Source organism: Erinaceus europaeus, chromosome 11, assembly GCF_950295315.1.
Source record: "Erinaceus europaeus chromosome 11, mEriEur2.1, whole genome shotgun sequence".
NCBI classification, from domain to species: domain Eukaryota; kingdom Metazoa; phylum Chordata; class Mammalia; order Eulipotyphla; family Erinaceidae; genus Erinaceus; species Erinaceus europaeus.
The window spans coordinates 74,498,208-74,786,565 of record NC_080172.1 but is presented as its reverse complement, the minus strand read 5'-3'; the positions used below and the strand labels follow the sequence as shown (position 1 = coordinate 74,786,565).

The 288,358-nt window shown below is 39.8% G+C and overlaps 4 protein-coding genes, 1 long non-coding RNA gene and 2 pseudogenes across 8 annotated transcripts; 3 read left to right on the top strand and 4 right to left on the bottom strand.

Moving 5' to 3' along the window:
* The first annotated feature begins 19,423 nt into the window (after positions 1–19,423).
* On the top strand, positions 19,424–33,522 carry GFI1 (growth factor independent 1 transcriptional repressor). Its single transcript, XM_060200996.1, has 6 exons — positions 19,424–19,930; positions 20,212–20,394; positions 22,284–22,753; positions 22,841–22,978; positions 24,149–24,314; positions 31,234–33,522. The coding sequence occupies exons 1-6, from the start codon at positions 19,816–19,818 to the stop codon at positions 31,410–31,412; spliced, it is 1,251 nt and encodes a 416-aa protein (XP_060056979.1). The 5' UTR covers positions 19,424–19,815; the 3' UTR covers positions 31,413–33,522.
* A 17,977-nt stretch (positions 33,523–51,499) lies between these two features.
* Positions 51,500–51,764, top strand: LOC107523064 (small ribosomal subunit protein eS27-like; annotated as a pseudogene).
* Positions 51,765–122,266: 70,502 nt separating this feature from the next.
* Positions 122,267–211,651, bottom strand: RPAP2 (RNA polymerase II associated protein 2). Of its 2 annotated transcripts, XM_007533280.3 has the most exons (12): positions 211,507–211,651; positions 210,865–210,910; positions 204,011–204,125; positions 201,284–201,382; positions 201,027–201,092; positions 196,047–196,135; positions 181,430–181,465; positions 178,829–179,744; positions 177,293–177,375; positions 175,710–175,790; positions 164,160–164,228; positions 122,267–122,932 (listed from the first exon to the last, which is right to left on the bottom strand). In XM_007533280.3, the coding sequence occupies exons 1-12, from the start codon at positions 211,577–211,579 to the stop codon at positions 122,791–122,793; spliced, it is 1,815 nt and encodes a 604-aa protein (XP_007533342.1). In that variant the 5' UTR covers positions 211,580–211,651; the 3' UTR covers positions 122,267–122,790. The 2 variants fall into 2 exon arrangements, 1 of the variants encoding a protein (XP_007533342.1); XR_009552612.1 differs by lacking the exon at positions 122,267–122,932 and having other exon boundaries at positions 164,171–164,228; positions 177,293–177,350.
* A 72-nt stretch (positions 211,652–211,723) lies between these two features.
* On the top strand, positions 211,724–247,110 carry GLMN (glomulin, FKBP associated protein). 3 transcript variants are annotated; one of them, XM_060202069.1, is made up of 19 exons: positions 211,724–211,789; positions 212,752–212,817; positions 213,207–213,332; positions 217,054–217,170; positions 218,050–218,158; positions 219,404–219,644; positions 221,528–221,630; positions 229,342–229,529; positions 231,147–231,200; positions 232,554–232,584; positions 232,686–232,775; positions 235,254–235,295; positions 235,387–235,460; positions 236,428–236,512; positions 237,168–237,277; positions 238,007–238,070; positions 246,153–246,276; positions 246,678–246,760; positions 246,958–247,110. In XM_060202069.1, exons 2-19 carry the CDS (start codon positions 212,779–212,781, stop codon positions 247,072–247,074), a joined length of 1,797 nt encoding a protein of 598 aa, XP_060058052.1. In that variant the 5' UTR covers positions 211,724–211,789; positions 212,752–212,778; the 3' UTR covers positions 247,075–247,110. The 3 variants fall into 3 exon arrangements, with proteins under 3 accessions (XP_060058052.1, XP_060058053.1, XP_007533343.1); XM_060202070.1 differs by lacking the exon at positions 211,724–211,789 and having other exon boundaries at positions 211,805–212,817; positions 213,211–213,332; XM_007533281.3 differs by lacking the exon at positions 211,724–211,789 and having other exon boundaries at positions 211,805–212,817.
* Positions 237,270–237,380, bottom strand: LOC132541530 (small nucleolar RNA U3; annotated as a pseudogene).
* Positions 247,111–248,404: 1,294 nt separating the features above from the next.
* On the bottom strand, positions 248,405–267,579 carry C11H1orf146 (chromosome 11 C1orf146 homolog). Its single transcript, XM_007533282.2, is given in 7 exon segments — positions 248,405–248,437; positions 248,439–248,540; positions 249,623–249,701; positions 250,082–250,250; positions 252,610–252,703; positions 258,868–258,955; positions 267,522–267,579. Coding segments are annotated over 6 exon segments (546 nt in total). The 5' UTR covers positions 258,937–258,955; positions 267,522–267,579.
* A 12,763-nt stretch (positions 267,580–280,342) lies between these two features.
* LOC132541240 (uncharacterized) lies at positions 280,343–281,728 on the bottom strand. Its single transcript, XR_009552408.1, has 2 exons — positions 280,911–281,728; positions 280,343–280,614 (listed from the first exon to the last, which is right to left on the bottom strand). It is a non-coding gene; the product is annotated as an uncharacterized LOC132541240 (long non-coding RNA).
* Between the last annotated feature and the right edge of the window lie 6,630 nt (positions 281,729–288,358).

Genomic DNA, 288,358 nt, shown 5'->3' with positions numbered 1-288,358 from the left:
CAGCCCAAGTGGCCAAACTATTGCCAGAACAGCAAAAGCAAGTTTTCAGGCAAGGTGGTAAAAGACCAAACAGTGAAGGAGGTCTTAATGTTAACCATACATTTATAAATATAAAGAAAAAAAATTCATGCACTTCCTTTGGAGTTTAAAGGCTAAGGTTGGAGGTCCAGCTCTGTCCTATTCTAACAAACTTCCTTCCAGTGGTGCTCTTTGGAGAGACCTGTCAAGCAGCTCACAGGATAGTGCTGGGATTTGAGTAATCACAGGCCCAAACCCGGTGTGTAGGAAGGTATGTTGTTTGGTCTGGCTCACAGCCCTTGACACTCTGTAGCTATTTAAAAAAAAAAAAAAAAAAAATCCCACAGCCTTTCATTTGCTTCACTAATTTCTCTAAAATAGAATTGTTTATTTTGAGGTCAGAATTGGAGAAGCCTTTTTTTTTTTTTTAAATCACTTTATTGGGGGGAAATGATGATTTACAGGGCTATTGTGGTTACACATGTATAATTTCTTATCCCTCCATAGTAGGTGTTAGCCCACCACACCCTCCACAAATTTGTCATCTCCTTTCAACATAGGACACTAGGTTCTCAGCCCCCTGGCCTCCCCCTTGCCACCTCCCTAGCCACCTCCCTACTTTGGAGTCCTTGGAGCTGCTGCAACAGAACTTTGATAGCAAGTTCCACTCTGTAGCTTCCTTTTCATTGTTTAAGCCCAGCCTGTGAACTTCTCTGGAGAAACTTTTATCCTCCATAGATCAGAAAGATAGATGATAGGTAGGTAGGTAGGTAGGTAGGTAGATAGATAGATAGATAGATAGATAGATAGATAGATAGATAGATATAGAAACAAATAATCAGGGAGAGAAACCGGAGAGAAACCACATCACCCATGGAGCTTCCCCCAGTGCAGTAGTGTTCCCATATGGTGTCAGGGCTTCATGAGGTGCACACTCTATTGGTGAGTGCTCTCTCAGCCCTGGAGTAACTTCTTGTTCATCACCAGTCTGATGAAACTGGAGGCACTGCATATATCAGAACCTAAAAAGTCCTGGCACATAAGTACTTTGTTGATATTAACTAAAAAGAGATGTTGCTTTTCATCTCTGAACCCCCAGAATCTGTACAGACAGACTTCTCAGTAATTATTGATTTGAATGTTCTCTCCTGTCTTGATTTCACATCCACACTCCAGTTCTTTATTTCCACTGCCTACATGGTATTTCCAAACACTTGCATTGTTTAAGGTGATGACCGATAACCTCTTTTCTAATTTCTGTCAGTGCTGGTAACTGTCTTAGTAGTAATGCTGCGGCTGATGTTAACACATGACTTATTTAGAACCTCCTTTGTCAGTAATGCTTCACATCAACCAGATATTCTCTACTGCTCTGTTCTACACTGTTTTCACTGTTGTCTCCAGGCTGAGGAAGCCACTGCTACTGTGAATATTACTGATCATAACAGCAAAAGGAAAAGTTCTCCTGTGGAGGGAAAACTGACGAGGACCATGCTGGCTCTTAGAGCTTCTGCCAGGAAATGCATCTATCATTTGTAGTTACATTTAATTGACTAAGGCAAGACTATGACTAAGGTTCCCTCAGGGAGGCAGTATTTATAAATAGTACTTACTTTGGGCCAACAACTAAGTACATTTTAAAAATAACTTTTTTTGTGATACAAATCACACAAAATTTAGCCTTTTAAAGTGTACAGTTATAGGAACTGAGAGATGACTGACACAGTAGAACACACACCTTGTGTTTGGGGTCTTGTGTTTAAGCTCTGACACCACATGGAAGCACAATGATGTGGTAAGAGCTCCATGAGTGATGGAGCAATTCTGTGGCCTCTCCTCTGACTCTCCTCTTTTATTTTCCTCCTCCTTTCTCCTAATAAAAGAAATGAAAACATTGTCCCTGTGATGCCCACTATAGCATTGGTACCACACATGTACAAGGTCCTGGGTTCATTCCCATGACACTGCATTCAATTAACGAAAGTATACAATTTCATAATTTATAGTGTTTGTAAAGTTGTGAAACCATCACTGAATATGAACAATAGTTCATATCAATTGAACTAGCAGTGCCAGGAGATGGCTTACCTAGTAGAGAACACTTTATCATGCATGATGTCTGGAATTAAGCCCCTGGCCACCTCATAGGAGGACTGTGCTGTGCAACAGTGAAGTTTCAGAGTGGTAAAGTAGTGCTGTGGTCTCTCTCTTTATTTCTCTCTCTCTTTTTCACCTTCTGTCTGGAAAAAAAATCCACTGGGGGCAGTGGACAGGCACAAAGCCCAAACAAAGTGGGTGACAGGGTGGGAAGATTATAGTGAATGAGGTAGCTCTGGAGGTAGAATGCAAGGCTTGCTTTTGTGGGGCCATAGGCTTGACCTCTAAGGTACTCCAGCCTCTTTCTATGTCTCTGTCTCTCATAAAAATGAAAAAAAATTTTCTGAGCCTGATATCTGATATGCAGGTGGATCCAAGTTACTGTATGGGAAGATGATGTCATGGCTGGAAAAAGGACCAGAAAGCTGGATCAGGGGAGAGAGTAGCTCCCAAATATGGGAAAGGGGTATAAATATTGTTGACTGTAGACCCCATTGACTTGATCTGATCTGGGGCCCATATTCAGCTTAGGAGCCTATGTGTCCTCTGCATCCCTATAGCTCTGAGCTCACATTCTGTGGTCATGAGTAGGAACTAGTATAATCATGGGCCCTTTGGAGTATACCTAAAATAGGCCTACTAACTACAAAACAGAGACCCCCAACTCTTCACCTGAACTATTCCAGCCTTTAGGTTCATGATTAGTCAACAATTTGTTTGGCTTTGTATGTTAACTCTTTCTTCAGCCACCAGGTTCCAAATGCTACCATGATGCCAACCGGACTTCCCTGGGCAGATGACCCCACCGATGTGTCCTGGAGCCCCGCTCCCCCAGAGCCCTGCCCCACTAGGGAAAGAGAGAGAGAGGTTGGGAGAATGGATCGACCTGTCAACACCTATGTTCAGCAGGGAAGCAATTACAGAAGCCAGACCTCCTTCCACCTTCTTCATCCTACAATGACCTTCGGTCTATACTCCCAGAGGGATAAAGAATAGGAAAGCTATCAGGGAAGGTGATGGGACAGAGAAATGGAGAGAGGAGGGGAAGACAGAGAGGGGGAGAGAAAGACACCTGCAGACCTGCATCACTGCTTGTGAAGCGACCCCCCTGCAGGTGGGGAGCCGGGGACTTGAACTGGGATCCTTATGCTGGTATCTGAGCTCACACCATGTGTGCTTAACCTGATGTGCTACTGCCCGACCCCCATGAACCACCTTTTAGAGAGAGGAGAGACACCACAATACTGCTTCAGCATTCACTGAACTTCCCCGGTATAATACATTCTATATGGCACTGGGGGCTCAAAACCAGGTCTTCACACATGGTCTAGTATATTCTCTACCATGTGAGCTATCTTCCAGTTGCAAATTATACTTTTTGTCATTCCTAGAACTTTACCTGGATGACTTTTTCTTTCTAGATAGAGACAGAAACAAAGAAGCACAGAGGGTGTAGGCCTCTGAGATGTCCAGTTACAGGAATTTTTCTTTTGACTAGTGTGATGACTAATTTTATGTGTTGGTTGGTCTAAGGGATGCCCACATAGCTAGTGAAAGATTATTTCTGGGGGAGTCGGGCTGTAGCGCAGCGGGTTAAGCGCAGGTGGCGCAAAGCACAAGGACCGGCATAAGGATCCCGGTTCGAACCCCGGCTCCCCACCTGCAGGAGAGTCGCTTCACAGGCGGTGAAGCAGGTCTTCAGGTGTCTATCTTTCTCTCCCCCTCTCTGTCTTCCCCTCCTCTCTCCATTTCTCTCTGTCCTATCCAACAACGACAACAACAATAATAACTACAACAGTAAAACAACAAGGGCAACAAAAGGGAATAAATAAATATTTTTAAAAAAGATTATTTCTGGGGGTCGGGCGGTGGCGCAGTGTGTTAAGCGCACGTGGCGCAAAGCACAAGGACTGGCATAAGGATCCTGGTTTGAGCCCCTGGCTCCCCACCTGCAGGGGAGTCGCTTCACAGGCAGTGAAGCAGGTCTGCATGTGTCTGTCTTTCTCTGCCCTCTCTGTCTTCCCCTCCTCTCTCCATTTCTCTCTGTCCTATCCAACAATGAACAACATCAACAATGGTAATAATGATAACCACAACAAGGCTACAACAAGGGCAACAACAAAAAAAGGGGGGGGGGAATGGCCTCCAGGAGTGGTGGATTCATGGTGCAGGCACTGAGCCCAGCAATAACCCTGGAGGAAAAAAAAAAAGAAGAAGAAGAAAGATTATTACTGGGTATGTCTGTAGGAATGTTTCCTGAGGAGACTAACATTTGAATCAATAGACTAAGTGAGGACCTGCCCCTACTAATGGGGACTGCTCTCATTCCTTTTTTTTTTTTATTTAAGAAAGGAGACATTAACAAAACCATAGAATAAGAGGGGTACAATTCTGCACAATTCCCATAATCCAATCTCCATTTCCCATGCCCTCCCTTGATAGCCTTCCCATTCTCTATCTCTCTGGAAGTATGGATCCAGGGTCATTGTGGGTTGCAGAGGGTGGAAGGTCTGGCTTCTGTAATTGCTTCCCCGTTGAACATGGGGGTTGACTGGTCGATTCATACTCCCAGTCTGCCTCTCTCTTTCCCTAGTAGAGTGGGGCTCTGAGGAAGCAGAGCTCCAGTACACATTGATGGGGTCGACTGTCTAGGGAAGTCTGGTCAGCATCTTGCTGGCATCCGGAACATGGTGGCTGAAAAGAGAGTTAACACAAAGCCAAACAAATTGTTGAACAATCATGGACCTAAAGACTGGCATAGTGCAGATGAAGTGTTGGGGGGTATTCCCTGCATGCTCTTGTGTACTTCTGCTTTCAGGTATATATTTTTCCCCTAGTTATGGGCACATGTGAACTTATGCTCTATCTCAGGGGACCTGGACTATATCTAGGTTTGGGGACTTTATTGGGGAGTGGACCACCTGGAATGGAATTAGAGAATACTATGAAAGGAAAGGTCTCACCCAAGTGAGGAAGCTGAAGGGTTGCCATTCCACACCTGAAGTCTCTGGTCACAGTCTGAAGTGAAGCATGCTGGGGTGGCACTCATTGCGTTGATTAGGTTGCGATCCCCGGATGCAATATTATTTGATTTGAATTGAGAGCAGCATGTAGAAAAGTGGGCCCCATCCTAAGGTTACAGGACTGGGAGAAATCTAAGCTCTATAGTGGAAATGTGAGGTTCCTGTTGTCTTAGGGTTCAAGAAGACAATGGATAGTTACTGTTATCGTCACATTATTTGGTGATAGGGTTAACTTTGGAAAGTCCCTTTGTTAGGGTTTGGGGTAAAATACCCAGCATCTTGTATATAGCTGTGCTACCGGTTGCTTCTGTTCTCCCTGGTCTAGGCTTTTGAGAGAGTCATCATATCAAAGACAGCCTATGTATTAAAAAGACTCAGTCTGTGTTTTAAGAAGTTCTAGACATATGATCAGTTTTTCCCCTCTCATATTAATTAGTGGTTTATATGTTTACACTTTAATAGGAATGTACATAAACACCACTCCCACCACCTAAAGACTGTGTCCCATCCCCACTGCCCCCCAACCCCCCATCAGCCCCCTCCCCGCCGCACCGGGAAACCCAATGGCCACCCTCCCCTTCACCACAGTATTTTTACATTGGTGCCCTGCTCTCGATTTAATCAGATCCTGCTTTTAGTTTCCCTTTCTGTTCTTCTTTCTCAACTTCTGTTGATGAGTGGGGACATCCCATACTCATCTTTATCTTTCTGACTTAGCTGACATAACATAATTCCTTCTAGCTCTGTCCAAGGTGGGTCAGATAAGGTGGGCTCATTGTTCTTAATAGCTGCATAGTATTCCGTTGTGTATATGTACCACAGCTTTCTCAGCCACTCGTCTGCTGTTGGGCACCTGGGTTCCTTCCAGTTTTTAGTTATTATGAATTGTGCTGCTATGAACATAGATGTACACATATCTTTTTGGTTGGGCATCATTCCTTTTTTTTTTAAGATTTTATTTATTAATGAGAAATATAGGGGAGAGAGAGAGAAAAAGAGAGAGAGAGAGAACAAGACATCACTTTGGTAGCACATATACCTGAGATAAGAGGGAAATATTCATCCCCAGCACTACCATAAGCCAGAACTGAGCAGTGTTCTGGTCCCTTTCTCTCAGTATCTTTCCCTCTGTATCTACTCTCTCTAATTAAAATAAAATAAATGAAAATATTTTTTAAAAAAGAGGGAAATATTCTTCATTTATTCTCTTCTTTGTCTTCCCTATTATTTTCTCTTTTTAGTGGGTTGAAGAAGAAGAAAGGCCCCTCATTATCTCTGTACTCTACATCTGGCATCCTGGCATCAAACTGTGTTCAGTAAATATTTGTTGATTTAAGTTGTCCAGTGGAGTCCACAAGCCTGCTTCTTTTGGGGACCGCTGTGCCTGCTTTGGTCTTTTTAGTCCATTCAACCTCAATGGCTACTTTAAATCTCAGTCTCCATCTTGGTTCCCAGGTTAGCTCCATAGCCAGAGCTAATACTAGTGTTGCCTTATCTTCCCTTGTTCTGTTCTCTTCCACTAATTAACAGACTGGGAGTTGCACAAGTAAATACCTGTTTTACACAGAAGTCCTGTCCATGCTCTCATCTGAAGGGGGTTGGGGGCTATAGGTAAATATGTATATGAATGTTTTTTGTTTTACCTTTATCTTTAATTAAAAACATTTTATTGCCATCAGGGTTATTGCTGGAGCTTGGTGGCTACATGACAAATCCACTGTGGCCATTTTTCTTTCTTTTTTTATTATGGGGCAGAGAGAAATTGAGAGAGAAAGAGGAAATAGAAAAGAGAGCAAAAAATAGACACCTGCAGACCTGCTTCACCACTTGTGAAGGTTCTCCCCTTATAAGTGGGGAGCCAGGGTTCGAACCTGAGTCCTTGTGCATAGTAAAGTGTACGTTCAACTGGGTGCACCACTGCCCAACCCCCTGTATGAATGTATTTTAACTAAAGTTCAAGCAAAAGTTCATGAAAAGCCAGAAAGATATTTCCAACTCTGACACCATCTCCCCAAACAATAACTTTAGCCCACCTGCATGTTAGCTGCTAGGCTCAGGCAGAAACTGGTAAAGTCATGGGCTCCTTGGAATATTCCTAAAATAGACCTACTAACCTTTTCCAAAATGGAGACCCCAAATTTCTGCTATATTCTTACATTTAGGTTCCTGATTATTAAACAATTTCTTATGTTTTATATCTTGATGTTTTTCAGCCACCAAATTGCAGATGCTACCATGATGCCAACCTGATTTCTCTGGGCAGACGACCTCACCAATATGTCCTGGAATGCCACCTCTTCAGAGCCCTGCCCCACTAGGGAGAGATAGAAAGGCTGAGAGTAGGCCACCTCATCACCTGGAGCCCTAGTCAGGGAGTTCTGGGATTCCCACACAGACATGATGAGCCTAGACCTCTAGCAGATCCTTCTAGCCACTGTCACTGGTCATCTCCATCAGAAGCAACATAATGGACCCCTTTTTGGGCCCTCAATGTGGATAAACAATGGTAGGGAATGTTTTCTTCTCCAAAGGGAGGTTGGACAACATACTCTACTAACTACCTGAGGATGATGTGTCCTGAAATTAGTGCACTCTGGAATATTCCTAGCCGTGGCCACAGAATGCGAGCTTCAGACCTACAACGATGCAGAGGTTACATAGGCTCCTGTGCTGAATATGGGCCCCAGATCAAATCCATGGGGTTTACAGTTAATAATATTGATATACTTTCCCCATATTTGGGAGCTACTCTCTTCCCTGATCCAGCTTTCTAGTCCTTTTTCCAACTACGACACCATATTCCCAGACACTAACCTGGGTTCACCTGCATATTAGCTGTCAGGCTCAGGCAAAAACTAGTAAAGTCATGGGCCCCTTGGAAGATACCTAAAATAGACCTACTAGATTTTCCAAAACAGAGACCGCAAATATATATATAATTTTTTTTTTTTTTTTTTTTTTTTTACCAGAGCACTGTTCAGCTCTGGCTTATGGTGGTGCGGGGGATTGAACCTGGACTTACTTGATGGAGCCTCAGGCATGAGAGTCTGTTTGCATAGCCATTATGCTATCTATCCCCGCCTGAGACCCCAAATCTTCATTTGCACTATTCCAGCCTTTAGGCTCATGGTTAGTCAGCAATTTGTTTTGCTTTATATCTTGACTCTTTCAGCCACCAGGTTCCAGATGCTACCATGATGCCAACCTGACTTCCCTGGGCAGATGACCCCCCCCCCACGTGTGTTGGAGCCCCGCCTCCCCTGATCCCTGCCCCAGTAGGGAAAGAGAGACAGGCTGGGAGTATGAATCGACCTGACAACACCCATGTTCAGTAGGGAAGCAATTACAGAAGTTAGTTGTTCCACCTTCTGCACCCCATAATGATCCTGGGTCCATATGCCTAGAGGGATAAAGAATAGGAAGCTATCAGGGGAGGGGATTGGATATGAAGCTCTGGGGGTGGGCACTGTGTGGAAATGTACCCCTCTGATCTTATAGTCTTGTCAATATTTTCATTTTATAAATAAAAATTTTTTTAAAGAATACATGTTGAAACAACAAATACGAAATTTAAGGGCATTTTCTAATATGAATAAATGTACTGAATAATAAAAAAAAAAAAGAAGAAAGAAAGAAAGAAAGGCTGGGAGTATGGATCAACCTGTGAACACCCATGTCCAATGGAGAAGCAATTACAGAAGCCAGACCTTCCACCTTCTGCACTCCATAATGATCCTAAGCCCATACTCCCAGAGGGATAAAGAATAGGAAAGCTTCCAATGGAGGGGATGGGATACAGAACTCTGGTGATAGGAATTGTATGGAATTGCACCCCTCTTATGCTGTGGATTGTCCATCTTTAAAAAAAAAAAGATGAGGTGAAAGTGACTTCATTTTTTTTTTTCCCCTCCAGTGTTATCACTGGGGCTCGGTGCCTGCACTATGAATCCACCGCTTCTGGAGGCCATTTTTCCCTTTTGTTGCCCTTATTGGTTTATTATTGTTGTTATTATTATTGTTGTTGTTACTGCTGTCATTATTGTTCAATAGGACAGAGAGAACTCGAGAGAGGAAGGGAAGACAGAGAGGGGGTAGAAAAAGATAAACACCTGCAGACCAGCTTCAGTGCTTGTGAAGTGGCTCTCCTGCAGAAGGGGAGTGGGGGGCTTGAACTGGGATCCTCTAGCAGGTCACTGGGTTTCATACCATCTGAGCTTAACCCACTGCGCTATCACCCGACCCCTGACTTCATCATTTTTAATAGTTGAGAGGTATTCTATGACCTATCACTTCCTCTCCTGGGGCTATATCCTCAGGAAACAAACACACCCACCCAAAAGATCTGTGTTACACCTATGTTAATAGCAACACAAATTGTATTATCACTACCCCAAACTTGGAAACAACCTAGATGTCCAACAACAGATGAGTGACTAAGTTGTGGTATATATACATTTGGAGATTCTTACATAGATGCAGTAATGAATATTCTTCTCTTAGCAATTAAACTGAAGTAACTATGCATACATAAATACACAAATGCAATTTTTAAAATAATTTTTACTAAGACTAGGAACTTTACTAAGAATATACAATAAAATGTGAATTTTAAAAATCATAGCACATTATCTAAACCAGCGGCGAGGAACTTTGTTCCACCAAAGACCACTTGGATAGTTATAACACGATCTGCAGCCTATACAAATTTATCAACTTAAAAATTAGCACTGAATGTTGCTATGGAAAAAATAAGCTCCTGTGATCTGGGAGGTGGATAAAACCTTGGACTCTTGGGAGTGGGGAGGTAGCACAGCGGGTTAAGCACATGTGGCACAAAGCGCAAGGACCAGTCTAAGGGTCCTGGTTCGAGCCCCCGTCTCCCTACTTGCAGGGGAGTTGCTTGACAGGCGGTGAAAAAGGTCTGCAGGTGTCTTTCTTTCTCTCCCCCTCTCTGTCTTCCCCTTCTCTCTCCTACCCAACAATGACATTAATAACTACAATAATAAAGCAACAAGGGCAACAAAAGGGAATAAATAAATATTTTTAAAATCTTAAGGAAAAAAAAAGCCAGAGTCAGGCGGTAGCACAGTGGGTTAAGTACAGGTGGAGCAAAGCGCAAGGACTGATGTAATGATCCCGGTTCAAGCCGCTGGCTCTCCACCTGCAGGGGAATCGCTTTACAGGCGGTGAAGCAGGTCTGCATGTGTCTTTCTCTCCTCCTCTCTTTCTTCCCCTCCTCTCTCCATTTCTCTCTGTCCTATCCAACAACGATGACATCAATAACTACAACAATAAAACAGCAAGGGCAACAAAAGTGAATAAATAAGTAAATATTAAAAAAAAAAAAAAAGAAGAAGAAGAAGCCTTGGACTCTCAAGTATGAGGTCTTGAGTTCAATCCCTGGCAGCACATGTACCAGAGTGATGTCTGGTTCTCTCTCTCCTCCTATCTTTCTCATTAAGTAAATAAAATATATTTTTAAAATATTTATTTATTCCCTTTTGTTGCCCTTGTTGTTTTATTGTTGTAGTTATTATTGTTGTTGTCGTTGTTGGATAGGACAGAGAGAAATGGAGAGAGGAAGGGAAACAGAGAAGGGGAGAGAAAGATAAATACCTGCAGACCTGTTTAACCGCTTGTGAAGCGACTCCCCTGCAGGTGGGGAGCTGGAGGCTGGAACCGGGATCCTTAAGCCAGTCCTTGCGCTTTGCCACCAGCGCTTGCAAATAAACTTTTTTTTTTGCCTCGAGGGTTATTGCTGGGGCTCAGTGCCTGCACTACAAATCCACTGCTCCTGGAGGCTATTTTCCCCATTTTGTTGCCCTTGTTGTGCTTGTTGTAGTTGTTATTGTTGTCATAGCTGTTGTTGTTCTTGAATAGGACAAAGAGAAATGAAGAGAGGAGAGGAAGACAGAGAGAGGGAAAGACCCCTGCAGACCTGTTTTACCGCCTGCGAAGCGGCCTCCTGCAGGTGGGGATCGGGGGCTCGAACCAGAATCCTTACACCGGCCCTTGTGCTTTGCGCCATATGCGCTTAACCCGCTGCGCTACCGCCCGACTCCCATAAATAAAATCTTTTTAAAAAAATCTTAAAAAAAAAAAAAAGAAAAATCTCCAGTTGCCTTGGCAGAGCCAAATCAAATGGATAATTATATAATACAAGCATTGCATACAAATACATACATCTGGACATGCTAAGGGGATGAGTTATTAAAGTGTATTTTAATTTTTCTTATTTATTTATTTTGGTGCCTGCATGAGTTCACCACTCCTGATATACTTCTCCCCTCCCCTCCTTTTTTATATTTAGACTTTTTATTAGTGATTTAATATTGATTTATAAAATTATAAGATCATAGGGGTATACTTCTATACCATTCCCACCACCAGAATTTTGTGTCCCTAGCCCCCTCCAGCAGAAACTGCAGTCCCTTCCCTCCTTTTAATTTCAGGTAGAGACAGAGAGTAAAAGAGAGATACAGAAGGGTCGAAAACAGAGAAGAGGCAAAAGCACTGTTCCACTGCTAGTGAAGCTTCCTTGTGGTGCTGGAGGCTTGAACCTGGTCTTCACATGTGGTAAACTGTGCACTCTACCAGGGGAGCTATCTCCCTTTTAATTTTTTTTCTACCATTTACTTTACAAATAGTTCTATCACAAAGCTTTGCTATTTTCAGCAGCTTGTGTATTTAATGCAGTTTGGAGATTTGTGATCAATAGCATGCCTGGTAGCAGTGCAGGGTGACTGGTAAAAAGCTTACAGCAGGAAAAGAGGGGATTCCTCTATGAATAAAACTTAGTTATTAGCTTGATCACTTTCACCCACATCACTTCCTAAGATTATGACAGACCTAGAGCTTTTTTGAGTTCATGGCTTTATGCAGGATGTGGAACAAATAGTGTGGTTTGGTAGAGACAAAATTTGGAATCAACAGATTTGGTTGGGTTTTTTCAACTTTTCTAGTTATCAGAACTTAGGCTTCTTAAACCACTGGTGCCCTTATGCAAAAGAAGAAGAAAAAAAAAAACCGTACAATATCTGTTTTGGAGAACTAGTCTTTCTTTCTCCAAGAGACCAGGACAGTGGCAGAGCAAGGATATCCAGTGAGCTGTATCTGCCTGCCATGGGTGGGGGTGGTGTAGAGGGAGGGAGAGGTGTGTGTTTCTGTGGGAAATTCAACTCCCACCTTACCTCTAAGTATGAGAGCATACATTTCTTTTAGGGGAATTGTGTTTTGTGAGTAATGTTTTAAAGTTTAAATATGTAGGTTTTACTGTTTTAAAGTAAAGGGTTTCATCTGGGCTAGGGTGAAACAATCACCAAACATCCTGGAGGAAATGATGAAAAATTCAAAAGAAAGATAATTTTACATTTTCTCTCTCATTGCTTTTTTCCATTCACCAAGTAAAATCTACTCCTATTTTTTCCATAAAAGTTCACGCAAGGTATGTTTCTACGAAGAAACCTCATACAGCCCACACATAAGATGACACTTTATTCAGTCAATCTGTTCTTAGGAACAATGTAAAAATATGTTTGTGGTGAGGTTAGCAATTTTCTTATTTGAACTTTGAACACCAAAACTGACAGTTCTTTCTTTTCAGATGATAGAAATCCTTTAGGTAACAGTTTAAAATGCATATATAGTAGTAGGGTATATTTTATAAAATGAAAGTATCTTAAAATATTGATCCAATAGTGTTTATTAAGAGAAAATAATATTATCTTTGTGTTTGAAAAAGTTCTGAATTGTAATTCAGGGTTGGGTCTTACTCATAGAGTTTTATGTTAATTTTTTCTCCAACTTTGTCCCATACCTCATTTCCCAATTTCTGTGTATGTTAGTAAAAAATATATTACCGGTTTTCCATAAATGATGATACCATCAAATATTATTCTGACTTACCATTTAAATTTTATTTTTCATATATGACACTTGCAAAAGTAGAAGAGAGGCAGTTATGTTACCTAGGGTTTCAGTTAAGGCATCATACAATTACCACTCTGCATTTGTTTTACTTGAAAAATACCATTTAGAAAAAAAAATATCTAACATGATTGAATACATTATAATAATTTGGTCAATAGAATCCTTATAGCATTGAGAGTGAAGAAAGATAATGTTAAAGCAAGGAAGACGACTCTTATGATTTTTATTTGAGAGCTTTTACTATAAAAAGTTTTTTTTTCAATTAAAGGAAAAGCTGAAAAAATATAAAAATAAAGAAATATGACTGTGATATTCAGTGAAGAAAACAGAATATAAACAAGTAACTAAAATATTGTTACAATCATGCTTTTAAAATAGCAAACCATGAAAATTGTTTTACTTAGTTTTCATTTCTTTATTAAATCATATATAGTTTTAATAAAATACCACCTAAGTTTATTATTTTAAATTTTTTTAAAATTATAATAAAGACAGAAAGAAAGGATGAGAAGGGAGAAAGAAAAAGAGAGAGAGAACTTGCAGTCTGCTCCACCATTTGTAAAGCTTCCCCTCTGCAGACAGGGACAGGGACTTGAACCTGGGTCTTTATACATGGTAACTCGTGGGTAGGATACACTACCACCCAGCCTCATTAACAACTTCTTATGGACAAGCTATCTTAACTATCTAGAAGTTAAAATAAATTTTTAATTCATTTTGATTTAAACAAAAATCAAGTTCCTGCAAGTTAGTATAATGAAGTTTATTTATACAAAGTTTAATAAATTGGAACAGGACACAAAACAAGAAAGTCAAACCACGGATACCCTTACATCCTCATACACAGAGGAATCTGTGAAAAGTGGTGATCAAAGAGCTTCTCCATGACCTTGCAAAGTAAATAAGTATCCTGACTTTTATACAAGAGAAACTTAGACTAGGAGAGTTGAATGAATTGTCCAAGGTCTCAAGGCTAGTGACTGGAAGAACAGAGATTTATCTCTACAACTTGATTATCTACAAGTAGCATGGACAAGAAGCTGGGTGGTGGTGTTACTGTGTGCAAGGACCGGGGTTCAAGCCCTTAGCCCCCATCTACAGGGGAAAAACTTCTGTATTGGTGTAGGTGTCTCTCTCCCTGCCTCCCCTTTCATGTCAATTTCTCTCTATCCAGTAAGTAAAAAAAAAAAAAAAAAAAAAAAAAAAATTTAGAAGAAGAGGATGAGGCGGTAGGAGAAAGAGGGGGAGAAGGAGAAGGAGAAGGAGCAGGCCCATAAACTTATTCCCCTCCTGGTAGCTTGCTGTGAAGATCAAGTGAGTCAAACATTATGAAAAATAAATAAATAAATAAATAAACAAATAAATAAATACACTGCAAATGAGGGGATGGGGGCATGTCCCTCTCCCCTGGGGATTCAGGATGACCCAGACTTCTTATACCTTCCCTAAGTAGAGTAAAGATAACAGCAGCAACAACAACAGAAGTAATGTTTTCAGAAAGAAACCAGTGACACCCTGTTACTTTTTTTAATTTAAAATGTCTCAAATTATTTGTCATCAGAAAATTCTGATCTATAAAAGGCTGTGAGAAATGAGCCACAGGCAAGAGACTGAAAATATTTGTACTATGAAGAAAGTTATTTGGCATCTATAGATTCATTATTAAACAACAGTTATTAAATTACTGTCAAAATTAATAAATCTAATAGTTATTTGAAAAACAACATTTATTGAAAACTATGCCCCAAGTGTACATTCTACTTACTAGTACATCTATTTCAGTTTCAAAGGGACATTTGAGGGGAAGAATTTTTTTTCTCTAGGTTTAAAGATGTACACTTGGAGGGGTGGGGGGGGGCAGTGTGTTATTCTATTCACTCTCGGTTTAGAGAGGAAGTTTGGAGCTGTGGGAAGTCAGGTTCATTGAGCCGTCATTTCCAGTTATGGATTTTTGCTAATCCCTGACAAGTTTCTGACCCTCCTTAGGTACCTCATATTTATATTTTTAACCTTACTCTTCTGCTCTTCCTAAGTGTTGGAGTCACATTTCAACACCACTTACCTGGGGGAATGACCTGCTTTTGCCAGTTAAATAGTTTTAATGTGTATTTATTTACTTGAATCGGCAACACATCCAACCTGCTTCATAATTAAAAGATATAAGTGGGGGTTCAGTGCCATCTCCCACCCACCTGCTTCTTTCTTGGTGCTTTTTGACCCAATCTCCAGTTTTATTGATATTTTGCAAACTCAGAGGCTATAAAGGGCAAGTAAAAAAAAAAAAAAAAAAAAAAAAGCAAGAGAGCAGAAATAATAGGATAGTGATTTATTTTAAGATGTTCCTATGGAAGCTGATTATTTGTCCTCTTCATAGTCCTCCCCAGGTTTTTTTTTTCTTGATATGTCAAATAGAAACACTCAACTAAACTACCAAATAATCACAGTTTTCTCAAGAAATTCTAAACTTGCTAATGTGCAGAGGCTATAGTTCAGCCATCTCTCTAGAATTTGGAGGATAATAAGTTTTCTACATCCTATTTATCACTTATTTTTTAAAATTTTTGTCCTTTTCTACTGTTGCACTGGATAAAGTAAATAATGATTTATTTTGAGACTTTTATAAATTAGTCCAAGGCAAAGCACACAAGAAATTTAAATGTAACAAAAATGCCCTTAATTTTCTGAAAACACACCTCACATTATCTTAATCCTTTGGTGAAGATTGCTTTCCTCTGTATTTATTTGTTGAGCAAATGAACAGTAATGTTAAAAGGGCAACTAAGCAAATACTTACGACATGTGTTAGCCCCCTGCCTGGCTACTACTTAACAGCAGGTGCAGGGCACATGGCTGTATAAAACGTCTAATTTATTAAAGCATGCTTGAGACACTGCCAAGGTATCCAAACATTACCCATACATCTTTAGATTTTTCAATACAAAATTAAAACTACTTCAAATTATTGTCTAGAGAAAAGACTAGGACGTTTGTGACAATTTTACATTAATCTAAAATATGGTAAGCTATTTTTGCTAGAATTGTGGCGCACCACTCCTTTCTCCAAGTATTTGACAGTGGAGACAATGTGCATAAAGTAGTCGTCAAAACCTAGCTCAATTCACATAGAAAAGGAAGGTAATTACATACAATGATATCAGGAAAGCTTAGGCTCTAGATATATACAACAGGCCACACACACAGTGGCTAACTGTATACATTCTAGCAGCGTTGGAAGTTGCCTCGTTTTGTCTGCCTTTGGATGAGGTTTTCATTTTTGTTTACCTGTCGCAGTAACAGAATCAGTTAGTTCATTAGAATGGTCCATTCTTAAGAGAATAATCCCTCCGTGCAGACATTTGTAAGGGCCTACCGGGGACACAAAGATGAAGATCCAGCGCCTCCCCCTCATGGAACACACAATCCGCAAGAAGATTTGATTGCCAACAGCCCTTCGGGCGGTGGTGTTACGACGCTCTGCTGTTCCCTTCGGGCAGGTGCTTGCGTGACCTCGGGGGTGGCGGGGCCAGAGCGGGAGCCTCTCAACTGGGCTCCCGGGGCCGGGGCGGGGTCAGCCAGTTAGCCGCCGCGCAGCCCCCGCGCGCTCGCTCCCGCCCCGCGCGGTCTGTAATTTCGCAGCTCAGACCACCGGAAACTAGCCGCAGCCCGGGCAACGCGCGGGGGAGCGCGGGGCGGGGGGCGAGCCCTGCAGCCCAGCCAGGCGCCCGCGGGACGCGCCGCCAGCGCCCTCTCCGCTGGGGGCTCGGCGCTCGCCCACCTCTTCCAAATTTAACCATTACCTAAATCCGAAGGGAAATGAGCAAACCTCTCGGATTGGGTGTCAAGGTATTTTCAGCCTCGTTGGGCGTATTTATCCCCAAGTGTTTCCACAACAAGTTATTTCGGGGCCGCGGGGCAGGTTTCGCTCTGCGGACACCGCGGCCACTCTCCGGGCTCCAGGCCGGCTGCACCGCGGGCGGGTGATTCACGGCCCCGACCCGGGGGCGCCACGGCCCCAGGCGGCGGCGTAGTGGCGGTGGGGTGTCCGGGGTGCGAGGCTCGGGCGAGCCGGTTGGCGTTCTTGGAGGTGGGCGCTCCCACCCCGTGACGCTCCCGTCGTCAATCTCTGTCCTGAATCTGTGACTTCTTCTCGCTGCGGAAGTCTCCTAGGAGCCAAGAATAGTTCATTTTCTTTCGAGTCATTTCTAGTGCTTGTGCGTCTGGGTCTTCGAGACCCCCCTGCTTCCCCCCCCACAAGGAAACCCGGAAAGTGTCGCCCACCCAGGAGTGTCTGGAAAGGCCAGGGTCCACGTCCCTCTCCTTGCCACCCTTGCGCAAAGCGGCAGCGCACCCGGTCGCCCAACGGGAGGGTGGGGGAGGCAGGCTGAGGGCTCAGCGAGCTACTCCTTAACGCTCAGGAAGTGAAGCTGTGGTTTTGGGGGCTGAGCTGGGCGAGATTAAAAAAAAAAAAAAAGTCAGAGACAGTACGAGCTCTCCAGAAAGCAACTCAGTTTGAGAACTCTCCGAGCGCGGTGCCCGCGCCTTGACCCCGCAGGTAGGTTGGCCGCGCGGGTCCTGCAGCTCCTCCGCCCCCCACCCTGTGCAGGAGAGCAGGGAGCACTCGGGCCCAGAGCCAGAACCCTGAAAGCCGGGGCTGGAGTTTGGAGCGGGGCGCGCGTGTCAGGCCCGTTGGCGGTTCTGCGTGTGATCGGGATCCACGCGGGAATGCCACGTCTGGTGGGGAGACGGCAGCAGCTGGTCGCGGGCCGCCCCCTCGGCGCCTCTAGCTCCCGCCTTCCTGGGCTCGGAAGGTGAAGGAGGCCGGGCGGCCGGCGTGCGCCCAAGGGGCCACTGGGCTCCCCGCCCCCGGCCGCCAGCTGCCGTGCTGGGCTGCCTTCCCACGCGCTCAGCCTCAGCTCCGCCACCGCTGCCCGCGTTCCGCCCTCCCTGAGCCGAGCCGGGCCGGCGGGGAGAGGCGCGCGGGACCCAGTCTCAGAGCCTGAGGGGGCAGATGGGGTGCGCGCGCGGGGGGGGGGGGGGGCGACAGTCCCTCCTCAGCCCCGCCACCCCCGCCCGCGCTCCAGCTGGTCGCCAACGCGGGCCCTCTGAGCCGATTCACTATGTTTTGCTGTGTTTTCTTTTTTAACCGAGTTTCTTGACTATTTGAAGTGCTGGTTTTTGTCTTTGTGCTCTTTAATCATGTACTGCCCAAAGGGCGGGTTTTGCCTAGGCGCAGACTGGAGCCGCTGAAGCGAGCTCTTAGGGCATCCCCGCATCCCCAAACCTTCCACAGCCCCGACCCCAGGGGTCGACTTGGGCGGGGCCCCACCCCGGGAGGCCTCTGGCGGGAAACGAAGCTTGGGACTCCGCTAAATATCCCAGCCGCCACTCCTTCCAAGTCTGACCCCAAACTTTGCCTCAGCGGAGGGGGCACAGTGGGCACAGGATGCCTTCCAGGGACAAATGCCGGGGTGGCTGTTCTGAGCAGGGAGCACCGCGGGATGGCCTGGACTTGCAGGGCATCTCTGCCTTGTCTACACCGCAGGACGTTCTAGGCGAGGGGGTTCCTTCCCAGCCGAGGGGTCCCCGGGCCCCAGATTGTGGGGAGGGGGTGTGCCCCCAGGGCCTGCAGCTAGCGAATGAACCCAGCCCCAAACTCCTTCGCTTAGGCAGGACCGTAGATTCGTTTTCTTCAGACAGATGAGGCGGCCTGGTGCCTCCCCTGGAGCGAGCCCCGCGCAAAGCAGGACTCCCCCCCTACCCCACCCCACCCCCGCGCAAAGCAGGACTCCCCCCTACCCCCCCCCCCCTGCGGCCCAGTGGCCGGGCTCAGGTTTCGACCCCGGGATTAGGTGAACTGATTGGGGGTTAATGAGCTGGCGCAGAGGGCGGCGGGCTCCCTCCCAGGGCCACGCGCGCCCCGGGCTCCCCCGCTCCCCGAGCCGCCCGGCCTCCCCGCGAGTGTTTCTGGTGAGCAGAAGTTTTGTTGTGGTGCTTTTTTTGTTTGTTTGCTTTTGTTTTTTATTTTCTTCTCGGGGACGCAGTTTCCGAGGTTAGTTCTGCATCATCAGGGGTCTCCCTCCCTGTCTCTCTTTCCTCTCCTCTCTTCTCTCTCTTGCCCTGTGGAAGCCGGTCGCACCCCTGATTGGAAGCCAACCAGTTCCCCGCGCCGAGCCCGCGTGGGCCTCGAGCAGGGTGACCGGGTGCAGGTTTCCCCCAGGTCCCGCTCTACCCCCTGCCGCCCGCTTCCTTTCCCTCGGCCCCCTGGTCACCTCCCTGAGCCGCGCCTGTCGCTCTCCCTCCGCTGTGGCTCCCGCCCTCGCGTCGCCCAGTCCCCCGCGTGTCCCCTGGACCCCAAAGCAGAGCCGGGCGGTGGCTGGTCGCTCGGGGACTGCGGTTGTCGGTGGAGTTTGACCGCTTGGAGAGCTTCGCTGGGGAAGGGGGCGGCGCAGGGTCAACGGTGGGCCGGGGACCAGGCCGAGGACGGAGTCCGGGCCGGGGACGGACTGCCCGCGCCACCTGTCCGAGTGCCACCTGGTGAGCGCGGCGGCGAGGCCAAGCCCCTCCCCGCCGCCCGCTCCCCGCCCCTCCCCGCCCGCGCGGCCCCGCTGCCCACCCCTGGTCCTGCTGCCGACCCGCGCTCCTCCGCGTCTCCTCCTCTCCTAGGTCTGTCTCCTCCTAGAAGCCAGGCTGACTGTGAGCGGCCGGCGGCTCCAGGGGCCCTCGCGGCAGACCGGGGAGCGCCGGCACCATGCCGCGCTCGTTCCTAGTCAAGAGCAAGAAGGCGCACAGTTACCACCAGCCGCGCTCGCCGGGACCCGACTACTCGCCTCGCCTGGAGAATGTGCCGGCGCCGGGCCGAGCAGGTGCGGGGCGTGCGGGGCGCTCGGGGCCGGCGACTCTGCGCCCCGGCAGCCGGGAAGGCTTTTCAGTTTATTTTCTACCGTCCGAGTTCCTTCCGGACTCGGTGGCCCAGGTGCCCTGGCCGCTGCTCCCACCCTCTGATCCGGGAGAGATGCCGGCCAGGTCTGGTGTGGCGGTGGGGGAAGAGAGAGGTGCCGGGTGCTACCAACTATGGGACGGCACTTCCGAACCTTCGGGCCCAAAAGGCCCAGCCTGAGTCCCCTGACCTGCCTCCTCTCCGCAGACTGCTCCTCCAGTGCAGGCTGGGCGAAGGCGGAGCCCCGGGATCGTGTGTCCCCCGAGTCTCAGCTGATGGAGGCCCCCGACAGAGCCTCGGCATCTCCAGGCAGCTGTGCGGGAAGCGTCGGCGACCAGAGCTCGGAGTTTGAGGACTTTTGGAGACCCCCTTCGCCCTCCGTGTCTCCAGGTAGGGGCGCTTTGGGGGAAATTCTGGGGTTGGGGCGAGCTGCCTGGCTTTGGGTACAGAAATGATACATGGGTGGGGAGACTGCTAGCTAGTCAGGTACTGAGATTGTGAGAATACAGTCATCTTCCCTGGGACAGAGACTCCGCTGCTACCAATTCCTAAAATTTGTTTGTGTGGAACCAATAAGTGAATGAAAGTAAATGAGTCATCTCCTCCCGCAGCAACGTGGGCATTTCGTTTTCTGACCAGAATGAACTGTTTAGAAAAAAACGGGGGCAAGCAGTGAAATAGCTCCTTGGATAGTGTATTGCTTTGCAGTGTGCACCACTTAAGTTCAAACCTAGCCCTCATAACACTGAACGAAGCTTCATTGTTGTGGTCTCTCTCTCTCTCTCTCTCTCTCTCTCCCCTTCCCCCTCTCCCTTCCCCCACCCCGTCTCCCTCTATCTTTAAACACACAACACGGATCTAGAGCCCCCACGCCCCACACACACACACACCAACACACCCATCTCAAATGGCGACCTGTGCAGCCTGAGCCTGAGCAAAAAGTGTTTCCCTTTAGAAATTATACTCTGTCGTCAAACATTGGGCGGGCCAGATATGGGCAACAAAGGAGAGGAAGAGGTCCAAGGCAAAATCGCTGTCTTTGCAGGCATGGATTGGAAGCCCATTTCACTTTTCATTCCACTGGGGTGGCCTAGCCTGGGGCACCAGGAGGCTGTTAGTGTCATTTCCAATCAGTATTTGAGTTTCTTGCAAACTGAGTGACAGACTACACTGTGATAAGGGTGAGCCTCAGATTTGGGATGGGGGGAGGAGGGTGCAGAACAGCAAGATTCTGTCTAAGGTTGGTCATTTTCAGAAGACATTTACTCCTTAAAAAGACACACCTAGCCCCGTCCTGCACTCTGTGGGTTGACTGGGTTGGAAGCATAATTCCAACTAGAGAGCATCTGGGAGCCAGAGACTCAGGGTTCTCCTTGGTTGTGCAGAATGTAGCTTTGTGAGGACTGGGCACTGGTGCAGTCTTTCCAGCAGAACTTCATATTTGACTTCTTACTGAAGTGGCTAGGCTAGGGTGGAGACTGCAGTATGTGAACAGATTTGTAAATCTATATGCACTTAGAGAGTGTGTTTCACATCTGGTTTAGCAAACTTCACGTGGGTGAAGGTGTAGAGGGTCATGAATTTGGAAGGCTACCAATTTCCCCTTGCACTCTATGGTTAGATCTTATTTGTAAATTATTCGCTAGGTAATTTGGGGGTTTTCCCATCAAATTATGATAGAAATGGAGAATGGGGTTATTTGAAAGGTAATTTCTAACTTTGAGCACCATGACCCTTTGGCTACCTGCACTGTATCCATCTTAAACACTTTTAGGAATGTTAGTGCCTCCCCGGGCTTGTTTAGTTGTTTTGCTTGCTTGTTTTTTTCTAGACAGGTTTGTCTTGGGTAGGACGAGGGGTTCCTTTTTGTACGGTCCTTTCCCTTCTTGTCGGTCCTGGGAAAGGACAAAGACTAGGGCGGGGGGGGGGCATGTAGGCTTCTGGCACAGCTCAGCTAAGCAGAGCACTGACATGTGTTAGCCTCAGACGGTGTGGCTGAGCCTTCTCTAGGGGATCTGCAGGTGCGCAGGTCCAGGCAGAAAACAACCAAGCTCTTAATGTCCTGCGCTTCCGCTGCCCTGGCACGGGATTTGCCCGTCTCCTCGTTCGGTGTCATTTTAACCCGCCTCAGTGGTCCTCGGAGCCTCATGGATTGGACCCGCGTTTTATCCTGTGGGCGGCCCTGATACCCAAGGCAACGCTAGACAAACTGGGTGGGTGGCACCGGCCCAACTGATGCCCCTGGCAGCCTGACCGTGAGCCCTCTTGTACCTCCACAGCCTCGGAGAAATCTGTGTGCCCGTCGCTGGACGAAGCGCAGCCCTTCCCGCTGCCCTTCAAGCCGTATTCGTGGAGCGGCCTGGCGGGCTCCGACCTGCGGCACCTGGTGCAGGGCTACCGGCCGTGCGGGGCCCTGGAGCGTGGTGCGGGCCTGGGCTTGTTCTGCGAGCGCGCGCCGGAGCCCGGCCACCCCGCGGCGCTGTACGGCCCCGAGCGGGCGGGGGGCGGTGCGGGGGCCGGGGCGCCGGGGGCCGGTGGCGCTGCGGGCGGCGCGGGCCTGGGGCTCTACAGCGACTTCGGACCCGCGGCTGCCGGGTTGTACGAGAGGCCGGCGGCGGGCGGCCTGTACCCGGAGCGCGGCCACGCGCTGCACACAGAAAAGGGCGCGGGCGTCAAGGTGGAGTCGGAGTTGCTGTGCACCCGCCTTCTGCTGGGCGGCGGCTCCTACAAGTGCATCAAGTGCAGCAAGGTAAGCTCGGCGCGCCCCGCGCCCACCCAGAGCCCTCCCCGCCACGGCCCTTCTGAGCCGCCCTTTCCCCCGCCCCACCTGCCGCAGGTGTTCTCCACGCCGCACGGGCTCGAGGTGCACGTGCGCAGGTCCCACAGCGGCACCAGACCCTTTGCGTGCGAGATGTGCGGCAAAACCTTCGGGCACGCGGTGAGCCTGGAGCAGCACAAAGCCGTGCACTCGCAGGTAAGAGGCGGGCTCTGCTCTGGTTCCCGCAGATCCCTGGATCTTCTGCTTCTCTGTGCAGCCCCGGCCGCTCTCCGCCTTGGAGTTTCTCTCAGCACAACCTCCATCCCACTCCACCTCTCCAACCCCTTCCCTCCACCCCCGTTGTCCTCGTCTCCCTGGGGACCTGCAGGTGTGTTGAGAAAGACAGTTGTTTGTTCGAGCATTCAGGCAGTCTTAGAGTTTGCTATCACATCCTTGGAAAGCACCGGGATATAACCTCAGTTGTTACTTTGGTTTGTATGCAGTTTTGTTGCTGGTACAGTAGTTATTTATTTATTTGTCTTACCAGAGCACTGCTAGGCTCTAGTTAATGGTGCTTGGGGGAATTGAACTTGGGACCTGAGAACATCAGGCATAAAACATCAATCTTTTGCAGAACGATTATGCTGTTTCCTCTGTCCTCTAGCAGTTCTTTGCCTCCCTTCTTTTCACCAGATGGTTGTCACTTAATCTATAGATTCCACCCGAAAGAAAAGGAGGGATTTCCAAATCATTTAGAGGATCTGTAGCATATTGGTCTTGCTCTTCTTTCAGTCGTTTGTAAATAGTTGTTGCCCAACTTCAGGTGCTATGCACTTGAGAATCCTAAAACACACCAGGTCCATGATAGGATGCTCCCACGGAGGTAACAGCATAGCTGAGAGACAGGGTAGATAAGCAAATAAGTACAAAGTAACCATGACAGGAGAATACTTTCAAAGGCTTGTTTACTAAAAAGAGTATCCTCTCCTGTCTCTCTACACCCACACTGGCTGGGGTGATGTGTGTGTGTGTGGGGGGGGGTTTGGCATCTTGAGTGACTGAAGTCTAAACCTGTTGTTGAGGAGGGTGGAGAAGTGTTTGTCAATGCTTGTCAAAAAAAAAGTAGGGTGTGGATACGTTTAGCCTTGGGGTTTGGAGGGTTATGGGTGAACTGTATTTTGGTAGAAAAAGTTTTAAAGGAGAAGAGGGTGCAAATAGTGAAGTGGAAATAAATGGGGAGGGGGAGAGGACAATCATGTAGTCTATGAGGAAAGGGAACCTGGAAAAAAGGAGAACCCTGGCTTTGGAGATTTAGGGTTAGTTTAGTTGTGTGGAGAATGATAACCCAGATGATTCAGTAGGAATGCCACATCTTTCTCTTTGTAGGAACGGAGCTTTGACTGTAAGATCTGTGGTAAGAGCTTTAAGAGGTCATCTACACTGTCCACTCACCTGCTTATCCACTCAGACACTCGGCCCTATCCCTGTCAGTACTGTGGCAAGAGGTTCCACCAGAAGTCAGACATGAAGAAACACACCTTCATCCATACAGGTGAGCTGAAGGTGTTTGGCATGAGGCAGTGCCTGATGGTTGGGGGAGAGGGACATTGTTTCTCCCCTGAGGTCAATATAACTAACCTTCTCTGATATTCTGACCCCAGAGTGAGTAGTGGATGAGGTTTTCAGATGAACTAATCACTGCAGCATGTTAAAGAAAATGAAGGAGGTAGATTTTCCTGGGCTCCTTTCTATATATAGCTTTTAAAAAATATTTATTTATTCCCTTTTGTGGCCCTTGTTTTTTTTATTGTTGTAGTTATTACTGTTGTTATTGATGTCGTCGTTGTTGGATAGGACAGAGAGAAATGGAGAGAGGAGGGGAAGACAGAGAGGGGAGAGAAAGATAGACACCTACAGACCAACTTCACCACTTGTGAAGCAACTCCCCTGCAGGTGGGGAGCCGGGGACTTGAACTGGGATCCTTATGCCGGTCTTTGGGCTTTGGTCCTTGCAGCCTTGGTTTGAAGTTATGTCTGAAGAACCACTAGGCAGTTTAGCTGTAGGTTCTCTGTCTTTGCAAAGTTTTCCCCTAGAGGCTAAAGAGATAATTTACCTAAAGAACCCATGCCTTTCCTCAGCACTACATGGTTTCTCATGGAAGCACTATGGACAGCCCTGAGTTGAGGGAGCTACCTGGATGGTGTGTCTCACTCTCCCTCCTTCCTTCATCTCTCAAAAGTAATATAGAAAATTTGACCAAGGAATCCACTCAGCAATATCAAGCACTTGCAAGGCCCCGGGTTCATTTCCTGGCACTGAGTTAAACAAATAAATAAATAAATAGAAATGGCAAAATAGCTCACTTTGACAGTGTGTTGCTTTGTTATGTGTGAGACCCAGGTTTGAGGCTGACTCCTATTGGACTGAAAAAAGCTCTCTGTAAATAAACCAATAAATAAACAAATAACTATTTTTTCTCTAGCTTAGTAGCTGCTTCAACTGTTGCCTATTTCGAGTTAAATATGAAGTCAAAGATCCTCTCAGAGCACTACTGTTTATGTAGAGATGGAGAACTTTCTCTAGGATTATCCCTACTCTTTTTTTTGGGGGGGGGCTTTTGTAGTCTTTTTGAAGTCTTATAGCTTATTCTGACTGAGGAGGAAAATAATGGTTAATATCACTAAGCTTTCAGTTAAACACCCCCTTCATTACTTCTTTCTTCTTTTTAAAAAAATATTTAATTTATTTATTCATGAGAAATGATAGGCGAGAGAGAACCAGACATCACTCTGGTCCATGTGCTGCTGGGGATTGAACTCGGGACTTCATGCTTGAGAATCCAATACCTTATCCACTACGCCACCTCCTGGACCACCCTCTCAGTATTTCTTTTTATTTATACATTTTTTTTTTATTTATAAAAAGGAGACATTGACAAAACCATAGAATAAGAGGGGTACAGCTTCGCACAGTTTCCACCACCAGACCTCCATATACCATCCCCTTCACTGATAGCTTTCCTAGTCTTTAACCTTCTGGGAGTATGGACCCAAGGTCATTGTGGGATGCAGAAGGTGGAAGGTCTGGCTTCAGTAATTGCTTCCCCGCTGAACATGGACGTTGACTGGTTGATCCATACTCCCAGCCTGTCTCTCTCTTTCCCTGGTGGGGAAGGGCTCTGGGGAAGCAGAGCTCCAAGGCACATTGATGGCGTTGTCTGTCCAGGGAAGTCTGGTCGGCATCCTGCTAGCATCTGGAACCTGTTGGCTGAAAAGAGAGTTCACAAACAAAGCCAAACAAATTGTTGACCAATCATGGACCTAAAGTCTAGGGCAGATACTGAAGTGTTGGGGGGGGGGGTCCTCCATTTTGTAGATAGCTAGTAGGCATATTTTAGTTATATTTCAAAGGGCCTGTAGCTATACTGGTTTTTTTTTGTTTGTTTGTTTCCTTGTGTTTTTTTTTGTTTGTTTTTGTTTGTTTTTTTGCCTGATCCTGAAATCTGATATGCAGGTAGATCCAAGTTATTGTCTGGGGAGATGCGGTCATGGCTGGGAAAAGGACCAGAAAGCTGAATCAGGGAAGAGAGTAGCTCCCTAATATGGGAAAGGGGTATAAATATTGTTGACTGTAAACCCCATCGATTTGATGTGATCTGGGGCCCATAATTAGCTTAGGAGTCTGTGTGACCTCTGCATCCCTCTAGATCTGAGCTCACATTCTGTGGTCATGAGTAGGAACATTCCATGCTGTCCCAGTATTGACCCATCTTCCTCAGTTGTAGCATAGAGTATGTTGTGCATCCTCCCTTCGGAGGATGGAACATTCTCTACCATTGTTGATCCAAGTTGAGGGCAAGGTCCTATGGGGGCCCACAGAGGGGTCTATTTTGTTGTTCCTGATAGAAATGACCGGTAACAATGGAGAGAGGGATTTATTTGAGTTCTAGGCCCATCAGATTCTCATGCTTGAGAATCCAATACCTTATCCACTACACCACCTCCCAGACCACCCCCTCAGTATTTCTATGTTGCATTTTTAAAAATTCTTAATTTTTTTTTTTTTTTTTTACTAAGCACTTTTAAAAATGCTTCATCTTGTTTTATGCTTGTGGAGTCTAGGAGGTAGAGACTGTTCCAAATTTCCATTATAGAGATGAATGAAGTGAACTACAGAAGAGTTAAGTAGCTTCTAAAAGTCATAGTACTATATTGTGGTAGGGTCAAGTCTGATCTCAAATGTGCTGCTCTTAAAAAAAAATTGTTCATTGATGAGAGAAAGGGGGAAGAGAGAGAGAACATCATCCTGGCATATAAAATGTCAGGGATCAAACTTGAGACATTACATGTTTTGTTTTGTTTTTAAAGACAGAGAAACAAAGGGGCAGGGCCGGGCTCAAACCTGGGTCATACATGTGGCAAAGCAGTGCACTATTCAATCTAGCTATTTCATAGGATCTTGCATTTTTACTCCAATACTCTAGCCACTAAGCTACCTCGCAGGCTGAAAATGTGTATGCTCTGACTACTCTTTATTATAATGTTTCCAGAGTCATAGAGCAAACTCATATACCATAATAATGATTTTTTTAAATTTTTTATTTTATTTTATTTATTCCCTTTTGTTGCCTTTGTTGTCTTATTGTTGTAGTTATTATTGTTGTTGTCATCGTCATTGTTGGATAGGACAGAGAGAAATGGAGAGAGGAGGGGAAGACAGAGAGGAGGAGAGAGAGACAGACACCTGCAGACCTGCTTCACCGCCTGTGAAGTGACTCCCCTGCAGGTGGGGAGCCGGGGGCTCGAACCGGGATCCTTATGCCGGTCCTTGTGCTTTGCGCCACCTGCGCTTAACCCGCTGAGCTACAGCCCGACTCCCCATAATAATGATTTTTTTCCACTTTTTTCTCTTTCTAAGAGTACTGCTCAGCACTGACATCAGTGTTGCTAGGGTTTAAATCTGGAACTTGGAGCCTCAGGCATAAGTCTCTGTGCATAGCCATTATGCATCCCATTATTGATAATTCTCTACCTATTTTAATGCTTTATAACTTACAAGATGCTTTCAAATCTGTCACTTCATTTGATGCTGACACTCAGAGAGATTGAATGATTTACTGAGAGTAAATTGTGGGGCCATGGAATGTTCTAGCCTTCAAACTTGGACTCTCTTTAAAATTTTAATTATATATAGGTGCAGTTTTAATGCCAGGAACACTCTCTTTAATAGCCAACAAGATTGGGTGGTTGGATGTTGGCTCACCTGGCTGAGTTCACATGTTACCATGTTCAAGCCTATAACCTTCACCTGCAGGGGGGAAGCTTCATAAGTGGTGAAGCAAGGCTACAGATGTCTCTCTCCTCTCACTTCCCTCTCAGTTTTTCTCTGTCCTACCAAATAATCATATAAAATGTATACCGACTTAAAATAAACTGCATTGGTGTTTATAAATATGTGCAGGTATCTAAATAAATACATATGCTCAAGCAGTGTAGATGTCCCCATCAGAAAGCCCTTTACTTAAATGGATTTTTTTCTTTTTTTTTAAATTATTTATTTATTTCCTTTTTGTTGCCTTTGTTTTTATTGTTGTTGTAGCTATTGTTGATGTTGTCATTGTTGGATAGGACAGAGAGAAATGGAGAGAGGAGGGGAAGACAGAGAGGAGGAGAGAAAGATAGACACCTGTAGATCTGCTTCACCACCTGTGAAGCGACCCCCCCCTGCAGGTGGGGAGCCGGGGGCTTGAACCGGGATCCTTACACCCGGTTCTTGCGCTTTGCGCCATGTGCACTTAACCCGCTGCGGTACCGCCTGACTCCCAGATTTTTTTTTTCTTAAATGGATAATTTCTTTTCATGCCTCTTTGCCTGAAATTTCTGTATAACTCAGTCTTTCGTAGAAAAAGTATTCAAAGCACTAATCAAAATGCAGCCAGGATCTTGACTGAACGAAACGTCAAGCCCTTGTCAAACATTTATGTTATAGCCAGAATTTGGTTTCTCAGATTTGTTTGACCCTAAAGAGATAGGATTAATTTTTAAAAATTCTTTATTGGGGGATTAATGGTTTACAGTCAACAGCAAAATATAATAGTTTGTACATGCATAACATTTCCCAGTTTTCCACTTAACAATTCAACTCCCAGGAGCTCCAGTGGTGCAATCGGCTAGCATGTGGTACTTATACAAGAATTCAACTCCCATAAGGTCCTCCTCTGCCATCATGTTCCAGGACCTAAGCCCCACCCCCCACCCCAGAATCTTTTACTTTGGTGCAATACACCAACTCCAGTCCAAGTTCTGTTTTGTGTTTTCCTTTGAATCTTGTTTTTCAATTTCTGACATGAGTGAGATCATCCCATATTCATCCTTTTGTTTCTGACTTATCTCGCTTAACATCATTTCTTCAAGTTCTACCCCAAGATGGGGTGAAGAAGGTGAAGTCATCATTTTTATTTTTAATTTTTTATTTTTTTTATTATTTATTTATTTTATTTATTTAAGAAAGGATAAATTAACAAAACCATAGGGTAGGAGGGGTACAACTCCACACAATTCCCACCACCCAATCTCCATATCCCACCCCCTCCCCTGATAGCTTTCCCACTCTCTATCCCTCTGGGAGCATGGACCCAGGGTCATTGTGGGTTATAGAAGGTGGAAGGTCTGGCTTCTGTAATTGCTTCCCCGCTGAACATGGGCGTTGACTGGTCGGTCCATACTCCCAGTCTGCCTCTCTCATTCCCTAGTAGGGTGGGTCTCTGGGGAAGCGGAGCTGCAGGACACATTGGTGGGGTCTTCAGTCCAGGGAAGCCTGGCCGGCATCCTGATGACATCTGGAACCTGGTGACTGAAAAGAGAGTTAACATACAAAGCCAAACAAATTGTTGAGCAATCATGGACCCAAAGCTGGGAATAGTGGAGAGGAAGTGTTGGGGGATACTCACTGCAAACTCTAGTGTACTTCTGCTATCAGGTATATATATTTTTTATTCATTTTTAATAGCTGAATAGTATTCCATTGTGTATATAGACCACAACTTGCTCAGCCACTCATCTGTTGTTGGACATGGATTGCTCCCAAGTTTTGGCTATTACAAATTGTGCTGCTATGGACATAAGTCTACATAAATCTTTTTGCATGAGATAGGATTAATTTTGATGTGCGGTTCCTTATCAAGGAAATCTGAAACATGAAGATAGGAAGGAATGTATCAAAGGGAAAGAAGATTACTCAAAAAACAAATTCATCTGTCTGGCATTTTTTTCCAAGGCCAAGACTTGATTATAATACTATGTTAAAGGCATTTTGGAGGTTTATTCATGCTGTCTGCCCAAATGGTAAACAGCACATAAATGGGAGTGGAGAGATTTTGCCAGTATATAAGAAATCCTGTAATTGGGGGCCAGGCAGGATCACACTGGGTTAAGCGCACATTTTACAAAATGCAAGGACTCCTGCAAGGATCCCGGTTTGAACCTCTGCTCCCCACCACTACTTGCAAGGGGGTCATTTAACAAGCGGTGAAGCAGGTCTGTAAGTGTCAGTCTTTCTCTCCCAGTCTATCTTCTCCTCCCATCTCAATCCAGACTCCCAGAGCAATAAAGAATAGGAAAGCTTGCAAGGAAGGGGCTGGGATACTAAGCCTTGGTGGTGATGAGAATTGTGTGGAATTGTACCTTTCTTATCGTATGGTCTCATCAATATTTCCATTTATAAGTAAAAATTAAAAAAAGATTTGTTCCTAAAAAAAAAAATGGAAAAAATGGTATCCAGGAGCAGTGGATTTGTAGCAGGCACTGAGCCCCAGCGATAACCCTGGAGGCAAAATAAATAAATAAATAAAAGGAAAAGAAGGGGAAAAAAAACCTTGTAATTAACCTCATAAATGAAAGTAAAATTAGGATAAACAAGGATTAGCTTCCATAAAAACTTTGCATAACCTTAAGAAAAATGTGGTTCAAATGTAGATCTTAGAGAATGTCTGTGGCTTCTGAAAGAAGACAGATTCAGTGGTCCATACAGAATTAACACCCACTTGGAAACTCAGATTTGAAAACTTCCTCTGAATTAGAACAATCACATGATTTAAAGGACAGCCCCTCCTCCCCCTCATGTTGAACATCTGCTGTGGAAGCTCTCTGTTTCTAAAGTCAGGGGAGTCCTCCCAGGGTGGATTCAGCTGTGAGTCTGGCAAGGGCACGTGGCCTTTGCTCTGTTTCCGTTTAGCCGGAAATGGTTTGACTTCTCTGGCTGGGAACCCCCCACTTAGTAAATCTCCCTCCCTTTCACCTGGTGCACCCATGACTTCCCGGGACTCACATTGCAATCTGTCACCCTCCCACTTGTTTGAAGACCTTACACAGTAGTGTAGTCAGCAGCTGCCAAGAGCATGTGGGTCACAGTGAGCCCCCTTTAGTTTTGTTAGACTCACTCTTTCTTCCCCTCCCCCTTCTCATCCCTGCAGGTGAGAAGCCCCACAAGTGCCAGGTGTGTGGCAAGGCCTTCAGCCAGAGCTCCAACCTCATCACCCACAGCCGAAAACACACAGGCTTCAAGCCCTTTGGCTGTGATCTGTGTGGGAAGGGTTTCCAGAGGAAGGTGGACCTCAGACGGCACCGGGAAACACAACATGGGCTCAAATGAATGTCCTGACCACCACAATACAAAACACTACAGAGGGCAAACTTCCACTTGCACCACCTGCTTCTAAGTTCTCAGGTCTCCCAGCCCTGGTTGCAAACTCCACCAGGGTGACCCTCTTTATTTCCTGAAGCTGCCAGAGGGGTAAATTAACTTTTCGAAGTTGGGCTTAAAGTAACGAATCAAAGGACTCACAGGACTTTGGACATGCTCAGTAGGTTCCTGTGCATCTGAAGACTCAACATCAAGAGGGGATTGGATAAAAATCTTCAGTCCTTCCTATCCTTAGCCCTGCTGTGTCCACAGGAAGTCCTTCAAGCTTCTTCTCTCTTTTTCCTGACCTACTGCAGATACTTGTGTGGAAGAGAAGGAATCACCAATTACAAAGTAGACATATGCTAATTTTAAAAATCTGGAATGAAGAACAAGTGTTATTTTAACTTCTTTTCTTTCTTTCTGGGGAGTCTGCTGACCCCTTTCTTTTGGGTGCTGCCTATAAATCTTGGAGAAGGTGTTTCTCCCACTTGAAGACTACTCAGAGAATGATTTGGGGAAGACATTTTATACTTTTGAAGTGACAAGATACATTGTTGAGTCTGCTCTAAGAAGAAGCTGAAGAAAAATGGATTGTGGGGAGGGGTTGGAAAGCAGTGCAAGGTTAAGAGCAAGGACCAGGTTAAGCACTAGGACCCACCCAAGGATCCCAGTTCAAGCCCCTGCTCCCCACCTGCAGTAGGAAAGCTTTATGAGCAGTGAAGCAGGTCTGCAAGTGTCACTCTGTCTCTCTCCCTCTCTGTCTCCCCTCCTCTCTCAGTTTCTCTCTGTCCTGTCCAGTTAAATGAAAAAAAAAAAAATGACTGCCAGGAGCAGTGGATTCATAGAGCGGGGACTGAACCTCAGCGATAACCCTGGAGGCAAAAGAAAGAAAGGAATAAAGAAGGAAAGAAAGAAAGGAAGGAAGGGAGAAAAAATAAAGAAAAAATGGATTTGGGAGATTGATGGGAGTTAGTAATCCTCAGTCCTCCTTTGTGGGAGGTCCATGAAGGCTTCATCAGAGGAGGAAGAAGTGCAGAACAGAACAATGCCTTTGGACAAGATGTCACCCACTCAAACTGTTTAATGACCACTGATTACCATAGTACCAGGCCCTGTGCTAGGTACTAGGGAGTCCATGCCTTGCCCTGTCCTTCAAAAACTATCAGTTGTACCACCTTCAGGTGGTTGGGCCTAGTATTTCCTTTTGAAGGAATTCGAAGACGAAGCAAAATCTGAACTTTCTGACCCATTTGGAATTTGTCAAGCATAAGTAAAAGACTAGCTGAACAAACTCTTCAAAGATTCATGTGTATATTTTGGGTTTTTTTTTTTTTATTGTTAAACTGATATTAAAAGGTCTAAGCTAGCAGGCATGTGAGAGTGAAGACTGTCTTCAACAATTTGTTTCTCCATGGTACCACAGAGGAAAAAGTGGTATTTTTACTGTGCTGAGGTTTGTAAATGTTTTTCAATTTTCTGCAGTGCTTTATGTTTGTTATATTTATTAGACTGATGTTTTAAATTAATAAAGTATCAAGACTCTTAAATATTGCATTTATTTAGATAGAGGATTTAGGAAAGACCTTTGTTTTAGTCTGTGAGGGGAGTTGGCACCAAAGAAACTACAGTGGGGTATAAAAGTAAAAACCAATATCCAGAAAAAAATTCAGTTGCTCTAGTTTTCATATAATTTATTTTTCTTTCACACTGCAGACATTCTTCTTTCTTAACAGAAAAATCTAGGTGTGCAATATTAAAACACTACCATGTAGAGTTTCTGATAAACCCATATGTATATAGATTCTCTTTCTTGGAATTTTGAGGTTTTTTTTTTTTTTTTTTTCTTCCCCAAATAGGTCAAAAGGTTCTTGATTAGTTAAGAAATCACAAACTTCAAGGTAAAAGACTGAATCTTAGTCAGGGCTCTGTCACTTACATATTATGTGACATAAGCAAATCCAAGTCCTCTGAAATTCTTCCTTCCTTCTTCCCTTCCTCCCTCCCTTCTTTCCTTCCTTCTTTCCTTCCTCCCTCCCTCCCATCCTTCCTTCCTTCCTTCCTTCCTTCCTTCCTTCCTTCCTTCCACCAGAGCACTGCTCAACTGGTTTATGGTGGTGCGAGCCTCAGGCATGAGAGTCTCTTCGCATAACCATTATGCTATCTACCCCTGCCCCCCACTTTTTGATACCAATTTCTTTGAGCAAAAAACCATAGATACAGTTCTATTATCTCAATCTAACCATGATTCATTTGATTCTGTGGAGGGTACCTGTTTTCTTTCTAACATCTCTGAATCAGAGTATTGATGACCTATGGTGATGACCTGCAGATTGTCTACTTCTACTCAAATCAATTTTACACATGATACTTGTGCACCTAGTTTGTAGCCAGCCCAGTTCTTGATGCATGGAATACAGCAGTTAAGCACAGTGTTCTGTGGAGCTTTATTTATTTGGTCACTGTTGTATCTTTAGTGTCTAGAACAGTGCCAGACACGCCATAAGAAGTCAGTAAATATTTGCTGACGTGGTAAGTGAATAAGCAGAGAAAATACCTGCTTCATCCTTGCTGGCTCTGCTCTCTATAACACAGAGGGGAAGGAAGTTGCTTATAAACCTAGAAAATTAATAGAACTCTCTGTGCTGGTGAAGAAAGTGGTCTTAGTCTCTGCTTTTCTCTGTTCTTTCCAAATCTTTGTCCTTGGGGACCAAGGACCAAGATCCTTCAGGACTTTCACTTGTTTTTCAGTACAGTGTCTTTCCATGTTGGTTTACTTGCACTCAAAATTTAAATTATTTATTCTGGAGTGCAGTTTAGCATTAGTTTCCAGAACTGATGGGCAACAGTTGCAGCACTTAGGAACCTCTTTTGAATGTCTTGAGAAGCCCCCTGTAGTGTATTGTGGAAAATGAGTATAGGTCCACAAAGGATCCTTTTTACAGATTTCATTGTGTCACCTAGTTGATTATTTTCCAACTTGTTTTGAAAAGTAAAGAAATTACATTGAGGGGTAAGTAGATTTGATTAAAGTTATATCCTGTAACTGTTATATCCTGTTTCCCCTTTAAGACACTTAGAAGTTTTGGTTCAGTTTTATAACCCCCATTTTATACTAAGAATGAGTATGATTTTGATATTAAGTCTCCTCCTCCTTCTAATATCTAATATCTTGATATTCCCAGTTCAGAATCAAAACAAATTACTGAGCCTGTTACTGTGTGAAATTTGAAGATTGCAAATATCTCCCTTAATGTTATTACTTGACTCCATTAAAAATAGATTGTGAATATTCCATGTCACATTATTCATGAGGCAGGCTCTATGCCTTTTGTCTGCTGTAGTAACAGTAGAAAGAGTAACTAGAGACACCAGAGCACACCTTTGTTTCTTTCACTAAATTTTTAATAACACCTCCAGCTAGCCAGTTGGTGAAGCTCAGCTCTTGCATAAAAGTGGAAAAGCACAGCTATCTCAGAGAAGACCAACCCTTTCAGCAGCTAATTTGAGGTTGCGTTCATCTACACCAGAGATGATTAAATTACCTATCGAATGTGCTGAGCTATCAGGATTCAGGGCACGTAAAAGGTGAATTTCATCTGATTGATTTGAGACAGGAATGGAACAATTGAGTTTTTAAAGCTCCATCTTAGTTAAAGGGATAGCAAAGTATCACTCTTGGTCTAGGTAGCTGCCTCTGTCAGTGCCCTTGAAAATAGGTGGTAATAGTGATTTGGCCTGTCATTTATGTTATGTTTCTTTTTTTTTATATTGATTTATTTTCCCTTTTGTTGCCCTTGTTTTTTTATTGTTGTTGTAGTTATTATTGTTGTTGTTATCGATGTCGTCGTTGTTAGATAGGACAGAGAGAAATGGAGAAAGGAGTGGAAGACAGAGTGGGGGAGAAAGATAGACACCTGCAGACCTGCTTCACCGCCTGTGAAGCGACTCCCCTGCAGGTGGGGAGCCGGGGGCTTGAACCAGAATCCATACGTAGGTCCTTGCGCTTCATGCCACGTTCGCTTAACCCGCTGAGCTACCGCCGACTCCCTATGTTATGTTTCTATGTATTTAACAGGAAGAAATGAATTCAAGGCCTAAAATGACTTGACTACTGTTTACTGTTCATTTCTAGAGCACTGTGTATTCAAATCTCTGCTACTGTAATTTCAACAGTAAAAACTTTTCAGGAAATAGATAATAGATTTATTTTCACATTTTAAATTAACTAAGTTAAAAAAAAAACTACTGGGACTGGGGAGATATGGCAGAAATGGAGTATTAGACTTACATCTTGAGCCTCAGATGCTTCAGGTTCAATCCCCAAACTACCATCTGTCAGAGCTGAGAAGTGTTCTGTTCTCTCTTATTTCTCTGATGAAAATAATCAGCATAACAGCTCACTCGGAAAGTGCATTACTCTGCCTTGTGAAGGTTGCCTTGTAGGTTCAAGCCTGATCCCCACTGTTTTGTGGCAAGGTGTTTGCCTGCCTGCCTGCCTGCTTGTCTGTCTGTCTATGTAGCTATCTGACCTGTCATTTATGTATCTCAAAAAGTCATCCAGGAGCAGTGAAAAGCTGGTTATCAATAAAAAAAGAAAGAAAAATATTTTTAAAACAATTAAAATTGTTTCTAAATAAATCTCTGTTTATAGTAGGGACATATACACTTCTGTCTCACAGTGAGAATTTGATAATTTTTATGGTTAAACTTTATTGAAGTCTTAACATTTATTAGGAACTTTCAGTCATTAAGAAAAGTCTTTTTAAAATATCTATCCCCTTTCGTTGCCCTTGTAGTTATTACTGTTATTGATGTTGTCGTTGTTAGATATGACAGAAAGAAATGGAAGACAGAGATGGGGAGAGAAAGACACCTATAGAACAGCTTCACTGCTTATGAAATGACTCCCTTGCAAGTGGGGAGCTGGGAGCTCAAACCGGGATCCTAATGCAGGGCCTTGTGCTTTGTGCCACCTGCGTTTAACCCGCTGCACTACCGCCCGACCCTAGAAAAGTCTCCTTAATTTTTACTATAAAGTTAGTTACTTAGTTTCAAAGATACTGGACATTAGAGTAGTAAAATAATCATCAGTGTGTCCATCATTCTATAATATTTTTCTTTACATTTTAATTTTATTTATTTTTTTAAATTTATTTTAAAAAGGAGACATTAATAAAACCATAGAATAAGAGGGGTACAACTCCACACAGTTCCCACCACCAGATCCCCATATCCCATCCCTTCCCCTGATAGCTTTCCTATTCTTTATCCCTCTGGGAATATGGACCCAAGGTCATTGTGGGATGCAGAAGGTGGAAGGTCTGGCTTCTGCAATTGCTTCCCTGCTGAACATGGGCATTGACTGGTTGATCCATACTCCCAGCCTGCCTCTCTCTTTCCCTGGTTGGGTGGGTCTCTGGGGAAGTGGAGCTCCAGGACACATTGGTGAGGTCGTCTGTCCAGGGAAGTCTGGTCGGCATCCTGCTAGCATCTGGAACCTGGTGGCTGAAAAGAGAGTTAACATACAAAGCCAAACAAATTGTTGACCAATCATGGGCCTAAAGGCTGGAATAGTGCAGATGAAGTGTTGGGGGGTACTCACTGCAGACTATTGTGTAATTCTGCTTTCAGGTATATATTTTGCCCTAGTTTATGGATACATGTGAACATATGCTCTATCTCATGGGACCTAGGCTTTATCTAGGTTTTGGGACTTTGTTTGGAAGTGAACCGCCTGGAATGGAATTAGAGAATACTATGAAAGGAAATGTCTCACCCGAGGAATGAAGCTAAAAGGTTGTCATTCCACACCTGAAGTCTCTCGACACAGTCTGAAGTGAAGCATGCTGAGGTGGTACTCGTTGCATTGATTAGGTTGGGATCGGCGGATGCAATATTATTTGGTATGAATTGAGAGAAGCATGCAGGAAAGTGCGCCCCACCCTAAGGTTCTAGGACTGGGGGAAATATAGGCTCTATAGTGGAAATGTGAGGTTCCTGCTATCTTAGGGTTCAAGGGGACGGTAGATAGTTATTATTATAATCACATTATTTGGCAATTGGGTTAACTTTGAAAAATCCCTTTGTTAGGATTTGCTGTATAATACCCAACATCACCATAATTTATGTCCTTTGACATTATTTGTATATAGCTGTGCCACCGGCTGCTTCTATTCTCCCTGGTCTAGGCTTTTGAGAGAGCCAACATATCAAAGACTCAGCCTATGTATTAACAACTCAGTCTGTGGGGAGTCAGGTGGTAGCCCAGTGGGTTAAGCACACATGGTGCAAAGTGCAAGGACCGGTGTAAGGATCATGGTTTGAGCCCCCCGACTCCCCACCCGCAGGGGAGTTACTTCACAGGTGGTGAAGCAGGTCTGCAGGTGTCTGTCTTTCTCTTCCCCTCTCTGTCTTCCCCTCCTCTCTCCATTTCTCTCTGTCCTATCCAACGATGACAACAATAACAATAACTACAACAACAATAAAAAAAAAACAAGGGCAACAAAAGGGAAAATAAATAATTAAACATTTAAAAAAAACCCTCAGTCTGTGCTTTAAAAAGTTTGAGATCCCCTCCTACTCTATGGTTTTGTTAATTAATCTTCTTAAATAAAAAAAAATAAAATAAAAAAAAGAAAACATAGAGCAAAACTTGGACTAGAATTGGTCCAAAAAGGACCAATTGCACCAAAAGGGGGGATGGGGTTCCAGGTCCTGGAACATATTGGCAGAGGAGGACCTAGTGGGGGTTGAACTGTTATGTGGAAAACTGAGAAATGTCATACATTTACAGACTATATAACTACTATTAGCCATTAATCCCTCAATAAAGAAATTTTTAAAAATAAAAAAAAGTTTGAGATATACAATCAATTCCCCCCCACTCATATTAATAGTGATTTATATGACTACAAATTAATAGGAGTGTACATAAACACTGTTCCCACCACCAAAAGACTGTGTCCCATCACCCTCCCCCCCCCACACACACACAGCCTTGGGAAGCTTAATATCCACCCTCACCCTCATCCTCACCCGAGGGTTTTACTTTGGTGCCCTACTATATTTTATTTTTTAATTAGTGATTTAATAATGATGAACAAGACTGTACGATTAACAGGGATATTTTTATTTCTATGAGAGACACCTATACCATTGCTCAGTTCAGGCATATGTGGAGCTAGGGGTCAAAACCAGGACCTCAGTGCACGTGGCGCAAAACGCAAGACCCTCTTAAGAATCTTACCCTCGTGAGAAGCCCTGGCTCCCCACCTGCAGGGGCCTCGCTTCACAAGCAGTGAAGCAGGTCTGCAGGTGTCTGTCTATCTCTCCCCCTCTCTGTCTTCGCCTCCTCTCTCCATTTTTCTCTGTCCTATCCAACAACGACAACATCAATAACAACAATAATAACTACAATAATAAAAGACAAGGGCAACAAAAGGGAATAAAAAAAATTAAAAAAAAAACTGGGACCTCATGCAAGCAAATCCTGCGCTCTGTTGCTGAGATACCTCCCTGTCAAACCTATATTTATTTTTATTAAATCATATAATAGTAACTATAATAGTAACAACAATAATAATAATAATAATAAATAACTAGTATTATCTTGTCTTCTCTGGCACTTCACCAGTCTGGGCTTTTTCAGATGGACAGAGAGACTCACAGGAGAAAGGGAAATATACTACAGCACTGAAGTTTCCGCCAGTGCAACGAAGGTCAGGCTTAAACCTGGGTCTTGTGCATGACAAAGCAGGCACACTCCCAGGGGAGCCATCTTTCTGGCCCTAGATTTTATTTTTGAATTAAAATATCACAGACATGCTTGATTATCTTTTGGTATCTGTTTCTCCCTTACCCCATTCCCTCTTTTTTCTCTGAGATGCATCCACTACACCAAAATTAGTTTATAGAACTGCCACCAATAATTTATATCTTTATATATGTTTCCATAAATTATATGTAATTCTATTTTAAATATTTTGACTTAATTAAAATGGTGTCATTGTGTATACATCCTTCTGTAGCTTACATTTTGTTTTGCTCAATTCCTTGTTTTAGGAATTTATCCTTCTAGGTACATACAGTTTTTCAAAGTTTGTTTTATTTATTATTGTCATTATTATAATTTGTTAAAATTTGTATTAATGGTTTAATAATGATTGACAAGATTATAGGATAAGAGGGGTAACAATTCCATACAGTTCTCACCGCCAGAATTCCATATCCCATCCCCTCCATTGGAGGGTTCCCTGTTCTTTATCCCTCTGGGAGTATAGAACAAAGCTCTTTATGAGGTGCAGAAGGTGGAAGGTCTGGCTTTTGTAATTACTTCTCCACTAAACATGGATGTTGGCAGGTCATACCTCCAGCCTGTTTCTATCTCTCCCTAGTGGGAGAGGACTCTGAGGAGGTGAGGTTCCAGGACACATTGGTGAGGTCATCTGCCCAGGGAATTCAGGTTGGCCTCATGGTAGCATCTGCAATTTGGAGGCTGAAAAGCATTAAGATATAAAGCAGAAAAATTATTTAATAATCAGGAACCTAAAGGTAAGAATAAAGCAGATGAGATTTGGGGTCTTCATGTTGGAAGAAGCTAGGAAGTCTATTTTAGGTATATTCCAAGGGGCCCATGACTTTACTGATTTTTGCCTGAGCTTGACAGCTAACATGCAGGTGGGCTAAAAGTATAGTGTGGGAAGATGGTGTCAGAATTGAGAATAGGACTAGAAAGCTGAATCAGGGCAGAGAGTAGCTCCCAAATATGTGGAAAGTACATAATTACGTTAACTATAAACCCCATCAATCTGACCTCGTGCCCATATCTATTCATATTTAGCACAGGAGCCTGTCAGTCTGAGCTCTCATTCCATGGTCACAGCTAGGAACATTCTATGTTGCACTGATTTCAGGACCAGTCTTTCTCAAGTGGCAGAGTACATTGACCCAGCCTCCCTTTGGAGAGTGGGACAGTTTCTACTATTGTTGTTCTACATTGAGGGCAAGGTCCTGTAAAGACCCACAGAGGGTTTATGATATTGTTCCTGATTGAGATGACCAGTGCTGGTGGAGAGAGAGATCTGTTAGAGGTCTAGGCCCATAATATGTATGTGGGAATACAAGGATTCCCTGACTAGAGCCCCAGATGATGGGGTGGCCTGGTAGTGACCAAAAAGGCCATCATTAAAATGTGCCAGTCTCTTTCTCTTATACAGTTTTTGTAGTCCTTGGCTTATAACTCTGTGTGTGTGTGTGTGTGTGTGTGTGTGAGAGAGAGAGAGAGAGAGAGAGAGAGAGAGAGATTGAGAGAGACAGACTGGGGACTTTAGAGGCTCAACCTGACGCTGTTGACTGGCTACGGAAGAAGGGCAAACGCTAGAAGAAGAAGAGCCTTAGAGATGAAAGTCTCTGGCTTAACTATTATACTTTCTCTCCCCTCCAACACTTTTTAAAATACTTCTTTTTTAAATTAAAAAACTTATTTTTATTTATTGATTGAATAAAGACAGTCAGAAATAGAGAAGGAAGGGGGTGATAGAGAGGGATAGAAACAGAGAGATACTTGTGACACTGCTTGACCACTTGCAAAATTTTCTTCCTGCAGATGGGGGCTGGGGCCTCAAACCCGGGTCTTTGTTCATTTTAACATGTACACTCAATCAGGTGTGCCAACACCAGGCCCCATCACCTTTATTCCTTTGGTTGGTTTAGCTATCTTTATAAACTGCATCAAGTAGATATCTGTTTTTTTTTTCTTTTTCTTTTTTTCATTGCCACCAGGATAATTACTGAGCCTTAGTGCCGACACAAAGAATCACCGCTCCCAGTGACCATTTTTCCTTTTTTTTTTTTTTTCCTTCTCTCTTTATTTGATAGAAATTGAGAGGGAAGGGGGTAAGAGACAGAGGAACAGAGACAACTGCAGTAACTGCTTCACTACTTATGAAACTTCCTCCTTGCAGGAGGGGAGTGGGGGCTCCAACCCTGGTCCTTGTGCATAATATGTGCTCAAGAAGGTATGCCAATGTCCAGCTCCCACCCCTTTTAAATATATTTTTTACTTGTTTTATATTTATGTATTTATTTAGCCTCCAGGGTTATCACTGGGGCTCGGTGCCTTCCCTACAAACCCACTGCTTCTGGAGGCCATTTTCCCCATTTTGTTGCCTTTGTTGTCATTGTTGCCACTGCTGTTGTTGTTGAATAGGACAGAGAGAATTTGAGAGAGGAGGGGAAGACAAGGGGAGCCTGTGTGGCTGTAGGTAGGGAGCTGGGGGGGGTAGAACTAGAATCCTTAGGCTGGTCCTTGAACTTGGTGCCATGTGCGCTTAACCCGCTGTGCTACTGCCTGGCCTCCTATTTGTTTTATTTTAATGAGAAAGATAGAAATAAAGAGACAGATAGAGACCAGAGCACTGCTCAGCTCTAGTTTATAGTGGTGTGAGGAAAGACTTTTCCTCTGGCAGGAAAGTCTTTGCATAACCAGTATACAATTCCCCCCCTTATCTTTTCTTAAAGTCTTTCAGCTATAAGTTAAATGTAATTTCCAGTTGAAATTTTAATTTATTATACTGTTTGAATTTATGCACACATGTATACTAAAGCATTGTGTTTTAATTTAATTTAATTTAATTTTTGACTCCAGGGTATTGCTGGGTCTCAGTGCCAGCACTTCGAATCCACTGGTCCTGGTGGCCATTTTTTCCATATTATTGTATAGGATAGAGAGAAATTGAGAGGGGAGGGAAAATAGAGAGGGAGAGATAAAGACAGACACCTGAAGACCTGCTTCATTGCTTCTGAAGTGTCCCCGCCACAGGTGGGGTAACGGGCTGGAAGTGGATCCTTACACGGGTCCTTGTGCTTTGTACTATGTGCACTTAAACAGATGCACCGCCACCCAGCTCCCAGGCACTAACTTTTTAGTCTCTAAGCAACTTAAACTACTGAGGATCTGCTATCCTCTCACCCAGAGTAGACATTGGCCAGTTAAAAATAATTGTACATAGCTATACACTTTGAAGAGAAAAACACTTTATTATTAAGTCCAAAAGGATGAAATACTGCTTTACTCTGCCAATTCATTTTCTGGTATTCGAGGAAGGATCCTGATTTTCAAGGTTTTTTTTTTTTTTTTTTTTTTTTTCCTTAATCTGAGTTTGTTGTAACTGTAGAGGAGAAACAGAAGTAGGAAGTTAGATTTGCTTCTTTATGCTAGTTTTACAAACTTCATTGAGAGGTTTTTTTTTTTTTTTTGGTAAGTTAGGAAGCGTAGTTTCAATTCTGTTTTTTTTTTTTTTTTTTTAAACATGAATCAGACCATTTCCTAGGTTGCCTTTTCTGTGAAGTAGAAGTGATTGGCATGCCCCTATGAGAAATTTTGCTGTAATGACATTTATTTAAATTATTTAGGGTAATGAAAGCGGACTACTAGATATCTCTTATCTCTTATGTCTTTTTTTTTTTTCTGAAGGATTAGGAACCATGATATCATTATCTTTTTTGTAGACTTATCTGAATTTTACCTCTGGATATACCTTCCCAGGGATTTCACACAAATTCAACTTCCTCTTTCCTTGTACTGAAACTACTGTTCATGAGACTCTAATAAGCAAGTGTAAGAAGTTCTTCACTCAGTTGATGAGTTCTACCACAGAATTATATTTTTACATGCTATCTATTTGATTTGTCTTTATGTGATTATTGGTAACATCAGTTTAAGTGCTATATAAATTTTTTTACAAGAGATTTATGTGAACCTCAAACATTTTCAAGCCAAAGCCTTTCTCATTTTAATGCATACCCATTTCCTAAGAGTTTACATTCTAACCTGACAATACAGAAACATTATAGGTTTGCCAAACTAAGCTCTTTCACTCAGAAGAAAGTTAATATCAGGAAGCTATGGGAAAATGGTCCAGGTTATTCCTTTTCTTAAAAAATGTTGTATGTTAATTATTATTATTAATTAAAGAGATACAGAGAGGGAGATTGACCTCAACCAGAGAACTGCTCAGCTCTCGTTTGTGGTGGTGAACCTGGGGCCTCAGAGCCTGAGGCATAAAAGTCTTATACAACTGTTATGCTGTCTCCCCAGCCTCCTATTCTATTTTCAGAATTGAAAATTTGTAGCTAGCTAGTCCACCTAATAAATTACCTCTTTATCTTTATTTATAAAGAACAGAAATATTTTCAAAATTCTAGTGAGTGGATGCTGACAAGTTTGTGTCTACAGGCTGTGATTTTTTAATGTTTGTACCACTTCTAGATGCTATACAACCATAGAGTTATAGCAAATAGAATTTTATTATTACTGGTTTTTTAACCAGAACACTGCTGAGCTTTGGCTTATGTTGGTGTTAGAGACTGAACCTGAAATCTCTGAGCACTAGGCATGGAAGTCTTATGCATAACCATTATACTGTCTCCTCAGCTCAACTTTATTAGTTTTTACTTGATAATCCACAACTCAAGCCTGAGATACTCATAAATATTATAAGTATTGGGGCCAGGCAGTGACACTCCTGGCTAAGCACACACACTGCAGTGTGTAAGGATCCTGGTTCAAGCCCCTGGTCCCCACCTGCAGAGGGAAGCTTCATGAGTGGTGAAGCAGTCTTTTTTTTTTTTTTTTAATTTTTCATTTAAGAAAGGATTAGTGAACAAAAGCATAAGGTAGGAGGGGTACAACTCCACACAATTCCCACCACCCAATCCCCATAACCCACCCCCTCCCATGGTAGCTTTCCCATTCTCTATCCCTCTGGGAGCATGGACCCAGGGTCGTTGAGGGTTGCAGAAGGTAGAAGGTCTGGCTTCTGTAATTGCTTCCCCGCTGAACATGGGCGTTGACTGGTCGGTCCATACCCCCAGTCTGCCTCTCTCTTTCCCTAGTAAGGTGTGTCTCTGGGGAAGCTGAGCTCCAGGACATATTGGTGGGGTCTTCAATCCAGGGAAGCCTAGCCAGCATCCTGGTGGCATCTGGAACCTGGTGATTGAAAAGAGAGTTAACATATGAAGCCAAACAATTTGTTGAACAATCATGGATCCCAAGCTTGGAATAGTGGAGAGGAAGTGTTAGGGAGGTACTCACTGCAAACTCTAGTGTACTTCTGCTTTCAGGTATATATTTTGCAGTAGTTTATGGATACGTGTGCACATAAGCTCTCTCTCACAGAAACTGGTGTATATCTAGGTTATGGGACTTTGTTAGAAAGTGAACTACCTGAGATGAAATTAGAGTATACTATGAGTGGTGAAGCAGTCTTGCAGGTGTCTCTCCTTCTCTTGCTCTTCTTCCCTCTCAATTTCTCTCTGTCCTATCAAATAAAATGGAATGAAAAACATTAAAATACAACAGTGTGGTGTAAAAACAGATTCAGGTTTATACAATAAAGTTGACTTTTCTTTCATATTATATTTGGTATGGGTATTAATTATTGGGTTAGTGTCTTACAAGTGATTGAGAGGTCTAAGTTTCTTAAATATTTTCTTTTTTTTAATGATTTATTTATGAGAAAGAGGCAGAGAGAGAAAGTCATTTTTTTAAAAAATATTTTTTATTTTATTTATTTATTCCCTTTTGTTGCCCTTGTTGTTTTATTGTTGTAGTTATTATTGTTGTTGTCGTCGTTGTTGGATAGGACAGAGAGAAACGGAGAGAGGAGGGGAAGACAGAGAGGGGGAGAGAAAGATAGACACCTGCAGACCTGCTTCACCACCTGTGAAGTGACTCCCCTGTAGGTGGGGAGCCGGGGTTCGAACCGGGATCCTTATGCCGGTCCTTGTGCTTTGCGCCACCTGCGCTTAACCTGCTGCGCTACAGCCCGACTCCCTCTTAAATATTTTCTTTTTTAAAAAAATCTTTTTATTATTTGTTTATTGGAAAGAGACAGTGGAAATTGAGAGGGAAAGGAGAGATGGAGAGGAATAGAGACACCTGAAACCTTGCTTCACCACTTGCAAAACTTTCCCCCTGCTGGTGGGGAACGGGGGCTCGAACTCAGGTCCTTGTGCTTTGTGACATGTGCGCTCAACCAGGTTTGCCACCACCCAGCCCCCTTAAATATTTGCTTAATGGACTATTTACTTATTTGTTTATTTGTGAGAGGAGGAGGTAAAGAGGAGGAGAGGAAGAGGCAACCAGGACATCATTCTAGCACATGCAATTCCAGGTATCAAACTCAGGACTTTGTGCTAAAGAGTCCAATTTCTTATCCACTGGGCCACCTCCTAGGCTTCAGCTCATTCTATCTTGTAGGACCACCATCTTCTAGGAATTTTTTTGAGTCTTTTCTGTATTATCTGTATTTAACTGGCTGATGAATGAAAATAGTGTATGAGATTATATAGGATTTTTCTAGGAATAGACTTGGTCATGGATACTCTTCTGTTCACATTCCATTGATCAGAATACCAACAAGTGATCCCAATCTAACTGCAGTGGAGGAGGGGAAACATAATTTTCCTTTGTGCCAAGTAGAAAATGGAATTAGGGATCATGTAGCCAGTCTTAGAATATAGTAAGTTTTGGCCTATCTTCTCTCTAAGCCTGCTTCCTTCTTTATCAATTAAGAACAGACTAAATGCTCTTTTAGGGACTTTCCAGTTTTGACCATCTAAGTTCTATAGTTCTTTAAAAATTCTAGCTGGGCCCTAGAAACACCCAGCCCGGACATGATTTCTTCCAGTTTGAAAGGGAAGAATAGTGATCAGAGTCATTTCAAGGTATGTCTAGCCTACACCTGCAATCTCTGGGAAGTGTATTCACTTCCTGAATTTCCCAAGAATCAAGATGACTCCCTCTGCCCGAATGTAGTCTCACCCTAGATCCTGGTAGCAGTCCCCACTCACTTGGGTGTGTATGTAAATATTAATGTGGCTATGAAACTTCCTCCTTGTGTCCTCTTCCTCCAATTCTCATGTTGTGTAAAGTGATGAACCCTTGGGCTCCTTCCCTAAGATTTTAGAATAGCAATCCAGAAGGCTCAAGGTTCTATACCACAGCCCAGAGTCTGTAAGAGAGTTTCACAAATGACTAGTCTGGTCAGAGGGACTGTGTTCACAATTTATTTGCTTTCTCCATTATCAGCATTTTGTAGGCAAGTAAACTAAGACGCAGAAAGGGCAAATGTCTTCTCAGTGTCACATAATTAGTATGTGATACAGCTGGGATTTGACACCCTACCATCTTGGCTCTCAAGTATGATCTCAGTATTTATACCCATCTTTGGGGCCAACTCATGTTATTGGTTGATTTTATTTCTCAATCAGATCATGGAAATTTCTTATTCAGGAGTTCCTGGAAGTCTTCCTATAAAAGACATCCATTAAATTTTCAGCATGCTATGTCCGCAGCCCAGCCACTCATTTCTGAAGGCTGCCATTTACTGAGGAAAGTAAAATTATACATATCATCTTTCATTGCAGATAGAATCTCCTTGTAGATAGTAATTATTCTTTTTTTCAGTTTAATTAAAAAATTTTTTATTGGGGGATTGTTTCACATTTGACAGTGAATACAATAGTTTGTACATGCATAACATTTCTCAGTTTTCCACATAACAATACAACCCTCACTAGGTCCTCTGTCATCCTTTTTGGACCTGTACTCTCCCCCCCCCCCCCCCCCAGAGCCATTTACTTTGGTGCAATACACCAACTCCAGTTCAGGTTTTACTTGTACTTTCTCTTCTGATCTTGTTTTTCAACTTCTGCTTGAGAGTGAGATCATCCCATATTCATCTTTCTGTTTCTGACTTATTTCACTTAACATGATTTCTTCAAGCTCCATCCAAGATGGGCTGAAAACAGTGATGTCACCATTTTTAATAGCTGAGTAGTATTCCATTATGCATATATACCACAACTTGCTCAGCCACTCATCTGTTTTTGGACACCTGGGTTGATTCCAGGTTTTGGCTATTACAAATTGTGCTGCTAAGAACATAGGTATACACAAATCTTTTTGGGTGGATGTGTTGGGTTCCTTAGGCTATATCCCCAGAAGAGGAATTGCAGGATCATAGAGTAGGTCCATTTGTAGCCTTCTGAGAGTTCTCCAGACTGCTCTCCACAGAGGTTGGACCAATTGACATTCCCACCATCAGTGCAGGAGGGTTCCTTTGACCCCACAACATCTCCTGCATTTGTTGCTGCTACTTTTAATGATGTATGACATTCTCACAGGAGTGAAGTGGTATCTCATTGTTGTCTTTATTTTCATTTATCTGATTATTCTTTTTTTATTACTGTAGAAATCACTAAGAAATTCCCAGTTTTGTTAAAATGTTTATAATGAGGGGCCAGGCAGTGGTGCACCTGTTTAAGCACATATACATAGAATGAAGTGCAAGGACCCACACAAGGATCCAGGTTTGAGACCCTGGCTCTCCACCTGCAGGAAGGATGCTTCACAAGCTGCAAAACAGGTCTTCAGGTGTCTATCTTTTTCTCTACCTCTCAGTCTCCACCTCTTCTCAATTTCTCTCTGTCCTATCCAATAAAATTGGAAAAATGACCACCAGGAGCAGTGGATTCATAGTGCTGGCACTGAACCCCAGTGATAACCCTGGACCAAAAAAAATAGTTTATTATATAGACCAAGAGATAGTCCACCTTGTAATACTTTACCATGCACAAACACCTACATTTGAATCCCCAACTACCACATGGGATATATATATATATATAACTTCACAAGTGGTGGTGATGAAGTATCTTTCCTTATCTCTTCATCCTCTCTTTCTCTCACACTAATTTTTAAAAGGTCTCTGGCCTGAGAGGTGAATAAGTGAAAAAAGTGTTGGAATAGCTCTCTCTTTTTATTCTTTTATTTTCATATTCTCTCTCTTTCTCTCTGTCTGTCTGCCTCTCTTCCACTAGGGCTATTGCTGGAGTTTAGTACCCACACAAGTCCACCATCCCCGGTGGCCTTTTTTATTTATTCTGTTTTTGGTAGAGAGTGAGAAACAGAGAGAGGCAGAGAGGAAGAGAGACAACTTCAGCACTGCTACTCCACCACTTGTGAAGCTCACCTCCTGCAGGCCCTGCCTCATGGTAACATGTAACTCTACGAGGTGCACAACCACCACCTTGCCTCTATTTTTATACTTTTTTTTTTTGTAAGAGTCAAAAGATCTGAAATATTCTATGACTTAAAAAAATCAGTTCTAGTTCTTTCCAACTCTTAAAATATGAAGCATGGTCTGTAAGGCAGGTGCCTCAACCCCTTCTCATATGCTTAAATAGAAGCTACAATTATTACTTCTCTATTTAGAGATTATTGTGGTTTCAGTTTTCATTGTGTCCTTGTGGGTTTTTTCTTTTTTGCTTGCCATTATAGATGTCACTTTTATTCCCCCATGTGGTCACTTTCTTAAATACTTTGCTTAGCACACTTCACTGGAGTGTGGTTTAACTGCATGTCTAGGATCCTCAGATATTTTTGTTCCATTCCAAGTAAAGAAAACATGCAATGATATTTAACCTCTGGAGCTGTAGTGAGAAGGATGTAAACATAGATCTTTCTCTTTTAAAAATATTTGTTTATAGTGGGGCGTGGGGAGTAGAGGGAGAGGAGCACTGCTCTGGTCATATGCAATGCAAATAAACAAGTCTAGAGACTTGAGTTTGCAAAGAATGCACTGTACATACTGAGACACCTCCCCTAGCCGCAAAGGTTGAGTACACATGTTACAATGTCCAAGGACCTGGGTTTGAACCCTAGGTCCCCACCTGCAGGGGAAAAGCTTTGTAAGTAGTGAAACAGTGCTGCAGATGTCTCTCTTTCTCTCTATCTCCCTTTTCCCTCTGGATTTCTCACTGTCTCTATCCGACAAAATAAACAAAGACGGTAAAAATACTTAAAATATTTTATTTATTGGATAGAGGCAGAGAAATCAAGAGTGAAAAGGGAGATAGAGAGGGGGGAAAGAAAGGAGCAAAGACACACCTGTAGCACCTGTAGATTTCACCACTTGTGAAGCTTTCGCCCTGTAGGTGGGGATGAGGACATGAACCTGGATCCTTGTGCATTTGTGTACCCTAAGGGGTGTACCACTACCCAGCTCCACAAATACACAAATCTCAAGTCACCAAGTGCTCACCCTTTTCCATTTATCTTGCCTGCTCATACTGATTCTCGCTTATATATGTGCCCTTCTCTTATCTCTCCAAATCCTCAGTGAAATTATTCAAGCAAGCTCTTGGGGGGATGAAGAAATGGAAACAAGACTTTTAGCACATAAGCTCAATAAAAAGCTCATTAAAATGTCAATAACATGTAAATGTAGTATAAACTGCATGTCAGTAAATATAAAAACAGGTTAATTCATCACAAGGTTTGAAGTGCAACCAGGAAGGAAAGATCTTTTAAACCCAGAGTGACAATCACAGCTTTGGGAGCATTTCACAGATGAAAGAGTTTGTGTATAATAAATGACACTCATTAATACCAGTTCTAACTTTACTTATTTAGTCAAATAATTTGAATATCTAAAAATGTTAATTTATATCCAGGTTCCCTCTGCCTCTGTTTTAGTTTGGTTTTCTCCAACAGTCTGCTGATTGGTCATAGCAGTGAGAAACTTGTGCGTGTTAGTATTCTGAAGGTGGTTTGGAGATTTACTTCCACTGAGTTGATAAACTTCCTCCTTCTTAACGGTTTTCTAGACTTTAATCCTAATCATTGCCTTCTTTCCAATTCTCCACATATATTGCTCAGAAAGTACAAATAATCATAAACCACAGAGGTTGGTTCTCATCAACCACTGGATTCAACCTGTGTAAAGCAAGGCAAAGTGTAGTCAATCCTAACCTGAGCAACTCCAAAATGAAGAAAGTGATCTCAACTTCTCTTGTGTAAATTCTACTCCGAACAGTCTCAGGAAGTATCACAGCTTCCTGATTACAAACCCAGATAAAGTCGAAGGCCACAGCTGCTAAGGACAGAAGCCACCCCCATCCCCCCCAAAAGAAGAAAAACTGATATCCAAAGGCTGAAATTCTGAGAATGTACCATTAGATACATGACACAATTTAGCTGAAGAATTTGGTTTTGTGTCACATGCAAATAAAAGATCACCAAGAGCTTTGGAAATAGGGGAAGAGAGAGATCTGAGAACTCTGATTACTAATGATATGAAGTTAGTTTCTACAAGATTGTTTCACTGAAGATCATTTTGAATCTGATGAAGTGGCAGGGATAAGAATGAACTGATGGGGGAGTTGGGCGGTAGCGCAACGGGTTAAGCGCAGGTGGCGCAAAGCGCAAGGAATGGCCCAATGATCCTGGTTCAAGTCCCCGGCTCTCCACCCTCAGGGGAGTTGCTTCACAAGCAGTGAAGCAGATCTGCAGGTGTGTCTGTCTTTCTCTCTCCCTCCTCTCTCCATTTCTCTCTGTCCTATCCAACAATGACGACATCAACAACAACAACAATAAAACAACAAGGGCAACAAAAGGAACTAAATAAATAAATATTAAAAATAAAAGAAAGATAGATACCTGCAGACCTGCTTAACCACTTGTGAAGTGACCCCCCCCCCTCCCCGCAGGTGGGGAGCCAGGAGCTTGAACCAGGATCCTTACCCCGGTCCTTGCTCTTCAGGCTGCTGCGCTACCAACTATAACCCTGAAGTAGATTATTGAGTTAGGAGATGAAGGTTAGGTCTGATCAAGGCAGATACTTAATAAGAAACCCATCTCCATTACACCTCTTGTGTAAGGTAAGGGTGAAGAAGAAATCATATTGCACAGAAAAAGATAATAGGGCTGGTAAAACATCTCATTTGGATAATATGCTGCGTTGTCATATATGCAACCCAGGTTTGAGCCCAGCCACTACTGCACTGGAGGAAACATTGGTGCTATGCTCTCTTTCACTGTCTGTCTCTGCCTTTCTGTCTCTAAAAATAAATAACAATAATAATGATAATAATAATATGTAATGACAGCATCGACTGGTGGAAGTGGTAGAAATCTCTCCCTGAGACTTTTCACAAAAGACAAATAAACAAATATGCTTTTGGGGGGTTGACAACTTCACCATGAGAACATGCCTCTGGCAAAGAAGCTCCTCCATCCTTTTTCCCAAAGAGAAGAAGAAACACGTAATGCAGAGTCCCAACTCCTATTTCATGGCTGTTAAATGCCAACGATGCTGTAAAATTACCACCATCTTTAGTCATGCAAATAGTTTGTGTAATAGGTACCCCATTGTTCTCTGCCATCTGACAGGAGGAAAAGCCAGGCTTACAGAAGGCTGTTCCTTCAGGTCAAAGCAACACTACAAGCAAAAAGTAACACTAAAAGCACCTTGAAGCAAGGTGAATGGGAAACCATCTCAATAAACACATGTTGAATTAAAAAGAAGAAACAAATGTGAATTTTCTGGAGTCACTTAACTTTGATTCTGGTTTCAAGAAATTCCATCAGGTTGGAAAATGGGAGGTTGGTTTATTTTGCAAAGCCAAGGCCTTGTGCATGTGCAATTTTCCTGCTCAGGGTTGCTTGCTTACTTTCTCAATTTCTTTTTCTTTTTTCTTTCTTTTTTATTTATTTATTTATTCCCTTTTGTTGCCCTTGCTGTTTTATTGTTGTAGTTATTATTGATGTCATTGTTGTTGGATAGGACAGAGAGAAATGGAGAGAGGGGAAGAAAGAAGGGGAGAGACAGGTAGACACCTGCAGACCTGCTTCACCATTTTTAAATTATTTTATTATTTTTTTCTTGCCTCCAGGGTTATTGCTGGGGCTCAGTGTATGCACCATGAATCCACTGCTCCTGGTGGCCATCGCCCCCCTTTTGTTGCCCTTGTTCTTGTAGCCTTGTTGTGGTTATTGTTGTTGTCGTTGATGTCATTCGTTGTTGGATAAGACAGAGAGAAACTGAGAGAGGAGGGGAAGACAGAGAGGGGGAAAGATAGACACCTGCAAAGGGGCCCAGACTATTACATGGGGAAAGCAGAGTCTCTTCAACAAATGCTGTTGGAAACAATGGGTTGAAACATGCAGAAGAATGAAACTGAATCACTGTATTTCACCAAATACAAAAGTAAATTCCAAGTGGATCAAGGACTTGGATGTTAGACCAGAAACTATCAGATACTTAGAGGAAAATATTGGCAGAACATTTTTCCGCATAAATTTTAAAGACATTTTCAATGAAACGAATCCAATTACAAGGAAGACTAAGGCAAGTATAAACCTATGGGACTACATCCAATTAAAAAGCTTCTTCACAGCAAAAGAAACCACTACCCAAACCAAGAGACCCCGCACAGAATGGGAGAAGATCTTTACATGCCATACATCAGGCAAGAAGCTAATAACCAACATATATAAAGAGCTTGCCAGACTCAACAACAAGACAACAAATAACCCCATCCAAAAATGGGGGGAGGACTTGGACAGAATATTCACCACAGAAGAGATCCAAAAGGCCGAGAAACACATGAAAAAATGCTCCAAGTCTCTGATTGTCAGAGAAATGCAAATCAAGACAACAATGAGATATCACTTCACTCCTGTGAGAATGTCATACATCAGAAAAGGTAACAGCAGCAAATGCTGGAGAGGGTGTGGGGTCAAAGGAACCCTCCTGCACTGCTGGTGGGAATGTCAATTGGTCCAACGTCTGTGGAGAACAGTCTGGAGAACTCTCAGAAGGCTAGAAATGGACCTACCCTATGACCCTGCAATTCCCCTCCTGGGGACATATCCTAAGGAACCCAACACATCCATCCAAAAAGATCTGTGTACACATATGTTCTTGGCAGCACAATTTGTAACAGCCAAAACCTGGAAGCAACCCAGGTGTCCAACAACAGATGAGTGGCTGAGCAAGTTGTGGTCTATATACACAATGGAATACTACTCAGCTGTAAGAAATGGTGACTTCACCGTTTTCAGCCGATCTTGGATGGACCTTGAAAAAATCATGTTGAGTGAAATAAGTCAGAAACTGAAGGATGAATATGGGATGATCTCACTCTCAGGCCGAAGTTGAAAAACAAGATCAGAAAAGAAAACACAAGTCGAACCTGAAGTGGAATTGGAGTATTACACCAAAGTAAAAGACTCTGTGGTGGGTGGGTGGGTGGGGAGAATACAGGTCCATGAAAGATGATGAATGACATAGTGGGGGTTGTATTGTTAAATGGGAATCTGGGGAATGTTATGCATGTACAAACTATTGTATTTACTGTAGAATGTAAAACATTAATTCCCCAATAAAGAAATAAATTATTAAAAAAAAAAGATAGACACCTGCAGACCCGCTTCACTGCTTGTGAAGCGACTCCCCTGCAGGTGGGGAGCCAGGGGCTCGAACCAGATCCTTAGGCAGTTCCTTGTGCTTTCTGCAACGTGTGCTTAACCCGCTGCACTACCGCCTGACTCCCTCAATTTCTTTTTCTAATTCATATAGAGAGACAGAGAGAAACAGAGAGAGAGAGAGAGAGAGAGAGAGAGGCACCAGAGTACCAGAGCTCCCACTAGTACTATCCATGTGGTGCTTGGACTGGAACCTGGACTATATATTGCAAGACATGATTCTATCCAATGAGCTATCTCTCTCATTTATTTATTTATTTATTTATTTATTTTTATTGCCACCAGATTTATTAGCTGGGGCTCATTGCCTGCACTATGAATCCACCATTCCCTTTTTCTTTTCCTTTTTTCTTCTCCTCTAACTTGTATTAAATAGGACAGAGAAATTGAGAGAGGACAGAGAGAGAGAGGGAAAGATAGACACCTGCAGACTTGCTTTACCACTCATGAAGTGAACCCCCTACAGGTAAGGAGCAGGGTCTCAAACCTGGGCCTTTGCTCTTGGTAATATGTGTGCTTAATTATGTGCGCCCTGCCTGGTCTCCACCCGGTCCCAGCTGGCGAACTCTCTCCACCCATGTATATATCACAGAACATACAATGAAAACAAGGTAACATAAATGAGAACCACCAAAACAAATTTCAGCAATTGTAGACTCACAGATATTTTGATATTGGGATTATTGAAACAAAATGTGAAATATCCATGTTTAAGGAAATTAAGTGAATGTGGAGTAGAAAAAGACTTATTTATTTATTTAGAGACTGAAAAAGAAAGATCAAAACACCCACTGTGGGACCTGCAATGCCAGAGGCTGAATCTGAAGCCTCACAATACAAATTCTGCACTCTGCTCACTGAGCCACTTCCCCAACAGCCCAAATGGACTTTTATTTCTTTTTGTCATCATCACTAGAGCTTCAATACTGCAGGCCTACTTTTTTCTAATAGATAGAGAAAGATGGGCGTCAGGCGGTAGCGCAGCAGGTTAAGAACAGGTGGCGCAAAGTGCAAGGACTGGCCTAAGGCTCCCAGTTAGAGCCCCCAGCTCCCCACCTGCAGGAGAGTTGCTTCACAAGCAGTGAAGCAGGTCTGCAGGTGTCTATCTTTCTCTCCCCCTCTCTGTCTTCCCCTCCTCTCTCCATTTCTCTCTGTCCTATCCAACAACGACGACATCAATAACAACAACAATAATAACTACAACAATGAAACAACAACGGCAACAAAAAGGAATAAACAAATAAATATTAAAAAAATAAAGAGAAAGACACAGAAAGAGAAATGGGGGGTGGGTGGAGATAACCACAGTCCTGAATCTTCTGACAATGCTGTGAAGACTGAACTTGAAATTGGGTTGCTCACATGGTAAAGTGGGAGCATTATCCAGGGGGATTTCTTGCCAGCCTATCAAGTGTTGTTTGTCTGTTTGAAAATTTTTTTAATTTGTGAGAGAGGGAGAGGGAGACAGAGAGAGAGAACAGCATTGCTCTGGTACATACAATACCAGCTTCTGAACTTAGTACTTCATGCTTGCAAGTCCAAAGCTTTAACTAGCACACTACCTCCCAGTCTGCCAAGGAGCTTAAAAAATTCATTGATTTTGTACAATTAAGTAACTGCCAGCTAGCATGATTTCCACTCATAAAACATTAAAGATAAAAGGATAGGACCAGGGGCTGGGTGGAGGCACATCTGATTGAGAACATGCTATCATGCCCAAGGCTCTAGTCCCAGGTCCCCATCTACTTGGAGGAAGCTTGACAAGTGGTGAAGCAATATTGCAGGTGCTTCTTTTTCTCCCTCTCTATCCCCTCCCTTCTCAATTTCTCTGTCTCTTTTTAAAATATAAAAAGAAAAGAATAGGCTTGATAGCTAGCTCACTTTGATAGTATGATTGACCCAGGTTTGAACCTAGCTTCCACCACACTGAAGGAAGTTTCAGTGCTGTGGTGTATTTCTCTCTGGTGTATCTCTCTCTCTCTCTTTCTCCTCAGCTCTGGCTTCTGGTGGTACAGGGGATTGAACCAGGGACTTTGGAGCCTCAGTTGTGAGAATCTCTTTGTATGACCATTATGCTGTCTCCTTTACCATCTCTCCATCTCCACTTCCACCCCCACCCCCACCTCTATCTCTACCTCTACCTCTGTCTTTCTGTCTACAAAGTGACACCTGAAATGGGCCTAGTGATGACAGAAGAAAAAAGGGAATTTCCTTGGTGTTTCTTTTTCTTTTTTTAAATTTTTTAACCCCTCCCCTTCCTTGGTGTTTCTAAATGGTATATTCCTTATACAACAAACAAAAAGTTAGAACTTAGAATTCACCCTAGTTGATTATATAGACTTGCAATTAGAAAAATTAAAACACAATGAATAATTTGATTCCTTCCTTCATAGAATGGAAATTTAAATATTTATACTAAAAATCTTGAGGTTGTCATTTTGTTATGAGTAATGCAAAGTATGACATGGAGACATTCATCTGGAAAGATGTGTCTTGTGTCCTGTGGTGCAGGAAAATGACTGGTAGCGAGGTGTGCTCTTACCTGTCTTGGAGTAATGTGAAACTATACCCCTGTGACAACAATTCTGTAAATTAACATTTCCTCAACAAAATTGTCTTTCAGAAAGGTGTATCTTGCCCCCACACCTATGGACATCTAATCTTTGACAAAGGGGCTCAGACTATTAAATGGGGAAAGCAGAATCTCTTCAACAGAATCTCTTCAACAAATGGTGTTGGAAAAAATGGGTTGACGAATGAAACTGAACCACTGTATTTCACCAAATACAAAAGTAAATTCCAAGTGGATTAAGGACTTGGATGTTAGACCACAAACTATCAGATACTTAGAGGAAAATATTGGCAGAACATTTTTCCGCATAAATTTTGAAGACATCTTCAATGAAACGAATCCAATTACAAAGAAGACTAAGGCAAGTATAAACCTATGGGACTGCATCAAATTAAAAAAAGCTTCTTCACAGCAAAAGAAACCACTCCCCAAACCAAGAGACCCCGCACAGAATGGGAGAAGATCTTTACATGCCATACATCAGGCAAGAAGCTAATAACCAACATATATAAAGAGCTTGCCAAACTCAACAACAAGACAACAAATAACCCCATCCAAAAATGGGGGAGGACATGGACAGAATATTCACCACAGAAGAGATCCAAAAGGCCGAGAAACACATGAAAAAATGCTCCAAGTCTCTGATTGTCAGAGAAATGCAAATAAAGATAACAATGAGATACCACTTCACTCCGGTGAGAATGTCAGACATCAGAAAAGGTAACAGCAGCAAATGCTGGAGAGGGTGTGGGGTCAAAGGAACCCTCCTGCACTGCTGGTGGGAATGTCAATTGGTCCAACCTCTGTGGAGAACAGTCTGGAGAACTCTCAGAAGGCTACAAATGGAACTACCCTATGACCCTGCAATTCCTCTCCTGGGCATACAGCCTAAGGAACCCAACACATCCATCCAAAAAGATCTGTGTACACATATGTTCTTGGCAGCACAATTTGTAATAGCCAAAACCTAGAAGCAACCCAGGTGTCCAACAACAGATGAGTGGCTGAGCAAGTTGTGGTCTATATACACAATGGAATACTACTCAGCTGTAAAAAATGGTGACTTCACCGTTTTCAGCCAATCTTAGATGGAACTTGAAAAATTCATGTTGAGTGAAATAAGTCAGAAACAGAAAAATGAATATGGGATGATCTCACTTTCAGGGAGAAGCTGAAAAACAAGATCAGAAAAGAAAACACAGGTAAGACTCTGGGGTGGGTGGGTGGGGAGAACACAGGTCCAAGAAGGATGACAAGAGGACCTGGTGGGGGTTGTATTGTTATATGGGAAACTGGGGAATGTTATGCATGTACAAACTATTGTATTTACTGTTGAATGTAAAACATGAATTCCCCAATAAAGAAATTTTAAAAAAGGTGTATCTTATACACCTTTACTACCTCATTAATTTCTCATTAAAGAAACAAAATGTGCATGACAAAAAGGCAAACAGTCAGTGTATGTTTCAAATACAAGGCAGCTAGGGCCGAGCAGTACACTGGTTAAAAAACAAACAAAATAAAAATCAAGGCAGCTTCTCAGGTTATAGGATTTAGATTTTTGCATTGTCATTTATAGACTAAGTACACACAACAGATTTTTTTTTTTTTTTTGCCTCCAGGGTTGGTCCCTGGGTCCCTGCACTATGTGAATCCACTGCTCCCAGAGGCCATTTTTTTCCATTTTGTTTTCATTATTGTTTTTGTTGTTGTTGTTATTGTTGTTGCTGCTGTTGTTTGATAGGACAGATAGAAATCGAGAGAGGAGGGGAAGACAGAGAGGGGGAGAGAATGATAGACACCTGCAGACCTGCTTCACCACTTGTGAAGCGACCCCAGTGTAGGAAAAACCAGGATCCTTATGCTGGTCCTTGTGCTTTGTGACATGTGTGCTTAGTCCACTGCGCTACCACCTGGACAACAACAACAGACTTTTTGTTCATTTTAAGCCTGAAGATAAGAAAAGTAATTATTTACAAATATATTTTAAGGATATATATATATATATATATTTAAAAGTTTATTTATTTATTTATTTTACTATTTATTTATTTTCCCTTTTGTTGCCCTTGGTTTTTATTGTTGTTGTGGTTATTATTGTTATTGTTATTGATGTTGTTTTTGTTGTATAGGACAGAGAGAAATGGAGAGAGGAGAGGAAGACAGTGAAGGGGAGAGAAAGATAGACACCTGCAGACCTGCTTCACCGCCTGGGAAGCAAGCCGGGGCTCGAACTGGGTTCCTTAGCGGGTCCTTGTGCTTCGTGCCACGTGGCTTAACCCACTGCGCTACCGCCTGACTTCCAAATTTATTTGTTTTTTACTACAGTGTGTAAGAGAGACCAGAGTCTTTTAAGCTCTGGCATGTAGCAGTACTGAGGATTGGACCTAGAGTCTCTGGAGCAAGTCCTGTGTTCTATTCTGTGAGATATTTTTTCACTCACTGCTATTCCACTGCAGAATACTGTGCCCCAGGATGGTTCTGTAGCCCCCATGTCCACTTGGTCGATTCCAAATTATATTCCTCCACGATGATAATTTCTGGAACCATCCGTTCCACCCCGGTTCCATGGCTGCCAGTTCTTAGCAACATCGCCCAGCCAGATATTCGTCGGGATGCGGCATCATCTAAGTTCATTTCCCACGTCTACGCTCTACCGGACCTGCCAATATACGCGGATATCTTCGCCCACCCTGTCCAACGCTTGACGTCTCGTCACCCAATCTGGTCCCCTACGCCTACACTGAACTTCTCTGTTCCAGACTCTTGGAAATAGAGCTGGCAGTCAGCTGAGGTAAAGAACAAACACCTCATCACAGACCCCTGCAAGCGTCAACCCGGCTTTGACCTAGCACGTTATGATTGGGCCCTCCTCAGTCGCTATCGAACAGGCCATGGCCGGTGCGCCGCTATGTTCCACCGCTGGGGAGCCAGAGACGACCCGAACTGCCCCTGCGGCTACAGACAGACTATGACCCACATAGTCAACGACTGCCAGCTCTCCAGATTCAAAGGAGGTCTCGAAACTTTACATCAGGCTCAACCTGACGCTTTTGACTGGCTACGGACTAGAAGAAGACTCACTGCCCACATTTTAAAAAAGCAAATAGGACTGGAAAAACACAATACAACAAAACAAAAAACATTTATTTACCCTTGCGTTGCCCTATTGTTGTAATCATTGTTATAGGACAGAGGGAAATGGAGAGAGGAGGGGAAGACAGAGAGGGGGAGAGAAAGACAGACACCTGCAGACCTGCTTCATTGCCTATGAATCAACCCCCCTGCAGGTGGGGAGCCTTATGCCTGTCCTTGCACACCACGTGTGCTTAACCTGCTGCACTACCATCCGACCCCTGCCCTGAGGCTTCTAAAGGAGCCAAACATTTGTAGCCTTGCATTGTCCAGATAGTTCTTTCTCCCCTCCTAGATGCAATTGAATGTGAAAAGCTTGTCAGATGTTAAATAAAGTTTGGGGGGTTGAGCAGTAGTGCACTTGATTGACTACACATGCTACAATACATAAGGACCTGGGTTCAAGTCCCCAGTTACTACCTGCAGGAGGAAAGCTTTGGGAGCAGTAAAGCAGGGCTGCAGGTGTCTCTCTGTTTCCCTCTATCTCTCTCCTCCTTTCCTCTTGATTTCTTTCTGACTCTACCAAAAAAATCACAATAATGAATAAATTGTTAAAAGAAAAAAGGAAAAGGGGGTGAGGTGATGATACACCTGGTTAAGTGCATGTTACCCTGTGCTAAGAGCAGGGTTTGAGCCACCAATTTCCATGTACAGGGTGAAGTTTCATGAGTGGTGAAGCAAGTACTGTAGATGTCTCTCCGTCACTCTCCCTCTTTCTGTGCCTCCAGGGTTATCACTGGGGCTCAGTGCCTGCACTATGAATCCACTGCTCCTGGAGGCCATTTTTCCCATTTTTGTTGCCCTTGTTGTTCTTGTTAGATAGGATAGAGAGCAATTAAGAGAGGAGAGGAAGACAGAGGGGGAGTGAAAGACAGACACCTGCAGACCTGCTTCACCGCCTGTGAAGCAACCCCCCACCCCTTGCAAGTGGGGAAGGAGGGTTCAAACCAGGATCCTTTCGTGGGTCCTTGCACTTCATGACATGTGCGCTGAACCTGCTGTGCTACAGCCCGGCTCCCTGTCGCTCTCCCTCTTTATCTACTCCTCTCCTCTCCAATTCTCATTGTTCTGTCAAATAAAGAAAGAAAAACAAACAAACAAAAAGGAGCTAGTGGTGGTGCACCTGTTGAGCACACATGTTACAATGTGCAAGGATCCATGTTTGAGCCCCCTACCTGTAAAGAGAAAGTTTCATGAGTGGTGAGGCAGTAATGCAGGTGTCTCTCTGTCTCTCTTTCTCTCTATCTCCCACTTCCCTCTTGCTATCTGGCTGTCTCTATCAAGTAAATAAAGATAATAAAATAATTAAAAGAAATAGAGAGAGGAAGAAAGAGAAGATGGGGAAAAAAATGGCTGCCAGGAGCCGTGGATTCATTGTTACAGGCACCAGCAATAACCTCAGTGGTAAAAAAACCAAACAAAATGAAAAAAACAAAACAAAACAAACAAACAAAATGAAAACCTATAATAATAATAATAATAATGTTCCAGAGGTGGCACAGTGAGTAAAGCATTGGACTCTCAAGCATGAAATCCTGAGTTTGATGCCAGGCAGCACATATACCAGAGTAATGTCTGGATCTTTCTCTCTCTCCTGTCTTTCTCATTAATACATAAATAAAGCCTATAATAATAATAATAATAATAAGTATTTAGAATGGACAGTGGGGGTGGAGTGGCCATGGAAATGACTCCAAAAGTAGAATGTTTAAGACTTGTATGTATGAGGCCCCTGGTTCAATCCCTGGTCCTTGGCAATAATAAGAAATGAATTACTGACAGATCTAACAACATGAAAAACTTGATCATGATTTAGTTGAGTAAAAGAAGTCTGACCCCCCAAAGTTATAATATGTAGTTGCATATGTATACAATTCAAGATATTGCAAATCAATTTATAATGATAGCAAGTCAGTGGATGCTTGACAAGGGGTAGTGGTAGGGAAGAACTAGGGAAAAGTACAGCGAAGGGGCATGAGGGAGCTTTTATTTACTTTTAATTTGTCTTTCTTATATTGAGGAAATGCTGTTTTACAAGGCTATATTGTCTTAGAAGTACAATTTCACATCGACAAAATATGTTAGTACACCTGGCTCTCCACCAAAGCTCCACTCCCCCCTCCCCTTTAACGTTCTTCTCTCCTAGTCCCACTCTAACAACTCCAGATCCACAGGTCAAGGGCTTGTTTATGTTTAACCTTGTATTTTTGTTTGTTTTGTTGTTTAAATCCCACATATGAATGAAATCTGGATTTCTCCTCCTGGCATATATCCTTGAGCATGAAACTTTTATTTGCTGTGGTTTCATGAGTGTGTGTGTGTGTGTGTGTGTGTGTCTTTGTATGCCAAAACTTACAAAAATGTACACTTTGTAGATATACAGTTTATTCTATGTTGAGTATGCTTTAATAAAACAAAGTGACCTGAAAGATGACACACTGGTAGCATGCAGGACTTGCATGCATGAGGTCTTTGACATCAACACCATGACATGCCTGAAATGAGAAGTGCTCTGCTCTCTCTTTCATAAAAACAAGTAAATCTGGGTGCAGGAAGATAGCATAATGGTTATACAAAGATACTCTCATGCCTGAAGCTCCAAAGCCCTAAATTCAATCCCCTGCACCACCAGAAGCCAGAGCTAAGCAGTGCTCTGAAGAAAATAATTTAAAAAAGTAAATCTTAAAAAAAAATGTAAATGCATTTAAAATAAACTAGATAGCTAAGAATACAATTAGACAACTGGATTAGAGAATATTATCAACATGTTTAGAATGACAGAAGAGGAAGCATATTATGAAGAGACTAATGTTGGAGTGTGAAGATCCAACAGAATTCTAGAGAGGGGCAGCAGGGAGGTAGATAGCATAATGGTTTGCAAACAGACTCTAATGCTTGAGGCTCCATAGTTCAATCCCCTACACCACCATAAGCCAGAGCTGAGCAGTGCTCTGACATACAAAAAAAAAAAAAAAAGGAATTCTAGAGAAATATAATAATGAGAATGTAAAAGACCCAGTGTTTCTCAGATCCAAGCAATCTCAAGCAGCATATGTAAACAGAAACCTCCATTAGATATGCCGTAGACCTGGTCAATATTAATATTCACAAATATAAGACAGAGAGTGAGTGAGGAAGAAATGTTACAGAAATTAGAGAGAAAAGACAAATCACCTATAAAAATGAACAATTAGAGTTCACATCTTTTTTTTTTTTTTTTCTCTCTTTTGGTCATCACCAGGTTTCACTGCTCTGGGCTGATTTTCTCCAGACAGAGATATAGTGATAGCAATAAAGATAGAGAGAGAGAGAGAGGGCTAAAGAAATCACAGAACTGACGCATCCTCCAGTGTGGTGGGGCCAGTCTTGAACATGGGTCATGTTCATGGAAAAACAGGCACAACAGACTGTTCACTTTAGAGCAAGTAAGGATGTGAATATAATGTAAGTTTTCTTGAATGTACTGAAGGAAAACAGCTATTAGCCTAGGAGGTGGTGCAGTAGATATAGTGTTGGACTATCAAGCATGAGGTCCTGAGTTTGGCCTGCAGCATCAGTTGTGCCAGAGGGACACTCTGGCTCTTGGATCTTAGACCAGAAACTATCAAATATTTAGAGAAAATATTGGCAGAACTATTTTCCATCTAAGTTTTATAGGCAGCTTCAATTACACAAGTCCAATAGCAAAAAAAAATTTAAAAATAAAAAACAAAAAAAAAATAGGGCTAAATCAAATTGGACAGCTTCTGCACAGCAAAAGAAACTATGACCCAAACAAAGAGACTCCTTACAGGAGATGCAGCTGGTTTCTGTAGTGTTCGCCTCATAGAACGGAAGATGTTTACATGCTATACATAAGACAAAAGTCTAATAACCAAAATATATGAAGAGCTCACACACCAAAATAACAAACAACTCCATCCAAAAGTGGGGAAAAGATATGAACAGAATATTGACCAAACAAGAGATTCAAAAGACCACGCACCTGGTTAAGCCCACATAGTACTAAGCTCAAGGATTCGCTTAAGGGTTTGGGTTTGAGCCCCCAGTTCCCCACCTGCAGGGAGGACACTTCGTAAGTGGCAAAGCAGGTCTGCAGGTGTCTATCTATCCCTCTCTTTCTCCTCCTCCTCTCTCAATTTCTCTCTGTCCTATCCAATAAGATGGAAAAAATGACTGCCAGGAGCAGTGGATTTGTAGTGCTAGCAATGAGCCCCAGTGATAATCCTAGAGGCAACAAACAAACAAAAAACCAAAAGGACAACAAACACATGAAAAATGTTTCAAGTAATTTATTTTCAGAGAAATGCAAATAAAGGCAACAATAAGATAACACTACAATCCTGTGAGAATGTCATCCATAAGAAAGGATAGGTACAACCAATTGTTGTGGGGTCAAAGGAATCCTCCCGCACTGCTGGTGGGAATGTAAATTGGTCCAACCCCTGTGGAAAACAGTTTGGAGAACTCTCAGATGGCTAGAAATGGACCTACCTGTGACCTAGCAATTCCCCTCCTAGAGATATATCCTAGGGAATCAAACACACTTTTCCAAAGGGATCTGTGTGTATCGATGTTCATAGCAACACAATTTGTAATAGCCAGCACTTAGAAGCAACCCAGGTGCCCAACAACAGATGAGTGGTTGAGAAAGTTGTGGTACATATACACAATGGAATACTTTTCAGCTATTAAGAATAATGAATTCATCTTCTTCATCTCATCTTGGATGGAACTTGAAGGAATTTTGTTAAGCAAGATAAGCCAGAAAGAGAAGGATGGATATGGGATGACCTCACTTATAAACAATATGGGATGATCTCACTCACAGACAGAAGTCGAGAAATAAGAACAGAAATTGGAAACACAAAGTAAAACTTGAAATGGGTCTGGTGTATTGCTCTAAAGCAAATGACTCTGAGGGATGGGGGGCGGGCAGGATTTCAGGTCCTAATACACGATGGTAGAGGAGGACCTAGGCTGGGGGTGAGAGTATTTTGCAGAAAGTTGAGAAAATTTACCCATGTATCAATAAGTGTATTTACTGTAGACCATTAATCCCCCCCAATAAAGATATTTTAAAGTAAAGATTTAGTTTTCATTCCTATACAATAAAGTGAAATTTAGTACAAGCCTTTAAAAGAAAATAGCAACCTGTAATTATAAATCCAGTGAAGTTGTATGTCAAGAAAAAAGGATTTATAAGGATTATCTCCAGGTAAAAAAGGCAGAGAAAAATAATACCCAAACTACCCCCAACAGAAATTGAGAGATTACCATTCAAAGATACTCACACCAATGGAACATGTCAGAAAACAAAAGAAGAAAAAAAATAAACAAACTCTGAGGTGCAAATAGAATGAAAAACAAAAATAAGCCTGTGAACAAAGGTGACAAAGGTATCATTAGGGATGAGGGCAGGTATTAGCAAATATGGACTGTGGGAAATACACTATGATAATGTCTAATTTTAGGAGGTAAAATAGACTTAGTAAAATACTGGGCTTGTGCTGGAATTAAAATTATCTAAGATACCTGATTATTTAGAAGTAACATAACAATCTTAACTTCAGACTTTATTTTACTTCAGCATGCTGATCTACCTAGTGTGACCCCAAAATAATAAACACAGTGTGTATGTTTTTCAAACAATGAGAATAATGGAATTAAAAAAATTCAAGAGAAGGCAAAGCAAAAAGATGAAGAAACATATAGGAACAGGATCTTAAACATTTATATCAGTGTCTACCTTATTAATATAATAATTATAATAATTTCATTTAATATTGTTAATAGACTTGCTATGTTAATATTTTAATTGCTATTCTGCATATGTATATATATGTAGCATTCAAGACAAGGAGCCATTAACAGGAAAACCCTACTAGTTTTGGCAATTACTTTGATGTTTAGCTGATAATATTAGTTAAAAGACAAGAAGTAATCTGGAAGAATTAAAAAAAATTCTATTTCTCACAAGGTGTATAACTTTAGGTCAGTCACTTAATAGTTGGTCTTAGTCTTCTTACCTGTATCATGAAGCAATTGGGGAAGTTCAAATTGGGTGGTTCTATGTATTTAAAATAATTTAAATCATCTTTTCATCATAGGCTTGCATCTCAGGTTTTTAATTTTATTTTATTAGTCAAAAGAAAATCTTCTGACTCAGACTCCTCTTCCTCCTCAAAAAGGGTTCAGACGTGGTGGTTTATTTACAAGTGTCTATATCATAACAGGCGCTCAAATTTAGTTCCCACTGAGTAGGAAGCAATGGCTATTCTTTCTCATACCACTGACAAATGTAGATGCCACTAAGCAAGGACAAAGCCAAGCTCCCACCAGAGGGGATTTGCCAAAGGCACTAGTCCCAAGTCAGGCTCTGGTAGGCTCAGAAATCTGCACCAAAGTATTGGGTTGGGTTGTCAGACAGAGTGAAGTTGTCAAATAAGCCCACTCTTAGCCCAATTACACAGACTTTTCAAAGGCATTCCTTGCAGTGGAATGTTGTAACTTTTTGAGTCCTTGTACCCAGTCATCTTTCTAATTCACAGATGTGAATCCCTACCTACCTTTAATGCATTTCATACATATTGTGATATGATAATGCCCTCAGATCTACATATTGCAGAGGGATCTCAGGTATGGAAGATAGATAACTGACTCCTCTTCCAGAGATAAACCTGGTTGGTGCCTGGCTGCTAAGAAAAAAGGTTGGAGAATTAGGATTATCCAAGACTTGTAAAATTCCCTTGAATGGTGTGATTCCCTGTACTGTTTCCAACTATGGTATTATCTAATCTGCCTTGCTTTGTTGGCCAGACTGCTTTATCACTAAACTATCTGTTAAACTACTTCAGTTTCCTGGATGTTTCCAGGGCATGTATATTCTTTTATTATATGTCTAAAGACCCAAACTAAAACAAACAAAATGACCTGAAATATTATAATAGATTTTCTAGTTCATAATTTATGCATTCATTCATTCAATAGTGTCAGTCACTATTATTATCATATTAGCAAAATTAATGACTGACATTTAACAGGTATTTACTATTTACTGGTAATTGTATCAGTTAATAGTTAATTCTCATTTGTTACTTGCTGCCCTTTTTTTATTTAAGATTTTATTTATTTATTCATGAGAAATGATAGAAGGAGAGAAAGAACCAGACATCACTCTGGTTCATGTGCTGCTGGGGATCGAACTCAGGACCTCATGCTTGAAAGTCCAATGTTTTATCCACTGTGCCATCTCCTGGACCACCTTGCTGCTCTTTATTTTTTTACATTTCTTTATTGGGGATTAATGGTTTACAGTTGACAGTAAAATACAATAGTTTGTACATGCATAACATTCCCCAGTTTTCCACGTAACAATACAACCTCAATAGGTCTTCTTCTGCTATCTTGTTCCAGGACCTGAAACTTCCCCCCACCCCAGAGTCTTTTACTTTGGTGCAATACAAACTCGCTGCTCTTTAATGAATGCCTATTTTTGCCTGGAATTGGGAAGGATAAAAATTGGCCTGAATCTTGAAAGTACATAAAGTCATTCAATAATCCAAATATTTAAATTAATCTGAACACTCAAAAGAAGGATGAGATACTAAGTTATGCATATGTCAGAATGAGTAAATTACTTTCTACCAAGAACTTCAAGAATGTTTCATTTAAGAGTTGACATTCTATTTAAGTCTTTAAGCAAAGATTTTATTCATCCAGACAAGGAACATTTCAGTTAAAGGCAGAAAGACAGAGATAGGAAAGTGCAGGGCATCTGCAGGGTCCTGGGTATATTGAAACTGAAGAATGTTGTAGAGGGTAGAGGGGCTGATGTCAAAAATCATCTAGTTATAAGGACTACTGAGTCATTTACTCCAATATTCTTGTTTTTCAGATGGAGGCACTAAGGCCCACAGAGAAACTAAGTTTCCTCAGTTTATTTAGAAGTAAGTATGGCATTAGACTTTAAGATTCCCTGTCTCCCACATTTGAGCTTACCTTAAATTAAACTGAGGTAGATCAAAGGGTACCTGGAATGTCAGACAAGAACCAAGAGCTCATCTCAGTACAGAAGGAAGTCATTGAGATCTTTGTGCCGGATGTGAATAGTGAAAGTGAGGCAGGGACCAAGATAATGGCTAGAAGATAAATGGCTTCTAGGCTAAGTGATTGGAAAGCTGGAAATGATATTTTGGTTATTTAAATTTCATATTAGGGTGGGGGAGATAGCATAATGACTATGAAACAAAAATTTTATGCCTGAGGCTCCAAAGTCCCAGGTTCGATCCCCTGCGTCATAAACCAGAATTGAGAGGTACCCTGGGGGGGGGAAAACCCAAAAAATATATCTGTAAAATTTATATTAAATGGCTCCTGTTATGACATAGAACCAGATCTAGAAAGATAATGATCATCTTAAAAGTTTTCAAAATAACTACTTGACTGGATGTGACCTCACATCTTTAGATGCAGATTCTAATTTGAGGGGGCCGGGCCGAGATGCACCAGGTTAAGTGCACACAGTATGAAGCTCAAATACTTATGCAAAGATCTGGGCTCCAGACCCCAGTTCCCACCTTTGTTTCTGCTCTTGGGGGATGAAAATACATATTACTTGATTGTATACCCCATGTATCTTATTTCTCCTTTATAATTGAAAAAGAGATAAAATATTAACCCTTAAAACATTCTCTCCGGGAGTCGGGCGGTAGTGCAGTGGGTTAAGCGCACGTGGTGCGAAGCGCAAGGACCAGCATAAGGATCCTGGTTCGAGCCTTGGCTCCCCACCTGCAGGGGAGTTGCTTCACAAGTGGTGAAGCAGGTCTGCAAGTGTCTATTTTTCTCTCCCCCTCTCTGTCTTCCCCTCCTCTCTCCATTTCTCTCTGTCCTATGCAACAACAACGACATCAATAAAAACTACAACAATAAAACAACAAGGACAACAAAAGGGAATAAAATAAATATTAAAAAAAAATTCTCTCCCAGAGGGGGAGAAATGTTGGGAAAAGATGACCCAGGGCTTTGAACTCCAATTCCATTAAGAACCAGAGAGAGAAGAGGAAAAAAAAAAAAAGACATTTGCAAGTGGTATTGAGTGTGGGTGTGATTTGGAAGGAAGGAGAAGGCAGGACCATAAAAAAAAAAAAAAAAAAAAAAAACAGGGGCAAGTGTATATATTTATGGGAACAATGGTCATCCCATATCTGTAACACTGGCAGAACTACTGCAGTTTCCAATGGAAGGAATAGGGACTTGGAACTCTGGTGGTGGGAATGGTATGAAATTATATGGTTGTTATCTCATAACTTTGTAAGTCAATATTAAATCACTAAAAATAAAATATTCATAATAATACTTACAAATCAAAAACAAAAAAATGGGAGAATGCAAAGTAGCCTATCTGGATAGTATGCTGCTTTGCCATGTCTTGGCCCAGGTTTCATCTCAACCACATTGAAGGAAGCTTTGTTGCTTTTTCTTTCCTCTTCTCTGTCTCTATCTAAAATAATAAAATAAAAATGGTAATAAATAACTACAAAAATTTCCACCTTGGCTTTACACCTGCATGATTCCACTGATTGTATTGAAATCATCTTCTTGCTCCTCATCCACGAAAGAAGGTGGAAAGCAGAGTGGGAGAGAGATACAGAAAAAAAGGAGAGGAACCATAGCATTGCTTCACTACCCATGAAGCTTCCCTTCTGTGTACTGCTCCCATGTGGTTATTTTGGTTACCTTTGCTTTAATTTTATTTTCTTTAGAAGCAGGACCTTCCCGTACTATATTAAAGGCCACAGGAATCAATAAAAGAGTTTACCATTATTCACAACACACAAAACCTCCCATGAGCAGCCTGAGCCTCATTTTTCTCACCTGTAGAAGTGCAGGTGAAAGACACACCCCACATCACTAAAGCTCTTAGGGAGGGGTAAATAGTGGAGCCAGACTGTCTGGGTTCTGATTCCAGCTTTGCCACTTGTCGTGATACCTTCTCAAATCATTCCCTGAAAGACTGAACTGCTCCTCATCTCTAAAATGAAGCTCATAACTCATCCTGGGTGGGCACTTCTTATAAGAATTGCTAGGAAACGTGCCCGTGAGCTATTCACAGTTCCAGGCTTGTAGTATACATCTTATTCACCATTAAACTGTATGAATTAGTTTACCCACATCTCAGAGAACAGCCCCAAATAACTCCTGTCTATTTCAGATGAACTCTAGAACCAAAACTGTAAAGAAATCACTTCATAAAAAAAAACAACTCACTTCATTGTTGACTTCTCCAGCATGAATTGTTTTGAATGCATTTGCTCCACAGCCTGCAAGCAAGATGTGTATTTCTACAGATCTGATTTATGTAAAACTATCTGTCCCTAACCAAAACAGACTAAGTCTCTCGCCCAGCCTGGCCTGCTTCCCAGCTGTTCACATTCCCTCTGGCGCAGTGAGAAACTCCATTTGCCGGTGGAGCCCGAGGAAAGTAAACAGCATGGCCATGCAGGCGTCCCGCCCACCATTTTATTTTCCCAAATCACTCCTTTAGCTAATATTTCAGGGACAGACACGCGATGCATCTGGCTCCAACCAAATATTTTCAGTCACTCGGATTCCAAGGTAAATATTTGCTTTTTCGATTGCAGTAACATTGGTAGCAAGAAACAGGGAACCATTTATCAACCTTCAATCAGGGCCAGTGCAGCTGTTGGGGGTGGGGGCCACGAGACTCATCCTGGACCTCGTGGCCCCGCCCCTTCCGCTGAACCCCGCGGTCCGCCCCCAGCTTCCGGTCTGCTGCACGGGGCTGGCTACCTCCGGCGTGTGTCTGCTCGAAGCCAGGCAAGAGAAGGTGAAAGCTTTCGGAGATTCCCTTTCCTGAGCTCTTTATTTTTGTTCTGCAACTGTTGCTTTTGCTCAATTCCAGTACTTCAGGGTGTTGGTTGTGGATATTGGGAGGCATAGCGGCACAACTAGGAAAGGGAAATTTTGGAGGGTGCAAGGGCACAGGTGTGATTTGTAGTGAGTGCATTGCCAGGAACATACCTCCAGAGGGCCATTTATTATTATTGTTATATTATTTTTATTTTACCAGAGCACTGTTCAGCTCTGACTTGTGGTGGTGGTGATGGTGGGAGTGGGGGAGGCCAGGATTGGACCTGGGACCTCAGAGCCTCAGGCATGAAAACCTCTTTGTATAGTTATTATTTTATGCCTCCCCCCCATTATTACTTTTAACAGGCCCCAGGCTTTTGAGGTACAGTGCATAAACAGTGCCCTTTTTCTTTCTTTTTTCTTGACAAGTCAGCTGCAGTTTACATTGGACTTTTCCTTTAAAAACTTATTTTTTAATGCTTCCAGGGCATTACTGGGGCGTCATGCCTGCATGATTTACTATTAACTGTTACCAGAGGGATATTTTTATTTAGTGATTTTCTTTTTAGGATAGGGGGTGAAATGAGCGGTATAGACAGGAGAAGAGACATAACAGCATTATTTAACTGACCTGGAGATTCGCTTTTGTGGGCCCTTCAGGCATAGTTAAGCTTGTGCTCAACCGGGTGAGTTGCTGCCTGGATTTATTTATTTCTCTTTTTTAACTTATTATTTATTATTGAACAGAGAAATTGAGGGGGAAGGGAAGATAGGGAGACAGACACCTGCAGCCCTGCTTCATCATTTGTGAAGCTTTCCCCCTGCAGGTGGGGGCCAGGGGCTTGAACCTGGGTCCTTGTGCTCTGTGATGTATGTGCTTAATCAGGTGTGCCACCGCCTGGCCCCCCAGATTTCTCTTCCTCCATGTTTCCATGTTTCCCACCTTGCCCCCTTTCTCTCCTGTGTGTGTGTGTGTGTGTGTGTGTGTGTGTGCGCGCACGTGCGTATTTGATAGGACAAACAGAAATTGAGAGGGAAGGAGAGATAGTGAGAAAGACAGACTAATTGCTTGACCACCTGTGAGACCACCCACCTGGAGGTAGGAACTGAGACCTGGAATCTTGGTCCTGGTGATGTGTGCTCAACCAGTTGCTCCACCAGCACTTGACCCCTATCTCCATTTCTCTTCTGTTCCTCCTGCCACCAGGTTTATAACTGGGTCTTAGTGCCTCTGCATGACTCCACGGTTTCCGGTAGCCGTTTTCTTTTTTGATAGAGTGTGAGAGAGAAGGATGCAGAGAGAAACAGGAGAGTTTCCTGCAGTACTGCTCCACTACTTATGGAGTTTCCCCATACAGGTGGGGACTGGGAACCCCAGTCCTGATGCACCTTAAATATGTGCTCTAGACATGAGTCACCACAGGCCCCAGACTGGACTTTTCCTTGAAGAAGCATATTTAATGCAGAAATGGGAGATGAGGATGTATTAAAATAGGGTAGAGTGGGTGTGTATTAGAAGTAAACTTATTGCCAAATTATGTGGTAGTGTTTGTTTTTTTTTTTTGGGGGGGGTCCCTTTTGAAATTCATGAAAAATAACGATGATTTATTTCTTCAGGAAAAACTTTGTGAACTCAGTATTTATCCATAATCTGAGGAGATTCATACACTAACTCACATGTAATTTCTCATGTAGGAGTTACGAACTGTAGGCTAGGAAACCATGGATTTTAGGTACAGTGAGTTGAGCCTAATGACCCCCGTATTCTTTGTCTTTCCTAGAGATCAGACTAGGATGGAAAGAGCACTTGTCTTGGGCTCAAAATTTAATGAAGCATCAAAAAGTCCAGAAATTAAAGTAGGTAATGAATTAATGAAAATTTCATTTTTACCAGAGCACTGCTCAACTTCAGTTTATGGTGGTGCAGGGGATTGAACCTGGGACTTCGGAGACTCATTCCTGAAAGCTTTTTTGCATAAACATCATGCTATTTACCCCACCTAGTTCATGCAAATTGTAAACAATCAGACCTGCAAATAATGTCTGTGATGTCACTTAATCACTAGCTGCTATCCAGTGTTCTTTCCATGTCACAATCATGAAATATGATCCCTTTCTACTGCTTGCAAGAACTTTCTTAAAGTACTGTGTTGTCTCTCCAATTAATATGATTTGCTAGTTTTATTTTTATGCTGCTTCTCTCCCAGAACTCTAAAATTTGTCTAAACCCAAAGGATTAGGAGCTAAGGTTTTTAAAATTAATCACCACTTTTTTTTTTTTTTTTTTTTTACCAGAGCACTACAAAGTTCTATCCAATAAAATGGAAAAAACTGACCACCAGGAGCAGTGGATCCATAGTGCAGGCACTGAGCCCCAGTGATAACCCTGGAGGCAAAAAAAAAGGGGGGGGCTGGAGAGAAAGACATCTGTAGACCTGCTTCACCGCCTATAAAGTGAACCTCCTGCAGGTGGGGAACTGGGGTCTCAAACCGGGATCTATGCACGAGTTCCTGGGCATAGATATGTGCACTTAACCTCATGTGCTTATGCCGCCCTCCACCCCCCCACCCCGTCTTCTTTCCGCTCTAAGGGTATAGACCAAAATTCTTTTCTTTTTTTTTTTTTTTGCCTCCAGGGTTATTGCTGAGGTTCGGTGCCTACACCATGAATCCACTGTTCCTGAAGGCCATTTTTCCCATTTTGTTGACCTTGTGCTTGTTGTAGTTGTTACTGTTGTCATAGCTGTTGCTGTTATGGATAGTACAGAGAGAAATGGAGAGAGGAGGGGATGACAGAGAGGAGAAGAGAAAGACACCTGCAGACCTGCTTCACTGCCTGCAAAGCGACCTCCTGCAGGTGGGGAGCCGGGTCCTTGAACCCGGATGCTTACGCAGGCCCTTGCGCTTTGCGCCATGTGCGCTTAACCCACTGTACTACCGCCCAACTCCCAGACCAAAATTCTTTTAACCTCATACTATTATAGCCTTTTTTGTAAACTTAGCACAGGTAGATGTCAAATTGTTTGAGTTATCACTTCATTAACTAATTAACTAATTAGGGGCTTGGTAGTGGCACACCTGGTTGAGCGCACATGTTACAATACGCAAACACCCGGGTTGGAGTCCCCAGTCCCCACCTGCAGAGAAAAAGCTTCATCTATGGTGAAGCAGTGTCACAGGTGTTTCTCTGTCTCCCCCTCTGTCAACCCCTTCCCTCTCAATTTCTGGCTGTCTTTATTCAGTAAATAAGTAAAGATAATAAAAAGATAAATAAAATTAGCTAATTAATTGCCACCAGGGTTGGCAATGGGGCTTGGTGTCTGCACTACTACTCCTGGTGGTCATTTTTTAAATTTATTATTTTTATTTAATAGGACAAAGAACTTGAAAGGGGAGGGAAAGGTGGGGAGAGAAAAGTAGACACCTGTATCCTCCCTGCAGGTGGGGAGTAGGGGTTTGAACCAAGATCCTTGCTCATGGTAGCATGCACTTAACTAAGTATGCCATCATTCAGATCCTTATGTATTTTATGTATATATGTATTTACCAGAGCACTGCTCAGCTCTGGCTTATAGTGGTGTTGGCCGGGGGGAGACAGTATAATGGTTATGCAAAGAGACTTTCATACCTGAGCCTTCAAAGTCCCAGGTTCAGTCTCCCATACCACAATCCAGAGCTGAGCAGTGCCCTGCTTAAAAAAGAAAAGATAAGAAAACTGAGAGTAAATTTCTTTTTTCCCCTTTGTTGCCCTTTTTAAAAATATATATATATTCCCTTTTGTTGCCCTTGATGTTTTATTGTTGTAGTTATTCTTGTTGTCGTTGTTGGATAGGACAGAGAGAAATGTTGAGAGGAGGAGAAGACAGAGGGCGAGAGAAAGATAGACACCTGCAGACCTGCTTCACCGCTTGTGAAGGGACTCCCCTGCAGGTGGGGAGCTGGGGGCATTGAATCGGGATCCTTACTCCGGTTCTTGCACTTTGCGCCATGTGCTCTTAACTCACTGCGCTAACGCCCAACTCCCTGTTGCCCTTTGTTTGTTGTTGTTATGGTGGTGGTTATTATTATTGTTGTTATTGATGGCTGTTGTTGGATAGGACAGAAAGAAATGGATGGAGGAGGGAAGACAGAAGAGAAAGACACCCAGCAGACCTCCTTCACTGCTTATGAAGCGCCCCCTGCAGGTGGGGAGCCCATGGCTTGAACTGGGATCCTTATGCTAGTCCTTGCGCTTCACGCCATGTACACTTAATCCACTGCCCCGCTGCACTACTGCTTGACTCCCAGAATAAAATTCCTTACCCTGCCCATTCTTGAACCCAGTTCCACTTTTTGTGGGCTTCCTGAAAAGACACAAAGTTTCCTCTTTCAGTTTTTTTTTTTTAATACTGAAAGCCACAGTCTCCATAATAATACCTTGTTCTAGGAAAGATTTAAGGTGACCCCCATGGATTATAAAATATTAATTAAAAGTGGGAGTAGGGAGTTAGCTCAGCCTGATAGAGTATACAACAGTGTGTCTGAGGTCAAAGAGGCTACAGGTTCAATTTTTGGCACTACCATAGCTTAGTAGTGCTCTGGCCTTTCTCATAATCTTCAAAAGATATTTTTAAAAATTTGGCATGGAAAAAAAGTTTGGCATAAGCTATCCATTTCATTTTAAAGTATTTGTCTTTCAGAAATAGTTATAGGCGGGTTAAGCGCAGGTGGCGCAAAGCACAAGGACCGGCATAAGGATCCCGGTTCGAACCCTGGCTCCCCACCTGCAGGGGAGTCGCTTCACAGGCGGTGAAGCAGGTCTGCAGGTGTCTATCTTTCTCTCCTCCTCTCTGTCTTCCCCTCCTCTCTCCATTTCTCTCTGTCCTATCCAACAACAACAATAATAACTACAACAATAAAACAACAAGGGCAACAAAAGGGAATAAAATAAAACAAATATTAAAAAAAAAGAAATAGTTATAGGAACTTAACAAAGATAAATATTCAAGCATTCATACTGTATTATTTTTGAAATTACAGAAAAGATTGGGACATTTGTTCATTTTCATTTTATTGCCACCTGGGATAACACCATGGTCTGGCCCTTCTCTTTCATTCATTTTTTTTTTAAATCTCTTTTCTTCCTCCTTTTCTTCCATCTTCCCTTCCTCCCTCTCCCCTCCTTCTTTCCTCTTACATGCTTCCTTCTTTCTTTTAAGTTATTATTATTATTATTATTATTAATTTATTGGATAGAGACAGCCAGAAATAGAGAGGAAGGGGGAGAGAGAGAGAGGGAGAGAGACAGGGAGACACCTGCAGCACTGCCTCACCACTCATAAAGCTTCCCCTCTGCAGGTGGGAACTGGGGGCTTGAACCCTGTTCTTTGCATATTGTTACATGTGTACTCAGCCAGGTGCACCAGCACCCAGCCCTCCATCCTCTCCTCCCCTTCTCTCCCCTCTCCTCCCCTTCTCTCCCCTCTCCTCTCTCTCTCTCCCCCCTCCCCTCCCCCCTTCTCTCCCCTCTCCCCTCCCCCCTTCCCCTTCTTCCTCTCCCCCTCTCCTCCCCTCCCCTCCCCTCCCCCTTTTCCCCCCTCCCCCCTCCTCTTTCTTTCTTTCCACGAAGATTATTGCTGGGGCTCCATACCAACACTATAAATCCACTGTTTCTAGTGGCCATTTTTTCCTTCTATTTTCATTTGATGGGACAGAGAGAAATTGAGAGGGGGGGGAAAACAGAGGTAGAGAAAAAGACAGAGGCCAGTGGTGGTTCACCCAGTAGAGCACACATATTACGCATGAGGACATGATTCAAGCCTGCAGTCCTTACCTTCAGGAACAATGGAGCAGTGCTGCCGATGTTTCTACTTCCTGTCTGCTACCCTCTGTCAAAAAATAAAGACTACCAGGAGCAGTAGAGTTGTGCAGAGATAAGCCTTGTGGTATAAAAATAATGTCCATCATTAACTGGTAGATAGCTCACTCGGTAGAACACAGACTTGACCTGGGCTTTTAATTGTTTCCAATTTCTCACATGAGAAGACCATACAAAGGTGACACTTCATGAGCAGTGGAGCCGTACTGTGGTTTCTTTTCTCTCTGTCTCTCTCACTCTTTATCTGATGGGGTGGTAGAATTACACTGGTACAAAGCTCCAGCTAAACCCTGGCTGTAAAAATAATAAGTCCACTATAATGGGTTTGAAGTGAAAACTTATTTCTGTGATTTCAAGTTGTATTTCCCAGTAATTAGTGATGTTAAACACATTTGCCTGTGTTTGTTGGCTGCTAGTATGTTTTTTGGAGAGAAATGTCTATACAAGCCATTTACTCATTTTCAAATTGGATTATTTTTGTTGATGTTGAGTTGCAAGAGCTTTTGTATAGTTTTAGTATCAATTCATCATCAGTTATATGCAGCAAAGGAGCAAAACTCTGTATCTGCCCAATAATATGTTCAGTAAGAGGATGACTTGCACAGTAAAGACCCTGGACTCAGAACTATTAACTCCTACCTTTTAGATAAAGGTCTGTGGAGAAAGTGGAATGAAGCAGCTTTTTTCTTCTTCCTGCTGTGTGTGTAGTTTTTACTCCTAGATTACCTTTCCCTTCCTTTTCCTGGAGAAGGTAGGATTTGTGTATGTATACCTATGACATTGTTTGTTAATTAACTCTGATTCTTAAAAGTTATTTTTTCTTTTAAATATATATTTTAAGTTTTTATTTATTTATTATTAGACAGAGACAGAGAGAAATTGAGAGGGGAGGAGGAGATGGAGAGAGACAGACACCTGCAGCCCTGGTTCGCCACTTATGAAACTTTTCCTCTGCAGGTGGGGACGAGGGGCTTGAACCCAGGTCCTTACACACTGTGGTGTGTACATGTAGCCAGGTGTGCAACCATCTGGCTCCTCTGATTCCTAAAGTTCTTTGCCGTGGAAAGTTATTTAAGACAATGTCTACAGCCACATGAATGAGCTAATCAGAATTTCTGGGTCTTTTCCTTGTGTACAGGAAGTACACATATTATTAATAAATTTACCTTCACTTTTTCTCTTAATAATCTTCCTTATGTTTGATTATTTGTCTAGCCCTGAAGAACCCTGAGGAGTATAGGATATATTTTTAACACTAAATATTTCCTCCCATTTTGTGCCAGTGTGTATGTGTGTGTGCGTAGCTGGGATCTCACACATATGCAGGTTCACCACTTCCAGACTTTTCATTCAGACTGAGAAGGAGAAAGAAAGAGCACAGCGCTGGAACTTCCCCTGTTGCTGTGACACTCCCATAGGGTGTCAGGGTTTGAGCCTGAACGGTGTACATGGTAAGGCATATGCTCTGGGCTATTTCTCTGTTCATGTTTTTCTTTTCTTTTCTCTTTTCCTTCCTCCTTCCCTCCTTCCTTCCTTTCTTTTTCCTTCCTCTAGGGTTATTGCTGGGGCTCGGTGCCTGCACTATGAATCTACTGCTTCTGGTGGCCATTTTCCCCTATACTTCACTAGATACGACAGAGAGAAATTTAGAGGGGAGGGAGAGGGAAAGAGAAAGAGAGACACCTGCAGACCAGCTTCATCGCCTGTGAAGCTTCCCCCCGCAGGTGGAGAGCTGGGGGCTTGAACCCAGAACCTTGTGCGTGTCCTTGTGCTTTGTACTATGTGCACTTAACTGGGTGTCCCTACTGCCTGAGCTTTGATAATGGCCTTTGTATTATGAAGTGCAATTTACTGGGGTTTGCTTTTGTTGTCATCTATAAGAAATCATTGTCATCTCTGATGTGAAATTTATACACTGTTTTCTTTTAAAGGTTTCGTTAAGTTTTTGGTTTCATATTAGGTCTTTGATCTATTTTGGGTTAATTTTGTATATGGTACAAGATGAACCAAATTCAGTCTTTTACATGTGGATATTCAGTTTTTCCAGCAGTATTTGCTAAAGACTTTCTTTATTTGCAGCAATATTTAAATGCTAGACTCATTCTATTAGGATGATGTCCTTACCCTCACAGGTATTATTCAAGGAGCTGTAAAGAAAAGACATAATGAGCTCAAATCTAGTACAGAAGCATAGTTTCCCAGCAGAGCCTAGTGAGAGTGATTGCTGAAATAGTCACTATAGAGCGCTTACTGGAACCTTTGTAAAGTCAGTTTCTTTCTTTTGAGATTTTGTGTGTGTGTGTGTGTGTGTGTGTGTGTGTGTGTGTGTACATGGAGAGAGAGAGCAAGAGCCAGGCAGATAGAGACATACAGACGTACAAAAATACCAGAGAACTGCTCAGGTATGGTTTATAGTGGTGCTGCTGGGGACTGAACCTGGAACCTTGGAGCCTTAAGCATGAAAGTCTTCTGTGTAACCATTATGCTGTCTCCCAGGCCCTAAGCCAGTTTCATGAATCTGTACTAGGACTGATGTTAGGAAGTCCTGCTTGCTTTTGCCAAGCAGTGGACAATGCAGGAATATTGTGATTAATACAATTGTGGTTAATGATTGAGTATATGTGTTAAATACTTTCCATTTTAATACTCAGAGGAACTTTATGGTACTTTATAGATACTTGTGTTCACCATATTAACATCTCTGAGCGTCTCTTGTATGCAGGATGAAAAAAAATCACATCTGCTTTGCTGTACTGTTGTGAAGATTACTTGAGAGTGGTGAACATAAAATTGAGCTGGCAAAGAGCATGCACACAGTAGAGGTTTGATAGTTGGTAGATTCTTTATTTCAGTCTAAGAAATGGCTCTATTCAATACAAACTCTACTATATGAGGATTCTTTCCTAATAATCTTGAGTTTCCTGATAGTTCCCCTTCAAGGTGAATTATAATAATTATACAAGCCAGACAAGAAAATCGGAGCCATTTACTTATGAAACAGGAGTAACTTATAACCACTTACCTGAAGGCCAAAACAAAGTGTTATCAGATACTAGGAAAACTTCTATGGTCACTCACCCAGGAAGTGAGTAAGTATCAGTAGCCCAGAAAGCAGCTGGTTATGTATTTTGGTTCAATATGTAAGTAGTGTTTTAATATTTCACCATTTTGTCTGATGAAATAGTATTTCCTTAAACCCTTTTCATCATCCTACCTTTGCTCACCTTCTTTATTTTATTTAAATAATGATTGCAATGAAGGTGTACGACTGCCTGAGACCAAACTAAAAGAGCCAACAGGGCTTAAATTATTCAGTGCACTAGTATAATCCTTAGTTGTAGTAGTTGTTCTGGGCCACGTTGTGTGGATATAATTTGGGTTTATTGCATAGATTTAGGCCAGACTTTTCCTCTTTGACTGCAGGTGATTAACTACCAGCAGGATCAAGTCTTGCTCCTCAGTGGCAGCTGGGTCCTCCCTTGAAACCGCTCTACAATCCCTTCATTTATTGCTAATTCACTTTCTAATTCCCCACAGCAGCTGCTGTATACCCTTTCCACTCTCCTCCATCCCTTAATCTTCTCCCTGCTCTCCACACACGAAGTGGCAGGTGATCATGCACTCGTGATCAGGTCTCTTTGCTGCTGCCTTTGGGACCTCTACCTTTCCGACCTTGTTTTCCTGGTATCTGCATTCCTACCTCCACTCTTACTGCTCAAGATCTGACTCCTTTGTTTACTCCCTCTTTCCTAGTTTTAATCTGTTCTTTTTTTTTCTTTTTCTTTTTCTTTTTTTTCCCTCCAAGGTGATCGCTGGGGCTTGGTGCCCACACTAAATCCACTGCTCGTGGAGGTCATTGTTGTTGCTGTTGTTGTTTCTGCTGTTGCACAAGACAGAGAGAGGAGGGGGAGAGAAAGACAGACACCTGCAGACCTGCTTCACGGCTTGCGAAGCAACTCCCCTGCAGGTGGGGAGCCGGGGTCTCAAACTGGGATCTTTGTTCCAGTCCTTGTGCTTTGTACTTTGTTCACTTAACCTGGTATGATACTGCCCCTTAATCTTTTCTTAATCTTTACTCTATATATACTCGATATAATTCCACACCTTTCCCACCACTAGGTTCCTATTCCTTCCTTGGAAACTCATTACTTTTGACTATTATTTCTATAACTATAACTATATACACACACACACACACACACACACACACACACACACACACACACACACACACACACTCATTTTCCCTATGGTTCTGCCTTCTCTTCCTTTCTAAGTCACACCTACTACATCTGAGTGTCCTTCTCACTTCCTCTTCTCTCTCTGGACACTGATGGAATTGGAGTTCAGAACCCTGTGATCATCTTCCCCTAACATTTACCTCTCTGGGAGTATTGATCAAAATTCTTTTGGATGTGAAGATTGTGGAAGGTCTGGCTTCTGTAATTGCTTCTCTGCTGGGCGTGGGCAGGTCTATCCATATCCCCAGCCCCTTTCTATCTTTAGTGGAGCAGGGTTCTGGAGAGGTGAGGTTCTTGAATACATTGGTGAGGTTGTCTGCCCAGGGAGTTCAGGGTGAAATCATAGTAGCATCTGCAACTTGGTGGCTGAGATGCAGTAAAATATGAAGCAGGACAAAATGTTTAATGAACAGGAGCCATAAAGTAGGAGTAGAACTGATGGGAATAGGGATTTTAGGGTGGATAGGCACAAGGAAGTCTATTTTAGATTTATTCCTAGGGGCCTATGACTGTGGTAATTTTTCTTTGAACCTGGAGGTGGACTAAAAATATTGTCTGTGAAGATGTTGTCAGAGTTGAGAATATGACTAGAAAGCTGGATTAGGGCAGAGTAGCTCCCAAACTTGAAGAAAATAAGCAAATACAATTAACTATTTACCATGTTAATCTGACCCGAGGCCCGTATCTATTTATATTTAGCACAGGGGCCTTTGTAGCCTCTCAGTCCCTATCAGTCTGAGCTCGCAGTCCATGGCCATAACTGGGAACATTCTAAGCTGCACTCATTTCAGGACCAGTTCCCATCGAGTGTCAGAGTAAGATGACCCAACCTCCCTTTGCAGAGTGGGGAAGTCCTTATCACTTGTAGTTCATAATGAGGGTAAGGTCCTGAAGAAGCCCCCCAAGAGGGCTTAAAATGATGTTCCAGATGGAAGTGACCAGTGATATACCCTTATGTTTTCTTTGTGCTGTTATAGCTGTTTCCTTCTCTAAGTAATGAGATCCTTGAGAACAGGACTTGTAACAGTATTTTATGCTCAGAGTTTACATGACAGTTGTCATCCAGTAGAGACTTAAGAGTGAACATTTCCCGCCCCTTTGTTAAATAATACTCAGGTCTTGCCTGGTGATCTGTCCACTGCCTTATTCTCAGACCATAGGTTTATATGGGACTGATTTAATCCCACCTGTTAGGGCTTGCCTATAACCTGATTACAGCAAATGATGAGAACACTTATTTGAAAGGAAAGCTTTCTTTCTGTTCTGAGACAGTTATCAGAAGAGATGTATCTCTTTTTTTCTGTATGATCTAGAATTGTTTATCTGATTTGCTTGTTTTATTTATTTATTTACTTACTTACTTATTTATTTTTACCAGAGTGCTACCCGATCAGCTCTGGTTTATTTGATGCCTCAGGCCTGAAAGCCTTTGGCATAACCATTATGCTGTCACTCCAGCTTTTTTAATTTATAGTGCTAGGGAATGAACCCAGGGCCTTGTATATGGTAAGGCATATATGCTCCACTGCATGAGCTATCTTCTACCCTTGTTTATCTATACTCTTCTGACATAAAGGAATGTCTGTAACTGCCTGCAGACTGTGTAAGATGAAATGACTGTCCCAGAAGACAGCAAAGGAGCAGTGTGTGCATCCATGTTTGTACTACTCATATTTATCACGTGTATTATGCTTTTTATGTTCCATGCACTATTCTGCATGCTTTATAAATATTAACTCATTTGATAATCATGTCAGTCTTATGAATCAGGTACTATTGGTGTCCCTGTTTTATGGCAGAGAAATCAGTACCCAGAATGACTAGATAACTTGCCTGAGGCTACACAACTTTTAAGTGGGGATTTGAAGTCACCAATCTTATGCTGTCCCTCATTGTACAGTGGCACCAAAGCACTTAAAAGCAGGAATTTCTATGAGGAAAACATCTGTTCAGTGTGAAATCCTTTCTTTGTTGTGTTTGAGACATATTGGGTTGTTGGAAAAGCCAGAATGTATTTTTCTGTTTTTCTGTGCAAAAAAGTGTCCTGAGTTTTCCAACAACCCAGTTGTACCTGAATGCAGAGAAGGGAGGCAGTCAGGCAGGTCTTAGGCTTTTTTGCCCATGGGTAATTAACACATAGCCTCAGAACAAACTTTGTACATTGGAAGATATAGATTTCTCTCTTTTCTTTCTTTTTACTTTTCATTACCATCAGGGTTATTGCTGGTTCTTGGTGCCTGTATCTTAGTCCACCTGTCCTGGCAATGTTTTTGTTATTGCTACTTACTTTATGACTAGTGATTTAATAATAATTGACAAGATTATGGGATAAGAGGGGTACAATTCCCACCACCAGAGTTCTGCATTCCATCCCCTTCATTGGAAGTTTCCCTATTCTTTATTCCTCTGGGAGTATGGACCAGAGATCTTTGTGGGATACAGAAGGTGGAAGGTCTGGCTTCTGGAATTGCTTCTCCACTGGACATAGATGTTGACAGGTTGATTCATACCTCTAGCCTGTTTCTCTCTCTCCCTAGTGGGGAAGGGCTCTGGAGAGGTAGGGTTCCAGGACACATTGGTGAGGTCTTCTGTCCAGGGAAGTCAGGTTTGTATCATCGTAGCATCTGCCACGTGGTGACTGAAAAGCATTAAGATAAAAAGCAGGGGGTGCTGGGCAGTAGCACAGTAGGTTAAGTGCACATGGTGTGAAGCACAAGGACCAGTGTAAGGATCCTGGTTCGAGCTTCCAGCTCCCCCGCCTGCGGGGGGCGGGGGATCACTTCACAAGTGGTGAAGCAGGTCTGCAGGTATCTGTCTTTCTCCCTCTCTGTCTTCCTCTCCTTTCTCGATTTCTCTCTGTCCTGTCCAACAGTGACATCAGTAGCAACAACAATAATAACAGCAACAATGACAAGCAAAAAACAACAAGGGCAACAAAAGGGCAACAGGCAACTTCAGGAGCAGTGGATTTGTAGTGCAGGCACCAAGCCCCAGCAATAACCTTGGAGGCAAAAACAAAAAAAAAAATAGCAGAACAAAATTTTTAATAATCAAGAACTGAAAGGTTAAGAAAGTAGCAGATGAGATTTGGGGTCTTCATGTTGGAAGAAGCTAAGAAGTCTATTTTAGGTATATTCCAAGGGGCCCATGACTTTACTAGTTTTTGCCTGAACCTGACAGCTAACATGAAGGTGGTCTAAATTATTTTCTGGGGAGATGGTGTCTGAGTTGAAAATAGGAGTAGAAAGCAGGGTCAAGGCAGAGAGTAGTTCCCAAATATGGGAAAGTACATAAATACCGTTAACTGTAAACCCCATCAATCTGACCTAGGGCCCATGTTTATTCATATTTAGCACAGGAGCCTGTGTAGCCTTTGCATCCCTGTCAGTCTGAGCTCACATTCCATGGTCACAGACAGAAACATTCTAGGCTGCACTCATTTCAGGACCAGGCTTCAGTGAGTAGCAGAGTATGTTGACCCAGCCTCTCTTTGAAGAGTGGGGCAGTTTCTTTTCCTGCTTTCTTTCCTTCTTTTTTTTTCTTTCTTTCATTCTTTCTTTCTTTCTTTCTCTCTCTCTCTCTCTTTCTTTCTCTCTTTCATAGAGACAGAGGGAAACTGAGAGGAAAGGGAGAGATAGAAAGGATAAGTAGGGGTTGGGCGGTGCTGCACCTGGCTGAGTGCACATGTTACAGTGTGCAAGGACCCAGGTTCGAGCCCCTGGTACCCACCTGCAGGGGGAAAGCCTTGAAAGTGGTGAAGCAGGGCTTCAGGTGTCTGTCTGTCTCTCTCCCACTCTATCTCCCCCTTCTGTCTCGATTTCTGACTGTCTCTATCCAATAAATAAATAAAGATAAAAAAGTATAAAACAAAACGGGGGATAAGTAAAATACTTGCAACGTTGCATCATGGCGTATGAAGCTTTCCCACAGTAGGTGGGAATGAGGGATTGAACTCCAGTCCTTAGGCATGGTAACATGAGCTCTCTACTGGGCACGCCACTACTGGGCCCAAGATTCAGATTTCTTAAATGTTGTCTGCTCAGAAAAGGCTAAGCAACCCTGTCTCTTTTTGTGGTTCATTATATTAGGCAATATAGAAGTTGGGAGGGGACCTTAAAGATGATCTCCTGTGTCCCTTTGCATTATTGATGGGAAACTGAGGCCCTTCGAGAACCTATGACTTGCTTAGGACTCAAGAGAAAGTCAGTAATGCATCAGGGATGGTGCCTTTTCCACTATGCTAAAGTGTGGTGTATTTGTTTTATTGGTAGTTTGATGTCATTTTTCACCTGGAGATGCTTTCTACAATTAAGAATGTATCAGGTTTTTCTACAAGAGACTGAGAGTGTTAAGATGAGATTTGGATTTACACTAATGGGACTGAATACAAAGGGCAAAGGTTAGCTTAGACACAGTCATAAGCAGGATGCAGGCTTCAGTGCCAGCCCCTCCTACGTAGGATCATTCCAGTGACTCCTCCCAGGAGTCTTGGTAGTCATGACAAAGTCACTTCTGAGTCTTCCTCTTGCTTACAGCTCATAAGTGTTTAACACTGTTAAACATTCTCTCTTACAACTGTTTGTCCTCCAGAGTACCACAACATCTCCAAATGTTTGATATAAATGCTCAAGTTAACAGCCAGGAATCTCCACTGGGCTATTCCATGTGTATCTTAGTACTTAGATAGAGAAAACTGCACTTGGTCATTACCTTTCTCAGCCTTTCTAACCGAAATCTGTTTTCCCTCATGGTCTCTGTTTTAGTAATGTTACTATTAAAGTTACTGTCACCCACACAGTCGCTTCTACACATCCTTCACCCCCGCCCCATGGCCAGTAGCCACTGTTCACTAATCTAAAAAGACTTTTTTCCAGAGCATGTGTGTGTGTGTGTGGGTGGGGGGTGGTCACGGTGGTGATGGTGGGGATGGGCAGAAGGACAGAAAGAGAGAAGGAAAGATACCACAGCACTGGGAACTCAGCTTGAGCCTGGGTCAGAGTAGATGCACTGTCCAGGTTAGCTATCTTTAAGAAAAAAAAGTTTTTAAAAATATTTATTCCCTTTTGTTGCTCTTGTTGTTTTATTGTTGTAGTTATTATTGTTGTTATTTATGTCATCATTGCTGGATAGGATAGAGAGAAATGGAGAGAGGAGGGGAAGACAGAGGGGGAAAGAAAGACACCTGCAGACCTGCTTTACTGTCTGTGAAGCTACTCCCCTTCAGGTAGAGAGCCGGGGGGCTCGAACCGGGATCCTTATGATCCTTATGTCGGTCCTTGTGCTTCACACCACGTGCGCTAAACACACTGCACTATCGCCCGACTCCCAAAGAAAAAAAAAAGTTTTGTTTAATTGCCACCAGGGTTATTGCTGGGGCTTGGTGTTGACACTATAAATACACCACTCCTGGCAGCCAATTTTTCCTTTTTATTTATTTTTTTATTAAATAGGATAGAAATTGAGAGAGGATGGAGAAATAGAAAGATAGACGCTTACAGACCTGCTCCACTGCTTGTGAAGTGGGCCTCCTGCAGGTGGAGGAGAATGGGGGCTTGAACCTGGGTCCTTGTGCTTGGTAATATGTGTGCTTAATTGAGTGCACCACCATGCAGGTTAGCTTTCTTGCTGACACTTTTCTTCATATTCCTACAGCCACTTCTCTGGTCTATGAATCAGTCACATGTAATGGCCTTTAGCTGGTCTCTTTAAGACTTACCCCATTTCAGCTTATCCTATGAGTTATAGCAAAAAAAAAAAAAAAAAAAGTAAAAACTAGAATTAGTCTTCCTGACTTTTGGAGGAGAGTAACTAAAGGCTCGGGAAGTCTCTTGGCAAAGTGTGAATTTCCTTAGTCTTCTATTCCTTTCCAGCTCTAATTACTGTGTCATTTCAGGATCTGCTGTCCAGAACACACTAGGAAGGCACCCCTCTAATCTATTGGGTTGTTGGAAAAATGCATTATGATTTTTCCAACAGCTTCAGGAATGGGTCTGATTTTTAAACCAATCAGTATATCTCATTCTACCTGTTACTGTGATTATTTCAGAGAGGGGTGTATACAGTGAGCCAGGCAGGAACTAGAGATGTTAAGAGTTACCAGAAGAGATACTTTCTTTTTTTATTTAAGACTGAATGAGGAAGAATATAGGTATACAACATGTCTCTGAGCAATGTAGAATTTAACAGATCAGCTTAAAGGGAGACAACCTAGTGATATTTAATATCTCTTGTTAAAAATAAAATAGTTGTGTGGTATGTGAGATGGTGCAATGGATAAAGCATTGGATTCTCAACCATGAGGTCTTGAGTTCAGTCCCCAGCAGCGCATGTACCAGAGTGATCTATGTTTTTTTTTTTCTCTCTCTCTGTGCTTCTTTCTCATAAATAAATAAATTCTTAAAAAAGAAAATAATTGCCCCATATGTACTTTCATTCTTTTTTTTTTTTGGCCTCCAGGGTTATTTCTGGGGCTCACTGCCTGCACCACAAATCCACTGCTTTTGGAGGCCATTTTTTCTATTTTGTTGCCCTTGTTGTTGTTGTTATTGGACAGGACAGAGAGAAATAGAGGAGGAGAAGACGGGGAGAGAAATATAGACACCTTCAGACCTGCCTCACTGCTTGTGAGGCTATTCTCCTATAGGTAGGGAGCTGGGGTCTCGAACTAGGATCCTTATGCTGGTCCTGATTCTTTGCGCCATGTGTGCTTAACCTGCTGTGCTACTACCCGGTACCCCCATATATCTTGGGCAAGAAAAAGGGTGCTATTTGATAGAGAACACCACGAAACTCCAACATAATCTACACACACACACACACGGCTTTAGGATTGTTTAACAAACTCTTTGAATTACATTAATTTCTTGTTTTGACAAAAATTTTAAAAGTTCCTAGAAACATATAACCTACCAAAATTGAAAAAAAAATTGAAAAAGGGAGAGAGAGAAAGAAGAGGAAAAAAGAATAGGTGAGATTCAATTCAGAAAATCCAAAAAAAAATGTAAACAAAAAATTATTTGGGTTTTAATTTGGAATTAATTCCATGTATATGTTATTTGCAGAAACCAATTTTAATTATATTTTCTCCAAGGACATAGCAGAATTTACACTATCCAGTTCTTGTTTTATATATGCTAATATATAATTTTCATTAAAGTCTTAAGTGTTTCATATTTAGTAGATTTTTAAGTATGTCATATTTTTGCTTACATATAATATTTTTCTTACTCTTACTTGATGATAAAATAAAACAATGAATTTTAATATACTTATCATATTTAACCAGAGAGTATAAGGTCACATGGTAAGATGGGGGGGTGGTGGATAGCGAGTGTGCTGAGGTCTATGGGATATGGGCCTAGCTTGATCTGGAATAACAAATCAGAGGGTTTCAGGAAAGGAAGCAACCCAAGAACAAGAATTGATTTTTGTTAAGGGTATTTTGTAAGTAGCAGTCAATTTCACTGTGAGCAACTGTGAGTTAACAGAAGCCTGAAGAACAGTAGTTTTATATTATTATTTTAAATTTTTTTCTTTATTGGGGGGTTAATGTTTTACATTCGACAGTAAATACAATAGTTTGTACATGCATAACATTTCCCAGTTTTCCACATAACAGTACAACCCCCACTAGGTCCTCTGTCATCCTTTTTGGACCTGTACTCTCCCCCACCCACCCACTGCAGTCTTTTACTTTGGTGCAACATGCCAATTCCAGTTCAAGTTCTACTTGTGTTTTCTCTTCTGATCTTGTTTTTCAACTTCTGCCTGAGAAGTTGAAAACATACTCATCCTTCTGTTTCTGACTTATTTCGCTTAACATGAATTTTTCAAGGTCCATCCAAGATCGGCTGAAAACAGTGAAGTCACCATTTTTTATAGCTGAGTGGTATTCCATTGTGTATATATACCACAACTTGCTCAGCCACTCATCTGTTGTTGGACACTTGGGTTGCTTCCAGGTTTTGGCTATTACAAATTATGCTGCTAAGAACATACATGTACACAGATCTTTTTGGATGGGTGTGTTGGGTAGTAGTTTTATATTCTTACTATCCACATGAAGCCCTCATCATTGTGGTCCAAGATAAACTTCAGCAATTAAATCCATGGAGGATAAGGAAAGAGGAAGAGATGAAGGACACATCCTAAAGAAATTTCCTAAAGCTGCTACTCAGTAATTCATCTCATGCTGTTGGCCAGAATGGAGTTAAATTGGTGCCACACTTGGCACCAAGGGGTACTGGGAGAAGTTTTCATACAGGACTAAGCCTCTAACTAAAGATTGTAAAGATTTTTATTCCAAGTCAGGATTCAAATTGTTATAACAGACAAATTGGGATTGGCAACCAGCAGCTCCTGGTACAGGCACAGTTGTGGGGAGGTAGGGGCATGTGGTTTTCTTCTGTGGTTCTCAGCTGCCAGCACAGAAAGGAGAAGGTAAAGGGCATATAGTGCAGAGGATTGGGGGAAGCAAAAGAAAAAGGTGCCTGATGTGAAGGAGTGTGGGTGAGAGAAAAGTCTGATTGTAAAGGAGAAAAAGTTGCAAACTGGTTAGAAAAGAGGGGATTCAAATGAATTAGTGATCGCATATACTTGTAGGAGGTTCAGAGTCACTAAATGTAAGGAAGATAAGACATGGCATGGCTAGATCCTCTGCACATTCCACCTGTTCCAGGAGAATGACAGGGGCACAGGGCAGAGGAATATAGGGAAGCAGGTATAGTCGGATTGTATAAGGCCAAGGGCTTCAATTGGAGGAGGTTAATGTTCTTGAGACACATGATAGTGTGAGCACGCTGACCTCACCCTCTGGATTTATCTGCTGACCCCAGATAGATACATAGGTATTGGAGAACAGACATTAATCACTGGAGATGGCTGCAGGAGATACAATTACCAGGCAATGGCCATGTCTATAGGAGGTAAAAGTAGAGGGGAGTAAGGATGGTTTAAGGGTAAAGGATATTGGCTTGCCAGGAAATAGAACCCAGTGGGCACCTCTTTATTTAGTGGTTTAGTTGTGTTTATTTAGAGGGTTAGAGGAAAGCTTTGTAGGTATGAAGAGCATCTGACACTTGGGAAAACTGTGAGAATATGAGAGTAAATGAGAGCACTTGCATTTCAGACAGTGGTTTAAGTTTACAAGATGTAACAGTATTGGGGGGTTCACACAGATCTCTGGGGTCAAATTGTTGTGGGTGGTTAGAGGCTACACCATGACTTTCCTGCAACCTAAATGTGGAACAGTTGCAGGCCAAAAGATGTTCTTTCCTTCCTTGAATATATCATTCTTCTAGTTATTAAGGTTTCCCAATGAAGTCTGTGTTATCTGTCATCCTATCAACTGCTAGAGATAGCCCTGGATGCCCAGAAATGCCAGAAATCATGCTCACTTAACATTCATTTTGATTTAAAATCTCTTATGTTTGAGTTGGACTTTCCTCTGTTGACAATGGGCAGGGTTTGACTGTTCATTAGGTGTGGAACTCCTGTCTTGTGATAAATACTGATTGGAAAACAATATAAACATACTTCCTGGTAGATGTTTGTTATTTCCTTCCCTACCACCAGCACATACCAAAGAAGTAATTTGAAGTAATTTAGACTGTGCTCAGCATCTGGCCCTCATAAAAGGCCTTAAGTGACTCATGAGTTTGCACCAAGTCTTGCCTGTGGAGATAGTTGTGTTTGCCTCCTGTTCTGCCTGTGACCCTCTCTATTGCTTTATGATGATCAGTCTGATTTGTGTGCAAAGAGACTGGTGAGATAAGAATCTGGGAAGAGGGTACATGGAGAAGAGGAAGACACAGTTACATATTCCTGTTAAAACAGCCAGTTTAGCGGAGAATGATTTTTTTCCTTTTGAGAAGCTAACAGAGAAAAAGGTAGTGGAAAGAACATTTTCTGTGAGTTAGGATATAACTTCTAATTGCTAACTACTCAGTTTCTTGGTACTTCCATTGGCTCATTTGACAAGTGGGATCAATAATGACTACCCTGTCCAGATGAGAACAGAAAAGAGAGCTGTTACTCATATGCACTGTTGATAGCCATTTGTTAACTCCTTAAATATGCCATCTCATTTAATGCCTAAGAGGTCCCACATGGGAGGTGACCTTAAGCCATTCTTCAGCTGAAGGGGCTTAGACCTACACTGAGATGTCCAAGGCCCAGCAAACCATACAAGGTACTCAAAACCGCACCTTCCTTGCTTCAGATCCTGTGTTCTTCTCATCATTTCATGCTGACACAGAAGTCAAAGGACACATTCTAGTTTTTTCCTGGGGAGGGGAAAAAAGCACAAGGTGCTTTCCCTGCCTCAAGGTGTGAGGTTTTTCTGTGTCCTTGTCCCCAAAGAAGGCCCAGCCAAGCCCAGTTCTGTTTCCTTAGAGCCCTGTTCTCTGCTGTGGAAGCAGGTGGGTTGCTAATCTGATAAACGACTTCCTGCTAAGGTTGAGGGTGAGCTAAAGAGTTGCTGAACTTCCCTCCAGAGTGGCAGGTGGGAGACTCCAGTGCCTTTGCCCTGGGACTTGTTCTAGTGTTATGATGTGAAAGGACAGCAGAGACCTTGCGCTCAGTCAACCTTAGGTAGGAGTATTGCGTCTATCTCATTCTAATAGTGTGACCTTGACTCAACTAGACTTTCATTTCCTCATCTGTAAGGTATGGCTAGGAGTGCTTACTTTAAAGGGTAGATATTGTATATATTAAATGAGGTAATGTAGGAAATTTGCCTAGCAACTTATAGTATACATTGTACATAAGTGAATAAAAGACAAGGTGTGGACAAACTTCCAGGGATCTATTTGAACACTGAATAGGTGTTGATACTTATTTATTTATTTATTTATTTATTTTTTAAATAATTTATTTCTTTATTGGGGAATTAATGTTTTACATTCAACAGTAAATACAATAGTTTGTATAAGCATAACATTCCCCAGATTCCCATTTAACAATACAGCCCCCACTATGTCATTCATCATCTTTCATGGACCTGTATTCTCCCCACCCACCCACCCACCCACCCCACAGTCTTTTATTTTGGTGTAATCCAATTCCATTTCAGGTTCGACTTGTGTTTTCTTTTCTTATCTTGTTTTTCAACTTCGGCCTGAGAGTGAGATCATCCCATATTCATCCTTCAGTTTCTGACTTATTTCACTCAACATGATTTTTTCAAGGTCCATCCAAGATCGGCTGAAAACGGTGAAGTCACCATTTTTTACAGCTGAGTAGTATTCCATTGTGTATATAGACCACAACTTGCTCAGCCACTCATCTGTTGTTGGACACCTGGGTTGCTTCCAGGTTTTGGCTGTTACAAATTGTGCTGCCAAGAACATATGTGTACACAGATCTTTTTGGATGGATGTGTTGGGTTCCTTAGGATATATCCCCAGGAGGGGAATTGCAGGGTCATAGGGTAGGTCCATTTCTAGCCTTCTGAGAGTTCTCCAGACTGTTCTCCACAGAGGTTGGACCAATTGACATTCCCACCAGCAGTGCAGGAGGGTTCCTTTGACCCCACACCCTCTCCAGCATTTGCTGCTGTTACCTTTTCTGATGTATGACATTCTCACAGGAGTGAAGTGATATCTCATTGTTGTCTTGATTTGCATTTCTCTGACAATCAGAGACTTGGAGCATTTTTTCATGTGTTTCTCGGCCTTTTGGATCTCTTCTGTGGTGAATATTCTGTCCATGTCCTCCCCCCATTTTTGGATGGGGTTATTTGTTGTCTTGTTGTTGAGTCTTTATATATGTTGGTTATTAAACTCTTATCTGATGTATGACATGTAAAGATCTTCTCTCATTCTGTGAGGGGTCTCTTGGTTTGGGTAGTGGTTTCTTTTGCTGTGAAGAAGCTTTTTAATTTGATGTAGTCCCATAGGTTTATACTTGCCTTAGTCTTCCTTGTAATTGGATTCGTTCCATTGAAAATGTCTTTAAAATGTATGCGGAAAAGAGTTCTGCCAATATTTTCCTCTAAGTATCTGATAGTTTGTGGTCTAACATCCAAGTCCTTGATCCACTTGGAATTTACTTTTGTATTTGGTGAAATACAGTGATTCAGTTTCATTCTTCTGCATGTTTCAACCCATTGTTTCCAACACCATTTGTTGAAGAGACTCTGCTTTCCCCATGTAATAGTCTGGGCCCCTTTGTCAAAGATTAGATGTCCATACGTGTGGGGCCTCATTTCTGGGCTCTCAATTCTATTCCACTGGTCAGTGTGTCTGTTCATGTTCCAGTACCAAGCAGTTTTGATGACAATGGCCATATAATACAGTTTGAGATCTGGGAGTGTGATGCCTCCGGTTCTGTTCTTTTTTCTCAAGATTGTTTTGGCAATTCTAGGTCTTTTCTGGTTCCAGATAAACATTTGTAGCATTTTTTCTATTCTCCTAAAAAATGTGCTTGGGATCTTGATGGGGATAGCATTAAATTTGTAGATGGCTCTGGGTAATATATTCATTTTGATGATGTTAATTCTTCCAACCCATGAACATGGAATATCTTTCCACTTCTTTGTGTCTTTTTCAATTTCTTTGAGTAGTGATTCATAATTTTCAGTATACAAGTCTTTCACTTCTTTGGTTAGGTTTACTCCTAGATATTTTATTGTTTTTGTTGCTATAGAAAAAGGAACTGATTTCTGGATTTCAATTTCTTGTAACTTAGTGTTTGCATAGAGGAATGCCACTGACTTTTGAATGTTAATTTTATAGCCTGACACATTACTGTATTGCCTGATGATTTCCAAAAGCTTCTTGCTGGATTCCTTAGGTTTTTCCATGTATACTATCATGTCATCTGCAAATAAGGAGAGTTTGACTTCTTCTCTTTCAATCTGTATGCCTTTAATTCCTTGCTCCTGCCTGATATGGCAAGAACTTCCAACACTATGTTGAATAGTAATGGTGATAGTGGGCAGCCTTGTCTAGTAGCTGATCTGAGGGGAAATGCTTCCAGTTTTTCACCATTGAATATGATGTTGGCTGTAGGTTTGCTATATATAGACTCCACTATCTTCAGGAATTTTCCATCTATTCCCATTTTTTGTAGTGTTTTGATCAAAAAGGGATGTTGTATTTTGTCAAAGGCTTTCTCTGCATCTATTGATATGACCATGTGGTTTTTGGTCTTGCTTTTGTTGATGTGGTGGATCACATTGATTGATTTACGTATATTAAACCAACCTTGCATGCCTGGGATAAACCCCACTTGGTCATGATGAACAATCTTTTTGACATACTGCTGTATCCGGTTGGCTAGAATTTTGTTCAATATTTTCGCATCTATGTTCATCAGAGATATTGGTCTGTAGTTTTCTTTTTTGGTTGTGTCCGTCTGCTTTTGGTATCAGGGTGATGTTGGCTTCATAGAAGCTGGCAGGGAGTATTCCAGTGTCTTCAATCTTCTGGAAGACTTTTAAAAGTAGAGGTATTAGTTCTTCTTTGAAAGTTTTGTAGAATTCATTTGTAAAACCATCTGGTCCAGGACTTTTATTTTTGGGAAGATTTTTAATAACTGTTTCAATTTCATTAGCTATGATGGGCCTGTTGATGTTATCCACTTCTTCTTTACTTAGTTTTGGAAGATGGTAGGTATCTAGGAAATCATTCATTTCTTCTAGGTTCTCTAGCTTGTTGGCATATAGTTGTTCATAGAAGCCTCGCATGATATGTTGAATTTCTGCAGTGTCTGTTGTGATATCTCCTCTTTCATTTACTATCCGATTTATTTGGGTCTTCTCCCTTTTTTGTTTTGTGAGTCTGGCTAAAGGCTTGTCGATTTTGTTTACTCTTTCGAAGAACCAACATTTATTTTCATTGATCTTTTGTATGGTTTTCCTATTCTCAATGTTATTTATTTCTGCCCTAACTTTAGTGATTTCTGTCCTTCTGGTTGCTTTAGAATTCCTTTGTTGTTCTTCTTCTAAGTCTTTAAGATGTGCAATCAGGCTGTTTATTTGTGCCTTTTCTTGTTTCCTAATGTGTGCTTATATAGCTATGAACTTCCCTCTTAGGACTACTTTAGCTGTGTCCCAAATATTTTGATAGCTTGTGTCTTCAATTTCATTGAACTCTCGAAACATTTTGATTTCTTCCTTGATTTCCTCTTTGACCCAGAAGTTGTTAAGAAGTGTACTGTTGAGCTTCCACATTTTGGGACTGTTACTAATCTTTTGTTGATTGTTAAGTGTTAGTTTCTTTCCACTGTGGTCTGAGAAGATGCTTGGGATGATTTCAGTGCTCTTGAATTGGCTGATGCTGTCTTTGTGGCCTAACATATGGTCTATCCTTGAGAATGATCCATGTGGATTTGAGTAAAATGTGTATTCTAGTTTCTTGGGATGAATGACTCTGAAAATGTCCAATAGTTCTAGTTTATCTATCTCTTCATTTAGCTCCCTTATGTCTTTACTGATTTTCTTCCTGGATGATCTGTCAAGTTGAGAGAGTGGGGTGTTGAAGTCCCCTACTATGATTGTGTTACTGTTAATATATTGCTGTAGCTCTTTCAGTAGACGTTTGATGTATTTAGATGGCTTCTCATTGGGTGCATAGATATTAATAATTGTTACGTTCTCTTGATTGACTGATCCTCTGATCATTAACTAATGTCCATTCCTATCTTTTTTAATCTTATCTACTTTAAAGTCTATCATGTCAGATATGAGAATAGCTGTTCCAGCCCTTTTTTGTGGGCCATTGGCTTGTATGATAGTTTTCCATCCTTTCACTTTAAGTCTGTGTTTGTCTTGTTGAGTTAGGTGAGTTTCCTGTAGACAACATATTGTTGGGTTGTGTTTTCTGATCCATCTTCCTACTCTGTGTCTTTTAATAGGTGAATTCAGGCCATTGACATTTATTGATATCAAAGATTGAAGATATTTTAACGCCATTCTTGTAGCGTTTTAGAGTGTTATGGTATATGTCCTATTTGTGGTGGTCTGGTTGTTTATAGGAGACCTTTCAGAACTTCTTTCAGGGCAGGCTTGGTGATGGTTGCTTCCTTCAACTGTTGCTTGTCTGAGAAGATTTTGATGCTTCCATCTAGTCTGAATGACAGTCTAGCAGGATATAGTATTCTTGGCTGAAAGCCTTTCTCATTGAGCACTCGATAGATATCTTGCCATTCTCTTCTGGCCTATAGTGTTTGTATGGAGAAGTCTGCTGCTAATCTTATGGGTTTTCCTTTGTAGGTGACTCTTTGTTTTTCTCTTACAGCCTTGAGGATCCTTTCTTTATCCTTATTCCTTTCCATTCTAAGTATGACATGTCTTGGTGTCTTTAGGTCTGGGTTAATTCTGTTTGGGACCCTCTGGGCTTCTTGAATCTTTATGTCTTTGGTGTTGTCTAGACTAGAGAAATTTTCAGCTATTATGGCCTGGAGAATGCTTTCTTCCTCTCCTTCTCTTTCTTCCTCTGGTAAGCCAATAATGCGTATATTGTTTCTTTTGAAGTCATCCCATAGGACTCTGTCGTTGTTTTCAGCATCTCTTAATCTCTTTTTGAGATCTCTTACTTCTTTTTTAGTTGTCTCTAATTCATCCTCAATCTTGCTAATTCTGTCTTCAGCCTCATAGATTCTATTCTCTCTGCCCTCTACTGTTGTCTGGAGTTCATCTATTTTGTTGCCCTGCTCTGATACTGTTTTAGCTTGTTCAGCTAGTTGCCTTCTTAGCTCAGCGATTTCAGCTTTCAGCTCTCTAATAACCATGAGATTATTAGAATTTTCTTCCATATTCTCATTTGTTGTTCCTGCATTTCTGATTATAATTTTTTCAAATTCTTTACTCACTCCTGTTATTATTTCCTTAGCTAATGTTTGGATGTTGAACTCGTTGTTTTGTGCTTTACCCTCTGGAGGACTTTTAGCTGGACTCTTGTCCTGGTTCGAGTCTCCAATATTTTTTCTTGTTGTTTTAACCATTTTATATATTATGTTATGAGTTCCCTTTATCAGTACTTTTCAAATTATTGATCACTATTGCCTGGATTGACTTGTGTCTAAGTATTTTAATTAAAGGGTTTACCGTGGTGGAAGTTAACAGTTTTTTCAATCCCTGAGTTGGAGCTCAGTGGTGTAAAAGCCTCTTTTTTTTTCTTCCCTGTAGGCTATGGGAGCCTGAGGGCTTTTAAACTATCAATAGGCTTCTTCGCTTAATCACTGATTCCTGACCAAGAGATAAAGCAGGGTGTGGCAGAGATAATCCAGTGGTTATGCAAAGAGTCTTTTACAGCCCCTCAGCTATGCCACCGAGGTATAGGTCTTCTCCTGAGTTTCCCGGTTAGATCTCTGTCCTCTGGTGTCCCTCCCTGTTGCTGCTCCAGATTCTGAGGGTAGTAGCAATGGAGACTCAGAGTTGCACTTGGTGAGTCTCTGGGGAGTCCTTTCCTCCCTTCAGCTGTCCCCTTGTTGGTGGAGCAGACTGGAGGTGGTGTCTCCACTGATAAACTGTTGAACTGTTAGTAGTCACTTAATCTCTCCTTAGGCCCCTCTCTCCTCTCTGTCACCAGCCACGCGTGTTTGTACTCACGGGTTATTTACTGGGTTCCTGTGGTCATTCTAGTCCTGTCTTGTTTCGGTCCGGGTGGTCTCCTTTGGTATTCCTAGTTGATCCGGGAGAGGAGAGGAGAGGAGAGAAAGCGATCTGCTGCTCATAGCTCCACCCCGGAAGTCTACTTATTTATTTATTGATTGATTGATTTATTTATTTATTTATTTTTAGATAGAGTGAAAGAGACCACAGCACTGAAGCTTCTTTCAGTGTGGTGGGGGACTAGACCTGAGCCTGAGTCATGCATATGGCAAAGCAGAACACTGTCTAGGTGAGCTATTTCATTGGCCCAACACTGAATAGTTTTTATGTGCTCTGTCTGGTGGTGGGTTCTTCCTTTGCAGTTGGAATAAGAATTTCCATATGAAGATATATAAGTGTTTATTGGAAAGATAGAAAAGGAAGAAGCAGGGGGAGGTAGCATAATGGTTATGCAAAGGGATCTTACGCATGAGTCTCCAAGGTCTCAGGTTCAACCACCTGCATCACTATAAGCCAGAGCTAAGTAGTGCTATGGTTTTAATATACATATATATGGAGTTAACACCCCCTAGAAAGGATTGGCGATTTGCCTGTGTGTCAAGTGAATTTAAATAGTTTTGAAATAATTGATGTCTTTTCTTTTCTTCTCTTTTCTTTTCTTGCCTCCAGGGTTATTGCTGGGGCTCAGTGCCTGCCCTACGATTCCACTGTTCCTAGAGGTCATTTTTTCCCTTTTTGTTGCCCTTGTTGTTTATCTATGTTGTTGTTGTTATTGGTGTTGTCGTTGTTGGATAGAACTGAGAGAAATAGAGAGAGGATGGGAAAACAGAGAAGAGAAAAGAAAGATAGACACCTGCAGACCTGCTTCACCACTCATGAAACAATTCCCTGCAGATGGGGAGCTGGGGGCTCGAACCGGGATCCTTAGCTGGTCCTTGCGCTTTGCATCACATGCGCTTAACCCGCTGTGCTACTGCCTGGCTCCCTATATTTGATTTCTTTTGAAGCCACTTCTCCCCCAATTATTATATGAACATAATACATGTCATATAGGATGTAAAAGTCTACTTGGGACTGGTGGTGTACAGACCTCTAGCTTCACAGGCATTTTTTTTTTTTTTTGCAAATGTAATTGTCCTTTATGTTTGGAGAAAAGTAACATGTTTATGGGATGACTCTTCATGAACAGCTCCTCTTCCTGGATTTTCTGTGGCCCCCTGCTGCACCCCCTCTTCTGCCAGTTCTGTTTCACTCTGTCCCTGCTGTTTGTCCCAGGGCTCTTACATTAGCTTGGTGTTGGATATTTCTTTGAGAGGTAAGAGGTGAGAGACAGAGTCTCATATGTATGATCTATCCTGTTGGCCTTGAAGGAATCTCTTTAATATACATGCATGTATACATTTTTTTATATTTTTGTATGAAATATATGTGTAAATGTACAGATGCACATTTTTAAAAATAGCACAAGCCTCTTGTGTTCTCCATTTACCAAGCTAGTCTGTTGCATTTACCATCATATGAATCCACATAGCCAGTAATTTATTCATTTGTTCAGAAGGTGGGTTATAAATAGTCACTGCACTAGTTGCTAGACACAGGCATGTGTGAGACAGGCAGTGTTTTTTTTTAACATTAAAAAAATTTTTTTTTTGCTATTTATTTATTCCCTTTTGTTGCCCTTGTTTTATTATTGTAGTTATTATTGTTGTTGGATAGGACAGAGAGAAATGGAGAGAGGAGGGGAAGACAGAGAAGGGGAGAGAAAGACACCTGCAGACCTACTTCACTGCCTGTGAAGCGACTACACTGCAGGTGGGGAGCTGGGGCTTGAACCAGGATCTTTCCAATGGTTCTTGCGCTTTGCGCCACATGCGCTTAACCCGCTGCGCTACCACCAGACTCCCTTTTTTTAACATTTTAAAAATTTATTTATAAAATGGAAATATTGATAAGACCATAGGATAAGAGGGGTACAATTCCACACAGTTCCCACCACCAGAACTCTATATTTCATCACCTCCCTTGATAGCTTTCCTATTCTTTAACGCTCTGGGAGTATGGACCCAGGATCATTATGGGGTACAGAAGGTGGAAGGTCTGGCTTCTGTAGTTGCTTCCTGGATGAACATGGGCAATCCATACTCCCAGAGACAGGCAGTGTTTTTACTCTCTTGGAACTAGAATCGTGTGGCAACAAAGTATCTGGTACAGTCAGTATGGGCAGGGCCTGAGAATCTAAGGCTGCTGGTCCAAATAGGGCTTGTTAGAGATGGGCTCCTCTCTTGGCTAACAGGGCTTGTGGGACACATCTCTTTTTGGTGGAGACAGGAAAGGCTGAGCTGCCATACTGCTATGATGGGGGGTGGGGTGGGGTGGGAGGAGGCAGAATTCTGGGGGTAAATGGTCATCAAGGTGGCCCTGGGAGTGCTTAACCATCAGGTACTGGCAAAAAATCTATCAGCTTTGGAGGGAGGGACTCAATGTCAATCTGCTTGGTCGAAAATTCAAAGTACTACTATCCTGGGTATTAGGTAGGGTGTAAGCATAGATTTTGCCCTTTTGGACTATCGAGATCTTCCATTATCCGGCCACTTCCTATTCAACTCTACCTCATTATCCTGCTTGCCCCTAATAGTCAACACCTATACCAAGCTAGCAGATAGTTCCTTGTAAGCCCCCCAGACACATATATGCTCATTCTCACTCAATTCTAAATCAGTTAGTTAGTAATTGGATCCCAACTGTCTTAATATATAGCCGTAGTTAGCTTATCTTAAAAACCTCAGCTCCGGGGGCTGGGAAGTACTGTACCTGGCTAAGTGCACATATGCAAGGACCCTGGTTCGAGCCCTCGCTTCTCATCTGCAGGGGGAATCCTTTGTGAGAGGCAAATCAAGTCTGCAGGTAGATTTCTTTCTCTCCCCCTCTCAAACTCTCCTCCCTTCTCAATTTTTCTCTGTCCTGCTAAATAAAAACAGAAAGAAAAAAAAAAAGGAATAAGATGGCTGTCAGGAGCAGTGAGGCTCAATGATAATCCTCAGCTCTCATTCTGCCTCATCCAGAGAGTTTTCTATATATTTTACAGAACTTCTTAAGTTTTCTTTTCCATTTGAGTCTCCCCATTTTCATAACTTCTTAAGTTTTTTTCATTCATTACTTAATTCAGTGCATTGCCAGTTTCTGTTCTTTATGAAAAATACTTCCCAAATCTATCCATTTATCTTCACTTCTTCTGCATCTGAAGGCCTTTGTACTTGATAATCCTAGAATGCTCTCAGTCTTTAATGCTTATCACCTTCTCAAAATTTAGCATTCTACTCAGATGTAACGTTCTCAATGAGACGTTTCTTTACCGTCCTATCTAAAGTAGCAACTGCCCCCTCAAGTCTCATGATTTCCTTTGTATTATTTACATTTTTGAAACTTACCTCTTTTTATTGTATTTTCTGTTTGTCTCCACTAGAGAGGAAGTTATCTCCAAAATAGAAATATCTACTTTATTTACTGTTATGTTCTGAAAGCTTAGAATAAGGCTAAACATGTATGAAACAAAAATACCGCTTAATAGCTTATATGGGTACAAAATATTCTAAAAACCTAAAGTACTGAAAACCAGCAACTACTACCAAAGATTAGAAGCAAACAGCTATAGTTGAAAAGTAGGGTTTTTTCCTTTAAGGCTTATGAACTTCTGGTGATCTGTCAAGTAGTTTGTAAGTACTTTGATGATCTTAGAAGAAAAACTGATGAAATAATTTTGTTCATATGTACGTAATTTGAAATTGGTATTATTACAACTTCCAAAGAGGGCTAACTGGATAGAGGAAAGCAAAGACCAACAAAGTACTGTATAGAGAAATTCATTTTAAGTTTTAATAAAATGGTGGATGGAAAGTACAAGGATGGGAAACTATACGATGCAAGTAGCAATCATAAGAACTAGAATGGCAATATACATCTCAGTGTATACCTTAGAACAAGAAATGTCATGTGGGATAAGGAGGGCCATTTTTTTTAAAAGGTTACTTATTTATTTATTAATGAGAAGGATAGGAAGAGAGAGAAAGAACCAGACATCACTCTGGCACATGTGCTGCCAGGGATTGAACTCGGGACCTCATGCTTGAGAATCCAAAGCCTTATCACTGCGCCACCTCCTGGACCACATGGGAGGGCCATTTTATGGTAACTGAGAGTACAGTTTATCAAGAAAATATGATAGGGGGTCAGCAGGTAGCTTACCTGGTAGAACACTCACTTTACTATGTGCAAAGACCTGGGTTGGAACCTCCCAGCTATCACATGGGAGCAACTGCACAGGGGAAGTGTCACGAGTGATGGAGCAGTGCTATGGGGTCTTTACTTCTCTCTGTCCTTTTCTTCTACTCTTTATCTCCCTCTCTGTCTCCTACCCTGTGTCAAAAATAACAAAAACGTGTGTCAGAAGTGGTGAAATCATGTAGGTGCAAGCCCCCTCAATAACCCTAGTAGAAAGGGAAAAATGACACAATAGCCTTCTCTGTGTATACTCAATAACACAAAAACAGAACTGAAAAGAAAAATAAGCCTACAATTATAAGTAAATATAGGGAAGATGTGGACAACCCAACATAGTTGTCATTACAGAACATCTTATCCAACAATCGCAGAATAAATACTACTTTCTTTTATTTTAAAAATGTTTTATTTATTTAATAGAGATAGAAATGGAGAGGGGCATAGGAAATAGCAAGAGAGAAGGAGAGACACCTGCAACACTCCTTCACTGCTAGTGAAGTGCCGGGCTAGTGTGAGGGTGTTTCTTCCTGGGCACATGCTCTCTGGGTTAGAGAGAACTTGACCAGAGCCAACCTGGGCTGCTGCTTACTCAGCAACACGGGAGAGAGACTAGGAACTCGTGGTGGAGCGGGAACACAATGTGTCTTTATTTATCAGAGACATCGCTTTTATATATTAGAACCAGAAGTGGCAAGTCGGAAAAGGAAATGGCTAGGAAAGGGGGTGGAGAAAAGGAAAGAGTGGGCTAAGGTAGAAACTCCCTTACCAACTGGTGCAAAGGTTTTAACTGGTGGGATTAATTAATACCCTGCAGGCAAGGCGGGTCTCAAGGTAGAAAGAAGATAGATCAAAGGTGGGGATCTTAAAGGCAAAACAATGATTATGTAAATAGGCCATAGTCTCAGCGATGGAGCATGGAGCAGAGCAGGGGAGGGGCTGTCTTAAGGCCTGGCAGTGAAGCTTCCCAGCAGGTGCTTTGGAGAATTGACAAGGTGCTTTATTTCTAATTTTTATTAAATTTTATTAATGTTAAATTAAACCTGGGTTCTTATGCATTGTAATGTGCCCTCAAGTGGGTGTGTCACCATGTGGGTCTTAGATATTCTTTTTAAATGTGTATAAAATATTCAGTAAATTAAGCCATACTATAAGTCATCAAATAAGTTTAAATAAATGTAATGCAACTGAAATTATATAGTGCATATTCAGTTAATTACTTTGCCTCTAGGGTTATTGCTGGGGCTTCGGCACTATTAATCCACTGCTCCTGGTGGCCATTTTTCATTTTTATTGGGTAGGACAGAGAAATTGAAAGGGAGAGTAGGAGAAACACAGAGAAATTGAGAGGGGGAGAGAGAGACAGAGAGACACCTGCAGACCTGCTTTACCACTTGAGAATCGAACGCCCTGCAGGTGGGGAGCCAGGAGCTTGAACCAGGATCCTTGTGCAGGTTCTTGTGCTTCATACTGTGTGCACTTAACCTGGTGTGACACTGCCGAGTCCCCTTTAATTTATTTTTTAAAAGGCAGTTTTTTTCCATTTAAGAAATTTATTTTCAGAATATAGGTCCTGGAAAAGGATGACAGAGGACTTAGTGGGGGTTGTACTGTTATGTGGAAAACTGAGAAATATGCATGTACAAACTATAGTTTTTACTGTTGACTGTAAAACATTAATCCCCCAATAAAGAAATTTAAAAAATTAAAAAAACTTTACATTCAAAGATACTCATCAAAATGCTAGTATAATTCTTAAAAAATAGACAATCCAAGCTAGCAAGATAGCTCACCTAGATAGTGTGCTTGCTTTTGTCATGTGTAGAACTCAGGTTTGAGACCTCGCAATGACCAAAACAAACTATTAGAAAACAAAGCAAAAACTATTATTTCTTGCAGCAGGAATAAAGCGAATTATTATCTGGGCAATACAAGCACATCAAGTGAAATCTTGACTTTTTCCTTGGACAAATTACTTTGTCTTTTTTTTTTCTTACCTAAAAATTAATGATAATAAAATAAATTCTTATTGTATTTATTGTTGACTGTAAAACATTAACTCCCCAATAAAGAAATTAAACTAAATAAATAAATAAAATAAATTTATTTTACCCGGGCTGGTGGTGCACCTGGTTAAGTGCACATGCTAGAGTGTGCAAGGACCCAGGTTTGAGCCCCCATTCCCCACCTGCAGGGGGAAAGCTTCACAAGATGAAGCAGTGCTGCAGGTGTCTCTCTGTCACTCTCCCTCTCTATAGCCCCCTTCTCTCTTAATTTCTGGCTGTGTCTATCCAATAAATAAATAAATATAAATTTTTTAAGGAAATTTATTTTATCTATTTTGGATAGGGGCAGAAATTGAGAGCCAAGGGGGAGATAGAGGAGAGAGAAAGAGAGACACCTGCATCACTGTTTCACCATTCACCCTATAGGGGCTTGAACCAGAGTCCTTGCACATGGTAACATGGTGCTGAACCGGCTATGTCAACACCAGGATTTCAGTTTATGTTTTATAACAAGAATGGACTTAAACATTAGTGACAGAGATTTGGAAATATTATTATTGTTGTTATTACCTCCAGGGTTATTGCTGGGCTTGGTGCTGGCACTATGTGAATCCAATGCTCCTGGCAGATACTTTTTTCCTCCCCCCCCCATTTTATTTGATAGGACAGAGAGAAATTGATATGGTAGAGGGAGACAGGGAGAGAGATTGATAGACACCTGCAGCACTGCTTCACCACTTGTAAAGCTTTCCCCTTGCAGGTGAGAACTGGGAGCTCAAACCTGGGTCCTTGCACATTGTAACATGTGTGCTACCACTTAGCCCTGAACAATGGAGAATTTCAATGAAAGAAAGTTAGTTTTGGGGGGCTGGGTGTAGTGCACTGGGTTAAGTGCATATAGTATGAAGTGCAAGGACCAGTGCAAGGATCCTGGTTCAAGCTCCTGGCTTTCCAACTGCCAGTATTGAGCATCCTTAAATAAAAGTGAAATTACCGGGTCAGGCAGTGGCGCAGTGGGTTAAGCGCTTGTGGCGCAAAGCACAAGGACAGGCGTAAGGATCCTGGTTCGAGACCTTGGCTCCCCACCTGCAGGGGAGTTGCTTCACAGGTGGTGAAGCAGGTCTGCAGGTGTCTGTCTTTCTCTTTCCCTCTCTGTCTTCCCCTCCTCTCTCCATTTCTCTCTGTCCTATCCAACAAGGAACAACATCAACAATAACAATAGTAACCACAACAAGGCTACAACAAGGGCAACAAAAGGGGAAAAAAATGGCCTCCAGGAGCAGTGGATTCATGGTGCAGGCACTGAGCCCCAGCAATAACCCTGGAGGCAAAAAAAAAAGTAGAATTACCTTATGAAAAGTGGAATTACCTTATGACCACTCTTAGTCATCTATCCAAAGAAAATAATAGGATCCCAGTGTCCCCTCATCCTGTCCCTCTTCCTCTTTCCCCAGAATCCTTTGCTTTGATGCAGTATACCGCACCTTGTCCAGGTTTTTTGCCTCCAGGGTTATCACTGGGGCTTGGTGCTGGCACTACAAATCCACTGCTCCTGAAGTTTGCCTGTTTCCCTTTTATTGCCCTTGTTGTTTTTTGCTTGTCATTGTTGCTGTTATTATTGTTGTTATTATTATTATTGTTGCTACTGATGTCATTGTCGGATAGGACAGAGAGAAATCGAGAAAGGAGAGGAAGACAGAGAGGTAGAAAGACATCTGTAGTCCTGCTTCACTGCTTGTGAAGCATCCCTTTATGCTTTCTCCTACTGTTCTTTTTTCTTAAGTTCCACCTGTAAGTGACATCATTCAATATTGGTCTCTCTCTTTCTGTCTTTAGGCAGTATTATACACACACACACAATCTTTAAATAATAAACAGTAGAAATTCAATCCTCTGTCCCCAAAAAGACAAGTTAGGATTACCCATGGCTGTGAATATAGTTTCTGTCACAATGCCAATTAAGGGAGTCAGAACACAACCTCATTCTCACACTATCCATGGTTTGCTCAAACCATGACCCAGATGCCTCCAAAAAGGCTTATAATAAGTCTTTTTTTTTTTTTTTTTAATTTTTTAACCAGAGCACTGTTCAGTTCTGGCTTATGGTGGTGCAGGGGATTGAACCTGGGACTTTGGAAGCCTCAGGCATGAGAGTCTGTTTGCATAACCATTATGCTATCTACCTTCCGCCTGGATTATAACAAGTCTTAAGGAATGTTTGTTGGACTCAATAATCTATTGTTAGATAGACAGCAGATAACAGTTGAGTTATATCTGAATGTTGATTGACAGTGCATTTGGTGATTTCAAAGGGGTGAAGGAAGCCCAGTAACTAATGAAGGCTAGGCCTTCCCAGTATATCAAAAACAAATGTTTCTAAATGTGTCCTTTCAGCCAGTAGCTTATTTCTAGCTGGGATCAATGTCTCCCAAAAGTCTTCATAACTTTTGTTACAGTGTTAAAGGTGTCTCTTGTTTATCAAGTAACCTTGGGGATGGACCTGAGACTGGGGCTGCTTCCAGGGAAACCAATATGAACAGAGTGGGTGGGACTTCTAGTCCTTTCTTTTCATTATTTGGGAGGTGAGAGGGCTAGGGATTGAGTTCAGTGGCCAATGATTTAATCACTTTTCTAAAATATGAATACCTATTAAACCCCCCAAAGGAAAGGCTTTTGAGGGTTTCCAGGTTACATGGGGATTTGAGGAGAATGGCTGCTGGAGAGCTTTGTGCCCTTTTCTGATACCTTGCCTGATGCATCACTTCCATCTGACTATACCTGAGTTAAATCCATTGTGGTGAATCAGTAATCTACTAAGTAAATGGATTCCTTGAGTTCTGTGAGTCGTTTTAGCAAGTTAATCACACTTGAGAAAGGGGGAATGGGAATCACTGAGTTTTAATAGAAACTGGTTGTTTAGAAGCATAGGTAATAACTTGGATTTGTGATTAGAATCCAAAGTAGAGGTCTTGGGGGGGGCACACCTTTAACAAGTGGAATATCATATCATGCTATCTCCAACTAGAGTCAGACTTGAGTTCATGGACACTCTGCTGATGTCCCCATTGGAGTTGGGATGGGGTGGGGGGGTCTTTAGTCACAGTGATGTGTGTGGGTGGTATGTTGTTTCCAGTAGTGATGAACAGGACTTAATTCCTCACTGAATGTAGGCATGTTACTTTACTACACAGAATGAAAGGGGCCTGGGTGGTGGCCCACCTGCTTGAGTGCTCGTGTTACAGAATGAAAATGGTAGGGAAGGAAATGGAAGGGAATGGAGAGGGGGCTGCTTTCATAAATCTGACACAATTTTTGTACTATTTAATTATGTGCATATGAATATGACTTGAAGCCTGGTATTGCCACATACTAGTTGAATGACATGAAGCCAAGTGACTGCTTAACTTCTGTGACTCTGCAAAGTTAAATCATTTATTTAAAATCAGTGAAAGTGCACTTACCTCAGAGAGTTGTTGTTAGAGTGAATTAATTCAGTCGTGAAACATTTGGAATATTGGTTGGTTACTAAGTAAATTGTAGGTTGGTATTGCATTTGTCTTTATGTAGAAGCAGTACTTTGAAAAACCTTAAAATAAACAATGTGCTGAATCTCCTTAAAATATTTTAAACATGGACTGGGGAGATAGCATAATGATTATGCAAAGAGACTTTTGTCTGAGGCAACAAGAATCTCATTTCTTTGTGTCTTTTTCTGTTTCCTTGAGTAGTGACTCATAATTTTCAGTATACAAGTCTTTCACTTCTTTGTTTAGGTTTATTCCTAGATATTTTATTGTTTTTGTTGCTATAGTAAAAGGAATTGATTTCTGGATTTCAACTTCTTCTAACTTAATGTTTGCATAGAGGAATGCCACTGACTTTTGAATGTTAATTTTGTAGCCTGACACCTTACTGTATTGCCTGGTGATATCCAAAAGATAATTGTATCTGAAGTGTCACTGGGGGGTTGGAAGGTTGACAGAAAGGAAGCCTTTGGGTCTGAAAACTCGCGCTCTCTGTGACAAGGCTAGAATCTAGAATGCGGTGGCCAGAAGCCCTTCAAAAGATAATTGTATTCCTTAGGTTTTTCTATGTATATTATCATGTCATCTACAAATAGGGAGAGTTTGAATTCGTCTCTTCCAATCTGTATGCCTTTATTTCCTTGCTCCTGCCTGATTGCTATGGCAAGAACTTCCAACACTATGTTGAATAGTAATGGCGATAGTGGGCAGCCTTGTCTAGTACCTGATCTGAGGGGAAATGCTTCCAGTTTTTCCCCATTGAGTTTTTCCCCCATGATGTTGGTTGTAGGTTTGCTATATATAGACAACACTATCTTGAGGAATTTTCCATCTATTCCCATTTTTTTGTAGTGTTTTGATCATAAAGGGGTGTTGGATTTTGTCAAAAGCTTTCTCTGCATCTATTGATATGACCATGTGGTTTTTGGTCTTGCTTTTGTTGATGTGGTGGATCACAATGATTGATTTACGTATATTAAACCAACCTTGCATGCCTGGGATAAACCCCACTTGGTCATTATGCACAATCTTTTTAATAGACTGCTGTATCTGTTTGGCTAGAATATTGTTCATTATTTTAGCATCTATGTTCATCAGAGATATTGGTCTGTAGTTTTCTTTTTTGGTTGTGTCCCTGTCTGCTTTTGGTATCAGAGTGATGTTGGCTTCATAGAAGCTGGCAGGGAGTATTCCAGTGTAGCATTCATTTGTAAAACCATCTGGTCCAGGACTTTTATTTTTGGGGAGATTTTTGATAACTGTTTCAATTTCATTAGCTGTGATGGGCCTGTTCATGTTATCTACTTCCTCTTTACTTAGTTTTGGAAGTTGGTAGGTGTCTAGGAAATCGTCCGTTTCTTCCAGGTTCTCTAGCTTTGTGGCATATAGTTGTTCATAGAAGCCTCGCATGATATGTTGAATTTCTGCAGTGTCTGTTGTGATATCTCTTCTTTCATTTAGTATCTGATTTATTTGGGTCTTCTCCCTTTTTTGTTTTGTAAGTCTGGCTAAAGACTTGTTGATTTTGTTCATGCTTTCAAAGAACTAACATTTACTTTCATTGATCTTTTGTATGGTTTTCTTATTTTCATTGTTATTGATTTCTGCCCTAACTTTAGTGATTTCTGTCCTTCTGGTTGCTTTAGGGTTCCTTTGTTCTTCTTCATCTAGGTCTTTAAGATGTGCAATCAGGATGTTTTTTGGGGGCTTTTTCTTGTTTCCTAATGTTTTCTTGTATGGCTATGAACTTCCCTCTCAGTACTGCCTTAGCTGTGTCCCAAATATTTTGATAGCTTGTGTCTTCATTTTCGTTGGACTCTCTAAACATTTTGATTTATTCCTTTATTTCCTCTTTGACCCAATAGTTGCTAAGTAGTGTACTGTTGAGCGTCCACATTTTGGGACACTTACTAATCTTTTGTTGATTGTTAAGTGTTAGTTTAATTCCAGTGTAGTCTGAGAAGATGCTTGGGATGATTTCAATGCTCTTGAATTTGCTGATGCTGTCTTTGTGGCCTAACATTTGGTCTATCCTTGAGAATGACCCATGTGGACTTGAGTAAAATGTGTATTCCAGTTTCTTGGGATGAATGACTCTGAAAATGTCCAATAGTTCTAATTTATCTATCTCCTCACTTAGCTCCCTAATGTCTTTATTGATTTTCTGCCTGGAAGATCTGCCGAATTAAGAGAGTGGGGGGGCCCACAAGAATCTCAGGTTCAATCCCTAGCACCACCAGAAGCCAGAGTAAGAAAAAAAAATTTTTTTTTTTTTTTTTGAGAGAGAGAACTGACCCAGAGTACTGCTTGACTCTGGCACATGGTGGTGCTATGGCTTGACCCTGGAACATAAAAATCTGGTTTTCTGGGGACCAGGCAGTGATGTACCTGTTTAAATATGCACACCATAGTTTGCAAGGACCCAGGTTCAAATCCCTGATCCCACCTCCAGGGGGAAAGCTTCATGAGTGGTGAAGCCGGGCTGCAGGTGTCTGTCTCTCTGTCTCTGTCCTTCTCTACCTCCCCCTGCCCTCTCAATTTATCTCTGTCTCTATTCAATAATAAATAAATAAATAATTTAAAAAAATCTGTTGTGCTGTACATTTCCTTATTTTTTCTTTTTTAAATTTTTTTGTTATTTCTTTATTGGGGGATTAATGTTTTACATTTGACAGTAAATACAATAGTTTGTACATGCATCACATTTCTCAGTTTTCCACACAACAGTACAACTCCTACTAGGTCCTCTGTCATCCTTTTTGGACCTGTACCCCCCCCACCCCACCCCAGAGTCTTTTACTTTGGTGCAATACACCAACTCCAGTTCATTTCCTTATTTTTTCTAACTTAATATAGTCGTCATTGTTTTTTTTTTTGCCCAGGAATTTTAAATTGTATTTGGGAAAATTGAGAACATTCATATGTTAGGAGAGAGAGCGAGAGTAAGACAGAGAGCAAAAGAGGGAGAGAGATGGGGAGAGGGAAAGGGGGAGAGAGAGAGAGAGAGAGAAAGAGAGAGAGAGAGGCAGAGTTAATATTCACTTGATGATCTGGACAGGGAGAGAGTGAGAGTAGCCCACAGGTCTAGCTTTTAACACCCAAGCCCCGCCTCCACCTCTCCAAGCCACATCTGTCACGACTGCCATTTTCTGGACCATACCCTCCAGGGACTTCAACATTCCCCCCCTCTATGAGTGTGGACCCCAGATTCTTTTTGGGATGTTGAAGGACAGAGTTTCACACTTCTGTAACTGCTTCTTGCTATGTGGGCAGTTGTCTGGTTGACCCATACTCCTAGACAGACCCGTTCTATCCCTAATATTTCCCTAGTTGGGTAAGGCTCTGAAGAGATGAGGTTTCTGGACCATGTGGTCATCTATGCAGGAAGGTCAGGGTGAGGTCAAGGAAGCGTTTGGGACTTGATGGCTGAAAGGTAGGTAGCAAGGTATACACACGTTTAATAAATAGAGGACCAAAGTATAAGATTAGAGCCAATGAGAGTTAAGAAACTCAGGATGAGAGATAGCTAAGGTGTCTATATTTAGGTATAAACATTCTTAGGAGACTAGGACTCTAACAATCTTTTATTGAGCTATTACCATAAAGGCAGGTTTGAGAATTATCTGGGAGGATGGCATTAGAGTGTGAGACTTGAGAACTGGATTAAGGCAGAGAGTGGCTCCCGTATTAAAATAAAAGATATATTTATACATATATAATTTACTGTACAACATCAATCTGACCTGGGACCCATGTCTATTAATATTTAACCAGGAGCCTGTAGGACCTCCAGATCCCTGTCAGTTTAAGCTCACTCTGTGGTCACAGCTGGGGCCATATCCACAGGTTCAATGACCATCTTTCCTCAAATGACAGAGTAGAGTGACCCAACCAGCCTCCCTCCAGAGAGTGGGGCAGTCTTTACCAATGTTACTTTTTAGAGGGGACAAAGTTTGTAGAGGCCCGTGATAGGGCAGAGAGAAAGAGACCTCCATGATGGAAGTGACCAGTGATGACAGGTAGATGTCCTGCAGGTCTAGGCCCATATCTGTGACTAGGGCTCCAGGTGGTGAAGTGGCCTGCCAAACTAGGGAAGCCTGTCTCTTGTCACCATCCAGTTTCTGTAGTCTACTCTCTATCTAATAAGCTTAAGCTTCCAGTTTTTAAGACCTTAAAGGCCATTTGTTAATATAGTGATCTTAATGTATTTATCTAGTATCGGTGGTCTCTGTGTCTCTTTATGTTTCATTAAACGAATAGCCCTGTAAGGGGCATATTGTTTTCAATTTTCAAAGAAGTTGAGGCTCAGCTGTTTCCTACCTGCCCCAGATAACAGGTTGGTCACTAATAATTGTTCGCTCCAATGTTAGGATTACGATCAGATCAGTCAGGCCACAAGTACCATCCTCTTTTCACATTGCCTCTGATTCTCATGGTTTACCGAATGTGCCATTGACGTAGAGAGACCCCAAGAACCTGTGGGAGTGAGGCAGTAGGCTCCAGTCCTACGTGCCTTGTAAAGAAACTGAACAGGGCGCCGTGGCAGGCAGGCACTGAGTGGCCCTGGATGAAAAGACTCAGTGTATGATAAGTGCTCAGTAGATGTTTGTTAAATGAAGAAGTGAGCATTCCTGGTTCTGAAGCCCTGGGAAGAAGTTAGGGTGGCCCCCAGGAATGAAGGTTGTGTGTAGGCAAGAAGGCACTTTGAAGAGAGACCCTAACAGCTCCGTGACTTAGCTTAGGCTGGTCTGCCAGGTCCGCCTATCCATCCCCTCCCCTCAGCCTAACTGTCTTTCCAGGCTCTGGAGCTGCAGGTGGGACTGAATTCATTCAGTAAACTCCACATAATTCTAAGGCAAACTTCTTCAGTTTTTATTTATTTATAAAAAGGAAACACTGACAAAATCATAGGATAAGAGGGGGTACAGCTCCACACAATTCCCACCACCAGAACTATGCATCCTACCCCCCCCCCCCCAATAGCTTTCCTATTCTTTAACCCTCTGGGAGTATGGACCCAATTTTTATTTATTTATTTTTTATTCCATCAGGGTTATCTTTGGGCTCGGTGCCAGGTTGCTCCTTGCAGCCACTATTTTTCCTTTTTGTTTTTCTTTCCCCTTTTTGATTTGATACAACAAAATTGAGAGGGGAAGGGATATAGAGAGGGAGAGAGAAAGACATCTGCAGACATGCTTGACTGCTTGTGAAATGCCCCTGCTGCAGCTGGGGAGTTGAGGCCCGAACCTGAGTCCTTGCACGTAGTACTATGTGTGCTTAACCAGGTGTGCCACTGCCTGGATCCCAGTCTAGAACTTTGTAGACCTACATGGTAATGCTGAGTTATTCTCCCTACCCCAAATGACCCAGAACCTTATTTTTATAAATAGAGTTATTTCCATAGTCCACATAAGCAAGCTGGCTTTCTTGGTATTTCTGCCACTTTTCACAAAAAAATTCAAAGTTTGGGCCTGAGGAGATAGTGCTATAGGTAGTAAACAAATTTTCGTGCTTGAAACCCCAGAGATTCCAGTTTCAGTCCCCTGTATCAGCCATAAACCAGAGTTTAGCAGTTCCCCTGGTTAAAAAAAAAAAATCAAGATTTTAATCACAGAGAGAACAAAGTTTCAATATGTGTGTTTCTTGATTTTATTGAATTAAACCTTGTAGAAATGGCTAAAAAAAAGGTTTTTAGCAGTAGCTTCCTCTCCCACTTTTTTAATATGTTCTGTCTTATAGCCTTTCCCTGAGAAACTCCTAAAACAGTGGAATTGTTTTCCATACATCAAAAAATCTACTGCTCAGTGATTACATAGTCTCTCAGCCTATAACCAAACCTGGAGTCTCCAAACAAAAATTCTCTAGGTCTTAAAACCCAATTGCACTGCTGACTCAAACCAGAACCCTGTTCTCAAGTTCAACTCTCCTGTGGCGATGACCTTTGTTGTGCAAATGAAGTGTGAGTGGAGGTGAAGGAATCTCAGTTTAGCTCACCCAGACAGGGTGGCTGTCCTCGGCCCAACTGGGTTTTGATTGTAAGAGTTACCATTTAGAGCTGTCTGTGGGTCCCTGCCTCAGCCTCTCCCTCTCCCTCTCCCTCTCCCTCTCCCTCTCCCTCTCCCTCTCCCTCTCCCTCTCCCTCTCCCTCTCCCTCTCCCTCCCCCCTCCCCCTCTCAGTTTTTAAAGCTCATTGAGTTTTGTTGTTGTTGCTGTTTCTATAGACCAGTAATTTGAGACCTGATTTCTAGCAATTGCTCTGGCTAAAATCAGCTTTGTGTCAAGTAAACCTTTCTAGGTCTTAGTTTTACTTTTTTAAAATGTGGGGATATAGCCCAGTATTTTCTCCTCTTCCTCCTCCCCTCCTTCTCCTCCTTGTCATTTTATTGGGGGAAATAATGGGTATCTACATACCACCAACCCAAAATCTCTTTTCACCTTCATATACTGGCTGCCTAACACCCTCTTCCTACACCTCCCCCTAGGCTAGTGTGGTTTAGAAAGTTGTGTATAGCCTAATAACTTTTTCCCCCCAAAACTCTAGTAACAAGGCTCTGTTCAAAGGAAACCTTATTGGATACTCAGTACAGAACAGAGATAGAACTGTTTTGCTTGACTTTGAAGATGGACTGTTTCACCACCGTGTAGACATACTGAATATGACCCTAAAATTCTACCTTGACTTTTTAATATATTTTTAAAAATATTTTTTATTTATTTTCCCTTTTGTTGCACTTGTTTTTTATTATTGTTGTAGTTATTATTATTGTTATTATTATCATTGTTGTTGGATAGGACAGAAATGGAGAGAGGAGGGGAAGACAGAGAGGAGGAGAGAAAGACAGACACCTGTGGACCTACTTCACCGATTGTGAAACGACTCCCCTGCAGGTGAGGAGCTGGGGACTCGAACCAGGATCCTTATGCTGGTCCTTGCACTTTGTGCCACGTGCGCTTAACCCACTGCACTACTGCCTGACTCCCTCTACCTTGACTTTCCCTCCCAAAGATAACAGGCAAGGGGTTAGTTGGGTTGCAGAGTTCTCATGACTTCTGTTTACCTAAGTTTTTACTGCAGCAACACATAATTTTCTTGCTATCCTTCTATTTTTTGACCTTCCAAGTCCTGTGAGCTTGGTTGAGTCAAGTGTCCCCAGGAGAAAATAACTGGCTTCCATTTTGTTTGATCATGCAAACTAGAGTTAGGTGACTGAGATCTCGCCTTTGGTCTTCAAACTTAGGGAGTTTTGCAAACCCTAGGGGAGTGCAGAATTTCCTCAAAATATTGCATTCTTCTGAAATGCAATGTTCTCCTTTGCTTTGGTTATGACTGCAAAGTTCTGGGAAGCAAAACAAAAACTATCACCTTGGAGCACGAGTTTTTCTACATTGGTCCCAGAGGGAAGGGCTTGGGACTGTTGTTTTTATCTGATGGTATTATGATCAACTTTTGATTCCCAGTTTCTTCACTGATAATGTTTTCCATAATGCAATTGTTTTTGCTGAGGGAAAGGTTTGAACAGCAGGGAACTAGATGAGATTTTTTTAAAAAAAATTTTTTATTTTAAAAAAGGAAACACTGACTAAACCATAGGATAAGAGGAGTACTTCACACACTTCCCACCACCAGAACTCCATATCCCATCCCCTCTCCTGATAGCTTTCCTATTCTTTAACCCTCTGGGAGTATGGACCCAAGGTCATTGTGGGATGCAGAAGATAGAAGGTCTGGCTTCTGTAATTGCTTCCCTGCTGAACATGGGCTGAACATGGGTGTCGACAGGTACTCCCAGCCTGCCTCTCTCTTTCCCTAGTGAGGAAGGGCTCTGGGGAATCAGAGCTCCAGGACACATTGGTGGGGTTGTCTGTCCAGGGAAATCTGGTTGGCATCATGCTAACATCTGGAACCTGGTGGTTGAAAAGAGAGTTAACATACTGTTGACCAGTCATGGACCTAAAGGCTGGAATACTGCAGGTGAAGAGTTGGGGAGATCTCTGTTTTGTAGATAGCTAGTAGGCATATTTTAGTTATATTCCAAAGGGCCTGTGGCTATACTAGTGTTTTTTTTTTTTTTTGCCTGAACCTGAAATCTGATATGCAGGTGGATCCAAATTACTTTCTGAGGAGGTCATGGCTGGCAGAAGGACCAGAAAGCTGAATCAGGGAAGAGAGTAGCTCCCAAATATGGGAAAGGTGTATAAATATTGTTGATTGTAAACCCCATTGATTTGACATGATCTGGGGCCCATATTCAGCTTAGGAGCCTATGTGACCTCTGCATCCCTGTATATCTGAGGATGAATGAGATTTTTACAGATTCCTACTTTGCTAGTTAAATTTGGGAAAGGACACACAATTTTTTTATTTGTTTTATTTCGACCAGAGTTATCACTGGGGCTCAATGCAGGTACTGTGAATCCACTGCTCCTGGCAGCTGTATCCTTCATTCTTCCCTCCCTTCTTCTCTTTCTTTCTTCCTTTCTTTCTCTCCCTCTTTCTCTTTCTATTTTATTGGGAAGGATAGAGGGGAGGATAGAGAAGGAGAAGATAGACACCTATAGACCTGTTTCACTGCTCCTGAAGCTTCTCTCCTGTGGGGGGCGGGGCTCTAATCCACATCTTGTGCACAGTCATGTGTTCAACTGGGTTCACCACCACCTGCCCCCAGGACACATGAATTCTTAAAGAAAATGACATTATTGAGAAACTGTAAAGTGAGGACATTTCATTAGCCATCCAGTGGAGTATCCCTATAAACGAGCCACTGCCCACACCTCAGTATACAGGTTGTGCTGTGTGAGCAGATCAGGGCAGGGCCAGTTTCAACCTCAGACTCAAGACCTCAAGCAAATTTCAAAGTTCAAATGAAAAAGTCCTGCATCCCTTCCTTCAGACCAATAGACGACATTCTTACTCTCTTCTTCCTCCTGGGAAATTAAAGATTTTCAAAGTTCAGAATGGTATCACTTCTTTTGGGTCTAGGGAAATATTTAGATAACTGATCTTATTTTCTAGTGAGTAGATCAGCTGGGTTTCAGACCTGACTATAAGCAGAAGATCCTAGCTAATACCTTGGAGGGACTGTACTGTTTCTTTCTTTTTTTTTTTTTTTTATATTACAGAATTACATGTCGACAGGGGTTTGAATCTACACCATTCCCACCACCAGAGTTCTAAATTTTCACTCTTCTCATTGCAACCCACCTCAGTTCCCCTAAGGTTGCAGACATGGGTCAACCATCTTCTCTATAACTCTCTGTCTATATTTATACATAGTTGCCCCCTTTTCTTCCACATCACTCATGACAACATAACTACCTCCATATGTCCCTCTCCTTTTCCTTCTCTCTCTCTGGGAGCTGATGGAGCTGGAGTTCAGAGCCCTCTTATCTTCATCCTATCACTTCTCCCCTGCTGGGAGTATGGATCAAGGTTTTGGGGGTGCAGAGGGTAGGAGTTCTGGCTTCTATAATTGCTTCTCTGCAGAACATGGGCGTTGACAGTTCGATCCATACCTCCAGCCTATTTCTGTCTTTCCCTAGTGGACCAGAGCTCTGGAGATGTGTGGGGGACTATTCTAAGTTTATGAAGTCTTTCAGTGCATTTACATGTTTGAGAATCTTATGGAAATGGAGCTATACACAGGGAAAGATTTAAAGAAAAGTTATTATCCTTTGAGTGTAGCAGCACATGAATTAGTTTCTGAAGTATTTATATAGAAAGTGAAACTGAATCACACAATTTACTTTTCATAGTAAAAGCTATTTAGAATGCTGGTCTTCCTGAAAGCAACAAGTTTTTTGTAAACTGTTTCTTCCCATTCTTTGAAAATTGAAGTTCACAAGAAAAGCTGGGGGTTATGCTTTGTTGCAGGTGACACTTCAGTAATGGAGACCACCTCATGGGGCCAGGGGGACCCCTGTCTCTTCCTATCTTCACATTAGTCCTAGTGCCTTTTTAGGTGTTGTGACCAGGTAGTGTCCAGGTCAGAATATTTTAGAAATAAAAGGGGCTTGTAACTAATAGTGATGTTGAGAAATGGTTATAAATTAGGGACTGTTGGGCCAGGACACAGCATAATAGTTATGCAAAAGTCTTTCATGCTTGAGCATCTGAGGTCCCAGGTTTTCCCCTGGCACCACCATAAGCCAGAACTGAGCAGTGCTCTGGTCACTATCTGTCTTTCTCTATGTATAAAATATTTGAAAATATTTTTAAAAATTAGGGACTGTCCCAGGCAAATCAGGATGAATGTCAGTCCTGTAGGCAAGGATGCAGGTTTTGAGAGCTGTGACCATCGTGTTTTTGCATTCTTTCTTGTGTCCAGCCAGCTCTTTTTAAACACACACACACCCTTTTTTTAGAAGTTAATTACATTAATAAAGTTACAAAGATAGTAGTTCTTGAATACTCTTCATCATTTTCTTTTTTTTAAATATTTATTTTATTTATTTATTCCCTTTTGTTGCCCTTGTTTTATTGTTGTAGTTATTATTATTGTTGTTGTCGTCGTTGTTGGGTAGGACAGAGAGAAATGGAGAGAGGAGGGGAAGACAGAGAGGAGGAGAGAAAGATAGACACCTGCAGACCTGCTTCTTCACCGCCTGTGAAGCGACTCCCCTGCAGGTGGGGAGCCGGGGTTCGAACCGGGATCCTTATGCCGGTCCTCGTGCTTTGCGCCACCTGCGCTTAACCCGCTGCGCTACAGCCCGACTCCCTCTTCATCATTTTCTACCACCATTTATATTTTGCATTTCATTAATAAAACTAAGAAATGGCATTGGCATATGACTGTAATTAGCTCCCAGACTTTATTTGGATTTCATGGATTTTTGTATTAATGTCCTCTTTCTGTTCTCTTCCAGACCAACATACCATATTGTGTTTCGTTGCGTTTCCTCTGGTCTGTGACAATTTTTCAGTCTTCATTTTTTAATTTTTTTTTGGCAACTGAGGACCTCATACACACACTCTGCTTCTGACCTACGGCTGGGGCCAGTCTGTCTTTGTTTTTCATAACTTTGACAGACTGGAGAGATACTAGTCAACTTTCCTGTAGACATGTTCTCCAAACTGGATTTGTCTGTTGCCTCATGTTACGAGTTTTGGGGAGAATACCACAGAGGAAGTGCCCTTATCACACGCATCAGGGGCACATGATACACACAAGACATCATTGAGGATAGGAACCTTCATTACTTGGTGACAGTGATGTCTCCTTCCCTTACTCTATCCTTTTTTGTTTGTGACAGGACAGAGAGAAGTTGAGAGGGGAGATAGGGAAAGAGAAGATAGACACCTACAGCACTGCTTCGCCATTTGTGAAGCTTCCCCTTTGCTGGTGGGTGCTGGGAGCTTGAGCCTGGGTCCCTGCACACTTGAGTATGTGTGCTCAACCTGGTCATTGTGCCCCCACCAGGACCCTTCCTTACTCTGTTCTTTTTGTCTTATTTATTGGGTCAAGACAGCCAGAAATCGAGGGAAGGGGGTAATAGGGAGAGAGACAGAGACACCTGCAGCACTGCTTCACCACTTGTAAAGCTTTCCCCCTGCAGGTGGGGACTAGGGGCTCAAACCTGGGTCTGTGAGCATTGTAACATGTGTGCTCAACCAGGTGGCCACCACCTGCCCCCCCTTACTCTATTCTTTAGGAGCGAATCACCAGGTTTTATTCACTCCCAAAGGATGTCCTGAGATTCATGTCCTGGGAGGGCAATGGATATGAGTAATAAGAGGGTTTTTCATTCATTTCAAATTGGCATTTATTTTCTAATGACCACTATTCCCTTTTTTAATATTAGAGACAAATTGGGAGGGAAGGGTGAGATAGAGAGTTAGAGAGATACCTGTGGCAGTGCTTTACTACTTGTGAAGCTTTCCCCCTGCAGATACTGACTAGGGACTTGAATGCAGGTCATTGCACATTGTAACAGGACATCACTCTGGAGATGCCAGGAATGAACCTAGGACCTCATGCTTGAGAGTCCAGAACTTTAACTACTGTGTCACCTGGGCTGATGCTTTAGTTAATATTCTTTTATTGCCACTAGGGTTATCGCTGGAGCTCAGTGCCTGCACCACAAATCCATCGCTCCTGGTGGTGGTTTTATTTTGACAGGGGAGTGGGGAGAGAAGGAGAGACACCTGCACAAATGCTTCACCACTTCTGAAGCTTTTCCCCTGCAGGTGGGAACTGGGAGCCTGAGCCCAGGTCCTTGCGCACAGCAAGATGTACACTGAACAGGGTACGCCATTGCCTGTCCCCCTCCTTATTTTTAGTTTATAAAGTTATGGGGAAAATTTAAGTTTAGTTTTAGACCCTTTTTTTTTTTTTTTTTGCCGATAACGCATGGTCATGTAAATACCCTGTATCCAGTTTGGAGTTTCTTTTCTGATGTTTTTATTTTTCTCATGCCTGGGGGGAGACACAACACTGAAGATTCTTCCAGTGAAGTGGGGGCTGGGCTGAAACCTGCAGCATGTGAAGGTTCCCCATACAGGTGGGGACCAGGGGCTTGAAGGTAGGTCCTTGTACATGGTAGCATATCTGCATAACAAGGTAATGCAGCTTATGTGGGAACCTGTGCACTCAGCCAGGTGTGCCCACATCTAGCCCCCACTTATGTGTAAGACTTTTGCTTAGCATATTTCTGAGGTTAATGTTAAAGCATATGCCACTATTCCATTATATGGATTTTTTTATTTATCCTTTCACCACCAACTAAGTTGTCTCTACGAATACATTTTCATTTCTCTTAGGATGAAATACTGAGCAGAATATGGTGAACTCATATTTGTTTTTTAAAAACCTTTTATTGGATGGACTAGAGAGAAAGAAGCCAATGAGCCCCCTTCAACTGTTCAGTAGGTGTTTATGCCCTCTTTAAGGTAGAGACAGATGGAAAGATAACCACAACATAGAGGTGCTGTGGAAGCCAGACTCCAGCCTTGCTAACTTGAATGCTTGCTATGTATTTTGAAAATTGAAAAGTAAATTTAGATGGCCTCCAGAGAAAAAAGCTACAGATTTTTAAAATTACTACCAGGGTTATCATTGCTGGGGTTTGGTGGCTAGTTCTCCCCCCCTTTATTGGACAGAAACATCTGAACATTGCTCATGAAGCTTCCTTACTGCACAATTGTAGACTGGGGAACAATCTACTGGGTGTGCAACCCAGGTTCGATGCCTCTTTCACACACTCTGGCCCTATATTAAGAATTCTTTTGAGACCATGTTAATCATATTTTTAAAAAGAGTAATGACCAGACTTCCAAAGAGCTTAATGTTAGATTGTATTTATTGATAGAACTTTATACTGTTCTTAGAATGTAAGGGTTAGGCTGAGGCCAAAATGTGAAGACTTCATCTTTTATTTATTTATTTTTAAAGATTTTATTTATTTATGAGAAATATAGGAGAGAGAAAGAACCAGTCGGCATCACCCTGGTATATGTGCTTTTGGGGATTGAACTCAGGACCTCATGCTTGATTGAGAGTCCAATGCTTTATCTACTGTGCCACCTCCTGGACCACACCATCTTTTTTTTTTAACTAAATAAAAATAGGTATATTGGCCATCATTGCTGGAATAATGGTTTTCTTTTACCCAGGGACATCAGGCTATTTAGCAAAAGGCTTTTGTTGAACAACGGTACCCGTTACCACCAGACCATCAGTGTGCCTGCAATTCCGGAAATGGTGAGTACATATTCATCTTCTAGTCTGCCTCTATGACTTAACATGTCTGTGAAGAAAAAAAAATTTTTTTTACTATGTTTTGGAACACGCATATTATTCTCCCCACCAGGTCAGGTAGTAAGGGTGTCGTGAGTGAAACAGATCCAACTTCGTGATCAGCATAAGCATATAAGAGGTAGGTGTTTGTGACTCTGGGCCAGCTGGAAAATTTTCTTAATCCCTATTAGAATGACTTGGTTAGTTCATAGTAGTCTTTTTTTCCCCCCCTTGTTGTTGCTATTGAATAGGACAGAGAGAAATCAAGAGGAAAGATAAAGACACCTGCACACCTGCCTCACCACTTGTGAAGCGACCCCCCTGCAGGTGGGGAGCTCTAACTGGGATCCTTGTGCTTAACCCGCTGCGCTCCTGCCTGTTCATAGTCTTATGGCAATGTAAGCTGGTACAAGGGTACTTGACTCCATAGAAAAACACAGCATGGCTTTCCAACAACCCAATATATAAGGCTGGAAAATTACTGAACAATTTTGCAACCTGTTTGACAGTTACTGAGATGTTCTGTAAGGATGCCTGCCTTCTGATATTCATGCCCTTACATAATCCTTTCACTTATGTATGGGTTGCGACTTTTTTTTCCTATGCAAAACCCTGTTACAACAACTTTCTAGTTTTGGTCGGTCACTTCACAAGTGGTGAAGCATGTATCTTTTTCTCCTCTCTGTCCTATCCAATGGAAAAAAAAATGGCTGCCAGGAGCAGTGGATTTGTAGTGCAGGCACATAGCCCTAGCAATAACAAAGAATAGAATAAGTGGTTTCTATCTTGGCTGGAGATTTAATTCCACTCCCTGCAGCCACCCCTAGGGTGCTTGTGCACCCATTTTGGAATAATTGGTTAAGGTAAACATATACCATCATAAGAAAAGCTAGCTTTGGGAGTTGGGCGGTAGCACAGCCAGTTAAGTGCACGTGGTGCAAAGATCCCAGTTTGAGCCCCCCGGCTCCCCACTTTAGGGGAGTCGCTTCACAGGAGGTGAAGCAGGTGTCTTTCTCTTTCCCTCTCTCTGTCCTAACAATGACATCAATAACAACACTTGATCTAATTGCCGTCTGAAAAACTGAAAACATACATGTGACTTACTCTTGAAGATGCCCTTAGTGTACCAGGATTTGGGTTCAAGCCCCCACCTACAGGGGTCTCCATCAATAAAGTATTTAAAAAAGATCACTAACTGGGTGTGGCACCACCTGCCCCCTATATAGTAATATCTAACCCCAAAGATCAAGCAGATTGAAAAAAAATAAATCTCTGGACAATGATTGTCGGTGATTACTTAGAAGTATTATTGAGAATCCTTAGAAATATGGGGGTGGGGTTTGTCAGTGCACTAGGACCCTGGTCTCCGCCTGCAGGAGGCAGATTCATGCCTGAGGCTCTAAGGTCCCAGGTTCAATCTCAAGCACCACCATAAACTCTTCAGTGCTCTCTGTGTGTATCTTTCATTAAAAAAAAAAAGTTCAGATACTAATTAGGGTTAAAACATAGCTCACTTAGTAGAGTCATGCTGTAGATTCAAGCCTTAGCATCAGGGGGCTTCATCAGTGGTGGATCAGTGCTATGGTAACTCTATAGATAATGAAAAAATTGGTCTGGTGGGGAGGGAACTCATTTTGTATGTGTTAGTATACAGGCTCTAAATATCTCATTTGTTAAAGCAGGATCTCAGCCTAGATGCTTTCTACCATTAGAAATCAGGTCTCATGAGCTTAGGAATATGATTGACTCAATACTTCATACCCTGAAGTTCAAGAAAACAATACTCTAATCTCAACATCTTTTAAGGGCCTTGGAACTATCAATGCTTCCATAGGTTAACCTGAACTCATTTCTTAAGTTGGGTAGCAGGTTCAATAAACACTGTTCTTTCTTGCCAAAACACTCCTCTTATATTTAAAGATTGCTCAAAGGATTTTTTTTTTCCCTACAAAAACTCAAAATATTCATCAAGTATGTTTCTGGGAAGGAGAAAATGGACTTTCGTCTTTTTAATTTATATATAAAATCAGGGAGAGAGCATAATGGCTATGCAAACAAACTCTCTTGCTTGAAGTTTCCCGATTCAAACCCCCCAGTACTCTGGAAGCCAATAGAGTGTTTCCTAGACTGCAAGAAACATCCGTAGTAGCCTACAAAGAGGCATAAAATAAGAGTGGAGAGAACGTCTCAAGGATATACCTGGTTATCTAAACAGGCAACTATTGTAAGAACTTACCAGTGGTTAACAGGAGGTTTTAAATATGATGGTTAAACTTTCAAGGTCTTCCTTCTTTAACTGTAATTCTTCAAGTAGAGTAGCTATAAACTGTGTAAACACCAAATTTTCCTTTGAATGCTTCTGGATGCCAAGAATTGGAGTCAGTCTGAAACAACCAAAAATATCAAATGCATGTCTATGAAATGAGGTAGGACTAAAGGGGATTTGGGGGAAGATAATGAAGTATCTTTGATTTAACAGAACTCCCAAAGAAGTTTTTTTTTTTTTTTTTTTTTTGCCTCCAGGGTTATTGTTGGGGCTTAGTGCCTGCACTATGAATCCACTGCTCCTGGAGGCCATTTTTTCCCATTTTGTTGTGCTTGTGTAGGAAAGAAATAGACCTGCAGACCTGCTTGTGAAGTGATCCCCCTGCAGGTGGAGACCTGGGGTCTTTAACTGGGATCCTTATGCCAGTCCAGCCCCCACCCCAGACTGAACAGAAGCCTGAAAATGGTAAGATAGCTTTCACCTTACCAGCAGAAACTACCAAAAGTCCTACACAGGAAAGAAAGTTTCTTTTAGAGAAAAAGAGATGGTGGAAAGAAGCTTAGAATTGAGAATTGTGGGAGTTGGGTGGTAGCGCAGTGGGTGAAGGGCAAAGGCAGGTGTAAGGATTCCGGTTTGAGCCCCTGGCTCCCCAACTGCAGGGGAGTCACTTCACAGGCACAGCTGTCTTATCTTTCTCCCCCCCCCCCCCGTCTTCCTCAACAACAGCAACAATAATAATAACCACAACAATGATGGAACAACAAGGGGAAAAAATAGTCTCCAGGAGCAGTGGATTCGTGGTGCAGACACTGAGCCCCGGCAATAACCCTGGGGGCAAAAAAAAAAAAAAATTGAGAATTACTTTAAAAATGTAATTTATATTGAATGTTTATAACACTTGAAAAATAAAAACTACCCTTTGAATTTAACCTTACCATTTTTTTGTTTGTTTGTTTGTTTTACCAAAGCACTGTTTGTTGCTGGGAACTGAACATGGGATCTTTGGTGCTTCAGGCATGAAAGCCTTTGCATAGTCACTGTGCTGTCTCCCCAGTCTGCATTTTCAGTTTTGATTTGCTTCCCCTTGTTTTGTCGTCGTTGGATAGGACAGAGAGAAAGAGACACCTACAGACATGCTTCCTTGTGCGCTTTGTGCCACCTGTACTTGACTCGCTGTGTTACCGCCCAACTCCTGAAAGCATATTTCAAGGACATGTATTCCTAAGAAGTTTTTTGGGACCCTCTTTGCTAATAGCCCGACACCACAAAGTTCTTTCATGTATTTATCTAACCTTGATTATCGCCACCAGACATATAAATAAATAAAATTCAAGACCAGAGATATGTTTCATTATTGAGACACACATTTCTTTCTTCCTTAATCACCTTATACAAAAGAGAAATTTGTTAGCACTGTCCAAAGATAACCAAGATTTCCACAGTATCTCTGATTTGTTTTAGAACTTGAGACTAGGTGAAAGATTTACCTAGTGAAACCCACAGATGTTTGGGGCTACGAATACTATCAATTTTCACCCATCCTGGTGGCCATCTTTCCTGTTTTTACTGGGGAAGGGGTGACTGGAAAATAGACACCTGCAGGCCCGTTTCACTGCTTGTTAAGTGTTCTTCCTAATGTGTGCACTCAACTGGATGCATCAGTTCTCCCAAGATCACAGTTATGGGTTGGCTATTATTTCTACAACTCTTCCTTAAGTATCCTTTAAAAAAAAAATTTTTTTTTTTAACCTTTCTCTCTCTGCATCCTAATGGAATTGGAGTTCAGAGCCCTCTGGGAGTTCTATATATATATAATTTTTTTTTTTTTTAACTAGGCTGTCTTATTTCATGAACTTTCTTTGTAGATATTTCCCAAAGGCATTTTATACTGGGAAGTAGATCTTCCAAGCTGTGCACGTGAGCAGTTGTGGTCAGCTTTTCCTGAGGCACCTTCCTACAGAGAAGGTAAAATCCAGAAGTTAACTCTGGTGTTTCTCACACTTAGGTGATATTAGTATTTAGTCACCCCCAATATCTTTACATTTTAAAGTTAAGAAGGTAGAAATAATTTAACAGTAACCTAGCTTTTCTTTTCGGAGGGCAGGGAGTTATGTCAGAATAATTTGACTCTCAGGAAGACTAATAATGGATTCATATATGAAAACTGTTTTCTCAATGTGGCATTAATGTTTTAAAATTAAAATATAAACCTCAAATTAGAAGTAAATGGTTATCACCAGATTTCTCAAACCAGAGAAGAAAATAGGAAGAGTCTAGAAGAACAGCTTTTAAGAAAATTATTCTTTATAAATTTTCCTGCTTAGAAAATATCTTAGGGGGCTGGGCAATGGTGCAACCAATTGGCACACACATTTTAATGTGCAAGGACCTGGGTTTAAGCCTCCATTTCCCACTTGCAGGTGTCTGTCTCTATCATAAATAAATATTAAAAAATATATCTTAGGGGACTTCCAGGGTAGAGCTATGGTGATCTAGAAATAGTTTTGATAAGTCAGCTTTCCCCAGAAAAAGTATTACAACAAAACACCACCAGAGAACAGCTGGGATGTCTGGTAAAGAAAAAAACACCACTACCTGTAGGTCGGTAATTGTGCTCGAACAGTGGGAGCAGGAGGGGAGGAAGAGAAAGGCTCAAGGAGAAGTGTGGCACAGCATTGGCAGCGGGCACCATTTAAAGCAGCAAATTCAAAGGGCCCACAGAACCAGTCAGGAACAGAGCGGTTAAACTATCACCCTTCCTTCTTCATTTCTGTCTCTCTAAAAATTAAAGGAAAACCAAAAACCACGGAGCTCAAGACCGCTACTTAGAGCTGTAGAAGCCACAGTCTGAGTAAATCCCAGGAGGTCACTGGGAAAACCAGGGCACTGAACTCTCTACCTTTGTGGCAGCCTGGAAGGCTGCCAAACCCTTAAGGTGTCCCAAGTGCTACAGTGACCGGTGAGTGAATGGGATCAGAATGTACTGTAGGTGAGAATTACTGAAAGGAGTCCCATAAGAAAACTGGCAGCAAAAGGTATATCCTAAGCGAGGTGAACAGCTGTAGAATAGAAATATGACACAAGAGAAAAGGAAAAACAACATAGGAGGAAATTAATTGACAGAGTGGTACTATTTATCAAATGTTAATCAAGACCAACATAAAAATTTTTAGATATGTTATTACACTTATGGTAATCACAATACAAAACAAGGAACAGAGAGATCCACAGAAAGTACAAGTGAAATCAGTGAGGAAATCATCATAGAACCCATCTACACAAAATGACAGAAGCAAATGAGACAAGAATCAACAATTTCAAACAACCTCAAAATCAAAACCAAAGTGAATCTAAGTAGACCACATGTATCAGTATTCACCCTAAATATGAATGGTCTAAATTCACCTGTCAAAAGACAAAGTAGCCAAATGGATTAAAGAACAAAATTCATCTCTTATGTCTTCAGGAAACACACATCCAAAGAAAAGATAAACAGAAGCTAAATATAAGAGTTTCAAGAGCCCCCACACCTATAGACATCTAATCTTTAACAAAGGGGCTCAGACTATTAAATGGGGAAAGCAGAATCTCTTCAACAAATGGTGTTGGAAACAATGGGTTGAAACATGCAGAAGAATAAAACTGAACCATTGTATTTCACCAAATACAAAAGTAAATTCCAAGTGGACCAAGGACTTGGATGTTAGACCACAAACTCTCAGATACTTAGAGGAAAATATTGGCAGAACTCTTTTCCGCATACATTTTAAAGACATCTTCAATGAAACGAATCCAATTACAAAGAAGACTAAAGCAAATATAAACCTATGGGACTACATCAAATTAAAAAGCTTCTGCACAGCAAAAGAAACCACTACCCAAACCAAGAGACCCCTCACAGAATGGGAGAAGATCTTTACATGCCATACATCAGGCAAGAGGCTAATAACCAACATCTATAAAGAGCTTGCCAGACTCAACAACAAGACAACAAATAACCCCATCCAAAAATGGGGGAGGACATGGACAGAATATTCACACAGAAGAGATCCAAAAGGCTGAGAAACACATGAAAAAATGCTCCAAGTCTCTGATTGTCAGAGAAATGCAAATAAAGACAACAATGAGATATCACTTCACTCCTGTGAGAATGTCCTACATCAGAAAAGGTAACAGCAGCAAATGCTGGAGAGGGTGTGGGGTCAAAGGAACCCTCCTGCACAGCTGATGGGAATGTCAATTGGTCCAACCTCTGTGGAGAACAGTCTGGAGAACTCTCAGAAGGCTAGAAATGGACCTACCCTATGACCCTGCAATTCCTCTCCTGGGAATATAGCCTAAGGAACCCAACATATCCATCCAAAAAGATCTGTGTACACATATGTTCTTGGCAGCACAATTTGTAATAGCCAAAACCTGGAAGCAACCCAGGTGTCCAACAACAGATGAGTGGCTGAGCAAGTTGTGGTCTATATACACAATGGAATACTACTCAGCTGTAAAAAAAATGGTGACTTCATTGTTTTCAGCTGATCTTGGATGGACCTTGAAAAAATCATGTTGAGTGAAATAAGTCAGAAACAGAAGGATGAATATGGGATGATCTCACTCTCAGGCAGAAGTTGAAAACAAGATCAAAAAAGAAAACAGAAGTGGAACCTGAAATGGAATCGGCATATCGCAGCAAAGTAAAAGACTCTGGGGTGGGTGGGGAGAATACAGGTCCAAGAAGGATTCAGGGGACCTAGTGGAGGTTGTATTGTTATATGGGAAACTGGGGAATGTTATGCATGTACAAACTATTGTATTTACTGTTGAATGTAAAACATTAATTCCCCAATAAAAAAAATTAAAAAAAAAAACAGAAAGAGTTTGGAGTGGGGGTCAGGCGGTGGCGCAGTGGTTTAAGCACATGTGGCGCAAAGCACAAGGACTGATGTAAGGATCCCAGTTGGAGCCCCCGGCTCCCCACCTGCAGGGGAGTCGCTTCACAGGCGGTGAGGCAGGTCTGCAGGTGTCTGTCTTTCTCTCCCCCTCTGTCTTGCCCTTTTCTTTCCATTTCTTTTTGTCCTATCCAACAACAAGGGCAACAAAAAGGGGGAAAAATGGCCTCCAGGAGTGGTGGATTCATGGTGCAGGCACCGAGCCCAGCAATAAGCCTGGAGGAAAAAAAAAAAAAAGAGTTTGGAGCAAGATGTTCTAAAGCAGTAACAAAGGGCAGGAATGGCTATTCTGTTTTTAGATAAAATAGACTTTCAGGTAAAGATAGTAAGCAGATCAAAGTTATGAAGGGTGGGGATGGGATACAGAGCTCTGGTGGTGGGAACTGTGTGGGGCTGTACCCCTCATGTCCTATGGTTTTGTCAGCCGTTTCCTTTTTTTAAAAAAAAAAAAAGACAGTAAGCAGAGGCAGAGAGGGACACTACATAACTGCCAAAGGATCCACCCAACATGAAGACATAACCATTATAAATATGGTACACCTAAATAAGTAGAACAAGCACTTACTGAACTCAAGGGAGACACTGACAGCAACACATTAATAGCAGATCTAACACACCACTCACAGCTAGAGATCATCCAGACCAAAAAATAAAAAAACAAACAAACCAGGAAAATAGTGGTCTTGAATGAATCCATTAGGCGGGATGGACCTAACAGATATGCCCAGAGCCTTACATTCCAAAAGAAATGAACACACACACACACACACACACACACAATCTTCTAAAGTACACATGGAACTCTACAGTAATTTAAAAACAGAAGATGTATGGTGTAGGTTTGGTTTGGGGTTTATACAAATGGGGAGTTTATCATACTGCGGAACAGTGCTATGACAGTTTAGGCAAAGCAGTTTTTTGGGGGTATTCTAGATATAATAGCTTATCTATACATAATGATAATTTAACTTCATCCTTTCTAACTGAATTCCCTCTGGATCTATTATCAATTCTGACACCATCTTCCCAGACAGTATTTCTAGTCCACCTCTATGTTAGCTATCAAGCTCAGGCAAATATTACTAAAGCTCATGGCCCCTAGAAAGATATTTAAAATAGACTTCCTAGTTTCTTTCCACTTTAAGATCCCTATTCTCATCTGCTCTATTCTGAATATTTGGTTCCTGTTTATTAAACATGTTTTTCCTGCTTTATATCTTACTGCCTTTCTTTTTTTATATTTATTTATTCCCTTTTTGTTGTTTTTGTTTTATTGTTGCAGATATCGTTGTTGGATAGAAAGAGGGGGAGAGACAGACACCTGCAGACCTGCTTCACTGCCTGTGAAGCGACTCCCCTGCAGGTGGGGAGCTGGGGGTCTCGAACCAGGATCCTTACACAGGTCCTTGTGCTTTCTGCCTCGTGCACTTAACCTACTGCACTACTAACCCAACTCCAGTCTTACTGCTTTTCAATCACCAGTTGCAGATGTTACTATGATCCCATCCTGAACTCCCTGAGCAGACAGTATCACCAATATGTCCTAGAACCTCACCTCTCCAGAGCCTTACCCCACTAAAGAAAGACAGAAACAGTAGAGAAGCAATTACAGAAGCCAGAACTTCCACCTTCTGTACTCCAAGGAGAATTTTGGCCTATACTTCCAGAGGGGGAGGAATGTTAGGGGAAGATGACTAGAGGGCTTTGAACCCCAATTCCATTAGCACCTGAAGTGTCTGTCACCAGGAATCTTGTATTTATACCACCACTGAAAGGGAGGCAAATCTGGAAAACAAGAGGAAGCCAGGCACTGTTTCTCTTATCTGAAAGAGAAGAAGAAAAAGGGAAAGACGCTTATAAGTAGTAATAGGTGTAGATGTGACTCTGAAAGGAAGTGAAAGCAGGACCATGAAGGGGAATATATAGACAGTGATAGATATAAAGTCAACCCATTATTTGTGACTTTGGGCGAATTACTACAGTTCCAATGAAAGGGATGTGGATATAGAACCTTAGTGGTGGGAACAGTGTGGAATTAAACTCTATTAAAATTTTGTAAATCAGTATTACATCAAGGAAGGGTGATAGAGTTTAACCACTCTGCTCCTGAGTGGTTCTATAGGCCCTTTGAATTTGCAGCTTTAAATGGTGCCCGCTGGCAATGCAGTGCCACACTTTGATTTGAGCCTTTCTCTTCCTCCCCTCCTGCTCCCACTAGTAAAATAGTAATAGAGGAAAACTTTCCAAATCTGGGATGTGATTAGGATGCCGATATTCAGGAAACAGAACTTCCAAATTCCTAAGTCCAAATAGATCCACACCAAGATACTTCATTGTGAAATTATTGAAAATCAAGAACAAAGAAAAATTTACAAGCTGCCAGGGAAAAGAAGGATATGATTTATAAAGGTAGTACAGTCAGCCTTGCATCAGACGTTTTTGCAGGAACCACAGAGGCCATGAGAGTGAAGTGATATATACAAAGTTTTAAGACAACTGCCAGTCATGCGTATTTTACCCTGCAAGACCATCATTCAAATAAGGAACAAAGTAGCACCAGACACAAAAACTAAAGGAGTTTGCTACTACCCAACCTGCCTTGCAAGAGTACTGAAAGGAGTGCCGCAGACAGATGCTGTTCACACAGACAGCTTAAAAAAGACACCCCCTAGGGAAAGAGAGAGAGAATCATACATATGCTTTTATGTGTAACACTTAAATGCATTAAATCTTCTATTCTTTTTGAATGATGCTATTTTCTTTCTAGTACTTTTTAATCTTTCATACCACATCCCCCCCCATCTTTCTATGTATATTATCTTGAGGCTTTTTTATTTTGGTGTTTGTTTTCAAGGACTCTTGTTATAGTTTATATCTGTTACCAAATAACCTACATTTGTCTGAACGACAACTACTGGATGGTTTCACACATTTGAGCAATATAGTGAACAAGTCGAATTGTCACTAGGACTTTATGAAAAATATAGTGGTTATGCCTGGGGGCGTGGGAGGAGGCAGAGCTGTGGTGGTGGGTGTGGTGTGCAATTATCCCCCTGTAATCTTATGATTTTCTAAGTCATTAAATCAATAATAAGAAAAAATACCAGGGCTGGGTGGTGGCACGCCTGATTGATCGCACATGTTACAATGTGCGCAGACCCAGGTTTGAGCCCCAGGTCCCCACCTGCAGGGGGAAAGCTTTGCAAGTAGTGAAGCAGTATTGCAGGTGTTTCTCTCTCTCCTTCTATCACCCCCTTCTCTCTTTGATTTCTGGCTGAGTCTAGCCAATAAATGATGATAATAATAATAACAGAAAATATATTAGGAAAGCTCAGGCTGTAGTGCACTCAGTATGCACGAGAACCAAAGTTCAAGTCCCTGATGTCCAACTGCAAGAAAAGCTTCAGAAGCAGTGGAGTTGTCACGTAGCATGGAGCCTCAGCAATAACCTTGGCGGCAAAAACAAACAAACCAAAACCAAACAAAAAACACTTCAGGAATAGTAACATTTCTCTAACAAAGTATTCTGTCAATTTACAGCTTCTTTATATGCTCACATTACAGTGTGCAAGGACTCAGGTTTAAGCCCCTGGCCCCCATCTACAGGGGTGAAGCAGGGCTGCTGGTATCTTCTTTGTCTTTCCTCCTCTCAATTTCTCTGTCTCTTATCAATAATAAATAAAATATATAATTAAAAAAAAGAAAAAGTTGGAAAAAAAACTGGGTCAAAGAGAAACTTTAGCTGGGAGTTAATAAACAAACAAGGGGAACAATCACACAGTCTTGCTCCATGCTCCTTGGCCCATGGTAGTGCTAATCAGTCACCTATTATTTTCTTAATGAGTTTGCCTTGAGAATCCTGAAAATGGGTCTGAGTAGCCACTTCAGCTATTTATAGCTAGCTCCATGTTCACTCCCCAGCTTAACTGCAAGCCCTAGGGGAACTCTATTAGACAAGAAATGTTAGGATTTTGGACAAGGTGAACATCAGAGTTTTAGTGTCTATGAAATGGGGCTAGAATACTTACATTCCCTAAAAGTTATTATTACTTAATTCAAGTAGATGAAAAAAAATTTTTTTTACAAAATTGAGTATTACATAAATTAATATTCACCATATTCAACCTATGAGTATTTACTGTATATTCTAAGCATGAATTCTCTCCTTTAACTGCAAATGATGCTGAGTGGTACATTACCACTCCTATTTTATGGATGAGGAAACAAAGGCACAAAACACTGAAGTAACTTCCCCAAAGACAACAAAAGCTAAGTGGAAAAATGAAGGTTTTGAGCTTAGGCAATTTATCTCAAAAAAGATCACTTTTGACTAATGTGTTGGCTTTCATTCTTTATAGACTGTGGAACACTATAAATTTAATGTTTACTTGCCTGATGTGTACTGAGCTCTCAAAGAAAGCTTAATGCAGAAAGGGGCTGGCAAAATAGCTCACTTGGATAGTGTGTTGCTTTAGAGAACTAGAAGACTACAAATATGAAAGGGCACGTAGCTGACAGAAGGAAGTGCAGATAGGGAAATCACACAAAGTCTGGTGTCTGTCAGGAGACAAGAATATCAACCTGGGGTCTGCAGATTTCTGCAGCAAGTGATCAAGCAGAGAGATAGCAATCCTTAGGCATCTGAAGCCAGGATTTCCTGACTACTCAACACTTGAGCTCTAAGTGTTGTTGCATAATTTTACTCCTGGTAAGTTAGCCAAAAAGACTTCCTTAACTTTACTTATTCCTTTCTTTAACTGAAAACATTTTTCCACCTCATAGTCCCTCACATAGAGTGTCAATGACCACAGAAACATTTCACTTTTATCAAGCAGATATTATTTCCTAAGATTGTTGTTGTCTCGGGGATACAATTTCACATCTTCTGAAAATATGAACCAGCACATCTTACTCATCACCAAAGTGCCATCTGCCCCCACCATGCACACTGGGCCCCTAACCTCCTTATTGTGTGTTTTTTTTTTTAAATTATCCTCTCTTCAAACCAGGCTCATGAATACAAAAAACTTAAGGATGTTTGACAATATATAAAGACATAAAAATGTGTGAAGATGCTGAATCCTGAAAATGTTACAGCATAATCTCATGAAAAATTCATTCAAAAGAATTATGACTTACTCCTATCACTAAAATAATTTACATTTAAAGAACTATGTAATATTTACGTTTTCCAGATCCTTGGCTCATCAACATGCCTTAACAGCAAGATCACACCAGTTCTGGGCCGGGTAGTAGCTCACCTGGTAGTGCACACTCATCACCATGTGTGAGCACCGAGTTCAATCACCTGCCACAAAGGAAACTGCACAAATGGTGAAACAGTGCTACAGGTGCTACTGTCTCTCCCTATCACTTCTAAAGAAAAAAAATAAAATGAAAGAAAAAAAAAAAAAGTCTACTGGGAACAGTGGAGTAGTGTAGGCACCAAGCCCCAACAATTATTCTGGTGACCAAAAACCAAACAAACAACACTCAAACAAAAACAATGAAACATTTATAAGTTGGTTGTAGCCATTAGCAAAGAATGTTACCAACAAATTGCTGGGGTGCCTTTTGCTCTGATCATGTATTGGACTGAGTGGTGTTTAAGCATCATCACACTGAGTTGGAGACTGGGTTCTGCTATTCAGAATAATTCGCAGCGACCATGGAAGAGGGTTTTAGAAAAATCACAAAACACTAAATACTTAGAATTCTAAGTCCACTGACAAAACTCACTACTAGAGTTTTCCTTTTTATAGACAGTAACAGTTTCTTCACCACCACATTAAAGACCTTTTTCTACGTTCTTTTTCCAATTGACTCTGTATTATTTCATATCCCCAAACACTTTTCTTTCTAGAATTCTCTTTCTTTGGCTTTGGAAGCAGTTTCTGATGTGATTTTTCTACCCCAGATTTGTCACAAGCTCACTTGGTGGGTGTTTGTTTTCCCCACACCAGCCCATTAATGACAGGTCTTAAGTTTTATATTGACCCTTTTTGTAACTTTGAATCTTACAGCTTTATAAATGACTCAAATGTCCAGCTTCTCTCATGGGCCTTTCTTCCCAAGGATGTTCTAAAGGCACATGAAATACATTATATCCAAACCTGAATTTTTAACTTCTCATTTTCATAAACAGCTTGGTGTTAGAAATCTCAGTCCCCTTTACCTCTCACTCTTCAATGTTCTTTGTTCAATCAGTTGTTGAACCCTGCTCATTCTCTGAATAGTGCTTCTAATTATGACTGTCCTAATTCAGATGAATTCTCTCTCCCCTGTGGTTTCCTACTATAGTCCAGTCACTATTACAATCCTTTCTCATAAATCTGGCCAAGTTGCCATCTTGCTTTTACTAAGGAGAAATACAATTTCTTTGGGCCTTTCCCCTCTTACTTTCAGTATCACAAAGACATGAATACATTCTTATAAATACCTCATATAATATGAAAGTATAATTAGTAAAATTAGTAGTACATATTTTCCTCATCTAGCAGGAAGGCAGAAGACTAGTATCGTACATAATCTTGCTTTTCAGTATTCCCAACAAATTTGTTTTCCTAATTTGGTGAATGGCTCTATAACTGGAATTGCTGCTTCTCCATGTTAGTACTTTTCAATGTGCTACAACAGATTTCTGAACAAACTATAGCCTGTGGGCCACATCTGGCTTGCTGTTTATTTTTATCAATTTTTTAAAAAAATATTTTATTTATTTATTCCCTTTTGTTGCCCTTGTTTTATTGTTGTAGTTATTATTGTTGTTGTCATTGTTGGATAGGACAGAGAGAAATGGAGAGAGGAGGGGAAGACAGAGAGGAGGAGAGAAAGATAGACACCTGCAGACCTGCTTCACTACCTGTGAAGCTACTCCCCTGCAGGTGGGGAGCCGGGGTTCGAACCGGGATCCTTATGCCGGTCCTTGTGCTTTGCGCCACCTGCGCTTAACCCGCTGCTCTACAGCCCGACTCCCTATTTTTATCAATTTTTAAAACTAAATTAACATGACTCTGCTCTGGCTTATGATGGTACTGAAAACTGAACCATGGAATTCCATGCCTTAGCAATGAAAGTCTATTTGCATAATCATTATGGTACCTCCCCCCAGCCCTTGCTGCTTACTTTTGTAAATAAAGCCCTATTTTATTTACAAAATAAATAAGCATACATGCCTATTTATTTTTAAATATTTATTCCCTTTTGTTGCCCTTGTTGTTTTTTATTGTTGTAGTTATTATTGTTTTCGTCATTGTTGGATAGGACAGAGAGAAATGGAGAGAGGAGGGGAAGACAGAGAGGGGAGAGAAAGATAGACACCTGCAGACCTGCTTCACTGCCTGTGAAGCGACTCCCCTGCAGGTGGGGAGCCGGGGGCTCTAACTGGGATCCTTCTGCTGATCCTTGCGCCTTGCACCACATGAGCTTAACCCGTTGTGCTACCACCCAACTCCTGCCTATTTACTTTTTATTGACCAGAATCTTAGCTCTGGATTTTGTTGGTTCTTGGAATCAAACCTGTCAACTCTTGCATGTAAGTCCTGTGTGCTATTGCTAAGCCTTCTCCCTGGACCAGTGTCCATTTATTTGTGTATTCTATGACTATTTTTAGACTTCAGCAGTAGACTGGGATACCTGGTTCTGGAGAACCAGGGATACTAACCCTTTATAAAAAATTTGCTAACCCCTGTACTAGAATACTGTTATGTACCAATATTAACTTACAACAAATAAACCAGTAATTAACGTAATACTTTATGTGCTCTATATCTGATGGCAGCAATAAAAACAGAAGAAAAATCCAAAGGAACTATTTGTTTCTAGGTTATGCAAATCCATGAAAAATTTCTTGCATATTGGATCAGTATAGAAAATGCTTAAACCCAAAATATTTCAAAAGCAGCAAAAAAAAAAAAAAAGTAATAAGATGGGGGTTGGGTGGTAGTGCAGCAGGTTAAACACAACGTGACACAAAGCACAAGGACTGGTGTAGGGATCCCGGTTCGAGCCCCCGGCTCCCCACCTGCAGGGGAGTCACTTCACAGGCAGTGAAGCAGGTCTGCAGGTGTCTACCCTTCTCTCCCCCCCGTCTTCCCCTCCTCTCTCCATTTCTCTCTGTCCTATCCAACAACGAATGACATCAGCAACAACAATGAAAACCACAAGGCTACAACAAGGGCAACAAAAGGGTGAAAAAATGGCCTCCAGGTGTAGTGGATTCGTGGTGCTGGCACTGAGCCCCAACAATAACCCTGGAGGCAAAAAAAATATTGTAGTAAGATAAAAATCACCTAGTTATAACAGTTAATGCTGAAAAAGCATTTGGCAAGATCTAACACACATTTATGATAAAGACCCTTCATAAACTAAGAATAGAATAATATTTCTCAATACAGTAAAGGCCATATATGACAAATCCATAGTGTTACCATTGTATTTAATGGGGGAAACTAAAGCTTCTCTCCTAAAATCTGAAGCAGACAAAGATGTTCACTCTTTGCTACTTCTATTCTTATAGTCCTGGAAGTTTGTGTCAGTGCAATCAGGCAAGAAAGAACTACCAAAGGAATCCATAATTGGAAAAGGTGAAATTAAATGTCACTATTTGCAGAGGACATGATTAATATACTTAGAAAACTCCAAAGACTCCATCAAATAACAACAACAAAAAACAAACACCCTACTAGAAACCATCTAAGTTCAGTAAAGTAGTGGGATACAAAATCAGTACAAGTAAATCGGTGGCATTACTATACACAAAGGATGAGTCAGAGGAAAGAGGAATGAAGGCAATAACCCACCTATATAATTCAACCCCAAAAGATAAAATACCTTAGAATGAATCTAACGTAGGAGGTCAAGGACTTTTATAATGATAAACACAGCATACTCTAAGAGAAATAGGGGCTGTTACTTAAGAAACACACAGGTAACTTCCCCTGGCTTTTTGTACTCTAGCCAGACTGACCAGGCATGCCTTAATTATGCTGTCACTTTAGGTCTGGCTGGCTTCCTCCTGAGGATGATCTTCCCTCAGGTCCCTACAAGGGAGGCTCAATTTTGTGAACCAGTTTTGTTTAAATGTCACCTCACCCCAAAACCCATCTGCACTTTCATTCTAACTTATTTTTTATCTTTGTAATTTTTTACTGTTTTCTAGCTGTATTGTTTGCTTGTTTGCAGAATAAACACCATCGAAACAAAAGTGAATGTCAAGAGGGCCATGGCATCTTCATTGTATTCCTCATGCCTGGCACACTTGTTCAGTGAAGAAACATCTTAAAAGGCCACCAATAAGGGGCCGGGTGGTGGCACATTTGGTAGAGCAGACATGTTACAATGCACAGTGACCTGACTTCAAGCCTCTGGTCCCCCACCTCCATGGGAAGCATCATGTGTGGTGAAGCAGTGTTGCAGGTGTCTCTTTTCTCTCTCCTTCTCTACCTCTTCCTTCCCTCTCAATTTCTGTTTCTATCTGATAAATAAAATATTTTTAAAAAACTTGTGAATATACTGTATTATTGACATGCTTTTTCTTTATCCAAAATTTTCCTTTCATTTTTGGAATAAGGAAATATATATGTGTATATGTATATATGATGGGAGAAAGGGAAAGGGAGGAAGAGAGAGAAAGGAGAGAGGAGAGAGAGAAACTGACTATAGAGAGAGTCCATGGCACCACAGCTTCCAATGGGCACTGGGCTCAAACCTGGGCCACATACATGGCAAAGCAGCACACTTATCAAAGTCAGCTATTTCGCTGACCCAGACATTTTTTTAAACTCCTTGTGTTCACACAGCTGCACCTTCCTGTAAGAATAGTTCAGAGATGAGACAGGCTTCAAATCCATCAGGCAGAACAAACATTAAATCAAGAGGTACCACTTATTCATGCATTTCTCCTTCTCTATCCTGGAACGTGGAACTCAGTGCTGTCCAGGAAGCGCTAAGAGTAAGTAATGCTAAGTGTCACTGAGCAGACTTTAACTCACTTCCAGTCCATCAGCGGATACTGTGGAGCAAGGGACTAACCCTAGAGTGCTTGCCTGGTGCCTTCCTGAGGAGCACCTCACAGGTAAACTGTGAATAGGGAGAACATTCACTTTAAATGATGAGATTTGCTTGACCAAAAGGAAGAGGAAATACTTATTTGGTATATTTTCCCTGTTTAGGATATCTACAGTCCAACTAACACAGGTCTTTATTACTGTGTATTTCAGGCCTTTTTTTTTTTTGCTTTCTAGAATGGGGTATGTTCATATATATATTCCCTTTTGTTGCCCTTGTTTTTTATTGTTATTGATGTTGTCATTGTTATATAGGAAAGAGAGAAATGAGGGGGGAAGATAGATGGGGAGAGAAAGATAAGACATCTGCAGACCTGCTTCACCCATGAAGCGACTCCCCTGCAGGTGGGGAGCCAGGGGACTGAACCCAGATTCTTACCGGTCCCAGCACTTAGCGCCACATGCGCTCCCATGTTTTTATTCTTTTTAAGTTAATGAAAGCAGGATTTAGTGCAAACTGATGTATCTGTTTTTGAAATCTCTACTCTTTCCCTTCAGTCTCCTATGATGGATTAAATGACCCAAGAAGAAAGACAAGAGTCTTATTTTTCTATATTGTTTATTTATTGGGTTTTCAGTGAAGTCATGACATTTTTCATGTAAAAATGCATCATGGGGGAGTCAGGAGGTAGCGCAGCAGGTTAAGTGCACGTGGCGCAAAGCATAAGGACCGGTGTAAGGATCCCGGTTCGAGCCCCCGGCTCCCCACATGCAGGGGAGTCGCTTCACAGGTGGTGAAGCAGGTCTGCAGGTGTCTGCTTTTCTCTCCCCCTGTCTTGCCCTCCTCTCTCCATTTCTCTCTGTCCTGTCAAACAACGACAGCAACAACTACAACAATAAAACAAGGGCAACAAAAGGGAATAAATAAATATAAAAAGTATTAAAAAATGCATCATGACTTCTCTGACAACCCAATATTTTGGATAGAGATAAAGAAAAATTGAGAAGGAAGAGGAGACAAAGAGGGAGAGAGAAAGAGACATCTGTAGCACTGCTTCACTGTTTATGAAGCTGTCCCCTTTGCAGGTAGGGACCAGGGGCTTGAATTCAGGTTCTTGTGCATTTTAACGTGTTCAACTGGTGCACCACCACTCGGCCACCTCAAGAGTCTTCTAAACTGACTACTTATACACAAGACTGCTAGTAAAGCTTCCACTCTGCTCTCCAGGGATATTCTACAACTCTGTATGCATGTAACATGTTGCAATGACTGAAAATTTTTGTATTTTACACATTATTCTTTATATGTAATCCAGAGTATCTTGAAGACTTTATGTCCTCCTTCATAGAACTTTAATTGTGGTGAGCTCTTTTCTGTTGTTGTCACCGTGGCTTCAACACTCCAGGCCAACATTTTTAGGTATGGTGGAACACACCACATTACTGAATTTTCCTTCAGTGCTGTGGTGGCTGAGCTCAGACCTGGGCCATGTGCATTGCTGAACAAATGCACTATGCAGGTGAGCCATTCTGCTGGCTTGTGGCATGCTCTTAAATGTTACTCTCTACAGAACTCTGGTGGTGGGAGCGGTGTGGAATTATACCTGTTATCTCATAATTCTGTAAGTAAGCATTAAAATGTTATCAATAAAAATCAGTAAAAAATGTTATCTCTTTTATATTCTTAAAAGAAATTTCTTAATTTTATTCCAAGTTCCTCTGATCTGACTGCTTCTTTGGCAAACTGGCATTTCCCCCTATATCCTCTTCTAGCTTTTGTTTCTCTAAAATGTAGTACCCGGTGTGGAAATGTCCAAGTTCACCGTTCAAAAACACAGAATACACCACTCACTTCACAGAGATACCACAAAATAAAATCTTTCACATTTAAACTATCTTGGAAGCACAACCTCAGGGTCTTATAAAACATTCCATTTTGCTTAACTGACTTCCCAGGCTCCTCCTCTCCTCATAATTCACTACCTGAACACAACATGCTAGTCATTTACACGTTTTAACTTTTCACTAAAGGACAGTTCCCACTGTATTATAAACTGAATGAGGCTCAAAGTCTTTGTTCTTGTCTTGCAACTTCTAATAGTGAATATCAAAGAACACTACAATAAGCTGGGCTCAAATGATTAGCACTTAAATAAAAAACAGTAATGTATCACAGTTGGAATTCAACAGCGTGTTTTATGTAGCAAATTATCTTTAAAATACAGAAAATGTAATTGGAGGTGAATAAAAACAAGATATTTATGCTTTATTTCTGTCAAGTGCTTTTATGATAAGAATCTTTAAAGGCGATACTTAAAGGATGGCATAAACAGTATGCTGGGGATAGAATCCGAAACAGCACTTACAATGTATAAATCACAAACGATAGAAAACTTCTCATGATAATGCTATGATTCAAATCTCGATTTTGAAAAGACAGGCAGCCTTCTATAACTAGCTTGTTACCATATGGTAAATGCCATGACAACAAAAGTGAAAAGCTTAGTTGTCAAACTGCATCTTATTGATAAGACCTTTATTTAGCTGACTGCTCCACATATGCTACACATCAAAAGGAGAGAATGTAAGTCAAGTTAGGGCAGGTACCCTCCATTTGTTATTACTGAGCTATCAAACAACATCTGGTTAACACGAATTATACACAGGAGTCAGAGAAATTTCAAAGTCTGATAAATGAAACAAGGGAGATTTTAATTAAGATTCAAAAATTCATAAATTCTTCAAAGGAGTTTTTTTTTTTTGTGTGTGTGTGTGTGTGTGAGAGAGAGAGAGAGAGAGAGAGAGAGACAAAGACCAGAGCACCATTCTAGCATTTGTGATTGTGTGTGTGTGTGTATCCCCCGATTTTCTGGTCATGTAATACTGAGGATTAGACCCAGGTCTCATGCATGCAATGCATGTGCTACTTTCTCTTTCCAAATCAGAAGATTTAAAACTCTAAAACTCTTGATTAAAACCTCAGAAGTTACCCATAATTTTGTTAATCACTGCTTTATAGTCTATTAACAGAAAAAGCTATATAAAGAATTTATTAGAAAATTGGAGCTAGACAATTGATGGAACTCTGTATTATTCACTTTCTGTAGTTAATGATGAACTTAGATTTTTAAAATGTCCTTTCCCACTGCGGTACCTACTACTTTGCTAACTGTGTTCAATCCCACCAGGAATCCATAATGTAACTCCTGGAACACTAAAAATCACAGTATGATCTGAACTGTCCTTTCCTGAATTACCTGGGTGGTATGTATAAAGATATTCTCAGGCCTGTTCCTGAAATGATATATTCCTTAATCATCCCATAAAGCTGAGAGAAGCAGAAACTTCACAGAGAGCTTCCCTGAGTAACCTCTTCTTGATTTCTAAACTTGCAGAAAAAACTTGGCTGTTACTAAAATGTCACTGGACAACACTCCTTATACCCAACATGAACTAAAGGGAAGAAAGAGTGGTAAGAATGTCTGTGTGAATAAATGTCATCAGAAAGCATGTTTCTCTATGGTTTGGGGTTGAAGGAAGGGAGAGGAAGTGAAAAGCCACATACTTTTCTGAACCTATCAGATTTGAGAAACTACTGGGTTCATCCAGAGTTCTATTGCAGCAAGGAAACCTGTTCTGGTGATTAGCTTATCAAAAGGTGATGAAAACAGAATACTAAAAGATAGTGGGATTAAAAGAAATGTTTCATTTTGGTATTATTTTTAATTGCCACCAGGGTTATAGTTGGGGTTTAGTGCTGGCACTATGAATCCACTGCTCCAGGCAACCTTTTATTTTTATTTTATTTGATAGGACAGAGAAATTGGGGGGGGGGGGGCGACAGCAAGACACCTGCAGACCTGCTTCACTGCTCGTGAAGTGTCCCTCCTGCAGGTGGGGAGTGGGGGCTTGAACCTGGATCATGTGCACTTAATCAGGTGCTCCACTGCCTGTTCCCTTAAAAAAAATGTTTTAAAAACTCAGTTTCATCCTAATGTTAGAGCTAGAAAAAAAGTATACATGCATAGGTACTGTGCTTTTATTAGAAGAAAACACATAAAAATATTTGATACTTTGGCAGCTTAGAATAAAATAAAATAAAGACAAGACTTAACTGAAAAGCCTTCCTTTATGAACTTAAACACCACTCAGCACAGCTGTGATTTAGTCTCAACCTGTTCAGCTAGTTTCCCTTTGAACAGTAGAGATATCTGAAACTTTGAACAGAATAAGGGATCTGTCCAAGGTCATATTTGGTAAGAACATTGCTTTAAAAAAATGAATTTATTACAAAGGTATCTTGTCTATCTGTTAAGTCTCCATATTCCTTTTGGCAGCAACAATTGCCACTCTACCTATATTTTGCTTTCTTCTAAAAGCTGGTTGGTATTTTTCTTTGCTACATGAACAAGTGTAAGTAATACAGTGTTAGATTAGACTATCTCTGTCTGCACAAACATACTCAAAACTGAAACAAATGCGAGCTGTGGCCAGTAACACTATGGGTCATGATGTCACAGCTTTCTTTCAGAAATTTGAGGGCTCATACAAACCCAAGATATTTGCAAAATGCACCTCTCATATATTAGAAAATTTAGTAAAAAGCTTGCGAAAAGAAATTTCATTTGTATATCAGAGCTCCTAAGCATATAAGTAATTAGAATTTCGCATTTAATATAACTCTTTCCACCTTGCTTTTAATGGGGGAGAAGATAGTGATTCTCTAAAAGCATCTGTTTACTCCGTGGTTCCTGGCTTCCTGCCTATAGTAATACAACAGTCACTGGAGTACAGAGAAAGAACAAAAAGCCACCTTGTGGAAGAGCTCCCCCACCCCTGCAATATAACAACAGTAAGATAAAATATGACTTTAATCAACAAGAAAGAAATGCCAGTAGGTCTGAATTTAAAATTCAGGCACTTAAAAATGAGTAGCTTTATAGACTGGAACAAATGAAGTAATTTCCCTTGAAGAATGTCAGTTCTTCCTAGTCGTTCCTTTTGTGGCAGGACCTCAACCACTGAGTTAAACGTAAGAAGTTACAGTGATTTTCAAGTTTGCAATATATATTTTTTCTACTTTATGAAACTAACTTCTTGGTCCTCAACCTTTCTGTGAAGTTGCACTGTGTTCAATCCAAAGCCAGACTCAAGTGACTTTCTTAAGGTCACTGAAGTCAGTAAGAGATGAGCAAAAAGCCCCAGAAGTACTCCCACTAGTCTACACTTCTAACCACTGAACCACACGAGCGCATGTCTGATTCATTTTAAGAACTAAGTAGACCTTAGGATTTCAAAGGCCTCTTTTGGTACATGATCTTCAAATACATTTTGCAATCTATCACTACAAAATAAAACATTCTATTAAAAACTGACGATAATATTGCTTTTTTTTTTTTTTGAGCAAACAAATATGAATAAACCAAGTTTCCAATTAAAGGTCTGCTTTCATCAGAATTGAGCTTACTCATATCTGGAGGAAGGATAGATTAGTTGAGGAAAGGGACAAATGGAAAGGGACCTGTTTAGGAAGGCTAAAACTACTGCTGTCTAGCCAAGTATTTTAAGTCTAATGTGGTTAGCAGCATGGGTCGGGGGGGGGGGGGGAGGGGGGAGAAAACAACTAGATAAGAGAGATTACAAAAACAGACTGTAGCAATTGATTAGATAAGGGAGATAGAGAACCAGCAGACAGATTTCAGTTCTGGGTAGTTAGGAGGATGGATGTAGGGAGCTCTTGAAAGGTACAATGAGATCAGTCTCAGGTTTGAGAGTTTGAGATATCTAAATGCAGACGCCCAGCAAAAAGTTTTTTAAAAGTTTGCAAGGTAGGGAGGGATATGTTAGATCTGGGGGTTGGGTGGGGGGAGATAAATATTTGATTGAGATGATCAATTTCTTCCTGAAATGATTCCACTGTCTTAACAATCACACTTTTATTGATTTCTTAAAATTATCTATTTCCTTTTTTCTGAATCTTTTGCATCTTTGTCTTAGACTTATTTATCAGAACTAGCCTAAGATCAATACTACAGATTGCTTTCTCCCCAAACCTATTATCATCACTGAAAATCACTTGTGTATGTGTGTGATGAAGTGGGAAGAAGAGAATTTTTATAATCGATAATAAATTCATGACCTCTGTCCTCACTGGACGAGCTTAACTTGTCAATTTTCTCTGGCTCTTAGTTCACTTCTTCTCTGGATTCTCTTAATGACTTCACCCTCTATCCAATCACCACGTCTTTACTCTCAGAACACAACTTCATATTGTAACTAGCCAAAAAATTAAGTTGTCAAAAGAAGGAATTCACCACCACCAATACTGCCTTGCAAGAACTACTGAAAGGAGTCTTACATGAAAAGCAAACAAACTCCCAACTCTGAATGAGTCTATCAGTGGTAGAATAGAACTGGAAACACAAACAGCAGCAACAACAGAAGAAAAGACATCAGGAAATGAAGACAAAATAGACAGAGCAACATGGACAATGTGGGTAAGCCAAGGGCAAATATCAAAAGGCCAGAAACTCTAAAACCCCAATCTTTGCCTCTCCTTGCTTGGAACCTGAAGGAAAAATGTTGGGTGGGATGAGTTAAGAAGACAGGGAGACATGCTGGTTGGGTACACGCATGTGAAACTTGAACTGGAGGAGGGGTACTACACCAAAGCAAGGAACTCTGGGGAAGGGTTGGAAGAGGGGGGCTTAGAGTCCTGGACTGGAGGTGAGAGAATGTTGCAAACATCCATGATGCAGAGCTGGGAAATGGAACCCATGTTCCATTTAGACAATTGTCCATGTAGACAATTGTGCTATGAACCATTAACTGCAAAAAATAACATCTCTCCCTATGACTAGAGATAGTGCAGTGGCTAGAGCACTGAAATTAAAACATGAGATCCTGAGTTTGATTGCCAACACTGCATGTACCAGAATGATGCTCTTGTCTCTCCTACACACACACACACACACACACACACAGACACACTTTACAAAAAACATCTCAACCCCTAGCACCACCATAAGTCAGAATTAAGCAGTAACCTGGTTTCTTTCTGCATTTCTCATCAAAACTATGAGGATTAAACTTTTTTTCCTAAATCTCTTCCTTCTACTCATAAACTTATCTATAGCCACATTATTTTTTACTTTATCCTGATTCAGGAAATATATTATTTCTCCCCTGTTCAGGCTATTCCATTTACTGGTGGTCATGATCCCCCCCCTTTTTTTTTGCCTCCAGGTTACTGCTGGGGCTTGGTGCCTGCAGCACAAATCTGCTCCTGGAGGGCATTTTCCCCATTTTGTTGCCCTTGCTGTTGTTGTTACTGTTATTGTTGCCATTGCTGCTGCTGTTGTTGGCTAGGGCAGAGAGAAATGGAGAGGGGGGGAGAGAAAGACACCTGCAGACTTGCTTCACCACTTGTAAAGCGACCCTTCTGCAGGTGGGGAGACAGTGGCTCGAACTGGATTCTTAGACTAGTCCTGGTGCTTCACCTGACCCCCATGATCCCACTGGTTTTGTGGGCCTTCCTTGAGACTTTGTCCCTCCACGTCCCCCCGCCCCCACTTGTAACTTCAGATTATTTTTCTTTACTGGCTCCTTTTTCATACACAACCATTTAAACCTCTTTTATTAAAAAAAAAAAAAGTCTGTTTCCAATCTCTTTCCTACTGTCATTAAGTTTTTCAAGACAGAAATCTTAATTACTAATTTTACAATTTTATCTTCACTTTGGATATAGGAATTCATATGTTCCTTCATACTATATACCGAGGGTAGGGAATCTCTTTTTTGCCAAAGATCATTCAAATATTTATATCATGTATAGGTCATATAAAAAACTATCAACTTAAAAACTACCACTTAATGTGCTGTGAAAAAAGCTGTGGTTGCTTTGGCAGGGTCAGACCAAATGATTTCACAGGCCTTATATGGCCAATGGGTGAGATGTTCCCCACCCAATATATCCAAAAGTTTTCTTCCCACACGTGCATCCTCTCCCCACCCCCTGAAAGACTACGTAGCTTTATTCCTGCTTTCAGTACTTTCTGGAGGGAATGGGTGCCATTTACTTTTACAGCTTTGGGAGTTTTAGAGCATGTGTAAGTTTTTTTTTTTTTTTTTTTGCCTCTAGGGTTATTGCTGGGGCTCAGTGCCTGTACCATGAATTCACTGCTCCTGAAGGCCATTTTTTTCCCCTTTTGTTGCCCTTGTTGTGGTTATTATTGTTATTGTTGATGTTGTTCGTTGTTGGATAGGACAGAGAGAAATGGAGAGAGGAGGGGAAGACAGAGAGGGGGAGAGAAAGACAGACACCTGCAGACCTGCTTCACCGCCTGTGAAGCGACTCCCCTGCAGGTGGGGAGCCGGGGGCTGGAACTAGGATCCTTAAGCTGGCCCTTGTGCTTTGCGCCATGTGCGCTTAACCAGCTGCGCTACCACCCGACCCCATGTTTGAGTTTTTAATCCTTATTTCAAATGAGTAACCTCTTTCTCTGTACTAAAATCACAGGAATACTAGGAGTAATCTGGTAGTTTCTTTATCCTCATGAAATATTTCTGTGTTGTAGCTGATTGTCACTTGTTGAAATTAAATATCTCTATGAGAGGAACATCAAAATGTGGGGTCAGAAAAGCTCACTGGAAGGAAAAAAAAAATCAGTAACTAGATGAAACTAAAGCAACTCATTTACTTCAACATGACTTTACAGAAACTGCTGTTCAAACAGTCCACAGCAGTCCCCTTGTGCTTTTGTTGCATTGTGCATTTTGCTACTGTCTCATCTTCTAAGTTAGAATACACCCAAGTTATACTAAAATGGCAATGTTCAAGCTCCCTATTCACACAAACAACAGTGAGGCTGAGATAACATCCTACCTCTTATTTTGCCCTTTGGCCATTAAAATATTTAAACAAGAGTAAAATGAAAGCATTTGAAAGAAGCATATGACTTAACACACTACAAACTAGGACTATCAGAATGTGAAAAGAAAAGTTAAAGGCAGGAAGAATATTAAAAAGGTGTGAAGTCTCTATAATACACAATCTAAATGGAAGTGTTTGTGAAGACAGAGAAAAAACACTTGGCAATTAGCATTCAATAATCATTTTTTCTCAAAATTAAAAAATTTTACATTCAGTGAAACTAGTTAAAGGAAGAGTTTGTCTCTGGAGTAAAAATTTCCATTAGGACACATAAATATTTGATAAATGCTTCCAATTCAACGGACAAATATCAACATGTAAAACATTTAAGGAATTCCCTAGAATTGTGTCTGCGATGCATCAGATAAAAGATTTAGTGTCATAGTATATACTTGGTGATTAACCATTTTATTGCCAATACTTCTATTTTATCAACCCACAGAAGGTAAGGTTAAGTCCATTGGGAATGTGAGAAAAGCAGTATTTAAAAATTATCTTCATTAATTCAACAGATTATCTTACATTTATACCCAGTTTTGTGTTTCATTACTTTTATTAAGTACTTCATTAACACCTATTTGCAAAAACAGCAACATTACATGGAAAATACAGATCATTCAGATTGAAGTTCACTGTCCTTTCTTTCATTCATAATAGTAAGCAACTATAAACTTTCCTTATCTATTCATCCACTTCATTTACTGAGTGCTTACTAAGAGAGTACTTGGCACTAATGAGACAAAAGTAAGTTAGGCAATATCATTGGCTATAGGGAGATGGTGTTTTGCTAAGATAACAGTTTCAAATTCACCCCACTATTCTGGTTTGTACACATTGTACAAACTTAATTGTTGGAATGAATAGAAAGTATTATACTTATATAGAAAACTATATGAATATTATATGTGTATTTGTTATGTGTGTGTGAAATAATGTCTAATACACCCCTAAAACTGCTATACATCATGAAATATAAGTCAGGGAACATAAAAATCATGAATAAGATTAAATATAGTGATTGCGTAGGTCAAGCTTAGTAGTCTTGTCCTAAGAGAATTTTCCTTGGTCAGATCACAGACATGTGATAAGAGATGGGTAAGAATAAACAAAGCAACCAATAAAAGAAGAAACACCAATATTGGGTTTCTGGAAAGAGAAATCAAGTTCTGATTCATTCACTTTAAAAATGAAGTACAGACACCCATGTTCAGCAGGGAAGCAATTACAGAAGCCAGACCTTCCACCTTCTGCAACCCACAATGACCCTGGGTCCATACTCCCAGAGGGATAAAGAACAGGAAAGCTATCAGGGGGAGGGGACAGGATACAGAGTTCTGGTGGCAGAAATTGTGTGAAGTTGTACCCCTCTTATCCTATGGTTTTGCCAATGTTTCCTTTTTATAAATATAAACTACTGCAAAATATATACCTGAAAGCAGAAGTACACTAGAGTTTGCAGTGAGTACTTCCCTAACACTTCCTCTCCACTATTCCAAGCTTGGGATCCATGATTGCTCAACAAATTGTTTGGCTTCGTATGTTAACTCTCTTTTCAATCACCAGGTTCCAGATGCCACCAGGATGCCGGCCAGGCTTCCCTGGATTGAAGACCCCACCAATGTGTCCTGGAGCTCAGCTTCCCCACAGACACACCCTACTAGGGAAAGAGAGAGGCAGACTGGGAGTATGGACCGACCAGTCAACGCCCATGTTCAGCGGGGAAGCAATTACAGAAGCCAGACCTTCTACCTTCTGCAACCCTCAACGACCCTGGGTCCATGCTCCCAGAGGGATGGAGAATGGGAAAGCTATCAGAGGAGGGGGTGGGATATGGAGATTGGGTGGTGGGAATTGTGTGGAGTTGTACCCCTCCTACCCTATGGTTTTGTTAATCCTTTCTTAAATAAAAAAATAAAATAAAAAATAATAAAAAGGGGGAAAAGGTGATAAGAATTTATAGGCAATGGGAAATTTATCAGAAAAAGAGCAAGAAATGATAGATAAGCTTTTTCTCTCTTCCTTTCTCCCTCCCCTCCTATCTATCTTACTTTTTTGACATAAGCAGATAGAAAAAGAGAGAATAAAAGAGATCACAGCACTGAAGTTTCCTTCAATGCAATGTCATGCTTGAACCTGGGTTTCGCACATGGCAAAGCAGTACATTATCCAAGTTAACTACTACACTTCACTGGCACCAAAATGACATCTTAATTAACCTCATTCATCCATGATTAAGTGTTTACTGTTCATCTGAGGTGTTTTAGGTACAATACTAAATGTTAGGTATACTGAAGTGAGTAAACCAAAGAATGAGTCCCTTAAATCTTCAAGTTGAGGGGCCAGGTGGTGGCACACCTGGCTAAGTGCACTCATTACAGTACACAAGGAGCCAGGTTCAAGCCCCTGGTACCCACCTGCAGGAGGGAAGATTCATGAGTGGTGAAGCAGGGCTGCAGGTGTCTCTTTGTCTCTCTCCCTCTCCCCCTCTCAATTTCTCTCTATCCAATAATAAATAAATAAAATTAAAAAAAAAAACCTTCAAGTTGATAGAGGGTCTTCTGGGTCCATCACAAAACCATTTATGTGAAGCCTTATTTCTTGTATCTTCCTAGCCAAGATAGTTGGCTTCATTTTTCTTTTTGGCATCTAACACATTCAATTGAAAAATATTTTTATTCCTTCTGCTGATCCCTGTGGATTCTTTTTTTCCCCACACTTTATTTCCAGACAGCAACAGAGAGGAGATACAACATAGCACTTCTCTGTTATTCATGAAGCTTGCCCTGGTGCTATGGGCTCAAACCTGGGTCTTCTCACATAGTAAAGTATACTTTCTATCTGGAACTATCTCCTGGCCCCACATTCAACGTTTTAATGTTGCCTGTATACACACTGATGTTTCCTTTTTTTTTTTTTTTTTAAAAAAAGATTTTTAATAGTAACATATCATTGCTCAAACAACGTATCAGTCAGTACCTTATGCTTACAAATATAACTAATATAATACTGAGATGATCTTAAAACAAGTTCTATAGCTCTACTTGAGTCTGGCTGAATCAAGAGCTTTATTGTTAACAAGTCACAAGATAGTTCTTAGGCATTTTTTCACAAGATAGTTCTTAAGTACTTTTTGAGATTAAAATGTAATAAAAGTGGGGGTTGCATTTTTATGGAAAACTGGGATATGCTATGTATTTAGAGTACTGTATTTCACTGTTGACTGTAAACTATTAATCCCCCAATAAAAAAATCTTAAAAATTTAAAATAATTAATTGATCATTCATTTTCAACATCCATTAGGCTATAAAGTCTATAAGGGCAGGGGCTTTGTTTAATCTTTGTTATCTCCTTCAGCATCTAAGACACAGCCTTATCTATAACTGTATAAACAAACATTTACTGGCAATTTCTTGAGATCAGAAGTGTTTGGGTAGTCTGGCCATAGACAGCAGCAAGTATTTTTTTGAGTTGGGTTTTTACTTTACTAGAGCTGAACTCTGGCTACTGATTGGGCTGGGATCAATCTGGGGCCTTTTGCATGTAAGTCTTGTGTGCTACCACTGTGCTATCTTCCCAGCCCTTGAGAATCAGATTTTGGAATATTTTCATTACTGTGTAGATGCCAGTTTTTTTTTTTTTTTTTTTTTTTTTTTTGCCTCCAGAGTTATTGCCAGGGCTCGGTGTCTGCACCATGAATCCACTGCTCCTGGAGACCATTTTTTTCCCTTTTGTTGCCCTTGTTTTATCATTGTGGTTATTATTACTGTTGTTGTTGCTGTCATTTGATAGGATAGAGAGAAATGGAGAGAGGAGGGGAAGACAGAGAGGGGCAGAGAAAGATAGATAACTGCAGACCTACTTCACTGCCTGTGAAGCGACTCCCCTGCAGATGGGGAGCCAGGGGCTTGAACCAGGACCCTTACTGACGATCCTTGGGCTTTGCACCACATGCACTTAACCCGCTGCGCTACCGGTGGATGCCAGATTCTATAGTGATTTGTTGTTATGCTGTAGTATAACTTTAAGGCATCAACTTCATTGCTGGTATATATGAGCTCTACATATGCTGGTTTTCATGACATGATATTTAAGACACACAAAAACTCTTGAGAAGAAAAATCAGGGCTATAGGTAATGTACTTAGCAATCTTTAGCTAATGTGCTGATGGTACTACCTTAGAGAAGAAACTCAGGTTATATTACCATACCTCATTCAAAGACTTTTTTTTTTGCCTCCAGGGTTATTGCTGGGGCTCGGTGACTGCACCACGAATCCACTGCTCCTGGAGGCCATTTCTTCCCTTTTGTTACCCTGACTGTTTTACCATTGTTGTGGTTATTATTGTTGTTACTGATGTTGTTGTTGTTGTTGGATAGGACAGAGAGAAATGGAGAGAGGAGGGGAAGACAGGGGGAGAGAAAGACAGACACCTGCAGATCTGCTTCACTGCCTGTGAAGCAACTCCTCTGCAGGCGGGGATCCAGGGGCTGGAACTGGGATCCTTATGCCGGTCCTTGTGTTTTGCGCCATGTGCGCTTAACCCACTGCACTACTGCCCGACCCCATCAAAGACATTTTTATCACTGAACAGTTGAGGCCTTTTCATCAACGGGAAGAAAAAGAAGTAAAATAGTTAAAATTTATTCTGTTTTTCCTACAGTTGTGATCTTCATAGACAATAAACTTATAGCCAGTAACATTTAATGGTGAGAAACTGAAGGTTTTCTTCAATCAGCTATAAAACAGGGTTGCTCACTATTACCATTACTATTCAACATAGTCTTAGAAGTCCTAGCCATCACAATTAGGCAAGAAAAAGAAAATCGAGGGATATGGATTAGAAGAGAATTCAAAATCAATATACAAACGTTAGTGGCATTCCTCTACACAAACACTAAATTAGAAGAAATCTGGAAATTTATTTTCTTTACCATAGCAGCAATAAATAAATAAATAATTTGAGAATAAAGTTAACAAAAGAGGTGAAAGATTTGTGCACTAGAAATTACAAGTCACTTTTGAAGAAAATAGGCATACAAAAAAATATGGAAAGGCATTCCATGCTCATATAAGAATTAACATAATCAAAACAACCATCCTACCCAGAGTCATATACAGATTTAGTGCTATCCCTGTCGAGGCATCACCATATTTCTTTAGTGAAGAGAAGAAAAGGTTAAAAAAAAAGTTTTATCTGGAATCAGAAAATAACTTGGGATTGCCAAAATTATCCTGAGAGATTGGCTGTATCACACTTCCTGACCCCAAATTATATTATAGAGTTACTATAATCAAAACTGCCTGGCACAGGAACAATAACAGACATAGATCAATGAATACAAGAGCAAGTTCCAAAACAAGCTCCTACAAATATTAGACTTTAACTAAAATCTAGTATTTGACAAGGGGACCCAAACATTTAATGGAGAAAGAACACATTATAGTGTACAAAGATGTGAGTTCAAGCCCTGGGCCCCCACCTGTGGGGATGAGGTGGGGGGCATGGTAGAAGCTTAACAAGCACTGAAGCGTGTTGTAGGAGTCTCTCAATTTCTCTCTTTATCCAAAGTAAATGAATAAATTATTTTTTTTAAAGAAAAAAAAAAATGAAAGGAGAATCTCTTTAACAAATGGTGTTAGGAAAACTGGGTTGAAAAGCCCAGATGAATGCAACTAAACCACCACATAATCACCATGCACAGAAGTCAACTTCAAGTTGATCAAAGACATGAACATTAGGGAAAAAGACTACTAAATATATAGATGAAGAAAAGACAAACAAAATACCAATCAATGGGACTACATTAAATTGAAAATCTTCTGCACAGGAAAGGGAGCCATCACCAAAATAGAAAGACTCTACAGAATGGGAGAATATCTTTATATGGCATGCATCAGATAAAGTACTAATAACCAAAATATATCAAGAGTTCAATAAATTTAGCAACAAAAACAAAACAAGGGCTAGGCAGTAGCACATTCAGTTAAGTACACATATCACCATGCACAAGGATCTGGGTTTGAGCCCCCCTCTTCACCTTCAGGGAAGTCCCTTCAAGAGCAGTGAAGCAGGTCTGCAGGCGTCTATCTTTCTCTTTCCCTTTCTATCTCTCCTTCCTTCTCATTTTTTTCTCTGTCCTGTCAAATAAAAATAAAGTAGAAAGGGGAAAAGAAAGAAAGGAAGGAAGGAAGGAAGGAAGGAAGGAAGGAAGGAAGGAAGGAAGAAAGAAAGAAAGAAATGGCTGCTAAGAGTGGTGGACTTGTACTGCAAGCAATGAGCCCTAGCAATAGCCCTGGTAGCAATAATCAAAACAAAACAAAACAAAACAAAACAAAACAAAACAAAAACCCATTAGAGAATGAGGCAAGGACATGGATAGAAACTTCACTGAGGAGGCTCACATGGCCAACAAACATTATGCGCTGGAAATTCTTGAGAAAACGCTCAAGGTTATTATCAGAGAAACGCAATATTATAGACAACAAGCCACTAATTTAAACCTGTGAGAATGTCACACATTAGAAAGGACAGAAACAAGTGTTGGTGAGGATGTAGGGGAAAAAGAAACCCTCTACACTGCTGGTGGGAATGAAAATTGGTCTAACTCCTGTAGAAAGCAGTTGGGAGATTCTCAGAATGCTAGAATTGAATCTACCCTATGACTTCGTAATTTCTCTCCTGGAAATTTACTAAAAGGAAACAAAAACACCTATCAGAAAAGATTTATGACCACCTACTTCATAGCAGCATAATTCCTAATAGCCAAAATCTGGAAGCAATCCAGATGAATAGCTAAAAGCATTGTGTACACACACACACACATACACACACACACACACACACACACACACACACACACACACACTGGAATACTGTTAAAAATGATGAAACCATCTACTTAGACTTAGATACCCTCCTTACACCTACTTCCTATTACACCTCCCTCAGTCACTCCAAAGTTAACCTTTTCAAAGTAAGGACTACAAAAACTGAATAGGGGAAAGAGACTGGCACACTTTAACTATGACTCTTTAGTCACTCTCAGGCCACCCCATCAGCTGGGGCCCTAGTTGGGGAGTCCTGAGATTCCCAAACAGACAACATGGGCTTAGACCTCGAATAAATCCCCCTCTCCACTGTTACTGGTCATCTCTATCAGGGACAACACAATAGACCCCTTTGTGGGCCCTCGTAGGACCTTGCCCTCAACCTGGGTCAACAATGGTAGAAGAGAATGTTCCATCCTCTGAAGAGAGGATGGACAACATACTCTATGCTACACCAGAGGAAGATGGATCCTGAAATTGGGGCAACTTGGAACATTCCTACTCATAACAACAGAATGTGAGCTCAGATCCATAGGGATGCAGAGGTCACACAGACTCCTAAGCTGAATATGGGCCCCAGATCACATCAAATCGATGGGGTTTACAATCAACAATATTTATACACCTTTCCCATATTTGGGAGCTACTCTCTTCCCTGATCCAGCTTTCTGGTCCTTTTTCCAGCCATGACATCATCTCCCTAGACAATAAATTAGATACACCTGCGTATCAGATGTCAGGCTCAGGAAAAAAAAAAACTAGTATAGTCATGGGCTCTTTGGGATAGAACTAAAATAGGCCTACTAACTATCTACAAAACAGACACTGTGAAGATACCAGTCATTATGGGCTTCTATTTCAGAACTATTATCTAGAAAACAGATAAAAACTTTGATTATAAAAGGTTACAGCAGCCAAACAAAATTAAATGTTTTTCTTATAACAGATGGCTTATGCCTTGCTAATGTTTGCATTTAATGCTCTAGGATTACCTATTAATAAGGAAGCAGGGATGCTTTCCATTGTTATTTCTAATTCAAAAGAAATAAGTTCTTTGTAACTCACTTTGTAGTGATAGATTACACACAGGTTTGTTTAAAGGGCTGGGTTGTGTGACTTAGAACTTTATATCTAAATCCTGTTGTGACAGATCTATAGAGCAGCTTTGATAAATGTTAGAAAACTGTTCTTCATAATTGTTGCTATATAATAATTCTCTAAGAGCAGTGACTCTAAACTTTTCTCCCAGTAAGACTGAGATAAAACCAACCAGTGGTGTTCACACACTGTCATTATCACACTCATTACTTTAGAAGACTAAAGCTGAATAACAGTGCCCTTAAGCTTCAGGTCTCCACTGGCCTGTTCTCTTAGCGAGCTGGATCAGCATACGAAGAGCTGGGTAATGGACTCGTAGCGGCTGTGACCTGTAAGAGCCTAATTCTGCTGCTACCTTTGGTAACCACTGACACTATTAATACTGCTTAGGATGGGGAAGCTAGAGGGCACATATTTTTGCCAAGGGTCCTTGGTGACTTTAATATGTATTATGGCTCCATGTTGGAGACTCTCAACTACTATGGGAGAAAAAAAGACTGACATTATAATATCGGCAAAAATAGGGAGAATTCTGAGGGGGGAAAATGACTGTTGAAAGTAGGCTTTGTTTAAAAATTAAACAAGTATAAATTTTTCTTTAGAAAATAATGTGAATTCCCACATTATTTCAATTAAAGTTATTTCAATGAAACAGTACATATGTCAACAGGAGTATAGTTAGGGCACCCGTGCTAAATATGAATATTATTTGGGCCCTGGGACAGATATGGTAAATAATTAATTGTATGTATATACTTTCTTCAATTTTGGGAGCTAATCTGTCCTAATTCAGCTTTTTAGCCCTATTCTAATCTCTGACACCATCTCCCTAGACAATATTTTTAGTCTATCTGCATGTTAGCTGTCAGGTTCAGACAAATTACTAAAGCCATGGGCCCCTTGGAACACACCTAAAATAGACTTCCTAGCTTCTTTCCTCTCAAAGACCCCTAATTTCATCTGCTCTATTCCTACGTTTGAATTCCTGTTTATTAAATAATTTATCCTGCTTTATATCTTACTGCCTTCCAGTCACCTAGTTTCAGGTGCTTTTATGATTTCATCCTGACTTCCCTGAGCAGATGACCTCACCAATGTGTCCTGAAATCTCACTTCTCCAGAGCCCTACCCCACAAGGGAAAGATAGAAACCAGCTGGGGATATGGACTGATCTGCCAATGAACATGTTCAGCAGAGAAGTAATCACAGAGGCCAGGCCTTCCACCTTCTGCACCCCTAAAGAATTTTGGTCCATACTCCTAGAGGAATAAAGAACATGGAAGTTTCCAATGAAGGGGATGAGAGGGGCGGGGGATGAGAGGGGCCGGGTGGTGGTGCACCTGATTAAGCGTACACATTACAGTGCGCAAGGACCCGGGTTTGAGCCCCCAGTCCCCACCTGCAAGGGGAAAGCTTCTCAAGTGGTGAGGCAGGGTTGCAGGTGTTTATCTGTCTCTCTTCCTCTCTATAGCCCCCTTCCCTCTGGATTTCTGGCTTTCTCTATCCAATAAATAAAGATAATAAAAAGAAATTTTAAAAAAGGGGTAAGACACGGAACTCTGGTGATGGAAACTGTATGGAATTGTACTGTTACCTTACAAACTTGTTAATTGTACATATATATATATATATATATATATAAAACATATATATCATAAAATATATTGTGCATATATATACTTGTATTTACTTAATTTCTGCCACTATGGTTATCACTAGGACTCTGTGCCTGCATGATTCTACCTCTCCCAGACTTAATTTCTTGTCTTTTTTTTTTAAATAGAGGCTGATAAGTGTTAGACAATAGTTTGTCACTGTCATTGCTATTCATTAATTCTCTCAAAACAGTGACTTCTGAGCAAATGAAGAGACTGTAGCCCTGCTCTACCACTCATCAGGTATCCCCTATGCAAGTGTTCCACATGTTGGCAAGGAGTTGAGCCCAGGTTGTCATCCTGCATCGACTGGATGCTCTACTGGGTGAGCCATCTCCAGGCCCCAACAACTTATTTCTGTTAAACTCTCAGTAACAAGTATATGGAGTAGAAATAATTTATTGCTTTATTCTCAGCAAACAGGTAAATACTTAAAATGTTTCAATGACAAAAGTACTGAGATAGTAGTCATCACAAGATGGGCAAATATAAGATTTATACAAGCAAAAACACATAAAAGGGAGCCAGAAGACAGCTCATCCACACAGCACCTGGTTTTAAGTTCTTCACCACCACATGGGAGTACAAAGGAGAAGCTTCGACAGGATTCTCTGTGTCTCTCTCTGCTTGTTTCAAACTTGCTAAAGAGAAAAAAATACCCCAGAATTTTATGGATAGTGAGGAATCCAAAATACAACTAGTTATGGTTCAGATACTTAATACATAAATTCTCAATCTGAGTACTATGATTTTTTTGTGTCCAGGGTTATTGCTGGGGCTTGGTAGGAGAGAGACAGAGCGAGAGAGAGAGAGAGAGAGAGAGAGAGAGAGGGATAGAGAGAGAGAGAGAGAGGCACCGAGACCTGCAGCATTGCTTCACTGCTCATGAAGCTTTGTCCCCTGCAGATGGGGGCTGGAAATTTAAACCCAGATTCTTAGGCATTATAACATGTGCACTCAACTGGGTATGGTACTGCCTGGCCCGTACACTGTAGAACTTTAAGACAGTGCAGCTGCTGTAACAAACAGTACAGCACTTCACTCAAAGTGTAAAGAATTACCATGACCAAGTAATGGATCAATAAACATCACACTGCTACATACTCAAGAGAACAGGAAACATCATTCCACACAAAAGTATATAAAATATATATAAAAATTAACTGTGGAAACAAATGCCCATGAGTTGTAGAATGGAGAAATAAAATGTGGTATGTCCACGCAGTGGAGTATTAGTCAGACATAAAAAGGAAATACGTGGTGCTACATGTTATAACGTGGAAAAGTCTTGAAAATATGATGGTAAGTAAAAGAAGCCAGATACAAAAGAGCACATATATGATTCCATATGTGTGAGTAAGCAAATTTATCGAAACAGTCAATTAGTGATCACTAGGGCATGGAAGAAGGGGAAACTGGGAATATGTCATAGACAAAAGTTTTTTTTTTTGGGGGGTGATGGAAATGTTCTTGAATTAACAGTGATGGCTCCCCAGCATACTGAATATACTTTTTAAAAAAGTGAGTTATACACCCTCAATATGGTGACTTTTGTGTTACACAAATTACATCTCAATTAAATGTAAAAAATTATCTAGTTACAAATAAATACAAAAAATTATTTCAATAATGTTCTGTAATGGTCTCTAATAGCAAGGATCAGGTTGAGAATGTTTAAAGAAAGAGTTTACAACCATATTTAAGAAACTGTTGATTTTTTATAGTACACTCACAAATTTCTCTTAGGAAATTAATGAAGGGTACGTTACAAAAATAACAACCTGCTCAGGCAAAAAGCCTTAGTCACATTTTTCCATTCATGCCTGGTGCCCTAGGGAGCTGAATCTCTTGAGTAGTGAGCTATCTGCATGATGGTTACCTAAAGTGGCTGCTCATGTCCAGTGATGGCTTTGTTTAGTGATCATGGTCACACTGTGCTTGTTTAAATACCATTTTTCTGGACCTACATGCCATTCCCTGAATGACTGAATACTCAAAGCTTTTAGAGGGAATAAACTATAGCATGGTCTCTGCCTAGGAAGTGGGCCACAGTTCACTGGAAACAGACAGTTCAGATAAATAAAATGAAAGCAGACATTTTTGGAGATGATCTTGAAAGCTTTCCATTAGAGAACATCAAAGGCATAAAACTAGGAATAGCATTTATCCATGTAGAGTATAGTAAGTCACTTTTTACCCTCTATTCTCTCTAGGTAATACAAAGTAAGTACTCATTTCTCCATCAATAGATCACCAAAGCATTCCCAAAGAATACAAACACAGATCTGTTCCTGTCTACACACTACTAAACATTTTATTTCTGTGCTACAGTTAAACACAGAGAATAATACAAAGTAGTGATATATTTATTAAAGCTTCATATTAAACTTGGGTAAAAAGTTACATTGTAAATACAAGTCACTGAAGAAACTGCTTTCCATTTTTTGATCCCTGGAATGAACATGAACTCAGGTGAGCCAATCTGATTCTTGGTTTGGCTTCCCTTCAACTACCAGCCTTGGTCTGTACCTTTCCCTCTATGTCTCATCCGCCTAGGTGTTCTACATCTGCACAATTTTCTCTGCACAAGTATGATGATGATGATGGCCAAAGAAGACAGGGACCAAGGCAAGCGGGAAAGCAAAATAGGGGCACAGCTAAATGACTATTAACTATTCTCAAAATATCAGTCAAAATCTCAGTGAAAATATTCTGAATACTGGGACCATCATGAACCATTAGTCTGTTTCCCTACATTAAGAGTAATATGAAAAATATAAAAACAAATATGTGATATACAACAGCGGCATCATAAAATGTACTTTAACTATTAGACTTTCTAATTTGTTATAGAAATGCACCAAAGTCTACAACATCATCAACTTTTATGCAACAGGTTATACAAGTATTAAATATAATAGATTTTAGTCAACAACTTGTTTGGCTTTATATGTTAACTCTCTTTTCAGCCACCAGGTTCCAGATGCTACCATGATGCCAACCAGACTTCCCTGGACAGACAACCCCACCAATGTGTCCTGGAGCTCAGATACTCCAGAGCCCCACCCTACTAGGGAAAGAGAGAGGCAGGCCGGGAGTATGGATCGACCTGTCAATGCCCATGTTCAGCAGGGAAGCAATTTCAGAAGCCAAGCCTTCCACCTCCTACACCCTATAATGTCCCTGGGTCCATACTCCCAGAGGGATAAAGAATAGGAAAGCTATCAGGGGAGGGGATGGTGAAGTGTCTAGGAACCTCATCTCTCCAGATGCATACCCTACTAGGGAAAGATTAGGGACAGAACAGATCTGTCTGGGAATAAAGATCAACCAGGCTATAGTTCATCTCAGCAGGAAGTAGTTCAGAAGCATGAAACTCCATCCTTCAGCACCCCCAAAAAATTCTGGGTCCATACTCCTAGAGGGGTAAATGTTGAGGGACAGAGTACCTAGAGGGGGCACCACGATGGAACACGTCACCCATGCACACAGAAAGGAAACTGGGAAGGAAACTATTGCCTAGCACATGGGAGTGGTGACAGGTGTGGCTTGGAAAGGTGGAGGTGGGGCTTGGGTGTTATAAGCTAGACCTAAGGGTGTGGCTTGGTTCTGGCCCTAGGTGAGCGCCCCATCAACGTGTTATGAATTCTGAGGGGCTTCTCTCTCTGTCTTTCTCTCATTCTGCCTAGGTGGGGCATCCAATGAGATGTAAGGGAGCTCCTCTCTCTTTCTCTCTCTGTTGGCCTAACATCTAAATGGTCTCAAGTTTCCTAAATAAAGCTTAAAATTCTTAGAGGAAAAAAGGGCCTGGGAAATAGCTCTGCATTAGACTGGAAGACTTGCCTATCTGAGGCCTAAGTCCCAGGTTCAATTCCTGCCACCACCATATGCTAATACTACTCTGGTCGCTCATATAAAAATAAATTTAAAAAATTTAAATGATTTAAAATTCTTAATAAACAACAAAATAACTTGGGTTAATTGTATATGTGTTATAGATGTTCTTCTATGGCCAAGAAGTTTTTGAGAATTTTTGTTAACTATAAAACGTACTAAGCATGCAGCTATCAAGAACAATAAACCCACCTTCTCTGACCCATCTTGGACAGAGCTAGAAGGAATTATGTTAAGTGAACTAAGTCAGAAAGATAAAGATGAGTATGGGATGATCCCACTCATCAACAGAAGTTGACTAAGAAGATCTGAAAGGGAAACTAAAATCAGGACCTGATCAAATTGTAAGTAGGGCACCAAAGTAAAAATCCAGTGGTGAGGGGTAGACATGCAGCTTCCTGGGCCAGTGGGGGGTGGGAGTGGGCGGGAGGGATGGGTCACAGTCTTTTGGTGGTGGGAATGGTGTTTATGTACACTCCTAGCAAAATGTAGACATATAAATCAGTAGTTAATTAATGAGAGGGGGAAAATCAATTGTATGTCTCAAAGTTTCTCAAAACACAAACTGAATCTTTTTAATATATAGGCTGTGTATTTGATATGCGGACTCTCTCAAAAGCCTAGACCAAGTAGATTAGAAGCATCCAATTGCACAGCTATATACAAGATACTGGATACTGTACAGCAAACCATTACAAAAGGACTTTTCAAAGTTAACCCAATTACCAAATAATGTGATGATAACATTAACTATCGATTGTCTTTTTGAACCCTAAGGAACCTCACATCTCCACTATAGAGCCCCTACTTCCCCCAGTCCTGGAACCCTTGGATAGGGCCCGCTTTCCCGTATGCATCTCCCAATCCAAACCAAATAATATTGCATCCACCAATCACAACCTAACCAACGCAACGATTGCCACCTCAACATGCTTCACCACAGACTGTGTCCAGAGACTTCACGTGTGGAATGACAACCCTTCAGCTTCATTACTCGGGTGAGACCTTTCCTTTTATAGTACACTCTAATTTCATCTCAGGTAGTTCACTTTCTAACAAAGTCCCATAACCTAGATATACACCAGTTTCTGTGAGAGAGAGCTTATGTTCACACATATCCATAAACTACTGCAAAATATATACCTGAAAGCAGAAGTACACTAGAGTTTGCAGTGAGTACCTCCCTAACACTTCCTCTCCACTATTCCAAGCTTGGGATCCATGATTGCTCAACAAATTGTTTGGCTTCGTATGTTAACTCTCTTTTCAATCACCAGGTTCCAGATGCCACCAGGATGCTGGCCAGGCTTCCCTGGATTGAAGACCCCACCAATGTGTCCTGGAGCTCAGCTTCCCCAGAGACACACCCTACTAGGGAAAGAGAGAGGCAGACTGGGAGTATGGACCGACCAGTCAACGCCCATGTTCAGCGGGGAAGCAATTACAGAAGCCAGACCTTCTACCTTCTGCAACCCTCAACAACCCTGGGTCCATGCTCCCAGAGGGCTAGAGAATGGGAAAGCTATCATGGGGGGGGGGGTTTATGGAGATTGGGTGGTGGGAATTGTGTGGAGTTGTACCCCTCCTACCTTATGTTTTTGTTCATTAATCCTTTCTTAAATAAAAAATTTTAAAAAAACCACGTACTAAGCAAAACTTAGAGAACTAAAAGGACATAAATACTTTATTATTAAATAAATATATATTGTTTAAGCACTGTATTGAAAGATCTGTGTACTCTTTGTCAACTATAAAGAGAGAGACACCTGCAACACGCTTCACCATTCATGAAGCATCCCCCTGCAGGTGGGGAACAGGGGCTTGAACCCAAGTCCTTGTGCACTGTAACCTGTAAACTTAACCAGTTCACCACTGCCCAGCTCAAAAGATCAGTTTTCAACATAATGGATATGTATTTTAATTTTAACCCCATCTCATATGTTTACTCTAAAAGGATTACAAAAGAATCTGAGAATAAAAGTAGCTAACAGTTGGGTCACAGATTCCCAGGACTGGGGGGGGGGGGGTTTAATATGAAAAGTTAGGGTTCACGCGATGGCAAACGCAATTAAGCATACACATTATCAAGACTGAGGATTCATGCTGGAGGCTCTGCTTCCCACTTGCAAGGGAGAAGCTTCATGAGTGGTGAAGCTGGGTTGCAGGTGTCTTTTCTCTCTCTCTCTCTCTTTATGTATTCCCCTCTCCTCTCAATTCTATCTGTTTTTATTCTATCAAGTAAAAACAGAAGGAAGGAAGGGAAGAAGGAAGGAAGGAAGGAAGATAGATGCCAGGAGCAATGGATTCAAAGTGCAGGCACCAAGCCCCAGAGTCAATAAAAAGGAAAAGCTAAATGGGGTAGTTCTGAAAAAAAGGTACATTGAGAAATAAATTATGAAAGCAGAAGACAGAAATTTTAGAAGCTAAAGAACAAAGAATCTTCTTGGATTCAATTAGGTCACTTTTTTTTTTTTTTAAATCAGAGCACTGCTCAGCTCAGGCTTATGGTAGTGTTGGAGACTGAACCTAGGGGTCCTGGTGCCTCAGGCATGAAAGCCTTTTGTCAAATCACAAAGCTATCTCTCTGACTCCCATAATATGATGTTTTAATGGTACCCTCAATTATTTTGATTTCCATATAACTTTCTTTTTTCTTACTATACATTTTGAAAAAGATGTGGTAAGAGTTTGGTACCAAAAAGTGTAGGACTAACGTTGTTCTTATAAACAGCTGTTCATTAAGATAATACTTCCAGTTACTGGCTCAGAAAGCGAGATTCTGAGATTACTGCTGGGCCTAAGCCTCTGACTTGTCAACCAAAAAGTTACTTCCCCTTTAGTATAATGGATTGCAGAAGTACAGTTAGACAGTTATCTATGAACGGGGATAGGATATGGTGGGTAAGCAGAGATACAGATTTTTTTTTTTGTTAGCGACCAAAACATTTACAAGTTTCACAAAGTAGAAAGAACTTTCTAAAAAATTAATAAGATCTGTTTCACAAATTACCACTCCAACTAGAATACTAGACAGTAGAAATGACAAAAGATTTGTTCATATAGTTGATAAAAAATTTATATCAGAGCATTCAAGTAAAGTTATTTTCTGTGTTCTGATTTAATGAATCATGTGAGTTGTATCTGCTTGGGAGACACAGATGCTAGCTCACTGAAGCCTACTCTAATGACTCCTAGCATAGCCTTCCTTGGGACAGTAAAGGCAGAATAACATGTCAGACTCAAGTAATATCAAAGAAGAGAAAGCAGGGTTGGAGATGCTCTGAGGTTGGCTCATGACATGTCTTGATCTGTAAGTATTCAATGTCCTATGGGCTTCAGTGACCTAACAAGCACCAAGTAGCACCAGAAATGCAGAAATAGTTCTCAAAAGAAGTCTTGCAATTCAAGCTGAAAAACACTACATTTAGATGGTTTTAACCCTACTGAAAGAGAGCTTTAGAAACCACTAGTGATTTCTTAAAAGGTGAATGAGAATTACATGTTTTCTATGTGCTTGTATAGTAAATACCTGCTTTCATTCTTTCAACTTAAATTTTAAAGATGTATATTAATTTGGGAAAATAAAATTTTGTGATGTTACTAATCATATAATAGTTGAAGGAATACAAAATAGCATTAGATATACTGGCAAAATAGATACAAATTAATGTAACACACTCAATGTTAATAAAACAATGAAATTAAAGGATTATTTTGTAGGTGTCCCAAATGATAATAATCTCTTAAAAAGACAATAGTTATAAAGAAAAAGGACATAGCAGATGGTAAAAATTAGAATGGTTATATCTTATATAAACATGGTGTATCACTGTATATGAAATTGATTTTTTTCATATGCTCAGGGAAAACAAGGCACAGAGTAGAGGCAGAACTCTACCAAGAAACCAACAAGATCAATGAATACCTAGCTTTTTCATAATTAAAATTCTTCATATTTGACTGAGTTAAAATCTGCTGTTACTTACAGTGACAGCAACACAACTGCAATTAAGGTCCATTCTGCAGGTTTATGTATAATATTTCTATTTGTTAATCTGAAAGAGAGTAAGGTAAAGTTTAACAATGAAGTGTCACATTTAAACACATAAATCAACTCTATGGCACTATGTGTAAAGAAACACAATTTTAAAATTCTTGTTACATTTGGTAGGAATCAATATCATAATAATGTGGCTTAATATCAGTGCATGAAAATTATCATCTGAAGATAAAGTGCTCCAGTCCCGCTTTAATCCATCTGTAACAATATTAGACCAGATGAACATATAAATGAGAAACTAAGTTGCAGTTTACTTAAATATGCCACATCTCTTCTGTAAACATAACCTCTATGCTTTATCCGAATCAAATATATATATATATTTAATTTTTAAAATTATTTATTTTCCCTTTTGTTGCCCTTGTTGTTTTGTTGTTGGAATCATTATTGTTGTTGATGATGTCACTGTTGTTGGATAGGACAGAGAGAAATGGAGAGAGGAGGGGAAGACAGAGAGGGGCAGAGAAAGACACTTGCAGACCTGCTCCACCGCCTACGAAGCAACTCCCCTGCAGGTAGGGAGCCGGGGGCTCGAACAGGGATCCTTACTCTGGTCCTTGTGCTTTGCGCCATGTGTACCCAACCCTCTGCGCTACTGCCTGACCCCCTCAAATATTTTTTAAAGGCAACAAGATAAGTAATCTCTGATTAAAATTCACGTAGTCTTTTGCATCTTTCTATTTGTCTTATGTTGGCAACAGGAAATTAAGAAATGTCATAATCCATACGTCATAGGAGAGTTGGCTTAATTTTAAGCCAAGATATTTAAGAAAATTTCAGATTTAAAAGTCCGAATGGGGAAGGGGAAGTAGCATAATGACTATGCAAAAAGCCTTTCATGCCTGAGGCACCAAAAGTCCCAGGTTCAATCCCTAGTACCACCATAATGCCAGAACTGAGCACTGTTCTGGGTAAAAATAAATATTTAAAAATCAGATGTAAATTCTGTTGCTTAGAAGTCAATGGCAAAAACATTACTGTTATACATTGAGTAGTTTCATAAAACATTTAGAACGATCACTAAGTAAAAAACAGTTTTGATAAGGTTGGTGAAATAGCTCATTTGAATAGTGTTCTGCTTTGCCATGTTTGTGCTAGCCCCCATCTCAGTGCTTTTTCTTTCACTCTCTGTCTCCCTGTCACTATCTGTTAAGAAAAAAGGTGATAAGACAATAAGAATGCACTAGCATGTAATATCTTTAATGGACTGTCATCTAAAATGAACAAGAAACTCTTATTGCTATTGTCACTGAGGCTTCACCACACCAAGTAAATTTTTTTTCAGATAGAGAGGGGAAAGCAGACAGGGGGAAAGACACCACAGCACTGCTGTGGGGGCCAGGAATAAATCTGGGTCTTGGGCATGACTAGCCAGTGAAAAGCTCTTATGACAACTTACAAAAAGAGAAACAATGACATACATACATCTGAAAAGATGCTCCACAGTTTACCAGGGGAAAGCAGACTAAAGTAACAGTGATATGATGCTACACTCTTAATAGATTGGCTAAAATCCTGATCATCAAGGAGACCAAATGCCGGCAAGAATACAGAGCAGCTGCAAACTTAATTCCACACAAAATCCTACATGGTCAACATCTGGAAACAATCATCGGTATACCCTTCACTAGGTAAATGGGTAAACTACAGTACATACAGACAACAGGGAGCACTATAGGGAAATTAACTGTCAAGTCATGAAAAGACATGAAAGCATTTAAAATGCATGTTACTTAAGTGAAAGAAATCACATACTGACTGAAAAGGCTACATGCTGTATAAATCCAACTAAATATATATGTATATATATATACACACATATATATTTATATATAAAAATCTAATTATATGATAATATGGAAATGGCAAAATTATATAGCAGCAATAATAGTACTGGATTTCAGGTACTCTAAGGGGGTGGGTTTGAGGTATATGTAAGTGGTTCACATATAAGTGGTAAGTTGATTGATTTTTAGGATAGTTAAAATATACCCTATGATAGTATAATGATGGATCCATGTGATTATACATTTGTCCAAACCCACAAAATAGTCAAAATCCAGAGTGAATGCTAATATAAACAGTGCACTCTTGGTGATAATGTTGTCAAGGTACATTTATCAATTATAACTCTGGTGAAGGATGTTTATGATGGGGGAGGAAATGCCTGTGTAGGAGCAGAAAATAAATGGGATCTCTGCACTTTCCTCTGAGTTTTGCTATGAACTGAAGCTGCTCTAAAAAAAAATATAAGAACAGTGATAAATAAATAAGCAAAGAATACCTGCAAGTGATTTGCAAAATAGAAATACTGAAGGACAGTAAATATCTGAAAAAGGATCCAATCTCACAAAATAAACTGGTTAAGTTAATATAAAAATCAGTATCTTGGGCTGGGAAATGGCATAATAGATAAGGTGTTGGATTCTCAAACACAAGGTCCCAAATTTAATCCTTGACATCACATCTGTCAGAATGATGCTCTGGGGCTCTCTCTCATGAATATATTTTGGGGGAAAAAATTCACTCTACCACATTAGCAAAATACATACACATATATATATGATGGTAATAATAGTAATAATAAAGGCTAGTGAGGATTGTACCATTTATTTATTTAGTCCCTTTTGTTGCTGTTGTTTTATTGTTGTAGTTATTATTGTTGTTGTTGTTATTGTTGGACAGGACAGAGAGAAATGGAGAAAGGAGGGGAAGACGGGGAGAGAAAGATAGACACCTGCAGACCTGCTTCACTACCTGTGAAGTGACTCCCCTGCAGGTGGGGAGCCGAGGGCTTGAACTGGGATCCTTACGCTGGTCCTTGTGCTTTGTGCCACCTGCGCTTAACCTGCTACGCTACTGCCCAACTCCCGGATTGTACCTTTAATACACTACTGATGTGAGCATATGAGCAACAACTTGGTAATATTAAATACAGATGATAACGCATATGAAAAAGTTCAGTTATTTCACTTTTATCACAGATACAAACCCTAAACAAATTCTCACTTACACATGAGGAAATGTGTATAAAGATCATGTGCTTATAATAGTAAATAGACTAATATTTTTAATAGAATACTAAATAGTTGTTAAAATGAATGAATTGGGACTAGGGAAATAGTTCACCTGGATAGTGTGTCTGCTTTGCCATGTGTGTAACCCAGGTTGGAGCCTGGCCTCCAATGCACTGGGAGAAGTTTTGATGTTGTGATGTCTTTCCCTTTCTCTGTCTCTTTCTACCTGAAAAAGTCATCCCAAAGCAATGAAATCCTGGCAATAATTAAAAATTAAACAAACAACAAAAAAACTAGACTTACATATTTCAATCATCACAATTTGAATCAAAAACAGCAAATATATGACATATAAAGCAAGAATAGACATTAATAATTTGAACACATATATGTGTAGTATGAGTATAAGAGACCAGGAAGATATGCATCTAGTAGATGATACTGGGTGCTTCTTGGGAACAAAGGAGACTCCTGTACTGGTTATTCCATCTGCTTGCAACTATCATCCCTAGGCAAGTTTTATCATGTCACCTTTTTAATAAGCTCTGTTTCAGCCTATTAAAAAGTACAAGTTTCCTGTACTGTGTACCCCAAACTCCCAACTAATTTACTCTGCTTTCACCTTGGCCCACTTCATTTTTTTTTTTTTCTTAGATCACTGTAACAATATCCTTCATAACGTTCTTATCTTTGCCTAGCTACTATAAGAGAGACACAGAAAAAGAGACACCTCCAGCATGGCTCCACCACTCAAAGCCTCCTGTAGGTGGGGTCCAGGGGCTTGAACCTGGATCATTGCACATGTGTGTGCTCTACCATCTGATTTCACTATTGTAATTTTTAAATCAGCTAGTCAATGTTAAAATATGTATGCCAAGCAAGTAGGGGTAATAAATACAGGGGTATTTTTGGTGCAATGGTACTGTGACTTTGATGGTAGGTATGGTAAGTCTTGCACACACATATAGGTATGAACATATACTCCAAAAATTTCATATGGCATTTCCATGTTAAATCAATGAAACATGTTTATTGGTATGGACCAGTAATTCCTAGGTATATATCCCTGGTAATTTGCAGCTATCTGAAACAAACAAACCTAATTCAGGAGCTGAAAAGGTATTGTAGTCACAAGGACCGGCATAAGGATCGCGGTTCGAACCCCGGCTCCCCACCTGCAGGGGAGTCGCTTCATAGGCGGTGAAGCAGGTCTGCAGGTGTCTATCGTCTGCAGGTGTCTATCTTTCTCTCCTCCTCTCTGTCTTCCCCTCCTCTCTCCATTTCTCTCTGTCCTATCCAACAACAACAATAATAACTACAACAATAAAAACAACAAGGGCAACAAAAGGAAATAAATAAAATTAAAAAAAAAAAGAAAAGGTACTGTAGTATATTGTATTGCTCGTGTATAGGACTGGCATATGGGGGGGTTGCAGGTTTGATTCCCAGTAATAACAACCAGAGTGAGTGGTGCTCTAGTCAGAAAGATAAAAACAAAAACTGATTTAAAAAAATCAGGAGAAAAGCAAATAGTGGGTGATTTTACTCATATGTGGAATATAAAGAAAGCAAAGGAACAGATGCAAAAATAAACCTTTGGATTCTGACTGCTGATTACTGCCAAGGTAAGTGGGGGTGGTGGTGGCAGAGGGAATTTACCTGCTCTTATATTTTCCCCTTTTACTGAGTTTACTTAGTATGATAATTTAAAAATGTAGTAATATCTGATAGAAAACATTTAAAAGAGCAGTCTCAGAATATAATTTGAAATTCAACACAGAAAAATATGATTCATCACTGATGAAATTTAAAAAATACTTTTGTGTCAAAATATAATCTTAATTTAAATTAGATAAAGAGAAACATATTGACTCAATAATGATGACAGTAAAATTTTGGATAAATAATTGTGATGCAATTCAGTGGAAAGGACAGTTTATTCATGGAGAATGATTCTTCAAAGAGCTGCTTTCTATTTAAGTTCTAATAGGTCCTCAGTTCTGGACTTTAAAAAATACTAATGTGGGCAAGGGAAGAGAATGGTTATGCAAACAGACTCTTATGCCTGAGGCTCTGAAGTTTCAGGTTCAATCTCCTGCACCATAAGCCAGAGCTGAGCAGTGCTCTGGTAAAAAACAAACAAACAAACAAAAAACCCAAAAACTAATGTGTGCACCCAACCCTAACTAAATGAAACTCAATCTCTAGGGGTGGAACCAGGTATCTGCAATTGCTAAAATGAGAATTACTGTTCTCTAAGTCCTATTATTGATTACCATTTCAAAGAGGAGGGTATGGTGATTTATGCTAACTCTTCCCCATAGCTAGCATTGACAGATAATACTCAACAACAGGGACTGTCATCAATGGGGCTTTTTTTTTTTCAAACTTCCCTTGGAATCCTAACATATATTTGTAGAAGCTTTCCAGCCAGAACATGAAGTTCCTAACCGAGTTATCTCAACCAAACAACAGCTTACACAGAGGTTTCCAGCATGAGGTATCTAAAATCTGAGGGCATATGAGCATGATAAAGGGAATCAGGGAGACAGTAGTACCATATAGGACTTGTATGAAAGAGGTCCCTGGTTTGATACAACCCCCCCCCCCCCCAGCCTCCAGCCCCAATAGAAAGAGCTAAGTAGGGCTCTCTAGTCAAAAACAAACAGAACAAAATAAAAAAGAAAGTAATGGAAATATGGGAGATAGTGTAAAGGTTATGCAAAAGGACTTTCATGCCTGAGGCCCCCAAATCCCAAATTCAATCCTTGCCTACCCATCATCCCCAACAATAAACATGAGCTCTGATATTTAAAAAAAAAAAAGTATTTATATACTTTCCCTACATTTGGGAGCTACTCTCTGCCTTGACCCTGCTTTCTAGTCCTATTCCCAACTCTGACACCATCTCCCCAGATAATACTTTTAGCCCACCTGCATTTTAGCTGTCAGACTCAAGCAAAAAATAGTAATGTCATGGGTCCCTTGAAAATAAACCTAATATAGACTTCCTAGCTTCTTTCAACATGAAGACCCCAAATCTCATCTGCTATATTCTCCCCCTTTGGGTTTCTGACTATTAATAATAACAAATTATTATTAATTTGCTCTGTTTTATATCTTAATGCTATTTCAGCCACCAAGCTGCAGATGGTACCATGATGCCAACCTGATTTCCCTGGGCAGACAGCCTCACCAATATATCCTGGAACCCTACCTCCCCACAGTTCTGCCTTACTGGGCATAGATAGAACAAAGTTGGGGGTATGGATCAACCTGCCAACACCCACGTCCAGAGGAGAAGCAATTACAAGAGCCAGACCTTTCACCTAGTGCACCCCATGAAGATCTTTGTTACATACTCCCAGAGGGACAAAGAATAGGGAAGCTTCCAATGAAGGGGTGAGATATAGAACTCTGGTGGTGGGAATTCTATGGAATTGTATGCCTCTTAGCCTACAATCTTGTCAATCATTATTAAATCACTAATAAAAAAGTAATTACAATGGGCCAATCTTGTCAGTTGAAGCCTAACATTTCATTTTTTAAATTTTTTCCCCACCCCTTTTTTAATTAAAAAAAATATTTATTTATTCCCTTTTGTTGCTCGTTTTATTGTTGTAGTTATTATTGTTGTTGTTACTGATGTCATTGTTGTTGGATAGGACAGAGTGAAATGGAGAGAGAAGGGGAAGACAGAGAGGGGAAGAGAAAGACAGACATCTGCAGACCCGCTCCACCGCCTACGAAGCAACTCCCTTGCAGGTGAGGAGCCGGGGGCTAACATTTCTTTATAATAGGTTTTTAGGAAGTTTTAAGAACTTCAGTTAGAATCCTTTTTTAAAAAAAAAAAAAGACATTTGATTAGATCTATTAGAAAAGTTGTTATAGAAAATATAGAAACTAAATTGCTTATTAATCTATTCTAAATGAGCAGGGTAAAAATGAAGTAAATATTAATATTTCTTTTTTGAAAAAAAATTATTTATTTTCCCTTTCGTTGCCCTTGTTGCTTTTATAGTTGTAGTTATTATTATTGTTGTTGTTGTTAGATAGGACAGAGAGAAATGGAGAGAGGAGAGGAAGACAGAGAGGGGGAGAGACAGATAGGAACCCACAGACCTGCTTCACCGCCTGTGATGCAACTCCCCTGTTGGTGGGAAGCTGGGGGCTCAAACTGGGATCCTTGCGCTGGTCCTTGCACTTCGCGCCACATGCGCTTAACCCGCTGCGCTACTGCCCAACTCCCTATTATATTTATTTTTTAAAAATTATCTTTATTTATTGAATAAAGAGCCAGAAATCAAGAAGGTAGGAGGAGATAGAGAGGGAGAGAGAAAGAGAAATAATACTTGTAGCACTGCTACATCACTTGCAAAGCTTTCCCCCTGCTGGTGGGGACCAGGGACTTGAACCCAGGTCCTTGCTCATTGTAACATGTGCACTACTAACTGGCCCATTAATATTATTTTCCTAGATCAAAGGTTTTATTCTAATATGTCTTCAGGAATTTTAACAGTTTGTTCAAAATGATTAAATAACACTGTAAGAAACTATCTTTTAAACAAGAGCATCTCTTCATTACTCATTAGGTATGGTCACTAGTAGGAATGCAGGGAAGTTTGGCTTCAGGCAAATACTAGTCAAAGCACTTAATTTTCTAAAAGTGGAGGCCATACATCTGAACATCTGAACATCACAACAATCTGAACATCATATCTGGCATTCTTAGCCACTGTGCCACCTCCCGGACCATACATCTGGCATTCTTAAACCTGGGTGTTGTCAATGATATTATGAGTCTCATCTCCATATTTTATGAACAGAACAACCTTAATTATGCCACCCAAGATTCATTATCACCTTAATACTCGCTTTTCAAAATACACATTCCAGATGAAATGAAGTGTACTTGTATTTGACTATTATTTGTCAGTAGAAAAAAATTCAAAATGCTTTAGTAACTGATGATGTTTGTTAATTTTATGTGTAAAACAACTAGTGACAATTTCGATGATTAAGCTAAACAGCTGACAGACAAAACTAACAGTCTACAAATATTGACTTCCTTAAGCTGATTAAGAATATTACATACTGGCAAAATGGCTAAAACCTCAGATAATATAAAACAGAATAAAAAAGACAGGGGCCAGGTGGTGGCACACCTGGTTAAGCACACACATTATAGTGAGCAAGGACCCAGGCTCAAGCCCTTGGACCCTACTTGTAGAGGAAAAGCTTCATAAGTAGTCAAGTAGGGCTGCAGGTGTCTGTCTCTTTCCCTCTCTATCTTCCCATCCCTTCTCAATTTCTCTGTATCTAATAAAAATAAATAAATTAAAAATAATAAAGACCACGTTTTATCACAATTTAATCTTTGTATAATTGTACTATCCACTAGCCAGCACTGATTATATTAAACAAAGTATTATTTGAGAGCTGTATTTAGGTTGGCTGTTTATTCCATTTAATTCATAAGCTTTCAAGAAAAAAGTTCAACTGAGAGATTGTTCAGATCTTGTGATAAGTTAAATAGTTCATCTTAAAATATCACGGCTTGAAAAATATCCTAACTATGTAAATAATACAATATTTAATATAGTCTTTAATCAAAATAAATTTTAAAATGTTATGCCAGTGGGGCTGGGTGGTGGCGCACCTGGTTGAGCACACGTGTTACAATGTGCAAGGACCCAGGTTCGAGCCCCCAGTTCCCACCTGCAGAGGGAAAGCTTTGTGAGTTGTGTAGCAGAGCTGCAGGTATCTGTCTCTCTTCCTTTCTTTTTTTTTTTTTTAAATATTTATTTATTTATTTATTCTCTTTTGTTGCCTTTGTTGTAGTTATTATTGTTGTTGTTGACGTTGTTGGACAGGACAGAGAGAAATGGAGAGAGGAGGGGAAGACAGAGAGGGGAGAGAGAAAGATAGACACCCGCAGACCTGCTTCACCGCCTGTGAAGCGACTCCCCTGCAGGTGGGGAGCTGGGGCTCGAACCGGATCTTCCCGCAGGTCCTTGGCTTTGTGCCATGTGCACTTAACCTGAGGCGCTACTGCCTGACTCCTCTCTTCCTTTCTATCATCCCCTTCTCTCTTGATTTCTGTCTCTATCCAGTACCTAAAGATAAACAAAAATCTTATGCCAAAACTGTGGTACCTCAGCCATAGATTTTGTTTAGTCAGACTTCATAATGAAAGACTACTAGGGCAGTTTCCATAGTATGAGCCTATGAAAGTTATATATTTTAATGTAAAGTATTACAACAAATACCTCTTAGTAGCTAAAGACGAACAATGTTCAAGATTTGTGTATTCTGAGAATTGTGTGAGCAATACATTCGAGTTATTTCTAGTAAATATTTTGGTGAAAAAAATGGCCTTCTGAACTACGCTGTAAACATAAATGTTAGCAATGTCTTAAATTTAAAGTGTCCCAATGGAAAGTGACTATTTATTTGGCACATATACAGGGAAGTGACTACACAAAAAATTTGACAGTGCTTTTCCTGTACTATAGTTTTAATTAAAAAGTTAAAATCTGACTGGTGACTATAATATACAACCATAATTTTTTTTTTTGGAGGGGGATAAGATGATTCTTCCACCTAGAATTTCATACTATGTTGGTGCTATCAGGTTTTCGGCACAGACTAATACTGATTCTAATATTATTACTACTTAATATTTATTAAAATATTAATTTGGTTATTGATATTTGGTCAAAACATGTATTTAGTACCTCTAGCAGTAGAATATTCAAAGATTTTTTTTTTTTAGGGGGTGAGGAGGGAATTCACATTTACTGTCATTATTTTCCACTGTTGTTACTATGTATATTCAGGTAGAGACTTCTCTGTCACTTACACATTTCCAGGAATATAACTAATTTAATTAGTATAAGGTTGCCTTTCTGAATAGTTGTAGCTTTCATTTTCCATTAGCTATGTCTGAGATTCCTATCGTTCTATGTCCCCACCAACATTTGACTTTATTCAGCTTTGTAGTGATGGCTAATCTTTTTTTTTTCTTTTCTTTTTCTTTTTAGTCTTTTTCATGCCTATTTTTTTTTTCCTTTTTCCAGTTTTTTCCCTTTTATTGTCTGCTTCTTTTGTCTTTCTTTCTTTCTGTTTTTTTTTTGTTTTTACCAGAGTATTGTTCAGCTCTGGCTTATGGTGATGCAAAGGATTGAACTTGGACTTGTAGCCTCAGGTATGAATGCCTTTTGCATAACCATTATGCTATCTATCTTCTCTGCCCTAGAGGTTCAGTTGTATGCTTCTTGCTAGAGAACCTAGTCTTAGAATAGGTGATTATTTTATAGTAACCATCACTGCTTCACTTTGTAACTGATATTATTCTTTCTTAGTTTTTGCCTTGAGGATGAACATTAGAATTTTTTTGTCTTGCCCATAATATCTTGCAGAGTACCAGTCATGTGATAGATCTTTACTGAATCACTAAAATCCAAGATATGAATGACTGACCACTTTGTATCTCAGATATTTTCTTTTTCTTTCTTTATTCTTAATATCTTCTTCCCCACGTATTTTTATATTTATTTTTAATATCTTATATGTTTACTTATTTGTTGGATAGAGACAGAGAGAAACTGAGAGTACAGGGGGAGCTTGAGAGGGAAAGAGACACTTGTAGCACTGCTTTAAAGCTGGGAAGCTTTCCTCCTGCAGATGGGGATGAGGGGCTTGAAGCCAGGTTTTTGTGCATTGTAACAAAATGGTGCCTCAAACCAGGTACATCACTACCTGGCCCCATCATTTTCCTTAATTTGAGGCTATCCTATAAATATATATATATATATATATATATATTTTTTTTTGCCTTCAGGTTTACTGCTGGGGCTCAGTGCCTGCACTATGAATCCACTGCTCCTAGAGGCTATTTTTTCCATTTTGTTGCCCTTGTTGTTGTCACTGTTGCCATTGCTGTTGGATAGGACAGATAGAAATTGAGAGAAGAGGGGAAGACAGAGAGAGAGGGGGAGAGAAAGACAGACAGACACCTGCAGACCTGCTTCATCACTTGTGAAGCAACCCCTCTGCAGGTGGGAAGCCAGGAACCGGAACTGGGATCCTGGAGCAGGTCTTACATTTCGTGACATATGCACTTAACCCACTGCGCTACCCACCCACCCCAAATAAAGTGGCCTGGGAGGTGGTGCAATGGGTAGGCATTAGACTCTTAAGTATGAGGTTCTGAGTTTAATCCCAAGCATCACATATGCCAGAGTGTTGCTCTGGTTCTCCCTCCTTCTCATAAGTAAATCTTAAAAAACAATCTTCAATGCTAAATCTATCGATGTCTAAATAAAACAAGGAGTGGAGAAAAGGAATACTACATTTAGGTCTAAGACACAAAAGGGCTACTTTCTTTAAACCTTAGTTTACATACAGCTTTTACATGGTATCAAAATAACTGAAGGAAAATTGCAATATTAACTCACCTAAAAGTTCGGACAAGGCCCTTTAGCTGTGTGTAAATATCTCCTGGTGTAACCTGAAGAGCCCCCAAAAGTCCAGGTAATCTGAAAATTAAAAGTTAATTTTAAAAATATAATTTAGTTATACAGTATTTGGAATTTAACATAGTTTAGACTTTCCATAGTAACTACAGCACTTTGGTGCAGGCAGAGATGGTAATACTGATTTCTAAACAAATACTTAACAAAAATAAATTTACATCTAGTGGATAAAAGGAAAAACTAGTAACATTCACTAAGGAGATTCCAACATGTAACAGGCACTCTGTAAATATTACTTTGAACTTTTAGAGGATTAAAATATTCTTCTGAACTACAAAAATCAAGACTTATCTAGGTGTGCATTTAAAACAATGAATCAATCACTGCCAATGTCTCGCTGAACTCCATCTTTTGTGCTAAAGAAGCAAGATGCAGCTGGGTGGTGGAATAGCTGGGTGGTGGAGGACCTGGTAGAGCACAAGTTACCATGTGCAAAGACACACGTTCAAGTTCCCAGTCCACATGTGCAAGGAGAAATTCAGGAGATGTAGAGCAGTGCTGTTGGTGTCTCTCCTACTGTTTCTATCTCTCACAATTGATTAAATAAGTAAATAAAAAATAAATATAAATAAATAAATGAAGGAAGGAAGGAAGGAAGGAAGGAAGAGACCACTGCGAGCAGTCAAACTGTCATGCAGGCACTGAGTACCAGCAACAACCTTGGTGGCAAAAAAAAAAAAAAAGTAAGTTGAAAAGTTCAAGATAGCTCTCACACCTCTGAAAAAAGATTTTAGGTTTCTTCTGAAAGAGAAACCAAGACTACAACTTTTAAATGCCACTTATGACTGGACTAGTTACAAGAACAATCATTTTTGCCACAGGAAGCCTGAAACTGAAAAGTCGAGTTGAACAAAAACTCAAGTTGCTGAGTGTGAAATGATTTATGAATATGTGTGCAAAATGAGTTAAATAGGCCGTTAAAACTTTACCAACTCCTATTCACATGTGAAACTGATATGACACCTTTACCACAAATCAGTAGTTAAATGGTTCTAGCTTTGATATTTTTTCTACCTGATTTCACTGGATTATTAAGTGGGAGTGAGGTAGTTTGGTTTACTACTCCCATAATCTCAACCTTCCTGTTATGTATGCCTCTGTATATTCTATATACAGCAAAAGGTATTTCTTGGTAACTTATCTTAAAAATCTAAATTTTTTTTTTTTTTTTTACATTGGGTAGAGAAAGAAAAATTGAGAGGGAAGGGGAAAATGGGGGGAGGGAGAGGGAGAGGGAGAGAGACAGAGAGAGACTGCTTGTGAAGCTGTCTTCAGGTGGGGACTGGGAACTTGAACCTGGGTCCTTGCACACTGTAATGTGTGTGCTCAGTTGGGTGTACCACTGCCTAGCCTCAAATATCTAAATCTCTAAGGTAAAGAAATCCATTTAAACTTTTCACATTAAGGACTGTTTGAAATTCAAGTACAAAATCAGTAAGTTATGAACATATAAATATCAAGTTAATTTGGAATACTATAAAAGTGGAATAACAGTTGATACTTACACTTTATTCAGTTTTTCAAGTACAATCCGTTTTCTAATCTGGCTTTGAGAACTTGAGTCTATCAGTGGAAAGGTGGGATCATGCTGAATAACAGTTACAAAGCAAAGTCATAAAACTACACCTTTTTTGGATAAGAACAGTGAACATCAAAACATAAATACCTATGTCTGTGATACAGGAAAATAAAAACTAGACTGAAGGTTCAATATTTGAATTTGAGTATCAACTCAGTTACTAGGGTGATGTGAACTTAAGTCATCTGCTTTCTTTTAAGAGCTTTTTCATCTGCATAATAGGAGTCAAATCTCTTCTCTGTCAAATGAGGAAATGTATAAAAAGGACTTTGTGAACTTCTAAATGATATATAAATGTAGATTAGAGGACTTATGAACTAGATAACTTTTTGTAGAAATTGAAGAAATTTCTAAATTATTGTTATTTTAAAATGTTGTATTTTTAATGAGAAAGAGAGACAGACACCAGAGCACTGATCAGCTCTGGCTTATGGAGGTACTAGGGACTGAACCTCAGGCATGAAATTTTTTCACATAATCATTATGTTGCCTCTCCAGCCCTGCATCTCTAAACTTTTACTATATTTCCCTGTTTATTCTCTATTTTCATCTTTTGAAATCTCCAGATTTCAATGGCATACATTCAGTCCTTACATATTACTACTATTTACTAAGTGCCAATTAAATGTCTGCCATGGAGATAATATGCTTACCTTTGAATACTAATATTCAAAGGTAAGCATATATTAAAGGTAATTAATATTACCTTTGAAACTCAACATGAGAAGGGGAAGCTATCAAGAATAATCTTTACAATCAGGCTTAAGAGAGAAACTTTTCACACAGCTATCAAATGATACTGTAGATATTCAAATCTAGGCCTACTTGACTGATAAGCTCTTTCCACTTCCTTTCACCTTCACTGTTTCCAAATAAGTATCCCTTAATATGTTATTTTCATTCATGATATTTAAAATGGAAATGTTTGCCAAGTATTACTCAGATAAATATCTTAGTATTCAACTAATAAATCCTGTTATCCTGCATATACAGTGCTACTGAAGATAAAACACAAGACACACACCAAGTATACAAGTCTGAAATACATACCTAAAAGGAAAATACAAGCTTCTTTAGAGATTATACATGATACCTACATTAGACTTCAAAGAAAACTTTACCCCATAGTCCTGGACTATTTCTATATTAGAGGAAAATGTTATGCATTTATGGGAGCAATTCTGACTCAGAAATAGTAATGCCCAGTATTATAGTACTTTAAATTTTTGGAGTGTCAGAAACTGAACTCAGGACCTCCTATATCATGTGAAGCATGTATTCTAATATTGAACTACATCTCTGGCCATCAAAAATAGCATTTAAAGTAAAAAGGCTGAATAACTGAGGAAATCTGAAAATGCAGGTTTTCAATCTTTTAAAAAGTTTCTTCCTGTTCTAATATGTGTTACAGTTGAGTATTCTCTGTGTTAGAAACATGAAAAACTTATCACTTAAGACATACCTCTTCTGAGTCTTGTGATTTAGTGGTTTCTTCATTCAAAACATACTGCCCTCTATAAAACTCTCTGATCCTTAGATTTAATGTTTCAGTTTCTTTTTTCAAGTTTTCATAACTTGGCAGTGGCTTAATGGCTGTATCTGAGGTCTTAAAAGGTAAAGATTCATCCAAGCTGCTCTGAGATTCTTTCAAGGCAGGAGAATAACTATCTGGGTCACAGCTTATGTCATCTTCATCAAGTTCTTCATTAACCAGACGTGCTGAAGAGGGTTTTGGACACACAGAAGCAAAATGCTCACCATACAAAAACCTCAAAGTTTCTTCTGTCTTCCATTCCATTAAAGTCTCCTTCAGGACCTTAAGCAAGTTTGTCTTTGCAATTTCAGAACACACCAGCACTGAACTAGAAGCTGACTTAGAAACTTGGTTTGATTTCGCAAATTTCCTCTTAAAGTGTTCAACACTTTTCTTACTTATGCCTACTAGAGTTATATTTGAATTATTGTATTTATTTTCAGGTTTTTCTGGCAAAGCACTATTTGAAGAAATATGAGTATCTACTTTCTGTACAGCAAATTCACAAGCAGTAGCTTTTTCCTGATTAACTAATCTGCAATTATCTAGCTGCTCAGTGAGATCTACTACTGACTGATCTTTGTCTTCATATTTGGAGTCAGACTTTTGACAAGTTTTCTTTTTCATAATGCTTTTTTTGTGCAGGTGTGGCCTTATACCTGTTGCATTTTCTCTGTTTCCTGGTAAAATGGAGGAAACAAAGTCTTGTTCATTATCACTGCTACTATCACTATGAGTGCTAGAAGAACTGGATTCATAATTCTTCACAAAGTGGTCAGGATTGTCAATATCTGAGGTTTCAATGGCTTTAGAGCATAATTGTACTTCTTCTCCAGAATAGCCACTGTAGAAGGAAAGAAACAAAGTAGCTATAACATAAAAAGCAAAATGTTCCCTGTATATATCCTTTGCAACTTTCAAGGGAAAATCATTTCTTAATTAAAAGATTAAAAATCATGGGAATGGAGAATAGCATAATGGTTATACAAACAGACTCTTATGACTGAGGCTCCCAGGTCCCAGGCTCAATCCCCTATACTACCATAAGCCAAAGCTGAATAGTGTACTGGTCAAGGGAAAGAAAGAAAAAAAAATTATGAAAGACTAAATTATTAAAGCAACAAGTAGACTTTTTTTTTTCTCTAAAGGAGTATGCTAACTTGAGATAAACAGGGAAAGTTAAGCAGTTGTTTTTAAGCAAATACATGTATCAGAATCTTAAAGATTAGGATGAGGAGTTTTCTGGGCCAGGAAACACATGTAAATGTACATGGAAATTTTTATATCTTTCAGTTTTGTATAAACAAAATTGCTTCTCCAAAAAGTTCACCGATTTTTTTTTTTATGATGAAAAATATAATAAATACTGCAGGAAAAAAGGTAGAAGCCTGTGGAAAGTACAAAAGAAAAAAAACACAGTTGAATATAAAGTTGTAGAGTTACATCAATATTGTATGTCAATTTTTAAATTAGAATATAGCTTTTGTAGGCTTAGAACTTTCTCATTTTTCTGAAATAAATATAATTTTAAAAATTTAGAAAAATTTTTAAATTTTCATTAATTCATAATTCATAATTTCTCTTGGATGTTTAAGGCAAATACACTTTTCTAAGCATCACTGAAGCTATAAAGGTATGTATCAAAAAATAAAACATCTTCACTTGTGCTCAATTCCATGCAACTAAGGTAGCAAGTAATAATTAGGATAGGCTTTAATAATAATCAGGACAAATTAACACTATGAAGAGTTAAGGGGGGAAAAAAATCACAACTTAGAATTTCTACTAACGTTTTACACACTCTTCAATAAATAACTAGTGCATTGATACATAGAAATTCTTTAATATAAGACTATAAAAATATTTCAATAAACATAATTGGCACAATTGAGTTGGCAAAGAGGCAGTACTTCATATGGAGGTTGTTTGTGCCATATTTCAACAGGTTCAATTAGCCTTCTTTAGTAAGAACAGCTGTACATAAATCATACCGATCAAACACACCATCTTACCATCACAAAAGAAAAAGCTGTACAAGGCAAATATTTCTTTGTGTGGGCAGAATGGGCACTTACATAATGCATCAGCACAGGAAGTTCAAGAGCTCATATTACCTGGTTTACTTTTTAAATTTATTTTTAATTTATTATTGTTATTTTTTTATTTCTGCCAGGGTTATTGCTGGGATTTGGTGCCGGCACTATGAATTCACTGTTCTGGTGGCTTTTTTTTTTTTAATCTATTTGATAGATCAGAGAGAAATTAAGATAAGTGGGGTAGGGAGGGAGGAAGAAAGAGACACCTGCAGACCTGCTTCCCTGCTCATGGTATGTTCCCCCTACAGGTGGGGAACAGGGTTCGAGAACAGAGTCTCAAAACTGGGTCCTTGTGCATGATAACATATGTGATTAAAAAAACAACATATGTGATCATCTGGGTATGAAATCACCCATCTCTACATATGGTTTACTCTTAATGTTTCTATTAATAGAAAAATAGAGAAGGTAAGTGTTACAAATTCAACCATACCTTTGTCCTTCCTGTAGCAGCTGAAAATCAGGATGGCTGTAATAAGAACAAGTACTTTAAGGTTACTGATGTTAAACACTACCAGTGTTTACTATAACTACACTAGATAGAAATTTTAATTTAAAAGAAATAAAAATTATAAAAAAAGATTTCATGAGAGGCAGAGAACCAGAGCATCACTCAAGCATATGTGGCAACAGGAATCAAACTCAGGACCTCATGCATGCAAGTTCTGCGCTCTACTATTAAACTATTTCCCCAGCAGTAAAAAAGTTTATTTTTTTTCCCCCTTTCATTTATTGGAGGACTTAATAGTTTATATTCAACAATAAAATGCAGTAGTTGGTACATGTTATTGTACCAAACATTTCTCAGTTTTCCACATAACAAAAATAATTTTAAATGAATGAATGCCACCAGGGTTATTACTGGGGCTCAACATCTACACAATTCCACCACTCTTAGTGGTTTTTTTTCTTTCCTCTAGACAGAAGGGAGAGAGAGCAAGATAACATTGCAGCAGCACTGCTCCACTGCTCCTCCTCCTGCACCCTCCCCCACCCCTTTGCCACCACATGGTGGTTCTGGACTCCAACTTGAGTCTCTGTTCATGGTAACATGCACACACTACTGGCTGAGCAACCTGCCATATCCTTATTTATTTTCACGGTGTCATGAGGCCAACACACAATTCCACTTCTCCAGGGCCAACTTTTTCTTTTATTATTTTTATTTTAGATAAAGAAAAAGAGGAGAGACACCATAGCATTGTTCCATAGTCTGTGAAAAGTTGTCCCCCACTTTGCTCAACCCACCCCCTAACTGTCCTGGTGCTGTTCATGGTGACCCCATGTGGTGCTGGGGCTTGTTGGGAGGGTCTTGGCACATGGTAAGGTATGCAATCTACCAGGCGAACCTCTCTCTTTCAAAATACTTTTCTCTAAAGAAAAAATTAAAGAGCAAAGCACTGTGAAATCCATCTAAAAGATATCTAGATTAACCTCATCCAAAATTTATTGTTTCCAAAGTTCAAATGTTACAAATGTTAATATTTTTCCTTGACTAACATAACTATGAACTGATTATTTCCTTCCCTACATTAGTCATCAGTCTGTACCATGAATATATGTTAATCATGCTTTTCACTATAACAGAACACTAGAGTTATTATCTAAAAACCTCATTTTTCATATACTTAAGACTGGGTTCTTAACTAGACCACAAGCTCATTGAAGACAGAGATTATATACTATGATTCACTTGTATTTCCTTTAAGTGGTCAATAAGACCTTTTGCCCTAATTTCTGAGAAAACAGCTGTATGGATATTAACTATGTAGATGAGATGATAATTCCACTATGCAACACCAGAAATCACATCTGGTGGCATGACATTAAAAAGGGAGTGGTAAAGACTCTTAGAAAGCTGGATACAGGGGGTTGGGCGGTGGCGCAGTGGGTTAAGTGCATGTGGCGCAAAGCGCAAGGACTGGCGTAAGGATCCCGGTTCGAGCCCCCGGCTCCCCACCTGCAGGGGAGTCGCTTCACAGGCGGTGAAGCAGGTCTGCAGGTGTTTATCTTTCTCTCCCCGTCTTCCCCTCCTCTCTCCATTTCTCTCTGTCCTATCCAACAAGGAACAACATCAACAATGGCAATAATAACCACAATGAGGCTACAACAACAAGGGCAACAAAAGGGGGGAAAAATAGCCTTCAGGAGCAGTGGAGTCATGGTGCAGGCACTGAGCCCAGCAATAACCCTGGAGGAAAAAAAAAAAAGAAAGAAAGCTGGACACAAAGAGGAACTAATACAATAACAAAGAAATCCAAGAGGACAATAAAGCATTAAAAAAAAAAACCCCACAACTTTTGTGTATATATGTGAACACACACACACACACACACACACACACACACACACACACATATATATATATGAAGTCAACCCACATCTGTGACCTTGGGAGAACTATTTAAATTTCCATTGAAAGGGGATGGGTACACAGAACTCTGGTGGTGGTGAAGGTGTGGAGTCATACATTGTTATCTTTTAATTTTTTAAAACATTAAATCATGAATAAAAATAAATAGTACTCTTTATAAATTATCATTCTGTGGTTTTTCTGTTACAGCAGTTTAAGCAGACAAGGACATGCTTGGATTAAAAAAGATAAATGGATGGCAAATAAGCATATTAAAAGATGATGTGGCATATGCTGCCAGAGATATGCAAGTTAAAACATTTTGTAGATACTAATGAACTCCATGCAATGGCTGGCAGATTGCAAAGCTAATCATATTATTATTATTATACACCACAGAAATCTGTGCTCCTTGGTGTTCACCCAAAGTAGCCAAACATTTACATCCACACAAAAATCTAACATGGATGCTAGTAGTTCTAGTTACAATAGCCAAAGCAATCAAGATCTATTTCTATAGGTGAATGCATAGACTGTGGTGTTTTCAGGGACTGACAGAAGCCTCTGGGGCTTCAGGCATGCAAGTCTGGTATGCTAAAAGAAAATGAATCACTAACTCAAGAAAAGATATGGGTGAGGCAACTATACTAAATGAAAGAATTCAGAGTCTGAAAAGGATATATACTGTATATCTTGAAATACATGACATTCTGGAAAAGGTAAAACTATGGATACAGTAAAAAGACATAGGGTTGTGGCAGGAAGAGGGTGGGACATCAACAAGTGAAGAACCTAGAACATTGAGGGTTATAACGCAACTCTGTATGGTACTGTAATGATACAGGAGCATACAATTTTGTCCAAATGTGGAGATTGTACAATACCAAGAGTTTACAATATCTATTGTAAACTATGAACTTTGAGTGATAATGTGTCAGTGTGGTGCATAACTGTAACAAGTGTACCATTTTGGTGGAGGATGGTGATAATGGGGGCGATGCTATGTGGGAACAGAGGATATGTAGGAAGTTTCCACACCTCTCCATTTTGCTGTAAACCAAATCTACTTTTAAAAAAATCTACTAGTTCAGGAAAATACATGTAAAGAATTATATATGTACTATAGGAAAATCATGGCATTGAGCACAGATCCTATTTAAGAGCAGAACAGGGCTGTAATGAAGATCAATACTAACAAAAGTTTCAATTTTTAAAAGTCATGCTAAATGGACAGATGGAATTAGAAGTCAATTGTGTTATGGCATTTAAAGGTTACCAATTAAAAAGTCAGTATTGCAGGTATTTTTTTAAAATATATTTATTTTAAATATATATTTTATATGTATTATTTATATTATTATATTATATTTTTATTATAATACATATATTTAAATATATATATTTTTAGATATCACAGAATCAACCATATAACTATTATTTAGATCATTCATTCATCTTTTTTGGTCTGTCTTGAGCACAGAAGGCAATGCAAGAATAGGCTGTCTTGTCTACACTCTTCTTTCTCCTTAAATTCGTCTTTAGGGGAAAAAAAAAAATCGTCTTTAGTACCATACAGTAAGAGGCTTACAGGCCAAAACCAATTATGAGTCGTCTTTACAGATTTTCTTCTTGCAGTTCAGAAATCCAAGAATAAAAAATCTAGCAAGAAAAGGAAATAAAGCAATAGAAGTTGTCTAGAAATTCATAAATACATACAAGTATTTTTTGTCTCTTGGCCAAATACAGGCATATCCATTCTCAATTACACAAATTATCCTGTTTACTATTTTCCACTAAAATAGTAGTCACAGAAGCCACCTTGGTTTGCTTTATTAGTCTAACTACTTCAGGAGTTATTTAAAACTCCTATTAAGGTGTTTCCTCTCCCCCCTCCCCTGTTTTAGGCTTAATAAGCTAATACTTAGAACAGTGTTTTTTTTCTTTCTTTTTTTTTGGTTTTGTCTTGGTTTTTGCTTCCAGGGTTATCACTGGGGCTCAGTGCCTGCACTCTCAATCCACTGCTCCTAGAGGACATTTCCCCCATTTTGTTGCCCTTGTTGTTGTTGGACAGGACAGAAAGAAATCGAGAGGAGGGGAAGACAGACACCTGCAGACCTGCTTCATTGATTGTGAAATGACCTCCCTGCAGATGGGGAGCCGGGGGCTTGAAATGGGATCCCTACGCTGGTTCCCCAGAAAAAAAAGCATATATATATATATATTTTTTTTTTTTAACTTTTCCTTCCACTTATTTATTTAGAGACTGAGAAATGGAGAGGGAAGGGGGATGAGAGGAGAGGAGGGAAGAGAGAAAGGGAGGGAGACCTAAAGCACTCCTTCAAAACACATGAAGCTTCCTACAAGTGGAGACCAGGAGCTTGAACCTGGGTCATGAGCATGGTAACACGTGCACTCAATCTGGTGTGCCACCACTGGTCCCCAAAATAATTTTTCATTGCCGGTTGACTACTTCCTCCCATTTTTCATTTGAATTTCTCTCATGTTTCCTAACCCACATTACCATGAGTCTTCTGGCTAAAATTACCTAGGCTCAGGTCCATCCAATTATCCAACATTTAGTCTTAGACTGGTAGTTGTATCACCATAGAGTAATAAACAGTATGTGAAGATAGTAACTGTCAGTGGATTCTTATAGTCAATGGCTAATTTGCAATGTACCATCATTCAACATTTTACTTACTTATTTTTAATCTTTTTATCTGTTATTGTACAGAGACAGAGAATCTAAGAGTGGAGAAGGAAACAGAGAGAAGGGAAGAGGCAGAGAGACAACTGCAGCCATGCTTCACCACTCATGAAGCTTTTCCCTTGCAGGTGGAGACCAGGAGCTTGAACCCTGGTCCTTGAACACTGTGCGCTTAACTGAGTGCACCACCACCTGGCCCCTCATTCAACATTTTAAAATAAATACTAAAAAAATACCAGATTATGCAGGGTATAAGTTATACAAAGGTTATTAAAGCTTTTATACTTGGAAGAGAAAAAAGTATGCTTTTAAGAGTTTTGCAAATATTGTCATAAGAATGATGCTGCGCAGCGGGTTAAGCACATGTGGCGCAAAGCGCAAGGACTGCTATAAGGATCCCGGTTCAAGCTCCTCATTCCCCACCTGCAGGGGAGTCGCTTCACAGGCAGTGAAGCAGATCTGCAGGGTCTTTCTCTCCCCATCTTCCCCTCCTCTCCATTTCTCTCTGTCCTAACGACAAGAACATCAATAACAACAACAATAAATAACTACAACAATAAAAAACAAGGGCAACAAATAAAATGACTGAATAATGGGGCTAGTCACCAGGCTGGGTGCATGATTTACCATGCATGTAACCCAGGATCCAGCCCCAACAAGTGAAGTGTTCTGGCCCTGGGGGAAGCTCCAGTACTGTCTCTCCTTCCCTTTATCTTTATCTGAATGAAAAAGTGGCAATGAAATTGCACACAGGAAGCCGTAGGCATGCAAAAAAAAAAAAAAAAAAAAAGACAGTAAAAGATAACTAATTTATAGAGTCAAATAGTAAGTGGTAAAGTCAATAATCAAGCAAACAAAAAAACATCCCCTATATTGTTGCACCGTACAATGCAAGAACATGTGTGTGAAGTGCCATGACAGATATATGAACTACTACAGGAAATTATAGAAGAAAAACTCCATGCTAGCCAATAGAGAAAAGCTTCAGATTCCACTCGGTCTACGGAGTACAGAGTTAGAATATAAAGGCACTTGAGACTAATCCTAAGGATCTTGCTTTGAGTTTTACTCTCAGTTTACCTACTGGAATCCAATCCACATGCATTACACTACTGAGATGGCTCTTGCAGCGATCGCTGGTCATCATACAACTACTAAATCTTATGGCTATTTTTCAGGAGTTTAGGTGTTTCTCCAACTCCCTTTTTAAAGCAGAGTAAAAAGAACCAGGATGAAAAGAGAGCTTGAAAGAGGAAGAAAACAGGCATAAATCAGAGGACAACATATTGGTGACAAGAAAATAGAACTAGTCATGAAACTGGCACTGTACATATATACTACAGTAACAGAGAAACAAAGAGAACACGCGAAAAAAACAATGTTGAAGAAAATTCTTGATGCTCTCAATTATTTCAGTTAAACAGTAGGAGCAAAGTATGAAAACCAATAAGAAATGAAGAAAACATTTGAATACACAAAATGGGACAAGAGCTAAAGGAACACACAGAGCTTTGGTGCCAGTGAGATCGGGGTTTAAGTTCCAAATCTATACCTGATCCAATTGTCCTTAAACTTCTCTGAAAAGAAAAACAAACAAACAAACAGAAAACCCACTGCTCAAACTCAGTTTCATAAACTATGAAATTTCTAACAATATTTTCCTAGAGATACTGTGAGAACTGAATTAAATCAGACACTTTACCTAAAATGTTAATGCTAGTATTTGAGATCTTACCCAATAACGCTAGCAGAGTGGCAAAGAAGAAAAGGATGATGCAAGCTAGGGAAATTGGGAAAGAAATTGGAACATTTGAGAGGACAATACAGTAACTAGTTCAAGAATATATGAGGGTCTGCAAGCCCCAAAGAATAGAGCTAAGATAGAGACAGGAGGTCAAAATGAGGTCAAAAAGTACACTTAAGAGTAAGAGATATAGATGAAATAGAGGCTGTGGTCAGAGACGGGAAACTATTTCAAGACCTTAGAGACAGAAAAGCTCCAAATAAGAAAGAGGTCCAAGTATGGCTGAATCGAAGGGTAATCAAAATGTCAACATTATTCAAAATAATAAATACAATCTAAGATAGTTTTATGAGAAAGTTCTAGTTCAAAAACTCAGAACTCAAAAACACTGACTACAAAAACAAAACAACTAAACAACCCTCCCCCCCTCCAAAAGGTTAACTTTCTATACAGAAAGGGAGAATTAAAAAATATATTAGGTGCCTAGCAAATGCTAGATAGATTTAAAATATACATATATATGTATATATATGTTACTATTTAACCATCTTTAGCAATAGTTTTCTGACATTAATTATATTCACACTGCTGTGCAACCATTACTATAATTCACTTCCTGGACTTTTTATTTGCATGTACTTTCTGCTGGCTGTTATTATATATTATTTCACTTAATCTTCATTTAACTTATGACTTTACTTTTAGTGAGAGGAAATTTAAGTTCTAAGAGGCTAGCTGACTTAACATTTTTACAGCTAACGAATAGTAAATCTAGGATTTGAATTTAGTTACGTCGAAGTCCAAGCTCTTTCTCTAATAGTCTTCTAATTAAAAAATCAGAAATAAGATTCCTAAATATTGTGAGGATACCATCTTTGCTTATCCTCTCATATACAATTCAACATATCTTTACAAATCATTATTTTCTTCTATAGTTTGTCTCATTCCCCCCTCAGCTAAAAAAGAAATAGACTCAGTATTGCTTCTAGCATCATATGTGTAACCTGAACATTCTCCTTGTTTTTCAACCTCTAAAATGGAGAACGAAACTAGATACCAAAATAAATGAGACTGGCATTTGAGATATTATATGGAAGATGCAATATAAAATTTCAGTTTGTTTTTGCTATGCATTGTTTCAGGAAGAATAAGACATCAAGACATATTGTTCTTTGTGAAATTCAAAACTTCTTAAGTGCTATTTCTCTTTGCTCTTAGTATCTATCACTCTTAATGTTGTACTGAAGATAAATTTGAACTTGATAAACAAGAATAACTCATCTGAAAGAATACCTTCAACTTGTTCAAATTAATTTTACATATATACTTTCACTAAAATACAAATAAATGCTTAATTGTACCTTTAGTAAAGAAGTGCATTTATGCACATACATATACATGTGTGCATGCATATCAGCATTCACAGTATGTGAATTATATAAATCAACAGGGGGACTTTTTTTTTATAATTTAAAGTGCTATAATCTGATTCTAAAAGTTTTTATTCTGTTTGTCAAGCAGCTGAGTGATTCAGGAAGAGGTTATAGAAGCTGTTCTGTGGAGGTTTTTGGCTTCCTCTGAGATTATACTGCTTATTGCCAAGAAATAAGTGTGAAAATCCCCTACTCTGGGCCACATGATGGCGCTTTTAGCTCTGTCAGCATTAACCAATCACCACAATTTGATCTTGCAAATCATAATTTTCATTTTCAGTATTTGTACTTTCTTCTTACCTAATCCCTGATTTTCTAGGCTATAATTAGAGAAAGTTCCCCTCTTCAAAGACTTGTGAGAGTCTACAGTCAACCAAACAGGATTTAAAAATACAACTGTATGACTATCTAAATGAACATCGTTTTAGTGCAACAAATCTGTATGTGGTTTATTTCTGGCCACCAAGTGGGTGAAGCATTTTAATTCACAGCATGATACTGCGTCATGTCCCAGGCCATCTAGGTCAATGTTTTGTCTCAAACATTTTTTTGAGAAGCACTGCTATTTTCCATGACATTAAGGACATACCCCAAGTATTATTTTTATATCTTGGTAAGAAAAAAAAAAAGAGGGTTTAGAAAACCTCTAAGGCATCTTTGTTTTAGATAGAGGCAGAGAGAAAGAGAAAGACAGAGAGAAGACAGATACAAATACACCACAGCACTGAAGTTTCCTTCAGTGTGGTGGGGTTTGGGCTCAAACCTGGGTCACGAACATGGCAAAGCAGCACACTTTCCAAGTAAGCTATTTTATCAGCCCCTGTTAAGTAATCTTTCTGATTCTCTAGTTTTGATGGAAGTATTAGTTAGGATTCATGAATTTGTCTAATCTTTCATAAATCTATTTGTACATCTGTAGCAGTGAGTTTAGCAATGGTATAAAAAAAAGTCCCCCCTCCCCTTTTTTTAATCAGAACACTGCTCAGCTCTGGCTAATGGCCATGTGGGGGACTGAGCCTGGGATCTTAGAAGTTCAGCAGGAGAGTTAACTCTCTTTTCAGTCATCAGGTTCCAGATGCCACCAGGATGCCAGCCGGGCTTCCCTGGACTTAAGACCCCACCAATGTGTCCTGGAGCTCAGCTTCCCCAGAGACCCACCCTACTAGGGAAAGAGAGAGGCAGACTGGGAGTATGGACTGACCAGTCAACACCCATGTTCAGCGGGGAAGCAATTACAGAAGCCAGACCTTCTACCTTCTGCAACCCTCAATGACCCTGGGTCCATGCTCCCAGAGGGATAGAGAATGGGAAAGCTACTGGGGAGGGGGTGGGATATGGAGATTGGGCGGTGGGAATTGTGTGGAGTTGTACCCCTCCTACCCTATGGTTTTGTCAATTAATCCTTTCTTAAATAAAAAAAATTAAAATGAAGAAGAAATAAAAAAATGGAGATTGACTAAAAAAAAAAAAAAAAAAGAAGAAGTTCAGCAGGAACCTCACATCTCCACTATAGAGCCCCTACTTCCCCCAGTCCTGGAACCCTTGGATAGGACCCACTTTCCCGTATGCATCTCCCAATCCATATCAAATAATATTGCATCTGCCGGTCACAACCTAACCAACGCAACGATTGCCACCTCAACATGCTTCACCTCAGACTGTGTCCAGAGACTTCACGTGTGGAATGACAACCCTTCAGCTTCATTACTCTGGTGAGACCTTTCCTTTCATAGTATACTCTAATTTCATCTCAGGTGGTTCACTTTCTAACAAAGTCCCAAAACCTAGATATACACCAGTTTCTGTGAGAGAGAGCATATGTTCACACGTATCTGTAAACTACTGCAAAATATATGCCTGAAAGCAGAAGTGCACTAGAGTTTGCAGTGAGTACCCCCTTAACATTTCCTCTCCACTATTCCAAGCTTTGGGTCCATGATTGCTCAACAATTTGTTTGGCTTTGTATGTTAACTCTCTTTTCAGTCACCAGGTTCCAGATGTCATCAGGATGCTGGCCAGGCTTCCCTAGACTGAAGACCCCACCAATGTGTCCTGGAGCTCAGCTTCCCTAGAGACCCACCCTACTAGGGAAAGAGAGAGGCAGACTGGGAGTATGGACTGACCAGTCAACACTCATGTTCAGCGGGGAAGCAATTACAGAAGCCATACCTTCTACCTTCTGCAACCCACAATGACCCTGGGTCCATGCTCCCAGAGGGATAGAGAATAGGAAAGCTATCAGGGGAGGGGGTGGGAAATGGAGATTGGGTAGTGGGAATTGTACCCCTCCTACCCTATGGTTTTGTTAATTAATCCTTTCTTAAATTAAAAAAATAAAAAGCTAAAAAATAAAAATAAAAAAAAAAGTTCAGTCTGTTTTCATAGCCATTATGTTATCTTCCCTACCCAAGCACTTATTTATTTCCATAACTTAGAAACTTCAGGGATACTCTAGGCTTTAGTATTTTAGAAGCTGGTGAATAAATTTACATTGGTTTTCACAATATTGTATGAAAGATCAATTTAAAAAATGTCCTAAAAGACTAATAAATGAGAGGGGGGGCCAACAGTACCACTCTGATACATGCAATGCTGTGGATCAAATTCAGAACACCTCATGCTTGATAGATAGTCCAACACTTTATCTACTGCCCATCAATATGAATACAATTTAATAGTCTATTTCCAAATAGTAGTGAAGATCACACTGTCTCAGAAGGTGCAGACTTCAGTGTTGTTCCATTAAACTTTTGTACATATTGGACTATAGTGTAAGGTGCATTTATTATAGGGATAAACAAACTTGGGAGTTACTGCAAAAAAGTCTAAATTTTTGAGTGTACTTAAAATTTATTTTTGTTAAAATTGATGTGAAACTTAAAGTGATAATTCACTTACTGAAGGTAATAAAAGTATTCCTGCATTAAGTACTAAAAACCATTATTTATAAGTATTTTCTCCTTTAGAGATAGGTTCTCAAGTTACACCCCGTACAGGATGTGATAAGACTTTAAAGTATCACCTTTCCGTAGAGCCTGTATATGCAACTGCTATTTAAGCTTCTTGAAAAAAAAAAACACACACACACCTCAATTCTGATTAGCTAGCACATACAGGAAATCAGTACATTTTTTTCTTGATGCTAAAACAGTGACCTCTAGTGGATTCATTAAATTGACATAATTATTAACCCTAAGAATACGGGGGCGGGGGAGATGCTCAGAGATATAAAGACAATGATATGATTACAGAGACAAGTTAATTACACTATGCACAATGTGACAAATGTTTATTTACAGATTATTCCACTTTTTTCCAATTTAGCGGAATACAGTAGTAGAATCCTGACCATCTACTCAGAATCTGTTTCAGATACATTTCATCTTTTTTGAACTTATCTGAAAAAGTGGTTGGATTAAATTATTTCTAATGGCTTTATTAGATTTTAATTATGATTATTTAATCCAATTTAATTCTTAAACTCTTGCATACCAATGCCAGTTTAAATTTTGTTCAGAGCATCTGATGGTTCTCCAGTAACTGAGTTATACAACAAATTTAGCCTGGTCCCTTGTCATCTAGCACTATTATATACATACACATACACACTTTTTTTTCCCCGCCTCAAAGGTTATCACTGGGGTTCAGTGCCTGCACTAATACACTGCCCCTGGTGGCCATTTTTTTCCAGTGTTGTTATTATTGTTGTTGTTGCTGCTGTTATTATTATTGGATAGGACAGAAAGAAATGGAGAGAGGAGGGGAAGACAGAGAGGGGAAGAGAAAGATAGACACCTGCAGACCTGCTTCACCACTTGCAAAGCAACCCCCCTGCAGATGGAGAGCCTGGGACTCAATCCCAGATCCTTGAGCGGGTCTCTGAGCTGCTCACTATGTGCGCTTAACCCGGTGTGTTACCGCCTGGCCCACTACATACACACACATTTTAATTTACTTTTGGATAGAGACAGAGAAACTGAGAAGGAATGAAGGAGATAGACAGTGAAGTAAGCAAAGGGGGAGAGGAAAGAAAAAGGGGAACAGGGAGAGGGAAGGAGAGAGTGTGGGCACTGAAGCCTCACTTCACTGCTCATGAAATTTCCCAATCCGTAGGTAAGGACTAGGGGCTTGAACCAGGGTCTTTATGCACTGTAGCACATGTGCTCTACTGAGTGCATTACCACTCAGCCCCCAATGTTAATTTTTTTCCCTCCAGAATAAACCTCTCATTTCAAGTGAGACAATAATCTCACTAGTACAAGTTGCAAAAGCACAATGAACTCATGAGTTTATTTTCTCTTATAGTTTCTTATGCAACCTTATACTCACGAACTTACATTACAGATGTCCATTAGAATATCTACAAATTTGATTTTTTTCATGTATATTAATTTTACCACCCCAGTAAGATTTAAAAGGGTTGGGATGTGTGTGTGTATGCATGTACGTACAAAAACACAAACCCCGCCAGGACAGGCACTAAGAATGCACTAAACACTTTGAACGTAAAAGTAAATTGAGATACTATGGTAATGTTCACTTCTGATGATTTGTAGAAGAGCATACAGGTAGGGTGTAATTTTAAGAACTACTGGGCTGTTGGAGTATCATGCATGACTTTTCTGACAACCCAATAAAAATATAAAATGACAAAACTTCCAGTTTTGGGAAAAAGTGAGTATTCTGAACATAGTGTATAAGACTAGAAAAAAGTCACAGAAAAAAAGTATTTTAAATTAATTAAAGGAAATAACAAGAACTATGTTTAAAGAAAACTGAGATGACAATAATGACAGTTTGGTATGTAGTTGTTGAAACATACTGAGCAGATCAAGATGAACTAAATCAGAAGGCTAAATTTAAACAGAGAAATTATCTTTGGTAATAAAGTTAAGAATAACTTTAGAAAGTATGATTCTTGTGCCCATGTATCAACTGCACTGTAAACTATTACCCCCCAATAAAATGATGATAAAGAAACAAATATGATCTAACAGTGGGAAAGGAATATGCTGATACGCTGTCTGAGGCTGAGGAGATGATGGGCAGCTCCAGTGAAAGCATTATTACAGAAGGAGAGAAAAAAGAGAATTATAGTTTACAAAGTGTTCTCAGCCTCCCAGTAACCTTAGACAACACTAAAACATTCTATCCCCCAAACAGAAAAAAAAAGAAAACTAAGTCAGACAGATGAATAGATGATAAACAATTTCATTTTCACTATTTTAATTCAACTAACAGAATCTAGTGTGGTATTTTTTACATTGTATTGAAAATTAACCACATAGATGGGTTAGCAGTCAAAATTACCTGTTGACAAAGTTACTGTACAAATGATGCTAGTTCACAGACCAGATAAGCCTTTAAGGGTTTATGTCTTCTCAGGGCAAAAATTTATAGTTAACTTGTATCTCACTACATTTATTTCATGTTTATTTGGCAAAGACCCTATCTAAACTACAAATAGCCCTTCATTATGTTGTTATAATTTCTATTAAACATGGATTATTTAGGACACTATTTCATCAATCTAACTGTTTGACTAGAATTATCAGGTTTTGTAATTCAATTATTTTGATACCTCTTAAATATTATGGCATTTACACCTCAGTAAGAACTTTTTCTCAAATATTCTCTCAAGTTCAGCAACAAGTAGTATATTGTGAATATCAGAATAATTCCCAAGAGTCAAAAGCCTGGAAATGGCCATAAACGTTTATTTGTATGTACGCATCCTAAAAAAATCACTCTATGAACAACTTTCTTTTCATAGGACTTGCATATGAGAATCCCTGAGATACCCCTGCCCACTCATCAAGATTTACTTCTTAAAACATAAGAGAAAGAAGAAGATCACTCTGGCACATGTGATCAAATTTACGATTACATGCTTTCAAGTTCAACACTGTGGCCACTGTGGCATCCTCCCAACTCGTCACCTTGGAAGTCTAAATTTTGATTCCTAACACAACCAACAGAGCTGAGCAGTCTAAAAAAAAAAAAATCGGGGGTCGGGCGGTGGTGCAGTGGGTTAAGCGCACGTGGCACAAAGCGCAGGGACCGGCGTAAGGATCCCATTTCAAGCCCCCGGCTCCCCACCTGCAGGGGAGTCGCTTCACAGGCGGTGAAGCAGGTCTGCAGGTGTCTATCTCTCTCCCCCTCTCTCTGTCTTCCCCTCCTCTCTCCATTTCTCTCTGTCCTATCCAAAAACAAAGCAACGTCAACAATGGCAATAATAATCGCAACGAGGCTGCAACAACTAGGGCAACAAAAAAAAAAAAAGGGAAAAACGGGCTCCAGGAGCGGTGGATTCATGGTGCAGGCACCGAGCCCAGCAATAACCCTGGAGGAAAAAAAAAATCTAATTCTTGAGTTATATTTTGAATAAGCTTTCTATACATTTATACAATTGTATAGTAATTTTTAGTAATGACAAAATGAATTATCAAACTGAATTTTTCATTTTAGTACATAGTTTTGTTATAACAAAAGCTTAGTTCAACTGAATTCTCAAATCCTGCACTTTCTGAAAAAGGTGAGCATTCTTATTCCAGGAATACGATGTGAACAGAATTAAGAACAGGCACATCAGGAAATCAGAGATAAAGTTCAGGCTTTGTGACCAAAGGTAACGTGGCAAACTAGTATTTGTATGGACTAATTTTTTAATACGTAATAAGTTATGCTTAAAATAAACATTTCCCATCAATTAAACTACACAATGGCAATAATTTACAGAAAATTAGGTCTACTCTCTATCTTGAAGAAACTCATAATATATGGACAAATGTATACATAACTACTTAAATTACCTTTCTTCTTCTCGAATCCATACTGGAGTTTTAGGAATTTGTGCTTCAAAAAACTTGGATGCTCTGTAACAAAAGTTGCTACAGAAACACTACAAAGGATATTTCTGAGTTAGTAAATTAATTTCTTGTTGTAAAACACAACTATATATAGAATAACATATAAAATAAGCATGTACCTCGAAAGAAAATAAAACCAATGAATATACCATCCAAATTAGGAAATCCAATAGTTTAAGTGGTTCTATTAACCCTCCTCTCCAGTGACTTCATTCTCCACATTCCCCAGAGGTAATCACTGTAATAGATTTTAATTTATTCACTTGGTTTAAAATTTTTTAATTATCTATTTATTAAGACAGAGAAATTGAGGAGGGATAAAAGGGGAAAAGACAGAGACATCTGCAGCACTGCTTCACTGCTCTTGAAGCTTTCCCCCTGCAGGTGAGTGCTGGGACCCTGAAACCTTGCACACTGTAACAAGTGTGCTCAACTAGATACACCAGCACCCAGCCCCATTTTCTTTTAGTTATGCTACATATGTGTCCCTATAAAAAATTATCTTTGAGTTTTGTCCATTTAAAAATTTTGTCTAAATGGTATACTGCTCTGTATTTTTGTCCCACGTTTTTGTGAATCATTCAGACAGCTCATTTATTTATACTATTATTTCATATAAATACATACATATATGCTTTCTCCCCCCCCTCATAACTCCATCAGCCCCTACAGTCATTTTTCTATCTTTTTTTTTTTTTCCTTTTTTCTTCTTTCTTTTTCTAATAGAGACAAAAATGGAAGGGTGGGTGAAGACAGACAACTACAGCACTGCTCCACTGCTCATGAAGCTTTCCCCACTGCAAGTGTGGTCCAGAGTTGCTTCTAATTTTATGTGTTATTATTACAATGTTACTATGAAGGCTTCCCCCCACCCCCAACTAGGGTTATTGATCAGTGGCTACAGAATGAATTCACTGCTCCTGGCTACAGAATGAATTCACTATTCCTGGTGGCTATTTCCTTTTCTAAATTTAACTTTTAAAAATTGTTGATAGAGACAGAAAGTTATTAAGAGGAAGGGTGAGATGAAAGTGAGAAAGACACCTGCAGCTCTGCTTCACTGCTTGTGAAGCTTCTCCTTTAAATGAGGACTAGAGGCTTGATCCCATTAAGTGTAAAGTATTTTCTCACTGTTATGCAACCATGACCACCATGTATTTCCACAACTTTTCATTTTGTAAAACATACTATTTACGATACCCTCTCCTCACCTACTTTATTACATTTCCCTCACTCACTCCAAAGCTAACCTTATCAAAGCAAGGAAAGAGACTGGCATACTTTAACGATGACTCTTTAGTCACTATCAGGCCACCCCATCAGCTGGGGCTCTTTTCGGGGAGTCCTGAGATTCCCAAACAGACATGATGGGCCTAGACCTCGAATAAATACCTTTCTCCATTGTTACTGGTCATCTCTATCAGGAACAATACAATAGACTCCTTTGTGGGCCCCCCTAGGACCTAGCCCTCAATGTGGATCAACAATGGTAGAAGATAATGTTCCATCCTCTGAAGGGAGGATGGACAACATACTCTATGCTACACCAGAGGAAGATGGGTCCTGAAACTGGGGCAGTTTGGAATATTTCTACTCATGACGACAGAATATGAGCTCAGATCTATAGGGATGCAGAGATCACATAGGCTCCTAAGCTGAATATGGGCCCCAGACCACATCAAATCGATGGGTTTACAGTCAACAATATTTATACAACTTTTCCATATTTGGGAGCTCTCTGTTCCCTGATCCAGCTTTCTGGTCCTTTTCCCAGCCATGACATCATCTCCCTAGACAACTTGGATCTACCTGCAGATCAGATTTCAGGCTCAGGGGAAAAAAAAAAAAAGAAACAAGAAAAAAAAAAAAACGTAGTATAGCCACAGGCCCCTTGGAATATAACTAAAATATGCTTACTAGCTATCTACAAAATGGAGACCCCCCCACCCAACTCTTCATCTGAACTATTCCAGCCTTTAGGTCCATGATTAATCAACAATTTGTTTGGCTTTGTATGTTAACTCTTTTCAGCCACCAGGTTCCAGATGCTAACATGATGGCAACCAGACTTCCCTGGACAGAGGACCCCACCAATGTGTCCTGGAGCTCTGGTCCTCCAGAACCCCGCTCCACTAGGGAAAGAGAGAGGCAGGCTGGGAGTATGGATCAACCTGTCAAAGCAATTACAGAAGCCAAACCTTCCACTTTGAGCATCCCACAATGACCTTGGGTCTATACTCCCAGAGGGCTAAAGCTATCAAGGAAGGGAATGGGATACGGAGTTGTGGTGGGAATTGTGTGGAGTTGTACCCCTCTTATCCTCTGGTTTTGCCAGTGTTTCCTTTTTTATAAATAAATAAACCAAACTATTTACTGAACAATAACTACCCTTCTTTGACAATTACCATTCTTTTTTTTTAATTTCTTTATTGGGGAATTAATGTTTTACATTCAACAGCAAATGCAATAGTTTGTACATGCATAACATTCCCGTTTCCCATATAAAAATACAACCCCCACTAGGTCCTCTGTCATCCTTCTTGGACCTGCCTCTATGAACCTAACTGCTCTATAACTTTTATAGTTACCTCATATAAATGGAATCGTGTAATATTTGTCATTGTGTTGACTTATTTCACTTAGTATAACAGGCTTTAGAATTTCATCATAGAAACATGTGTCAGAATTTCTGTGTGTATGTTCCAAAGTTCAAACCCAGAGTCTCATACATGCAAAGCATATGCTGTGGTCAGACTCCTTTCAAAACTTCATGATAGGTGATTCTATATATATTCTATATTTTGTTTATTCAGATGAGATTAGGTATGTTCGGGGGGGTATGGTCACAGATTATTTTGTTTATTCAATAAGGAACATTCATATAGAATATATCATTCTGTAGAGGGGCAAGAATCTCCTTAGGATATATATCAAAATACAGAAAGGACTGGCCATAAAAAAAAGAACATGGGAGTCGGGCTGTAGCGCAGTGGGTTAAGTGCAGGTGGCGCAAAGCATAAGGACCGGCATAAGGATCCCGGTTCGAACCCCGGCTCCCCACCTGCAGGGGAGTCACTTCACAGGCGGTGAAGCAGGTCTGCAGGTGTCTTTCTTTCTCTCCTCCTCTCTGTCTTCCCCTCCTCTCTCCATTTCTCTCTGTCCTATCCAACAATGACAACAATAATAATAACTACAACAATAAAACAACAAGGGCAACAAAAGGGAATAATAAAGAAAAAAAAAAAGGGAGAAAAAAAAAAGAACATGCAAATCTGACCAGTAGTATGAGAGTTCCTTAATACTGTCAGATTTTATAATTTTATCTGAGGATTTTTAAAGTATAACTCAATGAGGTTTTTGTTATTTCCCTGATTATAGACAATGGGTAACTCAAATTCCTTCTATAAAAATTTTGTTAGATTGTCTTTTTCCTATAGATTTTATATGCTGGTAATGAATCTGTGGTCATTTATATGTGAGAATTATAATTCCTGATTTTAATAATTACTTTTATTTGATAGAAACAGAGACTGAGAGGGAAGGAGGAGCTAGAGAGCAAGAGACAGAGACATCCAGAATACCATTTCACAGCTCACACCAAGCTTTCCCCCTGCACATGGGAACCAGGGGCTTTGTTTTTAAAGAGGAAAAAAAATGCCTTTTTCTTTTTAACAGATTATTTATTTATTTATTTTGCCTCCAGAGTTATCGCTGGGGCTTGGTTCCAGCACTATAAATCCATGCTCCTGCCAGCCAATTTTTTCCGTATTAATGGATATGACAGAGAGAAATTGAGGGGCAAAGGGAAGATAGAGAGGGGGAGAGAAGGCAAGGCACCTGCTTCACTGCTTGTGAAGTGACCCCCCCCCACAGGTGGGGAGCCATACGGCTTGAACTGGGATCCTTGTGTGGGTCCTTGCATTTTGTACTATATGTGTTTAACTCAGTGCAGCACCGCCTGGCTCCCAATAGATTATTTATTTATTTTGGCTAGAGAGAAATTAAGAGGAAAGGGGTAAAGTAAAGGGAAGGGAGAAGGGTGAAGGGGGAGAGGGAGGGAGAAAAGGAGAGAGAGGAAGGAGAGGGAGACCTGCAGCACTGTTTCACTGCTCCCGAAGCATCCCTCTATAGACAGGAACCAGGGACTTGAACCTTGGTCCTTGCACACTGTAATGTGTGCAGTCAACCAGGTGCGCTATCATTTGGCCCTCTTGATCTGTGGCTTATCGTTTTCATTTTTTTTAACTTTTAAGTTCAGATAAGCAAATGCTTTTAATGTAGAAAATTAATCAGTTTTTTCACTTTGGTCTACAAATTTCCATTATCTGAGATTCTTTATTCCAAGTTTCTAAAGATTTTCTCATATTGTCTTCAAAAAGGTTTTATACACTTAGATCTTTTTAAAAGTACATTGAGATAGGAGACAATTTTCCCCACAAGAGTAGTTAATTTTGCCAGTACTCTTCATTGAAAAATTCCATTCTTTCTTTTCCCACTGATCTACAGTATCACTGTTGTTATAAATCAAGCATCCAAATATTCAATCTGTTTCTAGGTCTTCATTTTGTTCCATGATTTGCATGTCTGAATTTATACCAAAATGCACATTCAATTTTTAAATACTGAAGTGTTAATTATTAAACATAAGCAAAATATTTAATACCTTAAAGCACTTATAAATAACAATTTTAAAACATAGTTATTCTGTAATACAAGATTTTTAAAATTTATTTTTAGAACTCCATTTAATACACTATAAATATAACTGCAAGGACTGGGGAGATAGTATATTCATTATACACAAAAACTTTTGTGCCTGAGGTTTTGAGATCTCAGGTTCAACCCCTGGAACGAGTGAAAGTTGTGTAGTGCTATAGTGGGGGAAAAATAACTTATATTAAAAAGAAAAGTCTTTACACTTACCTTTCTTTCAGTAATATCATAGACTTTATTGGTTTTTGTAGAAATTTTGTATTTCTGCCTTAGTATCTGAAGAAAAGAAAGCATCGCTTATGAAACAAAGTAGTAAGCATTAATGTTACAAGATTAAGTCAGAGATGTACTTATTTGATCTTTGACTACCCTGTCATTGGTTCATGGCCTCAGTTTTACTTCCTAGTTTCTACAAACTATTTGCTAAATATAAAAAGAGGAGTTTTTTTTTTTTTAAAGTCACTTACAATTCCTAGTTTCTTCTGGCATAAGGGATAACCGCAAAGCTTGACAATAGAACGCTCATCCACAACATCACTGTAGTGAGCAGGTGTTATGAATTTCCCCTGAAATGAAAAGAAAGGAACATTTTCCCAGACAGAAAAGTGCCCAACACACAGCAAACACTCCAGAAAAATTATTAAAAAGGAAAAACACTGCTGTCACTGTATACTATGGCATCATGATAAACAATGTGTTCTGTAGTGATTTATACCAAAGGGAAATACTGGTAATATAAATATACACACATAAATATATGTCTGAGTACTATACAATAGCCAACTCACAAAAAGTATAATTTTAACTACTTTAAAAGAACAATCTTGGCCACCCCATCATCTGGGGTTCTAGTCAGGGAATCCTTGAATACCCACATAGATATGATGGGCCTCCCTCTCCACCATCACTGGTCACTTCCATCAGGAACAGCACCATAAGCCCTCTTGTGGACCTCTCCAGACAGTTGCTCTCACTGCAGATTAGTTATGGTAGGAACTGCTCCACTCTCTGAAGGGAGCCTGGGTCAACCCACTCTGCCACTCGAAGAAGACTGGTCCTGAAATGAGTGCAGCCTGAAATGTTCCTAGCTGCAACCATGGACTGTGAGCTCAGGTTGACAGGGACTCAGAGATTACATAGGCTATTGTGCTAAATATGTATTGGGGCCCTGGGTCAGATCGATAGGGTAAAGTAGTTAATGGTATTTATATACTTTCTTCATGTTTGGGGGTTATTCTGCCATAATCCAGCTTTCTAGTCCTATTATCAACTCTGACACCATCTTCCCAGACAATGCTTTTAAGTCCACCTGCATGTTAGCTATTAGGATCAGATAAAAATGACTGAAGTCATGAGCCCTTTGGGGCATACCCAAAATAGACTTCCTAGCTTTTTCCCACCCAAAGATCCCTAATTTCATCTGCACTATTCTCATCTTTGGGTTCCTATTTACTAAACAATTTGTCCTGCTTTATATTTTACTTTCTTTCAGCCACCAAGTTGCAGATGCTACTGAATCTATCTTGACTTCCCTGGGCAGATGACCTCAGCAATGTGTCCTAAAGTCTCACCTCTCCAGAGCCCTACCCTACTAGGAAAGATAGAACAGGCTGGGGTATAGTTCCACTTGCCAATGTCTATTTTCTTTGGAGAAGCAACTGCAGAAGCCAGACCTTCCACTTCTACACCCCATAAAGATCTTTGGTCCATACTCCCAGGGGGAGAAAGAATAGAAGAGTTTCCAATAAAGGGGATGGAACATGGAACACTGGTGGTGGGAACTGTATGGAACTATACCTGTCATCTTACAACCTTTAAGTCATTATTAAATCAGTAATAAAAATATAAAAAAGAAAGCAAACTTGAAAAACCAATGTATACTAGGAGGTTAGGCAGGGATGCCCCCAATGGCACATATATGTATTACCTGAATTTGAGCCCTGGCTCCCTATTTGCAAGGGGGAAAGTTTCTGTTTTCACAAGGACTAGAATACTTTCTTACCGAGAGTGATATAAAATATTTTTTTAGAAAGCATTTCTGACATCTTTTTCTTCTTTAGTGTTATCACATACACAGATTCTACTCCAGTTACTGCATCAGGTTAAATACTGTCATATTCCTTTTGTTCAGAAACACCTTGAGTCACATTATGGTTACAGTATAAGTTCCAAATTTTAATTTCTCTTAAGGATTACAAGGACATAATAGAAATTTCCATTTAAAATGTTAATACAGGGCCAGCAAAACAGCTCACTTAGTATGCTTGCTTTGCCATACACACAACCCATGCTTATGTCTAGTTTCTGCTGCAGTGGAGAAGCTTTAGTGCTTTTTATCTCTTCCTATCTGAAAAAGTTAGTCCAGAGCAGTAAAACTTGTTAATGGAATACAACTACTTAAGGAAAAAAAATTAATGCAGATTACAATTCTTTTACTATTATGTTTGTTTTTTTTTTTGCCTCCAAGGTTATCACTGGGGCTCAGTGGTGGCACTACAAATCCACTGCTCCTGGAGGCTATTTTTTCCCTTTTGTTGCCCTTATTGCTTACCATTGTTGTTGTTGGATAGGGCAGAGAGAAGATGAGAGAAGGGAAGGAGAGAGGGGGAGAGAAAGACACCTGCAGACCTGCATGAACTCACTGCCTGTGAAGCAACCCCCCTGCAGGTAGGGAGCTGGGGTCTCGAACCAGAATCCTTATGCTGGTCCTTGTGCTTTGCGCCATGCCATGTGCACTTAAACTGCTGTGCTACCACCCGGCTCCCTCTTACTATGTATCTAATGACAAATGATGTGTGTATATATGTATTTCAGGATTTCAAAATGTTAAAACTAATGTAATTATACTAACAGAATAGTAATTTTATGTAAGTAAAATAAGCCAACAAAGAATATGGAAAATAATATTGTGACCATTAGTATGAAGTGATGAAAATCAAATAAGAGTAATATAAGAGACTGGTTTAAAAGAACTAATATAAAGAGGAAAACAAGCAAACAATTTTTCATTAGATTACTTTTAGGTCATTATATAAAAAGGAATATACAATAGTTGGTTATTTTAAAATGAATAAATTCTATAACCTTTTTCTTGCATCTGGTGATAAGAGATTCAAATATTTCAATAAAGGGTGCTTTGTGTTCAACAGATATAAGATCACATACTACAAAAGTAATAATTTGTCAATACTTACACACTCCTTTAGGAATTCTTCTGTAATATTCTCTTCTAAAAGCTGTTCAACAAAATGTAAAGCTTTTCTCTCAAATTCAATCTTCTTTCTCACAGCTGCCTCTAATTCTGCTTTTCTGAAATTAAATTATTCCACTCACATATTGTCATAGTTGTTTAAAATATAACATTAACACAACTTATTTGCCATTTTGATTACATTTTTATCTAGACACACATGTAAAATATTTATTTACGAGAGAGATAGAAAAGAAAAAAATTATGGAATTCCTAGGGGAAATCCGCAAGGACACAGAACTAGAAGACTTTCCAGAGAAATAAGTTATAAGATTTATCATAATGATAAAGAAAACAGAAGTTAAACAGGAAAAGTGGGTTTAAGATAATAGAAAAATGCAGAGTTCTTTATCAAAAAGATTGAATAGTTGAGGAAAAAATTCCAGAGATACAATCACTTACACTATATACAATAATTAACTCAAAATGGAGTAAAAACTTGGGTATTAATAGCTGAGTAGTATTCCACTGTGTATATATACCACAGATTTATCAGCCACTCATCTGTTGTTGGGCACCTGGGTTGCTTCCAGGTTTTAGTTATTATGAATTGTGCTGCTATGAACATAGGTGTACACATATCTTTTTGGTTGGGTGTTATGGAGTCCTTGGGGTATATTCCCAGGAGAGGAATTACTGGGTCATATGGAAGGTCTATGTCTAGCCTTGTGAGAGTTCTCCAGATTGTTCTCCACAGAGGCTGGACCAATTTACATTCCCACCAGCAGTGCAGAAGGGTTCCTCTGTCCCCACAACCTCTCCAGCATTTGTTGCTGCTGTCCTTTTTGATGTATGCCATTCTCACAGGAGTGAGGTGGTATCTCAATGTTGTCTTTATTTACATTTCTCTGACAATCAGCGACCTGGAGCAATGAACCCACCTTCTGTGACCCATCTTGGATGGAGCGAGAAGGAATTATGTTAAGTGAGCTAAGTCAGAAAGATAAAGACGAGTATGGGATGATCCCACTCATAAACAGAAGTTGAGAAAGAAGAACAAAAAGGGAAACTCAAAGCAGGATCTCACTAAATTTGTAGTAGGGCACCAAAGTAAAAACCCTGGGTGGAGGGTGAGGGTGGATGTTCAGCTTCATGGGGTGGAGGTGGGGGTGAAAGGGAGGGGGGGTGAGATGAGACACGGTCTTTTGGAGGTGGGAATGGTGTTTATTTACACTCCTATTAATCTGTAGTCATATAAATCACTATTTAAGTAATATGAGAGGGGAAAAACCGAATGTCTCAAACTTTTTTAAAGCACAGACTGAGTCTTTTTAATACATAGGCTGAGTCTTTGCTATGTTGACTCTCTTAAAAACTTAGTCCAGGAAGAACAAAAGCAACCGGTGGCACAGCTATATGCAAATGTCAAAGGACATAAAATATGGTGATGGTGTGTATGATACAGCAAATCCTAACAAAGGGGTTTTTCAGTGTTAACCCAATTATCAAACAATGTGATTATTGAAATAACTATCTATTGTCTTCTTAAACCCTAAGACAACAGGAATCTCCCGCTTCCTCTATAGGGTCTATGCTTCTCCAAATCCTGGAACCTATGAGGTAGGGCTCACTTCCCTGCATGCTTCTCTCAAGTCATACCAAATGATATTGCATCTGCCGATTTCAACCTAATCAATGTAACAAGTACCATCTCAGCATGCTTCACCTCAGACTGTGTATAGAGACGTCAGGCATGGAATGCCAACCCTTCACACTCATCACTCGGGTGAGACCTTTCCTTTCATGGTATTCTCTAATTCCATTCCAGGAGGTTCACTTCCTAACAAAGTCCCAAAACCTAGATATAGGCCAGGTCCCTTTAGATAGAGCATATGTTCACATGTATCCATAAATTAGGGCAAAATATACACCTGAAAGCAAAAATGCACAATAGTCTGTAGTGAGTCAATATCAAGTTCATAATGAAATAGTCCACTTAGACTTAGATACCCTCCTCACCTATACCTCCTATTACTGTTCTCTCACTCACTCCAAAGCTAACCTTATCAAAGTAGGGACTGCAAAAGCTGAATAAGGGCAAGAGACTGGCATACTTTAATGATGACTCTTTAGTCACTATCAGGCCATTCCACCAGCTGGGGCCCTAATCAGGGAGTCCTGAGATTCCCAGACATGATGGGTCTAGAACACGAATAAATACCTCTCTCCATTGTTACTGGTCATTTCATCAGGAACAACAAAATAGACCCCTGTGGGCCCCCATAGGACCTAGGCTTCAACTTGGATCAACAATGGTGGAGAATGGACAACATACTCTATGCTACACCTGAGGAAGATGGGTCGTTACTGGGGCAGCATGGAATGTTCCTACTCATGACCACAGAATGTGAGCTCAGATCTAGAGGGATACAGAGGTCACACAGACTCCTAAGCTAATTATGGGCCCCAGATCACATCAAATCGATGGGGTTCACAGTCAACAATATTTATACCCTTTCCCATATTAGGGAGCTACTCTCTTCCCTGATCCAGCTTTCTGATCCTTTTTCCAGCCATGACATCATCTCCCCAGACAATAACTAGGATCCACCTGCATATCAGATTTCAGGCTCTGGCAAAAACAACAAAAAACAAGCAAACAAACAAACAAAAAAACTAGCATAGCTACAGGCCCTTTGAAATATAACTAAAATATGCCTACTAGCTATCTACAAAATGGAGTAACACCCCCCCCCCCCCAACTCTTCATCTGCACTATTCCAGCCTTTAGGTCCATGATTGGTCAACAATTTGTTTGGCTTTGTATATTAACTCTCTTTTCAGCCACCAGGTTCCAGACGCTAGCAGGATGTGACCAGACTTCTGGGGACAGACAACCCCACCAATGTGCCTTAGAGCTCTGCTTCCCCAGAGCCCTTCCCCACTAGGGAAGAGAGAAACAGGCTGGGAGTATGAATCGACCTGTCAACACCCATGTTCAGCGGGGAAGCAATTACAGAAGCCACACCTTCTACCTTCTGCATCCCACAATGACCTTGGGTCCATACTCCCAGAGGGTTAAAGAATAGGAAAGCTATCAGGGGATGGGATGGGATATGGAGTTCTGGTGGTGGGAAGTGTGCAAAGTTGTACCCCTCTTATTCTATGGTTTTGTCAATGTTTCCTTTTTATAAAAAAAAAAGTGGGTATTAGATTGGATGCCATAAAACATATGGAATAAAATCTAGGTGATATACTACTCTAGGACATTGATATCAGAGATGTATTTGGAGGTTTAGTCCAATTGATTAGGGAAATTCAGGCTAGACTAATGGACTATAAAAGCTTTTATAAGGGCTGGGTGGTGGCACACCTGGTTGAGTGCACATGTTGCAATGCACAAGGACCCAGGTTCAAGGCCCTGGTCCCCACCTGCAGGGGAAAGCTTTGTGAGTGGTAAAGCAGGGATGCAGGTGTCTCTCTTCTTCTCTATCTCTCCCCCCTCGATATCTGGCTGTCTCCAACAAATAATAAAGATAATTTTTTTAAAAAAGCTTTTATGAGACTGGGTTAGTGGTATACTCAGTAGAACTCACACTACCATGTCCTAGGAGCAGAGTTTAGGTCCCCAGTCCTCACCTGTAGGACAGAAGCTTCATGAACAGTGTGGCAGTGCTACAGTTGTTCTCTTTCTCCCTTCCCCTCCTCCATTCTATCTCCCACTTCCCTCTCAATTTCCCTTTGTGCTATCAAATAAAAAAGAAAAGAAAAAAAAGAAAAAATGGACACCGGAAGCTGTGGAGTCAAACCTCTAAAATGATCCTGCAGATAACTAAAAAAGAAGTTTTTACACTAAAAGAAACTGTCACATAAATTATAAAAGGCAAAATTTATTTTAAAAAAAAATCTCATATAACTTAACAAAATAAACAAAACAAAGCCAAGCAACTCAATTAGAATGTGAAAAAAATATCTGAATAGTCACTTCTCTAAAGAATACAGACAGCCCACACAGGTATCAAAAAAATACTTATCACTCATCATTATGGAAATATAAATTAAAAGCACAATGAGCTATCGCCTCATTGGTAATATAACACACCAACAAAAAGCAAAATAAAAACACACAATCATATCAATAGATACTGGAAAAGCATCTATATGAGAATGGTGTACATCAAAAAGACTGGAAACAGTGCTGGCCAGAATCTGAAAGAAAGCTGAGGAGTTAGCATAATGGTTATGTAAGTATCCCTTATGCTTGAGGCTCTGAAATTCCAGCTTCAATCCCACCAGTATCATCATAAGACACAGTTGAGCAGTGTTCTGGAAAAAAAAAAAAAAGGAAAAAGAAAGAAAAGAACTCCAGTACACTGTTGGTGGAAACGCAAACTGGTCCTGAGCCAATGGAAAGTGATATGGAGGGCTGGAGAGCTGTACTCTATTCATCTTCTATCTATTTTCACGGATTGTGAACATTCTGCTTCATTGGCTGGAGCAATATGATCTACAAAAGCAATGTGAAGGACGAAAGGATTGCCAACAGTTTATTGTGACACTCATTAAGACGAAATGAAATCTGGAATTAACACCTGTTTTTCCATTCTTCCATAGGTTATTTTTTTAAATTTATTTTTCCTTTTGTTGCCATTGTTGTTTATCATCATTATTGTTGTTATTGCTGTTGTTGTTGGATAGGACAGAGAGAAGTCGAGAGAGGAAGGGAAGACAGAGGGGGGAGAGAAAGAAACACACCTGCAGACCTGCATAAACTCACTGCCTGTGAAGCAACACCCCTGCAGGTGGGGAGCTGGGGACTCAAACTGGGTCCTTGTGCTTCGTGCCATGTGTGCTTAACCCGCTGTGCCGCTGCCCAGCTCCCCCTAAGTTATTTTTGTACTAATGTGTAAAAGAAGAGGTACTTCTTTTTTTAAAAAAATTATTATTTATTTCATTTTGTTGCCCTTGTTTTTTATTGTTGTAGTTGTTATTGTTGTCGTCATTGTTGGATAGGAGATAAATGGAGAGAGGAGAGGAAGACAGAGAGGGGGAGAGAAAGATAGACACCTGAAGACCTGCTTCACCGCCTGTGAAGTGACTCCCCTGCAGGTGGGGAGCCAGGGATTCAAACCAGGATCCTGGTTTGAACTTGTGCTTAACCTGCTGCGCTAACGCCTGACTCCCAAAAGAAGAGGTACTTCTTTACACTGAATATATTTAGCTTTATAAACATTTTTCTCTCCCTCACGTATGTGCTAATAATTAAGCCATTAACTAGCTTAACCTGTAGTAACAGCCACACTCCTGTTAATTGATGGCTATACACAGCTTCCTATAGACGACCCTGTCTCATTGCTATCATCTGTACCAAATGATGACAGGTAGTACAGTAGGTTGCCAATTTTTTTAGTCCTTTTCTATTCAAAAGAGTGCTTGTTTGGTAGCGCAGCAGGTTAAGCGCACATGGCGCAAAGTGCAAAGGACTGGCATAAGGATCCTGGTTCGAGCCCCCGGCTCCCCACCTGCAGGGGGGTCGCTTCACAGGTGGTGAAGCAGGTCTGCAGGTGTCTTTCTCTCCTCCTCTGTCTTCCCCTCCTCTCCATTTCTCTCTGTTTTATCCAACAATGATGACAACAACAGCAATAACAACTACAATAATAAACAACAATGGCAACAAAAGGGAAAATAAATGTTAAAAAATTTAAAAAAAAGAAATCACTAAAAAAAGTGCTTGTTTACATGTAATGTATTATATTTAATGTAAAAGGATTAAAAAAATCAAAGTGTTTAAATGCTGAACTAATTTAATACACACCTACATGCTAGTTTAGTATGGAGTAAAAGTTCACTATTTTTGCAGTTCTTTAATTTATTTTACTTAAAGATTTATGTATTTATGATGAGCATATAGTTACACTCAGCTCCGGCATAAGGTGTTGCTGGGATCAGCCTGTGACCTCTGGGGTCTCAGGCATTCAAGTTGTACCCTTAAACTTAGCTCTCTCCTTGAACCAAGTTCTTTCATTTATGGCTTCATAGTATCCACCTGGACTGATTGCATTTTTCAGCTGGATGTAATCTATAAATGACCACTCTCCTCAATTATATGGTTACCCCTATCGATTTCCTACCTCTTTCTTTCTCTCTCTTTAGATAAGAGTCTGCAACACTGAAGTTTTCTGCAGTGTGATGGGGGTCCTGCTCACATCTGCGTCTGTTACAAAGCAAAATACAGTAGCCAAGTGAGCTATTCCCCACCCTGCCCTTTCCCCACCCTCTCATGAATTTTCAGTTGTTCCACTATCCTGAGTAAGCTACTCAAAAAACATTTCAGTTTATATTCCTCAGACTGTAGTGTGCAGAACAAAATATAATCTCAAGTTTGTGGTCAGATCAGTGTTCTGAAGAAAGCTGCAAATTATCATCACTATCACTATTAACTAAAGTTTACTCTCTTAACATTTTCTAAAGGTAAGTTAGTATAATCATAGTTTCTCAGGGAAAAACTCCTCACATCTCAAATCTAATTTCTTATACCCAGCTGAGCACCACACCGTATTTTGTGGAGCTGGGGCCTTGGCCAAGTGCAAATTCATCATGTGAGAGACTCCACAGGCTACGGCTGATGCCTACCTTGAACCCAGAGTTCTGTGAGTTGAAAAGCACACACTATACCTGTCCCTTATTTGGTTTTCTGAAAGCACTAAGTTGAGGAGTGTAAATATTAGGTGGCACTAGTACTTCCAGATCTTATCCTTTCAGTTTTTCTCAGATCGTGCATCCATACTACTTAAAAAAAAAAAAAAAGGTTCAAATAATGATAAACAGATAAACCTGTGTAGTTGTCCAAGTAGTTACCTTTTAGAAGCATCTTCTTGTTTCTGGGTCCTTGTCTGTTTAGTACCTATAATTAAAACAATAACAACCACTCGTAGGTTACAAGGCAGATTTCTGCCTCTTTAAACAGCAAACCATCACTTCTTTTCCACATATTCCATTTCCAGTCCAACACATAAACACATAATAGGAAGGAATGCAGTTTGCTTTAGTAACTTAAGTATTACCCAAATTTCCTTGGTCTTTTGAGATTGAATTTTTTCCCCTTAGCATAGTTAAGCACCTCTGAGAGTGCATCAAGAGTGCAACCCTAAAGCCTGAGCTCTGCAGTCTCCGGGGAACCTCTCTCCACCCCTGGGTGCTCCTTCCTGGGGGTGAGAAGTCTGACGCCAGAGCAGCCAGGAGCTACAGCCGCAGGACCTCTGCACGAACGGTGCTACGGCCAAGACACCCACCATCTGCTGGCGCCGCCCTGGTCACCTGTCCCTACAGGTGACCGCGGTCTAGCGTCCCAGCACAACCCCGAGGGCAGGAGGTCGGCAGCGGAGGTTCTTGGCCTTTTCCCTATCCTGGAGTCCTCCGCCGCCGCCGCCTTTCCGGAGAGGCCCGCACGCCTCAGGGTTCAGCTCACAGGCCCATATGTGGAAAAGGTCTTTTTCCTACCTGCGGTATCTCTTGAGGCGCGAGAAGCCCGGCTCCTGCGGCCAGCAGACCTCGAACTCACCGCATCAGCCATGGACCGAGCTGCCCGGGAGCCAAACACTCCCGAGCGTCTCCCTTAGGCTCCGCCCCCCATGGCGTAGCGCGGGGCGGGGCCACGCGGCCGGATAAGGCGGGGCCTCCGGGCGTGGGCGGGACCCAGGGCGGCGGGGCGGGGCCTGGGAAAACCGGCTGCGCGGCGTGAGCAGTCGGAGGAGGGCTCTTAGAGGGGCGAGAGGTCCAGCGGGTGAGTGGATGCTGGGCGGTTCGGGGTCGCAGTGGGCAGTGAGCTGCGGAGGCACACGTGTCGCTGGCTGACCAGATCCCGCAGGTGGTGGAACCGGGAGAAATGGCTTCCCTTGGATGCCGCCCGCACGCGCGCTGGGCTTTTCTGCGCCCGGGAGCGCGCCTGTGCGGGGCCCAGCCGGCCGGTGTCCCTGCTGCGGGGCCAGGCCTTCCTGCCAGGAGCAAATGCGGTCTGCGGGAACCAACTGTGTTCCGAGCGCCGCCGATTGCCTCGTCGATTTCACTGACCGCATTAGTTTGGGAGACTGCTCCCTGATAGGGAATTGTCCTTGTCACACTTGGGGTGGAGGCATGAACTAGTAATGCTCTTCCCTGGGTGAGATGTACAGTGGAGCATTTAAAACAATTCTCTAGTGATTAGCACGGGTGTCAGGATCTTGGGGGAAAAAATTCAGATGAGAAATATTTTGCCCAACTTGCTCTGTCTCTTTTGAATGTTCTAGAAGACTTTCAAAGTGTGCCTTTCAAACTTATGCTCCTAGACCTTTGTCTAGGAAAGACAGGGTGAAACATTTAAGCCTTTGGCCTGTGTATGCAGATCTAAAGTCTCTCCCAATGCCCTGGGGTAGAGGGAAACTGCACTTGGGTGGTGGGCCCAAAATGTAGGTATACTGGGGAGGTGTAAAGCTATGCCTCTGGGACAACAGACTCCTGAAATAGTTCCTCAATACAAAAATTGGAAAAAACCCAGAATTATGCTATAAATCTTAGATGCTACAGGAGTTGAGTTTTAAGAAATCTTTTTTTTTTTTTGTAGGTTAACATACAAACTTTTACTAATAACACTCGGCTTTAAAACTTCCTATTTTCTTTACACTGTGTTAATAATTATAATAAAATGTGACATTACTTTAATGTAGTGTCACTGACAGTTAACAGTGTTTTTACCTTACTACTTTTCAGCATCAAAACTAGGAAAACCATCGAGGAATGGCTGTGGAGGAACTTCAGTCTATAATAAAAAGATGTGTACGTATTTTTCCTTTTTGTAAAGTTAAGTACCTTTCAAAATAGGGGTTTTGATCACAGATTAATTATGTCTGCCATCACTCAGAATGCTTATCTTATTTAAGCCCTGCTTTATTTTTTGACCTATGCATACATAGACTACCGATTGGATTATTTCTCCAAATACACTTAGCTGACCTTTTAAATGTTAATACTGATTATTCTCATAGATGTAGTTGGCACAGTAGATTTCAAGGGCATTTATTAAAATTTTTATTAGATTAACACTAATTTTCATACATGCTGACACGGTCTAGAATCTAAAGATTTCTTCATTATTTTCCCAGATAGATAAAGTGGTTTTTGAATTTGTTTGCTTAAACATGTTTGATTTTTTTTTTTTTTGTCAGCAAGTCCTAAAAGAGCAAGACTTTAAAGAAGAAGACTTTAGTCTATTTCAGTTAGCAGGCCAAAAATGCATAGATGATGGGCACATAGACCAACTATTAGAAATTATTCAAGATGAAAAGAACAAGGTAAGTACAATTTCTTTGTACTTCTCAGTATTTAGGAATAGTCATATTTCTATTCATATTTGCTCACCAAACTACAAGTAGGCACTGGAAAACAAAAGAGACAATGACAATCATATACTTTAAATACTTATATTCTGGTGGAAAAGATAAACATGTAAAATACTAGTAATAAGGAGACAGAATAAATGGATTAAGTGCTTTAGTTTAATGACGAGTAAAAATAAAGTATGGGGGGTGCTGGCGGTTGTGCACCAGGTTAATCACATATAGTAGGAAGCTCAGGGACCCTGGTTCAAGCCCCTGGCTCCCCACCTGCAGAGGGTTTGCTTTGCAAGCAGTGAAGGAGGTCTGCAAGTATTTATCTTTCTCCTTCTTCTCTTGATTTCCCTCTGTCCTATCTTAAGAAAAAAAAAAATGGCTACAGGAGCAGTGGATTTGTAGTGCAGGCACCAAGCCCCAGTGATAACCCTAGAGGGAAAAAAAAAAAAAAGGAAAAAAGTAAAGTATGCTAGAATTGCAAAGACTATTTCCAGTATAGGAATCAAAAGTGACATTTGAATCCTTCATGAAAAATACTAGTATCACTTAGGCCAGATACTCAGTTTTGGTCATGAGCACATTCTTTTCCTTAAGCCAGATTTCTATAGTAACTAAAATACTAAATACATATTGTATGCGTAGACTCATAATAGAGAAGAAAAGGATGATGTTATTTGCCAGTGCCCAGTTAATGGTAGTTTGAGAAATCCATTTTCTACAATGAGAAAGGATCTGTATGGGATCAGGAAAAAAATTTTTTTTTCACTGGACACAGTGCTGGCAAGACAATCAAAAAAATTTTTTAATATTTATTTATTCCCTTCTGTTGCCCTTGTTGTTTTATTGTTGTAGTTATTATTATTGTTGATGCCATCAGTGTTGGATAGGATAGAGAGAAATGGAGAGAGGGAAAGACAAAGAAGGGGAAAGAAAGACAGACACCTGCAGACCTGCTTCACCGCCTTTGAAGTGACTCCCCTGCAGGTTAGGAGCCGGGGGCTCCAACTGGGATCCTTACGCCAGTCCTTGCGCTTTGCGCCACATGCGCTTAACCCACTGTGCTATCGCCCGACTCCCCAAATTTTCTGTCTTCTCTCTCCTTTTTTTTTTCTTTTTCCCTTTTCTTCTTTCTTCTTTTTTTTTTTTTTTTCCTTTTTGGCGGAGCTGGAGTGTCAGCATGCATGTGCAATTTGATAGCTCCCCAGACCAACTTTTTCACTCCACAGTGAGACAGAGAGTGATTGACACGATAGCACTGGAACTTTTAGCCGGTGCACTGGCAAGCCTATGTGGTTAGATTTGAATATGGGCAGTGTAAATGGCAAGGTATGTGCCCTACCCAGTGAGCTCTAAGCTCCTCCTCCTTTTCTTATACAGGTAAGGACCATCTTCTTTCCAGGAACACATTCATTTATAGTACTATTTACTTATACAACTTTTCTTTGTTTCTATCATAGTCTAGTCATGGTGGCCTTGTGGTTATATCCAAGATTTCCTGATTGTATTTGTAACAGTCCTAAAACTGTTAAGTCACATATTGTAGAATATCTCTCTCCGTTCTCTTTTTAAAATGGCCACCAGGGTTATTGCCGAGGCTGTGCCAACATTACAACTCTGCTGTTCCCAACAGCCATTTTTGCTTTTATTTATGTATTATTTATGTAGTAGAGAGGACAGATAGAAAATGAGAGGGGAAAAGGGGCTATTGTGGAAGAAAGAGAGAAACACCTGCAGATCTGCTTCATTGCTTGTGAAGTGCCACCCTGCAAGTGTGTGTGTGGGAAGGCTCAAACCCAAGTCCTTGTGCATGGTAACGTGTGTGCTCAACCAGGTGTGCCACTGCCTGCTCCTTGTAGAATCTCTTTATCAGTAGTTCAAAGGACTTGGCCCTTTCTGTTAAAAAAATGTTTTAGTCCTCCTCGAAGGGGTGAAGCTTCACAAGTGGTAAAGCAGGTGTCTCTCTTTCTCCGTCAATCCCTTCCATTTCAGTTTCTCTCTCTCTCTCTCCAATAAATGAGTAAATGAATAAAATATTTTTAAATGTTTTTAGGAAAACTAGGTCAGTTTATTTGACATACCTGTTTTTGATATGTGCTTATAGACAAAAATAGCCAAAAATAAAGTAAGCTTAATGGTTTTTATTTTCTTAACGCCTTGATTTTTTCCCAGTTGGATTCTTAGAGGATTTTTTAAAAATAATTAATTAGCTTAATATTAATTTACGTAATTTGATTTAATATTTTAATCCTAGTATTTTAAAAGATAATGTTTATGATTTGCCAGATGCTATCTTAAATGCTTTCCTTGTGCAATGTAACATGTGCTGTGCTGGGTGGTGTGCCACCATCCAAGCGATGCATTTAATTTTTTTTAAGTTCATTTATTTACTGAGAGAAACCAGAGCTCCTGGCCACATAAGGTACTCAGGATTGAATCTGAAGCCTCAGGCTTGCTACATGCACTCTACCTGCTGAGCCACATCTACAGTGGCTGTTAGCTCATCCAACCTCTCTAATGTACTACTGTTAGACTTACTTTGTAGAGAAAAAAGAAGTTGATGAAAAATCAATGACCAGCTCAGAAATAACAGTTTTTTTTTTCCAATTCTAGTTACTAGATATTTTATTACACTAGGTAGTTTGAGTCCATATCATATAGCATTCTTTTCCAATAAGGAGTTGTTCTTTATTATTTTTATTATTATTATTGACAATATTGGTTTACAAAATTACAAGATAACGGGGGAACAATTCTACACTGCTCCCTCTACCAGAGTTCCATGTCCCCATTTCCTCCATTGGAAACTGCAGTCTGTCTCCCAAGGTCACAGATATAAGTTGACTGTTATTTCTGTAATGATCTGTCTTATCTCTCTCTCTCTGTGTCTGTCTATATTTTTGCCCATTTTTCTGTGTTCCTGCCTTCTCCTTTCTAAGTCACACCTTCACTTATTACTACTTCTGAATAACTTAGCTTTTATGTGGCATCCAGGATTCAGTCAGGTTTTAGAGCTCTTAACTTCTCAGCTTTGCCTCTGGTTGGCATCTACACGCTTACTTTCTAAACTACAAGAGAGGGGGTTGAATGATTCTGAGAATGAAAAAAAGTGAGGCAGAAAAAAAATGACTGACTTTCTAACTCCTGAGTAGATAATATTTCATATTCTGGAGAGAAAACAACCTTAGAAGGAGAACATTCACTGAAGGACGATAAAGAAGTTTAGTTTGGAAATGTTTAAGATGCAACTGGAAATTTGAAAGTAATTTTTATCATTCAGTAGAGAAATAGGAGATAAAGATGTAGATTGTTCATGAGTGTTAAGAGCTTAGGTGATTGATAACTTTAGTGAAGCTTAGTCTTACTGTAATACCTTTCTAATATGTAGTCTACTAAATGCCAAGTTTCGGTTACTTTATGATAGTAACAAAGCTAACTGCAACTTAATTTTTTTTTTTTTTTTGCCTAGTGGCATTATCAAGATTGATCATAATTTATTCATTATTATTCTGATCTGTGTAAAAAATGTTTTAGTATCCACATGAATAGTAACTTGTTAATGAGGAGAAAGGGGAGAGAGCATTACCCTTGCACATACAATTCTAGATTTCTCCCAAGTTAGAAAAGTTTATTGTGAGAATCCGACAGATGGCAGTATTTACTTTACTTTGGAAATTTTCTGTAGGTCATCATCAAGAATATGGGATGGAATCTTGTTGGTCCTGTTGTTCAGCATCTTTTGTGCAATAAGGAAGACAATAGAAGAAAAGACTATTTTCTGATGCTTGATTTATTGGTAAAGGTAAGTTAGCAAAACTCAGGTCTCACTATAATAAACACCAGCATTTTACAATTTCATTTTAATGTTTAATACTTGTTTTTGAGGTGAAAGCTTTCAGTTCATGAAAATACAGGAGGGAACACTTCGTAGAAGAGTCTTATCCTTATTGATTAGATGGACAATTTTATATCTGTTTTCACAAGTATTCTGGATATAAGAATTATCTAATTTTACTTCAGGAATATTGATTCAGAATCTCCAACAAGAGAAACATAATAAGCTCTGTTTTTAGGGGCTGGGCCATGGTACAAGTGGTGGAGCACACACATTACCATGTGCAAGGATCCAGCTTCAAGCCCCTGGCTTCCACCCACAGTGGGGAAGCTTCACAAGTGGGTAAGGCAAACTTTAGCAGTTTGAAGCCCAGATTCTGTTTTGCTAATGTGTCTTTTTTTTTTTTATTTCTTACAGAATAAAAAAAAATATTAGTGATTTAATAATGATTAACAAGATTGTAAGATAAAAAGGGTACAAATCCATACAGTTTCCACCACCAGAGTTCCATATCCTATCCCCTCCATTGGGAGTATGGACCAAAATTCATTATGGGGTACAGAAGTTAGGAGTTCTGGCTTCTGTAATTGCTTCTCCGTGCTGGGCATAGGCGTTGGCAGGTTGATCCATATCCCCAGCCTATTTCTGTCTTTCCCTAAATGGGTAGGGCTCTGGAGAATTGAGGTTCTGGGACACATTGCTAATGTGTTTTAAACTACTATATGAGGTGTTTTTTTTATTAGACAACAGTAATTCTATTTTCTTAGTATATGCCTTTAAAAAAATAATCATGTGGCTTTAAAAACAACTTGCATTAAACAGGTTCAATTGTGAATATTTTTATAGTTATGCAATCCAAAGGAACTATTGTTGGGCTTGCTTGAACTGATTGAAGAGCCCTCTGGAAAACAGATATTTGAAATTATTCTTCTCTTACTTCAGCCACTACAAACAGGTAATGAATTTTTTGGTATCTAAGTGTGTTATATGTGTTTTGATGTTACTCCAATATGTCAAATAAAAGTTTATTGAATATTCTACTTAAACTAGTGGTTGCAATGCCAATTTAAATCTTTTTGGTTGTAGGAAAATGATAATATCTTGAATGATAATTCAGTAAATATTTTGTTGAATGCCATGCTGTTTTTCATGTTCTTTTATAGTGCAGCTTTTTGCATAGCCTTTTTGTCTGTAATTCATATTTAGATATTCACCTTTAAATAAATCTAAAGGATTTCTTCTCTGGTATCTATAGTCCTTAATCTGAATGCCCTGTGGTAATCCTGTATCTTGATCAAGAATAGCATTAGGCAGGACACCACTCAAATTCTGTATTGAGAGGTTGTGTTTGAGAACAGCAGAGGTAGTGCTCAAGAATGAAACAAGTATGGAATGTAATGACCCCACTGCTAAGCACAGGTATTGGTAAGTAATGCATGTTGGCAACCAAGACAGAAAGTGTTTTTTCCATGGGAAGAAACTACTTTTCATTTAGTACTACTTTTCATTCATTTCACCTACATATAACTCAGAGTTTGGTAGAATCAAAAGTTAGAAGATTTCTGTTTTTAAATATGAATGCCCAGTAGCATTGTACCACTTGAAACACTGAAAATCTTCTAGAAAGAGAAAGCTAAAATAACAACCTTAAATTTCAATGTATCTGTATAATTTATATTATAAATTATTTATATTTGTATCTATTATATTTGCATTTATACTTGTATCTGTATAATTTATTACCATAGCACTGCCTAGCTCTGACTCACGATGTTGCTGGGGATTGAACTTGAGATCGTTGCTGTCTCAGGCATGAGTTTTTTGGCATAACCACTATGCTATCTCCCCAGCCCTCTGCCTTCTGTTTTGTAGTGCATTACAGTTTACAAAGCACTTTCCCTGGCTTTATATTTATCTGAAAAATATGGAAGGAAATGTTTCTGCCCTAAATATTAATGTGTAATAAACATATACAAAAAATCATGACATCAGTTGTAAAGTGCCATGATTATAAGATGCTCTGTTTTTATAAGTACTAAGAAGGGGAGAAAAAAAAATCACTGACAGGCTATATGACATCTAATTGCAAAAATTGTTACACTGTGAAAAACTGTGTATCATAACTCTACATTTACTGGCTGTCTAATGTTTATCACTACTTAATGAGACTACCTGAAGTAACACTTGGTCTCTGTTTTAGTGATTCAGAAACTTCATAATAATAAAGCATATTCAGTTGGATTAACACTGTCTACACTTTGGAGTCAGTTATCTCTGCTTCCTGTTCCGTACTCTAAAGAACAAATACAAACAGATGACTATGGCCTTTGTCAGTGTTGCACAGCTTTAATAGAATTTACCAAGCCTTTTGTGGAAGAAGTTGTCAGTGATAAAGAAAACTCAGCGGAAAATGAAAAGTTAAAGGATGAACTACTGAAATTGTAAGTGTAATTTTTTTCCCCTTGTCACCAAAGCTTCACTGGGGATTGTAATGATTCTGCTGTTCCTAGTGAACTATTTGTATTTTAAATGTTTTTTTTTTCCCCATCTTTCAGATAGAGTGAAAGGCAGAGAGAGGGAGGGAGACAGGTAAGGAGGATGGAAGCTTCCCCTTTATGTGGTGCTCCTGTATGGTAGCCAGTGGCTTCGACCCGGGTCCTTCTGCCTGGCAGTGTGTGCTCTAGCAGGTGAGCACTCCTGGCCCCTGTGAGTGTAGTTTTAAGAGCACTTTACAAAAGAGTTATGCAATTGGTAGTTCAGTTATTTCATGTTCTCTTATTTGCCATGGAAATATAAGTCTACTTTCAAATATTGAACTTTTGGAGAATATGGGGTTTAGTTGATATAACTTGTGCATTTAATGAGGCATTGATACTTTAAAAAATTAAAAACTAAATTTCATCTATGCTATTGTATGAACTGCTTTTCATCATAATAAATGAGTAAGAGAGTGGGAAGTAAGTATGTGTAGCTCAAAGTCTTGTCTTTCTGTGGGGAAACATTTTCATTCTCCCTTTGAAAGCAGCAAGAGGAGCACCAACTTGACCACAGAAGTAGAGTAACCAGTACTCACTCCAGTGGTACCTTAGACTAACATGCACTGTTCAGTATGGCTATCAAACATTTGATTTATGGGTAGTCCAAATTAAGATGTCCTCTAAGTATAGACATCAGAGTTTCTGGGGTTCAAAGTCTTATTTAAAAAAAAAAAGCAGTATGTACAAAATAAAATACCTCAGTAATTTTATACTGATAATGTAATTGGAATGATAATGCTGTATATATACTGGGTTAATAAATTATTAAAAATTCATCTATCATGTGTTTTACTACTTTCTGATGTAATTACTAAAATATTTTAAATTGCATATGGAGGGCCAGAACCTTGATTTGAATTCTGAGACTACACAGGCTATAGCTTCAATCCCAAGTGCTGCCTTATACTTAGAATTGAAATAGTGCCACGGTCCTCTCTTTCTCCCCTTTCTCTCTCTTCTTAGTCTCTCATAATAGATAAAAATCTTTGTACTATGTGCGCTTAACCTGGTGCACCATTCATTGCCTGGCCCCAGATAAATCTTTGTAAAATTAATTACATATGATCTTATTATATTGGACAGTGCTGGGCTAGTTTACTGAATTATTTAGACCAGTACTTTATTTAAAAACTAAGGAGACTAAAATTATTAGCTTTCTATTTTGTTAGGTTGGGACAATAAAAACTTCTTCCCTCCAATTAGAAGACCCATTATTTCATGAATATTTTTTTTATTTTTCCTTTTGCTGCCCTTGTTTTTTATTGTTGTAGTTATTGTTGTTATTGATAGGACAGAAAGAAATGGAGAGAGGAGGGAAAGACAGAGGGTGAAAGAAAGATAGACACCTACAGACCTACTTCACCACCTGTGAAGCTACTCCCCTGCAGGTGGGGGCCGGGGCTCGAACCAGGATCCTTACGTTGGTCCTTGCACTTCGCACCACATGCGCTCAACCCGCTGCGCTACTGCTGGACTCCCTCATGAATATTTTTTAAGCTTTACTTTATTTCTTTCATATGAGATAAAGTTTCACATGAGAGAGAAAGAGAGAGAGAGAGTCAGAGTACACTCTGGCATATGCAGCACTGGGGACTGAACCCAGAATCTCAGGCATGCTATTTACCTGGCCTCATGAAGAAAGATTTTAACAGCAGAGAAAGGGAAAACTTGAGTTACTGGAACTTTTGTTATTACTCATGAAAAATTAATTTAGGTATGTTTCTAGTACTAGGTATTACATATATATAGGAAATGGTATAATCATATTACATGTTTTTATATCTTAGTTGTTTCAAAAGCTTGAAATACCCTTTACTGACAGCCCAATTCTCTGAGCAGTCTGAAGAAACTGAAAATGATCCTTTAAAGAGTTTTGCATCTGAGATAATAGTAAGTACAGTTAATTTAATCTGTTATCTAGGGGCTGGGGAGATAGCATAATGTTTATGCAAACAACTTTCATGCCTGAGACTCCTGTGGTCCCAGGTTCAATCACATCTCCTTAAGCCAGAGCTGAACAGTGCTCTGGTCTCTGTCTCTGTATCTCTTTCATTAAAAATAAATAAAATGTATTAATCTGTTATCTAAAATGTTACGCTGCCAAATTCTTAAGTACCACACATGGACATGCAAATTGATACATTTATTAATAAAGCAGTATGTATTGTTTTGTAGGTGACAGATAGATAACATTATGGAAAATAGTGGGAGGTCTCATGGTGACACACCTGGTTAAATGCACACAGTACAAAATGCAAGGGTCTGTACAAGGTACCAAGTTTGAGCCCCCACCGCCCCACTTGCAGGGGGAAGCTTCATGAGTGGTGAAGCAGGTCTCCACATGTCTATTTTTCTCTTTCCCTCTCTGTTTCCCTCTTTTCTGTCAATTTCTCTCTATCCTATCCAATTAAAAAAAACAAAAGGTCACCAGGAGCAGTGGATTCGTAGTGCAGGTACAAAGCCTCAGTGATAACCCTGGAGGCAAAAAATTAAAATAAGCAGTAATTTATTACCCAAATGTAATTTTTTTTTCCTTATATGAGAAGAAGAGATAGAAATACAGAGCATCATTCTAGCACAGGCAATTCCAGGGATGGAACTTAAGACCTTATGTTTGAAAGTCCAACACTTTATCCATAGTGCCACCTTCTGGGCCACAAGACTTTTTACTAAAAGTACAGAGATTGGATAGGTGTTTTTTGGGAGGTAAGTGAAAATGATAGAGCCTGAATATGGAAATAGTGGTAGAGATGAAGAGGAAAGAGCTGACCTGAGAACTCAATAGTAGGGGGAAATCTGATCACTAATGGGATTTAGTAGAATAGTAAAGGTAGAGTGAAGTGAGGTTTTATTTGTTCAGGTAACTAAGTGGATAGATGAAGATGTCAATAATTGACATAGGGAGTATATGGAGTGTTGCGCTTAATTTTTTTTTTTATTAAGGAAATTTGAAGACATAGAAAAGCAGAACAACAATATACCCTCTAAGCACTCATTACCCAGCTTCAACAGTTATCAGTATTTTTCCAACCTTGCTTAATCTATACTCCTTTCCTGGCTATAGTACTTTTTTTTTTTTTTAATAGATAAAGACTGAGTTAGAGGGGGAGAGACCACAGCACAGAAGTTTCCTTCAGTGTGCAGGCTGGGCTTAAACCTGGGTCATACACATAGCAAAGCAGCACACTATCCAAGTGAGCTATGTTGTTGGACCCTACTATATAGAAAGTTTTAGACATATCTCATCCCTATGTCCTTTAAGTATGTTTTTCTAATGGGTAATTATATATGTGTGTGTGTGTGTGTGCGTGTGCGTGCGCGTGCGTGTGCGCGTGCGCGTGTGCGTGTGTGTGTGTGCGTGTGTGCGTGTGTGCGTGCGTGTGTGCGTGTGTGTGTGTATATAATCAGATAGAGACAGAAATGTAGAGGGGAGGAGGAGACAAGAGAGAGAAGAGAGACAGGGACACCTGCAGCCCTGCTTCACCACTTAGGAAGCTTTTCCCCTGCAGGTGGGAACCAGGGGCTTGAACTTGGGTCCTTGTTCACTGTAATGTGAGCACTTAACCGGTGCACCACCACCTGGCCCTGATAATGAGTTTTCTAAAAATAAAATCACAATGTAATTATGATACCCAATAAAATTAACAATAATTCTTATATATATCTAACCCAGACTTTTTTTTTTCTTTTTGCTGCCAGAGCTTGGTGCTGGCACTATAAATCCACCATTCCAGGTAGCCATTTTTTCCTTTTTTTTTTTCTTTCTATTTTTATTAGATAGGACAGATAAAATTGAGAGGAGGGAGGGAGGGACACTTGTGAAGTATCCCTCCTGCAGGTGGGAATCGGACTCAAAACTGGTACGTGGTAATGTGTGTGAACATTAACTAGATGCACCACTGCCCAACCCCCTATCCCAGATTTTTTTTTTTAATTTTCTTTATTTATTTGTTGGATAGAGATAGCTAGAAATCGAGGGGGAAAGAGTGTGATATCAGAGGAAAGAGAAAGACATCTGCAATACTGCTTTACCACTCACAGAGCTTTGCCCATGCAGGTGGAGACTAGGGGGCTTGAATCTGGGTCCTTGCACATTGTAGCATGTGTACTCAACCAGGTGTGCCACCACCTGACCTTCTAGCTCAGAGTTTTAAGGATTATTTTGTATATATTTTTTTCTTGCAGAAAGACTAATCGTTTATTTATGCTTCATGCTATCTGTTCTATTGCTTTGTTTTTTAAAGTCCACATAGAAGTGAGCTTATCTGGTATTTGCCTTTCTCCTTCTGGCTTCATTTGCTTAACATAATTCCCTGTGAGAAACAAATTCTGAGTAAGAGTAGATGAGGCCAAGAAGAGAAATTATTGGTAAGGCACAGGACTTACATGCCTGAGTCCTCAGGTTAAGTCCCTGGCAATACTCTGGTTGGTCTTTCTGGCTCTTGCTCTTATAGAAATAATTAAGTTTGGCCTAGAAGGTAGTTAAGTGGATAAAATCTGTAACATTTAAGCATGAGGTCTCAAGTTAAGCTACCAGCATCCCATGTAGATGTTCTTGTTCTCTTTTTTATTAACAAATAGTAAATGTTAAAATAAGTGAATAATTGTTTTAAAAATTAGTAATAGGGAGTCGGGCAGTAGCGCAGCAGGTTAAGCGCACGTGGCACGAAACGCAAGGACCGGCGTAAGACGAGCCCCTGGCTCCCTACCTGCAGGGGAGTTGCTTCACAGGCGGTGAAGCAGGTCTGCAGGTGTCTATCTTTCTCTCCCCCTCTCTGTCTTTCCCTCCTCTCTCCATTTCTCTCTGTCCTATCTAACAACAACAATAAAAAAAGGGCAACAAAAGGGAAAATAAATAAATATAAATTTTTTTTTTTAAATTAGTAATAAAAGAACTAGCAAGATAGCTTACCTGGGACGGTGCCTCCTTTGCCATGCACACAACCCAGGTTCAAGTCTGGCTCCCAAGGCACTGCGGGAAGCCTCAATACTGTAGTATCTTTCCCTCTCTGTCTCTCTTCCTGAAAAAGTTATAGAGTGGTGACACCCTGGAGACAAAAAGTGAAAAGAAGTGGATAAGGGAATAAAGGGAATATGAAAAGAGAATTAGACTGGACCAGATAGATAACTGGTTTGGTAGGGTGCCTGCCTTGCCATTCCCTGACCTGAGCTCTGGCGTACCACATGGGAGTGCCACAGCCTTGGGAGAAGCTTTGGTGCTATAGTATCTCCCACTCTTCCTGTCCCTCTCATTAACTGAAAAAGTTGGCCTGCAGCAGTGAAATCACATGTGCAATGCCGGGGGGGGGGGGGGGGGGGGGAGGAGAGAGAGAGACGGACCAGGACTCAACTCTGTAGCTCTGCAGTGTACCAACATTTAAGATGAGCCCAAGTGGGGCCTTCGATAGCTCAGTTGGTAAGATGAGCCCATCAGAGAGACTAAGAAAGCAGTTGAAGAGGTGGTAGAAACATCACAGGAGCTGACATTTTAGGACAAAAGAAGTGACTAGTACTGTTAAAGCAGCACAGAAAATTGATAAAGCAAGAGTTGAAATACATCCACTGAATTTAGGAAATAAGTTGACATTGACATCCTTTACAAGAACAAGTGCACCACTGCCTGGTCCCCATATTCTTTAAATGTATGAGGCCTTGTGTTTGATCTCTGGGGCTGTCTGTCCTTCAGTGTAGCAGTACGATGCTCTCTGTTTCATAAAATAATTTTAAAAATGAGGTAAAAAGGGGGGCTTCAAGAAAGTATACTAAAGGTTTAAAATATTTATAGAGGAAACATGGTAGAAGATGATGAGAACATTAGTAAGTCGTGCTGAGCATTTGACTATGGTTGGAGACAACTATAGTGATAATGGTCTGTTATTTTTGTGGATTTTTTTTTCTGCTTTAGTACTCAACTGCCTGCGTATAGAAGTAGAGAAGGTAGATTGTAGCTGTTTTTCCAAGTTTAGCATTCTACTGGATAGATGAAGTTAAAGGAATTATAGGGTACAGATTGTTTGGATGGCCGATAAATGTATTGGTTGGTTAGGGAAAGGAGAGCTAAGAGGGGGACAATAGATTAAAATGCAGATGTCACAGGATCAGAGAAGTAAGAAATGGAAAAGTAGATTGAGTAAGAGAATTTGGTCAGAAAATGAAATGATGGATTTTAGGTATCTAATATGGAACAGTTCCAAATATTTAAAGAAATCCCATTCAGGGTGGGGTTTGGTATTAAACGGGACTAGAAGGTAATGCCACTAGAATTGAGATAACAAGAGCCAACATGTGAGAGTTATCTCATGAATATTCAGCTTTGTCAGGAGTTGGGTATAGGAAAAACCAAGTATCAAAGTGAGTATGGGGAAATCATCAAGAAGTTAACATTTGGCAGATAAGCACAGATAAAGGGCAGTATGCATTTGTTTCAAAGGAAAATGTGCTTCTGTTTGAAAACATAAGAGCCAAATATAATACTAAACCTTTACCCATACCATCCTTCTCTAGTGTTGCCTTGTTCGCTCTTCAGTGCAATAGATGTGAAAGTTTGAAGGATGAACAGCTCCCATCAGAAATCAGTGAGATATATTTATAGCAGTTGGCTAGAACAGGCGTGCTGTGTGTATGAGGAGGTTAAAGGTGGAAGGGAGAAAATCTAAGGTATCAGTGAAAGGATCATTAGAAAAAGAAAAGGGCAACAGTAAGAATTCACAAAGCGATCCATTAGTAGACTTGAGTAGTCCAGGAGGTAGGACAGTGGCAGGCGTGCTGAAGTTAAAAGCATGATACCCTGAATTCCACCCCTGGTATCGCATGTGCCAGAGTCTAGGAAGGACTGCAGGGTAGCATGTGGATATATAGTGGAGGCCCTCATTTGGATACAGCTGGACCTTAAATGTCCAGAGTAGCAGTTTACAGTTTACATATGATCATTTTTAAAAATTATAACATTTCTCTAGAAATAAACATATGTCACACTGACTGGATGAAGAAATGGAGTTTTGTAAAAAGAGGACATTTGGAATATTGTCTTGTAGCTATAACAGGATATGTGCCTTTGAAAATCAGCACAGCATTATATACTTAGCATCTGGTAGCTGAATAGCATCTCTTTTGACTGTGGATAAGTTTCTGTGATTGCTTTTTTTGTGTTCTGAAATGACTAATGGAGCCATCTAGGATTAGCAGATTTGAACTCCTTCAAGGCTGGAAAAGAAAAGTTCTGTTTGGCTTTATAATTTCCTACAATGTCATGCCCAGTGCCTACTGCACATTATTCATAAATACATGTGTCAGGTTTTTTTATTCATTCCGATTCAGCTATTTTTGTCATTCCCTTTTGACTTATTATCACAAGGGTTACTGCTGAGGCTGTCTACACTATGAATCCACTGTTCTTGTAGCCATTATTCTCCTCCTCCTCTGCCTCCTTCATCTTTTCCATTTGATAAGACAGAAATTAAGAGGGGAGGTGGAGATAGGGAGAGAGAGAGAGAGATACCTGCAGCCTTGCTTTACTGCTTTTGCGCAAGCACCCAGGTTCAAGCCCTTGGTTGCCACCTGCAGGAGAAAGCATGAGCAGTGGAGTAGTGCTGCTGTCCTGTCTCCCTCCTGTCTTCTCTCTCTGCCTCACTATCAAAAGAAAAATAAAAGAAGTAGCTACCAGGAGTGGTGGCATCTGTTTCAGACACTGAACCCCAGTAATAATCCTGGTCGCAAAATAAAATTGCCATTTTAACCAGGTTCTTTCTTCTTTAAATTTTTTTTTTTTTTAATTTTAATTAATTTTTTAACCAGAGCACTGCTCAGCTCTGGCTCATGGTAGTGTTGGGAATTGAACCTGGGACTTCGGAGCTTCAGGCATGAGAATCTCTTTGCATAATGATTACACTATCTACCCCTACCCCCATTTTAACCATTTTCAAGTATATAGTTCAGTGGCATTAAGTATATTCATTGTTAAGCAGTTATCACCACTGTCTTTCCACTTGACACTTTGTACCCATTAAACACTAGCTGTCCACTCCTCCAACCCTTGGCAACCACTGTTTTACTTTCTATCCTTCTGTCTGGAAGTACTTAAAAATGTTTAGTGTAAAATATTATTCTGTTATTTCAGAGTCATTTATCTAGCAGTCAAATCATTAGTCAGTTGTATGTGTACCTTGATTTACCATTCTGAATCAACTTAGAAACTATCTAATATATACATATTTAAGTAAATTAATGACTTTGCTTTTGGCTTCTATATTAGCTTTATATCAGTGTATTTCCACAAACTTAAAAGTTTGAAGCATCATGTGCTATCTCAGAGTCTCTATGCATCTCGCAGTCTCGTAAGTCCAGCCATGGCTTAGCTGGGTCCTGCTCTGAGGGCCTCAGAGAGTACAGTCCATTTGTTGGCTTAACTGGGGAAAGATGAATTTTCAGGCTCCCTCAGGCTGTTGGCAAAATTTATCTCCTTGAAGCCAGGGACTATTTGAAGATCCTAGAAACTGCTTATAACTCCTTGTGCATAGTTTTATAACATAGCAGCTTGGTTCCTTAAAACCAGTAAGGGTGAGTTTCTCATTTTTTTTTTTTTTAATTTTTTTATTTATAAAAAGGAAACATTGACAAAACCATAGGATAAGAGGGGTACAACTTCACACAGTTCCCACCACCAGAACTCTGTATCCCATCCCCTCCCCTGATAGCTTTCCTATTCTTTAACCCTCTGGGAGTATGGACCCAAGGTCATTGTGGGATGCAGAAGGTTGAAGGTCTGGCTTCTGTAATTGCTTCCCTGCTGAACATGGGCATTGACAGGTCAATCCATATTCCCAGCCTGCCTCTTTCCCTAGTAGGGTGGGGTTCTGGGGAAGCGGAGCTCCAGGACACGTTGGTGGGGTTGTCTGTCCAGGGAAGTCTGGTCAGTATCATACTAGCATCTGGAACCTGGTGGTTGACAATTTGTTTTGACAAAGCCAAACAAATTGTTGACCAATCATGGACCTAAGGGCTGGAATAAGAATGAAGATGAAGAGTTTGGGGTCCTCCATTTTGTAGATAGCTAGTAGGCATATTTTAGTTAAATTTCAAAGAGCCTATAGCTATACTAGTTTTTTTTTTTTTTTTTTTTCCTTTTTCTTTTTGCCCCTGACCCTGAAATCTGATATACCAGTGGATCCAGGTTATTGTCTGGGGAGATGATGTCATGGCTGGAAAAAGGACCAGAAAGCTGGATCAGGGAAGAGAGTAGGTCCCTAATATGGGAAAGGGGTATAAATATTGTTGACTGTAAGCCCCACTGATATGATGTGAGAGTTTCTCACTCTTAAAGAAAGCCTGGACCCTCTTCAAAAACCTTCTGTCTACTTAAGTCAGGCTCACTCAGGTTAGTCTTCTGAAAAATTCAGATCCAACTGACCTCAGACTTGAAATACATTTGTAAAAATCCCTGTACTTGTAGTGTGTAATGTAATCAAATATAACATGTATTGGTTAGAAGCAAGTCACACAGGTCCCTCCCATACTTGACAAATGGGGACTGATTATACAGGATGTGACTATGAAGAGTATCACACCAGAGTCTAAATAGCTCCCTCTCTTATCCATCTCATAGGGTTTCTTATCAGCAATTGGACACCCTTTCCCCAAAATGATTTTTAATCATGGAAGGAAAAAAAAGATTTGGAATTATCTTGAATTTGAGGAAGAAGAAGACAAACAGTTATCAGACTCTATGGCATCTCTGGCATATCTAGTATTTGTACAGGGCATCAGTATCAATCAGCTTCCAATGGTATTAAGGTAGGAGTCAGTGTTTGCTTTTTTTCATGTATTCTAAAAGGAATTTCATCAAATGTATTTATCTAATGTTTAGTATATATTTAGTAAAGTATGGGTTCATTTTAAATTAAATATAAACAATCTAGTTTTATTCTAAATAGTAATACCTATAATACTAGTAGTAGTCAAAGGCATAGGAGAGAGGAGTTGAAATAGATATAAGGGATGATGAGGACAAGAACCCAAGAAATTTTGGGTTTGGTTTTGAAGCTATTGGGGCCATCCTGGACTGTCAACAAGGAAACTAGACAGTTTCTCATGGAGTGGTTTAAATTACCACCATCTTTCCTTTTTTATTTCTTTACTGGGGGATTAATGTTTAACAGCTGACAGTAAATACAATAGTTTGTACATGTATAACATTTCCCAGTTTTCCACGTAACAATACAACCCCCACTAGGTCCTCTGCCATCATGTTCTAGGACTTGCTACCACCATCTTTTCAGTATATTACAGCTATGATTGTGAATGGAGATATATATGTATATTCTTCTTATTATTATTATTTTAACTAGAGGAATGCTTAGCTTTAGCTTATGGTGGTGTGGGTGATTGAATTCAGGCATGAGTATCTCTTTGCATAACTATTATGCTATCTATCCCCTGAATGAATATTTTTATTTTAGTTTACTTTTGTATTTTTATTTTAACCAGAGTACTGCACTTGGGACCTCAGAGCCTCAAGCATCAAAGTTTTTTGCATAAATATTTATGCTCTTTTTCTGCCCTTAAATGGATACTTTTTTTTATATCTGCTCTCATTTTATTTTGATCCAACTTATTCTCAATACACAGGAAAGTGCAACTTTCAAAGTAGTGCCTTACTGAATACCCTTCTCTTGCTTTCTACTGCTGTTAAGAAAAACAAAAAAACCTTCACGAGACAAACTTACACCAGATCTGCTCTCTGCTTGATTGTCCTGACTTATATTCTATTATGTAGCCTACTTTTTATTATTCTACAGTAACACAGCTTCTTTTTGTATCTTATTCAAATATGTCATGAGCTTTCCTATTATAAGGACTGTAGATCTGCCTAGAACTAACTTTATCCTTAAATGTCACTTTTAGCCTTTTATGTTTTTACCACTCAACTCAGGTAAAATATTCCTGTTATAATTGCCTTGACATGTCCTCTTTATCCCATAAAGTTTATCATTCCTTGTAAAAGTAAACATTTAATTATATAATGCAATGCAAAGACCCCCTCCTCTAGAACAGTGCATTTCCTTTTTTATGGTATCTTTCCCAAATGTAGTTAATGTGCTTTTTGGTCTTACATATATGTTATGATTATGGGTCACAATTTTTTGCTCAGTACCCTTTAAGCAATTTTTTGTTTCAAACATAAACCAGCCATTTATCTCCTGCCAATAAAATTAATAATGTGCTTGTATTTAAAACAAACAAAAATAGACTATCTCCAGAGAAGGTAATATTCTGAGGTACTTGAGGACAGGACTTCAACATATCTTCGTTAAGGGAATCACATTTCCACCCCTAATGTTATTTATACATTTCCTAACAATGTATATTTATGTGTGTATCCATCTATACTTATTTTTTTTTCTATTTTAGCCCACTGTTCCTTTTACAGTTTAATATGACACATATTGAAGTATTTTTGCAAAGGTAAGACATTTAGATGACATCTCAGAATTAAATACTAGTATTAAAATAATCACTGTCAAGATTGAGGGGTTTCTTTCTCTTTGTCAGACTAATTAAACAATAAAATAGTGTATTGTTTTGTGAAATAGTAAGTCAGATATTCACAAGAGAAACAAAAGATTGAACAAGAATTTACAACAAAATCTTACTTTGAACAAACATTAAGATAATTATCTCAAAGAGTTTCTGGAGCTATGGAACTCTAGTGGTGAGAATTGTGTGAATTGTACTCCTCTTATCCCACAATGTTGTTGATCATTATTACATCACTAATTAAAAAAAAATTTTGTAAAGAGTTTCTGATCATTTGTTTCTGAAGTTAATCTTACCATGTTTCAAAATTTGGTAAATTAAAATGCCTCAATCTCACTGTAGTCAGTGGAAGAAATCATCTATATTTTTGCTTTATGAATATAATACAAAAGAAAAGAGGTGTGTTAACTCCTTTCCTAACTTAATGGCAGTAACAGTGATCATGTACAAAAATTTTTCTCATTGAAGTACTAAGACATGACTTTCATTGGTAAAAAAAAAAAAATTAGAAAGTGAAAAATGAGCACTTTTTGTCCAGACATATATTTAGGACTTGAAAAAACTATACTCTTTGTCTGAAGTCAGGGCCTTTCAGTACTGCCCTTTTAGAAACATTATTGACAGTTTGTCGATTCCATCTCATCCCAGGTGAAGGAAAATTTGTAACATGGCAAATATCCAAAGCCTCAACCTTTAGTCTAGTTATTTCCAGTGGTCTCCTGGCACAAGTAGTTGTTAACTATAAATTCACTGTATTATAGATCTCTTAATGATTTTTACATTCTCCTTAGTTCCTGTTATTTAGTAAAAACACATAATTGATTTTAACTTCAAGTTACATATTCTTGAGGTTTCCAGTTTAGTCACTGAGCCAAAAACAATACTTTCAATTCATATTATGGTTAGAATAAGAACTTGGAGCTTGAGATAATACCTTTTGCCACAGATATTAAATATTTAGTTTATAATTATCATACATTGTTATTATATTTTAAATTTTTCATAAATGGAGAAATACTTTTTAAGCAGAATAGAAGGTTTTATATATTTCTGAAATGTATGATATTCATTAAATCTGACTGACTTCTTAGCATTTTCTGGTGGTGATCTACTGATTTGATGCCAGAAAATCAGCCATTTGGATATCACTAGCTAAATTAAAAGGCAGATCAGAATGGATTAAGAATTTTAGCTAATGTTTAAATACCAATTTTTCCCAAATGAATTATTCTACAATAATTTAGATAATCATGCTAATAAGTTTTAATATTCTTTTTCCAGAACAGAAGAGTCTGTTTCCTCCAAAGGATTGGTAAGATTTATTTGTACCAATTGTAATTTAAAAACACAATTATACCAAAAATGCAGCTGTTAACTTCCTATATATACATAGTATGTATATGTACTCTGTAGGATCTATTGGAGAATGGTTTATTGAGACTAGAAGATAACAGTCTACTGCATCAGTACTTGGAAATCAAGAGTTTTCTTACTGTACCTCAGGTATGTGTTCTAATTTTGAAAATTAACCCCGTTTCTCTTCTGAAGTTAATAGAGGTTTATTATTTATTATAAGAGGAAGAGAGAAAGAGAACGAAAGTATCTGGTACATCAATGCTGGGAATCAAACTGCTTTAGAATCTAACACTATCCACTGTATCACCTTCATGGCCCTATTTTGAATTTAATTAAAATTCTTTTCTGGTTCCTCTCCTACTTCTTAATATCTTTAAAAACTCTAGTGCAGTGTTAACCACTAGAATTATGATGGTAGAACTATCCTGTTTGTGTGGTACAATGTGAAAGCCAACAGTCATGTTGAACACTTGAAATGTGGCTAGAGTTACTAAGAAACTGAGTTTTGGGGGCTGTGTGGTGGTGCACCTGGCAGAGTTCACGTTACAATGCACAGGGGCCCAGGTTCAAGCCCCTGGTCCCCACATGCAAGGGGAAAATGCTTTGCAAGTGGCGAAGCCCCTCCCTTCCTTTTTTATTTCTAACTCTCTAACCAATAAATAAATAAAGATAATAACAGAAAAATAAAAAAAGAAACTGAGTTTTTAAAATATTTAAATTCAGATGTAGATAGCTAATTGTGACTAATGGCTGTTGTAGCTGATAACATTGCATTTAATGGGAAAACGTAAGTTTCTTCTTTAACACTATGTTTCATAGAGATCTTAGAAAATAAAGCTTTGGGGCCGGGTGGTGACACACCTGGTTGAGCACTCATGTTGCAATGTGCAAGGACCCAGGTTCAAGCCTCCCGTCCCCACCTGCAGGGGGAAAGCTTTGCGAGTAGTAAAGCAGGATTGCAGGTGTCTGTCTTTTTCCCTCTCTGTCTCTCCCTTCCACTTGATTTCTGACTGTCTCTATCCAATAAATAAAGATAATAAAAATTTTTTTTAAAAAAAGAAAGCTTCTTTCCTTTAATTTTTTTTTAATTATGTTATTTATTGGATAGAGACACAAATCCAGAGGGCAGAGGAGATAGAGAGAAAGAGAGTGGTACAGCCCTGCAAGTGGGGACAAGGGGTTTGAACCTGGATCCTTGTGCATTGTAATATGGGCACTCGGCCAGATGTGCCACTGCCTGGCCCCAGCTTCTTTCCTTTTATAATTCAAGTTCTAAAGATTCTTGTCAAGGCATGCATTGACTTATTATTAGAAAGATATTTTATTTTTCTATCCAGTGGCTTATTTTTCCTACTAATGTTGGTTCTTTTAAAGCAAGTCCATAGATGATACAGAGGCAATTAAATACAAAAATATGACTTCTGTTAGTATTCTAATCCTGTTGCATTGGATGAATGGATTATATTTATATATGTTTAACTTTTTCTTGCTACTCTAGACCTAAATGAAAAATACCATTCACTTTATTTTTGTGTGACACAGAGGACTGAATCCAGGGCCTCATGTATATGTGTTATTGCTGAGTGGCCTCTCCAGTCAATTTTTTATTGTTTATGTATTTTGGAAAGAGAATATGAGGAGAGAAGGAGGTACACACACATACACACACACACACACGAGATCACAGAGGGAGAGAAAAACAGGTCTGATATACCATAGCACCATTCCACCATCCATGGATCTCCCCTGGATGGTATCATGTGAAGCTGGGGCTTGAACCCAGGGCCTCACATATAACAGGGGACATGCTTTACTTGGTAGCATATCTTCTGACCTCACTGTCCTTTTCTAAATCACCTTTCATAACATCCCATTCAATATATCATATATAAAATAGATTGTACTTAGCTGTTTATAGACCTAACAATAGAATGAAAAGGTAAGAAAAATGGGGGCTGGCGGTGGTGCACATGGTTCACGATGTTACAATGTGCAAGGACCTGGGTTTGAGTCCTCAGTCCCTACCTGTGGTGGGAAAGCTTTGCGAGCGGTGAAATAGTGTTGCAGGTGTCTCTCTGTCTCTCTCCCTCTCTATCACCCCTCTTCCCTCTTGATTTCTGGCTGTTTCTATTCAATAAGTAAATAAAGATAATAAATTTTTTTTAAAAAAAAAAAGGTAAGGAGTCAGGCGGTAGCACAACAGGTTAAGCTCATGTGGCACAAAGCAAGGACCGGTGTAAGGATCCCGGTTCGAGCCCCCGGCTCCCCACCTGCAGGGGAGTCACTTCACAGGCGGTGAAGCAGGTCTGCAGGTGTCTGTCTTTCTCTCCCCCTCTCTGTCTTCCCCTCCTCTCTCCATTTCTCTCTGTCCTATCCAATAACGATGACATCAATAGCAATAACAAGAATAACTACAACAGTAAAACAACAAGGGCAACGAAAGGGAATAAATAAATATTTTAAAAGTAAATAAATAAAAAATATATTTAAAAAAAAAAGGTAAGAAAAATGTACTTCACTTTTAAAGCACCTTCCATACTTTTTTTAATACCCACTATTAACATAGTTGTTTGTAGTCTAAATAGTCTATTTATATCCGACTAATTTTTTGTTGTTAATTTCCAGGGCTTAGTCAGAGTAATGACTCTCTGTCCCATTGAGACACTGGTATGTAAATACTTTGGGATGAATAATGACTTACAAAAATTTTAAAGCAAATAGTTTATTTTATGTAATTATATTATTTGTTTCATTTTAGAGGAAAAAGGGATTAGCTATGCTTCAGCTGTTTATTAACAAGTTGGATTCACAAGGCAAATATACATTATTTCGGTATGTCACAAACTTGGTTAATTACAAAGTGTTTGGTTGATTAAAAACCAAATTAGGGGCCGAGTAATAGCCCCGCTAGTCGAGTGCACAAGGACTCAGTTTCTAGCCCCAGTCCCCTCCTATATGGGGAAGGCTTCCTGAGTGGTGAAGCAGTGCTATAAGTATCTTTCTTTCTCTCCTCCATCTCCTCTTTCCCTCTTAATTTCTTTCTATACCCAAAAATAAGTTTTAAATACATAAAATTAAAAATTAAAACCAAATTAATACCATGTTGTCACTGTAGGATATAATATACTCTAAAGACTAAAAAAAAAAATTCCTGCTTAAACTTTATAGTGAAATCTCCATTTTTCACAGTTGAAACTGAAAAATAAAATGTGGAGATAATTTGAGGAATTTTTAGGTTTTTATAGAAGAGGCCTATTCTTACCATGTAAATAATTTCAACTATCTGCATAAAATGATTCATATTTGGGAGGGGTCAATAAGTGGTGCACTGATTAAGTGCACATATTGCCAAGCACAAGGACTCGGGTTTGAGCCCCAACTCCTCCCTCTTCTCCTGTAGGGAGGACACTTCATGAATAGTGAAGCAGGTCTACAGGTTTCTGTCTCTCTCCCTCTGTATCTTCCTCTCCCCTCTCAATTTATATCTGTAGTATCCAGTAAAATAGGAAGGAAAAAAAAGTGTCCTCTGGGAGCAGGGGATTTGTATTGCTGGCATTGAACTCCAGCAATAACCCTGGTGGCAATTAAAATTTTAAAAAGATTCAAATTTGGTTCAGTAGAAATTTCTTATTGGAAAGATCCAATTAAAATTGAATTTGTCAGAGCAGTAACTGTAAACAGGTGATTTTGTAATTGGTTACCTTGCTTATTGTTTTCACAAAGTTCATCTGAATATGCAATAATTTAATTATAATGCAGTTCAATGCAATTTCAACTATATTATAATTTTGCTTTTAAGGTGCTTATTGAATACAAGTAATCACTCAGGTGTGGAGGCCTTTATTATCCAAAATATCAAAAATCAAGTTGACATGTCTTTAAAGGTAAGAGCATAGTTCAGGTATCAGTTATCTATTTTGTAAGATATAATCATTTTTCATTTTTTAAATAACATAACATAAAAAATATTGACAAGATCATAGGATAAGAGGGGTACAATGCCACACAATTCCCACTACCAGAGTTCCATATCCCATCCCATTCCTTTGAAAACTTTCCAATTCTTTATCTCTCTGGGAGCATGGACCCAGGATCACTATGAGGTGCAGAAGGTGATGGTCTGGATTCTGTAATTGCTTCTCCACTGAACATGCAGGTCAGATATACTCACTTTTTAAATATATTTTGACCTGTGGACATTTTCTATCTCTAGTATTCTAAATATTTTCTCTATTATTTCTTTTTAAAACTGAATTTTAAAATTTTGTGTACTACACATTTAAATTATTTGATCTTTCTGTTTTACTATATACTTCTGAAAGATTAATAGAAATTTAAGTACAATCTTTAAATATTCACACACAAAAAAAGAAACAGGAGCACGCACAACTGTCTGGGAAGTGTACAGAAGAATTAAAAGTAAAGCTGAAAAGAATAAATTTAAGTGTCTAGTAGGCTTTTTTTTTTTGTAGTACCAAATTATTAGAAAAATAAGAATTACTGTGCATAGCCTTTATGACATTTTCTTTGATTTTTCAGAGGACAGACAACAACAAATGGTTTACAGGACCGCAGCTGATTTCCCTTCTGGATTTGGTCCTCTTTCTCCCAGAGGGTGCTGAAACAGATCTGCTGCAAAACTCAGATAGGTGAGGTGATCACTACTAAGGTTCACACAAAAGATTCTCATATTTAAGTACTTAGATACTACATAAAACAAACTATAGAAATGATCCATGAAAGTATAGTCTTGATACTATGTAAAACAAAACTTCTTTCCAGACTACCATAGTATGATTTTGTATCTTTGACACACCCAGAATTCTAGTACAACTGGGTGTAATTGCTAAGGTTAAGAAACTCATGTATGTTTTTTTCTTATACAACATATAACTGTACTTTTAACATAATAAAATGGATGTTAAGAAATGGTTTTAAGCATTTATAAATAGAAATCTTAAAAATTTAGGCTCAGGAGATAATATTTTTAAATATTAAAAATGGCAAGACTATATTGCACCAAAGCTAAGGACTCTGAGGAGGGGGATGACTTTCAGGCCCTAGTGCATGGTGGTAGAGGACCTATGCTGGAGTGAGTGTTTTGCAGAAAGTTGAGAGACTTTACACATGTATTAACAACTGTATTTACTGTAAACCATTAATTCCCCCGTTTAAAAAATGTTTGACAGAAAAAAAATAAGATTCTTGAAAAAAATTAAGTTTTAACTATTATGTTTTATGAATTCACAGGAGAGCAATTATATTGGATTATCAGAAAAGTTGCAGTGCATTTTCTGCATAGAAAAATGTCCTGACTTTTCCAACAACCCCATATAAAACTGTGCTGTAAATAATAACTATATATTTTTAATTAACAGGATAATGGCATCATTGAACTTATTGAGGTATCTGGTTATCAAAGATAATGAAAATGATAATCAGGTAAGTGAATTAAGCAAAATAAACTGCATATTTAAAAAATTCAGAGAGACTTGAGGCAGTGCCAACAATTACTATGAAATCTGAAATTAATTCACAAGAGTTCTTACCACCCCACATCCAGTCCCCTTTTCCTGTTGTAGTTCTGCTTTCTTCCTGTCAGACTTCCTAGGTAGTCAAGTTGCATATATATATATAATGTATGTATGTATATATATACACTCAACATATATTGATATTTGAGTGTCTTGTTCAGCTGCCTCTGTCTATAGGTCATAATTTAAGTTTGAGCTGTATGAAATAAAATCATCTGACATTTCATTCTTGCCTCTTGAAAATCACAGGTTAAAGCATTTTCAATAAAACTGAATTTGCTAACAGCACCTTTTGGATAATGTGTAGGAAGTTGGATTTTTACAAAATAGTATATCATTAGAGGTAGTCAATAAATAGAAAACTATTTGAGGGAAATTAATCATACATTAAAATTATATTTGCTTGTTATTTCTAGACCTACCCTAATAGTTTCCCTATGACAATCTCTAACTGTAACTACCTAAATCTTTTTTGTTTGAGAAAGTACAGTAACTTATTTTTATATAAAGATGCCAAAGAGCCTTTTAAAAACAAATGTAAATAAATCATGAGTTGGAATGAAAAGTATATGGTGAATGTAGTACTTTTTTCCCTTCTCTGCACAATCTAGTATGTTTAACAGGTTGACCTGTTTGTCTCTTTTCATTCAGAAAAAAGAAAAACAAAGAGTTGTTACCACTGACTTATACTTACTATATACCAGATGACTCCCCTGCAAACATTTTTTGAGAGGAATGTATAGCCAAATTGAAAGAATTTTGCACTGATTACTTACCAACTACTTAGATGCCACCATTAACATTTTACTTTTACCATATATCTTCCTTTCCTCCTTCCACCCACTATTGTTATCTATCTACATTTAATTTTTATTTATTTACTTTTAATAGAGACAGAAATTGAGAGGGAAGGAGCAGACTGAGAAACCTGTAGCACTGCTTGACTACTTGTCAAGCTTTGCCTGTAGATGGGGATCAGGGCATAAACCCAAGTCCTTGCACACTGTAATGTGTGTGCTTTACCAGGTATGCCACTGCCTGGCCCTTCTATTGATATATTTAAAAATAAACTGCAAACTGCAGTATACTTCCCTAATTTTTTCTGCATATATATCATTAAGTATAGAATAAAATACCTTGGGTGGGGAGATAGCACAATGGTTATGCAAACAGACTCTCATGCCTGAGGCTCCAAAGTCCCAGGTTCAATCCCTCACACCACCATAAGCCAGAGCTGAGCAGTGTTCTGGTGTTTCTCTCTCTGCATCTCTCTCAAAAATAAAATAAATAAAATATTTTTTAAAATCTTGCTTTGTTTTTTCTTTTGAGATAAATTTTTATTAAACCATATGATTTGTTTGTTTTGTTTTAGCCAGAGTACTGCCCAGCTCTGGCTTTTGGTGGTGTGGGGGATTGAACCTGGGATCTCAGAGCCTCAGGCATGAGAGTGTGTTTGCATAACCATTATGCTATATTCCCCCGCCCAAAATGTATATAGTTAACTGGTTTTATTTTAATGAGACACACACACACACACACACACCAGAACACTGCTCATCTCTGGTTTATATTGGTGCTAGGGACTGAATCTGGTACTTTGGAAAATACATACATTTTAAAGTGTGCAATCACTGAGTTTTAAACAAGTACATAGACCTGTGTTATTCAGATCTTTGTCAAATAGAGTTACAAAAGGCCAACCTTGAAGGTGATCTGATTCCTGTCTGAAAAGTAAAAAAAAAAAGTTTTCTTGATTATGAGTTATAAATTTATTAAGTATAGAGAACAGTATATATTACAGGGGAAGCACATGGGCTTCTGCCTAGAGAGAGGAGACCAAGTAATTTTACACTGTGTAATGTCTGCTATGTTAGTCAGATAATACCTCACTTGCATTTGATTTAACATCATAAGGTGAAAAAAAAAAAAAGATACGGGAGTCAGGCTGTAGCACAGCGGGTTAAGCGCAGGTGGCGCAAAGCACAAGGACCAGCATAAGGATCCCAGTTCGAACCCCGGCTCCCCACCTTAAGGGGAGTCACTTCACAGGCGGTGAAGCAGGTCTGCAGGTGTCTATCTTTCTCTCCTCCTTTCTGTCTTCCCCTCCTCTCTCCATTTCTGTCCTATCCAACAACAACAACAACAATAATAACCACAACAATAAAACAACAAGGGCAACAAAAGGGAATAAATAAATAAATAAATAATAATTAAAAAATTAAAAAAAGATACAGCCAACTTTTAGGATTTATTTTGTTTAAAGATGCATTTTCTTAATAAAAGAGGGAGAGAGAAAAAATGCATTGCTTCAGTATATGCAATACCAGGGATCAAGCTGTTTGCTTTGCCACCTCATCCTAGGATTGTTTCCTTATATCTTGGGGATCAAATATCACAAAGTATTGTCATGCAAGCTAGTTACCATTCAGTATATGGCTAATTAACAAAAACCCATCCTAAAACAGCAACTGACGTCTTTGAGGCAGTTTAAGAGGCTAGGGAGCGTTTCTCCCAAGTGCATTTACAATTTCATGTATGTAAGTGAGAAGCAAATCTGTCTGCTGTGGTTAATCAGAAAATGAAAGCTTATGAATGTTTAGAAAAAAATTTTTTGTTCTGTTTTTAAACATTTATTTATTCCCTGTTGTTGCCTTTGTTTTATTGTTGTAGTTATTATTGTTGTTATTGACGTCGTCGTTGTTGGATAGGACAGAGAGAAATGGAGAGAGGAGGGGAAGGCGGAGAGGGGGAGAGAAAGACAGACACCTGAAGACCTGCTTCACCGCTTGTGAAGCAACTCCCCTGCAGGTTGGGAGCCAGGGGCTTGAACTGGGATCCTTAGGCAGGTCCTTGTGCTTTGCACCACGTGTGCTTAACCCGCCACACTATGGGACTCCCGAATGATTAAAAAATTTAATGTAAGGAGAAACAAAATTATATGAATGATGATGAATTGTGAATTGTTTAATTCATAAAGACTCCTACCAGCACCTATTTCTGACTAGTGCTGAGAGAGTAACTAGTCAGTTGAAAAGCAATCAGAAAGGAATATAGGAAGATTAAATAAGAATAGAATTATTTCAGTACAAAACAGTGATTCATAACTGAATAATTATTTGTTCATTTCCTGATATTTTGGGTTACTGTCAACCAGTTTATTCTTTTCATGTCACTTCCCTCTACTATTTCATACTTCTTTATTTCTGCACAAGTTATAGGCACCCTTAACCCACACTTCTGTTTCCTATAACATTTCCCAGGCCCTGTATTTCATCTCTACTGGGAAAACCAATTTAGTTTTTATACTTCATGTTGTTATTTGGTAGGTATCTTTAAATAATTGCTATTTTGAATGACAATTCTGATAATGGTCAGTAATAATTTTATCCCTGACTTTCTGTTCTACCTGCTTACATTTTCCTAAATATTTTTTTCCTAAATAATTCTAATAATTTGCTAAATAAAGGAGGGTCGAAGGAAACAATGTGAGATTATAAACCACTAATATCAGGAATTTATTATTTTTTATTACTTTTTTTTTTTTTTTTTACCAGAACACTGCTCATCTCTGGTTTATGATGATGTAGCGGATAGAACCTAGGCCTCAGAGCCTCAGACATGAAAGCTCTTGACAAAACCATTATTTTTATCTCCCTTACCCAATACCAGGAACTTAAAGAAAATAAATGCCAATGTATGTTTGTATGTTTTTCACTTGGGAAGAAGTTACAAATATGTAAATACCTACCTAGAATTTATGTAACCTATGTTTTCATTTAAATGATTCTTATAGGATATAGATATATATTCTTATATAAACATATTCTTGTTATTAGCAGAGTCAAATGACCTCAGTATTAAAAGTAATGGAAGTCCTACAATATTCATAAATAAGTATTTACAAATTAGGAGAAAAGGAGAAATTGGATGTAATCTACTACCTTCTTTTATCTATTTATATAGGATTTATTTATTTAAAAAGAAATTCAGAAGGAAGTGGGAGACAGAAAGGGAAAAAGACACCTGCAGCACTGTTCCACCACTCCTGATTTATCTCCTTTTGCAGGTTGGGGGTTTGAACCTGGGTCGTTGGTAATGTGTGCACTCTAACAAGTGTGCAACTGCCCTGACCGCCTTTTCATCTATTTATTAACCTAGTTGATCATATTCTTTGCAAATGTCTTCTCTGTTCTGACAGTAAATTTCTTTTTTAAATTTTTTTATATTTATTTATTTTTCCATTTTGTTGCCCTTGTTTTTCATTGTTGTTGTAGTTATTAATGTTGTTATTGATGTCATCGTTGTTAGATAGGACAGAGAGGAATGGAGAGAGGAGGGGAAGACAGAGAGGGGGAGAGAAAGATAGACACCTGCAGACCTGCTTCACCGCCTGTGAAGCAACCCCCTTGCAGGTGGAGAGCTTGGGTTGCTAACCCGGATCCTTACTCTGGTCCTTGCGCTTCGTGCCACTTGTGCTTAACCCACTGCGCTACTGCCTGACTCCCTTTTCTGTGTAAATTTTAAAGACATCTTCAATGAAACAAATCCAATTACAAAGAAGACTAAAACAAAAATAAAACAAATGGGACTACATCAAACTAAAAAGCTTCTGTACAGCAAAAGAAACCACTACCCAAAGAGACCCCCTCACGGAATAGACCTTTACATACCATACATGAGACAAGAGTTTAATAACCAAAATATATAAAGAGCTCACCAAACTCAACAACAAGAAAACAAATGACCCTATCCAAAAATGAGGAGAGGATATGAACATAATACTCACTCAAGAAGAGATCCAAAAGGATGAGAAACATATGAGAAAATGCTCCAAATCATTGATTGTCAGAAATGCAAATAAAGACAATGAGATACCACTTCAGTCTTGTGAGAATGTCATACATCAGAAAAGGTAGCAGCAACAAATGCAGGAGAGGTTGTGGGGACAAAGGAACCTTCCTGCACTGCTGGTGGGAATGTCAATTAGTCCAACTGCTGTGGAGAGCAGTCTGTAGAACTTATAGAAGACTAGAAATAGACCTACCCTATCACCCTGCAATTCCTCTCCTGGGGATATATCCTGAGGAACCAAACATACCCATCCAAAAAGATCTGTGTATACCTATGTTTATAGTAGCACTATCTGTAGTAGTCAAAACTTGGAAGCAACCCAGGTGTCCAACAACAGATGAGTGGCTGAACAAGTCATGGACACAATGAAATACTGCTCAGGTATTAAAAATGGTGATTTCGGAGCTGGGTGGTGGCGCACCTGGTAAAGTGCACGTTACAGTGCACAAGGAGACCCGGGTTCGAGCCCGTGGTCCCCACCTACAGGAGGAAAGCTTTATGAGTGGTGAAGCAAGTCTGCAGGTATCTCTCTGTCTCTCTCCCTATCTCCCCTCCTCCTCTCAATTTCTGGCTATCTCTATCCAATAAATAAAGATGATAAAAATTAAAAAACTGATTTCACCATTTTCAGCCCATCTTGGATGGAGCTTGAAAAAAATCATGTTAAGTAAGGTTAAGTCAGAAAAAAAAGAGGATGAATATGGGATGATCTTACTCATAGGCAGAAGTTGAAAAACAAGGTCAGAAGAGAAAACACTAAGCAGAACTTGAACTGGAGTTGCACCAAAGTAAAAGACTTTGGGGTGGGGGAGGGGGAAGAGTTCAGGCCTTGGAACATAATGGCCCCGGAGGACCTAGTGGTGGTTGTATTATTATGTAGAAAACTGGGAAATGTTATGCATGTACAAACTACTGTATTTACTGTCAACTGTAAAACTTTAATCCCCCAATAAAGAAATTAAAACTGAAGGAGTTGGACTGTAGCACAGTGGGTTAAGCACACGTAGTGCAAAGCACAAGGACTGGCCTAAGGATGCCGGTTCAAGCCCCCCGGCTCCCCACCTGCAGGGTAGTCACTTTACAAGCGGTGAAGCAGGTCTGCAGGTATCTATCTTTCTCTCCCCCTCTCTATTTCTCTCTGTCCTATCTAACAATGATGACATCAATAACAATAATAACTACAACAATAAAAAAACAAGGACAACAAAAGGGAATAAATAAATAAATATTTTTTTAAAAATAAAAGAAATTGGGGATTCGGGCTGTAGCGCAGCGGGTTAAGCGCAGGTGGCGCAAAGCACAAGGGCCGGCATAAGGATCCCGGTTCGAACCCCAGCTCCCCACCTGCAGGGGAGTCGCTTCACAGGCGGTGAAGCAGGTCTGCAGGTGTCTATCTTTCTCTCCCCCTCTCTGTCTTCCCCCCCTCTCCATTTCTCTCTGTCCTATCCAACAACGACAACAACAATAATAACTACAACAATAAAACAACAAGGGCAACAAAAGGGAATAAATAAATAAAATAAAATATTAAAAAATAAATAAATAAAAGAAATTAAATCTGAAAAGAGTTCAGAAATACCCATCAATGAGCCTACTTGGGTAAGGAAATATGTTGGAACATTAAAATTTTAATCCTCACTGCAACAATTTTTTTTTAATCTTGATACTTTTCTAAGACATACCATGTCATCAGAAAAGTCATGACACACTTTTGCAAAAAAAGAAAATATGCATCATGACTTTTCTGATGACCCAATAGAAGATAAAAGGAATTTTACGATTGATTTTCTTTGTAGTGTTTTATAAAGAAACCTAGCAATCTTAATTTCAGAGAAAGGAAATATTTTTATTTGTACCACTCTTCACTACTACTTCTAAGTAAGAAGTTCATTATATGAAAATTTTATGGAACTATGTTGGACAAAATGAGTGCCAAATTTCCTTTAGCCTTGTTTTATTTTTAGTATGTGTTAAAATAAATTGCTATTAAAAACTTAGCAATAGCAATAGCCAGGTTGTGGTGCTCCTGGTTGACCGCACAAGTTACAATGCACAGGGATCTACCTAGTTTCAAGCCCCTGGCCCTACCTGCAGGGATGAAGCTCTGCAAGTGGTGAAGCAGTGCTGCAGGTGTCTCTATCACTCCCTTCTCTCGATCTAGGTGTCTCTATCCAATAAATAAATAATGATAACTAAAAAAAACTTGTCTTAATAAGATTTTATTTTTTAAAATATTTTATTTAGTTATTAATGAGAAATATAGGAGGAGAGAAAGAAAGAACCAGATATCACTCTCGTACATGTGCTGCCGGGGATTGAACTCAGGACCTCATGCTTGAGAGTCTAGTGCCTTAGCCACTGCGCCACCTCCCGGACCACCTTAATAAGATTTTCTAAATGTGTACTACATAATATAGTTAGCAGTAGTCACATTGGAACTATTTAAAATTTTATTTAAATTTCTGAAAGCCCAGTTTCTCATTTGTACTGGACAGTAATTGTGCTATTTCTATAGAGAATGCTACAGAAAATTTTGATAAGGATTGCACTGAGTCTGTATTATGCTTTTAGTAGGATGTTTTTTTCTTCTAATTCATGAGTACAGATTATTTTTTCATTTCCTTTCATAGTTTTTGAAGTTCAAGTTTTTGATTCTTTTGTATCTGATTCTTTTTAATGAAACTGTAAATGGGTTTGTTTTCTTAATTTCTTTCTCTTCTGGTTCATTACTTCAATATAGAAATGCAGTAGGTCTTTGTATTTTGATTTTGTAGCCTAGCACTTCACTGGCTTACTGTTCCTAATAAATTTGTAATAGAGTCTTTAGGATATTATGTTTTAAAATAATAACTAGAGTAAGTGTATTATGGGATAGTAAACTTTACCTTTGCAATTCTCAAAAAACTTCCTAATGGATACAACTAGTAAGTTATAGATCTCAAAACTAGCTGTCCAGATGGTGCAGAAAGAAGTGTGCTGATCCAGTACATTTTTGTCTTGGCTTGTATTCTACTAGATACAGTAATAAGTGTATTATGGAATAGTAAACTTTACCTTGAAAGGATCATATTTCATTTTTGTTACTCCCAAGATACTTAGAAATAATAACTTAATGATTTTCGTTAATTCTTCTGAACAGACTGGATTATGGACAGAACTTGGAAAGATTGAAAATAATTTCTTAAAGCCACTTCATACAGGACTTAATATGTCAAAAGCACATTATGAAGCAGAAATTAAAAATAGTCAAGAAAATAACCAAGGTTGGTGACATTTTGTTTTCAGTTAAGTCTAAAACTTTATAAAATTTTAGAACTTACATTTACATTTAAAACAAACAATGTTTTCATCTTGTCTAATTTATAAGTAAATAAGAACAGCTAAGTAATTTTAAAGTTGCAATTCTACTATAACCTTATCTTTTTTTCCATATAGCTACAGTGATACTCTGTAGACATTACCATAACTTTTGTAGCAGGTATAATTCTTAAAAGTTTATAAATTTTTACTCATGTCAAAATAATACTGCAACATTGAGGGGTTTTTTTACTTTCTACTAGCTTGACTTAATTTACATTAAAACTAGTGAATAAATTTAGCTTATAAATTTACTATTATAGTCTTAGAATTGTTTCTAATAATTGTGATAACTTTTTCCTTACAGAAATCCCAAAGTCAAAAGATCTTTGTTCTGTAACAGTAGGAGGAGAGGAAATACCTAATATGCCTCCTGAAATGCAACTGAAGGTAGAGCTGATTTTTTCCTAAACAATACAGTTGAATTTTTTTTTTTTTTTTTTGATTTGGGGGTCTGGCAGTGACACACTCAGTGGTGGATTTGTAGTGCTGGCACTGAGCCCTTGTGATAACCCTCATGGCAGAAAAAAAAAATTGTTTGTTTTAAAGGGATCATGAATAATACTATTTTTGTCTTTACATTGTAGGTCCTACATTCAGCTCTTTTCACATTTGATTTGATAGAAAGTGTCCTGGCTCGAGTAGAAGAACTCATTGAAATAAAAACAAAGTCTACCTCTGAAGAACATACTGGGATAAAATGAAATCTCTACTTCCTAAATAAAAACTAGTAAAATGTTGTTTTTCATTATGAATTATTTAATGTCTTTGATAAAATCTTTTATGTGAAACACTTATTGCTATGAAAGTTAATATAATTCATCAATTTTTGTAATGACATATAGATCGGTAGTATTCTTTTGTTTTAAAAGTTATCTATACATACTACATATCCTGTACTGATTCTGATAAATATCACTCATTTTTGCTGACAGGTTTAATTTCTTTTTATGTCTTCTTTATATTTTAATTAAAATTTTACTTTGGCTTTTAATTTTTTTCTTTTAAAAATTATTTTTATTGTGGAAATGTTTTTTATAAGACCTGTCACAAAGATACAATTTCATCTCATTGGAATCTGTGCCAACACATCTCACCCATCACCAAAAATCTCTCTCCACCACAGGGCATTAGGCCCCAATTCCCACTTCAACTGTTCCTACCTCCCCCTCTAGAATCCTGAGATCTGCTAAAATAGACCACAGGTTTATTAACATTTCAGTCTATATTTTCCCTTGTTTTCAGAATCCATATGTGACTGAGATCACCTAGTATTTGCTTTCTCCTGGTTTATTTCTATTATACATTTTAAATAACTGGGAGTGTGGCTCAGCAGGTAGAACACTGTCTTTGTATGCACAAAGCCCCAGATTTGATCCCTATACTACATATGATAGAACAGTGCTCTGCTTTCTTTCTCCTGCTTACATGAGTTTTTTTTTTCTCTCTCATATACACACACACACACACACACACACACTTTTTTTTTTTAAGTTATCTACATGGCAAATACTGTAGATGCCATATTACGTCTTAAAATTTCTAATGTCAAATTGGATCATACCATTATAAGAGAAGTTCTAAGTTCAGACTAGCTGACTGCTTTCAACTTTCCTCTCTTTTCTAGCTTTGAGAGTTTTATGGGGCAGATTTTAGCTGCAGTTACTTTGTGAAAGCATCTGCAAATAGTAATTTTAGGAATACTAGCTTCCCTTGTGGGAAGGAGGGAGAAAATATATATAATCTTCCTGTAGTCTAAGGGGCTACTTAAAATGCACTCTAATTTTCTAGTATGAATGAAGTCCATCCAATTTAATTTGTGTCATTAAGAAACTGATTTTTATGTATACTTACACAAATTTTTTCCTAAACATTATTAGGGAAATGATTGAACAAAATTCTGAAAGTAAAATCAATTTCAACTGTATGCATTTTATTTGAAAATAATTTAAATTTTAAGTAAATATATATTTGAACGTTACAAGGTAACTGGTCTAATTATTTTAATACTCTCCTAAAATAACAATTGATATTCTAATTTGAATTAAATGAATCACTACTCAGCTTTTATCTTTTGAAGTGTTTTCCAAACAGGACTTTTCTCAATGATGTAAGATTTAGTTATTCTCATTCTGTAGCAGATGCTATCTGTATATGGTTTGGAGTTGATCTGGAAAGAGACAAAAACATGCAATATTATTTACAAGAATAAAGTATTTTTACAGGGTCATAGCAAAAAACACTTAACTGTCATTCAATAAATATCAAGTCACTATGTGCTAAATAAATAGCATCTATGTTTTAAAAGTTAGAGCAATAGGAAAATACCTAATCTGTCTTTAAAAAATATCAAACATACATTACAAAATTAAAATACCCTAACATTTGCTTTACTTGAGATCTGTTCCACCTGCAAGAGTAAAGAATTCATAACTGCTTAGTTAAGTTGCTAGCACATATAAAGAAGAGACAACTGATGGAGGACCTCCTGTGAAATAGTATGTTTAAACTGATGGCTTTTCTTTCTTTTTTAATCACTTCATTGGGGATTTGTGATTTACTGTGCAGGCAGCTTCTTTTAAATTTAAAGGGAGTGGTCCAGGAGGTGGCGCAGTGGTAAAGCTTTGGACTCTCAAGCATGAGGTCCTGAGTTCGATCCCTGGCAACACATGTGCCAGAGTGATGTCTGGTTCTTTCTCTCTCTTCCTATCTTTCTCATAAATAAATAAAATCTTTAAAAAATATGTTTAAAAAAAAAAATTTAAAGGGATAGCTCACCTGCGAAGGCATCTGGTCTGCTATGGGCACAACCCTGGTTAGAGCCCTACCCCCACCACACTGGGGGAGGGTTTCAAATGCTATGGTGTCTTTCCTTCTTGTTCTATCTGACAAAGTCAATCCAGAGTAGTGAGGCCCCCAGTGATGGCAAAACTGAAGGACTGGCGATAGCTCACTTGGGATTGTGTCTTCTCTGCCATGTGCATAACCCAGCTTCAAGCCCTAGCCTCAGCATCAGTAGGGGAAACTTCAGTGTTATGGTATCTCCTTCTCTGTTTTGATCAGAAAAGAAGTTGACCTAGAGCTGTGAAGTCCTACCGAAAAATAACTTAAAGATATAGATAACCTATAGTGCCAACACTTCAGACTATGACTAAATATACTTTTGGGCCCAAAACCAATCATTCTGACAGTAGTTACCAGAAGGAAATTAGAAACTGACTTAGTGTGTGTTATTTTCCTGAAGTGACTCACCTTAGCTATAGTGCACATAAGATTAATAGCATTTACTGTATTATGTACTGGAAGTATTCGTAAGTTACTACCCAGGAATCTGGAAAAAAAAATTGGTAAGTTAAATCATACTGACCTATATTTGTTGTTTTAAAAGAAAGGAGATTTTTGTCATTTGCATATTTATTCATGCTCCACATTATTCCATAGAAGATTTGATATTAATATATTTGATGCAATACACTTAATTGACCAAGTTCATTTTGGTTGATTTTGCAGGTGATTCACATAGTCTAACATGAAATATGAAACTTGTCATCCTAATTCATAATGATAGCTACTTAGTCTGCATTTCATTATGACATAGATGTGTGAACATTAAAAAACTTATTTTGGCAAAACAACTCGCTTTCTTAAAGTAATTTAGTAAAGTAAAAATAATTTAAGAAAAATAATTCCATAGATACTATTTTTCCTTACCTCTGCTGAATTTTGAACATCAGTTTCCATTCCTCTGGCCCATGAAGGGCAGCAGATAAAACCAAAAAGCTATTTTGGTGAGTGTTAATAAACTTTTCAATTTTGACTAGAAATACTTCTTCAGCTGATGTAATACATGCTTTAGAATCCATCAATAAAAATGCAACTCCTAGGAAAGGTGAATATAATATGAAACAAAAAAAGTTTATAAATTCAATAAAGTCAACAAAATAGCTATAACTTAGTAACAAGAATCTGGCCGTCAAACTGGTAACAAGTAAAAATTCTGACAAAACTTTAGAGATAAAAATTTTAGGTAGTTTATGAAGTAATTTCTAAATAAAGTTTTTGGTTATTTTTTTCCTCCCTGTAATGAAGGCACTGGCTACATGCAAATAATGCCTAATTTTAGCTGAATTATATTTTAAAGTTGAATTTTTTAATAGACTTTTTACTTTATTTTAATGAGAGATACAGGGAGAAAGACCAGAGCACTACACAGCTCTGGTTTATGGTGGTGCTGTGGATTGAACCTGGAACCTCAGAGCCTGAGGCACAGAAGTCTTTGCATAGCCATTATGCTGTTTCACCAGCCCTAAAGTTGAATTTTTACATTATGAATAATTTTTTGCCACAGAACAGATTCAGGTTCTTATGTATGAACAAAAACTGTAAATCAATAAAGTCTTAAGAAAGCTTGCAGTTATTTTTTTGTGAAATATTTCTACTAGAATAGAAACACATAAAATATATAATGGCATAATTTATTTATATCTTACTTTCTATATAAAATCACATATATAACACAAATGACTATAAATACATTTAGCAGCGAGAAAGTTGCTTAGCATGCAGAGTGCAGGACTTAAGTAGAGGCCCAGGTTCAATTTCTCACACATATGCCAGTCATGCTCTATTTGCCCTCTCATAATACTGCCCCACTAGGGAAAGAGAGGGACAGGCTGGGAGTATGGATTGACCTGCCAATGCCCGTGTTCAGCAGAGAAGCAATTACAGAAGCCAGACCTTCCACCTTCTGTACCCCAGAATGATCCTGGGTCCATACTCCCAGACAGGTAAAGAAGCTATCGAGGGGATGGGATATGAAACTCTTTTAGTAGAAATTGTGTGGAGTTGTACCCCTCTTATCCTATGGTCTTTTCAATGTTTTCATTTTATAAATAAAAATTAAAAAAACATAAATCTTTGATAAATTAAAAAAGTTTTTTAAAGAATGGTTCCTTAAATGATATGGGTTTGGGGACACTTTGGGGAAAACATGTTATTACATGCTGAGTGAATTTAGGCAATTTATGTAATTTCTTTGAATTTAAGTTTCCTCAACTGTAAGACTGGGAAAAATTCTGTTAGGTTATTGAAAGGATTAAATAATGTATGTAATAAGTGGGCAAGATGGGTGGGGGAGATAGCATGAAAGAGTCTCTTGCCTGAGGCTCCAAAGTCCCAGGTTCAGTCCCTGGCACCACCATAAGCCAAAGCTGAGCAGTGCTCTGGTGTTTCTCTCTGCATCTCTCTCAAAAATAAAATAAAAGTGGTCAAGATGCAGAGTAGGTGTTCACCAAAAATATTTTTTATCTATGGGGTCTCTATTCAACCATATGTACAAAATTTAACTTTCAGCCTGGAGGTCTATTTCTAGGAGATTTAGAAAGTGCTTGTCTTTAAAATCTCTGCTATACTACAGGTCTATTTGTAATGCTTCTCATAAAATCTTTCATAGGCAACTCTAATCTCTTCTGTCTTCCCCAAACACAGTGAACCTGTCCCCCCCCATCTCTCCATCCTTATCATATCCTAATGTATTTCCTTCCTGAACTGTGTCCATAACACAACTTAAGATTTCAAGAACATTTACTTATGCCGATCGGTTGTTTGCTTATATAATATTCAGCAAATGTATACAAAATTATTAAATAAACAACTTTTATGTTGCTTTCATATATAAATTTTGACTAATGAATTATGGTGCTGGTCTTTTTGTAATACAACACAAGTACTGATTCTTTGGAGAGGTTGTTTCATTTTATTTTCACCTGAGTTCCAAAGTAAGCAGATTTTTACCTTCTGTTCAATATTACTAAATCAATTTTAGTTCAACAACTGTAATCTTGATAATTTTTATTATATTTATTTATTGGGTAGAGATAGCCAGAAATCAGGAAGGAAGGGGGTAATAAAGAGGGAAAGAGACAGACACCTGCAACACAGCTTCACCACTTGCAAAGCTTTCCCATTGCAGGGGGGGGGGGTGCTGGGGACTTAAATCCTGGTCCTTGTGCATTGTAACATGTGTGCTCAACCAGGTGTGCCAGCACCCAGCCCTAGGATATATTTTGTAATTATCCATATATATACCGAAGCAGTAACAATTTTACATATTTAACTCTCCAAAAATATAACACCTTACATATATTACTTTGCTATTAAGCTACCAAATTATTAGAATTTATACCTATGTATTTTATGGAAACTTTAAATATAGATATTTATTAGTATATATACTGTACCAGAAAGAGAAAATATAATGGATCCATTTTCCACTGAATCTGAATATCGAATTTTGTGATTTTGATTTTCTAGGGCAGTTGCGACTTCATAATTCTTTAAAAAAAAGTTTCAGAAATTCAAACATAAGGCAAGTTTACAACAGCTTCTTGACTGAGGCCAGTGAAATTTTAAATAAGTTTAATGACTTTATAACTATATTAAAATAAATGCTCATCAAAATATACATTAGCTCTCCTTTGGACAAAAGAAACTAAGAAAAACATTATATTCTATTGAAACAAAAATGTAGGTTTGGAAATGAGTTGTGTAATAATGTTTCTTACAGAGAAAAATTAAGGACAGTGCTCAAGAATAAAACTTTTTTAAAATTTCTTTATTGGGAAATTAATGTTTTACATTCAACAGTATTTACAATAGTTTGTACATGCATAACATTTCCCAGTTTTCCATATAACAATACAACCCCCACTAGGTCCTCTGTCATCCTTTTTGGACCTGATTCTCCCCCCCTCCACCCCAGAGTCTTTTACTTTGGTGCAATATGCCAATTCCAGTTCAGGTTCTACTTGTGTTTTCTCTTCTGATCTTGTTTTTCAACTTCTGCCTGAGAATGAGATCATCCAAGAAGAAAACTTTAAGGACAAAGCAAATGCAAACTACTTTTTTTTTTTTAATTAAGCAACTTGGATATGGATTCTGGCAGGCATCAATGTATAACCAGAGGTGGATATGGTGTGTTTCTTAAAATGGCAGAACCATGAAGTACTATGCATAAAATAATACACAGGAGACAACCAATTCTCTGGAGTTCATCTGTTTATCAGTTACTTTTTTTTTTTTTTTTTACTTTTAAAAGATATTTTATTTTTACTTGAACGAGAGAAAGACACAGAAAGACCAGAACACTGTTCAGCTCTGGTTTCTGGCAGGGTTGGGGATTCAACCTGGCACCTCAGAGTCTCCGGCATGAATTTTTTTTTTAATTTATTTTAAATTTTTTTTATTGGGGAATTAATGTTTTACATTCAACAGTAAGTACAATAGTTTGTACATGCATAACATTCCCCAGTTTCCCATATAACAATACAACCCCCACTAGGTCCTCTGAGTCCTTCTTGGACCTGTATTCTCCCCACCCACCCACCCCAGAGTCTTTTACTTTGGTGCAATACGCCAATTCCATTTCAGGTTCTACTTGTGTTTTCTTTTCTGATCTTGTTTTTCAACTTCTCCCTGAGAGTGAGATCATCCCATATTCATCCTTCTGTTTCTGACTTATTTCACTCAAAATGATTTCAGCCAAGATCGGCTGAAATCGGTGGTCACCATTTTTTGCAGCTGAGTAGTATTCCATTGTGTATATAGACCACAACTTGCTCAGCCACTCACCTGTTGTTGGACACCTGGGTTGCTTCCAGGTTTTGGCTATTACAAATTGTGCTGCCAAGAACATATGTGTACACAGATCTTTTTGGATGGGTGTGTTGGGTTCCTTAGGATATGTCCCCAGGAGGGGAATTGCAGGGTCATAGGGTAGGTCCATTTCTAGCTTTCTGAGAGTTCTCCAGACTGTTCTCCACAGAGGTTGGACCAATTTACATTTCCACCAGCAGTGCAGGAGGGTTCCTTTGACCCCACACCCTCTCCAGCATTTGCTGCTGTTACCTTTTCTGATGTATGACATTCTCACAGGAGTGAAGTGGTATCTCGTTGTTGTCTTTATTTGCATTTCTCTGACAGAGACTTGGAGCATTTTTTCATGTGTTTCTTAGCCTTTTGGATCTCTTCTGTGGTGAATATTCTGTCCATGTCCTCCATTTTTGGATGGGGTTATTTGTTGTTTTGTTGTTGAGTCTGGCAAGCTCTTTATATATATTGGTTATTAGCCTCTTGTCTGATGTATGGCATGTAAAGATCTTCTCCCATTCTGTGTGGGGTCTCTTGGTTTGGGTAGTGGTTTCTTTTGCTGTGCAGAAGCTTTTTAATTTGATGCAGTCCCATAGGTTTATACTTGCCTTAGTCTTTTTTGTAATTGGATTCATTAAATTGAAGATGTCTTTAAAATTTATACGGAAAAGAGTTCTGCCAATATTTTCTTCTAAGTATCTGATAGTTTGTGGTCTAACATCCAAGTCTTTGATCCACTTGGAATTTACTTTTGTATTTGGTGAAATACAGTGGTTCAGTTTCATTCTTCTGCATGTTTCAACCCATTGTTTCCAACACCATTTGTTGAAGAGACTCTGGTTTCCACATTTAATAGTCTGAACCCCTTTGACAAAGATTAGATGTCCATAGTTGTGGGGGATCAGTTACTTTTAATGTACCTCTAAATTGTGTTAAGTTTTTTATCAGCTAAAATGTCCCCTTCTCTCCTTATCTTTTTCTAGATAAGGACATGGGGGGGGGGGAGAGAAAGAGAGAGAGAGCAGCCACTGCACTGAAGCTTCTTCCTTCCATGGATGAGAGCCAGGCTAAACCTGGCTCCCTCACATGGCAAAGCAACACACTATACAGGTGAGCTATCTCACTGATCTGAGCTAAAATCTTTCACCTGCACATATGAAGGTTCCTCTACCTGGTGCTCTCCTGAGTGATATTCAGATCACACACGACTTTAGGTACTCCATCAGCTAATAACAATGTTGTACTTGACATTTGTAAGTGTTTCAGGCAGCATACTGTAAATTGTTCTGTTTTGGTTTTTTTACGACTTGACAGTTTCCAAGTTTGACTATTTTTTTTTCCTGCATTGTCATGAACATTATGTCCTTGGGGGCCAGGCAGTGACTGGTTAAGTCTCACATTACAGTGTGCAAGGAATCAGGTTCAAGCCCTGGGAGGTCCCTAAAGCAGGGCTGCCGGTGTCTCTCTGTCTCTTCCCTTCTCTATCTCTCCCTCCTCTCTCAATTACTCTCTGTTTCTATACAATACTAAATATTTTTTAAAAGAACGTTTTGTCTACTTCACATAGAGTTAGTCTGTTTTGCTTTTTATTACTTGACAAACTTTTCCAAGTTTGATTAACATAGAGTTAGTCTGTTTTGCTTTTTATTACTTGACAAACCTTTCCAAGTTTGATTATTTTTTTCTGCACTGTCATATAAGTTATGTCCACTTTGTACAAATGAGGCCACTGAGAATCATCAAGGTATGAAGATTTTCTTCATAGTCCTGGATACCTGTATTGCCCAATGTGGCACTGAGCTCTGAAAAAGTGACTAGTCTGATTTGAGAAATGCTGTAGGTATAAAATACCTACTGGATTTAAAATACTTTGTATGAAACTAAATGGTATAACATATTTTTTTTAAAACCTGTATATTTTACTTCATTTTGAAATACTTGTGATATATTAAGTAAAATACATTGTCTTAAAAAATGTGTTAAGCTGTAAGTGACCCAGAAAGCAAGCATAAAGACAACAGTAGTTTTGGGACTGGGCAGTGCTGTACCCAACTAATTGTACATACTACAAAGAGCAAGGATCCTGGTTTGAGTTTTGCTCCTCACCTGCAGTCAGAAAACTTTTATCACCAGTGAGGCAGGTCAGCAGGTCTGCACGTATATCTCTCTCTCCCTCTCCCTGTTCTCTCCTTTCCCTCCCCCCTCTCAATTTCTCTCTGTCCTATCCAATAAAAGGGGAAATGACCTCCAGGAACAGTGCATTCGTAGAGCTGGTACAGAGCCCTAGCAATAACTCTGGAGGCAAATAATAAAAAATAAAATGCCTTTTAGGCATATTAACTTTCTTTTTAATTTTGCTTGAAATAATAATTTAAACACACCGGCTAGAATTATGTGACTGATGTGTATTTTTTCTTTTCTAAAAGAATTTTGTTCCACTTAACCAGATGCCAACATTAAGAGTTTAACTCTGACTCTTCCTATTAAGTTTTCTTCTGTTTTAAGATTATACTGCTTCCACTAATGGCAGATTAAGTAATTTAGGCCAGTCCTCCTGCTGAAAAAAACTAGAAAAGCTTGACACTTTAAAAAATATGTTTGAATACATCAGAGGGCTAGCTGTACAGTGAAAAATTACAAAGTCAAGATCTATATAGAAATTCAAAGACATGAGTCCTACATTTAGGCCATGTCTTCCCTAAGGGCATCTGCCAATTCTGTAAGAGGCAGATCAGAGCTTTTGATAAAAGTAGTACAGCTCTTACTGGGACTGCTGTTTAGGATCAGATCCCTGAAATCATATTTAGATGATACTATATTACTCCCAAGATTCTTGCAGAAGTGTTCCCTAGAGCAACCTTCATTAGTCAGGTCTTCTTATTTGAAATATAAATGAAAAAAAATATTTGAATAATTAGTTTCAGTTTTCTTCTAATTAGTATCTTCACTGAGTAGAAATATCTGCTTCTTACATAAATAATACCTTAAAATTCGAGTTGCCAGATTTAGCAAATATATAGGTTGGTTAAACTGGAATTTCAAATAAACAACATAGATTAGGGGCTGGGTGGTGGCATACCTAGTTTGAGTGTGCACGTTACAATGCGCCAGGACCCTGGTTTGAGCCCCCAGACCCCATCTACAAGGGGAAAGTTTTGTGAGTAATGAAGCAGTGCTGCAGATGTCTCTCTTTCTCCCTCTCTACCACCCTCTGCCCTCTTGATTTCTGGTTCTGTCTCATAAATAAAGGTAATATATTTTTTAAAGTTACGACATAGATTATAGCACAAGTATGTTCCATAAAACATTTTGGATATACTTACACTAAATTCACTGTCTGAAACTCAAAATTTAACTGAGGGTCCTATATTCTGGCAACCATACTGAGGGCATTGGGAGTTTAATTCAGTATCAAAATTAAGACTCTGGAGAAACAGAATGTTAATCTAGGTTTTAGATTATTTCTATTGAAAATTTTTCAAAAACAAATTCCAATATACAACAGAAGTAGTAAGACATACAGAGAGACAAGATTACATGAAAGAAAATAATCAGAAATAATAGACAGACTTGTAGAGAACCATATAATAAAGAATTTAGATAAATAATTTAAAATGTATTTTCTTTGTATGAAATAAAATAACATTGAGAATTTTAACAAAGAATAAGGAACATATATTAAAATTTCAACATGTGTGAAATAAGTGAAAACTTATCTGAACCAAGTCTTTTAAAATGGAAAGCAGTTTATCAAACAGACAAAGGAAGAAGATAAATATATGAGCAGGGACAGAAATATTTCACTGTTTAGAAATTTCAGATCTGAAACTATGGCCATTATGTGGTGAAGATATAAGGTACTAAAGGGGAAGAAGGCCTCAATACCTTGAGATGTAAGGAAGCAGTGCTTTTTTAGGGGGAGGGGTGAGGTTTGATAATGAGGGGAAATGTGAAATTGTATATCTGAATCAACTACAGTCTTACAAAACAACATTTCCACAATAGGAATATAATTTAAAAACTTAAGGTTTTATCTTTGCCTCTCTCCTTTTACCATGGGATAAACATATCTTTCTTTATTTTTTTTTTTAATTTTTCCTTTTGTTGCCCTTTTTTTATTGTTGTAGTTGTTACTGTTGTTGATGTCATTGTTGGATAGGACAGAGAGAAATGGAGAGAGGAGGGGAAGACAGAGAGGGGGAGAGAAAGATAGACACCTGCATACCTGCTACACCACCTGTGAAGCAACTCCCCTGCAGGTGTGGAGCTGGGGGCTCCAACCAGGATCCTTGCGCTTTGCGCCACGTGCGTAAACCCGCTGCTCTACCCCCGACTCCCGGGAGAAACATTTCTTATACCATTGCTCTAGTTATCAGTTGGTGCCTAGAAGATAAATATCACGGGCAATGGAAAACATCCTGTTTGCTTGGAAGTTAAAATAAAAAATGCTGTGGATTGCTAAACTATTCTCAGGTATTCAGTTTCCCATCAATTCATCCTCCAAACTCTATGGATATTGCTTCTTCTCAGTGATACTTAGTCTTATCAGCTTTTCTTGTTTATAACACAACCAACTTAAGTAATATATTTGTACACATGAATTACCATTTCTGGAATCCTTGAATATCTCTAGTAGAACAGACTTAAAGAGAGGAAAAAAAAACAGCTTTTGAAAATTGTCAAAGTTCAAATATTTAGAGGTTTTGAAAACAGATGTAGTAAAAAATTAAGTTATCTTTTAAATATATTCATCTTATGTACTTGTTGATTCATACAGCCTTAGATAATTAAAATATTGTTTTATTGCTTTTATATTTTTAATTAAAGATATATGGCTCACATTTCTTTACCTTAAGAGATGAGCTAATAATAATGGTAGTTGTCCACTTAATTTTGTCTTTTCTACCACTGTCAGCCATCTGTCTTTGATGCAACAATCTGATAAAAGAGCAAAAAGAACAGAGAGAAATACTTGGTGAACAACTTAAAGATAAAACAATGGCAATGAAGATGTTATAAATAATATCTCGGGGGCCAAATGGTTGCACACCTGGTTAAGGACATGTTACCACACACAAGGACTCAAGTTTAAGTACTCGCAGGGTGAAAGTTTCATTATTTTGAAGCAAGTACTGCAGGTGTCTGTCTCTCTCCACCTCCCCAGATATTATAATTCTCTCTGTCCTATCAAATAAAGGAGGAAAAAAGGAACTAATGGCCACTAGGAGCAGGCACCAAGCCCCAGCAATAACCTTGGTGGCAACTGAAAAAATATATATATATCTGAAAGTCAAAATCTAATAGTGAAAAGATATGTTTTGTCATAATTGAGCATATTTGCTTTTTTTTTTTTTTACCAGAGCACTGTACATCTCTGGATGATGGTGTTGCAGATTGAACCTGGAACTTTGAAGCATCAAGTGTTAGATTTTGTTTATATAACCATTATGCTATATACCCCGCCCAATAATTGAGCATATTTAATACTGTTTTCTTAAAAAAAATGATCAAAAGCAATGGCTCCCATTTCAAAAAATTAACTTTCAATAAACATTTTGTTAAGAACTATGATGAGTACAGTGAAAAAGTGGGATTGTTTAACGGAGTTTGAAGTGAATTTAATGATCTTCTGAGTCTTTAACCTGGGCGCATATGTCATGATTCAAAATAAGTATACAAGTAGAAATACATATTTAGAAACCTTGTTGTTGAATACCATAAAAAACATTTTCACGAGGATGACTTGGAGGCAACATGACAGAAGCAAATGGCCATTTCTGGAAAGCAGGCACATGGAACTCTATATTTAAGGATCATTCATGAGAAGCTCTAGAAACAGCCAAATGCTTATTCTTAACTAATGGAAGATAATTTTAAAAACTGTTGTTTTAAGTAATGATTTTAAAAAGGCATACAGATTTGTTTCATGAATTAGAATACTACCAGAAGGACTGGTAGTGGTGGTGAACCTGTCTGAGTTTACCCATTACAGTGTGCAAAGACCTGAGTTCAAGCCCTTGGTCCCCACCTGGAATGGGAGGCTTCACCTTCCTCTTTACCTCCCCTTCCCTCTCAATTTCTCCAAGTCTCTATCCAAAATAAATACATAAATAAATAATATATTTAAAAAATAAAAGAGGGGGCCAGGTGGTAGCACACCTGGTTAAGCACTATCAAGCACAATGTTATCACACTCAGTAACTCGTTTGAGACCCCCACTCCCCACCCGTGGGGGAGGGGTGGGGAGGAGAGACACTTCATGAGTACTGCAATAGATCTCCAGGTGTGGAGATCTATTTTCTCTCTCCCTCTCTATCTCCCCTCCCCTCTCTATTTCTCTCTGTCCTATCAAGTGTAATAGAAAGGAAAAGAAAAAAAAAGGAAAAAAATGGCCACAGGGAGTGGTGGATTCATAATGCTGGCACTGAGCCCCCACAATAACCCTGGTGGGAAAAAAAAAAAAAAGAAGAAAAGAGAAAAGGTACAATTCAAAAGTCATGAGAATTGGGGTTGGGGGATAGCTCACCTGGCAGGTGCCTTATAATGTGCCATATAATATATGCCTTATAATTCGTGCTGCTCTGAGTTTAAGACCCAGCATCACTTGGGAGCATCACACACAGCACCAAGGGAGCTGTAGTCTCTCTTCCTCCCAACTTTTTATTTTTACAGTTTTTCTCTCATGCTTTCACTTAAGAATGAAAAAGTTGAGAGAGTGTGTGTGTGTGGGGGGTAGCACAGCGGTTTAAGAGAACGTGGGTGCGAAGCACAAGGACTGGCTTAAGGATCCTGGTTTGAGCCCCTGGCTCCCCACCTGCAGGTAAGTTGCTTCACAGGTGGTGAAGCAGGTCTGCAGGTATCTACCTTTCTCTTCCCCTGTCTTCCCCTCCTCTCTCCATTTCTCTCTGTCATATCTAACGATGACATCAGTAACAACAATAATAACTACAACAACAATAAAACGAGCAACAAAGGGAAAATAAATATAAAAACAATTAAAAAAAAGGGGGGTTGGGCAGTAGCGCAGTGGATTAAGCGCATGTGGTGCAAAGCTCAAGGACCTGCAGAAGGATCCTGGTTCGAGCCCCAGGCTCCCCACCTGCGGGGTAGTCACTTGACAGGCAGTGAAGCAGGTCTGCAGGTGTCTATCGTTCTCTCCCCCTCTGTCTTCCCCTCCTCTCTCCATATCTCTGTCCTACCCTACAGCAAATGACATCAATAACAACAACAATAACAACCACAACAAGGCTGTAATAACAAGGGCAACAAAAGGGGGGAAATGGCCTCTAGGAGCAATGGATTCATGGTGCAGGCACTGAGCCCCAACAATGACCCTGGAGGCAAAAAAAAAAAAAAAAAAGAATCAAAAAGTCAGCTCCAGGAGTCTGCTTAGTGGTGAGGCTGAAGAAGCACAAGGCTCTGGATTCGTTCCCTAGTGTGAAGAGGAGACACAGTGAGAGGGAAAGAATAAGAGCAAGAAGGAAAGAAAGGAAGGAGGAAAGAAGGAAAAGAGAGACATACCTGTTATGAAAGTGGCACAGCTGTTAGAGCACCCTATTTCCATGCCAGTAGCTTCCAGTTTGATCTCTGGTACCATGTGTACTGACTCTCTGTGTAATATGAAACTATATCACATGAAAAAAGTAAATGTCTTAAATGCAAATAAATAAAAGCCAAAGTAGGGTAAACAAATGTAAAGATTAACAAAGCATTAGACCTTTAAGCAGGAGGTCCTGAGTTCAATCCCTGGCATCATATATGCCAGAATGATACCCTTAGTTATTTCTCCCTCTTTCATCTCTCTCACTAATAAGTAAAGAAAAATAAATCTCTAGAGCACTAGGAACATTTTTTATTCTACTGAGGTTATTCTGATTAGGTTCCCAGATAGTTCCTGGATGAAAGCGAGTCACCAAAAAGGCTAAGCCAAGATAAGAAGCTTGAAACTTTGGGTCCCATCCCTCATCATTCACAGGGGCTAAAAATGGAATTCAAATAGATTTTGCCTATGTGAGGAAATATCGATAAGATCCCAATAAAATAGGACTCAGAGTGTTTTCAGGGTGGTGACTATATCCACACTAAGAGGGTGATACAGTCCAGCTCCATAGGACAGACTTCCCTCTATGTATCTCTTCCTCCAGCTGTTCATCTGCATCATTTAACATACTGCTTAATGAATTTGTAAATGTGTTTCCTAGAGTTCTGTGAACCACTCTAATAAATTAATCAAGATGCCTTTTGAACTTTCAGTCTATAACTGGTCAGTCGAAGCAAAGGTAGTAACTATTTAGGCTTGTGAGAGGAATGTGAACTGTGGGATGTCTCGTGGGACTGACTCCTTACCTGTGGGATCTGCCACTCTCTCAGGACAGACAGGGTAAGAATTGACACCCAACTGTTATATAAGATAACTTTTAAAAAAAACCACATATTTTGTGACTAGAAGTGAAAATTTTTTGTGTAATTCCTGCCTCTGAAGGAAGAAACACACATCAGGGAAAACAGATTTTCTCCCTACATTAAAGGGGTGGGGGCAGGAGTTTGTTTCCTTTTTTAAGTCTTTTACACTTTCTTTCTGGAAACACTACCTCAGTTAAGCAATTAAAGTCTACATCAAGTCATAAATCATGTTGACAGAATATATATACCTTTGACTTGATTTACTCCTATTCCTATTCTATAACCCCTATTATGAGAAAAATAGCAAATACATAAGCAGGGCATCTCTGACAAGCATTCCTCAAAACTGTCAGGGTCATCAAGAACAAAGGTCTGAAAAGCTGTCACAGTCAAGAGAAACCTCAGCAAATATTACACATAATGTAATATACTAGTTGAAATCCTAGGACACAACTAAAAGACATTAAGGAAAAAAAAAAAAAGAAATGTGGGGAAAAAAAGTAGACTATAGTTAATACTAATGTAGTAAATGTGCCATATTAATTAAGATGTTAATAATAAGAGATGGTAGATATATATATATAATATGTGGAATTATCCTGTACTGTTGTCACAAATTTTCAATAAATCTAAAACTCTCTGAAGAATAAAATCTACATTAAAAAAAAATCCTGCTTCTCCTTTAAGGGCCACTAGAAAAATCTACCTTCTTGGATATGAACTTAATATTCACTAAAGAGATCCAGAAGGCCAAGCAAGATATATGCAAAAATGCTTCAAGTCATTTATTGTCAGAGAAATGCAAATAAAGACAACAATGAGAAACCACTACTGTGAGAATGTCATACATCAGAACAAACAGTAGCAACATATGCTGGAGAGGTTTGCAGGGATGAGGGCACCCTCCTGCACTGTTGCAGGGAATATAAATTGGCCCAACCCCAGTGGAGAGCAGTCTGGAGAACTCTCAGAAGGCTAGAAATACACCTTTCCTATGACCCTGCCAATTTCTCTCCTAGGGATAGATCCTAATGAACCAAACACAACCATCCCAAAAGATCTGTGTACACCTATGTTCATAGCAGCACAATTTGTAATAGCCAAAACTTGGAAGCAACCCAGCTGCCCAACAAGAGATGAGTGACTGTGCAAGTGGTGGTCTATATACACAACGGAATACTAGTCAGCTATTAATGATGAATTCACCTTACCCACCTCATATTGGATGGAACTTGAAGGAATCATATGAAGTGAGATGAGCCAGAAAGCAGGATGAATATGGTATGCTTTCACTCATGGACAGGAGTAAAAAAGACTAAAAACAATTGCAGGGATTGGTGGAGTAATTTAGGCACTGAGACCCAGCAAAACTCGGGTGTCAAAACAAAAACAAAAATCACTTTCTTTTTCTGAAAGTCACTTTCAATAATAATTAGTTAATTTCACCTTAGGCAGTCTTATTCTTTTGAACAGCTCTAATAATTGGATCTTCCTGCTGTATTGAAACCAGCTGCTCAATAATTTCCTTATTTATTGCATGAGTGAGTGAATGACAAGTTAACTATCTCTACAAGAGCAAGAACCTTCTGTTTTACCTAACCCTATTATCTCTAAATCTCACATAAACTAAACATTCAAAATATTTGTTTTTGAATAAGTAAATGATTAGCCAGCCTGGGGGGGGGAATAGCTGGAATTTTTAAAAATCTATTTTATATTGGATACATATAGAGAGAATGTGAGATGGAAGGAGAAACAGAGAGAGAGAGAGAGGGAGAGGGGGGAGAGGGGGAGGGAGACCAGCATCCCTGCTTCACCATTTGTAAAATTTGCCCTCTGCAAATGGGGACCAGGGGGCTTGAACTCAGGTCCTTGCACATTATAACATGTGCATTAAAGGAAGTGAGCCACTGCCTAGCCTTGCATTTTTTTTTACACACCTTATACCATTTTATTTTCTTCAAATTTTAGTCTTAATAATAATAAATGCTAGCTCATCATTTAGTTCTTTCTTGGATCATGACTGGTGTTGTATCTGAAAAGTCATGCTAGGTTATCTGCACTACATTTTCTCCCATGTTCTTTTCTTTAATTCCTCCCTTCCTTCAATTTTTTTACTGGGAGGTTTACAATACAGTTGTTGGTACACAAGTACAATTTCTCATCTCACCAAGATAGGTGTCTGCAAAACACTCTCATTCCCAAAATAGGTCCATCATCGTATACCAGCACTTGAAAATCCCTACCCCCCACCAATCTCTTTTCTGCACTCCTATTCAGAGTTCTTTGCTTTGGTGAAATACACCAGCAGCCCAAGTTTTAGTTTGTGTTTCCTGTTCTTTTTTTCCCTTTCTCTCTTTTATGGGGAGTGGGGGGGTGGAATTACAATTAACAGTAAAATGCAGTACAGTAGACAGTACATGTGTAACATTTCTCAGTTATCCACATCACTCTAACTCGCCACTTAGGTCCTCCTCCACCATCATGCACCGGGACCTGAACGCCCCCGCCCCCCACTCCCAGAGTCCTTTAACTTTGGTGCAATACACCAAACCCAGTGCAAGTTCTACTTTGTGGTTTTCCTTCTGTTCTTGTTTTTCAACTTCTGTCATGAGTGAAAGCATATCATATTCATCCTGCTTTCTGGCTCATCTCACTTCACATGATTCCTTCAAGCTCCATCCAATATGAGGTGGGTAAGGTGAATTCATCATTAATAGCTGACTAGTATTCCATTGTGTATATAGACCACCACTTGCACAGTCACTCATCTCTTGTTGGGCAGCTGGGTTGCTTCCAAGTTTTGGCTATTACAAATTGTGCTGCTATGAACATAGGTGTACACAGATCTTTTGGGGTGGTTGTGTTTGGTTCATTAGGATCTATCCCTAGGAGAGAAATTGGCAGGGTCATAGGATAGGTGTATTTCTAGCCTTCTGAGAGTTCTCCAGACTGCTCTCCACAGGGCTTGGGCCATCTTCCATTCCCACCAGCAGTGCAGGAGGTAAAATGGTTTCTCATTGTTGTTTTTATTTACACTTCACTCATAATCAATAACTTTGAGCATTTCTTCATATACCTATTGGCCTTTTGGGTTTCCTTTAAGTGATGGCTTCTTTTGCTGTGTAGAGCCTTTTCAATTTGATGTAGTCCCATTTTTTTTTCATGTGACTGCATTTGAGTCACTGAAGACGCCTATAAAACGTAGATCAAAAGTTTTGTCAATGTTTTCCTATAAATATTTGACATCTTCTGGTCTAACATCCAAGTCCTTGATCCATTTGGAGTTCACTTTTTGTTTGTGGTTACATGAGGTGGTTCAGTTTCATTCTTCTGTACATTGCAACCCAATTTTCCCAACACTATTTGCTTAAGACACTCTCCTTTCTCCACTTAATATATTGGGCCCTCTAGTCAAAAAGTATGTCCTGGGGTTGGGCAAGTAGAGCAGTGGGTTAAGCACACATGGCTGAAGCGCAAGGACTGGCATAAAGATTCTGGTTTGAGCCGCCAGCTCCCCACCTGCAAAGGGTCGAGCCCCTGGCTCCCCACCTGCAAGGGGGTTGCTTCACAGGTGGTGAAGCAGATTTGCAGGTGTCCTCTCCCACTGTCTTCCCTTCCTCTCTCTCTCTCTGTCCTATCCAACAACAATGACAGCAACAATGATAATAACAACAACGATAAACAAAAAAGGGCAACAAAAAGGAAAAAAATAGCCTCCAAAAGCAGAGGATTCATAGTGCAGGCACTGAGCCCCAGCAATAACCCTGGAGGCAAAAAAAAAAAAAAGTAGAAGTCCCTGGGGCCTGGCAGTGGTGCACCAGGTTAAGCACACAATGGCACGAAGCTCAAGGATGGGTGTCAGGATCCTGGTTCAAGCTCCGGCTCCCCACCTGCAGGGGGGTTGCTTCACAAGTGGTGAAGCAAGTCTGCAGGTATCCATCTTTCTCTCCTCGTCTCTGTCTTCCCCTTCCCTTTTGATTTCTCTCTGTCCTATCCAACAACAACAATAATAATTGACAGCAATGACAACAACAACAAAATGGAAAAAATGGCCTCCAGAAGTAGTGGATTCCTAGTGTCGGCACCAAGCCCCAGCAATAACCCTGGAGGGAAAAATAAACATGTCCCTAGGTGTAGGGGCAAGAGCTGCAATTTTAGCCTTACCCTCAACAATCTAGTTTACAGTCAAGTTAATGAAAATCTACCCATACAACCCCAGTACATATAGTTAAGTCTTCACATCATTAAATATAGGCTTTATAAACAATTTCAGCTAACTTAAGTAAAGCTAAGAGAGGGTAAGTAATTTTGTGCACTGTTAAGTGAGAAAGGAATCGGGGTCGGCAGATCCCTAAGCGTAAACTGCAAATAACGAGGAATGAATCAGAAAACTGGGAGTGGTCTGGCAAGACTCCCTCAACAGCTCTGAGGGAATACTTCTAGGAGTGCAGTCATGTCTGCGACCCATGAGAAAGAAAAGAAAAAATGGGTAAAAACCAATGTAAAAGAAAAAAAAAAAAGCACCTGAAACTAATGACTTGTTAAACCTTTTCCCAATACCTTGACTTTTTCTAAGGTTTCCTTGGCTTCCCGCAAGTTGCCACATATATGGGTAACTGAACACTGTACAGGAATCCGCTGAAAGTCACTTTTATTCTCATTCTCTTCACAGTCCCTTCCTCTTTAACTGTTTTTTGGGTTTTTTTTGTTTTGTTTTGTTTTGTTTGTTTTTTAAGATTTTCACTTCCCCAGGCAGGGGTCGGGCGCTGAAAGAAGGGGTTAGGAGCAGCGCCTGAAGTGAATGAACTATGGATCATTTTGCGCAGTGAGTCCAGGCTGGGTTTCAGAAAGCGAAGCAGGTCCACCGCGCTCGGACCCGCCGGCAGCACCTTCCCTGAGAGCCCGCGGCGCGGGGAAAGGGCGGGAAGCCGCTGCACGAGGCCCGGGGCAACGCCATCTTGTCAAGTCTGAGGGAAAACACACCGGTAGAAAAACACAGAAGGAATCAAGAAGAGAAAGAAAAAAATCAAGAGTTGGGGTTAAAAAAAAGCCAGGAGTTTGGTGTTTTGTAGCCATTTGGCCAAGGATGCAAACGCACCTGATCAGCAGATCCGCAGAGAATCCTAAGGGACTCCACGGGGCCAGAAGGTTGGGTGGGGGAGAGGGGCGGTGAGTAAAGCCTGCCTGCGCCTGCGCAGAAAGCGCTCCTCGCCCTTAGCTTCTGCGCAGCCGCAGAAAGGTTCCATGCGACCCGTGTTCCCTTACGTTGTATACTGACTGCAGTGTGCACGAAGAAATGAGGTTAAGGAAGAGTGAGGCACCACCCCCACCGCCGCACATTAGACATCATTGCTTTTCAGTTTCCTAACATGCAGATTCAGGTGTTTTTTTAAATTTATTTACTAGGGGATTAATGTTTTACAGTCGACAGTAAATGCAATAGTTTGTACATGCATAATATTTCCCACTTTTCCACATAACAATACAACCCCCCACTAGGTCCTAAATATGTTTTTGTCAATACAGAAAAACTATTGTGCATGCTTCCACTTATATGATTCAATTCTTATACCTCTAAGAATTATAATAATTTTTGATCCTATTGCATATCTAATCTTTTCTACTACTATCTCTCTCATTTGCTTCCCCTGTTCCAGTCACTTGGCATCTCCCTCAACCCTCCATGCTTTTTATACTGCCAGATAGGCACTGCATTTTGACATTTGAACTAGCTTAACTATCTCAAGTGCTTCCCCTTCGGGATATATTTTCTGCTATCACAACTCTTTCAAATATTTGCTTGACTATCATTTTCCTAACATATAATGACTTCCTCATTTAAAATCACAACTACTCCTGGACCCTCCTACTCTGCACGACATAGTGTTCACAGCATTTGTCTCCTTCTGACATTATATTTAATACACAAACTTAAGATGTTTGTTACTCTTTTACTTTGACTAGAATGTAAACTCCGTAAGAACAGAAATTTTTCGGTTTGCTTTGTTTTCTGATGCATTTCCAGCACCTATATAAAGTCTGGTACCTGTTAAGCCCTAGTAATTCCAGTCAAATGTTGATGCACCATTCACCTTCATATATGAGCCCATTCTATATTGTGTCTCAATGATAACATATCAAACTTCACTGAATATCAGTACCCATAACTGTGAGGGCTTCTGTTTTTGTTAAAATTTAATCTTATTACTTTCATGTTTAAAGTAGTTTATTTTAATTATATTAATTTATAATTGATTTTCTGTGTTCAGGCTAATTTGTCTGAGAGTTATTTGCTAGACAAATATCTACAGCTAACTCAGCTAACAAATTTTCATTCAGGAGGCTTATGCACCACTACAGTTTATTCATTACTGAAACAAATGAGATTGAACTATGCTGCTGCAAATCTTCTAACCTACTTAGTGGCTTTTATCGCTTTTCTTGTTTTTATACCACTGACCTCTGACCTTTATCTCTTGATCCTGATTGCATCAAGTTGTCTTTGTTTATTTAATATTTTTTTGTAGAATCATATCTTTCTTTGCTGCGAATATGGATTTTAATTCTTCAATTGTATTATTTTATTGCATTACAGCCTTAATTTTATTCAATTCACTTCTATTCCCTTATATTTTTCTTACCACATTTTAAGTATGCATGAGAATACATGAATGACTTTTTTTTCACTCTATTAAGGATGCAGACATTCCTTTGAAGTTTTCCTTTGGATCTTGCAGTAGATCTTTTTTTTTTAATTTTTTATTTAAGAAAGGATTAATGAACAAAAACATAAGGTAGGAGGGGTACAACTCCACACAATTCCCACCACCCAATCTCCATAACCCACCCCCTCCCATGATAGCTTTCCCATTCTCTAGCCCTCTGGGAGCATGGACCCAGGGTCGTTGAGGGTTGCAGAAGGTAGAAGGTCTGGCTTCTGTAATTGCTTCCCCGCTGAACATGGGCGTTGACTGGTCGGTCCATACTCCCAGTCTGCCTCTCTCTTTCCCTAGTAGGGTGTGTCTCTGGGGAAGCTGAGCTCCAGGACACATTGGTGGGGTCTTCAATCCAGGGAAGCCTGGCCAGCATCCTGGTGGCATCTGGAACCTGGTGATTGAAAAGAGAGTTAACATACGAAGCCAAACAATTTGTTGAGCAATCATGGATCCCAAGCTTGGAATAGTGGAGAGGAAGTGTTAGGGAGGTACTCACTGCAAACTCTAGTGTACTTCTGCTTTCAGGTATATATTTTGCAGTAGTTTATGGATACGTGTGCGCATAAGCTCTCTCTCACAGAAACTGGTGTATGTCTAGGTTATGGGACTTTGTTAGAAAGTGAACTACCTGAGATGAAATTAGAGTGTACTATAAAAGGAAAGGTCTCACCCGAGTAATGAAGCTGAAGGGTTGTCATTCCACACGTGAAGTCTCTGGACACAGTCTGAGGTGAAGCATGTTGAGGTGGCAATCGTTGCGTTGGTTAGGTTGTGATCGGCGGATGCAATATTATTTGGTTTGGATTGGGAGATGCATACGGGAAAGTGGGCCCTATCCAAGGGTTCCAGGACTGGGGGAAGTAGGGGTTCTATAGTGGAGATGTGAGGTTCCTGCTGTCTTAGGGTTCAAAAAGACAATCGATAGTTAATGTTATCATCACATTATTTGTTAATTGGGTTAACTTTGAAAAGTCCTTTTCTTATGGTTTGCTGTACAGTATCCAGTATCTTGTATATAGCTGTGCAATTGGATGCTTCTAATCTACTTTGTCTAAGCTTTTGAGAGAGTCCGCATAGCAAATACACAGCCTATATATTAAAAAGATTCAGTTTGTGTTTTGAGAAACTTTGAGACATACAATTGATTTTCCCCCTCTCATATTAATTAACTACTGATTTATATGTCTACATTTTGCTAGGAGTGTACATAAACACCATTCCCACCACCAAAGGACTGTGACCCATCCCTCCCACCCACTCCCACCCCCCACTGGCCCAGGAAGCTGCATGTCTATCCCTCACCACTGGGTTTTTACTTTGGTGCCCTAATTACAATTTGATCAGGTCCTGCTTTTAGTTTCCCTTTCAGATATTCTTACTCAACTTCTGTTGATGAGTGGGATCATCCCATACTCATCTTTATCTTTCTGACTTAGCTCACTTAACATAATTCCTTCTAGCTCTGTCCAAGATGGGTCAGAGAAGGTGGGTTCATTGTTCTTGATAGCTGCATAGTATTCCATTGTGTATATACACCTCAAGGACATCTTTGATGAATCCAACCCAATTGCAAGGAAGACTAAAGCAGAAACAAACCAATGGGACTACATCAAATTGAAAAGCTTCTGCACATCCAAAGAAACTATTAAACAAACAGAGAGACCCCTCACAGGATGGGAGAAGATCTTCACATGCCAGACATCAGAGAAGAAACTAATCACCAAAATATATAAAGAGCTCAGCAAACTTAGCACCAAAAAAGCAAATGACCCCATCCAAAAATGGGCAGAGGATATGAACAAAACATTCACCTCAGAGGAGATCCAAAAGGCTAACAAACATATGAAAAACTGCTCTAGGTCACTGATTGTCAGAGAAATGCAAATTAAGACAACATTGAGATACCACCTCACTCCTGTAAGAATGGCATACATCAAAAAGGAGAGCAGCAACAAATGCTGGAGAGGATGTGGGGACAGAGGAACCCTTTTACATTGCTGGTGGGAATGTAAATTGGTACAGCCTCTGTGGAGAGCAGTCTGGAAAACTCTCAGAAGGCTAGACATGCACCTTCCGTATGATTCAGTAATTCCTCTCCTGGGGTTATACCTCAAGGACTCCATAACACCCAACCAAAAAGAGGTGTGTACTCCTATGTTCATAGCAGCACAATTCATAATAGCTAAAACCTGGAAGCAACCCAGGTGCCCAACAACAGATGAGTGGCTGAGAAAGCAGTAGATCATTTTTATATGTTCACCCTTTCTTGCTAGAAACAAATAACTTAGGGCCTCCTGAACTACAACTACCTCTAATCTTTTTTCTTTATTGAATAGGATAGAAATTGAGGGGGGAGGATACAGAGAGAAAGAGAGACATCTACGGTACCTGCTTCCCCGCTTGTGAAGTATATCCCCTGCAAGTGGGGAGTGGGGGCTTGAACCCTGGTCCTTGTACAAGTTAACATGTGTACTTAACCAGATGCACCACTGCCCAGTCCTCTTTTTCCCCATCTTTAATCACATCATGTTTCCATAAATAAGAGTCCTTAAATGTGTGGGTTTATCAACACACAGATGGTGAATATTTCTTTTGGTTGTTCTGCTCCCTACACACTGTATAACCATTCTTAGTTTTGTTATCAGATTTTTTTTTTTTTGCTGGTATGCTGAAATTTCATCTTGTTTTTATATTGTGGTGGAGGACTGAAGATAGTTTCCATTGCCCCCCCCCAAAAAAAAAATCAAATGTTCAGGAATTCACTATTGGATTATAGCCATACTCAACAATAATATTACTATTATTAATACAGTACAAGAAATTAATATGAGAGTCTCAGAACAAAGACAGATTTAAGTCAAGAATGCCACACAGAACCAATGAAGTACAAGAATGAAAAAAATATTCTCTTAGTGACTGAGAGAACTATATGTTTTGCTTTGTCTAAACTGTATGTATAAATTCTCAAACCTACTTAGAAACAGAAAAGCTTTTGAAGTCAAACAACCAGCAATTTTTTTTTTTTCCCCTCCAAGGTTATTGCTGGGCTCGGTGTCTGAACCATGAATCCACCGCTCCTGGAGGCCATTTTTCCCCTCTTTTGTTGCCCTTGTTGTTGTAGCCTTGTTGTGGTTATCATTATTACCATTGTTGATGTTGTTCGTTGTTGGATAGGACAGAGAGAAATGTAGAGAGAGAGGGGGAGAGAAAGATAGACACCTGCAGACCTGCTTCACCGCCTGTGAAGCGACTCCCCTGTAGGTGGGGAGCTGGGGCTCGAACCGAGATCCTTACACCGGTCCCTGCGCTTTGCGCCACATGCGCTTAACCCACTGCGTCACCGCCTGACCCCCCACAACCAGCGATTTTAACAACATCCTATGATTTAAATTGAGTCTGTCATTTTTAAAACAAAAATTTGTTAAATCCAATTACTTAAAAGTTGGTATAAAAGGTCAGGGTCAAAGAATATAGTGCTGTCAGTTTTCTGTATCAAAGAAAATGGGCTAAAGGCTATATTTGAAGACAGTAACTTTTTCTTTTCAGCAGAAAATGAAGAAGAATACAAAATAAATCGGAGACAATTAAAATCTATGATGGGTAAAGCACTTTCCTGGTGACAAAAAAAAGTTCATATGTGGAGACAAAAAGGAACATTTTTATTTGTTTGCTTGTTTACAAAAATAAATGACTAAGATCTACATCTAGACAAGGCCTGACATGGCTTGACATTTTTTTTTTTTTTTTTTGGCTCCAGAGCTATTGCTGAGGCTCACTGCTGGCACTATAAATCCACTGCTTCTGGCAGCAATTTTTTTCTATTTTTTTTGTTTTTTTTTTAAACTTTATTTGTTTCATAGGACAGAGAGACATTCAGAGGGAAGGGGGATCTAGAGGGAGAGAGGCAGAGAGACACCTGTAACTCTGCTTCACCACTGCAAAGCTTTCCTGGTAAGTGGGAACTCGAACCTGGGTCCTTGAGCACTGTAATGTGAGCACTTAACCAGCTGCGCCACTGGCCAGACGCTTTTTCTATTTTATTGGCTAGGACATAGAAATTGAGAGGGAAGGAAGGTAGAGAGGGAGAGGAACATAAACACTTACAGTTTTGTTTCACCACTCGTGAAGGGTCCATGCTGCAAGTGAACAGCTAGAGCTTCAACCTTGGTCCTTTCACGGATCCGTGAGCACAGTACTATGTGCACTTAACCGGTGCGCTACTGGCCGGCCCGCCTGAAAATATTTTTTAACTACATTGCTACGGAAACATCCTATAAACATCCATGGAGGAAAGAAAAATTATAATTTATGAAGGACAGAAAATCCTATTAACACTGGACTTCTCTATTGCCATGCTAAATTATGCAAGATAACTACTCCAAGCTTTTTCCTGTCAACTAAGAGAAGAGAGAAAAGGCTGACGGTAGGTACTAAAGGAAGTTAAATGAAAACAAAAATCCGGTCACTAAATACAAATATAAACATAAATATAAAATATGAATATGGTCACAGACGCAAACAAATATAACACTTTATTTACTTACATATTTATTTTTCAGATTATTATGATCCCTTCCTCTCTCTGGTGTTTGTAGGGCAGGCTGGAAACTCAAGCAAGAACTGATTCTTCTACCTTGAAGTGGAATTTCTTTTCCCTAAAATTTTAGTTTGTGCTCTTCAACTGACTGAATGAAGCCCACTCACATTATTAAAGATAGTCTTAGGATCAACCATTTCTAATTGCCTTTACAACACCAAAATATTTCCAAAGAAATATATAGATTTGTGGATAATGTACCTATGAAGATGGGGGTGCTTATGTTCCTTTGAATTAGTGTTTCTTTTGGATAAATGCCTAGGAGTAGTATTGCAGAATAAACTATTTTTTCCATTTGTTTTTGTTTAAGGATTCTCTATACTGTTCTCCATCATGTCTGCACCAGATTTTTTTATTTGCCTAGTTTTGCTTGTTTAACTTCGCTGTTTGTTGTTTCCTGACTAGTACATAAGAGGTACATGTATTGTGTCTATTAGTCTTTTCATAGTTCTTGTAAATATGACTTAATGCTTTCTGATTTTTTTATCAAGTTTTTTGGAGATAAATTACTTGTAGGAAAAAACTTCCTATGATTCAAATTTTCATGTAGGGTAGGCTATGGATGTGTATGTATGTGTTATGGAAAATAACTGTCTTGTATCTCATCAATTCCTGTCATACTAACCCCCTACCTTAGGGACATGCTGACTGTTAAGAAACCTGTAATTTCTGTCATATTGTCTTCCCCTCCTCTCTCCATTTCTCTCTGTCCTATCTAACAACGAATTGCGTCAACAAGGGCAATAATAACCACAACGAAGCTACAACAAGGGCAACAAAAGGGGGTAAAAATGGCCTCCAGGAGCGGTGGATTCATGGTGCAGGCACCGAGCCCAGCAATAACCCTGGAGGAGGAAAAAAATAAATTAAAAAAATTTAAAAAAATGAGTGATTAAGGAAGTTGTGATAATACATACACAATGGAATACTTAGCTAAGAAATTAATAAATCTCCTTTGCAACAATATGGATGGAAACGGAGGGAATCATGCTAAGTGAAATAACTCAGAAAGAAAAACAAGTTAGATGACTGTACTCATAAATGGGACCTAATAAACAAGGGGAAGTACAAGGTAAAACAGTAATAAATTATTATTATTATTGATGTCGTTGTTGTTGGATAGGACAGAGAGAAATGGAGAGAGGAGGGGAAGACAGAGAAGGGGAGAGAAAGATAGACACCTGCAGACCTGCTTCACCGCCTGTGAAGCGACTCCCCTGCAGGTGTGGGGGCTCGAACCGGGATCCTTATGCCGGTCCCTGCGCTTTGCGCCACATGCGCTTAACCCACTGTGCCACCGCCCGACCCCCAATCACTCATCTTTTTTATTATCATTGTTCTTTCTTTCTTTTTTAATATTTATTTATTTATTCCCTTTTGTTACCCTTGTTGTTTTATTGTTGTAGTTATTATTGTTGTTGTCATTGTTGGATAGGACAGAGATAAATGGAGAGAGGAAGGGAAGACAGAGAAGGGAAGAGAAAGATAGACACCTGCAGACCTGCTTCACCGCCTGTGAAGCGACTCCCCTGCAGGTGGGGAGCCGGGGGCTCGAACCGGGATCCTTAGGCGGGTCCTTTCACTTTGCGCCACCTGTGCTTAACCCACTGCGCTACCACCAGACTCCCATCATGGTTATTTTTGAGGCTTGGTGCCAACACTATGAATTCACCTTCCCACCATTATTCCCCCCTTCTTTTTCTTTTTCCTGTTTTATTTGATAGGACAGAGGTAAGCTGAGAGGAGAAGGAAAGAGAAAGAAAAAGAGAGAGAGAGAGAGAGAAAGAGAGATGTAATACCTGCATTCCTGCTTCACTACTCATGAAGTGTCCCGCTTGCAGGTGGGGAGTGGAGGCTCAAACCCTGGTCACCACTCAACTACTGTAGGATTTGGTTTGTCTCCAAATCTTGTCTATTACAAATAGCATTGTGATGAACATAGGCATGCATAGATCTCTTCAGGTACATGTTTTTGTGTAGAATTAAAATTCTTGATGTTAATATTAGGTTAATTTAGAAGTCACTATGAAACTACTGTATGAGACAAGTCACATACACCAACATATATAACATTAAGATAATAGAAATGTATAGTTCTCATATTTAAGTTGAATTAAAATAGTGTAACTATTACTAGAGAAGAGTGTGCACATAATTCTAACTTTTAATCATTTCCTGCAATAGGTCATTAAATGGAAACAAACTAAATATTTACTTCTATAGCCCAACCCTCTGAAAACCCAAACTAGTAAGTGTAAAATGGAGATTGGCAAGATTATAATTTGTTGGGTTTCTGAATCTTGAAAGATATTATATTGGGTGCCATGTATATCTTAATTGTATTTCCACTGTAAAATGTCCAAATTGAAAATTATCCCCCTTTTTGTTGTTCAATTTAGAACTATTTTACCTGTTAGAATTCTGGAATATGGAGAGAGGAAAACCTTTACTTCTTTTTTTTTCCTCCAGGGTTATTACTGGGCTCGGTGACTGCACCATAAATCCACCGCTCCTGGAGGCCATTTTTCCCCTCTTTTGTTGCCCTTGTTGTTGTAGCCTTGTTGTGGTTATCATTATTACCATTGTTGATGTTGTTCGTTGTTGGATAGGACAGAGAGAAATGTAGAGAGAGAGGGGGAGAGAAAGATAGACACCTGCAGACCTGCTTCACCACCTGTGAAGCGATTTCCCTGCAGGTGGGGAACCGGAGGCTCGAATAGGGATCCTTACGCAGGTCCTTGCGCTTTGTGCCACATGCGCTTAACCCACTGCGCCACCTCCCGACCCTCACACCTTTAGAAGTAAAGAGTTCCAAGGTTCTGTGTTTGACTGGCAACCACGTTTTATATATTATTTTTTCTCAGGGAGTTAGGGCCTTTTAAGTGTATGATTTTACCACATCCAGATCAATTCTTTTTTCAGAGAGGTAGAGACCGAGGGAGTGAGGAAAAGATACCACAGTACAAGTGCCTTCTCCAGCGCTGTCACACTCTCTTGCTGTGCTGAGGTTTGAATCTGGACCACACAGACTAATTTCATTCTACTTCCTAATTAATTCTCTTATTACTACTTAATTAGGATCTCCTTTTTTGAAAATTATTACAATGACTACCTTACAGGTCTTTATTCCATGAGCTTTTTCCTTTTCAAAGATATATTTCACACTATATAACTTAAGCAATTTTAGTGAAGAAGTCCTATAATGTTTTTGCCTTTGATTAAAAAAAAAAATCAAAATGCTTGTTTGGTTGGTTAACATATAGTCATGTTGGCATGGCTTCTATTGTTCTTCATGTTTTGGCATACTTTCACTGTTAACAGCTTTATCTTCAACTGCTGTCTCAGAGGTAGTTGATGTCTTAGTTATATTAAACACCAGAAGTCCTTTGAAATGTCCAGTGTCAGCTAGTATAGTATGTGCTATATGACCTCCTCCTTAATGATATCTTACTTACTGATTACACTCAAATTATTTGCAAAGTGCTGAAATTACTTTTATGTTAACTACCAGGAACCAGCAGGTGGCTCACCCAGTAGAGAGTATACATCACCATGAATGAGCACCCAGCTTTGAGCCCTAGCTCACTACATGGAAGTGCCTTCAGGAGGAAATTTAACAAGTGGCAGAGCAGTGCTATGGTCTTCATCTTTCTCCTCCCCGTTTATTTCTCTGTCTCTCATCCTCTTTCTAGAGGAGAGAAAGTAAAGTAAAATGAAATCATGCAGGTAATGAAATGAGTCCCACTGATAACCCTGGTGGCACAAGCAAACCGTGGGGCTAGACAGTGGTGCACCTGGTTGAGCACATCTTACTATGTGCAAGGACTTGTGTTTAAGTCTCTGTCCCCACCTGCAGGAGGAAAGCTTCATTAGAGGTGTCTATCTTCCCATTCCCTCTTGGTTTCTATCTTTATCCAGTAAATAAATGAAATACATATATATTTTTAAAACCCAAAAAACAAAAGCAACAGTATCTTCAAGCTACTACTGTTTCCTTTTCAGAAAATTCATTGAAAAAGTAAGTTCTGAATACTGGAGGCCAAGATGGTCACATAGAGAGGTCCCATATTTCCTTCCTTGTAACATGAACAGCAGAGCCACAATAATAATGGCTGGTCAGATAGCTCACTTGGCTAGTATGCTGCTTTGCCTTGTACATGAACCAGGTTAAAACTCAGATCCCACCACATTGAAGGAAACTTTGGTGCTTTGGTCTCTTTCATTCTTTGTTTCCATCTAAAACAAAGCAAACAAATAAAAACATAACAATACATGGAAAAACCCACATAGAAATGGAATTTCCACAGCAAAAGATAGATCAATATCCAGGCATCAGGACTTAGATAATTCCCTTCCCCAAAGGAAAAAAAAATGTCCCTTTGTGTGACAACAAACCCAACAAGCACACTCAGCAGTGATCTATAAGGTATGAACGCTAATCTGATAAGCAGATGGCGGACTGTACTTAAATCCTACTTCTACAACTCTGCAATGATATGAATCAGGAAATTAAAATCTGCAAAGAGAATGACAACGCTCCCACCTTGCTGGAGTCCTGCTGGGTGCCTAATTGGAGTTGTTTCCAGAGTAGCAGACCTGGGAGACATATTCTGAGAGAAAAACTCCCTTACCAGCTCAAGCCTCAAACCTGAACCCCCATCCACAACAACTTAGTGATTGCTAAGCATTCGCAATCTCAAATTTTTATTTGAAGCCCAGATTCACACACAAACTTTTTGAAACATTCATTTTTAAAAAAGCTTTTTAAAATCCTGTGATTGGGACACAGCATAGAGTTAGAGAGTAGGATTTACATGTATACAATCCTGTGTTCAGTACCTGATACTGCATAGGTCAGGGTGATGCTATTTCTCCATCTCATTAATTTATCTTTTAAAATCAATATCATTTAGTAGACTCTCTTAGCTTTGAGTTTCCCTTTCCCTGATTAGTAATAAGAAAATTGCTTTTCTTATTATTTTCTTCTGGCATTTCTTCTTAGTCCTCTGCTCAGGCTTGATGATTCCACAGTATTTTGTCCATGGGCCATTGTCATGTCTCACAGGCATTTTAAACATATTATGAACTAATTTCTTCACAAATTTCAAGCTTTCTTCAACTTTTTGGTTAGTGATATTCTCAGTCAACAATCCAAAGACCCTAGTCTAGAATGTGAATTTTTTTGATGTATTTTTTAAAATATTTATTTTTGTTGCCCTTGTTTTTTTTTTTACTGTTGTAGTTATTATTGTTGTTATTGATGGAGAGGACAGAGAGAAATGGAGAGAGGAAGGGAAGACAGAGGGGGGGAGAGAAAGATTGACACCTGCAGACCTGCTTCACTGCCTGTGAAGCGACTCCCCTGCAGGTGGGGAACAGGAGCTCAAACCAGGATCCTTATAGCAATCCTTGCACTTTGCGCCACATGCGCTTAACCTGTTGCGCTACCGCCCGACTCCCTGAATGTGACTTCTAAGATGACTGATTGCCTCCTCTCATTCTCTCATCTAGTCACTGTTATTCCAGTTTCACTTCCCAAATATCCCCACTCCCATCTCGACAGTTATTGCCATAGTTCAAGACTTTATTATGTAACACTTGTCACTAGTCCGTCTTTATGTCACCCCTCCTCCATCTTATTTTTACATACTGCTTTCCAGAGTGTTCTAAAATACAAATTTGATATTACTCTTTTGACTCTGTCCTTGCCTAGCTTTATCTCTTGTCCTTCTCACGAGTTTCCGTCTCATCTCTAGCCACACTGAATAAGCAGAATTTCCCACAACCTATAAATTCTTTTTCTACCCAGAGTATACCTCTACCTTTGTCCAGTGAATGCTTGCCAATCCTAAAACAGGCATCTATGTACATATTATTCTGTTATTTCCCTCTTCTTTATACACTGTTTACATTCTATGCAAATATGTAGTATAACACGTAACAAACATTTTTGCAATGCTTTGGGTTGGGAGATAGCTCGCATGCTTTTTACTAGACCTGGGTTTGAGCTTTGGCACCATAAAGGAGCACCATGCACTAGAACTTCATGGATGGTACAGCAGTGTTGTGATCTCTCTCCTTACTATATGAAGTAAAAAGGAAACTAAGAATCTATGGGGAATGGTGGGATCCTGCAGGCACGAACCCCATAACCAATTCTTTTGCAATTTAAATTTTTTCAAAATTTTATTGGAAAGTTAATGGTTACAGTATAGTTGTTGACATATGGGCACAATTTCTCATCTCCCTGTGATAGGTGTCTGCAGAACACTCTAATCACTAACTTAGGTCCTTGCCCATCACTATTCATCAGGACCATAATGTCCTCTCCACCTTCTACTTTTCTTTCCTTCTCCTGAATCTTTTGCTTTGGTGAAATACACCCCACCCAGCCCATGCTTCACTCTGTGCTTTCCCTTTCTGTCCATTAGCCCAGAAACTAAAAATACATAGATGAAAACATTGGCAGAATACTCCACTATCTATGCTTCAAAAATGTATACAAAGGCTCAAATCCAACAGCAAGGAAAACAAAGACATAAACCAATGGAACAACATCAAACTGAAAAGTTTCTTCAAAGGGAACCATCACCAAAACAAAGGCACTTTACATAATGGTACAATTTATTAGTGATTTAATGTTGATTTACAAAATCACAAGTAATGGGTACAACTTCACATTGTTCCCACCACCAGAGTTCTGTATCCCCATTCCCTCCACTGTAAGCAGGATTTACATGTAGAAGGTAAGAATTTGCATGTATAGCAGTTCTCCTAAGACTGTAGATATAAATATTATTTCTACAACTGTCTATATTTGTCCATTTTTTCCCCATGATATCTATCATCTTCTTTCCCTTTTGAAGTCACACATACACCTATTGTTGGTATTCTTTGTGTTGGTTTGGTCTCCTTCCCCCTACCTCTGAGAGAAATGGTTTGGCCCTTGCTAGTTTCGCGCCCTTCTTTCTCCCTGCCCCGTATGCTAAGGACGTCCAGAGTCCTAGCAGCAGCTGCGGAGGAAGAATGATGGAGAAGAACATGGTGTGGTGATTTGCCTGTTCGTGAATAAAGATTAAACTGCAGCTTCTCAGCCCAGCCATGTGTCCTCGAGTCTCTCTCTACCGCCGCGACACTAGCCCGGCCTGCTGGAGCCCCCAAATTTAACAACAACCTATTACTAATCCAAATGCAGAATGGAACAAGATCTATATATGACATACATCAGATAAAAGGTTAATAACCAAAGGTACATAAAGAGCTCACTAAACAAAAAACAAACAACCTCAGTAAAATGCGACTAGGACATGAACAGAATCCACCACAGAAGAGATCCGGGCATGTAAGAAAGTGCTCAAAGTTACTAATTAGCAGAGAAATGCACATAAAGATAACAATGAGATACTACTTCACACCCGTGAGAATGTCATGGTTTTTATTTTATTTTTTTAAACAATCTCTTTATTTCACTACACCTCCAGTAGCAGTAGCTCAGTTAAAAAAAAAGGCCAATTATGTTCTCAGCTATGCTAGTATGGAAGTAAGATAGAGACTATTTTTAAAAAATGCATAGACCTCCTGTCTTTCCAGCTATTCCTGCCATCTTATCATCAAGTTCTATAATCTAAACTTACATTAATGTTGTAATGAAATTCTCCTTTATTTCTCATTTTTTCTCTTGCTGCTAGTACTTTAGTGGGGCTTCCACTGCTCCTGATAAATTTTTTTTTTGATAGAGGATTAAAGGCAGAAAAGGAAAGAGATGCAGGGAGACATCACAGAATTGCTTCACTGCTTGTAAAGTTTTCCCTCTGCATGATGCTCCCATGTGATGACCAGAGGCTAAAACCAGGTCCTTGTATATGAAGTGTGCACTCTACCAGGCGAGCCACCTCCTCCCTTCCTTTCCTTCTTCCTTCCTTCTTTTATTATTGTCACCAAAATTATTGCTGGGCTTGGTGCTGACACTACAAACCCATCATTTCCAGTGGACATTTTTTTCCTTTTTAAAAGATTTTTCTTTTATTTGATAGGACGGAGAGAAAATGAGAGGGGAGTGGGAGATGGAGAGGGAGAGAGAAGATAGACACCTGCTGACCTGCTTCACTGAAGTGTCCCACCTACAGTTAGGGAGCAAGGCTCAGGCCTCAAACCCTGGTCCTTCCATTGGTTATGTATGTACTCAACCAGTTGTGCCACCACCTGGCTCTCTCATTCCTCATTTATAAGGTTGATAAAACTATTGTTATTATCATATCCAAAGATTTGGGCTTTTTTTTTTTTTTTTTTGCCTCCAGGTTTATTGCTGGGGATCTGTGCCTGCACTACAAATCCATTGCTCCTGGAGGCCATTTTCCCCATTTTGTTGTCATTGTTACCCTTGTTATTATTATTGTTGTCATTGCTATTGTTGTTGGATAAGAGAGAGAAATCGAGAGAGGAGGGAAGTCAGAAAGGGGGAGAGAGAAAGATATCCGAAGATCTGCTTCACCCCAGAGAAGCGACTCCCCTGCAGGTGGAGAGCCTGGGGCTCGAAATAGGATCCCTATGCAGGTCCTTGTGCTTCAGGCCATATGTGCATTAACTCGCTGTGCGACTGCCTAACACCCCAGTTATCTTTCTTTTGCTAAAACACACACCTGAACTTTTGATGACTAGCCACTTTTGAGTTGTAGGTGATTATATCCCAGAAATATGGCAACAGATTTCCTAGTAGAATGAGAAATAAATAAATACCTAATGGAAGGAGATATAAAGCCTAACAACAGGCCTTTATTCCATATCTTCTACCACTCTTGTTCTCCATCCTTAATACAAATTCTGGTCACCACTCTTTAATGTCTAGATTGCCTTCTAACTAGCAAATTCCCACTCATCCTTTCTACTCATTAGATGTTACTTGGTTGTTCCAAGAGATGGTAGAAAGGGATTTAAGATTCACTTCATAATCTTACCTAAGCAATCCAACTCAAAATAAAAATTGTAAAAGTTATCCTTGGTATGGATAATTGGCGATTTTGAAATTTCAGGTAAACTACAGATAAAGTCACTTAAATTTTTTTTAATTTTTATTTTTTTAATAATGAGAACACTGCTCAGCTCTGGCTTATGGTGGTGCAGGGGACTGAACCCGGGACTTTAAAGCCTCAGGCATGAGAGTCACTTTGCATAACCACTATGTTATCTACCCGTACCCATAAAGTCATCTTTTAAAATGTTTTCATTTGTAACATTCACTCGAAGAAAAGCAAACTATTTTCTACATGACAATTTTTTCAAGTAAAACCTCTTACTCTATACTTTGGATAAGATTGTAGGCCCTCTTTACAGAAATTCTGAGGTAGTCACTAAGTACTACTTGTGCTAAGAAGTTTTCTCTCTAATCTCTCCCTGACAAGCTATTTATTTGTAGATTCTCTTTCTGGGACTCCACAGCTCTAAGGATATGCAGCTCCTCTTACCAAACAGTGGTGTGTTATTTTCTCTCTAGTTTCTCTTCCTATCAGTAGTATAGCGAATCCAGGGTAGGGGCTCTACACTAAATTCCTCATATATAAAATAAAGAGGGGAAGAGATATTATCTTGTATACCTGTTGTGAAAATTAAAATTTAATACATACTTAAACCACTTAGCATAGTATCTTAAGTGTGCTGAATAAATGTGAATAGTTATTTTTGAATATTGTTGAGTGATGAAACATTAGCCCAAAGAGTCTCATAGCAAAGAGACTGATAGCTGTGTCATTCACAAGAGTTTAATAAGAAAACACAAGGGGGAGTTGGGTGGTAGTGCAGAGGGTTAAGAGCACGTGGCAGAAAGTGCAAGGCCTGGCATAATGATCCTGGTTCAAGCCCCCAGCCCCCGACCTGCAGGGGAGTCACTTTATAAGCCGTGAAGCAGGTCTGCAGGTGTCTTTTTATCCCCGTCTTCCCCTCCTCTTTCCATTTTTCTCTGTCCTATCCAACAACGACAACATCAAGTAACAACAATAATAATTACAACAATAAAAAACAAGGGCAACAAAAATAAATAAATAAATATAAAAAAACCAGGGCAACAAAAGGGAATAAATAAAATATATAAAAAAATAAAAAAAAACCACTTAAAAAAAAAAACCCACAAAGGCCCGAATCAGGAAGTGGTGCATTTGGTAGAGTGCATATGTTACAAGGCACAAGGACCTGGGTTAAGTTCCCTGGTACCCACCAGCAGGGGAATAGCTTCATTAGCAGTGAAGTAGTGCTGCTGGTCTCTCTCTCTTTTCCCTCACTTTCTCCCCCTTTTTACCTCAATTTCTCTCTATTAAAAAGAAAAAGGAAAAAAATCACCACTGGGAGCTGTGTATTTGATGTGTAGACACTAATTCTAGCTGGTGGCAATTAAAAAAAAAAGAAAGCCAAAAGAAAACACACAGGTCCTGAGATTAAGTGGTCACTGTTAAGTAAAATGCCTTTCTTGTTATCTGTGTATGTATGACATGAAATCAATTATATTTTAAGTATCTACTATTGATAGTTTAAAAAGATTTCAAGGTCTTGGAACTGGGAAACAAATGACATTTTAGTTATAAGTTTGTGAATTTCTGAGGTAGTTTATTAAAAATAACAAAACAATTTTATAGTTTGGGGAAAATAATAAATGTCTTGGGAATTTGTACTATTCCCATCACACACTACTTCTTTATACTAAAAAACTTAAAAAATATTTCATTTATTTGATAGAGACAAAGGGAAACTGTGATAGAAAGGGGGGATAGTGCTACACCTGAGGAAAATGGGTCAATATTGGGGCAGCATGGAATGTTCCTACACATGACCACAGAATGTGAGCTAGGATCTACAGGGATGCAGAGTTCACACAGGCTCCTAAGCTAATTATGGGCCCCAGATCACATCAAATCAATGGGGTTTACAGTCAACAATATTTATACCCCTTTCCCATATTAGGGAGCTACTCTCTTCCCTGATCCAGCTTTCTGGTCCCTTTTCCAGCCATGATATCATCTCCCCAGACAGTAACTTGGATCCACTGGCATATCAGAATTCAGGCTCAGCATCTAATCTTTGACAAAGGGGCCCAGACTATTACATGGGGAAAGCAGAGTCTCTTCAACAAATGGTGTTGGAAACAATGAGTTGAAACATGCAGAAGAATGAAACTGAATCACTGTATTTCACCAGATACAAAAGTAAATTCCAAGTGGATCAAGGACTTGGATGTTAGACCACAAACCATCAAATACTTAGAGGAAAATATTGGCAGAACTCTTTTCCACATAAATTTTAAAGACATTTTCAATGAAACGAATCCAATTGCAAAGAAGACTAAGGCAAGTATAAACCTATGGGACTACATCAAATTAAAAAGCTTCTTCACAGCAAAAGAAACCACTACCCAAACCAAGAGACCCCGCACAGAATGGGAGATCTTTACATGCCATACATCAGATAAGAGTTTAATAACCAACATATATAAAGAGCTTGCCAGACTCAACATCAAGACAACAAACAACCCCATCCAAAAATGGGGGGAGGACTTAGACAGAATATTCACCACAAAAGAGATCCAAAAGGCTGAGAAACACATGAAAAAATGCTCCAAGTCTCTGATTGTCAGAGAAATGCAAACAAAGACAACAATGAGATATCACTTCACTCCTATGAGAATGTCATACATCAGAAAAGGTAACAGAAACAAATTCTGGAGAGGGTGTGGGGTCAAAGGAACCCTCTTACACTGCTGGTGGGAATGTCAATTGGTCCAACCTCTGTGGAGAACAGTCTGGAGAACACTCAGAAGGCTAGAAATGGACCTACCCTATGATCTTGCAATTCCTCTCCTGGGGATATATCCTAAGGAACCCAACACATCCATCCAAAAAGATCTGTGTACACATATGTTCTTGGCAGCACAATTTGTAATAGCCAAAACCTGGAAGCAACCCAGGTGTCCAACAACAGATGAGTGGCTGAGCAAGTTGTGGTCTATATACACAGTGGAATACTACTCAGCTGTAAAAAATGGAGACTCCACTGTTTTCAGCCGATCTTGGATGCACCTTGAAAAAAATCATGTTGAGTGAAATTAGTCAGAAACAGAAGGATGAATATGGGATGATCTCACTCTCAGGCAGAAGTTGAAAAACAAGATCAGAAAAGAAAACACAAGTAGAACCTGAAATGGAATTGGCATATTGCACCCAAGTAAAAGACTCTGGGGTGGGTGGGCGGGGAGAATACAGGTCCATGAAGGATGACAGAGGACCTAGTGGGGGTTGTATTGTTAACTGGGAAACTGGGGAATATTATGCATGTACAAACTATTGTATTTACTGTTGAATGTAAAACATTAATTCCCCAATAAAGAAAGAAATTTTTTAAAAAAAGAATTCAGGCTCAGGGGCAAAAAGAAAAAGGAAAAAAAAAAAACTAGTATAGCCACAGGCCCTTTGGAATTTAACTAAAATATGCATACTAGCTATCTACAAAACAGAGGAGCCCCCCAACTCTTCATCTGCACTATTCCAGCCCTTAGGTCCATGACTGGTCAACAATTTGTTTGGCTTTGAATGTTAACTCTTTTGTCAACCACCAGGTTCCAGATGATGCTGACCAGACTTCCCTGGACAGACAACCCCACCAATGTGTCTTGGATCCTCGCTTCCCCAGAGCCCTCTTTCCCAACTAGGGAAAGAGAGAGACAGGCTGGGAGTATGGATCGACCTGTCAACACCCATGTTCAGTGGGGAAGCAATTACAGAAGCCAGTCCTTCAACAATCTGCATCCCACAATGACCTTGGGTCCATATTCCCAGAGGGATAAAGAATAGGAAAGCTATCAGGGGAGGGGATGGGATATGGAGTTCTGGTGGTGGGAATTGTGTGGAATTCCGGTGGTGGGAATTGTGTTAAACCCATATTATCCTATGGTTTGTCAATGTTTCCTTTTTATAAATAAAAAAAAAAAAAAAAAAAGAAAAGAAAAAGGGGGAATAGAGAGGGAAATAGAGAGAGACACCTACAGCACTGCTCCACCACTCATGAAGCTTCTCACCTGCAGGCGGGGGTTGGGGGCTTTAACCCTGGTCCTTGCACAAGATAATGTGTGCACTCAACCACCCACCCTCCTACCACAGACTTTTCTATAAATGTATCTGTTCTCAAGTTTTATGACAAACTTTGGGGACAGGAGACAGTTTACTCTGTAGAGTGCCAACCTTACCAAATGAGAGAACATGGATTCAAGATCACACATGATATGAGATTTCCATGGAGCCAGGCGAGATTCATGCATGATGGAGCAGTGCTGAATATCTCTCATCTCTCAGTGTAAACTAAAATAAGTCAAGAAGTTGGGCCTGAAGTCTGCTTTGTGGTGTGGTGCCTTACATAGCACTGAGTTCATTTCCCAACATTGAATGAAAAATGAAATAAGTTTGAAAAAAAAAGTTTGTGGTAGAAATAACATCAAACTGAAATTTGAAAGGATTGTTGAATTCTATTCACATATTAGTTGTTTGCTAAGTACAAATGATGTTAGTTTATCTTTTAATTCCTCTGAACTCCAGACTCCTTTGGAATTTGAAGGGATTAGATCAATGTTTAAGTTTCTAATCATCTTTAAAATATAAAGTCTTACACGCAAGGACTGCCTTAAGGATCCCAGTTTGAGCTCCCAGCTCCCCACCTGCAGGGGAGTTGTTTCACAGGTGGTGAAGCAGGTCTGCAGGTGTCTATTTTTCTCTCCCCTTCTCTCTCCATTTCTCTCTGTCCTATCCAACAACAACGACATCAATAAAAACAATAAAAAATCAAGGGCAACAAAAGGGAATAAATAAATATTAAAAATATATAAAGTCTTTAAACTTTTTTGTGTATGATTTTTTTTTTTACCCTCAGTATAAGTGGAACTCTTTCATTGAAGTGTAGGAATCAAATTATACTTATCTACACACATCAGTGCAAAGAACCTTTGTTTTGACTGGATGAATGTGCTTTGCAGAGCTTGTAGTTTAAAAAGAAGCAGTAAGCTTATGGTGTAACAGGCTAGTAATGAATGTTAACACAAATGGATCACTCTATCAGAACAAATTACTCTGTGCTAATATGACACTTGGTATTCAATATACAGCCTTTTCTTATTGTTGATGTTTTGGAAACGTTGTTAATTTAGATATGGAATCCTAAACCCAGAGTAGGGAACATCAGGTCATTTATGGCCATGAAATCATTTGGCTTGGCCTTGCCATGACAGCTGCAGTTTTGTTTTTTTCATAGTGACATTAAGTGCTAATATTTAAGTTTGCAATATTGTATGACCCATGAAAGATGTGGTAAGTATTCAAATGGCTCTTGGATGAATAAAAGGTTCTCTACCCCAGTTCTAAATCAAAAGGTTTCTTTACTTTTGACATTATTTTAAGAGAAAATAAGAGTTTAAGACCTTTGAAATATACTGATTTCGATTAAGTACCATTCTAAAGGTAATATCCACCAATATCAAGTGAGTAAGAGTTTACTCTCTAGCATTTTATAGGAGAAGCATTTAGCTTATCTTGCTACCAAAATTATAGACTAAAAGATAATTTTATCATGGAAATAAGGGATACAGTCACAAGGATA

What these genes read in the sequence shown, in the direction of transcription:
- RPAP2 (XM_007533280.3), bottom strand. Translation starts at nt 211,579, where the DNA reads ATGGCTGATGCGGTGAGTTCGAGGTCTGCTGGCCGCAGGAGCCGGGCT. An exon ending in TGGATTCGAGAAGAAGAAAG is followed by an intron (nt 181,466 to 196,046) that starts GTAATTTAAGTA and finishes TTCTTATTACAG; the next exon opens with CCATCCTGATTTTCAGCTGC. An exon ending in CTTGAAAAACTGAATAAAGT is followed by an intron (nt 175,791 to 177,292) that starts GTAAGTATCAAC and finishes TTTAATTTTCAG; the next exon opens with ATTACCTGGACTTTTGGGGG.
- GLMN (XM_060202069.1), top strand. Translation starts at nt 212,779, where the DNA reads ATGGCTGTGGAGGAACTTCAGTCTATAATAAAAAGATGT. An exon ending in AGTCTATAATAAAAAGATGT is followed by an intron (nt 212,818 to 213,206) that starts GTACGTATTTTT and finishes TTTTTTTGTCAG; the next exon opens with CAAGTCCTAAAAGAGCAAGA. An exon ending in TTCAAGATGAAAAGAACAAG is followed by an intron (nt 213,333 to 217,053) that starts GTAAGTACAATT and finishes AATTTTCTGTAG; the next exon opens with GTCATCATCAAGAATATGGG.
- GFI1 (XM_060200996.1), top strand. Translation starts at nt 19,816, where the DNA reads ATGCCGCGCTCGTTCCTAGTCAAGAGCAAGAAGGCGCACAGTTACCAC. An exon ending in TTCGCCCTCCGTGTCTCCAG is followed by an intron (nt 20,395 to 22,283) that starts GTAGGGGCGCTT and finishes GTACCTCCACAG; the next exon opens with CCTCGGAGAAATCTGTGTGC. An exon ending in AGTGCATCAAGTGCAGCAAG is followed by an intron (nt 22,754 to 22,840) that starts GTAAGCTCGGCG and finishes CACCTGCCGCAG; the next exon opens with GTGTTCTCCACGCCGCACGG.